The 208,869-nt window shown below is 47.4% G+C and overlaps 5 protein-coding genes and 1 non-coding gene across 33 annotated transcripts; 4 read left to right on the top strand and 2 right to left on the bottom strand.

The window, feature by feature from the left end:
• Positions 1 to 9,720: 9,720 nt before the first annotated feature.
• PRRC2B (proline rich coiled-coil 2B) lies at positions 9,721 to 60,827 on the top strand. 16 transcript variants are annotated; one of them, XR_012676770.1, is made up of 33 exons: positions 9,758 to 9,990; positions 23,476 to 23,643; positions 24,605 to 24,782; positions 25,002 to 25,104; positions 26,114 to 26,186; positions 28,964 to 29,107; positions 29,756 to 29,997; positions 30,409 to 30,530; positions 30,999 to 31,141; positions 31,760 to 31,850; positions 32,274 to 32,466; positions 32,853 to 33,168; positions 33,836 to 34,026; positions 36,559 to 36,766; positions 37,494 to 37,713; positions 38,365 to 40,428; positions 41,979 to 42,178; positions 43,017 to 43,162; positions 44,359 to 44,500; positions 45,102 to 45,184; positions 45,890 to 46,081; positions 46,221 to 46,415; positions 46,848 to 46,934; positions 47,901 to 48,005; positions 48,631 to 48,823; positions 50,101 to 50,198; positions 50,866 to 50,993; positions 52,088 to 52,328; positions 53,799 to 53,975; positions 54,261 to 54,352; positions 54,652 to 54,743; positions 55,365 to 55,446; positions 55,909 to 60,827. XR_012676770.1 is itself a non-coding variant. In XM_075170545.1 (32 exons), exons 2-32 carry the CDS (start codon positions 23,529 to 23,531, stop codon positions 56,047 to 56,049), a joined length of 6,744 nt encoding a protein of 2,247 aa, XP_075026646.1. In that variant the 5' UTR covers positions 9,721 to 9,942; positions 23,476 to 23,528; the 3' UTR covers positions 56,050 to 60,827. The 16 variants fall into 16 exon arrangements, 12 of the variants coding, with proteins under 12 accessions (XP_075026646.1, XP_075026652.1, XP_075026654.1 ...); XM_075170545.1 differs by lacking the exon at positions 54,261 to 54,352 and having other exon boundaries at positions 9,721 to 9,942; positions 55,326 to 55,446; XM_075170551.1 differs by lacking the exon at positions 54,261 to 54,352 and having other exon boundaries at positions 9,721 to 9,942; positions 45,893 to 46,081.
• Positions 49,077 to 49,164, top strand: LOC142091586 (small nucleolar RNA SNORD62). The gene has a single exon (XR_012676854.1). It is a non-coding gene; the product is annotated as a small nucleolar RNA SNORD62 (small nucleolar RNA).
• Positions 60,828 to 61,143: 316 nt separating the features above from the next.
• On the top strand, positions 61,144 to 75,196 carry POMT1 (protein O-mannosyltransferase 1). 13 transcript variants are annotated; one of them, XM_075170567.1, is made up of 21 exons: positions 61,145 to 61,337; positions 62,001 to 62,124; positions 62,799 to 62,932; positions 63,228 to 63,334; positions 63,935 to 63,985; positions 64,332 to 64,478; positions 65,502 to 65,613; positions 66,324 to 66,389; positions 66,964 to 67,057; positions 67,521 to 67,676; positions 68,287 to 68,417; positions 68,654 to 68,749; positions 70,093 to 70,185; positions 71,186 to 71,282; positions 71,374 to 71,466; positions 71,969 to 72,089; positions 72,371 to 72,468; positions 72,986 to 73,099; positions 73,615 to 73,741; positions 74,437 to 74,614; positions 74,856 to 75,196. In XM_075170567.1, exons 2-21 carry the CDS (start codon positions 62,035 to 62,037, stop codon positions 75,028 to 75,030), a joined length of 2,280 nt encoding a protein of 759 aa, XP_075026668.1. In that variant the 5' UTR covers positions 61,145 to 61,337; positions 62,001 to 62,034; the 3' UTR covers positions 75,031 to 75,196. The 13 variants fall into 13 exon arrangements, with proteins under 13 accessions (XP_075026670.1, XP_075026668.1, XP_075026669.1 ...); XM_075170568.1 differs by having other exon boundaries at positions 61,145 to 61,298; XM_075170571.1 differs by having other exon boundaries at positions 61,146 to 61,337; positions 62,789 to 62,932.
• Positions 75,066 to 81,876, bottom strand: UCK1 (uridine-cytidine kinase 1). The gene is made up of 7 exons (XM_075170582.1): positions 81,754 to 81,876; positions 81,325 to 81,484; positions 80,389 to 80,485; positions 80,117 to 80,259; positions 79,924 to 80,018; positions 78,764 to 78,812; positions 75,066 to 78,346 (listed from the first exon to the last, which is right to left on the bottom strand). The coding sequence occupies exons 1-7, from the start codon at positions 81,838 to 81,840 to the stop codon at positions 78,156 to 78,158; spliced, it is 822 nt and encodes a 273-aa protein (XP_075026683.1). The 5' UTR covers positions 81,841 to 81,876; the 3' UTR covers positions 75,066 to 78,155.
• Positions 81,877 to 83,084: 1,208 nt separating this feature from the next.
• PRRT1B (proline rich transmembrane protein 1B) lies at positions 83,085 to 84,658 on the top strand. The gene is made up of 3 exons (XM_075170608.1): positions 83,085 to 83,441; positions 83,546 to 83,686; positions 83,800 to 84,658. Exons 1-3 carry the CDS (start codon positions 83,088 to 83,090, stop codon positions 83,944 to 83,946), a joined length of 642 nt encoding a protein of 213 aa, XP_075026709.1. The 5' UTR covers positions 83,085 to 83,087; the 3' UTR covers positions 83,947 to 84,658.
• A 795-nt stretch (positions 84,659 to 85,453) lies between these two features.
• RAPGEF1 (Rap guanine nucleotide exchange factor 1) lies at positions 85,454 to 175,488 on the bottom strand. Its single transcript, XM_075170587.1, has 26 exons — positions 175,370 to 175,488; positions 173,529 to 173,768; positions 166,343 to 166,409; positions 141,097 to 141,236; positions 136,357 to 136,535; positions 133,010 to 133,166; positions 127,887 to 127,975; positions 127,340 to 127,492; positions 125,774 to 125,897; positions 124,312 to 124,495; positions 123,201 to 123,716; positions 116,483 to 116,685; positions 102,787 to 102,879; positions 101,056 to 101,144; positions 99,607 to 99,718; positions 97,896 to 97,971; positions 94,618 to 94,702; positions 93,164 to 93,256; positions 92,608 to 92,793; positions 92,369 to 92,453; positions 92,040 to 92,134; positions 91,486 to 91,564; positions 91,241 to 91,342; positions 90,712 to 90,809; positions 89,496 to 89,624; positions 85,454 to 88,894 (listed from the first exon to the last, which is right to left on the bottom strand). The coding sequence occupies exons 3-26, from the start codon at positions 166,368 to 166,370 to the stop codon at positions 88,744 to 88,746; spliced, it is 3,246 nt and encodes a 1,081-aa protein (XP_075026688.1). The 5' UTR covers positions 166,371 to 166,409; positions 173,529 to 173,768; positions 175,370 to 175,488; the 3' UTR covers positions 85,454 to 88,743.
• Between the last annotated feature and the right edge of the window lie 33,381 nt (positions 175,489 to 208,869).

Here is a 208,869-nt window from a genome sequence, read left to right on the forward strand (position 1 = left end):
ATCTGTTCCACATCACCGACTACTTTTCCATAGCAATGCATAAAGAATTGCCATCCCAGAGCAGACCTCAGCTCATCTGTGTGACAGCGCCGAGTGCTTCAACGGAAACGCAGGTGACCCTGTGGCAGCCAGGATGGGACAACGCGCTTTCTGGGAGGTCTGATCCAGTCCCGCACTAGCTAGAGCTGACCCATCCCCTGAGGCTTTTCATCCCTTGCAAAATTAGACACTGTGACGTGCGTGTCTGCAAGATCCTCCAAATTCTCTTTGCATCTTACGAGGTCCTTGGCTCCATCCCTTTGGGTAGCAGCAGGACACCAGCCCCACTCGCAGCCTTTTTGAGGGCTGCAGAGAGGACCCTGCAGGGAAGCAGGACTGACAGCAAAGCCCATGGTACTCATTTTTCTCCCCACGATGTGATTTGATTATGCTGATGGGGAACGGGGCTACAGCCGCTACGTCCTAGCATAGCTGACCAACGCTGTGTGTCTCTGCCCCAGCCCTCCTTGCAGCGTGGCTTAATTCCTTTAGGACAGCTCTCATATTTTGGGCACATCACAGCTCCAGTCCTCGCCCTCTGTCCCTGCTGGGTGCAGTGACCATCAGGATGGGGCCAGGCTTTCCTGCGAGGCCCGAAGGCGCCCAGCTCCGGCTGCAGCCCCCATCCAGCTTAGCAGTTGTCCCTGTCAATGTAAAAATTAGGAATGGGGGGGATCCATCTGAGCCGCTCGGCGTCTGTGTCTTGTGATCCTGAAACCCAAGAGCCCCCCCTGACTCAGCAGGTTATTAATAACCCCCTGGCTGTGCTCCCGCCGCAGCGCCTGCCAGCCCTGGCATCGCCTCTCTCTCCTCCGCGGCGAGGCGAGACGCACACCCCGGGCAAGGTCAGGGGCTCCTTCCCGCTGGCCCCCGCACCCCATCTCCACCCATGGGGCCGGGCAGAAGTGGTGTGAGGCTTTTGGAGGGGCCTGGAGAGACCCCGAGGCCCCTGCACCTCCCGCCAGCACAGAAGAGGCTCCTGGTGCTGCTGAAATTAGCCTCATCGCACCCTTGTCCCAGGTTCTCTTTTCTTGTACCTAAAATCAGCCCTGGTCCAAGCTGTGCAGGGCAGGTGAGTTGGGCTTCCTGGACCACAGCATCAGTACTGCTGCCTGCCCTTCCCCGGGCTGGGACACACCGGGTGTCCCCAGGCTGCTGCAGACCCTGGCGGTGCTTGGCCCCCACGTCCGTTTGGACAGGGTGGGGTCTGCCATCTGTCACTGCTGAACCTCTTCTGTGGTCACAGCTTTTGCCTTTGCCCATGCTCCTCTTCCCAGGATCGCGAGGGCAAAGCAGAGGAGCCACAGGTCCCTTGGAGACCCTCCAGGTACGTGTGGGACCTTGGTGGGGGAAGAATGGCACATTCAGCAAAACTGTGGCGATGATGCAATCTGGGTTTGGACTATGCCAGGGGGAACACACAAAGCTGCAGGCAGCCTTCTGGGGGTCCCTGTGCACAGAGGGGTCCCTGTGCACCAAGGGATCACTGCCGGCCCTGGGGCACACAGACCAGAGCTGCCCAGGTCTCCTCCTGCCCAGGGTGGGCTGTAGCACACCCACATCCCCACCACATTATACAAACAACCCCGGCCCCGGGGGGCTCACCAAAGCTGCAAGGTGATTTGGTGTGAGGATGAGCCAGGCTGTGTTTACCAGGGCTGGTGCTCATTAGCCAGGTTCATTAGCACTCCCTGGGCAGGTTTTAAATAGCAAAGCAGGAGTTGTCCTCTAGACCTGGGGCCCTCCAGACTCTGGCTACAGCTGGAGCACTGATTCCCTCTCTCTCTCTTCCTTTCTTCCTGCTCCGGTTCTTCCTTCTCTGCTCACAGACCCCCACATGCTGCAGCCATCCCTGCTGGGAACCCACGGGGAGGTCGAGGCTTCGCTCTCACCATTGTAAATCTCCCAGCACTAGGAGTAGTGCCCCAAACTCCTCTGACCTCCCCATCTCCCCCCAAGAAGGCTGTGTCCCCTCCAGCCCTGCTGCTCACGGGCAGAGCTGGGGCTCTTTGCTGAGCCCTGGGGAAGCTCCCAGAGCCCTGCTGGCTCCATCCATGGTTCATTCCCCTCCCAGCTTCCTCCCTCTCCCCCATCTTTGGCTCTTTTCTCTTGCTTACCTGTTGAGCCCAGTGTACAGACTTGTCCCTGCCCTTGGTGGGGACCAGAGCTGGGGATGGGGACTGGAGCCAGGGAAGGGGACAGCACTGACTCCCCCACCTGTACCTGGGCTGTCCCAGTACCTCGCCTCTGCTTCATGTCCCGAGACAGGGTGCTTGGGCTCCCCATCATTGATGTGGCTCTTTCCATCCCGCCACACCCTGCTGTGGATAGAAAAGGGAACTTCTCTGCAACATAGATTTATTGCATCGCTGTGGCCCCTTCCCTTCTCTCCCTGTTGCTCTTTCATCCCCGTCTCCTTCCTCATTTCCCTCCCAGAGCTCTCCCCCTCTTTTCCCATCCCCTCCAGCTTTCTCGCCCCCATTTCCCATCACCTTCTCCCCCCCATGTCCCCCCACGTCTTGGCCCAGCAGCGGGTGAATGGTTTCAGTCCACCGTGCCAGGCAAAAACCCGCTCTCGCACGGCGGAGCATCTACTCGACGCCTTGGCCTCCTCTCTGAGTACCAGCGGTATGCGTGGGACCCCCCCACAGCAGGTAAGCTGAGCTGTTCCCCCCCCCCACCCCAACACAGGCCTTTTGCTCCCGGGGAGAGATGCAGGGGACGGGGCTGGCTGCTGCCAGACCCCTGCCCGCGGGATGCAGCCCTCGGAGCTCCCCGGGCACCGCCACGCCGCCCTGGCAGCCCGGGGCGGGGGAGACCCGGGCCGGAGCCCGCCCGCCGCCGGCTCCCAGGCTGGGTTTGTCGCTCCCTCTAGTGGGGACGCGGGAGGCTGTCGCCGCCGCCCGGGATCCCGGGCCCGGAGCAACCCCCGGGAGCCGCGGGGCTGCTGCCCCTCGGACAGCGATGCCCCCGGCCATGCTACACCCTATGCCCGTGTTATTCCCGTGGGGAGCTGTGCGCTGTGCCCCACGCCAAGTGAAAGCCCCGTGGGAAGTTACACCCCGTGCCTTGCGGCTGTTCCCAAAGGACTCGCCAGCAGGGCACGGGGAAGGAAGGGCCTTCGGTGGCTGGATCTTTTTGGGTTGAGGCTGCGTTTTCCTGAGCAGAGATAGCTAGCGCCCACTGAAATATTTAGGAATTGTGTTAATAATTAAAGAAGAGACTGAACTCAAGAGGAACTTCATGTGATCTCATGAGGCAGAAGGGACAAACCTAGTCATGAGAAAAACCGCTCGCTAAAGCGTAGCATTATTTCAAAATTCCCCAAGAAAAAAGGAATGCTGCAACTCTGGAGATGTTCCAAACAACGGCCATTGCTTGGGGGCTCTGGAGGTGAATCTTGCAGCCCCTGTTAATCGCATGTTACCATTTCTGTCTCTGCACGTGTGCAGGATTCACACGCTGGCTGGGCTGTGATCATCCCATCACAGATCAAAGCCATGCTTGTCAGGGACAGCGAGAGTCTGCTTGCTTACAACAGGGTTTGCAGTCCTACCAAAATCATTTATTCTCATCAGTTTCATCGCATTCAGAAGCAGCTGATAGTTCCCTTTGGCGGGGTGAAGCGAGATATTTTTGAACTGTGAAACAACAGCTGTCTTGCAACACATGGAGTAGAGGAATCAGATGGTTGTGATTGAAGGTTGGAACCGTGAATCCAAACGCATCCGTGAACTTACATTCCCGCCACATCTGTGGTCATTAAGAGTGTTTCAAGATAGGAAACAAAATTACATGTTAGTTTAAATCTGGACTGAATATTAGGCATTGCAAAATCAATTACTTTAAAGTACCTTAAAACTCCTTCAGTAAATTTGGGGGAAGTATGGATTCACATATCCTTGTTTTCCATTTTGGGGAGGTTTCCCCCTCTTTGTCAGTGCAGGTCTTGTAGCTAACTCCAGCCTCAAATATTTGGCTGAGTTTGTCCCCAAAGTAGGCTGCGGTTTCATGACTGGACGTACTAGAGTGAATGAAATGGCATTTTCAAGAGAGAGTGGGGTTTGTTGCTAAAATATCCAGATCAGCTCTGCAGAGGTTTGGCTGTAATGTTGTTTGGGACAATTGCTGATCCTCAGATTTAGAGTGAAATAAGACTGATACATATTTGTGTAATGCAGTGATCTGCCTATGAATTGCCGTAAAAGTCAGACAGGTTAATCTAACACAGGCATGCGTTGCCTTTCTCAGAAATACTCCTTGTGTTCTGAGATACGTCTTCGAGGACCCTACGTCAAATAACTGGATTCCCTTATTTGTCTTGAATTTTTTTTTTCCTAATCTCCGAAAAAGGGGTGTTTGACAGAGCAAACAAAGGTGCTAACTAGAAAAGCAGATGCTCCTAGCAGTGTTTTTTTGTGTGTTCTGGAAGTGAGTGTTGCATTGAAAAAACAAGTGTTCGCCTGGCAAAACTTTAGTACTTGCACCTCCATCTCCCTGTTTTCTCCTCCTTTCCGAGTGTGCTGAAAACTCAGCATGTCACCAACAATCTCTGGAGTCTTTTGAAGAACACAAACTGTCACGTCATGAGAAAGATGCATGGTGCTTCTTGAATTATTCTTGAACCTTTTGCTGTTTAGGCAACCAAGGCTGTGCAAGGGCTTCCGAGTGGATGTAGTAAGAAAGAGTTTGGGCTTTAAAAGCTGCCTTAAGAACAGCCTTGTTAGCTTCTTTACAGCACAGCCAAAGGAAAAATCACCAAGCCAGGATGAGCAGAAGCAGTAGTCTTGTTCTGCAGTTACACACAGGGAAAAACTGAAGTCATGGCTGATGAAGTGCCTCCAAAATACTTGCAGTATCAGGCAACTGGTATTTGATTCTTATTGTAGGCAAAGCTCAGCGCTAAAGCCAGCTGAAAGCAATTCACTTCTCATTGGGAGAATAGTTTCTTCCTTTTAATCAGCTCCGTTTTAAATTATTTCTTTTTTTAGTGCCTTAAATAGTCATTTTGGTTTGTCCTTCAGGCAGCCAGCATTCGCTCACGAAGAATGGCGTGGGTCTGCAGACTTTAAAAGGACAAACAATAGTCTGGCAAACAGAAATGCTTCAATGGCATCTCATTTTTATACAGAGCCTGCAACTCCCACAGGCCACAAAAGATTAAAGAAAAAGAACAGCCTGTACCTGATCCAGCAGCTACAAGGAGGTGGGGGCACCCAGTCTCCCCTGCAGTAGGAAGGAACTGGAGTCGGTGGCTCTGTCCTGCCTTGATGGTGAGATTTGGTGGAGAGTGAGAGTGGGATCGTCTTAACTAAAGCACGTTTTTTCACACTCACCTGTAAAGTAAATCTTTGTGGATATAATGGTTCAGTGATCTCAATCCCAGAGTCGGATTCGATACCTTGTGAACTGGTCAGCTATTCAACAAATGCTGGGGAAAAAAAACCTAAGAAACTCTACAAACTGACTCTGAAAGCAGAGCTATCATAATTGCATCGCATGACACCAGATACTTAAAGCAGATGCGCAGAGGGGACCATGCCATGAGTTAGTGTGAGTTAGAGCGAGCGTAGTGTTGCAGTCTTTGCTTTCCCTGATCACATTTAACCCAGTTCGGAGTAAAGGCCAAGATTCCTGGGTTTTCATACGCTTTTCCCACTCCCAGTATTTCATACTCTATTTCAGCTTAGACGGGTGAGAAGCTCTGGCTTCCTCTCTCATCAGAACACCTCTTTATTCTTCTTAAAACAGTTTTATGAAAACATCTCTATTGATATTAGGTCTTAAATAAGAGGGGGGAAAAATAAACCTTTTATATTTGAGACCCGACATCCATTAGTTCTGTTCGAGGTCTACTTTCAAAGCATTTCCTTCTAATTGGATAACACAGCATCATACACGGGACTACAGAGAACTGCCAGAGCTACTCATGTGTTCTCTCCCACCTCCCATACATAACAGCTTAACTCTGTTGATGTTCTTGCTGACTGGGTTTTTGGTCCTAAGGCCCTGTTCACTTAGTTGCAGGCTTGAATTTCCCTGTAGCTGTCTCAGATGAGCTAATGAAGTCAGTGCAGGCATAAGGCATTCTTGATTTAGACACAACTGAATTTGAAATGGATTTTCATACTTCAGGGCATAAACCAGCTCCTACCTCATGGGATTAGAAAGCATATTCTCCCATGGACAGGTTACTTCACAACTGTCCACTGCGTGTTTTTTCTGTAGCAGCTGATGTTGGCTGCTGTCTGAGATAGATGGAAAACCAGAAGGACCGTGATCTGACCCGGTAAGGTAAATGCGTACTTTTGTATGCTGAAAGGCCTCTGGATGGGGAACAGAGCAGGGTTGCTTTGCTTTTTCCAAAGGGATTGTGGAGTTTTGTGAATGACCGCGAGGGCAGTAAAGCCGTGTCTTGTGCTGCAGCCTGCCATTTACAGCTGAGCAAAGTGATACCAAAACGGCATAAGAGCATTTAGCCTTCAGTTTGCTCTGCTGTAAATCACTCTGCATGATGCAAGCCATGGTCAGGGATTTATAGATTCAGAGCAAATTTTTATGGAAGCTGTAGAATATAATAGTAATTATATTATTTCTAGGAAGCCTTAGACCACAAGACATTTCTGTAGATGCAAATTCTATACTAGAGCTGTAAGCCCTCTGCAATGGTTATTTTCTATTTTCTATAATCTATTTGATTCTTCATTAGTGGAAGGATGAAGCACACAGCAGGGTTTCTGCTCTCACTTGTAATTAATCCTGGGAAGAGGAAGCAGAACTCTTCCTGCTGCAAGGGAGTTTGACTCTCTTGGCCAGGGGATAATTTGCTCATCTCTCTGGAACAAGGCAAAAATCAGAGTGGGTGAGCAGTCCTTCCAGAATGGATCCTGCGTAGAGTTGTGCATTGAACTTCATCCAAGTGAAACCCATTCATCAGTCTCTGCCCAAATCTCTTCTCGCTGTTGATGCTCCTCCCTCACAGTCTGTTGCGGGTCTAATCCCACCAGCTCTCATCTTACACCAGTTGTTTTGGTTTATACATGAGCAGCTGAAAGATGGTGCAGGTCTTCTGAAGAGCAGCACAGGAATTCATCACCTTATGCCAAGATATAATGGTGTCCCCATGGACCAGTATGTAGTGGAGCCATGCTCTTCCCTTTGGTGGTAGGGACAGACTATGTCCTTTCAGTATTCAGATCGTGCCCAGCTCTGAACAAAGAAGAGAAGCCCAGCCCCAGTGCAGTCCTGAACCATGAGACTTGCAAAGCTCCACAGAGTTGGCCATAGAGTTGGCCTCAGCACACTGCTGGGCACAGGTGGAAAAGCCATGCGTTTGTGGGGGCTGCAGTGTACACACCTGGTAATGAATGTTGAATTGTCTTTCTTTTGTTTACTTTGGCCTTTTGATCTCCACAACAGGTTGCATTAGTTTTTTCTTTAATTGGCACATCTATTCCCTTGGCCTTGGATTGTTGCCTTGGAGATGCACAAGAGACCTTCAGAGAACTGCTTATTACAGCAGCGGGTGTGCATAACGCTGACCTGGACAAGCCTGCGTGAGTCACCTGCTGATGGTTTGGGGTGTAGGTGGCTGCATGAGTCACTGAAAGTGAGGGGATCCCACACTGCCCGATCTCCGGAAGGGCAACATTAATGCCTTTTGGTGCTTGCTGTTACTGTGCATCAAGAGCATATAGTACAAGATGGTTCACTCTCCTCTTCCTCCTCAGCTGACATGGGCTGTGAAACAGCATGGTGCTGCAGAGTAGGGTGGCTGAATGTGAAAAGCAGCAGCCCAAATCAGAGGCCCTCTTTGGAAACGTGGCTGACCTGTAGCTTCTCTCATGGAGGACAGTGAGGTTTGTATGGGCAGGAAGCAAGTTAGAAGAGCTATTTGTATTTGTGTGCATGTGTGTACTTGTCTGACCGATGGAGAAAGAAAAACTAAACACACCAGACTAATGCCCAGCTGCCCAGTGAGTCGGTGTGAGTGGGAGTTTGCTAGCGTCAGGAAGGAGGGTGGCCTCCTCCATGCGAGCGGCTATAAGGAGAGAAGTAGAGGGCATTGGCCTGCTGTCTCTAGACAGAAAAAACATGCTGCAGGAAAGATGAGACGAGACACCAAAGGGGCAGGAGTAGAGTGTAATACTTTGATATCCAGAAAAGGGGGGGATCTGACAACCAGATGATGGTTTTCAGCAGCGCTGGTGCGTCTCTTGGTATTTCAGTGCCTGGCAACTTCGGTAGCAGTGCAGATCAACTGTAGGAACATCACATATGGTCCAGAAAGCTGTTCATGCATTTCCTCCCTCCGCATTACTCTTGATGACTGTTTGAGATCAGACACATCTCTCACGAGCAGTGATCCAGGTGCGAGGCCTTGCACCGTTCCTGTAACCTGGGGAGAGGAGAGAAGAGGACCATTCTTCCTCAGGCATTGCCTGCACCAGGGAAATGTGCTGCAAAATCCTTCTAAAGCCACCTTCCCTTCATGGGCAAGGACATACAGGATGACAGCACGACTGGTGACCCATGAATAAGCTAGTGTGCTTGCAAGAGGCCAGCAAATGCCCAGGTGCTTGTCCCACATATATATTATACACACACGCACATATATATATGTGTAGGTGCCATTTTTTGCAATCTGCTGGACAGTCCCTAAGAAATAAATGCATGCATACCTGCAGTTTGGACTTTCATCGCAAAGTGCAAAATGTCACACTGAGAGACTCCCATGTGAGTGTGTTACAGGACAGGGAAGGAGAATGATCTGTCCTTGCGTGTGAGGAGACCACATCTCCCAAGCTATAGAAGATCCCCTGGGCAGAGGAACTGCACTTCACAGAAACTTCTACAGCAATCTCTTTAGTGCTAATTTCTTGCCGGGAACGCTGCTCACATCGTGTTGACCTGAAGCTCTTTTCGGCCCGAGCAGGGACCGCGTTTGCCTCGTGAGGCTACTGCTATTGTATGGCTTGGTAGAGTTTTTGGGACAGGAGTGGCTGCCTTGCTCTACTGCATTCATTTCCATCATCATTAATGAGAGAACAAATTAAAAGGTATTTCTGGACTGAAGTCCTTCCAAGGGGCAGTTCCTCCAGGTTGCCTTTGAACCTGCTGCCCGTGAAACCAGGGAGGAGCACCAGGCAGCCTTCACTGATGTTTTCCAGTCCCGCTCCTGCCAGACAGAAATCCCCATGGCCCTGTCGTTGCCCTAACCGGAGTCACCACAGCAAGGAGGCAAAAACCTGAGGGAAAAGCCTCCTGTTCCCCCTTGAAAGTGGCCTCCCCAGCGCGGGTGGTTCGAGCTGGGGTAGCTGCAGGGGGATGAACCCTAGAGGGGTCTTCTTCAGCACCGTGGGGCCTCATGGGGTGACAGGAGTCGGGGTGCGTTTGATGGCTTCGCTCCTCCTGCTGCCTCCATGAGGGGCCGGGCACCCCGCCAGGCCCAGCTCCCTCCGCCTCAGCCCGCCCTGGTGGCTCTGAGGGAAGAATCTCCCTCGGGGCGCCTGCTCCGGGCGTGTGGGGTGGAGAGAGGGGTCGGGGCCGGAGGGAGCCGCCATGGCCGCGGCTCTACCCCTTTCGCCTGCCCTCGCCCCTCAGCACCACCCCCCCCACCTCCCCTCCATCTTGGGCCGCCCCTGCGGCGCCGGCGGGGCCCTGCAGGCGGCGCTGTGCGGAGGGCGGCGGCGCGGCGCCCTCCCGCGCGGGATTGACAGGCCGGGCCGGGGGAGGAGGGGGAGGAGGAGGAGGAGGAGGGAGCGGCAGCGGCAGCGAGAACCCGTATCGCCCCGCATCCCGCCGCCGCCGCCGCGCAATCCGCCGCCATCCGCCGCGCCCCGCGCCCATCGCTCCTCCGCACCCGGCTCCCCAGGCACTCCCGGCTCCCCGCCACCACCACAGGTGGGTATCGGGGGCCGGCGGCGGCGGCGGCCGCGGATATTTGGGGCGGTGAGTGGGGCCAGGGGGGAGGAGGAAGGGGAGGGAGAGGGAAGGTGGGACGAGGCAGCCCTAAAATGGAGCCGGAGCCAGCGGCTGCCTGCGGCTGCGGCACCCCGCGGCCGCCTGGCCTGGCCCGGCGGGGGGGAGGAGGCGGCGGCGCAGCCCCGGCGGGTCCCCCGGGCCGGGGCCTGGCGGTGGGGGGCCGGGACGGCTGTGGGAGCGACCCCCCATCTCGGGCTGTTGTAGCCGCCTGTGTGTATTGTGCGACACCCCCCCCCGCGGGGATGGAGGCGGCAGGGGCAGCCGCGGGGCCTGGCTGGGCCGTCCCCGGCCCCATCCTCGGTGAGGGCCACGGTGAGGCCCGGGGGGGACTGGCGGGGGCCGCCTGCGCTTGGGGCCCGTCGTCCGGGCTCCTGCCCCCGGGCCGGGGGAGGCCTGCTGGGTGGCTGTCCGTGTGTGCGGCGGGGCTGGAGCCTCCCCCCCCCCGCCGCCCCGCTCCCCGGAGGGGTGCAGCAGGGGCTGGGGGCGAGGGGAAGCGGGGTGGGGTGGGGGGGCTTCCCGCCGCAAGGGCAGGTTGTTTTTCTTCATCGTCTGGAGTGTGACACAAAGATATTTTTGTCGCGCCGTGTGTGTGTGTGTGTGTGTGTGTGTCTCAGCAAAACAAGGGGGGTGGCATCCAGAAGGCTCGGTCGGTTTGTTATTGTGCGGGAGCCGACAAAAGGGTTGCTGAGGCCGAAAGCCGAAATGCGGCTTGGGGCGGGGGGTGTGCGGGGCAGCTGCTGACCGTGGGGCGGGTAAGGATGGAGTTTGTGCGCTTTGGTGCTGGCAGAGCTTGTTAGGTGGGTTTGAAAAGATGGTTTTCTTTGGTTTAGGAAGGAGTTTTTCATCTCTGTGTGGGAGCAGATGTGCTGCAAGCTGGAGAAACCCTGATGCGGGTCGTGGGACACATGTGCTGTGCATCTTCACCAGGGGGGTGGTTTGTTTAGTAGTGTTAGTTGTGAACTAGGAGGGTTTTTTCGTTAACAACCCCCTGGTCTCCGAAGTCGAAGCTGGCCGACGGGGTTTGAATGAGCTGGGAGCTGCAGGTTTTGTTCGGAAAGTTGTTTTGGTTTTCTCTCCTGAACGTGCAAAGGGTGAGATATACTCTTTCGAGTATCAACTCATCAGATATTTGTATATTGATGTTACTAGTGTTTGGGTTGATAACATATGATAAATATAAATGTTTAGGACTTTAGCAATTTTGTTTCTTTCTAGGAACAGGTATTAAGTGTAAGCATATTGCAGTGTGTACATCATCTGCTGTAGTCTGCTTAGGGGGAAGGCATCCTGCCCCTTCCAGGACTGAATCAAGGTTTATAGTGGAAGTTTTGTTTGTGTTAAGCCTTGTCTCGCAGATGCACATGGGGCCGCCACTGGAACGGGCCTTTTCATGATGCATGAATAGCTGGTTCCTGCCTTGGAGAGCCCAAGTTTGGAGAATCGGCTCCTCGTGGGGTAGATTTCTCAGATATAAACCGGAAAGGATGTAACTTTTGCATGTGCCTTTTCCACATTCAGTTGGCACTGGGGTAGTTAAATCCCAGCACCCTAAAAGCTAGTGCTCTGGGCCAGGGACTGGGGAATAAAGTCACCTGGAGGAGGAGGGAGGCTGAGACCATATTATTCTGAAAGTGGAATTTAAAGACTGGGTGGAAAGTGATGGTTTCGGGATGATTTCTGTCTGAAAAGTTGAAATATCTACCTGCATTTTTCACTTCATTTGAAGTATTGTAAATGGGCCTGGGTGTTTTATCAGGACCGCATCTGGGGTTCTTGAGGTCTTTGTGGGTTCATCATGGGCGATGCTGCTTCTTTCAGGACAGTGGCCTAAGAGTTCTTCCTAGTTAGCAGAGTCTATTTTTGGGGTATGATAAACAAGACCTCTCCTATATGACCTATTTGAAATGGGCTAACTTTTCTTTTTACAGTTAAAAAGTTCAGATTAAAAATCATACTCAGACAAATCACAAATACTGTTTGAGATTGCTGGGGGGGGTTGGGGGTGTTTTTATTTTGTTTTGGGTTGTTTTTTTTTTTTTTTTTTTTTAAATTGCACGTTTCCTTAGGCCAATGCAAGTACATCTGCTGTTAGCCATGTTTTGATTTTGTGCTTAATTTGATATGTACATTGAATATAAGTTGATTACTTTTTTTTTTTTTTTTTAATTGGTCTGGTCTGCTTTTCTGCATGGCATGAGTAGACTAGATGTCACACATTTTAGGACACTTTCATCAGTCTTCACTGATAAGAAAATATATTTCTACATGACTTGAGCAGATACCTTTCCTTTTAAAAAAAAAAAGTAGTAAAAACACGAGCTTTATATAGGTTTCCAAAGTTGTCATTATATAGTGCCTTGGTGCCTTGTTTTTTCTAAATCCAGGGAATTTTTTATTTGGTCTTACAGTGCATTTTTTGATGAACTGTGGGCTTTTTTCCTTTTTCTGTGTGTGCATGAGAACTTAAAAGTGAAACTCAGCCAACTGGCTGAAGCTGGAAAAGTGAGTAAATAGTCCATACAAATGCTGGAAAGGAGATGCAGGGTTTAAAAGTATTTTAGTTTTAATAAATATGAGTAATGTTCCTAAAGAATTTTTATAATAATAATAATAATAATAAATATATTATTTATCCAAATGCTGGAAAGGAGATGCAGGGTTTAAAAGTATTTTAGTTTTAATAAATATGAGTAATGTTCCTAAAGAATTTTTATTAAAATGATTTAACTCTATAGTTACATTTTAATAAAGCCTTTTATTAAAGCTTTGTGTAAAACCTAACTTCAAAGGCTAATGTACTTCAACTACCTCCTTCTAAAAGTAGGGGTGGCACTGGAGTCCGTATTTGTCTTGTGCCTGACGCAGCGTGCCGTGGTATCTGAGTGAGTGGTGGTATAAAGACAAACAATCCTCAGTCCTCCTGTGTGTGGCACTGATGCTTTTGCTTAGCACCTGATTCCCGTACCGCATCCTCCTCATCCTGCAGGGTATCGCATCTGAGGTGTAAGTGGGGAAAAATCAGGACCGTGGTTTTGGCATGTCTGGTAGTGCCTCCAGTTTGCCTGAGCTGTACAGTGCAGAGCCTGTTAGATTATCCATTGCAGAATTACCTGCCTATTTAAGATTCAAAAGGGTTAGTTGCTCAAGGCCTTCATTGTACTTACCTGAGTGATTGAAAGTATTTAAGGGCGAGCCAGGCTAACTTTCTTAAGTGCTGCTGCATTGAAGATAATAGTAAGCCATTTTATTTTTTCTTTTATGATGATAGTCTGTACGAAGAGATTTTGGCATAGTGGCATTTCCACTTGTAATTGTGTATTTTCTTGTTGTAGGAAAAGAAGCAATATGAACAGGAGAAACTTACTGAATACAGGATGGTAACTTTAGGGAAGGGAGGGAGAGGGTTTATTCCAAGGGCTGGACCTTTGGTCATCCCTGCTCCTTTTTACTAGATTCCTCATTTATTCTGCAACTTGGCAATGAGTGCCTTGCTCTTCAGCTAATCATGCCTTGTAAGTGGGTTTTGTTTTTCATGTGGCACTGACTCCTTATCCTAATAGGTTGATAATTTCACAGCTCCTTATCACTAGTTTCCCATTTGGAACAGAAAAAATACAACTGTGAGTCTGTCAGGTATCAGACAATGAGGTGAAAGCGCAGTGAATAGGTAAAGGCTGGGGAGGTGCAGCTCTCTCCTTTGCAGAACATCTTTTTCTAACTGCTGAAATTAAGTGACTTTCTTAAGAAAGTCACGACAGCATGCTCCTGGAAAGCACCTTCTGAAGGCGGTTTTGCAGGTATGTGCAAAACCCATCTGGTTTGGTTAAGAATTGTTCTTTCCCACAGGAGGGAAAAATGGGGCTAAAGCAGGAGATTGTATTATAATATTAAGCCTGACTGAAATGTAGCTTGGGCTCGTTTTTAGTTAGTAACTTGTACTAGTATTCAGAATGTTCTCTGTATGCGTGTGTGCTTCCTGTGCAGAAGTAACTGAGAAGTTTGAGCTTATGAGCTGTTTATTTCAGAGCAAAGCTGTTCAGATGTGTATAGCTATAAATCCTGATTCCTTTTTTTTTCTCCGGGAGCATTGGGACCGTAATTGAAATGGACTGGAGGCTGGTTTAGTAGCCCTAGGTTGTTCTATATTTACCTGTGGCGTTGGTTTGTTGTGAAGCTGCTTGACTTGCAGTGCTGTGGGGTCTGTGAGGACAGAAAGTGTTTTTGAGGTGTTAAAAGGTGTATGTGCAGTTCTGCAGGGGGTCATTGTACTTACAGCCAAAATACAGTGTCAGAATGCTTACATTTTCAGGAAAGTGCTGGTAAACTGGAAGGGGCAAGAGAGTTATATCTTTAAGAGACTACAGGTATTAATTTGTGGAAGACTGGTGAAAATCGTACCTTGAGTTGAAAGGAAGAGGTAATGGCCAGATTTGAAACATGCAAAAGTGAAAGAGGGGGTGAAGGTGAACCAGGCTTAACTGCGAAGAAATACAGGAAAAATACCAGGAAGAAAGTGAGGACTTGCTAACAGCAGCCTAGGATCTGGCCAAGAGGACTGTAGTACTTCAAATGTCCACAGGGCTTCAATTAGCTGTTGGGAGCATCCTCAATAGCCTTTGAATTTCAGGGGAGTAGCACTTAAGAGGAGTAAACTATATAGTATTTGCACCCTGTTGGAAGAGTCTTGGTGGAGGAATCCTTCCTGGGTAGCCGTTGAGACATTTTGGACAGGATTTGTAGTGATAGTGCTGCAGGGAGTGAATAGAGACAGGTTTGAAAAGCTTGCACTGGGACGTTGCCTCCCACAGGCACTTCTTGTGTGGGAATATAGTGATTTTTTTCACAAGAGTTCTGCTGTGGGGTAGATTCTTCAGCTCTTCCTACCTGTATGTGGGTTGGGAGCCCGTACAAAAGCCTCAAGTGCTCTTGTTCAGAGTTTGGAGTGGGCTGTGAAGCAGGCAGGGGAGTAGGGACATGCTGAAGAAATGCTTCTTCATGGCTGGAATAGTATGAAGTATGGTTTTATCTTTTTCTGAAATAACCAAAGAATCAAGCTCCCACCTAGCAATTGAAACTTCATGAACCATCATTTAGGAGCAGATTCACAAGATCTGGGTGTTCTTACGGTGTCAGTGTTCTGCGTCCGAGCAAAATGTTGCCTTTGGTGATGCCTGTGATCCTGTTGCAGTGAAAGCGGTGTATGGGGTGGTTCATTTAGGAGGTGTTCGCAGCGTTCCCCATCATGACATGCAGACCTGCTCATCTAGAACTCCTCTGGAGCAGGGCTTCGTGCTGCTCCTGGTCCCACAGCATTAGGAAGGCACTGTGGTTCAGAGGGTGGTTTCCAGCCCCAGAAAGTGGGAGATGAAGGATCTGTTTCTTGCTTTGCCACTCAGCATAGCAGCAGAGTTCTGCAGTATCATTTTCCTATCTGGAAAATAGAAGTGATGATGCTTACACACCTTGTCAGTTATGCACTGCAAATATTTATGTAAATTAAAGCATCTGTGAAGTGTTTTCACTTCCTGTCCAGCCCAGCGTAGTCCAGATGTCTTGTGCATAGTCTGAGTTGCTTAGCTCTCCAGAAAAGCTAAAGCTACCTAAAGATCTTTCTTCAGAATACTGAAGCACACCGCATGTAATGTTGGGTTTCTTACCACTTTGTACCTGTGTCCTTTTCCCATCAGATTCCTGTTAGCATCCTTGGCGTTCATTTATAGTGCAAATGGCTCCTACGAGTAGGCTTCCTCTAAGAAAGGTTGCTGTGCAATGCTGCATTGCTCTAGTGTTGTTAAAATTGGCGCACCTGGAGGAATACTTCCTTGGAAGCTTCAGCATCTGCAGTGTTTATGAACTGCAGGCTTGTTTGAACTGCTTGTAATATTATTAATGATTTGAACGGGCTGCATCAGTCTTGATGGCTGTGGGAAATTGGAGAAATCCGATAGAGAAAGAGCTATTCAGCTCTTGCCAGGGCAGCTTTGTACCCTGCAGTGTGTGTGTTGGTGCTGGCCTGTCTGGCTGTGAAGGTGCCTGCCGGAGGAGCTCCCGTCAGCGCCTTGGGGAGGAACAGGACTTGAGGGATCTGCTCAGCAAGGGTGTACAGGAACCTCTCCCTTGTGTGTGCAGTGAGGGATTGGCGTTTACTGCCTGCTGATTAATATCATTGGGTTTTATCTCTAGTCTCTCTCTTCATAAAGATAATGTTTTGTACATAACCTGCATGGGAGCTGAGGCCCTGAACTCAGCAGATAGCCTGAGAGTGTGGAGAGGTGTTACCAAAGCAGATCTGGTAGTGAGGCTCACTGGCACAAGATAAACACCCACCTCCCCATTCCAGTGTGATCCTTCCTGAGACTGCAGAGAAAACAGAGCTACTTACTCAACAGCTGATGGCATTTGTGTGGAAAGAGCTGTATCTGTTCCTGAAAAAAGAACTGTTAACCCTAAAGACTGCTAGCTTTGCTCTGATTTCATCTCTTGGAGCTGTGACATCTCTGGTTTCCTCTCTGCTTGTTTGCTATAAAACCTATGTTCACTGCTGAGAGATGGAGTAAGTTGCTGAGCTTGGGACCAGGTAAAGGATTTGTGAAATGTGTGTGACTTAACTGGAAGAATTTCTGTGGTCACGCCTCAGAATGCATCTATTCTCTGGCAGCAGTCGATTGCGGTCCTTCCCCTTTGCCGTGGCTGTGTAGGGCTCTCCAAGATGAGCTATGTCTAATGACTTGGAGGCTTACATTTGGGTTCTGGAGCTGGCAGCACAGGTGTTTCACCTACGCCACTCCTGCTGCGTCTCACCTCGGTTATACGGGTATCATCACTGTGATGATTTTTAAAAGTCTGTGTGGCAGAAGTGTCAGGACTAAGGGAATTTCACACCTTAAAATACAGTGGTGTTCAATTTAGTTGTTAGTGATGGAGGCATCTTTGCCTTGAGCTGTCAGTCGTAAGACCTGGTGCAATGAAAATAGTTCACGCTGTGTGGGTGCCTCCTGCCCTCGTGGACTCCTCTGAAGCAGTGGGCAGGATTGGGTCCACTTTCTGTGCCAGTGGACAGTCTCTTCCACTGAAAGAGGTTGTTCTAGACATGGCAGGTGCTGCTGCAATGCATTCCTTCCTCGTTTGACTCCTCTTTACAACTTGCTCCTTTGTGATCAAGAGCTGCATTTTCTTTGAGGGTCTTGGCAGTGCAGGTTTGGGTGGCTGGGGCAGAAACCTGAGCTCTGGGACCTCTAACACTGCCTACAGCGTTACTTGAGCAAACTGTTTCTTTGCCTTGGTTACCCAGCCTGTAAAATAGGACTGATAGTACCAGCCCTGTTACCCATCAGGAGATCCCTACCAGCTATTCGCAGTCTGTTGTTGTTGCTCAGATACCCAAATGCCCAGTTTACCTTACAGTTCAGCTGAATGTTGCCAGGAGCTTTCTGAACAGGTTTTGCCAACAGAGCATTATGCCAGGGATTTCTTTTGTGTTTGGATTTAAATTGCTTGCTCGTGATCAGCCTCTGTGCTTTGGGGTTGGGGGAACAGGATGTTGTATCTGTGTATTCTCCCCGGACATTCAGCTCTCAGAAGAACCTGAGCAGGGCAAAGTGGAAGGCAGAATCACTTTGGAGGCTGTAGGTAGCGTGCTTCAGCTCTGGGCCTTGGTTGTGGAGGAGCCAGAGCTAAATATGACTCTTAAGGGTAAAGATTTGCATTTGAATATGAGCCCTCCTTTGTGCCGGCAGCTCGTGGAGATCACTAGGTCACTTCCCTTTCCTCTTGTACTAGAGCGATTGGGGTCTGGATTTGTTGATGCCACAGGTGGTTTTTGCTGAACTGAGCTGCTCTGTCCTCTGTGGGTTTTGCCTCTGAAATGTGAAACAGCAAAGCAATACGCTCCTTTATTGTGTCTTGTTGCAGAAGCGCCTACAGGAAGTCACGATTTCTGAGCCTGGCGAGGTTTATAGATGGGGCATCAGAGTCAGTTTGGGCTGGGGCTTGTCTCATTTAATACCTTTATGGCCTGGCTGAGAGGGCAACGAGTGTGATGTTGGTAGTCGGTGCTTCGTAAGATACCTTGCTGCCTCCCTGCAGTAATCAGTTCCTGATTCTGAGGGGTATGAAAGCCCTGCAGTGCTTCCTCTTGGGTTAGAGATACAGTTATTCCTGACAAGCTGGCACCAAGGGGTCAGTTCCTTCTTTACAGCACTGATGGGGCAAATGGGCAGAAAATGGGCTCTGTTTCGTTGGAGGGCTGCTGTAGACAGACACTCCTTTCAAGAAAAGAATTTACTGCACACCTTGGGTTTTCTGCTGCTTGAAAAGGAGGGGGAGTTTCATGAGCACAGGATCTCGTAAGTACTTTCTGTAGGCTGTGGACCAGCTTTCTGGCTGGATTTTTTTTTTCTCCATGCCAGAGTCTTGCATCCTCAGGATGAAGTATTTCTTATCTTTGTCTGTGTCCTTAATTACTGCAGGTCAGAGCTCCTTTTCAGGGTGTAGCATTGTCTGTCCAGCCCTTACAGAAAGGACCACAGAACTCATTAATGTATTTGTGTAAATACAATTGAGCTCTTCTCCAGACTTCAGTCTGCTTTATCTGTTTTACAGTAAGTTACAAATCCACCCTTTCTGGCTGCCTTTCTCTGCTGCCTGCCTTCCCAGCACTGGGAAAGCTGTTTAGCAGAGAGGTGAGGCTTCTGTATTTCACAGGCCAAACCTGAGATAATGGAGATCTGTTTTCTCTATAACTGTGCAGTGGTTCAGTAACAGTAGTTGTGATTCCCATTCTGTTGGTACATTTATAAGAGGGGGCAGCAGGTGAGCTTGGTGAAGACAAAGCTGAGAAAATGAGGTCAGGTCCTCTTACAGGACATGCCCTTTCTGCCCCCGCTGTTGTCATGTTTTATCTCTGCTTTTACAGCTCCATGCCACAGAGTTAATGATAGATACGCTGTCCGGAAGACTCTGCCCCTCCTCTTCGTGGTCCTGCTGCATGTCTCGAATCCAGGGTGGCTTGGCTTAGAGAGGCCTGACGGTGGGGCTGGCCAGCGGGCAAGTCTTTTGGCAGACAGCCTCCAACAGTATTACTCAGCTAGCAGCATACCTCTGCAATAAATCACGGGCGATGTGATCCTGATCTGCCATTCCCTGTTTTTCCAAGGAGACAAAATTCATGGGGAGATGCAGAGAGAAGCTGGAATTGTGCAGAATTAAAAGAACCGGTACTGCCAAATATACTTGTTCAGCTAAGCAAGGAGGGTCCCCCCTTGTGAATCAGGAGCTGTCTTTGCTATGGGGTGTCTATCTTTTCTCTGCACTGCAGACTGCTGACTTCTCCCTGTCTGGCAGGACTTGGTGCTACATTCAGGATCTCGGCAGGCCCTTTTTCAGGTGTACCAACAAATCTTAGCCAGCTCCCTTTGGAAACAATGCCACAGAATGACAGCAAGTGGCTTTTTGTGGCCTAGACTCTTGCTACAGCCTCTGCCTGCAGCTCTTCTGTATTGATCCTATTGACTTTGTACTGATATTCTCCTGTTGGTCCCCTCCTTACTAAGCAGTATCTCCTAGGAACTGAATGCTCGCCTGGTCCCTTCCCCGTGAGGCTGATGATCCCTGCCTGGCCCAACAGGACTTCTAGAGGATATAAGCGCATCTGGCACCAAGCCCCTAGGGCAGCTGGTCACACCGTTTGACCAAAGCTCTTCCAAGGGCAGCCAGTGGTGTCCTTCATCACTGAGGCAGGTGGCTACCGTTTCACAAATAGGTGATTCTTGGTGGGACATGTTCCAGGAGAAGTAGTGGTATCTCCCTGTTGAGAGATAAATGTTCAGCTATAAGAACTACCAGCAAAATTGACCGTGTGTATTTAAAGAAGAGTGAACATCACTAATCTTCTGTAAAACTATTTTTTTAAAAGGTTTCACATTACCAGTAACATTAGAAACCACAATAGATTTCAGTTTAACATCAACTCCAAACAGTTCTCTTTTCTGAAAGTAGAGTTCAGCTTTTGCATCCTGTGAGTTTCTGAGCAATTTGTATAAAATTTCAGGTCAAAAATCTTCCTGCTTCTGGAGAAAAGCCTTTTCACTGTTAATCTCCATCCTGTTGCTTTGTTTTGTGTTTGTGGCTGCTGCTGTGAAGTGAGCAAGGAGTGAAGGTCTGCAGTGGTCTCGGGTCCTTTGCCCGAGTGATTGTGCTCAGTGTAGAGCTCAGTGGTGTGCGAGTAGCTGAAGTGATTCCTTCTAGTGTGTGTGTTACCTTTCATAAATCTGTTTGCCCTGCTCAATTAAGGCTGGCTAGCTTCCAGGTATTCAAGTTCCATTGAAGTCTTGTGAATAAAACACCAGCAGCCCAGCCTCCTTCATACACAGATTTACAAAGAGCTTTGCAGACAATCCCGTTTGTCAGGAGTCTCTCCTTTTGGCTGTGTTTTCAGCTCAGGGGTTTCCAGTTGTTACCAGTGCCAGTAACTCAAGGTTTTCACGTGGTTCTTTTTGCAGGACAGGCTCTGGTGCTCGGTAGATCCCTGCTGTAGCTCCAAGACTTGCATGCTCTGGCACTTAAAATGTCACTGTTGGTCTCCGGATTAGAACGTACCCCTTTAAAATGCAGTTAGATGGGGTCAGTACCCACACATGAAATCCAGGGCAACACGATGTGGACATGAAGACTCCTGGGTAGCGAAGCTCTCTGCCCAGGAAGTGATTCTGGTGCAGTGATTTGTACCCTGGGGCCTCTAATGTAACTGGTCATATTGCAGTATTTTCTGATTCCTCTGAGACACAGGAGATCTTGCTAGTCCTAAGAACGGGAAGAGCTGAGCTTCATGCTAAAACTGCTGGTGAACCTTCCCCCAAAGACCTCTATAAACCCAGAGAGAAACCTTACAGAAATGCTGGTGATTGATTTTTTTTTTTTTAATTTATTTGTTTATTTTTTTATTTCTGTGTAACAGGGGATAATGGTTTCTTCAGGGTCAGCTATCGGACACGGGGACCCTGAGCACAGGTCAGAGGCTTTGCCGAGGCTGTCACTTCTCAGTTGTCAGCATCGGCATGTGCCTTCTGGTTCTAGCTTTCCTAATAATAAGCATGCAGGCTGGCAGTTCAATTCTTAATGAACTTGATTTTTTTATCAGAAATGGCTTTGCTCTGCAAGGCTGGAAGGCCTTGATGATCCCTGCCTGGATTCTGTGTTTGACTGTGTGGTGGGAAAGTAGTCCAGTGTCGTGACAGCCTTGGGAGGCTCTGTGGCCTTTCTGAAGTGCTGTGGGTGACCTGGGTGCCGAGTGATCCCCGTGGCCAACACACCCATGGACTAGCTCAGATCTGCAGCTGGCCGCCGTCAGGCGGGACGGACAGCAAGGTCCTGCCTGCGGGATGGCTCTGAGGGGCTCAGCGCCTCTGCAGCCTCTTTGTATGGAAAGGGCCTCACCTCTCCACGGACTTGTTTTCCCCTTTGGAGCACACACATAATGCACAAACAAAGCTGTGTTTCACCTTTTCAGCTTCAAAGCATTGAAGGAGTTCAAAGTAAATTTCACACAGCAGCGGTGGCTGTCCCAGAAAGCTTGACAAGGGGCTTTATCCCGACACATCCCCAGCTCCTCTGCTCTCAAGTGGTTGTTTATTCCTCTCGCACCCTTTTAATGATATAAGATGTAATCAAGAGGCAGCTGAGACCCAGTTGCATAACTGGTTGTCAGGGTTTCTCTTTGGCAGCGTTACCCTGCGTGCTGTTTGCATGCTGACTTTCAGGAACTCAGGGATTCTCTGTTAACCGACTAACTCCTGAACCTGATGTGGTAGTTCTTTTTTTTTTTCTAATGCCTACTAATTTTGCCTAGTTTGAGTTTTCTAAACCTCAAAGTGGATTTTGTACTGGATTCTGTACAGGATCCTGGGTACAGGATTGACGTGCTCTGGGTAGACCCTGAGCCAGGCTCCCTCTGCAAGGCTCAATATACCTGCAAAAGCAGGTGGCTGTGCTCTTGCCAGCACAGCTGAGGGCTGGCATGCAGCACCCTCTGCTATTTGCTCTGGTCCAGGGCTCCCCACAACTCTGCCAGTTCAGACAGGTCATTGTTCTCAGTCCAGCTTCTACTTTCCTGCCAAGTCTGTGCTAATCAGTGGTTTTTGTCCCTTTCTCTTTCATGTCTGTGATATGATAAGGCATTGCTGGTGGAAGTTGTAGCCTCTGGTCAGATACGGTTTCTTTCAGAAAGAGTTATTTCTGACTGTGTTTGAAACATGTTTTCAGCTGGATGAGTTTCAGAAAGGGTGAAGGGTGGGAAAGTCCGATATATATAGCGTTTTGTTATTCCAACGCGGAGTTGCAACCCTAAGATGGGACCTGGCAGATGGTGTAATAAAACTGCCAGCAGTTTTAGGCTTGAAGTGGAGGCTTTACAACCAGAAATCTGGAAATCTAAATTACGTATGAAAAGGTTAGAGTATGCTCCTAGATTTGAGAAAATTTAGAACAGAGAATTATCCTTGAAAAAAATGAAAGAAAGGTCCTTTGAAAGTAAGCAAAGTTTCTTTTCTGACATATAAGTTGACCTACAGTGTGTGCGTTCCCCATGTTTTAGCTTTGTCCTAGGCTCCAAGAGCCAAAAAGTGAAACCAAGAGACTGCCTCATGAAGGGTGTTAATCACAGCAAAGATCAGCGTGAAAAACTGACAAACCACATCCATTGTGAAAAGTGTATTTATAGCTAAAAATGGTGTTGAAGGTGCCAGCAACAGAGAAAATATAATCTTTTTTAATAAAGTGTTTTCAGGATTTATAGTGGAACTGTTGAACCCACCACAGGTTCAAGAGTCTGAACATGTTTCATTTGAGCAGTTTTTTTGGACTCCTTAAACTCTGTTTCATGGCCAGCAGATGGGAACAAGGGAATTTGAAGAAATAACTCTGTTACCTTCAGGTGATGCTTTCAAAGCATTAATTGCTGGTACAAGTCATTAACTGTGGCCGGTGTGGAACCATAATCTTATAAACATTACAAACCCAGCTACCAGTGCTTCAGTGGGAAACCCAATGATAAATTCCAGCGTGGTATAAGATACAGTGCTTTTCTGTCATTTATGTTTAGGAATCCTTGTGCGTAGCTGCTTATTGTTAGACTTATTCTTTTAAAGCAAGGACTATGTTGACAACCCTCTCTCGTATTCTCATGCCTGAAGAAGCTCACCTCTTTCAGCACTGGAGTGGCAGAAAAAAAAAAATGATGCTGAGAGAAGTGTGTTCCTGCAGTTCTTTTCATTCAGGTTATGAATCTTAAATTCCACAAGCTTCTTGCGACTAAAGAGGAGAGGGTTAAAACCTTCTAACTTAGTGTCTGCTCACTGAATATCTGCAGTTCTAGCAGTTGTGCATGCTTTACTTTTTACTTGTCTGTGGCTGAATAATCTGTTTGATGGCGTTTCCCTGGTTCTCTTTCATTAAAAGGCAGATCGGGAGCGGCGCAGAGAAATTTCCTTACTAGATGACATTTCATCGCAATGTCCGATCGTTTGGGGCAAATAACCAAGGGAAAGGATGGGAAAAGCAAGTACTCGACTCTCAGCCTGTTTGATAAGTATAAAGGAAAGTCAATAGAAGCTATCAGAACTACAGGTAAGAAATGCGTTCAGAAAGCTCCTTTTGGTGTCTTCCAGGAGCGTTGCAGAGCTAATTGAGGTTGTTGGCCCTGTGGGAAGCAGCTGGGTTGCAGAGCTGTTTGGGCTGGTGTCTAAGCCTGTGTTTCATTAGGACTTCAAGGAAAATGTCTGTGGTTCTTGGTGCTGCTGTTATTGTACGGAGGAATTACGGCAAAACAGCTGGGGGACTATTGGCCCTTTCGTTTAGCCTATGTCCTTGCTGCAAAGTGGTCAGGTTGCAAACTTGAGTGAAAGCCTTACTGGGGCCTTAGGCTATAACAAGACAGGGCAGTTAAGCTGAATGAAGGGCCTTAAGTTGATCAGACCTTGTGGGAGGCGAGAGTCAAGGACTGAGAGCCTCTGGGGAAGAACCTTAGTTTTGCAGTAGAGGTGTGACCAAAAGTAGGTGGTGGGGTCAAAAAAAATGGGAACATTGCCTGGACTGGCTTTGGATTTGGTGTGGGAGTAGAAAACCAAAGAAAATAAAATACTAATTTAATAAATGTGATCTGGTGGGTAGAGGTGGAAAATCTCGACCTCAGGACTCCTGGGTTAGATTACCAGTCTGTCTGCTAAGAGGTGGACTTGGATGGCCATTTCCCCAAGCTGTAAAAGGGCAATGCTGCTTCTCCTTGGTGAAATGAAAAAGGACTATCTGCACAGATAGCTAAAAAACTCTGTGGGTGTTTTCTGTTAGGAAGAATTATTTCTCTCTCCTTCCCGACCGTTGTAGGAGACTGCCTGTTAGCCAGCTGCTGCAACAGACGGCTGCTTTGCCGTGGTCCTGTGGGAAATGACCTGTATGTTGACATAGCAGCAGTGGTGCTGCTTGTTGTACAGTTCTGTTGGGACTGCACCCAGCCACAGTATGCTAATTAAGGTTACTTATCTAGCAGGATATAGCCCTCTATGACCTGCTGCTGTTCCTTTCTCACTAGTTATTCCTAGACATGGCTTACAGAGTCTTGGGAAAGTTGCTGCTGCCCGGCGCATGCCACCTCCTGCAAACTTGCCTAGCTTGAAGTCTGAGAACAAAGGAAACGACCCCAACATCATTATAGTACCCAAGGACGGTACAGGATGGGCAAACAAGCAGGATCAACCAGACCAAAAGAGGTAGGTAGAACTACTCTTTGCTAAGTTTTGTCAGGCAAGCAGCAGCAGTTGTGCACTGCTGTGCTGTGTGTTGGACCTTGCAGTGATCAGTTCTGTTGTCCATGCCAGTGTAGAGCCAATGCTAGCTTGATCTTTTAGTAACTGCTATATTGCCAGAGCTGTTTGTCTGTCTTCTTGCCTTCCTTCCCCTTTGATCTCACCTCTGCTGTCTCTTTTCAGTTCCAGTGCGACGGCTGCACAGCTGCAGGAGTCGCTGCCGCAGCAGGGTTTGCAGAAATCTGTCTCCAATTTACAGAAGCCGACACAGTCAATCAGTCAGGAGGTAGGTGCAAGCGGTCTCTGTGACTGCCACCCTGCTTCCCCTGTCTCCAGACAGCTTGAGGGTTTTCTTTAATTGTGTTGCCTTGCACAAGTAAGAATCAGCAGACTGCAATTTACAGAACAGCTCCTGTATAATCGATTCTTGTAGAATTGATTGTCTTGACTCCAAGTTACAGTGCCCCAGGAATGCTATGCTGCAGTTAGAGTATAATTCTGTGCACGTCACCTCTGTACCTTTCAAGTGTGTGCAGAAAGTCTAGCTTCAATCTAGAAAGAATGGCTGGAATGTGGGATGGCTGGTTAGCACTTCTAAACTATTTTACTTTGGGTCTAATTCAAGTGTCGCTTGGTGACAACAGAGCCAGCTCTTGCTTCCAGCCTGATGAGACTTGATAAGAAGAGATCTGGTCATGTGGGAGAAGTAGCCAGTGTCAGGACCTGAAAAAGCTACTGGCAAGTAAGAAAGCTTCCCCAGAGAGCGCAGGGACCTGGCCCCTCTGTGCTGCAGATTTCATACTTTTAGTTTAAAAAAATTTCCCAGCCCTTGAGGTTCAGGGACATCAGGACAGGAGTTATGTTTTGAAGAGGAGAAGAGTGGTTAATGCATGAGAAAATAGGGTAGCCTTCAAGTCGAGGTGTAGCATGGAACAAATCTAGAAGATTAAGAGGGACCGTTTGGGAAAATGCAACGGAACAAAGGGAAAGCTTGATTAGGGGGAGGAAAGCAAGAGGAATAGTTTGAGGAAATAGTTGGGGAAGATGAGCGGAGGAGAGATGAGAGGCAGGGCAGGGAAGAGAATTTTTGCTATAGCATCATAGTACACTGGAGTGGGGGGCAGCTAACTTTAGCCCCAACAAGAAGCTGGGGAGACCTGTGGTATCCAGTGACATCTGGGTGATCTAGAGGTCTGAACCATAGCAGGTGCCAGCCAGGAAATGAGAAACAGTCATGAGACTCCACTGATCTGTGGATGTTGGGGTTTTTTTTTGTTTTTTCGTTTTGTTTTCAGAGTACAAATTCAGTGCCAGGTGGACCAAAGTCATGGGCACAGCTGAATGGAAAGCCAGCAGGACAAGAAGGTGGTGAGTATGATAAACAGAAATGGAGCTGGGTATGTGCCTGTTTTTCCCAGACTGGCGTGAGGTGGGGTGGACTCCATTTCTTCCTGTCCTCCCTGTCTAGACTGGTGCGGAATGGGACACAGCTGTCTTGGTTACAGTGCAGTGAGGCCATATGAGTCTTGTTTTCAATCTGTGTAGTGTGTTGGCTAGAATGATGCAACTGCAGCTGTTCAGGTCTGCCAGTGCAAGACATAGCTTGAACAGAATGTGTCTCATCGCCACCTTGAACCAGAATGATTCATGCACTTGGGAAGCAGCAAGAAGTTCTGGGAGGTGAAGGTTTTGAAGGAAAAGGGAAACATTTGCCCCCTTGTAAGCATCTTCCATCAGCCCAGAGCAGCGTGTAATAAAGATGCAGAAAAGAGTGGAAGAGGGGAGAGATTGATTTAGAAGAAGAGAAGAAAGGAGAAGAGAGGACATCGGAGACTGGAAATGTAGGCACCTCCATGGCTGGTAGCATGGGGAGCTTCACCTAATTAGGTGGTCAAAAGTGAGGCTGTAATGATGATACTCAGGGAGGCTGTACGCGGCATCCTTGGTCCAAGGGTATTACAGTGCCAGTGGGTGGAAGGGCATTGAAGCTGTTGCAGGATGCAATTGCTTACACCTTGGCTGAGGCCTTTCTGTTAAGTCTCCCTGAGTAACTGTGCTGCTAATGGCTTCTGCTTGACTGAGGATCCTGAAGCAGTGTTAACATAAATTGGGAGCTTAGTTGTCTTCGGATGCATCCATTTCCACACAGGACGTGGTTTCCAGCTGCACTGAGTACTATCATTAAAACTGGAGTGAGAATACAACTCAGTTCCACTGTTTTAATGTGAACAGACCTGGAACCATTCAGTTGTTGAATGAAATTGCAGAGAGATTTGAAAGAATTGAGACAGCTGTAGATTGCAGAAATGGAGGGGACAAGCTTACCCTTGTCCTTAATGAGTTCCTTAATGAGAGGGTGTTTCTCAAAGGCTAAATGTTAAAGCAGAAACTTGCGCTTGCCTGAGGTTGGTGACCGGTGCAAAGACTGTGTGTCTTGTTTGGATAATTGGGACTTTTTTGAGACTGTTGCTGTGTAGGCCTCCTGTACAGTCATTTTGAAATTTGATCATCTAACAATGTTCTTAAAGATTTTTTTGAAAACTCATTCTAGGTCATGCTTATCCATATAGAGTTCTCAACCCAAGAAAAGAGTTGCATATGTAGCTAGGAGCATCAGAAATCTGGCTGAAAGGACTTCTTAGGCTATCCCATCCTCGCACCTCTTCTCCAGTGGCATTGAACAGTTGCTTTTTCTTCTAAGCTAATACAGCAGTTTCTAATATTATTGACAAAGAGGAAAGTCTTTTGCTTTTTGCTCTCTTTTAGGTTACTGCTGTAAAAACTTTTTTGGAGGGCGTATCCTGAAGAAATGTGGTCTAGTAAATTAATTATGAACTGCTCCATGCCTGTGTCTTCTGTATAAGGGGCATTCGGAGAAAAAAAAAGGTGCACCAAACGTTTCAGTGTGATGCTGCCTAGGGTTGGAGTACAAATTGTTAATGCCTGCACATTAACAGTCATTACATTGTGCAGCCTTACCTGGGGGGTGGAAGTCTCTGCTGAACAAGACTTACATGCTGTTAATATTCTCGTTGCCATTCTAGTTTAGTAGAACTCTCTGCACGTCTCAGATATTTTGTGGTGTATTTGAGAAATGTCCTTCTTGTGTATTCTCATCTGTCCAAAATATTTGAAGATGTTACATGCAGCAGTTGCAGTGTCTTCCCTGGAAATCTTTAGGTGGGAGGTCTTGTGCAGTGTGCAAGTTCCAGAAAGTGAAAATGACTTAAAGAAGTCAATCCTTCTTGACTCATAGGGCAAGGAAGGATAAAGATAGATGAGACTCTTTTGTCAGGTCTTCAGTACTCATTGCTGATACTTCTAACGTGGCAATTCTGAAATGTCCTTTTTAAAAAGAGCATTAGCCAAGTAACACCAAGAAACAGTTCTCAAGAAAGCAATTTTTTTTAATGTTTAGTAGTGCGACAATGCTGACAATTTCATTTTCTTCAGTGTTATCTTGCCAACAGGTCTAGGAGAATTGCTGTGTTTTGTTTTTCAGTCACTGGCAGATCTTTAGAATGGACAGAAAGCTGTCATTCTAGGGTGGCTGATGACTCGGCAAGACAATTTGCCAATGACTAGAAATGAACCTGGCCTGATCTGGCCAGTGATCTGCATCTTAAAAATGCTGCAGCAAGGAGGAGAGTGGGGTATAGCATATAGCACTCAGTCCTTATCTGTGGTCTTTCACTGAATATATTGCCAGAAATCTTAACAATAGTCTTCCCAGGTAGAGTGAGATACGAGCAGAAAGAGTCTGAATAGAAATGTCAAATACTTGATAACAAGGTATCATCTATAAGCGATCTTGCAGAATTTATATCTCTGCCTCGGTCTGAATTTTGTGCTTTAAAAATAATTGGAAGCTGAGAAAGTTCACTCTGACTTTGTTGAACATGCGAATTCAAATGAAGATCCCAAGTTAAGAGTGTGGGAGTACTGGGTGAGGACATGTGTTGTCGTGTTGGTGACAGCGTCTGAGAGTGTTTTGGGTGTGAGCTGAGGTGCTGGTACAATAGTAATTTGGGCTTAAATATGCTGGAGGCCCAAATTCTCAGGAAATGTGTTTCCAGGCTGATCTGGTAAGGGAATTGAAAGAGTGGAAAGATCTTCTCTGAGTCCCACACTTATTTGTCTGACAGGTTCAAGGGCCTCAAGCCGACTGTTATCCTTCTCTCCCGAGGAATTTCCGACGCTGAAAGCAGCTGGCGAGCAGGACAAGGTTGGCAAAGAAAAGGGCGCCTTAGATCCGTCGTATGGGCCAGGACCAAGCCTCCGCCCCCAGAGTAAGTGAACGATTGTGTCTTTCTGCCTTATCCCAGCTCATAACCCCATAGACTGTGTTTTGGGTAGGGGAATGCCAGTTCACAGTAGTATCAGATATTCCATCCCTACATTTCCTTTTATCTTTTTATGAGCTCACATGTGTCAAGCTGCTTAGATTGACCACAGATTCACATGATGTTCATTGCCTGAGTTCTGTGGTCCAGACAGCCAAGTACGGACTGTCATCTACTACATTGTTTCATAAAAATTGCTGTGTGATGTTGCAAAGCAGGCCCCTTTCCCCTGGCCTAAGGGAGAGTCACAAGTGAAATGAGTGGGTGGTGTATTGTGGCTTCTCTTTGAGTGTTTGTGCATGATCTAATCGGCCTTAATTCTGCAGGATAAGAACTGTGGAGATGGGGAGCAGAGCTGATGGGAATTTAGGCTTATTGACAAGCACACCACAGGTGCAGCAGTTACTTAGTAATGGCTGATGCTGCTAGTCTCTTAGGAAAATAAACACACTTGGAAATTTTCCTTGGTCCCTGATGTTTTTCTACATGCTCAGTGTAATTAGGGCTTGACCAGAGTATTTGAGTTTCAAGATTTTTTGGCAGAGTGACTGTCTGCATTTACAAATTTTGACATAACTATTACCTCCTTTCCAGATGTCACCAGTTGGAGGGAGGGCGGTGGGAGGAACATAACCTCTGCCACATCTCTGACCGCCTCCCCTGCTGAGCTGGGCAGCAAGACCTCTAGCACTGGAGACGGAGCCCCCTCCTCAGTGAGTGCCAGCGATCCGAAGGAGCCGTCTCTCCGCCCAGCTCAGCCTGTCCGCAAAGGGGCTTCGCAGTTCATGGGAAATGTCTACCAACCACCTACATACCATGATATGCTACCTGCTTTTGTAAGTTGCCCTTTCCCCACAGATGCATAATGTCCTTGCTTCTTATAATGTGTGTGTGTGGGTTGAAGAAGTCAGCTGAGATACCTGTTTTCTGGACTCTCAGTTGGTTCCTGGGGCTTGCTCAGGGATCCTTCTCCTGATCTATTTTTAGTTTCCCCTGTTTTGCATTTGCCCTTTCATGCAAATAGAATAGTGTAGCACAGCCTTGCTCAGCCCAAAGAAGAGTTGCTACTTTCCCTCTAGAGCTGGAGAGGGTCACCATTAGCACGGGTCCTGTTAGGCAGCCAGAGGTGAAATGTTTGTTTTCCCTCTGTGCGGATGCAGCTACTGTGCTTATGTTGTAATCTAATCTGGGTAAGTCTTCCGGTGGCAAGGAGAAAAAACAGACTATTCTTCTTTGCCTTGTTCCAGATGTGTCCACAACAGCCATCTGAGACCCCTGCATCGCTGGACCGAGGGTCTTTCCCCCTTCCTCAGCTTCGGCTTGAGCCCCGGGTACCTTTCAGACAATACCAGATGAATGACCAGGATGGGTAAGGCTGCCATGACTGTCCCACTTGAGAGGCAGGTTCAGGGAGTGGCATGAACCTTAAACTGTGCAAAAATCTGGGCCAAGGATCCAGTTGTGTGGGTGAAGCTGCAGGCAGCCACAGAGGAAACCTGATTTTTACCCAAAGAAGCAGTGCTTTGCTCTGGCTACAGCAGCATCTGAAATGTTGCAGGGCTGTAAGCGCTCTGTGTCTGAAGAGCAGGTGGACGTGAGAAGTAGTTGTCCTGGACTAGAGGGGTTGTAGGTCTGATCTGTAAGCCCTAGGAAGTGGGTACCGGGTAGATAAGGGAAAGAAACTTTGCTGGACTCCCCTGGATAAGGGGAGAGAAACTTGGAGCCCTTGTATATAAGTGCATGGTAGAAAAGGACTGATTCACTGTTACAAACTCAGCTCTCTGTTCTTTTCTTTACTGTTTGCTGTTTCTAACCATTTCTTTGCATTTCCCTGTAGAAAAGAGAACAGGCTCAGCCTGTCTCGCCCAACACGTCCAGTTCGCCAGCAAGTAGAGAGAGCACCTCGGCCCACCATTATCAATGCAGAGAACCTGAAGGGGCTGGATGAACTAGACACTGATGCAGATGACGGATGGGCAGGTAAAGTGCTTCCATTCTTTAGCTTCAGGCAGCAACTTAGGAGGTGAAGCAAAGTAGTTACTCCTCCATGAAGCACGAAATAGCCAGGATATTCTGGTGGCTCTCTTTCACTGCCACAGAAGGGAGGAGGGGAAGCAAAGAGTGGTCTGTGTAGTTGCGAAATTACTGTTGGTGTAAATGATGACACAATGGATCCTTCTGATCCTTCCGTCACACTATACTCAAGGAACCGGATCTGAAGACTCCTAAAAGCTGAAAACACCAAACAGCAGGAAGATAGCAGTATGGCTACTGGGAAGAAGACTGAGTTCTGCCTTTTCAGTCATGGCGTTCAGTATCCAGTTACACACGGGCTAGTTTGGTGGCTGTCTCCTTATCTGCAGCCTCCATTCCTAGACTGTTTGCTGCTCCTCTTTGGGCAGCCTAGCTGTTCAGCAATGTGGGTTCGACACTACTCATGTCATTTCCAGTACCTGTGGTGGACATTTGGTTTTCCAAGTAGTTTGTGCCAAGCCTGTGCATTCTCTGGTTTAGTGCCAAAGAAGGCATAAGCTTCGTCAGGACAAGGGACCTGTTTCTTTCCTCTCATATATCCCTTCTCCAATCCTGCCCTCGCAGGCATTCATGATGAAGTGGATTACTCTGAGAAACTGAAGTTTAGTGAAGATGAGGAAGAGGAAGAAACTCTTAAAGATGGACGACAGAAGTGGTAAGAAGTGGCTCTATTGGCACCTACAGTTGATTCAGTAAAAGTAAACAGTACCAGGATCTTTTTAAAACTTGTTCTAAATGTTGAGGCTTGATCCTCTGATTGATACTGTGACTTTGTTGATTCCACTGGCCATCATTTGAGCGGGCTCAAGGATGTGTGTGGGTCTTGAAGCTGAGTGCCAGGATGCCAGGCTTTTTTCCTCCTCTTCTTTCTGTGTCTCACCTTTATCCTGCTGCACAATAGTGGTGTTAATCCTTATGCACCTTAGGAGGAAAAGTGCATTGCTTGATCTGGTGCTTTTTTTTGGTTTTTTTTGATCTTTCCTTTCTGTTACAGTCAGTTGCCTTTGTCCCTTGATTAGACTGCAAGTGCTTTTTGAGGCAGGTAGCAAATGTAATAGCAAAGCTGTTTATACGACAGGAACAGCTGGGATCCCAGAAGGCAGCGACAGTTGTCCCTGAGCTCTGCAGACAGTGCAGATGTCAAACACACCTTGGAGGAAGGAAAGAATTGGGGCGACTCGGTTGGCTTGTCCCGGTCAGTCCGGAAAGTGCAGGATTCACAGCAGCCTCCGAGGAAGCTGAATGGCTGGAGCTCTGCATCTGAATACCAGGTAGGTTGAACTCGTGTGAGTGGGCTTGCGCTGCTGGATGCGAGGCATTGCTGTCCTTAAGAGGCTAGTTTGACATTTTATTGAAAGCAGGATGCTGATGAATTTCTCAGTTCTTTGTTTATATCCAGCTGGAGAAAAATCCATCTGCATAGCACTCCCACTAGAGAAGAGAAATTGAAGCTGGTCCAGAGCAGTGGGGTTTTCAGGCAATGAGAAAATGGAGATATTGAACCAGATAGCAATAACTCCCCACCAAAAGGGGGATTTGTGTGCATGAGGATAGAGGGGAGGGAGTCAGGAGGGGATTTTCTCAGCGTGGGATGCAAAGCTCAAGATACAGGAGATGTTTGGGCAGTGCTTATTGAGGAATGTTTTTTCTTTGGCAGAAGCCCACACTGGGAAGTATTCTCAGACAGCAGTCCCTCGAGGATAAAGAAGAAAAGGTGCCACTGAGACAGAAGTTTGTGCACTCTGAGATCTCGGAGGCTGTCGAGAGAGCCAGGAGGCGACGGGAGGAGGAGGAGCGGCGAGCCAGGGAGGAGCGTCTGGCAGCCTGCGCTGCAAAGCTGAAGCAACTTGATCAGAAATGCAAACTGGCTCAGAAGAGTGGGGAGACCCAGAAACACACGGAGAATGAAGACCTGCGACCCCCAAGCACAGAGAAAAATGCTGTGCAAGAGAATGGTCATGCTTTCCGTAGAGGTAAAGAAACATTGCTTGCCTTACCTTGTAAAAACTGCTTTTTTGCTATTATGCCAATCTCTTACCTGAAGCGTGGGGGGAGTTCCTGGGAGGGAGCATTCGGAGGGTACTTCAGTTGTATTTGAGAGATTAGCTGCTTCATGTATTCTGCAGAGTATTTTGAATTGGTGATGAAGGTTCATTTTAAAAAAAAAATCATATTAAAACAAGTGCAGACTTCTTTGGTTGCCTTTATCTATGCTCAGTCAGCTGTGCTAGCAGAGACCTTGTCGGAACAGGCTTCTTGATCTTCTCGTGATTGGATGGTGATACCGAGAAAGTGCTCATGGGCCACAGATCAGAAAATCGGTTATCAGTAAGTGCTGGCAGGTTTAAGGAGTAAGAGGGGAAATGGACTTTTTCCCCAAGTGCTTAAGCAGAAGGCTGATGGCAGAGGAGGATCTCTGAATTTGTCACTAAAACAAGAGGGACAAAGCCCTCTTGACAGCCCAAAGCTGTCAAGGCAAATCAGGGAGATTGTGTGTGACGTGCTATATGTGATTATAATAAAGTTCAACCAGCTAACACAGTCAGGACATGCCCGCACCCGTGTATGTTGTGGTGTGGTGGTGCACTCACAAGCCCTGTCATGAGCAGGGCTCTTCAAGGCTTATTTTCTTCTTTGCAGCAACCCCTGAGTTTCACACACAGGATGTCTCTGTTGGCTATCTGGAAGAGGAGACTCCTGCCCCAGCAGCAGCAGCCCAAAGCAGCAGTGAGGAGGAGCTCAGAGAAGCTCCCTCCCCAGCACAGGAATTCAACAAATACCAGAAGTCTCTTCCCCCACGATTTCAGAGGCAGCAGCAGCAACAGCAGCAGGTAATAGGTGTGACACTCCCACCCCTCTTCCTTTGGACCCCCACCAAACTGTTGTGTTTGCTTGGTTCTCAACACAATCAGCACCAACTAACCAACCATCTTTGGGCTGGGAGGTGATAAATGGGAGTCTCACCCTGGCCTTTTTCAGTACTTTTGATCACAGAGGTATCCTGTCTAATAGGGTTAAAAGGGCTCTACATAGGTTACATGAATTTTGTGTGCACCCTGTGGTGCTGGAGCTGTTGTGGTTAGGGCTTTCGGTGGCTGGGGAGAGGCGTGGGCAGGCCAGGTTTGTCACTTGCCTGGGAGAAAAGTAGACGCTGCTGTCAGAAATGTTGACTTGTCTTGCACGGTTGTCTGGGTGTCTCCTGACAATGTGAAATCTTAGGACTATGTGGCTTGTAGCAGAGCTCTGGTTTGCAAATGTGTCTATGCAGGAGAAGCTGGGGATGTTCCCCTTCCTATGTCCAAAGTCAAGAGAGCAGCAGTGGCTACCTTGGTACTTGCTGTAGGCCTGATCCAGTGAAGTCTCTAATGCCTTTGGCTGGCGGTGAAAGTGGTGAACGTCTGTTCTTGTTCCCTGGCACAAGATGAGAGCCGCTGTTCTTCAGCACTGCTGCAGTGACAGGGAGCTGAATGTACAGGCTAAGGGAAAGGAAAACCTTTGCCTATCAGCTGCTTCCATTTCACTTTGCACTTGCTGTGCCCTTACCCTGTTAGGTATGGGCAGCCATTTGCTTGCCGGGGCAAACTGTGCTTAGATTGGCAGGTGGTTGGACCGTTTCTGGGCTGAACGTGAGGGTTCACTTCTCGTTCCACCTCCTGCCTTTGCAGAGAAGTGGTCCTCTACATCTGCTCTCATCTTCTACCTACCCAACTTTTTTTCTGTGAGGCTCTTTCAAATGAGTATTTTCTTTGCACCATAAATATGTTTGGTCTTAATTGTTTCATTTTTGTTTCATTGAAAACTCTCTTCTGGGGCTCTGAGGGACCAGCCTGAACCAACCTGACCAGCCTGATGTCTTGCATCTTGGCTGGCCTTACAGTGCTGTATGTGCCATACATACTGTTCAGCTCTTCTTCCAGACGCAGTGAGCCTCCTTAGGGCAGCAGAGTCAAAGTGAGGGGCAGAATATCCAGGCTTGAGAGAATGCAAAGTTAATTGCCATTCTTTGTAGAATAACCACTTGAAATGTGATATAATCAATGCTGCTGCAAAGCTTGGTGAAGAGCTCACATTTGGCTTTTGCTTGGAAGCTGAGTAATTGCTCTTTATGGATGTTACCCTGTGCTTGTTCCTGGGCAGTTGACATTTTCATGATTCAAATGTATAGCAGCAAACATTGCTAATGTTACTCTTTAAAAGAGATGCTCTTAAACTAAAAATAATTGGATGTCTTTGCTATCATGCTAATAATACCACAGGTCATTGCTACTGGAAGAACATGAAATTTTCATTTTATTTTCTCTTATCCTCTGTGTCGTTAGTATATATAAGGCAGTTTATTTTGGCTGACTTGTATTGCTGCTTTGGTAGCAATGGTTCCATGAAAAGAACAAAATAAAAAGTAGTGTTGGTATCGTTAATGAAATATTTTCTCCAAGGTACTGGAGCACTAGATAACTTGGATACAATCTCTGCATTTGTCTGAGTTTCTCTCTTGCCGTAATGATGTGTCAGGTTCAGATTTAAGGGTGTCTCTCTTGCTCTGCAATAGGGGATTGGCTTTTTTATAAACAGTTACAGTATCTGACACTGTTGTAAGCTTATTAAGAAAAGAGGGTGGAAAGTTTGACAGGTACATAGACGTATTTCACGTTAATTGGAACTGTTTACTTTTCCAAAGTTTTCTTCGGTACACAGAGCTCCCTTCAAATACAGGTTCTTCTTGGACCTTTAGCAAAAGTTAAAGGTCAAATCAGGTTAGCATCATGACAGTCCTCAACTAAAGGAAAGTGGACTGGCCATGTGGGAGATGGGACACAACCCGAAGGTGTCGACCCATCTCTGGAGGATGCACAGGAAATACTATAAAATATTAATAGCTCTCTTAATTGAGTTTAGGTTGTTCTTATCTAATCTAATGTACGGCTAACATGAGTAGAACTAATATATATGCACACTAAATGACTTATAATTGCATTTCCGCCGAAGAGCAACATCTTCTAAAGCATTTGGTTCCAATTAGGAAATTATGTTTGACGGGAAACTGTCCTGGATCTCATAGAAGCGTTGAGAAAATGCAAACTCCAGTCTTGCAGCAGATCCCTTGCATTTGGCCATGTAGCGTGGCCCACAGTGGTGTGAGATTCTCGTTGCAACATATTCTGGCTGTTCTGGGTATTTGGAGAATAACAACTGCCATGTTCCCAGTTGTTAGTGAATTGCCCTTATCTGCTCTACCCTCCCATCTGATCTGTTTTTGAGCCTCTAACACATGGAATGTGTTTTCCTTCGGCTGGCCAGTTTGCAAGTGTGATTTCTGGCACCATGACCATTCAAGTCAAACGGCCCGTCCTTCTTCCCTGCAGGAGCAACTGTACAAGATGCAGCACTGGCAGCAGCAGCAAGTCTATCCTCCCCCATCCCATTCGCATCCCCAACGGACGTTCTACCCGCCGCACCCCCAGATGCTTGGCTTTGATCCTCGCTGGATGATGATGCCCTCTTATATGGACCCTCGCATGGCCCAGAGTCGCACCCCTGTGGATTTCTACCCTTCAGCCCTTCACCCTTCAGGTAAGGTGTTTTCAGTGTTTCCCTTTATCATGGCTGTTGAGTTGGTCCATATCTGGAAAGTTGCTGTGCTTCACCCATCTTACCTCTGTCCAGACTTTGCATCCTGGCTGGCTGTGGTTGACCTTCTCTAGGAATGAGTGAGTCAATCACAGTGAGAACTGGGGAGGGAGGACACTTGCCTGTCCATCCCCTGCACTGCAGTGGGAGATCTTCCCTAACAGCTTTGGAGCCTTAGCGAGTGTAAAAGCAGGTCTTGCCCCTTGGAGGAGAAGGATCAGTTTGGGAGTTACTGTAATCATGTGAAATCTTAATAGACCCCTTCAAGAAATGTGATGGAGAAATCCTGTATTTCCTGAGCTGTGTGCTTCTAGCACCTTCCTACCTTGTTACTGATCTTCAGAGGTGTGAATATAAACATCAAGATGTATAAATCATTCCCTTGAGTTTGTGGTTTGTTTTCACATACCTGCTTGCTTCCAAGCCAGTGATGGTGTGTCATGTTCCGTGCAGGCTGGGCTCTGAAAGCTGTGTCACCTTCAGTATCGCTTCAGGTGTATTTCCCAGCTGTCTATTTCCCAAGCGCAGGCTCCCCTCTACCAAAAAGGTTTCTGTGGCTGCAGTCACCTGCTGCCCTGGAAGGAAGCGCGGCGTCAAGCTAGCTGTGAATTGTTAATTTTTCTTGGCTATGAGATCCTAGTGTTAATGGTATGAACTCTGTCGTGACCAGGAATTATGAAGCCCATGATTCAGCAGGACTCCATTGGTGGGAGCAGCTGTCGGTCTGAAGATCAGAACTGTCAGGCAGGGCAGGCGGAAAGGAAAACTGCTCCCTTGGACCCTGTGCCAGTGTGGGGCCAGGAGAGCTACACTTCTCTGCAGAGCAAAGGGTACTCCCTGTCACATCAAAAACAGGCTGACAACATGACCATGGACGGGCTGCATGCCAGGTGAGTGCAGAACCCCCCTGTCCTCACACATGCTGTGACGGGAGATGCTGCCATAAGTCATCTCCTACTGAAAAGCAGGTGTAGAGTTGACCCAAAAGATCTCTCTGAACAGGCCAGGGTACTGATCTGGTAGCACCCTTACACTGTTGAGTGTTCATGTCGTGGAGGTGTTTACAGACTGAGCTATTCGGAGTTTTTCTATTTGATGCTAGTCGAGGCTGACCAGCTTGGAGCCTGTTCAGTGGGAGGGAGGCACTTGTCACCTACATGAGTAGGTACAGAAAACAATGAGTCAAAAATTCTGATAGTTTCTAGTTTGTCTCCTAATTCTTTGGGGCTTTCTGAAACCAATTCCTTGTTTTCAGATCTCCACATATGTTGGAGGCTAAATGTCCCTTTATTTCTTAAGTTTGCTGCCCATCGTAGAAACTGTTTTCTTTATCATCCATTGATTTGACAAACCAGGCAGTACAGCCTGGGCCCACAGCAGATCTGCCCAGCATTCAGGTATTTATAGGCTCATTGCCTCGTGATTCAGAACAAACCCCAATTTATTTATTTGTTTCCACCTCTTGTGCCCAGCCTGCGCCCTTGCAGACATGCTGTGCTCTGCATTAGCCGACTTTTTTTTGTTGTTTGTTTCCTTCTCAGGAATGACAGTTACTCTGCTTCTCCTGGAAGGCCAGAGAGTCTGGGCACCCAGCGAGATCTCTTTGAGGAGAGAGGGGAGGAGTACTTGAATGCTTTTGACAAGAAGGCCCAAGCAGACTTTGACAGCTGCCTGTCTTCTCAGAGGATAGGCCAAGATCTCTTGTTTCAGCATCAGGAAACCGTGCAGGAAACCTGTCCCGCTGGCAACCGCCATGCAAACTTGAGGTGCTCGCCCCTAGAGCCTGATTTTATCCAAGCAGAGAAGAAGCCTGAATATAATGGCTGGGATATCAGCCACCACCAGAAACCTGCAGAGACTGCAGCGGAAGTTGCCGAAGAAGTGCCCAGGGATGAGCAGTCATTCAGTGCTGACCCGTGGAAGAAAGAAGGAGCTAATACCAAACAGCCCACTGAAGAGACAACAGAGTGGCCTCCTGAGAACCGGAACACCAGTGGTCAGCACCAGGAGCAAATGGGGAGGACGCGGCGATCAGGCCCAATTAAAAAACCAGTCTTGAAAGCCCTCAAGGTGGAAGAGAAGGAGAAGGAGATGGAGAAAGTTAAACTGGAGGGAGAGGACACCTCGCGCCCACTGAAGGAGAAGGCGGCTGTTCAGAAAGTAGAAAATGAGTCAGATGATTCTGCAGCCTTACTGAACTCCACGCGTTACCTGCTGGATGACAAAGGTTCTTCCCAAGCCAGCCTTGTCCGAGAGGCTGAGAAATCCCAAGAGGAAGAAGAGGAGGAAGAGGAGGAAGAGAAGCCAGAAAGAACCTGGGAGAACAAACTATCCAGAGAGTCCGGTGATCTCCCTCCCACAAAAAGAAACAACTGGATCTTCATTGATGAGGAACAAGCCTTTGGTGGGAGAGGTCAAGGGCGTGGGCGAGGGAGAGGCTTCAGAGAGTTCACTTTCAGAGGCCGAGGCACTGTTGTGGGCAGCCGGGGAGTCTATAACAACCAGCGGAGCAGCCGAGGGCGAGGACTTCGGGAGTTCAACCAGCCGGAGGACTTCCCCAGAGGCAAGCCAAGGCGCCGGATTGCAAGCGAGACGCACAGTGAAGGGTCAGAATACGAGGAGCTCCCCAAGCGTCGCCGGCAGAGGGGCTCGGAAAACAGCAATGAAGGCTCTGTGCTGGACAGGGAGGACAGTGATTTGAAAAAGGGAGACTTCAAAGAGTCTTGGAGGTCCAACAGAATCTATTCAGATGATCACAATAGTCTGGATCCTAAGATGAGGGCTCCGAGAGCTTTTGGGAGATCACTGCCGCCAAGACTGAGCAACTCTGGCTATGGGCGAAGGGGTTTCATGGGTAAGGAGACCACCCAGTGGCAAGGCAGGAGTGGGGGAGCAGGGTGGCAGGAGTACAGCCACACCTCGGCATCGGATACTTTTGGGAGCAGGCAGCAGTCTGACAGGGACTACATTCAGGATTCTTATAAACATGTGGATTCCTTCTCCAGCCGGGTTTTTGACGAGAGTCATCTGGATGACAAAAGGCACTTTTTCCAGGAGGATTACTCAGCGGATCAGGAGAACATAGAGAACAGGCCATTCAGGAGGCGGCGTCCCCCCCGCCAAGACAAGCCCCCGCGATTCAGGCGCCTCAGGCAAGAGAGGGAATCAGTTGGCCAGTGGAACCCTGAGGAGGGAGGCCCAAACCTGCTGCCCAGCCAGTGGCCTGGAAGACCCAAGCTGACCACTGCAGAGAAGAGCAGCATCCCAGGCAGACGGTCTCCTGAGCTGTCCTACCAGAACTCATCGGACCATGCCAACGAGGAGTGGGAGACAGCATCTGAAAGCAGCGACTTCAGCGAGCGGCGGGAGAGGCGAGATGGAGTTTCAGAGAGCGAAGGCCAGCTAGAGGGTGGCCTCGGGAGTGGGAGCTTGGGAGAGAAGAGGGAGCTAGCGAAGAGGAGCTTCTCAAGCCAAAGGCCGCTTGTCGACAGGCAGAGCCGCAAGGCTGAGCCAGCAGGGTTTGCGGAGCAGTCAGTCAGGACTGGTGTAGGAGCAGCTTCCAGATATGAGAGCCAGCAGAACGGGACACTGATAAAAAGCAAAAGGTAAAGTTGCATTCTGATGTGTAGATATCTGTCATCTGATGTGCAGATATTGGAGGAGTGGAGAAGGGCTGGACTATGGGTGAGGAGCTGTTGGCTGTGTTTCTCTTCATCTAGTGCAGGTGACTTGCAGCACCATTCATCCAACCTTATGACATCCAAGGGTTTCATCATTGTCTGTTTTACAACCGATTGATGCCTTTGCTTCCGTGCTGGGAATCCAGGTTTATGGAAGTTGCTGAGACACTGGGAGCATGATGTGCTGCTGCTCTTTACCTTAGTTTTGGGCCAAGACAGCTCTCCACTCTCTGGACTGCCTCTCACTAGAGGCATGAAAGATAATGAAGGAAATCCTGGTCCTTAACTCCAAACCTGTTGTGTCCTTCCTCCCCTATCATGGGTCCCCAATGGAGTGTAGCAGAGCACAGAAGTGAGGGGTGGGTTTTCCTGGGATAAGTTGCTGTGGGCTGTGCAGGTTGAGCACCTGAATTCCCAGTAGTGTGGTTGTGGCATAAGCGCAATGTGTGATATTGCCAGTCCTAGCTTTGCTTGAGCAAATATTTTCTTAGACCTTAGTGGAGACCAGTGATGAATGACAAGGAGTGCTGCGTATTCCTAGTCTGGTGGGAGGAGTTCCTCCTGAGAGTATTTTAAGACAACTCCTACGCTAGGGATTAAGTATTTCCTTGCAAGTGTCTTGTGAAAAATCTGATGATTGACAGGACGCTGGGTTAGGTGGGCCTTGGTCCTGGGACAATTTGACAGCTCCCTTGTTATCCTTTTCTTTTAACAGGAACAGGAGAAAAAGAAGTGTCTCGTGCAGCTGCATTGTATGGGGTTTAAAGCACTGATAAATAGGCAACTTGCTCTGTTTTCTGTCCTCTTGTGACCCATCTGCCCCAACTTCTGGATGTAGTAACTAATAGTAGTTTATATGGAGATAAGGGAGAGGAGAGCTGATGTCTGAAAAGATGCATGCAGGTAGAAAGGGAAAGTAAGGGAAGGGGGAAGCTTTTTTTTCCCCTTCTCCTTTAACCATGCCTTTTCTGTGAGTTGAATGCTTGGGAATGATTGTGGATGGTGGTCAAATGGGCAAATAAATTCTGGGAGAAGCAAAATGGGAAACTTTTTTTTCTTTCCTCAATATCATCAGCCTCTCCCCATCTCCCTTCCCCTCACCTGATGCTTGCCAAGAAATGTGTGTTCATTGCAAAGAGGAGCAGAGGAACTGTTAGAGCAGTGTCATAGGAGGGTAGGAGACACTGTACAGAAGCAGAGAGCCCTCCTCGTAGGGACACAAGCTAGGGTATTAGCTTTATTGCAGGGGCAGCATGTTGGTTGACTCAGGAGTGCATGTATTGTTCTGTTTCCATCCCACTTCCCCAGTAACATCCTTGTAATGGGCTGTGTGCTCAGAATTTAATGTCTGCTTCAGTTGAGCAAAGGCTTGATTAGAGAACTCGTAAAGAAAATGTAGCTCATGTGTTTTCTTCGTGCTGCTTTCACTCATCTTCTAGTGACAAATCTAATTCCTTTCCCTTTTTTCCTTGTAGGTCTCCAGAAGAAGGAGGGGCCCCTGGCAACACCAGTGGTGGGAGCAGCCACTCCATTTACAGCTTGGATAGGGCCTCCCATGCGAACTCAGAGAGTGCTGAGGGGCCAGGTAAAAAGCCAGAGAAGGAGCCCAAATCCACTGTGCAAAGAGCAAGTGAGAAGGGAGAGGCCTTGTCACAGTTTGAACTGAGTTATGGAAGTGAGTGTCTTAATTCATTTATTTCTTTAAAGGGATAACACATTGTGGCTGACTTCAAGCCAGACTGATTCAATCCAGTGTAATTTTAAGTATCAGGTTGGATTTTTTCCATTTATTTACACAAACAAGAAAATTCTAGTGTATCTAAATAGGGGAAACGTGGATGACAAAGATGGTTTTAAATTTTAAACCCAAACTTTCAGCCAGATCTGACTGTCTCTCTAATGTTTCTTCTATAGAAAGTTTGGGTTTAGGGAGAGTATTTCCATATTTCTATCTAAGATGTTAAATGTCAAGCCCAAAATACCTTATGTAGTGCGAAGGAAGTTGAAAGAGCGTCCAGAGTGGGGAATTTGAGTCTGAGCTCATGGCAGGAAGGCAAGAAATGAGTATCTCTGAAACCATTGGCATTAGGCCATGCCTCAGCTTTTTGCCATTCGTAGAATGGAGGTTTTGCATCTGGAGATGATGGGTGTGTTTTCAAAAGTACCTGTGCCTGCTTTGTCCTTGCTAATATTTGGAAAAGCATGAGGTTTGTTTCAACTGATATTGCACCTAAAGTTAGCCAAGTTACCACACGGCTCATGTTCCCAAGCTCTCTCAGCTGGAGCACGCTCATCTTGAGGCAGAGAGCAAAGCCCTGCAGGATAAAGTGACTGATAGATATCAGCAGACTACCATGGATTAGTTTTCAAAGCTTAGCTGCAGTGCTGATGGCTGAACTTGTTTGCCTGTAGCATGGATCCTATTTGGAATGCACTCTTTAAATTATTGCAATTACAAAAGCTTTATGCATACACACAGGCACTATTTTTTCCCCTGTATTTGCTTTGTTCAGGTACCATCATTGATAATCGGGTGTCGAACACAGCAGAAGAGAATGAAGTAGGTTCTATGGCAGGTGAAGGCTTCATTGAGGTTCTTACTAAAAAGCAGCGTCGTTTGCTGGAAGAGGAGCGAAGGAAGAAGGAACAAGCTGCGCAGGTGAGGAATGGGAGGCAGAAAAAGCTTAACCTGATATATTGTTTGGACTGCAGTCAGAGGAACAGGGCCCCAAAAAGTGTTTGGATGAGCAGAAGAACATGCAGTTAGCCAAAGTAGTGCAGATCCTCTATTGGGCCCCGGAAACATAGTTTGGCTCTGATGGGCAGGAGCCATTGGTCTGAAAAGGATGGTTAGATTTCCGACTGTTCTCGTTTTCTAGCAGAATTGTTAATTGTGAGTGAAGGAGGGTTTTTTTTAAAGTGATCCTTGTCCAGAGCAACTCGGCTCACTAAGCCAGTTGCTGGCTGTAGTTGGTGGGATATTGGGCAGCAGTGAGCGGTGGAGGACCTCTGCACTCTTGCTGTGTCACCAGTGTGTTCTTGCTAGAACAGGATGCAGTAGCTTCCTTGCCCGAGGTGCCATATTTGTGTCTGGGCACCTGACCAGAAAGAAACTAACAAACTGGAAGAAGCTCTGACAATTTTGTGTTCATAATAGGATAAAGGAGTTGATTTACACGAAAAGATTTAAGACTGCCCTATGGATAGCTTGGTTAAGTAACGTTTAGGAGCGGGCATTTGTCTACATATACTGGAAGACTGCAGATTCTGGGGGGGTAAGAGAATATTTTGACATGAAAGGAGTCTTAGTGAAATCTGGATGACTAAATGCAAATGGAAGGCATCGTCGGGAAATGCTTCCTGACAAGCAGAGCTTGTGGTAGGTTCAGAGAGTCTTGCAAGCAAAGTTATAAAAGCCTGGTTGCTTGGCATCTTTAAAATTAAGCTGAAGACAATGTGTGAATGTGCACTGGGAAAGGTCTTGCAGTTGCAGAGATGTGCTTCTCTTTCTGTGCAGATCTTGGCTCTGTGACAGCCATCTCTGTATTTTGAAATTATTAATTGATCTTGCTTTAGCTGGACTAAAAGAGAGGAATTAAGCAGAGCAAGTCTGTTGTAGTGTTAATTTTGCTTTGCTTTGTATCCTATCACCCCACCTCCCCCCCCCCCCCCCCAAAAAAAAATCTCACGCTGCTGAAGGCAGCTTTTTTCACTGCCTTTGTGTGGTTCTGTTACATGAGTTGGGGGCTTTTCATATTGCAGCATTTAGAAATCCAGGGTTTGAACTTGCCAGGAGCAGACCGTGTTAGCCCACTGCAGTGACAGGTCTTATGGCCTGTGCTTTTTCTCTCTCAGGCACCAGCTAAGGCCCGCGTCCTTCAGTCTCGCATTCCTCCTCGATTTGCTAAGAAGCAGAACAGCCTGTGCTTGGAGCAAAGTGATGTAACAGTTTCTGGAAACAGCCTGGGCACAGAGATCTGGGAGAGCAACAGCCCAGGTAAGTTTAGGTCTGTCTGTTCTGGAGTGTTTCACGCAGCTGGGAGATCCTCTGTTGTGTGCAGGAAGGACAGGTTGTCCATGCTTAAGAGGAGACAACCTTCTCTTCTCTGGTGCTGGAGGTGGGAGGGGAGCCAGCAGACATCTGGAGTAGCATCTGTTCAAAGCTGTACTGTTCAACCATCCTCCTCCTGTTGTTGACCATGTCAGTCGTCTTGTAATGTCAAGATCCTACGTAGCATTTTCGAGCCTGTTGGGCTGGATCTACTTCAGCCATTTTCTTACTTTGCCTTCCTCTGTTTTCTCATCCTCTAGCCCCAAATAGCTGGTGCTTCCCTTGTTTCTGTCTCTGCTCTTTCTCCTGTTGTTTTCATGTTCCCTAAGAAATCTCTTCCCTATTCTCTGCCCTCGCTCTCCATACCCTGTTTTCTCAGTGCTGTGTCATGTCTCAGCTGAATGGGCGGCACTACCTTTCTGAGGTGGAGAATATATCCTATCTCATGTCTAGAAATGGAAAGTTAATAGTATAACATGCACAGTGTAGAAAGTGTGCTCACAGTTGTGTTTCAAGCAGCTGAACCCTGCCCTCTGTTCTCTTCCAGCTCTTTCCGTTCAGTCTCCTGGCAGTGATTCCTGGAGCAAGCCTGTAAATACCTTTAATGGTACTGAATCTAGCACCACTGAGGTAAGTGGCACCTCATGTGCTATTCAGGTATTGTGTGTATAAAATATTAACGTAGGTGGCTTATGCTTCTCATTGCTCCATCTGTGCTTAGCGACTCTCAGCTCTGCTTGTGCAATTTTAAACTGTCTCTTTGCAGTTTTAATTTGAGCTTGATGCTGCTCAAATCTTGACCTAGAGGGCCAAGCACTGCTTGGTGTTACATGTGGGTATAAATCTGGAGTAACTGTCTGGTAGAGCTATGCCAGGGTTATGCTCCTAACTGGACGCAGAGTGTGGTCGAGGATGGTGGAATCCCATCGGTCATGTTTGTGTGCCTCATGCCTGTGAGCGGTGTGTAGCTGTAGCCTTAATTGCAGGGAGGGCGGAGGAGGTTCCTGAATGCTTCACCTCTGGAGACCAGAGTTCAAATCTGGTTTGGGTCACAAGTGAAATGAGTTTGGCAATCTCAGCCTAGTTGCTATATGGGACACTTTTTCCTTATTCTAAAGCCATGGTCCGGTTGGTGCATTAGTTAACCTCTCTCAGGGTTGTGTAGAGCTGAAGCAGCAGCCAAGGGGTGCTGCAGGTTAGGCCCAACTCCTTTGCAGTTAACCAAGAATGTGATTTGAAAAGGGGACATGGTCTTGCTGTTTTCTGGGATTTTTTTCTTCCTTTGTGGAGCTGGGTCGGAGTCCGGGGCTTTAACACATTTCGTGCTTTGCATAGCAGGGTTTTAAAGGCAGCCAGGGGGATAGTGGCATTGACTTGAGCGCGGAGTCTCGGGAATCCTCCGCTACCTCCTCTCAGCGCAGTTCTCCATATGGCACCCTCAAACCAGAGGAGATGAATGGGGCTGGCCTGGTGGACCCAAAGCCTGACTGCCAGAAGGAGCAAGTGCAGAAGCAATCTGATAAAAAGGTAATCTGGATTTGCAGCCAAGCCAGAGCACATAGTGAGAGACCTTGTGAAGTGGTTGTGTTGTTCTTGATAGCAATTTTAAGGCTTGAGATTGGGTTATTCAGTCTTTGTGTCTCAGCCTCTCTGCTTTCCTGTTAAGGATTCAGATCAAGGCTCAGGACAGAACAAGGAACACAAGCCTGGACCAATCGGCAACGAACGCTCCCTGAAAAACAGAAAGGGTTCGGAGGGAACGGAACGGCTGGAAGGGAATATTCCCCCTGTTAACGGGGTGGAAATTCACGTGGATTCTGTACTTCCTGTGCCACCCATTGAATTTGGAGTAAATCCTAAAGTGAGGATTGAATTTAATTTTATCTTCTTGGTGATTTGAGCTTGTTGAGATATGAAAGGTGATTTGAGGCAGGATTATTTAGAGGAAGCTTCCAGCTGTAGATTTGCCTTAGATTTCATTACTGACACAAACCAGGTACTCAAGATGTCTTGGCAAACACGTAATATCCTCTTGGAAATATTGACCCAAGGACCAGCTGGGGTGGTAACAGAGGTGAGGGACAAAATTATGGCCATCTAAGCCTTTGTGTGCCTCTGGGGGTTGCCTGCTGCTGAGTGCTGAGAAGTGTCTTTTTGTTCTCTTCCAGCAAGGCTTACTGGAAGACAATCTTTAGTTTCTAGTGTCATGGTTCAGGCTAAAGTCATTAACCATGAGAAGCAGATGGGTGGCCCTTGGGCCTGGATTTGAATTTTGTGTGTTTTGATTTTTCAGGACTCTGACTTCAGCTTGCCACCTGGTTCTGCCTCTGGCACTGCAGCTAACCCTGTCACCAAATTGCAGGATGCCTTGGCCAGTAATGTAAGTATTTCTTTTTTCTTCTGGCATTGATTCATCAGAGATGCTCCTTGGTTAAACCTCAGATCGTCCAAAGAGAGCAAGCGTATTTCTTTGCAGTTGACTTCACACTTAATGCTTAGGCAGCACACGTGACTAAAAGCCATAACAGAAATCTGTGCCCTCAAGGTACTTTGATAAAATGAGCATCACTAGCTCAGAAGTGACATAGGGAGCAACTCCATTATCATTCAGTGACCTGTGTAAAGCAAGAGGTACTGCAGATCTCTGAGATCACTAATCTCCTCCTGTGAGACACAAGAGAGTGCTGGTAATGGACATGATGTGGATAGTGGCATTTTTAGGCCCAGACTGCCAGCTTCCTCAGAAGGTCTCATCTGCCACAGCAAGGCAGAGAACTGTATTTCGTTAGTCAGGTCCTTTTGGAGGTTTCCTAGCTTATTCCAGCTGTCTGGGTGTTTCATTATTATATGTGTGAAAGAGTGAGCACACTGAAAGCCCAGCTTGTAGCTCAGCTGTAGACAGCAATGTGAGAAACTCACAAAGCTGCTTTTGAAATGTCTTCAAGTTTGTAAGCTGTTTGATTTTGGAGGTTTGTCTTAAAGGGTGTTTCTTTTCAGAAGTGCTGTTTCAGAAATGTTTTTTTTTCTGAAATTTAGGTAGGTTCCAAATACAGGACAGGAGGGGGAACTCTTCTGCAAATTGAAGCTACTGGGTCAAATTGATGCTTAAGTGGAAGCTAGTGTAACTCAAGATAGAGGGTGTCATTGCACACCACTGAAGCTTCATTTATTCCAACAGCAGAATGGATCACGGTTGAATGTGGTACTTAACTCCTGCAGTACCACTGAGGATTGAATCCTTTGAGATGTAGTTACTAGAGCTGCCAGCTGAGGCTTTGTCAGCCTTGGTAGCTCATGAGATTCTCGTAAAAGTTTAAGTATTCACCATTTACGAATCTCCCCTCAGGCAGGGTTAACGCAGTCCATTCCCATTCTGCGAAGAGATCATCACCTCCAGCGGTGCATTGGCCTGAACCCAATGTCCTTCCCCACTGCAGACCTTACTCTTAAGGTAAGCAAGCTGGCATGTGTGTTTGTCCTAGGGGTGGGTGCCATGTCTCCATGGCCAGACTAGTGAGGATGGAGAGATCTTTCCCGGAGCGTTTTGTTAGGTACTGCTAAATCTTTAATTAGCTTCTGTAAAAGTTGTGCATATATGCTGTTCAGCATGGGTGGAAGGGCGTGTGTTTCAACAGTCCTTGATGCTGAAGTCCTCACCGATTTTAGAAAAAGTGCAACAGAGCTTTCCTACTATTTCAGTAGCCGGGTAAGATGGCTGGTCAGGGATCCTAGGTGCCTGATGGTTTAAAGAAGGAAAAAAAAAAAACAACAAACAAAAAAACCCACCAAAAACCAAACATAAAAAACAACAACAAAACCCAAAATAAACCAAAATAAAAACCACTGCCACCCCAAACCCAAAAAGCTCAGCAAATACCAAGGGGGATTGAGTGTTTGTGAAGAATGCGTGCCTGTTGGGAATTGGTGTGAAACCCCTTGACCTGAGAGCTGCCAATTGTCCACTATGACTAGGCTAGATTGAATTTGAACTAATAGGTCATAGATGAGCAACTCTAGGCTTCAGTATTGTCCTCCCCATTTGAACTGTCTGTAGTTATTGTCCTTCATTTCCATAGATGGAGTCTGCTCGCAAAGCTTGGGAAAACTCTCCTAGTTTACCAGAACAGAACTCCCCAGGAGGCGCAGGTTCAGGCATCCAGCCTCCTTCCAGTGTTGGAGCTTCCAACGGTGTCAGCTACAGCTCTTTTGGTGGAGTTTCTATGCCTCCTATGCCTGTGGCGTCCGTAGCACCTTCTGCATCTATTCCAGGTACCTGCAAACTGCAGCAGCAGTATTTGCATTGTCTGGTTGGTATTTAGGAATCATTATCTGATTCTGGTAGAGGAGAGCATGGTGGGAAGAGCTTCCATGTAAAGTAACTGGCTGGCTGCCATTTAACAGATTCTTAACAACAATTCAGTCAAGACAGAAAGAGGGACCATCTCCCCACTTTGAAGAACGTTACTTGAGTGTGACTGGTATAAACTTAGCATAAGGATGACTTTCCCTGTGTAGCGGCAAGTCTCTGTGATGTCTCAATAGATCCTGCTTACCCTTCACTGTGTGCTCAATAGAATAGAAGGCAAGTGAAGAAACCTATGGCTGAGAGACTTCAGCAGTCCCAATATCAATATCAACCATTCCTCTGCTCATTTTGTTATTTAAGGCACAGGTTCTGGGCACCTTCTGCTCTTTGAATGTAATAACAACGACTTGCTTGCAGTTTGCAGAACTCTGGGAGGTGGGCAGGTGTTGCTGTCCTTGAGTTAGAGGAAAAGCTTAAGCTCAGTCATGTTAATAGTGTGTATAATTAGGGAGAGTATCTGGAAAAAGGAAATGTACTTGGATTCTCTTGACTCCTGGGTCCCAAAGGACCTCTCATGCATGCACTATCCTTCTCATTCCTGAAATGAAGAACGGAGTGGAAGTGATAGCGAGTGGACCACTGTAGTGACTCTAACTACCGTTACTAGCTTCCACTTGGAAAACAGTTTGTTCCAAGTTAGGTGATTTCCTTCCCCACCCACCCTAATTTTGCTTGTAAATCCTTGGTTCAGATCTGCACAGAACCACAGGAGTGGCACAGCACTTTCTAACTGTGCCACCCTTGGGGTGAATATGGCTTTTAGATCTCTTGTGTGAAGGTCTCAAACGCCATGTTTGCTCTTTCTGTCCCTCCTAGCTGCAAAGATGAGATGACTGCAGAGCAGGTTTCTGGCATTTAGGAACAGTGCAGCTCACCAATTCCTGAACTGTTAGTGTCTCTGACTTTTTTGTGGAGGTGGGAAACCTGGGTTTACATTTAGCCTCTTACAGAAAGGTATGGATAATTCTCAGCAAGCCTGCTACTGTAAGTGGGCTGCTGGCTTTGGTATATGGACCTAGGAGCTTTACAGGCTCTTCTGAATGGGTACTGTGTTTGTGTTGACTTGCTGAGCTGGTTGCTGAGAAGTAGGAAATAGCCTTGACCTGCAGGTCTCTGCAGTGTATTGTGCCTGTATCTCCCCTCTACCTTGAATTTACTGCCGGCCTTCTCTGATGTTTAGGTAACCATATTCCACCCCTGTATCTGGATGGCCATGTGTTTGCAAGTCAGCCCCGCCTGGTCCCTCAGACGATACCTCAGCAGCAAAGCTACCAACAGGTAAGGGAGAAATACAACTAGCTAGTGGTTTGTCAAGGAGTCTTCAGGGTGGCATTTAAGAAACAAGGAGTCATTTCTCTCTCTGATAGCCCAAAGGAGTTTAGATGTGGCTCCCTTTAGGTTCCTTGAAAGCTGCTTCCCAGTGGGTGTCACAGGTTAGTGAAACTGAAGGGAGGGAACTGAGGGGTTTTTCCCCTTTTCTAGCAGTGCCTTTGGACTGGGTTTAACTGAAGCAGATGCCGAGGTGTCTGTGTGAGGTAGTGACTTTCAGTAAATCCCACAGCCAGTCAATAGTGATGAGCAATTTCACTCGCCTTAGTAAATAGGGTGTGGATAGGGTTGGGGAGAGCCCCTTCAAGGTAAGAGTGCAGGCAAGTGAGAGCTGGGGTTGTCAGTGTTCTGTGTGTGGAGCGCATTGGTCCCCTCATGTGTCCATCAAATGGCTCTTGCAGGCATCAGTCTTCCCCCTTGGGTGCCTGTGCAGTACCTTCCCTTGCCAGTGTGCTGCTGTGCCGTGGAATGATGAAGGGGCTGGGTAAAGGCACAGTGTAGGTAATTGTCGTGGCAGATGGAGGAAAACTCATGGAGGAGACTGATGGATTATTAACAGCCTGGGAGAGTTTCTGGCTCCTCTTGTACCTCTCAGTCATCTTAATTTCTTCTGCAGGCTGCTGCTGCTCAGCAGATTCCCATTTCCCTCCACACATCCTTACAGGCCCAAGCTCAGCTTGGGCTGAGGGGTGGTCTGCCTGTTTCCCAGTCCCAGGAGATGTACAGCTCCATACAGCCCTTCAGGTAACTGCTTCCAGTTTTTCATTTCCTTGTGGTCTGAACTCTTATGTTCCTGATGGCCATGTACGTTGATGAGATGCTCCACACTCGTCTTCTCCTCCCCTTTTGTAGACATCCTTCTTCCTTCCCCTAGTAATGTTGCCGGGATGGAGAGCAAGGATATCAGGGCACATAAGGCTCTCTGTAGCGTGTCTCTTTGTAGGACAGTGGCAAAGACCATCCTTGTATTCAGTTGCTCTGCCTACCCTCTCAAATGGTGAGGCAAATCTTAATGTAGAAAGAGGAGGTTTGTGGCCTGGCAAGCAGACTTATTAGTGAGAAATGCAGAGCTTACAGCTTACTCTATTTGGCTTACTACTGGGGAGAAGACGAAGAGACAGCTTGATCAGAGCTGAGTACCTGCATAGCGAAATTAAACTCTTTTTATTAGTTACAAACTACAAGACAAGAGCAGAATAAATGCCTACACTCTGTTGCAGAAAAAATTGTAAGATTCAAATTAGGAACTCAAACGCAAGTGTAACAGCAACAGTACTTGGCTACAGGAACTGCTTACTAGGATTGAAGGAATGAGATACCCACTTCAGAGTTGGGCTGGGTGTGGGAATCATACTCTGTACCCCCTTTCCTGCATGAGATGAGAGTAAATAATCAGAATAGTCCTTCAAGGCCTCAAAAACCTAGATACTGATGTTTAAAAAACCCTTATTTTGCTAGAGCTGTTTGAATCTGTAACTTCTGATTCTTTTCTGCTTTGCAAAACTGCTGCAGACTCCTGGTAACCTGAGTCCTCCCTTACTACTAATCTAGAGCTTTTTGTGCAGGATATTGATACATAAACTTCGGATAGGACACAATGTCATTCTGTTGAATATTCCTGCAACACAAGGACATGGTTGTAAGGGCTTAGAAGTAGAAGTAAAAACCCCTGTAAATAAAATGGAAAGTGGCATCACAGCTTGTTTCTAAGCTGTCAATTTAGTAGAGTCTGAGAACTGCTTGCTGATTGCAGGCCAGATACGGTTTGGCAGGGGGTGTGTGCGTATAGTCTCCAAAGGTTTTCTACGTAATGACTTGAGCGTATTTTTCTTCTCCAGGTCTCAGGTGTATATGCACCCCAGTCTGTCTCAACCCAGCACCATGGTCCTGACAGGAGGCACTGCTCTGAAGCCTCCGTATTCTGCCTTCCCAGGCATGCAGCCCTTGGAGGTGGTGAAAACCCAGTCTGGGTCCCCCTACCAGCCCATGAATGGAAGCCAGACGCTGGTTTATGAAGGCCAGATAAACCAGGCGGCTGGTATGGGAGCTTCCCAGATGATGGACTCTCAGCTTACACAGGTTAGGAGCAGGGCTTGCAAGCCACTCCCTTGGACAGGCTTTTTCACAGCCACTTGTTTCTGAGACTGGGTTGAAACTAGTATTTGTGCTGAGTCATGTGTTTGTGTGAACTTTTTGTGCCTCTTTGGAAAGAGGCAAAAGATTTCCCTGAGAGACTGTTCTGTGAACCATTGTTTCAAACATGCAGCACCTTATTTAATGAGATTCTTGCTAATTACTTGTCTGTCCCTGCTGAGATGTCATTTTGTAACTTGGAAGTCCTCGCTCTCAATATAGACATTTCATGCAGATCAAACCTCGCAGGGCTTCATGCATAGGGGGCCATGATGCAATAGTTGTCCTAAAAGTACCTCTTCTGAGAGCCAAATCCTAATCGCCTCCAGATTTAACTCAGCTGCCAGGGTAACTAGGACCTTTTATTAAAAGCTCATTCATCTTCTCAATTCATTTGTTATCCAGGTCTTATTTACAACTTCTGCTGACCTTAACGAGAATTTCATTGTGTGAAAAAGTTTTTGTAAAGCATGGTTCAGATAAAGACATTGAATCCTACTGTGAGCATAGCTGTATTTGTGGACATGTTGTGTTCTGATTCTCTGGAGAAGTTTGATACTTTTATTAAACTCATCTTACGTTTATTTTGTGCAACACGTTATGGTTTATTCTGTGTTTAAAGAGGGATTTTTATGTTGTGACTGACATAGAATTAATCCTGAAAGTAAATTAGCTGAGGAAAATACAGAGAGTACTTGGCAAACTAAATATATTTTAAGAAATGCTTTATCCATCATAAGCAGTAACTTGGTCTCTTTTGCCAACCTTAGGGGGTTTTTTTATTTAGTTATTACAAAGTGGTGTCATAGAACCTCCCAAATCCAGCAATTGTGAGAACTGCCAGATGAATTGGAGGGAACAGGAGGCTCTTGAGTCCTGAGCTGCATTTTTTTAAATTACTCTTAATTATTACCGTCATCAGTTTGAAGCTCACTGCAGAACATAGAGCTGAGGTCACCATCACTTTCTCTAGAGGTCCAGTCCCCAACATGCTTTGGCATGAAAGTGTAGCAGACTTTCTAGTTTGGGCATCAAAGCTGCAAACGAAACGCCTCACACTGAGCTGTCAGACATTGCCATCATATCAAGAGAAAACACAGTGATGCAGTGACCATGAGGAAGACTGAAGAACTAGATGAAGGTTCTAGGCAAGGAGGAAAGCCCTGTGTCTGAGTGCAGTTACGTTAAATCGATGCCATGTTAAAAGCCCAGCTGATGGGCTGTTGGCAACACTACCAGAACATGCATTTCAGTGTGTAAGTCCCTCTGTTCCATTGATTTGCATTTATTCTGTGCCAGACTGCACTGTTTGTGAGCTTCCTTTTAGCAAGGCTGTGCTTTCAGGGTATTAGGAGGCAGCGTGTCAAACACAATACTGTTACTGCCATTAAGTAACTATATGTCCTTATCACACAGCTAACGATGCCTGTGCCTGGCTCCCAGCTTCCTCTGCCCCGCTACGGCTCTGGCCAGCAGCCCCTGATTCTACCACAGTCCATCCAGCTTCCTCAGGGGCAAAACCTGCCTGTAGGAGCTCCCCGAAGAATCCTCCCTCCTGGATCCCAGCCTTCTGTTCTTGCTACCAGCAGGGAGGTAAGGATTAATGCCTGCGTGCTCATCTTGGCATTCATTAACCCCTCCTGCATTGAAGTTTTGCCCCTTGATCTTGCTTGTTAAAGGGGAGACTGGCTTGTTTGGGATCCGTAAATAGCAAAGCCAAGAATTGGTGTTAAATTGAAGGAGCCCTTTTCCCCTCATCTCCACAGTGCAGGCCAGCAGTTTTTCAGGTTTTGCTGCTGGTCGTCATTCTGTTTCCAGGGAGCCACATCCTGCCTTGATCCAGTTTGGAGTCTCCAGTTTTATTACATGTTTACACAGGTTTCCCCAGAGTGCTTGAGGGGTGGTGAGCTCCAGACACAGTTGGAATACTGCCCAGATATTTCACACTGTTGTGAAGCTTGTCCATTTGAGTAGGTATATTAATGTCATGTCTGGTTTGATGGATTCGTATCATAAGTTTGTCTATCATAGGGGAGAGAGAGCACAGCAGTTAACTTCCAGGTTCTGTGTTTGCTTGTGCTGCTGGCTTGTTGGTTTAATACAAGCAGATTACACTTACAAGCCTCACTTTCTTCAGCTGAAAAATGTTTATTCTTCTAATGGGCACGATGGGTAGAAGGGCAAAGATTTGGCTTAAGTGTTTATATGAAGTAGTGAGTGGTTTGTGAATGCAAAGGTGATACTCTCTCTCACTCATTTTCCTCTGTAGTCCTCCCAAATGGAAATGAAAGGGTTTCATTTCTCCGATGGTAAACAGAATATGACCTCCGGAGGGTCTGTACCATCACCACATACGTACAGGTAAAATGTTTACAGAACTTAGCCTCTGTAGTCAGAATGGGGAAGAAGTAGTGTTCCTCATTTGCAGTAACATGGTGCATGCATCATCCCTGTACAAGATTCACTTGAGTTTTCACATGTAGAATGTGCTTACTGTAGTCCAAATACTTGTATCAAAATCTGTGATCATGGCTTTCATTTTTGGGTGTGGGCCAATGTGTATCTGACTTGGCCCTTTGTGCTTGTGGGAAGTCCATAAAGTTACTTGTTTACTGAGTCTGAAAGAGAAATTGAAATTGGTGCGTGCTTTTGTCTGTTTCTTGTTAAGGCGGAAAATTTGAGGATCATTGAATAAACATTTTAGTTTCCAGCATGGTCCTCTCAAGATGAGAGGTGCTAATGTCTAGACATACCAAACCTTCAGGTCATTGAGCCTTTTGGGACATGCAGTTACTTTATTTTTTTTCTCGTAACCAATCCATGTGTTGTCTTTCGGGCTGGGGAGCTCACTGATCTGCCCAGCACAGACTTGTGCCCTGTCAACTGCTGCTTTCTGCTGTCTTTTTTCTTTCACACATGAATAAGGTTCTCATTCCATTGTAGAATTTACTCCATGAATATTGTCGACTCTTCGATTTCCAGGCCTAGCTCTGCCAGCCCAAGCGGGAAGCCGTCTGGACCAGCAGTTAGTATGGGCTCTGTGCAAGGACACTATGTACAACAGGTAGTGTACATCAGTACTTGGTTTGACCCAACAGTATCTGCTCTTCTGTACTGTCGTGCTTGTGCCTTGGACTTAGGAGTGGCGAAAAGGCCTGTGTACTGAAGCTACATGCGGGAGCTGTTATTTTCCCTGCAGGGAAAGTGGGGGGGTGGCTGTTATGCTGAATCCAAGAGTAATGCTGTGTGATTTGGAAGTCAGGAGAGATTAGAGGATTACCTGTTTTACAGTGTCCATGTTGGGTTTTGTTGCGTTTTTGTGGGTTATTTGTATTGCCAGACATGTGAGATACTTTGAGATCCTACATGTGAGGTGTTCTAGGACAGCAAAGTGTGACAGAATAGAAGAAATACCTGATTTTTGGAGCAAATTTGATGTCTTGGATCAAAGATGGTCACAGTTTGGTTTTTATATCTGCCTAAAGGTCTCTGTACTAGCTAATGCTTTGTTTTTGTATGTCAAAAGGCAAAGCAGCGGGTGGATGAAAATAAAGCCAACCTGGGAGCAGTAAAGCTGCAAGAAACAGCCTCCACAAACCAGATGAAGCCAGTGCGCACAGGAGCGATCAAACCTCAGGCAGTCAAAGTGGAGGAAAGCAAGGCCTAGGAGCACCTCTGATGCCCAGCTGGTCCTGCTGCCTGAGAGGCACTGCAGCTTAGACTGGACCCCACTGGATCTCCTGAAAATCTCGCCAGATCTACTCCCTGCCCCACATTGACTGACTACAGCGACATCATCCAAGCCTGTCTCCCAACAAAGCAGTTTGAAACAGTGGATATGACATTGACCTGCTTGCTTTAAAAAAAAAACAACAAACAAACAAAAAAAAAAAACACCAACCATGTGACTTTTAAGTGGCTTGAGCCATTTTTTTATTTTATTTTTTTCCCCCCATGCCCCATCCACAGGTAGCTATGATTGCTCACTTGGCAAAGCCCATCCTTCTCCTTTCCTACTTCTGTCTCAGCAGAGTGGCAACTAGGGGAGAGGGGTTAGTTTGAGGTTTTTCATTTTAAAGGCAGCTGAGGTTTTTACAAAAAAAAGCTATATCTTTGTTTATAGCAGAACTTTTATATGTTCTCTCATTTCCCCCCCTTCTTTCTGCTTTCCTCATTCTTTCCAGAAAAGAATTCCCGTCAGCTAAAATTACGTTCTGACAAAACTCTGCTTAGTTTTATATATGGTTCTGTGCTATGTTGAGAATCACGACTCTTCTAAATTGAATTTGTTTGGGTATATTTTCCCCAGATGATTTAGCCTTTCAGATTACTTGATTAAACAAACCAGGACAGTTACGGCATTCATCAATTTTCCAGTATTTTTGTTTTAAGCTAGAAGCAGTGCTTGTGTTAGAAGTAAATGTGTACTAAAGGTATATAGTAGATCAGTGCATTAATCTTGAAACTTGCACCACTTTCACTGTAGCTTTGGGGTGCCTTGTGCACAACAAAATATGGCATTTTCGTTTTAAGGAAAAGAAAACCCACCAAATTTCTGTTGCAAGCTCATCTGGATCTAGGGATTTTTTTTTTTGTGGGTTTGGGAGTTTTTAGTGACTGCTAAACACACAACAAAATGCAAATCATAGATTTACGAAATGTAAAATCTGTTAAGAAAAATCTCCCCTCCGCACATGTGTCAGAAGAGTTGGCTAGAGCCAACAGGTCTGTATGGACTACTTTGCGTAGTTGTGATGCTCTCTTATGCTCCCTACTTTGGCCACTCTTAATTCTTCCTATCTCCTGAGACTTGTTCTGTATTGTGTTCATCCCTTGGGGCTGCTCTCCTAAGCTTTGCTTTTCTCCCTTTTCCCTAGGTCTTGCTTTCTGTTCCTCTAACTCATGGCCTTTTGTAAAATTTGCATAGAAATGCATCGGTAAGGGAGCCCCTCTGCAAGGCAGCCATTTTAGCACACTTGGAACCTCTTTTTTTGCATTGGAAGCACATGGTTACAGAGGCAGTTCAGAATCATCCTTTTACTCTCCTTCCCCAGATGAACAGCAAAGGGTTTTTTACTTTCAATGCAGTTGCATGTAGTGTGTATAGTGTCATCACCTTACACCTTCTTACTAATATTTGATGATCTATGAAAGGAAGGTCCCAGTGGGAGGGGGTTGGGTTTTTATTTCTTTGGTTGTTTGGTTTTGGCTTATGTGCGTGTGTGTGTGCGTGTGTGTAGATTTTAGGATGGACTTACAAGTTCCTGAAAGCGCTTGGAGTCCTTCAGCTGATGGTAGTCTTAAGTAAACTTAACTACTTTCAGCTAACTTGGTTTGTATTGTTTAGCTCTTTCAAAATATAAAGTAGGCTGGTCACTCTGAAGTGAGGGAAAGAAAACTTCAATTTTGCAGGAGATGATGGCTTGCTAACTGGCTGTGCTGTCTGCCTCTGCTAGGTGGCAGCAAGTCACTTGGTGGTGGTTCCAAAGAAGATATTTTGAACAAAGAATGTATTTGGGAAGGGATCTGAAAGGTTTTCTTGTTTCTTCGTTTGCTTCCCCCCCCGCCCCCTTCCTGGGAAAGATCCTTCATAACTTTCTAGGGATGCATTTGAAGTTTTAAGCTAGGTATAAATAAGAATTTTATACAGTAGCTTTAAAGAGCTTAGAAACCTAAACTAACTTAGACATAGTAATGTCCCCTCTCCACAAGTGTCCCCATTGACCATGGCAGAGAACCGGAAGGGAAAGGGATAGGATGGTCCTTTAAGAAAAATAAAAGTTCTTTTTTTTTTTTCCCCTCATGTTTTATGGATTTTTAACTTCAGAGCAGAGTGTGCCGGCATCTCTCTAGCATCCTCCTTAAAGTACAGGGTTTGAGATTTAGCGACAAATATTTCCCCAGCCTTCAGACATCTTCCAGACCTCCATCCTCATCTGCTAGTCCTGCTCCCAACATTTTCCAAAGATTGCTCCACCAGTAAGTCATCCCACCCCCCTTTCTATTTTCTTCCTTGGAATATCATGAACAACAGAATTGTCTGTTTTTTCTTTCTTTCCTTATCCTTCTGCCCAGCTGGCCCTAGCTAATATCAGCCCAGAATCTAACTGTAATGGCTAAAGAGACTTATCCGAGCCCCCCTCTTCTCATCTCTTTTCTACCCTAGACACACTACTTAAGCTTTACAAAGACACTAACCTCTTTCCTCCCACTTACGTGACTTGAAAATGGTCAAATGTGTTGGAGAAACTGGGTTATTGCTAGATACAAGTTATTGCAGTCCCTCTGGTGTAAATGCCATCAGAACTACAATACTTCCTGTTGAAAAAGGTCACCCGTCTTTCTCTTTTAACCCCTCCATTCCTTCCCCCAACAGAATAAAACACTAGAATTTATTTATACGTATTTGATGTTGTAGGTCTAGGTGAAAAAGTAATTGTTTCACTGCTCTATTTATATATTATGTCTGAATTATTCTGTGCAGGAAAGGCCAAGAAATGCATGTGAGCTTCATTCCATTCCTCACCTTTGCGTGACTGTCAGCTGCAGTTGGCAAGACTCTCTTTCACTTAATGGAGTTTAGTGTGATGGAAAGCAGTTCTAGAGCCCAAATTTCTAAGGTGCAATATCCTTCTTCTCTGGCATATATTTTTGTTTGTTTAAAGCTAGTGCAAGGTTAGTGCAGTTTGTGGTGCTCTTGAGTCAAAAGGAAGGTGTCTGATCCTCAAGGTGCAGAAATGCCAAGGGTGCTGGTACACTGATACAAATTCAGCTTGGGGAAGAGGAGAATGGAGATGTATATACAGAATGGAGATGTATATACAGAATGTGGATATGGTTTATAGGGGGATAATTCTGCTTGCTGTCTCCACTGCTGAAGGGTCGGACCTTAACGATTTATTCCTCTGCGAGTTGCTTTTGCTTTGACTGGAAATCAGCTACCAAATTGCAGGCTCCTTCTGCTAGAAAGGTGCAGTGTGCAGTGGGAGGGAGAGGTGGAATCCATATTTTCAGCAACAATGGGTGAAGCAGAAATATTCAGAGGCTGACTTTGCTGCTTTTTGTTCAGCTGAAGGTCTGAAACACGTGTGTAACCGCTTCTTTTATACACAGTGATTCATGGCCTAGCAGCTGCATTCAGTGCTGCTTTCCTCTCCAGTTCAGCGCTTTTAGCTCTTAATTTAAAAAAAAAAAAAAAATTTTGAGGTTAGGGAAGAAAAAAAGGAAGGGGAAAAAAAAAGCGCTCTTCAGTATATTTTTAAATGACAAGTGGAAGCAGCACAGTCACCAGTGAAACAGGTATCATTGTTGATCTTCCATGGTCCGCTCTTGGCTCTGCCACGTGGCAGCTGTAACAGTGGTCAGTAACTCTGAATGTGTTTGCAGCCCATTGAACTCCATACGTGTTTGTGTTCATGCAGAGGCACTCCATTTAACAGTTTCCTTGCAAGAATGCTGCAAAGCTACAAGCTGCCCTGTGGTTCCTGTGTATTTATAGGTAGATATTAAAAAATGAGCCTAGCATTTTTGCTATGTCTCACCTTTTGGCAGGCTACTATATTCACTTTCAAGCGAGCACCACTGCATGCTAAGATCTCGTTCTGTTGCGTTTTGTTAACCTTCTGTTTTGCTTCTGACTGGTTAAGCACAGGTTAATTCCTTGTTAGCGTGGGCTATTTTTGATGTACAGCAGCCCAGTTTCCTTGTAAAAAAGATGCATTTGTGAATAAGAATTAATTTACAACAGGCATCAGGATACTTAGTTGTGGCCCATCAACAGAAAAGGCGCATTTTGCCGAAGCAGTGGAACTGCTGGCTGTGAAGAGACAGCAGCAGTCCAACTACTTTTTCTTGTTCTTTGTTTTAATCCAAAGACCACCAGATGTTCCTAGTGGCCATAGGCCACTAAACCCTTGGGTTTAATGGCTGTCCCGGCTCCTCAAGATGTCTGCAGCCCCAACCTTGACCGCTCCCCTGGGAATCACAGCAGCAGCAGTGAGGCGCTCGCCCTTTAGCATGTCTCGAGGCGTTGTCCTTAGCTGGAATCCTTCCTCTGGTTCTGTATAAATCACATTTGTTGTTTCTCAAGGGGATATCGTACTCCTGAAAGCTTTTAACCTCATGACCTGTATAGTAAATTTTTTTTGGCCTTTCCTCTCTTCGTCTTTTCATGTAGACCAGATATTTGAAAGGGCAGACGATGGATAATTGTGTAACGTGCAACCTGTTTATATTTTTTGGAAACTTTTACTTGGACCGGAACTCGAATCACGGAATCACCAGGCCAGTTGCGGCACACTCTTTATTGCCCTTTTTCCTCGTTTCAGTACCTATTGTTTCTCCTTTCAAATATGTGATTGTATTAGCTCTTTCCATATGAAAGAATTCTCCTTATTTAAATAAAATAAAAATTAAAAAAATAAAGCAGATTATGCTTTTCTCAAATTCCCAAGTCCCTTGTCTGCTTTTTTTCGTTTAAACGCTTGCATATATATTTTTTTCTTTTTTTCCCTTGAATGGAGGTGGCCAAAGCACCGCTGTGGGTGACCGTGCGATGGCAGGGACACACGGGACACGCAGCTTTTGGGGTGTTTTGGCGGTGGCGGGGCCCTCACGGCCGCCATGGCGGGGCGGGCCGGGCACAGTCGCCACACGCGAGCGTTGCCGTAGCAACACGACGGCGCTCTTCCCTTTCCCCGCCCTCACGGCGCTGCGTGCGTCTGACGCCACATCCGGCGCCGCGAGGCAGGGGGTGGAGCGCGGTGCGCAGTATGGTCCCGCCCCTCACCGCCCCTCGCAGCGGGGTGAGCGCGGGGGGCGCCATCTCCTCAGGGCCGGGGCGTCCCGGTCCCCGTCCCGCTGCCTCCCCCGGGGCGCGGCGGGGCTGGTGGTCCTGCGCCCCCCCCCCCCACCTCCGTAAGGCTCAAGGGGGATGGGGTGAGGCCTGATGGCGGGGTTAGTGATGCCGCTGCCCCCCCGAGGCTCAAGGGGGGGATACGAGGCCTGGTGGGGGGTGGCTGGTGGCCCTACTGCTCCCATAAGCCTCGAGGGGAGGGTGGGAGGCCTGGTGGCGGGTTAGTGATCGTACGCCGCCCCAAAAAACGCTCAAGGGGGGGTAGAGGGCTGGATACATCGTGGCTGGTGGGTGCTGTTGACCCAGGCCTCAAGGGTGAGACCTGGGTGTGGGGTCAGTGGTCCTGCTGCTCCCTGTAGCGCTCAAAAGGGGGAACAAGGCCTGGTGGGGGGGTTGGTGGTCCTCCTACCCCCTCATAAGGCTCACGGAAAGGGATGCAAAGCCTGGTAGAGGGCTTAGTGGTTCCTTGAGGGGGGCTTATAAGGTCTGGGGGGCAGGTAGTGCTGCAGTCCTGCCCCAGGGTTCAAGGCCTGCCTGTGCTGCAGGGAGAAGCAGGGTCCTCTTTTCCATCAGGTGTTCTTTGGGGTCCCAGGGCCTGCGAGGCGATGGCAGAGTGCAGGTGATGGCCTGCCCTTGCCCCAAGGCAGGTGAGGCAGTGGTGTCCTGTCCCCAGTGCCAGTGGAGAGCACAGCTTTGCAAGGGGCTTCTTACAAAAGGCTGTTTCACGAGGCAACGCGCAGCTGAACAGCACTTGTGTTTTGTAGGTAGTGAGAAACAAGGACGGTGGCGCCGCGCTTGATGGTGGTGATGTGCTCGCATCTTGGTTTGTTCTCCGCTGATCAAAGCCATGCAGATGGATTTATTCCAGTAACTTTCAGTCGTATTGAGGTGAGGAGATACAATGCTGATTCCCTACTATTTTCTGACATAGCTTTTAGCAGTTCTGCCTGGAGGAGTAACGAGTTAAGTCCTGCTCCCTGCAGTGCTCCCCCCTAGGCTGCGCTAGAGCCCTGCAGCACCGACGCCCGTGCTCCTATAGCCAGCTTTTTAAGACAGAGGATGTTTGTGGGTTCTACCCCCTCCCCCCCCCCAAGAAATAAGCTCAGTTTGCAAGGAAGTAACTGTTATTTTTTTTTTCAAAGCTACCTGAGCAGCCTAAGCATGTGGTTTGCCTATCACTAGCATCAGAATTTGGGCTGGGAGGTTTGCTTAGCACAAAGATGACTATAGGCTTGAATTATGCTATTGTGTTTCTGCAGAACCAGCGTAAGAATAAGCAAAGTTTCTAGTTTACTATTGGTGACAGAGAACCATACATATGTAGAAGCAGGGCGGATGAAAAGTTAAGTGTGTTAGTTTAGTAACTTCATTTTTACAGTTACTCCTGTAGATACAGCAGAAGACACATAAAAGTGGAAAGCGAGAGAACTTTGGAAGATCAGTTACCATGAGAAGACTAGCAGAAAGTAGTGGTGTATGCTTTCTGTCAAATGATATTCAGCTAGCGTTGAGTGAAAGGGTGACTGCTGCTCTTCTCTGTTTGCTCTCGGAGGTTTCGACAGACCTTTGACAGGATGTTGGGATTTCTGAAGAACCCGGTTGTGATTACTGCGAAGATAAATATGAACCTCGTGGCATTGACTGTGATGGGATTAATAAGCCGTCTTTGGGGGCTTTCCTATCCACGGGCTGTAGTGTGAGTAGAATAGTTTATTTCCTACTTGAATGACACAGACTTCTGTTTTTTAAACATTTGAGAGTAAGAATGCAGGAACGGAAGAGCAGAGCTTGCCTGATGTCAGCCTCTGTAAATACGGTGATAGTGTTTCCCTAATAGAAACTCCTGAGAGGAAGGTAAGGGGGCAAAGCCACTGTGCTTCATTGTATTCTTAGCCTTTTGCCAACAAATCAGTGTTTCCTTCCCTAGTATCCCCGTAGCCTGCAGGTTACTTCCAGTTAGACTTGACGTGTTTCTGCCTCTTGTGTTTCAGTTTTGATGAAGTTTATTACGGCCAATTCGTTTCGCTCTACATGAAGAGGATCTTCTTTGTGGATGACAGCGGCCCACCTTTTGGCCATATGCTGCTAGCTTTGGGAGGTGGGGCGTCTCCTGAAATTGGGAAGTGTCTATTGCCTGGAAGAGAGAAGTGCTGGTTAGAAATGAGTTGTCAGATCCTGTTACTGGGGAAAAGCGCAAGGCAGCTGAGAGATTCTGATGTAGAGAGAATTAGGATTTCCTTCATTTAGTATTGTTAGGGGACTATTGCATGATTACTGGGGAGGTGATGGAGCCATGTGTCCATTACCTCATTGTTATGGAGTCTTTTGGATAAAGAGAAAGGTAAGATGAGAACTGCTAGTGACTAGAAATAGTAGGCAACAAGCAGACTTTCAGGCCTGAGTTCCTTTCTGTAGCTGAGGTATACACAACATAGAACTGTCTGTATGGGAAGGAGAGATTAAATATACATGTAACTTTGTCACTGAGAATCTGCTGTTCCCAATTCATATTCTTCGTGCCTCTGCACATTAGCAAGGACTGCTGCAGGCAAAACAGTACGAAAGAGGACCCTTTTGGGAAAGAGGGCTTTCATGCGTGAAAAGCTGTGTGTTTGGGAAATGGTTCCAGGACCAATTTAGCAGCAGTTTTTATACTTGTTTTGAGACTGGAAATTCTGAATTGTTGCTTATGTTGTAGGTTACTTAGGAGGATTTGATGGAAACTTCTTATGGAACAGGATTGGAGCTGGTAAGAGCTGATTTTAACTGTCTCATTCTTCTGAGAAAATAAGCAATATTTCAGTGGCTGAGAGATTCCTTTTGGCTGACTAGTGGAAATAATGCTTTATCTGAAACCTTCACTTCTCCTCTTAAATAAATCTCCTGCAGGTCTCTAACAGAAGTTTAAGGCATTATGCTTCCATAGCACAGATTTTTTTAAATCGGTTAAAACAGTTTAAGGAGTACGAGACGGACAACAAATTACTAAGAGTAGGAGTTAGATTCAACATAGTCATAAAGAGTTCTGTATTGATCTGACTTCTCTGCAATTAATAGTTTCCAAATTTGTGCATCACTGTTGCCTCCCATTTCAGAATATAGCATGAACGTTCCTGTTTGGTCCTTGCGACTCCTGCCAGCACTGGCTGGTGCTCTCTGTGTGCCTTTAGCATACCAGATTTTGGTAGAACTGCAGTTTTCCCATTGTGCTGCACTCGGAGCTGCTCTTCTGATTCTCTTAGGTAAGATTATTCCCCTGGGCCCCATTCTTCATGCAGGGGGAGAAGGGTCCCTTTTCCCCTTGTGAATTTTTAGGGGACATAAGGGGCTGGAGTAGCATCACCCCACAGAATGCTAACAACACAACGGAGCCCACTTTCAGCCCTGGCCTGTATCGGTCTCTGCTGAGCCTCTCTGTCCTTACAGCTCTGCAGCAGGCTGCCATTCTAGGCTGAGGCTTTATACAAGTTCATTTCATTATTAAGCAAAGTGGGCAGCCTTAACAGCCTCACAGAAAACCACATTTCTTGCATCCAGGGAGGCCTGTACTCTCTTCCTCGGAGGTTTACAGGATGAGTTACAACATACTGGTTTTTAACAGCAGGACGACCCTACTTACAGTTAGAGCTCATCAAATTTCTTCATCTCCGAACTGCAGCAAACCAGTCTGTGTCCTTAGCACCACGATTTGACGCCATTCTAGTGTATATAACTCAGTTGGTTTGTTTTCTCTGAGGATCTGCTGGCAGCTGCCTGAAAAGGAAAGAGCCTCTCAACAGCCCTTTAGCAGTCTGCTAAGAGAAACTTCTCCTAGCTGCCGGCTGCTCTGATTCTGGCTCAGGGAATCCTGCACAAAGGAGCTCATTGCAGCTCCCTTTCTTGAAGATTTGTCATCATGCTCATTGCCTGCTGGGGTCACTGCCTTGTCTCTCGTTGCCTTGAGAAGCACCTCTCTGGATTTCCCAGCATTGATTTTCTTTGCCTTTGTAGGCAAGCACAGCACCTTTATCTGCCTCTTGCCAGACTTTACTACTTGCCCACCTCTTTGTCCTTGGAGGCAGTTATGGCCGTGTACTTTGCTCCTGCTGGAAGGTTTTTGTCCCTTTAAACGCAACACCTCCCTATTACAGCCAGTAAGATTGCAAGTGAATTGGCTGTCCTTAAAGGGGCAGGTCCTTCTGTTGGATAATGATGTGATTGTCTGAGGTAGCACTTGCTTATAGATAAGTTTCTCTAATTTTGTGTCTGTCTCTCTTTTCCAACAGAGAACTCTTTGATCACTCAGTCAAGGTTCATGCTCCTGGAATCAATATTGATTTTTTTTATCCTACTTGCAGTTTTGTCCTACCTGAAGTTCTACAATTTGCAAAGGCACAGGTAAAGCTGGATTGTCTCTCATCTTTTTGGATATTCTTGTGGTGGCTCTTTTTTTGTCACAGACTCTGTGTTTTTTTTCTCTAAGTCACTTCACCATTCTGCAACTCACTTCATCTGTCTGCAAAATCCAATACTTTGACCTCTCATATGGCTGCCCCTGAAGTTTTCTCTTCTGAGCAGTGTTAAAGACTGTTTTAACGGGTAGCAAGGTTGTCTTTTTCATTTTACAATAAAAATAAAATCCCTTGGGAGCACTCCTTTGCTCACCCAGATTTTTTATTGGAAGGTTTCCTTCTGTGCACAGAAGCACTGATGATAACAGGTCAGTTAACGCTCCTTTGTTACTGTTTACAGATCTTTGTTTAGAGATCTTTGTTGCTTTTCTTGTGACTTCACATGTTCTCTGATCCTTGCAGAGGATAAAGTAAAACTATCTTTAAACCGAGCCCAGCAAGTATTTTAATACATTTCTTTTATCTGTAGTATCAGAAGGCAGGTAGCGTTCAGTTATGCTTTTCAGAATACAGAGAAGTATATTTAATAAGACCATGTAGGTCAGGGCTGAGAGTTGGTGGCATGGGAGGTTCAGAATGAGGTACCTCTGAGTAGAATAAGGAATAGAGGAGTCCTGCAAAATTACCTGAATTCAGGATCCTAAGACGGTGCCCAGATCTCACCGTAACATCTTTTTCTTTGTCCTTTTATTTAAGTTCCTTTTCTGGAAGCTGGTGGTTTTGGCTTCTGTTGACTGGAGTAGCTTGTTCTTGTGCAGTTGGGTAAGTGATGACGTCTTACTTTGTTTTAGAAAGCTGACTTTCCTGCGTGCCATCTGAAGTGTCATTGGGGCTTTGGAGTTTGAAGACTGATTCTTGGTGCTGTTCTGAGCAGACATCTCCATGACTTCTTAGTGAGTTAGATCGTTTCTATAGAGAGGGTGTCAATTCACAGCGGGCAATACCAGGCATTAGAGGGTACTGTTCTGGGAAGAACAAAATTAATTTCTCAGAGATGGCTTTATGTTATAAATTAGCATCTGCATTTCACCTCTCCCTCCTAATTGCCTCCGTCTTCAGTAAGTCTGAATTTAGGGACCCTGTGCTTTGTGTCTGCCACCTTGTTATCAAGAAGGTTCTCTGTCACTGTGGTTATTTAATGTAATTGGCAAACAAATGGTATCTTCTGGTGGCAAAGCCTTGAAGCTTATGTATGTTGTTGTACCAAACTTGTCATGGATCTAAGTCCTTGGACTTTAATGCATCCTGTTCAAGAGAAAGTTTGAATGTTTATGTCTTGTATTAGGTAATTGTGTAGTTTTCAACTGTGTTCATTTTTTATGCACTTTCTTCTCAGAGTGAAATATATGGGCCTGTTTACCTATATGCTGCTCTTGGCCATTGCAGGACTCCACTTCTGGCACATGATAGGAGACCAGAGCTTGTCAAATGTAGGTAGCACGACATGCAAAATATATTATGTGTAACTTTTCAGTACAGGAGCCAGCTTGGAGCCTTGCAAGCCCACAGATAACAATGCTGTCTGTAGCTGGTTTTTGTACTAAAATTCCTTGTCATAGTCTGCAAATCCTTGTGTCGTGGAACAGTTTCCCAGCTCAGTTGCTGGAGAAGATGGAGTTAAATTTAAGATAAGCACATGTGCGCCGCTGGCTTTTCTGCTCTTATCCATGTCTTGGTGATTTGTGGCTCAAAACCTATACTATTTCACATACCTCCTGCTGGCTCCAGTTCAAATCCTTGGAGGAAGTTATCCAGCTGTCCACGAAGTTATAGCTGAATGAACCTGGTTGGGGAAACTTAAAAAGGACAAACAAAACAAGCCGAGTGCACTGGTATTTTTAGTATTTTTAATATCTGGAGGATGAAACCATTGAATTCTCTGTGTTCTTCTAGGTTGCCTTGATGTGCCATTTTCTAGCTAGGGGACTGGCCCTCATCATCATCCCAGTGGCAATGTACCTGTCCTTCTTCTATGTTCACTTGACTTTGCTGTATCGCTCTGGGCCTCATGACCAGATTATGACAAGTGCTTTCCAAGCCAGCTTAGAGGTAAAGGAAATGTGCTCATGAAACTGATTTATTAGGGGAGAAGAGGAGGAAATCTGTCTTGTGTTCACTATTAGAAGAAAGGTGTGCAATCTTGTTCCTTTGATCCTGCATATTTGTTCCTTTTGTGTCATTTAACTACTTTGCTGCTGTAGTACTGCTTTAAGATGAAGCAATAATGACTGAAATCCTAATAACGGATGAAAAGCTTTTCCCAGTGAACCAAGAACAATATGTTCACTCTTCTGCTGAAGATTTGTTCCTTCCTATAGGAAACTCCACAGAAGTAGATACAGTACTGAACTCTTAAGTGATGACGTTGTATACCACAGGATGATAGTGTGATTTTCTCTAGAAGAGTGCTTAGTCTGTCTTTTAGAACAGCATGGCTTTAGGGATGTTCCCTAAGACTCTGTAGTCTTTCAGGCATTGGCGTATTTGCTATCTGCTGAGTATGGTGCTGCAAGACTTTATTTTTGTAGATGCAACCAAATGAGAAGGCATTGTGCTAAGATACTGCTATGTTAAAATGACTAGTGACTCTTAATAGAATTTAAACAGTCTCTGGGTTGTTTCTTCTTCTTTCCACTTATCCTATCATTGTGCTTCTCAGGGTGGGCTGGCTCGAATCACTCAGGGTCAGCCCTTAGAGGTGGCCTACGGCTCTCAGATTACTCTGCGGAATGTGTTGGGCAAGCCCATGCAGTGTTGGCTCCATTCTCACACAAATACTTATCCCATCAGGTGAGGGTCTGTATTGTTGGGGTGAAAGTATGCTCTGGTTCTTCACTTCAGAAGTATCCAGTTTGGGTCCTGGCATTCTCTTCATTAATCCTTCAGAGCACACTGCAGATTCGCAGATTCTGTCTGCTCTGTAAGAATGGAGCCAGTGATCTGGTGCTGGTTTGTATTGCTGTGACTTTGTTGAGCACAGAAATGTGCTGTTACACACCTGTGGATTTTTTTAACCTTCTGTGCAGGTATGAGAATGGCCGAGGTAGTTCCCATCAACAGCAGGTGACCTGCTATCCTTTCAAGGATGTGAACAACTGGTGGATTGTCAAAGATCCTGGAATGTGAGTATGCAAGAGATTTAAATGCCATGCTGCTGTAAGCATAGCTTCTATATGCTTCCAAAACCTAACTAGGGCATAGCTTGGATTGGACATTACTGTTCTCTGCTTACGGGCGTAGAGGCCATGATCAAGTAATTTCAGCTGCAGAGTTGGTAAGGGCAGCTCAATATGGTAAAAGCATTATTGAGGACTCCAAAATTCTGTCTGAACCGCTCCTGCCAGAACGTGGGCTGTGCTGTTCACAAGGGGAACTTTAAAGACTCCTGAGACTGGTGGGAACTCTTCAGGTGTTTTGCATGAAAGGGAAGTTCTGCTTTTTGAAGTGTATGAGCCTTGATGAGTTTTATCAGACTTGAATGGATCTCAGAGGAGAGTAGAAATCACTTCTGCAGAAGGAGTATTTCATTGTATTTAAAGTGTGGGATGAGCTGTAGAATCGGCCACATGGGGAGGGATTCCAAGTGGGTGCCTGTGCCTGAGACGCCTGGTTCAGGCTGAAGTGTTTTGCCATTGTAACTGTCAGTGAGGAGCAGGACTCTCTGTTCTTGTAGTTTTGCCAGTAAAAGCCCTTGTGTAGTATCATTTCATACTGATCAAAAAATTGCTTTTGTAGGTTTCTTGTGTTGCTCTGGGAACTGTATAAGCAGTCCTACCAGAAGGACTGTGTGCCATTATAAATTATACCCACATTGGGAAGGTTTGTCCATAGCGCAAACTTTTCAAGTAGGGACTCTACCAGAATCACAGAAACCCCTTATCTTCTTAAAATTCTTCAAACTCAAGACTTCTGCAAGCCCTGGAGGATATGAAGTCCTTCTATAGAACAGTCCTTCTGTAGGCAGCAGTTAGGTGAACTGCAGCATTCCCCCTTGCCAAAGCATGCCTTAGCCCTGTCCAGAAGCAAGATGAGAGCTTGGTCTTCATGGTGGAGATAGCCATTGATCTCTCTTACAATTTTGCCAAAAGTGACATCAGTTGTAGTAAGAACACCTGTCAGACCCCACTGAAGCACTTACGCATTTCACAGAAGCCGCCAAACAGCTGTGTGGTGGGAATAATCTCAACTCGCTCCTAACTGACCTGGATTCAGATCACTGACCTAATGGCTGGGGTGTCAGTATCCCATTATCAATCCTCTGAGTCATTCTGTCCTTAACTCACCTTTGCCTTGATGAGCTTTGTTTCCATTCTGGTACAATCTACAGATTGCTTGAATTTCTCATCTTGCTGCCCAAATGTCTGTCCCTGCCTGCAGCTTCTTGACTTAACAGTTTGGTCATGACAAGGTTGCATTATATAGAAAGCAGAATGTAACCACTTCCTCTCGGGTGTCACTCCACCAGGCAGCAGCTGGTGGTGAGTAACCCACCCCGTCCTGTCAGGCACGGACACATCGTGCAGCTGGTCCACGGCATCACGACTCGGTACCTCAACACGTAAGTCCTTTCCTCATCCTCTGCTCTGCCGAGCCTGCTGCCTCATTCTGCTTTGTCATCTCTCAGAATAACTGTTGGGGGGTTGAAGCACAGTCACCCTTGCATTCAGATGTGCTATAAACTGCCTGTTATTCATGGATTCTTAAAACGGTGGGGCTGGGAGGGACCTCATATGGTCAGTTACCTAAGCCATCCCTGTGGCCCAGCAAAAGGATGCTGTATGTTTATTTATTTTTTGCCAAGTTGACTTGGCAGTGGGATTTGATACTAATCACAAACTGTTCAGTGGCTGCTAGCTGTTTCTGGTCTTCTCTACTAGTGGCCTTGTTCATGATAGTTCTGCAGATTCCTAAATACATAGTCCCCTTGGTGAGTCTTCATCCTTGCCCCTTCACTGCTTCTGTTCCAGGCAGGTGCAGATATTTACTATTTTGTGTGATTGTTAACCCAAAGTCATCTGCCAGCTCCGCTGACTTTGATGGCATACTCCTGTGTGAAGGTTGTGCTCTGAAAGTTAGGAAGATGTGTTGGAGCGACCAGCGTGCTGTGGCTGATTGCTGTGGATTCTTGCCTGTGTTGCGAAGGCTGCAGTGTGAAACTGCCTCCTGACTGCTTCCCAAAGGGCGTCTGCATGTACTTGAATATCACTCAGATTAGGAAGGGTTTTTTTCTGAGCTTGGGTTTTTGCTATGTCCCTTCCAAACCTAATTTGTTCATTATTGGAAACCCCAGTGAACAGCGTCTCTGTTTGTCACAGTCGGTGCTTGTTCTTCAGCCTGGCATAGCTCGCATCTGCATTGGCTTCCTCTGAGCCTGTTCCTGGCAGCTCTTGGTAGTGGGGAGTGTTCTCTTTCAGAGTAAACAGTGCAATCTGTATAAAGGAAACTTGGTTTTGCTTTATTATTGAATGTGGTCTAAGCCAATTCACTACCTTTATGGGATTGCTTTTTATATGAATTTAGGAAAGGTGTCGGAGAATCTTACTTTACTTGTCTTGTAGGCATGATGTTGCTGCCCCTCTTAGCCCTCACTCCCAAGAAGTTTCCTGCTATATTGATTATAACATCTCCATGCCAGCACAGAACCTCTGGAGAGTGGTGAGTGGTCAAAGGGAAGGGAAGAGCTCATCATGTTCCAGCAGAAACAGCTGGGACAACATGACTATCAAAAGACATCTTTCTGTTGTAGGAAATTGTAAATCGGGAGTCTGACACAGATATTTGGAAGACAATTCTGTCAGAAGTGAGGTTTGTTCACGTGAACACCTCTGCAGTGCTAAAGGCAAGTGGATTTATGTTTATTTGCCTATAGCTTTTCCTCCATGCAGCTCTCGTAATCTCATAAACTACTAATCTCTCTGCTCCAAAATGCCTAAACCACTAAAAACAAATAACCAAATAAGTAAATAAAGGGAACCGATGAACTTGCTCAATGTGATAAAAGGGCAGCATGTGTTTCAGGTAGTCATACTCCATTCAGCATGCAGTCCTGCTTCTCAGGAGGTTGTGGCCACTGTACACAACTGGGCCTTAGAAACTGCCTCAGAAATTGATGCGGAGTCTGTGTGTAGTATGTGACAGCGGCTGGAATAATTAAGGATCTCTTCACAGAGTTTACCAGAATCACTGACTTTCTGGCTGTAGCATTTGTTGAGACAGTATTGCATGGTGACTCTTCACATACTTTCTAGCAGTCCCTTGCTGTGATCCACTGCTCAGGCAGGAACTTCCATCCTGAAGTTCAAATTGGCAGGACTGTAAGTTTACAGTCATCTCCCTTTCAGCTCAGTGGAGCATCTTTACCCGAGTGGGGATACCGGCAGCTGGAGGTGGTTGGAGAGAAGCTGTCCAAAGGCTACCACCAGAGTATGGTGTGGAATGTGGAAGAGCACAGATATGGGAAAAGTACGTCTCAGCCATGCTCTCGAAGCAGATTTCTGTGACTGGGGAAGGCTTCATGTTGCTGGGAAGGTGGTATCGTGTGTATGTGTGTTCAGCAGGCTCTGGCTCTACCATGATGTCAGAATCCGTAGAAATCCCCTTAGAGCGCTCTTGCAGTTGCACTAGTATTGGAGAAGGGCTCCCAGGAGTCTGAGAAGCCAGGGGTATATCGTATGTGCTCTCTCCCCTTTCTAGCTTTCTACCTGTTATGTGGTTATTTCTGAGCTATGCTGCTTTTCTTCCAGGCCAAGAGCAAAAAGAGAGAGAAGTGGAACTCCACTCTCCCACGCAGATGGACATAAGTAAAAACCTCAGCTTTATGGCAAAGTTCACGGAATTGCAGGTGAGTGTCTTCTTATTCCCTTCATCTTCCCTTCTGCTGCAGAGCAGGAACCTGAGTGTTTCTGCAAACTCTGAGCCTGAGGACTCATTGTTTATTCCTTGCTGATAGAGTAGTTTGGCTTCCTCACTGAAAAAAAAGTATTTCTGCACTTAGAAGGGCATTAGAGAACTGCGCAAGTATGCTATTCAGTAATGAATACCCAAGTGATTGTGTAAAAAAAGAAGGGGGGGAAGATCAGTTGGGCACCCAGAAGCTGTCTGAAACTGAACTGTAACGTGTTGTATATGCAACCAGTAGTGTTGATGCCCCTTACTAACACTGCAGAAATTCACTAAGGAAAGTGCATTATATAACAAAATAAAACCATTGTATTGGTCAGTATCCAGTATGAGATATGCAAAAATCTTTCTCCACTCCCAGGTTAAGAACTTACCAGCTTACATCTGGAGCTATTCACCCATGCCTGCTATCCCACTCGTGCCAATTCTGAAAGCCTTCTGTTTACTTTTTTTCCTAGTGGAAAATACTCACATTAAAAAATGAAGACACAGAACATAAATACAGCTCCTCTGCTCTTGACTGGATCACAATGGACACAAATATTGCCTACTGGCTCCACCCGACCTCTGGTGTAAGTACAAGAGGTAGAAGTAAACGTGAACCTGGTGAAGAGAGCAGACTTCAGGTCAGATGTGCGCTCCATGAGTGTGAGTGAGAGCAGGGCTGCAGTTCCAGCCAAGGAGCTGCTCCAGGATGGACTCCTCCTGTATTAAGAGTATATTTTCCCTGAGGGTTGAGGGTTTTTTTCTGGCATGTGATACAGCTTTGACAGTAGTTGCTTTTAATTAAATCATATCTTCTTGCACTTTTTTTTTTGTACAGGAAAACTGCAGTTTAATAGTTTCCATTATTGATTCCATTTACAAGATGAGCTCATCTCCAATAGCATCTTTAAATGCCTTACATTACAAAAGAGTCTTAAAGCAGCAAAGTTTATCAACTAGCTTTGTTCCAGGAAAGATCAGGTTACTAGCCAGGCACATTCTGACATCTAATTTAGCAAGTATGTGTAGATAATATTTAAACTTACCTAAAAGAACTGCGGCATGTTCCTGTTTCTGGCTTAGACCATCTTCTATCCTTCAGGCCCAGATCCACCTCCTTGGGAATGTTGTTACCTGGGCTTCAGCTAACGTCGCTGCTCTGGTATACGTGTGTCTGTCCCTGTGGTACTTGATACGACGAAGGAGAAAGATTAACGACATTCCTGAAGGTCTGATTCCATTTTTCATGTGTGTGTGTGTGTCGAGGTGGGGGGATTGTCTCTTGTTCTGCTACACTTTTATGGATCCAAAGCCACGTTTTTTTGCAACTGTGTGTTTGGCTATGCTAGCACTTTTTCCTGTCCCTAAGCCTGAAATTTTTATTTGGGACACACAAACATTTAGCATAGCCCATGACTGATTATGGTCATCACAATGTGACCATTACCTCATGAGACAATATAGTAGCCAGCATAATATTTATTTGGATCATTTCCTGGATGTAAGAAATCTCCAGGCATTAAATTTGGATTCTACTGAGCCCTTTTATGATGATTTAAAAGAGGTAGGTACCGGCTGTGTGGGGAGGGGGTTATTTTAGATGTGTTTCTTCCAACAGAAGGTTGGAAGAACAGAGGTACCATCTCCTCTGTGTGGCCGGGCAGTTTTACGCTGACCTTTCTGGCAGTACATCTTGTCATGCTGTGAAGCTGCTTCATGTTAGGTGTAATCTGTCTTGATGGGTACTTCATAAAAGTGTGACAAAATTTAACCATTTCCCTCAGCTGAGTGTGATCAAGTTAAAGGGGATATTAGCACAAACTGTCAAGAGTGGGGGAAAAAAACAAACCATGGAAGTAGGCAACCTCTTAGAGACTTCAGGTTTCCGGGGTCCATGCTTTGAGATTTCTCCTGTCTCCTGCAGATGCATGGCAGCTGTGGGTATCGGCCGGGGGGATCTGTGTTGGAGGCTGGGCTGTGAATTACCTGCCCTTCTTCCTGATGGAGAAAACACTTTTCCTGTACCACTACCTGCCTGCCCTCACATTCCAGATTCTCCTGATTCCCATCGTATTACAGCATCTCAGCGATCATCTCTGCAGGTATTTGGTTTTAAAAGGTAGATGGATAGATAGATAGATAGACAAGAGAAGTGACGCAGTTCTTTTCTCCAGGATTGTCACCTTGGCAAGCTGCTGCAGGGAAGGCAGTGATTTTTCCAGCAGTGGCCATACTTTGGCATTTGCCTTTAGAGAAGTTAGGCCGTATGTAGGTCTTCCTTTTGGATGAAGTGTTTGGCCAGCCTTGATATAACTTGACTGCTCTTTCCCTCTCTCATCCCAGATCTCTGCTTCTCAGGAGCATGTTCAGCGCATCGATCGTAGCCTGGTTCTCTTCGGTTTACCTTGTCTATTGCACATTCAGCCCTGTCACCTATGGGGAGCCCTCGCTGTCTGTTAGTGAACTCAAGGACTTGCGCTGGAAGGACAGCTGGAACATCCTCATCCGAAAACAGTAACAATTACAATCTTGTTACAGGCAAAAGGAAACGCCTTTTATGCAAAGCCAAGAATTTATTGTTAGTATAACTGAAATCTTAACAGTCTGATCAAATAATTGATAGTAGTCCAGATCTAATTATTACAGAAAAAGAAAATAAAAGAATACTGTTACAAAAAAAAAAAGGTCTCAACAGTAATATAGCTGTTACGAGCACAATTCCCAATCTCTACCCCTGTTACAGTCACCCTTCCACTGCCCCTCAGGGTCTGCAGGTTGCTGTCTTCAGTCAACAGCATCCCAGGTCCTTTGCTGGGACGAGCATGCTGCAAGGGTTTTTTCTTCCTCTTTCCTGGGAGTAGAATGTTGATGGTTTCTTCCCTCTTGCGCTATCTTGCACTTAGGGCTATATTTTATATGTTCCCTAGCACCTTGGTCTGCAATTCCATGTTACAAGAAGTTAATATAAATGGATACTCTCCAACATATTGGATCCTTTTCTGTTTTCTTTCTTACTCCTAAAAACTGGGTTTTCCCAGCTCCAAAGTTTACACATCTTTAACTGTCAGTAATTGGCCCTGCAGTCTTCAGCATCATCCCATGACTATATTCCTCAAAAATGCATTATTTGCCCCCACTTTCAATGCTCTGCTGTCATCCCTATTTCATAACATTACAGCATTAAGCTAAGTTTATAAATAGTTCATTCTGCATAGAATAATGACTTGTTGCTCTTTTCTATGTATAATCATTTGGCATAACCATAATTTTTATGAAGCTAAGCAAAAATAAATAAAACAAATAGACATTTAAAAATCGCTGTGTTACAGCTAAACAAGCTAAAACAAAGCTGCAGGCAGGCCAAGAAATCAGCCAAAGCCAGAAGAATCCTTTGGCCTGTTACTAGCAACGGCAGTATTTATTTACTGGGCTGCAGGTTACACCTCAAATCTCAGGAAGAGGAACTCTGAGCGAGGTGGAACTGATCATGCTGACAAGGAAACCTGCTCTAACTTGTACACAGGGTAAAAACCTTGTAGGTAACTCAGCCCGTGCCCTGGCCTGCACCAGCAGAGGCACTGACAGAGTAGGAGAAGGCGCAGGTGAAGCGCTGGGATCGCTCAGCGGGGAATTTGTAATAGCTCTGTACAGGTATTCCACAAGGGTTACAGTACCTATGCCATGTTTGATGTTTTCTTTTTTTCCATGTGGCTGCAGCTGGAGGATCTTGCAATACAGCTCAAAGCTGACCAAGCACAGCTGACCTAGAGAGACTGGGGTGCTTTTTACTCTAGAGCTCCTTGCTGCTGTAACAAATGCCATTCAAGGCTGCTTTGAGCTCCGCCCCCCCAGAGGAAGGTATGATCAAACACCACAGTCATTCAAAGTAGGTTTTAGTGACTATTTTACTCCTACTTAAATCAGCCCCAATAGCCAATGCTTCAGTGCAGTAGCTCATACTCTAAGTCTGTCACCCTGAGCTAAACAGCACCCAGCAGCAGTTGTTAGGAAATGACCTGCCTTCTCCTCGGCATTACAGAAGCGTACCGCTGGACTGTGGAGATCACTAACAGATGACAAACCATTTCCAGTGTTGAAAAGACTATAGGGATGAAAGTGCAGACTGCAATGTTTCAAGTTTTTTTTCCTCAAAAGCTTCAGCCATTACAGAACTAAAGCTAACAATTCTGCGTTAAGGGGAGAAAGAACTGTTGAATATAATGACACCTCCAGAAGCGTTCCTCTCTGTACCTTTGTGCTGGTGTAGAGCAAGTAGCACAAATACCTTTTATATAAAATGGTCATTTCTGCTCACTGTTTGTTCATTTATTTATTAGCGAAAGTAACACACCCACAACCAACACAGGCAGACCCTGGTTTTAGAAAACTAGCAAATACGAAAAAGTTCCTCTTAATATTCCCCCCCCCCTTCTTAAAATTACACCGTAAGTCCAGATTCAAGACGGATACCACAAGGACATTTTCAAAGGCCCAACTGGCACTTAATTTCAGAATTTTTTTCCAGAAACTTCATGTTGCTGCAGTATCACTTAGCTGGGGTAAGCTACAGAAACTGGGATGTCACTGTTTATACTTCCAGCCTCTTGTCTGCTCTTTTTAGAAAACCAGACATTTAACCAGACGTTTAAACTGCCTGAGTGCAAGGCAAGCGCTTTGACCCCGTTTGAGGGTCCAGAGAGCTGCTTGTGCCACCAGAAGGAGGGTCTTGCAATTCACAGCTTCCCCCCTTGCTGATCCCACCCAGCTCTGGAAGTGGATGGATTCCGGCCAGCAGAATCTGCAACCAGCGGTACAGAAATGCCCTAAAAGACACGAATACTGACAAGGTCAGGTTTCTGTTTCCATGAGCAACTCAATCCAGCTGGAGCTCACACATTCAGTAACTGGTGAAGGAGACTATTTGGGTACAAAAAATAATCATACAGTGTAGCAAGGTTCGGGAGCTTAGAAAGGAATAAATTAGGAACCAGAATCACACAACTTCTGGGGCCTGTCCCCCGATGACCTGCGAGTTCCCATTTGTCCCAGACAGTCTCTGTTTCGTCCCTATCTCGGGGGAGCGATTCCTCAGTCCTTCTGCCCCCACAGGCTACCAAGGGGCTGGCCAGCGGGGGAGCAATGCCAGAACGCAAGGTCCCAACAAGGTGGAGAAGAGTAAGGCTGGCACCTGCTTGCTTACATTAACAGGGTGTGAGCTGGTCTTGGATAAAGAGACTGGTTTTTCCTTTTGAAAAAACAGGCAGCTAATTTTCCTGTTAAGGAAGATCATCATCAGGGAAATGGGGTATCTTGCTAATCACCTGGTAGCGCTTAATTTTCAGGGGAGACTTCGGCATTAGATCTCATTTTGAAAACAAAAAAGGCAAGTAGCACTGCCTTGAACCAGTTCATCAAGTACCATAACTCCAGCCACCGTAGGGAGAAAAGGGAGGGGTTTTGGAGGGGAGAGGGGCGACAGGCCAACTCCTTCCTCTCCCCTCTGCAGGAAGTTTCACACCAGTATCCCCTCCGCTGCTAGGATGACTTAAAGGGCACTTCACCAACCATTCTGTTGAAGTCCTTTCCTGAAGTTGTCTTCAGCGTTGGTCTGGACCAGAGGCAAACCCTTCAGACGCCGAGAGGTTAGTGCGGACGGCTGCTGGACTCCAGGTGGGAGCGTTTGCCGGCCGCTAGCACGCTGCTGCTGCTCTCCGTTTGTTCGGGGAATGGGCGCTTGTAGGTCCGACCGTGTCCGTTCATTGCCCCTCGCTGCCACTTGCAGATGTCTCCGTTTAGGATGTCTTGAATGTGCTGCACTATGAGGTTTATGGCAACTGCGGAGAGGAACGGGAAATATAGGGACACGTAGGCTTTCTTGGCCGAGCTATCTAGAAAATGTCGAGCATCCAGCCCTGTTCAGCTCAAGTTTTAAGAACAAGTCCGTAAATGAAACTGTGCCTGCCCTCTGCAGCGAGGTCAGACCTCAACAGAAACCAGCAACTGCAGGACCAGCTTTAACACTGGTGTCCTGCTCTGCACCTCCAATCGCGTGTCGCTTTTCCAGCCCTCCCCAGGCGGAGCAGCTGGTCATCCCGCTCGGGCTCGGAGCGGCTCCCTCCCCTACAGCCCTCCAGCAAAACACCTTCCCTTAGAAGCACGCAGACAAGGCAGTGGTGTGCCACCTGCTCTCTTCCCAGCCCCAAAGGTGGTCTCCCCAGAGAAATCGGGCAGAGAACCAAACTCCCTTTTACCCATGTTGTCAACTCCTCGGGGGATGATCACATCTGCATACTTCTTTGTCTGCAAAACAGCAACGGTGGTGGAGACTGTTAATGGGAAAACTCAGCTTTATTCTAGGAAGAAGCTACCAAACGCCAGAAAGCTGGGGGCAAAGACGGAGGGGTTTCTGTGTTCTGAGGCTGCAAGTTAAAGCTCTCAGTCATGGTAACACCTACATGAATTGAGAAGTCATACTGGCTAACATGCACTGGATTTAAGGTCAGGGATTGTTTTTACTGTCTCTTTGCAGTGAATCACCAGGTAGCAGCAGTAGGTCAAGCGTGGCGTGCTTGCTTTTACACTTCTGAAGAGTACGTTGCCTTCAAATGGGTCGCCTGCTTGCAGGCTGAGGTCTGTTTGCTAAGAGCTGGTTCTAATCAGCATTTCACAAACCATTGCTAAATCTCTGCCGAGAGCCAAGGTACCCCATGTGCATGTGAAATCCCTTCCTGCCTCTGATGACATTTGATTGATCTTTACCACCGTAGAGCCCCTGCCTTTCCCCCCACTCCCACTTACAAAAAGGCTGGCAAATTCAGCATTTCTAATGAGGACTTTTACAATCCCAGAATTGCTTTGACCTAGAGCAAGAGGCGCCTGAGCTAGCCTTTTCCATCTTATTTAATCCACATACAGGATTTTGTTCTCAAAGGGGTTTTTTTTACAAATTAATTTGATTACATGAGCACCTAAATTGGCCCCGCATTATATAGCGTAGCAAGCAGATGCCATAGTGGTCTGCCCCAGGTTTTCACCAGCGTTCCCTGTTGAGAGAGAGCCTGTTGGAAACCAAGCTCTTCTTTTTTCCTGCAAGACTTCAGAATAAATGCAGAGTGGGAGTGTTTCAGTCAAAGGGACCCATGCTAAAATAGCCACGGCAGCGAGAAAATGTGCGCAGCCTCTAGGGATTTCCATGGTGCTTTGCAGGCAGAAGGGACCAACCATTTAAGTTCCTCCAACAAGCAGCTTGTAACGGTTAAATAGACGAGGCAGAGGGGAGTGTGGGATTTGTGAATACGAATACCAAAAGCCACCACTACTGCATCTACAGCGCAGCTCATCCCCAGGCGACCCCGCTCCTTCTCTCCCCCACAAAAAAAACCACAAATCAAATTAGTGAAATGTTTAGTACCGGTAAGCAGAACTCCTCAAAGGCAGGCTTGACGAACGTGGTGTACTGGGTGAGGATCTGCTCAAGGTCCCTCCCACGTTTCATATCTCGCAGAACTGGGACGGGAAGATAAAACGCATGAGTTTTACCACATGGCAGAGGACGGATAAGGAACACGAGCTGGCTGACGCCATCCATGACGGCAAAGCATTACCTCTGCGGGACAGCCGGACGTCGGAATCCGTGTCAACAAAGAGCCGGAGATGGAACATGTCCCGAATGTCTTGATTGTAGAAAACCAGGATCCCCTCAAAGAGAACAACGTCAGCGGGATAGACCACCGTCGTCTCTGCCAGCCTGCCAGGAAAAAACACCCGGAACACGTTGTTAAACGGGTCTCGCACCACAGTCAAGCAGCCCGTCCCCAGGCCCAGCTGGAGACATCCACATACACAACCCAAGACTTCTCATGAAGCTGAAACCTACCTAGAATGGGTCACGAAGTCATAGGTTGGAACCTCAACGGTTTTGCCCTCAACAATGTTTTTCAGGGTTGTATGCATCAAGTCGTTATCAAAAGCGTCTGCAAGAGGAAGGTTTAAAGAGGAAGAAGTTCAGATGCTGTTATGCCCAATGTTCTGCTCAGATTTTCTAGACCCGAAGGAAAAACTCTCTGTCCAGTATTACACCAGGAAAAGAGGAACTTAGGGCTTATTCTTTCCTACCAGCAGCAATCCAACACTGCCCGCCCAAACTAGAATTGCTATACTTGGTTACAGAGATAAGGAAGAGAGAATTTGCTGTTTATAAGCAACTACAACACGATGAAATTAAGAACCCAAATGTGCTGTTGGTAATTGTATAATTTTACCAAACTGCTTGGTAATTGTATAATTTTGTGCAACTCTTTTAGTCTGTTAGCTAAGAGTAATTTAGAAAACCTCAGACATCTTTAACGCTTTTCATTATCCACCCCGGTGAACCTACAGCAGGCTCTAGACTTCAGCCACGGGCCGATCGTTGTCCCGTCTGCAATCCATAGCACTCCCCCCAGGCCAGGGGAGCAGCTGTTTATGTGGACAAGAAATACCAGGAAAGGATTTGGAGAACGACGTAGTTTATCACAGATCCTCCCAACCGCCGAGGATGAGGAGACAGAGCCCCCGCAAGCCGGGATGCTCTCCAGCTCCCCAGCGTCGCTCCCTGCAAAGTCGCACTAAAGCGGCCGTTACCACCTGCAGCTTTCGTGACCGCAACGCGCAGCGACAGACAGACGGATGTTTTGGTGGGGGAAAGAGCGTTTCTGTTATCCCATACTTCTCATTTCCTACAAGCCCTTTTGGTAAACCCCAGCGGGTCTCCCACCACTAACTCAACCACGGGAAAAAGCCCGCGGGGCTTCAGCCCCCAGAGCCCCCTCACCCGGGTGGTCGAAGTTGTACTGTCCCTTCAGCGCCTTGGCCTTCTGCTCGGCGGTCAGCACCTTGTAGAAGCTGTCCTGGCTGAGGATGAGGACCTTCCGCTGCCGGCGGTCCACCTCGTTCTGCCCCAGCAGCTCCATGATCTTCTCGCAGACTGTGGACTGAGGGGGGGGTCAGGCAGGCCGGGAGGCCCACGGCCCCCCGCGGCACCCGGCCGAGCCTCCCCCCGCCGGGCAGCCGGGCCGCGACCCCCCCCCCAGCCCGGGGCCGGCGCGGAGGAAGGAAGCGGCGCTCGCCGCTGAGCCCGAGCCCGCCCCGCCGGCACCGGGACCGGCCCCGGCGGGCCCCGCGCAGCTCCCGCACCCCGCGGGCTGTTCCGGGCAGGGGGCTCGGCCCCGGCCCGGGCTCAGCCGGCGGCCCCGGGTCTCACCTTGCCGCTGGCGGTGCCGCCGCTGACGCCGATGAGGAAGGGCTTGGGGTGCGGCCGCTCCGGCTCGGCGCCGCCGGCGGAGGCCATGGCGGGGCTGCGGGGCGGTGGGGGCGCGCTGCCGCGGGGCCTGATGGGAAATGTAGTCCGCGGGGCGGGGCCGCGGGGCGGGGCGGGGCGGGGGGCGTGGCCGGCGGCGGCGGGGACACGTGCGCTGAGTGCGCCCGGTCTCAGCCGCGGGGGGAGCGGCCCCGCGGTGACGGGCACGCGCGTGTGCGGCCGCAGACCCCAGCGCAGGCTGCTATGGCCTGCTATAGGCAGCTATAGCTTCTATAGGCACGTGTGCATGCGCGCGCCTGTGTACGTGTACATGGGTGCATACGTAGGTGTGTGCAAATGCATGTATACGCAGAAATGTGCGTACGAAGAAACATATGGACGTACAACACATGAGGACATACAAACACAAATATGTGTAAGACATATAGATACAGTGCACACACACACTCTGTGTATGGGTATATATATACACATACGTGTACACACCCACATATTAAATATTAATAGATACAGCTAAAACACACACATTTTTGTATACATTTTGTATATGACTAGATGTGGCCGGAACACACAGGCAGCACTTTCTACACGTAGACATAGTATTTTAAAATACAGCCAAATCGTACATTTACACGTGAAAAACTTCGCCGAGGTGTATGTAACCGCACAGCCGAGCTGCGCGCCGTTTCCGCGGGCTGCGGCGCAGCGCCCACGCCCGTCCGTGTCCGCCAGACCCACGGCCCGGGGTGACACGCCGGCCGCCCCTCTCCGCCGCCGCGGGGACCCGGCGGGGTGACCCCCGTCCCCGTCCCCACCCCGGGGTGGCCGTGCCGGGCGCGGCCCTCGCCCGCGCGGGGCCCTGGGCAAACAGCCGGTCAATGATTAACCCGCCCGGGCCCGCGCCCGTCCCGCCGGCGCTGCGCTCCCGGCCGCCGGCGCGGGGCCATGCGGGGGCCGGGGGCGGCGGCGGGGCCGTAGCGGGGAGCCAGGCCCCGAGCGTGCGGCAGGCGGGGACCCCGCGGGCAGCGGCGTGAGTGGGGACGGGGATGGGGACACGGGGGTGGCGAAGGGGAGGGGGCGCTGGGGGCCGTGGGGCTCCGGGGGTGGCGAACGGGGGGACTCCTGCGGAGAGCCCGCCCCTGCCCCGGACTCGACCCTACTTACGAGGGGACGTCTGGGGGGTCGGGCTGTGCCCGGCCCGGCCCCGCACCGCCGCCGGGGTGGGGGCACAGCGGGGCAGCCCACGGCCTCCCTGTCCCCGCAGGTGTCTCCGTGGGATGGAGGGCGATGCGCCGGCCGGGCCCCGGGCCCGCGGCCCCGCAGCCGAGGGAGCGGAGCAGGAGGGGGACAGCGGGGCGGCCGGGGGGCTGCCCAGCCCCGGCACCCGCTGTGGCCCCCCTGCGGGCCGCGGGGACGGGCCCGCGGTGCTGGCGGCCGTCATCAACGTGGCCTTCGAGGGGGACCCGCCGCCCTACTCGCCCCCGGACCCCAAGAGCGTTCACCTCCTCTACCCGCCGTTCCCGGCCGGCTTCTCCCAGCAAGTGCCCGTCATCTACCAGCCAGGGCCGGGGCCGGGGCCGGGGTCCTTCCCACCCCAGGGGGTCCCGCCTGCACCTCTGCCCTACACCACCGTACGTATCCCCCCCCCGACGTGCAGCGGGGTCACCCCTTATCCCCCGTCCCGGGTTTGTGGGGTCCCAAGCAGCTCTAACCACCTCCCCGCCCCATGTCGCAGTACGATGGGCAGCCGAGCATGGGGCCATCGCCCGCCGGCCACGGGCAGCGCCTGCCCAAGGACTACATGGTGGAGTCGGTGCTGGTGACCATCTTCTGCTGCCTGCTGACTGGGGTCATTGCCCTCGTCTACTCCCATGAGGTAAGGATGGGATGGCGCGGTCCCGATTTACACCGAACCCGCCCGGCGCCTGGAATCCCCCCTCCCCGTGCTGTGGGTCTCTTCTAACCTCTCCCCTTCTCCTTCTGTGCCAGACCCGGGCCGCGCTCGGCCGCGGGGACATGGCCCAGGCAAATGTGGCATCCAAAAAGGCCCAGTCGCTGGTCCTCTTCAGCCTCCTCTTCGGGTTGTTTGCTTCCATCAGCTGGGTCATCTACGTCCTGGTGGCCCTGTACCTATGACAGGGGCCCCGAGCCGCAGGGACACGGCGCGTGCCAGGGGCTCCTCGTGGCTCACCACGGCCCAGGGGCATGGGCAGGTGGAGCGGCCGCAGCCCCTGCATGGCATCGCCGGGGCTGCTGCGGGAAATGGGCGACCACAACGCGTTACCGGGGCCAAGGGGGAGCGTCTGTCCTTCCTGGTGGGGCAAGGAGCCGCTCCGGAGCCGCATGTGCCTTCGCCTGCCTGCTCTCGGCCCCACAAACCGCGGTGCGGGCAGGAGGAACCCAGACCAAAGCGATGCCGGCGCTGTGTCCCACTGGAGCCGGCTCTGGGCCAGGAGCCGTGTTGGAGCAGCAGCACCACGTACGGGATCAGGCTCTGCTGCAGGACGTTCAATCCCGTTACTGCGGGCTGTCACTTGGAGATGCCAAATGGGACTCTGGTGCGGAGGGAGCGTCTTGTAGAACTGGGGCTGGAGATGGAGCAAACGGCCAAGGCGTAACGGAGAGGCCACGGTGTGCAGCCGCTCCGCTGGCAGCTGCTGCTCTGGGCATGCGAGAAGCCCTCACCAATAATTAATAATGTGAGAAGATATAAAAGCACATATTTAGCTTCTACAGTAATTCTGCACACACAAATACACACACATGCTCTATTGCCACCTTCTTTCTGCTTCCAGATTGAAATAAAATACAGGTGTAGCCAAAGTTTCTGTTTTCTGTGCACACCAAGGACCTTCCCCCCACCATGGCTTTTGTCCACCACAAAATTCAGGGTAAGTTTTCCTGTCATCGGTCAAATCAGGGTTTCCTCCAAAAGCAGGTGGGTGCTGGGGCTCCAGCCCAAGCAGGACCCTGGGGAGACCCCGGGGAAGGGGAGCCCGCACGGGGCCGTGCTGGGGATGCAGCGGTCCCAGGTCGGGGGGTGCCACTCGCAGAGCTGCCGCAGCCGCGGGGAAGCGGAGGACGAGGCGCTGGGACTTCCGAAGGCTGCTCCCGTGAGCCGAGCTCCAGCTCCGAAATGGCAGGACCAGAGCGGGGATGTAAACGTGCCCCATGCCAGGCCCCAGCTCTGCTCACAGCCACACTTGCGTCTGCCTCCCGGGGGGCTGTGACAGACCCCGCAGCCCCCTCGCGCTTTGCCGGGCCGGCGGGATGCGGCACCGCGGTCCAGCCCCAGCGAGCGAGCGGGCGGTATGTGCTTGGTCAGTGTCTGGGCATCCTCCTCCCGAGCTGGCCGATGCCGATTATTTCCAGAGGAATTTTGAACCCCGTCCAGGACTGAAATAGTGCGGGAGCGTGCTCGGCCGCTCAGGCCACCGCAGGGGTTATTTATAGCCCTCGGCCGCCCGGCATGCGGCCGCTGCACGGGCTGGGCTGCGGCCAGGCACGCGCCTGCCAACGCGTGTTTTGGGGAGCAGAAACGGGGGACATCAGTGCCCGGAGGAAGGCGGCAGGAGCAGATACCCCCTCCCAAGTGTAGGGCTTGTACTGGGGTGAGACCATTTCGCTGGGAGGTAAGGAAGAGATTTATAGGGGAAAAATAAAAGGGAAAAGGGCTGAGGGCAGAGGAAAACCCCGAGGGGCACATGAGAAAACACGAGGCCACACCAGCGCCAGAAGTGGATTTGATTGTCACTTTAATCCACAGACTGCTGCATGCACTGTAAACAGGATCATCAGGCGGGTTTGTTATTGGTGTTTATTTGTCTTTAATATAAAAGTTACAGGTCTGAAATGTTCGCAGGAAGATGCCACCATCAGGACTGGGTTAGTGGTAAATATATAATACAGCTGGGGGTGGAGGAGAGGCCTGGGAGCGGGGCAGGGGGCTGGTGACCGGGGACATCGCTTCTCCCCGCTCCCTGTCCCACGCGGAGAGGGGATTGAGACCCCTCCCTCCCCCCAAAAAGAGCGGTGACGGCCTCAGGGACGCTGCCTGCAAGACACGCGAACATGCTCATGGCCGGTCTTGCAAGCGGCTGCTGTTCTGGGGTTCTGCTCCCCAGGGGTGCTGCTCCTGGAGAGGGGGGAGTCTCTGGTCAGCAAACCTGAAGCTGCTCTGGGCACGGAGACCCTTCTTTAGGGTCCCTCCAGCCTTGCGAGCCTGTCCCGAGGTCGGGACATGAGCCAGGAGCCGTGGTCGGGACACCCCGCTCGGCTGGGGACGACGGCAGAGCAAAGGGGAGAAGGTGGGGAGGAAAGCCGGGGGGCTCGGCCCCACCACGCTGGATGAGATGCTGCGGCCACGCAGACCTCCCGTTCCCAAGCCGCGGGCTGAGCCTCCGGCTTTCGGGGGGCTGGCGGAGGGAGGGGAGCGAGACCCCCCTTTGGCGCTAATGGGGCTCGTGGTTTCAAGTGCAGGGAAGAACCTGGAAACGGCTCCCGCTCGCCAGTGAGAGGAGGTGAGCATCCCGGCAGGGCTGAAGACAAGGTGCACCCTCCTGTCCCTCCGTGGCCAGGAACACCGCACCCCCCGGCCCCCGCACGGGGAAAGCGGAGCGATGGGCTGCGGTTTTAGTGCTACCACTGCTCGACGCTCCTAGGAACAGCCTATGCCGCAGCACACCGAGGGAGTGCTCGGAGCCTGCCGGGGGGAAGCCTGTGCCAGACACGGGCTGTATTTGCCTTTTCACAGTCTCGCCATGTCTTTTTTTTTTTTTTAATCTTATTTACAAAGGAAAACACAAGCATTACTTCCTGCGTGGAAGGCTGGGAAGCCTTTGGGGATTGCAAAGCCTTGGCCGGACAGACACATGGCTCCAATGCCCTTAGTGCCATAAAAATAAGGTTTTGAAATGTTCTGGCTCGGCGCCGTGTTTCAGCGCAGAAAGATCCCCGCTCCTCCCGCTCTGGGGTTGCACAGCACGAACCGGTGCTGGACCCCACGCTCTCCTCCCCCAGAAGATGCCCTCGCGGGCAGGGGTGTCTCTGCGCTTCAGCATTTGGCCGCTGCATGAGCCCTGTGCCTAAATCTTCAGGAAAATAATGGAGGTGGGTACAATCCTACGAACAGGGCAACGCCGCTGTCGCTCCCTCCTGCCGCCCGTCAGGCAGAGCTGCTGTCTGCAGGGAGCTGGCGAAGACTTTGCAATCTGTTTGTAGAAGGAAGTGCTTGCAACTCTGATTCACCCAGAATAAACAGAGGCTTTAGCAAACACGGAGCTGCTATTGAGAAATAAGTTATGGATGCTCTGCGAAACACTCCGTCTGTATTCCTTGCCAGCCGCTGCCCTAAAACCGCAGGATTTTGTTAGACAGAACCCTGTAAAAACCTGCAACCACGCGATATGAGAAAGGCCTCGCAAGGCTGACAAAACCTACGGCGTACGCTCAAACCCACGATCCACACTGTAAACCATCGGATGAGGACAGAGAGGAGGGACGTGAAATGGCCCGTCTGGGGCTGCACTGGCGAGGACGCTGTGGGGGAGACACGGAGAGGGGACAGAGGGGCTGAATAAGGCACACCAAACAGATTGGGGTTAACGCTGCGTGTGTGGGAAATGAGACCCCCCCCTCGCTCTTCCATGCCGGGCTGCCCCTGCCCTGCTGGCTCCGGCACGGACAGGGTCCTGCTGGGGCTCCTGCCAAAGCGCGGATCACAAAGCACAGCACCAAGGGTCAGCCAGATGGAGACCCCCCGAAAAAACCATTTGGCAACAGTGAGAGGAAAGAAGAGAGGGGTGGAGGGGACGGGGCGGCTCGGCCGGGCACAGGGCTCCTTCCCAGTTCCCATTCCCAACCCCAGAAACGGACCCGCTGGCTCCTTCGGCCGGCTCCTGCACCTGCTCCGCAGCCAGCGCCCACGCGGCCGCCCCGAGCCTCCTTTCTTCCAGCACTTGGTACAACATTGTCACTGGTTGTGAATTTTATACATACTGTTTTGCACTTTTCTTGTTTTCCTATAAACCCATCGGTATTCAGACATGCATCAAAAAAATCCCCAATGGATTCTAAATACTAATATTTACAGTCTCGTATACTACAGCATTTACTGTGCAAAAGCTAGTACCATCACTAAAAGATACGGGTTCACAGGACAAGCGAACCGCCGTACCTCGGGTAGTCAATGTTTCCAGGGTTCGGAGGGATTACTGTTGCTTAAATAACGAGATCTGAGAGGAGGAGGGGGATACGACGACTGGAGATGGCGGGTCCCTGCCCCCATTTTCAGTGCCTCTTCCGTATCTACGACCAGTGCCTTCCTCCCATGAAGAAGGCGCGAGAGATCTGGGGTAAACCGAAGACCCCTGTAAACACAAGCAGCTCTCCGAAAGCAGAGCTCCTCTGGCAGGCAGCGGGAGACTCTTTCATCCTCATCTCCTAGGGATGAACACGTTTCGAGGTGGCATTGCAGGGGAGACTCAAACCCTTGGCTTCCATGGCTGCTGCCTGCTGAACACCACTCCGGAGACAAGTTTGTGGGTGCTCAGCTCTTGCTGACCCTCCTCTGTGGATGAAAAACGCCCGGGTATTCCCGGCTGCAATCAGCCAGCAAACCAGTAACACGCTTGCATGGGACCCTCCTTCCACAAAGCTCTCTCCCCGGGTTTAAAGCTGATTCATGGCACAGAGGGACAGGAGGAGGAGGAGGGCGAGTGCCGCGAGCACCGGCTGATCTCTGCCCTGCGCGGCTGACGCGCGCGGTCACTTCTCGCCCGCTGCGAGAGCCCGACATTCACACACCCAGGGATCGCTGCCAGCTGGGAGGGAGGGTGCGTCATCCAGTAACAGGTACAAACATTGAACTCCAGTCTCATAGCTGCCCTCGGTGCGTCTGCGGAGCTTTTCTCCTCGCTCACGCAACCCCTCCTCCTAGGTTTTCTCTTCTCGGTCTGTTTTCCGCCTCGTAATGTTCCGAGGTTTGATTTTGAGGGACAGTTCCCACAAGGCCTCCTCAGCCAGGTGGTCGCTGAAATCGTTGAAGAATGACACTATGTCGTCGTTTCTTTTGATGTCGTAATGTCTGAAAAACCACAGAGTAGGGCGGCAGTTAAACAAGGGGCTACCTGGGGACCTCTCCCAACTTCGAGCCACCCCTGCCCTGCTCTAAGGGACACCCAGTGCTGTGGGGTCTGCATGACCTGAGCCCAATACTTGTGACTGTGGTGTGACACTAAAAAGGGGAAAAACCATCATGCCCATCGCTGAATTGGGGAAAAAAAAAGACCCTATCACACTGAAATCAGCAGTGATTAGATCTGGTGCCTCTGCTGCAAGCATTGAAGAAAACCCTCCATGACCTAGAGAACATAGGAACCAGCAACAGCAAAACCTGGAGGAAAAACTGAAAGAGAGTAGTCGCAAAACTTTACTGCACTGGATCTCAAAATTAACGTTAAGGAAAAATGTCTTCACAACTTTTAGTCATAACTAACCTAGAGAGGGAAGGAGACTGTGATCAGAGCCCTGCCCTTCCCAGGTCTCCTCACATCTCCATCACGATGCTTTGACCTTGGGCTCCCTTCTCCTTCCACCGGGGCTCCCCTGCCCCAGCCACGACCCCCCACACCAATCCCCACCGTGGTGCCTCGAAGCCAGCTCTGACCCCCTGTTGCTGCACTTACACTTGTTGGAAGCACCTCATGCTGTCCAGGATGTTAAACTGCTGCCAGCGCTTGGAAAAGTTCACTTTGCTGTCAATGTAATCAGGGTTTCCCAAATGAACAAAGGTCAGGTCCTGCAGAATCAGGCCTCTGAAAGAGAGAAAGGGGCAGCAGGCCAGGGATTAGGCAAACAAGTACAGAGGTTAGTCACACAGGGGCAGGATGGCCAGCCAAAAGGCAGCCACAGGCAATCTAATGGCCTCCCGCTGCTGCCACCATCAGCATGGCAACTTTAAACTAGAGGGAAATGTCCCCCCGGCAGCAGATCCCAAGGTGCTGAGGTGTAACGTGCCCACCATGCACAGCTGAGGGACCTCTGAGGCGAGGCACTCATGGCCACACTAAGGCGTGAGGTTGCTCTTTCACCCTCCATGGAAAGGAGGACCAGGCTGGAAGATGGTCGCAATGGGAAGTGCCTGCCAGGGGTTAAACACTCCTTCCAGTTTTATGCAAGAGGGTTTCCGTCATGTGGAGGTTTTGCTAGCAAAGGGGTCTGCGCTCCCTTCCTCCCTCTGCCTTCCCCACTCAGCCAAGTCTCTGCAGTCCTGCTGTGGTCCCCGGCCAGATGAGATGCCATGTACCCATGCAACCTCTTCCTACAGAACTCTTTCCATGGAAGAAAGCAAGACCAGGAGAAGTTTTACTGATGTAAACCCAGAGCAAATCTGCTATCTAGATCAGAAGGCCCTTACGGAGAAGGGCAATGGCTTCAACCTTTCATCGAGAAACAGGATGAAGCAGCATGTTTGACAAGGCAGACTCCTCATTTACCAGCTCTTGCAGTCAGCAGAACCAGAGCTGTCGCAGAGGAGCAAGCAGCAGCTTGAAGCTGTGGGATCCATTGCACCTCAAGGGAAAATTTGTCTTTCTGCACACAGGCCCCCAAAGAAAATATAGTTAAAAAATGTCAACTAAAGATCCAGGCATTTGATCTTTCCTTTGCCATAGTCAATTCACAAAACCCTTCTTTACAAAAAGACAGCTGCCACCCTGCTTTCCTCTGCTACAGGACAAATTGCTCAGAGAGGGTGCGTGGGTTGATGTGGCACATTGCCGTCTTATTGTAGATGTAGGGCAAACGGCAAGTGCTAAGCTGAGCAGAAGCTGCTGAGGAATCCTTGAAGGAACCATTTGAACGCGCAGAAGTAACGGCAGAGGAAAGAAACTACCAACTCACAGGTAAGGTATGCAGGGAGGCTCCACATCAGCCAGAGCTGCTCGGTAGGCGCGGAAGGACGAGGAGCTGTCAATCAGTGTGCAGTACTCAGCCAGGCCCTGGCAGAACACAAAGCCCATGGTGACACCGCTGCTGCAAACCCCTCTTCTTTGTAACCTCTCCCCAAAGAGCCATGCAGGCCAGGGAGTTAATGCCAGCCTGCAAACACCTCCAACTGATCTACTCAGTCTGACCCCGAGTGCGTATACACAGAGCCTCACTGCCTTCAGCCTCACCAAGCCTTCAATTTGCAGGGAGGAGGAGGAGGAGGCGGCTGTTCTCACCCGTGACTGCGCTGGCACTCCTGCAGCTGTCTGAATGCCCAGCCACGCTGCCGGCTTCCAGCACTGTGGCATTACACCCACTGGAGAGCAGTTATCTGCCACCCCTCCACCCTGGGACGTTGCTGAGCTGTTAAAACCACCCAGCTGTTTCATACCGTAATAGTTGTCTTTTTCCCCTGAAGATGACAGCCCCCACTGCTCCTCACCTCTGAGGTTTGTTTCTGCCACTCCAGCCTTCGGATGGGTGCAGAATCCAGTGCAGAAAGAATGGCCAGATAGGAATTAAAATTATTCAGCTTTCGTAAGTGCTGTGAAGACCGAGAATATTGCAGTTACTCTAGAGATCTGAAAAGCCTTCTAGCATCAAACAGCTCTACCGACCAGAAGGTCCCACTCCCCTGCTCCTTTAAGGAGCAGTGTGTGTGATTCACAGTAAAAACCAAGCCGATACCTTCATGATCTTTATAAATTTAAGGAGCAGCCTCTCTCGGTCTTGGGCTTTCTCTTGTAGCATAATTATTGAACGGACCCTGGAAGAACAGACAGAAAAAAAAAGATAAACCCACTTAAGCAGATCTCAGATTTCTTCTTGTTTCATTTAAAAAACTGGTAACTGATAAGGACAGGCCAACGATACTAAAAAGTGCATGATACCTCCAACTTAAATGGAGCACTCTAATTCACAACAAAGACAGAATCATTTCAAGGATGACCACAATAACCCTTCACAGAGTGCATTTATTTGCAAGGGGAATGTTTGTTTGAAGGGCTCAATGGTACTGACAATAATTCCTGCAGGTTACAGTGCCCTCCACAACCCTCCTGATTTTCTTTCTTGTGTGCTCTGGGGTCTTTGATGAATGCCCTGCATCTAATTCCTGGCCGAAAATATATGTTATCCCACTTGTAACAAGGAAACGCAACTCCGCAAGGAATAGTTTGAGTATTTATAGGGCACTGGCGGTTAAGCACAGTTCAGTGCCACAGTTTTTCTGAGCTCCTTACCAGTAGGACATGTTATTAAAGTGCTCTGTGAACTGTGTCAGGTTGGGGCTCTTCTCTTCATTTTGCTCCTTTGCCCAAAGCAAAACTTCTGGGATCTGCCAAGGAAGAAGAGGAGAGGGGTGGGAAAATCCCACACATTAAAATGGGATTTCTGCCCCAAGACTCCCAGTCGCAGTCTGTGTTCGCAGCCACGTGCTGACACAAGTTCAGCTGTCTCCTACAAGGCAGCAGGTGTGCTGGGAGAGCTGGCATATCTGGGAATACCAGAGATTGCAGAGGGCAATGTTCGAATCCCTCCCACCGCCCTGACCCCATCCTCATCTCTGTACCTCAATTTTGTAGAAGAGTTCGGCATCTAGGAGGGTCAGCTGCTCAGCTATTTCGTGACTGTGGAAATCATGCAGGGTCCCTGGCCTGTAGGAAACAAGGATGAAGTATAAAGGCTCAAAAAATGTGACCTGTTTTCTTCTCTTTCTTTATTTTGGACTGAGAAAACTCTTGTGTCCACAAGAAAGGGATGCCCTGTCTCTGAAAGGACCAAGATATGGTTACGTGCATCCTTCCTCACCTGGCTGCCACCCCACGGGCTGCGAGAGGTTTGATGGAATTGGCATAGCTCAGCATTTTCTTCTGATCCACTTTATCAAGGATATTCTTGCGTAACACTCTGGCGAGGCTCAGCTCCCCGTTGCAGACCAGTCGGAAGACCAGGTCCATCAGCAGCTTGAGAATTTCCTCCGTCAACTCCACTAAGCTGAGAGAAAGATGGAAAACCCAGGGAAGGCATCAGAGCTACGACTCTGAGCTAGGGAGTTTGTATCTGTACCAAGTCTTGTTGCTCTTTCCCACAAGCAGAACCGAGCGACTGAAACACCTCCCCTTCCCAGCTCTTCCTTTCTTACAGATCCCTTTTACTAGTTATTTTAAAATCCCTGACAGAGATAGGACACACCCAGAATCTGCTGAACAAGGGGGTTCAGCACTATAGGTGTCTCACTGGTCAGGGTAGGGGATTTCAGCCGTCATCACAGATGAGGATTAAACAACACATCTTCATAACTGCCAGACTTCTGTATTGTTACTGACCCCGCATCTCCCATCCCGAAACGAAGATGGCAACTCACCACAGCTCATCCACCACTCTCACCAGCACGAAGAAAGTGTTCTTACTGACTCGCTTCTTAAACGTGTCTGGGAAGTGGCAAAACTTCTCATATGTGGTTGCAAATTAAAGAATCAACTTAGCGTGGTCAGACCAGCATCAGTGCAACTAACAGCTGCCTTGAGGAACATTAGGATAGCTACTATTCTGTCTTGACTGAAACTGGTGTTCAATTTCCAGGAGGTAAGGGACACAATATGGCTCTAATTAACATGGGATTAAGCTGCCACCAGCTGCAGGAAGCAGGGGTGTCAGGAGGTACTTGCACCTCGCAGAATTGATGCTAGAAGAGCAGGTGTACCCTGAAACTGTTCTCTCTAAGGTGGAATTTAATGAGCAGCACTCCCCTACTGTGATCTCCCCCGCTGGTCTGTGACATCTGGTCTCAACAGATCTCAGATGTCACCTCTACCTTCCTCACTGCCCAATTTGCTGCAAGGAGAATGGTGGCAGGGGAGACAGCACAGGTTGAAAAAGCTTCTGCCAGCTGGACAAAGGGAAAGAGAAAAAGGTTATCAGTAAGTCAAGTATTGACAGGGGCCTGCAGGAATGCCCCAGCCAGTATTTTCACTGACAACCGCTCTGCAGTGAGATTTGTTGTGACCTTGGCTGCGCTGATCCCAGCAGGAGCAAGGGGAGCGGCGGCTCTGCTGCAGATGGCAGTGATGAGCTGCGACGCAGGACAGGGTGACGTCAGGCTCCCTTTGATGTGCGTGTAGAGAACCAAAGCCATGAGGCCTTTGCACTGCCTGAACCGAGACACTGACCCGCTCAGCTGATGGCGAAGGAAGCCACGGGAACAGAGCCAAGGGGAAGGAACTGCAGGCAGCGTGCTCAATAAGAAGCCTTCTCCATACTCTGCCAGGAATGCTAATGCTCACCCTGCCACATAGGGGCCCTTGCCTCGTTAGCAGTTACAAGCTCAGTTCAGAACTGGGAGGCCAAGAGGACATTATCTTCTGTGCTGCATTTCTTGTAATAAGAGAGAGAGTAGGTCTTGATGCTTTAGTCATCTCTAGTATTAAACTACACCTGCCCAAACAGGCAAACCCCACGGCCCCTCCGGAAGGCAGAAGGTGGTGTGTTCCCCATTCTACAAACGAGATGTCCCAAACAAATGACCAATTCCCCAGTGATGTACAGAAAACCTGAATTGCTCTTCTCCCCTGCCAGGGCCCTCAGGAGACTACTCTTAGGTCCAGTACTCCACCCTGCCTGGACCTGCCCTGCAGCATTGCCCATTTGCAGTGTGCAGAGGTGAAGGAAGTCCTGCTTGGGACACCTCCAGGGCAAGCACGTTACTGACCATGTTGTCAGCAAGCTTTTGACCAAACAACTTGCCACCAACTCCCTCCACGATGACTGCTCGGCTCTGATTCCTGGTGGGGGTGAGCTGCCACTCATGCAAAAGGATATCTGTACTGCAGCTTCTTGATGAGCTCTTCAGGGGTAATAAATGTCCTGTATGTAGTCAGAAAGGCTTCACAGTACAGCACCAGATCTACAGAGAAAAACAAGAAAGCCTCAGTCAACTCTGCTTTCAGAAAAAGGAAGCTTCTTGTAAGGTTGAATCCAGTCTCACAGGAAGAGGACACGGACGCATTTTGACACGAATGGACTTTACAGAAATGCTGTGCTGTTGTTTCTTACCAGCAGATGGACCCTATGGCACAAGAGCAACAGCGAAACTGCCCTGTCCCCACCAGCCTGGCTCCCATTTGCAGCACTCGGGCTTGCTGCTTCGCTTACGGGACCACCAAAGGGGTCAGTGAAAAACACCTGTTTGTGGGACAGGAACTTTCAACAATGGGTCAAGGAAAAATGTGGTTTAGACCTTGGGGATACTTTAAAGAGAAGATCTGATGGTCTGTTCTCTGTCTTTACTGCTCAGGCAGCACAGAGCCTTGCAGAAAGACATGGTCACTCTTTCCCCCTGATCAGGAACACGTGTGTTTCAACGTGATGATATGGTGCTGCAGACCCTCTGCCCTTGCTACGTTCCAGGAAATCTGCCCCAGGACAGTGTAAATATAAGATTATTTTCAGCCAAAAGAAGAGTAAATTGCACTGCAAAAACTGACGCTACCATGACCATGACCCTGCCACAACACAGACTCTGACACGGTGCACGCAGACAGCTTTTGTTTATTAATCTGCAGCAGTGGGTGCTACAGGCCCCAGAACTGCAAAGACTTGGGCCATCGTCAAGGGCACAAAGGAGGGAATTTGAAAAAGCAGGAACTGCAAATGAGAAAGAAGATTTCAGGTCAAGACTGCAATACGCTCGCAGCCCCAGGCAAGGCTCGGTCACTGTGGACAGCAGCGATCAAAATGGAAACTTATTAGCCCCGGTATAAAACCCCGCAGCACTGCAGGCAGCACGTGCAGTGGGATGGCACATTGCCCTGCCCGGCCCACTGCAACCGCCGGCAGAGCCTTGTTGGCGCAGACGGGGAGAAAAAGCTTCTGCCCTGCCTGCCCAGGCGAGGCTGTACACGTAAAGCTTGTTTCAGCCAGGACAGGGATCACCCCACACCCATGTGCTGTAACATCCATCCATTGCACGTGGAGGGTGGGAAAGAGCAGGGCTCGGTGTGCTAGCTGTGCCCCTCTGCCCGCCGTGTTTCTCTTGGCAGGAGCCTGACAGAGACGCCGCTTCCTCCTGCTCTTAAACCAGAGCGCGCTGCTGCCTTTTGGTTAAAGACAATCAGACATAAGCTCTAAAGCCGGAGGCTGGGTGGTCACATCAGGGGTGAGTCCTAGGCCCCGTCCAGCTGTAATCCTGCACTCACAGCAAGCACGTGTGGCTGTGAGCACTTAACTGACCACGGATTTTATTCCTAAAGACCACAAGTCTCTCTTTATCCCTTATTCCGTTTAGCTCTTTTAGAAAACTCAAATGGACAAGAAGCATCATGCAACAGGGCGTGGAGTTACATTTATTCTGGGTTCCCATCTGCCCAAAAGGCAACGTGAGGTAATACAGCTGGTCTGCTCTGGCACTTGAAGCTGCCAAGAAATTCATCTTTAAAGGAAAGCCTCTTAACTATACCCCTCTGTGCCGTTTGGCTGATTGATTTACAAGCCCTGAATTCTTCCCATTGTAAGCTTAATTCATTAACCCTCTCAGTCACCCAAACACTGGGTTAGCATAGCACAAATTCCTCCGTGCTCCATTCAGCTCAATTCAGCTCAGCGGCTTGGCAAAGCCTGAGGCTAAGCTCTGTGACTATTCTGAGAAACGTGCCGCACACAGTTCCCTCCACCCAGCCGCCCTCCCCGTCCACACCGCAGTGCATTTAAAATCCTGCTCTAGTTTTTCTTAGTCTTGAGAGGTTCTCCACGGCTTTCACCTCACTGCTTGCAGCACCCTCAGAGCTCCCCATTCATGAACTGGAGGTCTAGCACACCTCCCTTTACCAAGTAGCCGTCTTTCAACAGGAACAGTAGGGGAAGTTCCTCCAATGTGATGCTTGTTCCGGAGAACAGCAGGAGTAAATCAGAGCTTCTCTATTCCAGTTTCAGCATTTTTCTAAGGGGTATTTCCACCATCTCATGTAGAGTATTTTTTAAAAAATATACATATCTAGCCTTGGCACAATCAATCGCCTCCTTCTCTCTAGTATGTTCCTAACTTTGGTCCTTTCTGCCTGGATTCGATGCCCGATATAAACAGGGAAACATAGCTGTCAGGGGAAGGATTTTCTTGCTAGCTGAATGGTGCTGGTAAGTAATTGCAGACACCTTATGCTACAGTAAAAACCCTGCCATTTAAAAATGCACATGAAAGATATTTCCCCTTTGACTATCAAACCTCTAAAACATGAGCGCTGAGTGGTTCAGCGGGTTAGTGCATTTTGCCTTGCATCCCAGGAGATAAGGAGATCAATTCTGGTTAAGGCCGTCAGCCCAAATGTGTTTGGCAGGTTCAAAATGACTCTCTGGAAACATTGCAAAGGCTGTCTTTGCCACAGGTCTTGGAAAGGAGCTGCTTCATGTGGGTGATGACTGGATTTGGAGAGATAAAGTGGGGTTTTAACAAATCTATAGTTAAGGGTTTCTAACCCCCCTTGCCTCCCCCACACCTCCCTTCTTGTACTGTGGGTTCCCTATCCGAACCTGTCTGGGTGGCTACCAGCGTGCAAGCGGAACAGAGTGGGACTAGGAAGTGACACGGTAAGTTGAAAGTAAGGGGTGTCAGCAGACCAGCACCTGAACAGCTTGCCCGAAGCCCGCGGGTACTGCATTAGACTCAAACCAATGTCCCTCCTCTCCTACTTTGATGCAACAGTCACTCCAGCAACTCCTACATTACCACTGCCCTGAAGTTCAAGGGGCAAGGAGCACCTCTGAAACAGGATCAGTCACACCTGCACTTACAGAAGGCAGGCATGAAGACACCAACACCACTGGTGCGCCTCGCCTTCCAGATCTGGGCAAGGGCTATGAGGAGTTAATACCACCCCTGCTGCTAAATGGAATGAACAGGCGCTTATCCAGCTTACCTCCGTTTCACCAAAGATAAGCACAATCCCCCCTGCAACTCGGAGGATCATGAATGCAGCCCTCTCCACCCTGGCCCAGCTGCCTCAAGTCACATTGCGACTGCGCATGCTACTGAGACACAGAAGAGAGGCAGCAAAAGGCCACGCCAGGCTGCGCTCCTCGGCTCTGTTTTGGCAGATCCACTGTACCTTTCCTGTCGGTTTCCGTTGCATGCACTAACAAAATGTCTCCGGATCCACCACGAACATCTGGCCCATCATCTCCCTGCAATGAGAACACAAAGACGTTAGGCATGGTCCAAGCTCCCTTCGGCCTGGTTTATCATCTCTGGGGTTCAGACTCAGCAACAACTGGCAGAGCACGCAATGTTCCTGGCACTGCTCACAGCGCAAGCTGGGACATGGTCTTCAATGCTGGGCTAATCCTGGAATTTGAATAAAGCATTTGGTGTCCCAGGTGAGGAACTGGGCTGATCCCCACTTGGGGTCTCTGACTTCTTAAGGCCAGGCTGTGAAGCTCAGTGAAAGCTGAACCTTCTGTCCACAGAAGAATGAACAGAAACGTTCCAGACTCCCAAACGCTCCCCGAAGACCATGAACGGAGCAGTAACACTGTGTGAACTGTCTCAAAGTGTGGGATCACGTACCACAGTGGCCATGGGGTGAGAGGTCATGCATTCAACTTGCATGTTCCGGAACATCAAAACCCAGCAAGTTAATTCCCTAATCTGGAACTATTTGACTGGAGGTCACCTGAAGCGATCCAATAACCGGTAGCAGAAAACAGCCCTGCTAACTGCTTGACCCCTGCCTTACCACTCTCTAAAAACATCTTTCTTCTAGCTACTGCAATTCACGACTAAAAATATGCAAAACTGATCTATCATTCAACCAGTAGTTCCCACACGGCAGGAAACGGCTCACAGTGGCAGTTCTATACCGTTTCAAACATGTAGACCGTAAAGAAAAGAAAGAAAAAAGAAGTTAAGGGTTGACACAGATCTGCTAGTCCCAAATGTTCAGAAATCGCTGATTTTTTAAATTATTTTTTAAAGGAAATATTCCTGCAGAGGAGACTGGAGTTGTGTCTGCCTTCCTTTAGCAATGTCTTTGTCATTTCAATATGCAGAACGCTGAAAAAAACATGGATTACAGCCATGGAGCAGCTATGTCTAAGATGTGAATTTTTCAGGTGACCCTCTGGCAAGACTCATGAAATACTACTTAAGGAATGAGTAATTCTCCCGCACATCTCGGCTGACCAAAGAACACTCCTAAAGTGCCAGTAAATGATACATTCTCTCTGTTTTTCAGACTAGCCCCCTGACAGTCTGAAAGCTTCAAAAGCCTGCATATTTCCTCAAGCTGCATGTCAAAGACAGCTTGGTTCAAGAGCATAGCAAGCAAAGCTTGGGAGTGCACCCAAGGCTAGAAACAAAGCCATTTCTCAAATACAGAAACAGTTACTCTGGCTGCTCTTCCACATCAGTAATATAATGTACTGCTCGGGAACTCTGCTAAACCTGCGTTCAGACTGAAAGGCCAACAGCATAAAGCTGCACCTGGATTTATTGTGCTCAGGCACTCGGGTGCTTCATTTCAGACTGTCGCAGGCTGAAGAGGTGGGAAGGAGCAGACTGGGAAAAGGGCACAAGATGCGTTGGTTTTTAGAGAGACGTCTCACATTTTGTTAAACCCTCATTCATTGCTGATGCTCCCTGCCTGTACCAGCATCTCATACTTTCACAACAGCCTGCACACATAAAGCTGCATACCACTTCCGCTGCAATCTAGTTTTTCCTATCAAATAAAAGCTGATGCCTTGCTTGTGCACACAGAGAATCAGATTTCAATACAGCATAAACCAAAGAGTATGAAAGCAAACCCTGAATGCACCTACCTCTTGCTTCAGCGTTAACCTAGCCATAATTTCACTGTGGTCGATAAGGGATAGCTCATCTACCTCTTCCTCCAACTGTGACGATTCCAAAGCATCTGGTGACTGCTGCTGCCTGTAAAAAAAAGAGGGAAATACCCATCAGTGTCATTGCCCATCCAGGGCAAGAGATGCTGGGTCCACCTGAGCTCTCAGTGTACAAAACCACGACAGTAAGTACACAGACAGTCTGGAGGTAAATCTTTTGTAAACAAGCCCAAATGTCTAGCTCTAATTCTGTGGCTTTGTGCATCTCTTGAAAAAGAGAAAGATGAACCTTTAGGACCTGAACACTTGTCTGCCTGCATTTCTGGCAGACAGGATTTTACTATGCCCTGCAGAAGTACACACTTCCACGTCTCCTTAATCCACCAGATTTTTAGTGCACACAAATCTAAGCCCTCAAATGTATAGAGACTAAGCATACTCTACACATATATATCTTAGTCAGCTCATGACCCATTGTGCTGCTACAAGGGGACATGACAGGCTCTCTTTTTGCAGGAAGATAGAGCAGAAAGCTCTGATCACTTTTTTGGTGTACATCCACAACTCTAGTATTGCTGCCCCCAAAGGCTGGTACTCTTGTGCCTGGACACGTGCTCTCTGTACCTGTATTTCTGGGGGGGGAAAAAAAAGTACGCATGTTCTTTATAGCTTTCCCCAGGCACAGACCAAAATCCTGTGCACCAGTCAGTACTTTCAGCAGATAGCGAGCTTTGCAGAGCACTCTTGCATTGTCTCCTTCACTGCAGGGATTAAAACCCTCAAACCAACTGCAGGAAAATGGGGGAGGGAAGTTGACTGTCACACACAAAACAATGCCGTTCTCTATTTTCGCTTTAGAAATGCAATTGAAGAGCAATCTCAAGCAGCAGGGAAGCGCTCACTCCACTCCTCCTGAAGCCCATCTGTTACAGCTTGCACCTCTTCATTTACATAGACAAATGATAGCTAAGAGCATTAGAAGGGATATAAAGCCTCCTGCTTTGGGGCCTCAGCCAGCCTCTAACTAGCAGGGTTAGGGAGAAATTCCCCTCTGGAAGACTATTTCCCAACAGCGATACAGACTTTTTTTGCACGTTTCCCTGGAAGCAGGATGCAGCAGCCAGTGTCAATGACAGGACTGCCAATTAGATGGACTTAGGATGGCTAACACAGGCTGCATTAACCCCTCCGGCTCCCTGAGTTAAATAACGACATCTTGCCGGGATCCTCCTTGTTCAGCAGGATCCCACCGCTCACCAGCTGTGCAAAAAAAGTGGGCTTAAAGTTTAGAGAACATCGAGAAGGTTGAGGGCAAAACAGGCAGCCCCAAGGACGGTTTGGTAGAGGGCAGGGCTAACGGGACGTTGGTGAGACTCTGCACCCTTCGAGGCTGGGAAGCTGGAGTACCAGGAGAGTCAGGCTCACCTTTCAGCACCATCTTTGCCTTCCTTCCCCATGGCACTGCTGTTCGAAGTGGAGTCTTTGGAGTGGCCGTCTTTGACAGAGGGAGATTCCTGCGAAGAGAAGGAAGTTTTTTGTTATTACATGGGGTCCTACACCACAGTTAGCCTTGCATTTACAGTCTGACTGCCTCTAAATGGCCCTTTACTGTAAATTCCTACAGAGCGGTTAAAGATTGATGCAAGTTAATGCCAAATGCCAGGAAAACAGAGAAGTTAATTAGACAGGAAATTTGGGACCATCTCTGGAGACTAGTGTAATTAGTACTGTTTGCTTTTAACATTGTGAAATGATGCTGAAAGTTACAACACAAGTCAGCTGTTGTCTTGGATTTTAACCCTCTCACGACTTTTTTTTCCTCCAGCCCTTACTGTTGAAATACACTTGCCTTCTGCTTTAATCAAAACAGACACAGCCAGCTCCAAGCTCTCCAGTTTCAGTTCCCCTCCTAGTCACGGACCCCAAAACCAGCCTGTCTTAGGGGGCAGATGCACACTGCTGTTCCTACCTCCCTTCTCTCCCATCAGAAGAGGTTACACAATGATGCAGTTTCCACTTCACAATTCACGGCTGTGGAAATGAGGCTAATGCAAAAAAGCAGAACCATCTGAACCTGCGGCACAGAACAGCAGGTAGAAAGCTCAAAGCAAAGAAACAGCATTTTAAATTAGCCATTTATTAAGGAGAAAAATACCCGTGAACAGCAAATGGGAATATTAATCTAACAGTGTCGGAGTTCAGAATTATTTAATAACATGCAGACCGAGACTTGGAAATTCAACCTACTGAACAGGCTGGACTGAAACCACTTACACGCTATCCACTTGGCCTGGAAAACGCACTGGTGAGTTTAGGTTTCTTGGTGTCTGCAGAATTTTTCCAAAAAGTATCTGTAAAGCCCTTTGCTTCAAAGTTGAGAGAACCAGCTCGCAGCTGCCCAAAAGAATGGGCCTGCCTAGATGTGACTCTTGGAGTGATGGGAGCACTATCTCTTGGCGTATTTAACACCAGCATGGACAAAGGTCTCAGAGACATCCTGTAGGAGATGTGCCTTCCAAGATGAGGGCAGGCAAAAAGATCGCCACAGACCTCTGCCGCGGTTTCCTATGACCCAACAGGAAGACAGTACCTCCCTGCAATGGAAAACGCCCTGTCTCCTCTAGGAAATACCTAAGATACGAGGCTTGAGTAAAGGAAGAAACAGCGTGCGATTACAATGCTAAATCAATCACTTACTTTGTATCCAAACGGTGAAGGAAAAAAAAAATTTAGAGCACAAGGCTTTCTGTATTAAAAAAGGGAAGCCAAAGCAGTTACAAGAACAGACACGGCCCCAAGACGGCGCTGGTCACGGTGCAGCTTTCTGGAAGGGAACCTCACGCAAGCAGCTCCAAACAGACAGCGAAGCACAAATGAAACAGCGCGGCAGGAAAAGCCGTCCCTACCTCCTGCCGGGGCTCACCGCGACCCCAAAAGCATCGCCTGCTCTCCAGCCGGACCGGGAGGCCACCCAAGCCTGCAAGCCAGGAGTGGGCAAGCAGAGGGACTGCCAGCAAGCGAGCCAGGGCAGCAGGACGGACACAGGAGCTCCACGGTGTGCAGGAGAGGCCGGTGCCAAGCGCGTCAGCCCTGGCGTGAACTCAGCATGCACCAGGCAGCCCCTTCCCGGTGTCCGGCCCTCTCCGGGTTACTTACTCCTTCAGAGCGAGGGAGTTCCCCGTTGCTCTGGCCAGAGGAATACAGATTGACGTATTCACCCTCACCAGCCTCCTCACTGGCGTTTTCACTCTAAGGGAGACAGGATGAAAGGAAATACGTGATGGTTCCCCCCGCCAGCACTTGATGTTAGTGAGTGAACGTGCCCATGGGCTGGGAGGAGAAGCGCTCTTGGCGGCTGCTGTCACTTAACTGGGAGCCCTTCCTCCGGCTCAGAGGCCAACACCGGCCACGGAGGCTGTACCTTCCCGGAGGTAATTATTTTCTGGTTCTTGAGGACTATCGCGAAGGCCTGAGCTGCAGCAGGCCAGCAGCAGGCACTGCTTTGCAAAAGCTGCCATGGACTCCACGTGAGACTGCGAAGGTGCAATATGCACGAGCGGATTTCAAGGTTACAGAAGCTGAGCATTCAGAGCTTGACACGCAAGCGCCTGTCCTACCCGCGCTGTAGTCCTGCCGCTGAACACAGATCAGCCCAGAGGGTATCAACTGTGTCTCCCAAACTATGCTACAAGCACAAACTAGAGCCATCACGCCCAACTAAACCAAATTCAAGGGCTTCTGGGCTGTAACAAGGACCTAACACAAGGAAGATGCAACAGCAAAGTCAGGTCCGAAGTGTGAAAACCTGATCATTTACTCTGCAATCTGTGTCCCTCTTCCAAACTTTGTGAAGAGGCAGCACTACCATGCACTGTGCTGACAGCTCTAATCCCATCAACTCTAGGCTTCGCAGGAAACAAAAGAGGAACTGCCCTGAAAACAAGGGGTTTAAAAAAGTAGCTGTAATGCACAAACCTGCCAAGTGATCTGCAAAACTGATCTGGGACCTTAAACTAGTACTGCCGTATCAGTGTGGGAACTGCGTTAGTCTAACTTCACCAACACGCGATGCTTTGCACCAACGTGCGCTGCCACCAAGCACACGGTTAGGGCTGCTGGCAAATGGGAAGAGCAGGAGCCTGGAGAGAGCAGCAGGTTTAAGAGCAGGAGAGACAGAGCTGGACTGCACCCACCGCTCCTGGGGCTCACCAGCGACTTAGGAGGGCGCAGGGCAGCAATCATCAAATCCTGCCACGGCAGCGACTGCAGGATGCGAACCACTGTGAGGAGCCCGCGTTTAGAAACAACCAACCTCACAAAACATTCCTTTACCTTCCTCAGCTTTGTATTACAATTGCAGGAAGCTACAGCAACTTCTCCTCTCCCCTTCACCAGCATTTGACATTTTGTTTCTTATATATGTGCTAGTGTTTTCTCAAACCCACTGAGGTTGTTAATTTTTTCTAGCCACCATTTTTATACGAAATTACCTCTCTGCAATTCACACACGTTTGGAAACCAGATCACATTAAGCATGTATTAATACAAGAGACATTTGCTTTAAAAAAAAACCCAAATAAACCCAGCCTTGTGTTAAGGTGCATTATCTCTTTGGATAGTCTCACCGAAGGCGTCTGGAGAGAATCAGTGAAAGAGGTTTCAGAAGGAAGGCAGACAGGAGCATTCCCGTTAAAGCTGCTCTCCTGAGAAGAGGAGTTTGGCACATCCACAGTGCTGGGTGACTGGCTGGCTGCGGCAGGCACCGCTAGGTCAGAGCTCTGAGATGGATGGACGGGCGGAAAAGGTGGGGTGGAGCAGGAGGAGGAGGTAGAAGAGAGGAAAGGAGGTATGGAGACTTGGTTGTGAGGCACAAAGTCCTGGGAGTAGGACCTAAACACAGATTTGTACTACAGGACACAGAGACGTACAACACAAAAACAAGGAAGATGGGGAAAGGAAAGAGACAGACAAAAGAAAAAGTAATTAGATCGGCAGTAGCGTAGCAGTGACAGCGCAAGGCATTTCTAACACAGGCACCTCTCCGTCGAGAGGCCAACCTGAACAGCGGCAGCACTATTTTATCATCCATACGCTAGAGCAGGAATTGCTACCTGGGACACGTCAGCCAGTTTTTTCACGGAGAGGCATGTTCTTGCACAAACAGCAGCCGGGCTGCTCATCTCACAGAGGGAAAGCGGGCATCAGGGTGTTTACCTGCAGGTATCCAGCCTTCGCCAGGGAGGGAGAAAGCCTGGATACCTCAGTATTGTTAATGACAAAGTGCAGCCTGAAAATCCCTTGAGTGGATGAAAGGATGCAAAGGCATACAGAAACCACAACTGTGAGCACGCTGGAAATATCTAGATAGAGAAAAGTACTCGGAGTGCTTATTGCTTTTCTGGGATTTTCCACAGGATCCAAATTTAAGATGCCGTTTGCTCCAGCCCTGTAATTTAACAGCTACTGTGTCAAGTCTGTTCCAGAACACACAGCTCCCAGGGAGGAGTGGCTGGATACTGTCTTCAAAGTTACACTGAAGCATAAAGGAGATTACACTGCTACTCCTTCCCATTTGAGAAACATAGGGAGCAAAAATGATAATTGCCCCCAGGAGTGATGAATTCCTTATCAAACCGATCCTTTAATGCAGTGCCTCGAAGAGCCAGCTGAAGAGATGAAAAGAGATCATCTGTGTAAAGCTTTATTTCACTATCTCTCCTAATCATCAGATTACTGTTCAGATAATATTAAACAGGGTGCAGTGGGAATATATTGTGCCAAGAAAAACAAGAGCAACCCTCTGTCTTTTAACATCTGGTGCTAGTAAGATTTGCCATCAGGGTAAGTCCAAAACAAAGCTGACACCCACAAAAAAAGAGACAATAATGCTAAGCCTGCTGGAGAGGAGTTTATTTTAAAACCTGTAGAGCTCAACTACTAGCGAGATTTGTGTCGTAGCCAAGTGGACCGAAGGAAGAACCACATCATCCAAAAAAACCCACGCTGAAATGAAGCTGTGGCGGTTGCTCGTTTGAGAGATCTGCTGCAGAAGGCTGGTGCATTACAGAGCTCTCAAGAAGCACAGACACAACTTGCTTAAACCAGGCTGAAAAGTAACATTGCTGTGATGTAAAAAGGAGAAGGGGAAACAATGGCATGAATCAGAGAATTCAGGCTACATTTTCTCAGGAGAGTTGAGTGGGTGATAAAAAGCAAAGCTTAGTCTGTCTCTCGAGCCGCAGCAGCAGCATCCAGTTCAGCAGTGGTATCTTTTTTCTACCTAGGAAAGATGTCAGCTTAAAAATCTAAACTGAGAACAGCCTCGGGCCAGAAGCCTGGGCAAAAAACGTTTTCTACTACAAAGGAAAGGAAATGTAAAGGTCAATGGCTAGACTTTACCTTCCACCACCTTAATCCTCGAGTGGTTGCCCTCCGCCTTGCGTGGAGTCCGGCAGTGCTCTGGGTGTGTGTTCTTGGGGCCCAAAACAAATTGCAGGCCATAATACAGAGGAGGGAGATGCTTTGGAAAGAGAGCTTAAGAGACTACTGAAAAATAATTAAAATGCAAATCCCTACCACTTGCCCGTGGCTAAAAGGAGACTGGCTCTAGGACAGGCTCCTCTCTCTTCCTGCCTGTTTCTTTCCGGATGAGCAGCCTGGCTCCAGGGACACTGTCAGCTTTTGGTGCTGCCTCAGTAACAATGACAAGTCTAATCTCTGTATTTACTTTCTGCCTGGATAAATGCTCTACATTTATTCATTTTCACTTGCATGGCACAAAACACTAAATCCCTCGTAAGACGCCAGGCTCATGACATCATCTTGGCTCAGCAGATTCATTATGCCTGCCCCGTCTCCCTGGTATTTCATGATCTCACCGGCGCTAATATGCCAGCTATTGCCCCAAGTCCCAGGCTGGACCCCAAAAAAAGAACAGGAGCAAAGCAGGTGGAGAACTTGTACTCCCACCAACTGCTGCCGCAATGGCTCAAGAAGGCACTCAGCAAACTGCTGTCCCGATAACGAGATCCTCTGCTCCAGTAAAGGAAATAATTTGCTCAAACAGAACCCATGTGCCAGCTCCCCTAGAGCTGGGCTTCCTGCACCCACATGAGACAGGCGGCATATGCTGTTCTTCGCTTTGGAGCTGCTGGACATCTCCCACCGAGGAGTCCCAAGGGTTTTTGTCTCTGACCTGCTGAAGCCAGAGAAAAAGCCAGGCTTTTGCAAAGCAGCAGTGAAGCTCACGCAGGGCACGAGTGAAAGGAAATTACTGTCCTCAATCAAGTCACTCTGGGACAGGCAGGACCCTGCGAAGCTCTCACGCTGCGTGATGGTGCTGGCAGGGTTAGTTCAGGCCAAACGCCGGCCGGGAGGCTCAACAGCTGAGACGCTGCCGGGTACCCTGCCTGCAGGCTGAGCTAGCAGCTCGGGGAGATGAATTACTGCTTTTGAGGCAGGAAAATTTGCGCAGCTTCTGCCTTGCATAGTTTCAGAGACATTAATCCCAATTCAAGGGCAATTTAGACCTAAATATAACATAACATTGCATAAATTTTAAAAGTTTGAATGCGGATACGTTACTGCTGACAATCACTATACATTCATCTCTCCTCAGCCTCATCAATACACCTTTCAAAACAATATCTTGGCATGAGATGTGTTGAAAATGCCAGTTTAAGGCCCAGGTACCCAAGAAAATGCATTAATCTTCATTATGTGATCCGCGAACAATCATTTAACGATGCAGACATGCTCTCAGCATGCTGTTAACAAAGGGAACAGTGCAGAGAAGCCTTTGGTGTGCTGGCATTAATTAGCCAGGCTGCTCTCGACTTCCAATCTTGTTGTAAAGTTGCATCTTGTAGAGGGCGAGCCAGGGAGCCCCCTCCTTTCTCCGGAGCCTGCAAGCAGCTCTGGAATTCCAGCTATGCAGCCATGCTGGGACAAGAGCCAAGAATGAAGCATACTTTTAAAGAGGAAAAAAACACCCTGCGGTGGAGATGATGTCCATATGGCACCCATTCCTGCTGCTCCCCAGTCCGACCCAGCCCAGCCCAGCCAGCAGCTGCCACAGGAATTGCAGCAACGGCTTCCATGGGGTTTGGGTGTTGCACATCTCTTGGAAGCCCTGTCATCCTTTAAAGGACATACTTTTTTTGGGAGGGGACAGTCTATTCAACAGAACTGTCACAGGCAAACTAGTCATCCTCTAGTCCTCCCCCCAAGAAATCACAGGCAATAGCTTATCCTGGAAACAAATCAGCGCTTGTTTTAATCTGCTTCTTAGAATTCTCTTGCAGGGCAGTAAGGCCTCGGTTACGGCTGTACTGACACAACCTCCTACTCCATGGCTTTCCTTTAGGTGAAGTACTTCAAAATAATCTCCGGGAAAGCTAGAAAGCAGGGTGCAACCGGATCCTTTGAGAAAGGATGCTTTCCTCTATCCAAACTCTGGCCACGCTGCCAGGCTCCTGCCACAGGACCAGAAGATGGTCTTCCAGCAAGAGTGATCCTAACCTACGACGGCAAATGGCCAACGCAGGGAGAAGAGAGAGATCCTCTCCTCTCACCAGTAAAGTGGATTTTGAAAAAACCTATCTGCCACTTGGGAAGTACCTGCACAAAGCGTGCTTTGAGCTTGGAGCAATCTCATCTCCTGGGAACAGCAGGAAGCTAATGTGCCCGGGCCTGAATGTTTACCACACACCGTGACACACAGAGGTCTTCCAGAGATGGCATCTTTCAACGTTTTCAATTTGCTGCCTTTGATTTTTTGCAACGGTCAATATTTTAGAACAGCTTTCCATCATTAGCAGCAGTGTTACAGGATGTCCCAAAGGTCAATGACATTACGACCGTTTATTTGGATTAGATGACAGGAGATAAGCGCTCTAATAGAAAACTTATTTCAAGAGCGACGCTCCTCTACGTTCACTAGGCATGGCTGACCACAAGTAACAGGGAGACAGGGTGTTTATATGCAGGGAGTCACTGGTTGCGAGTAACAGCAGTCTCCATCCTAAATTCAAAGTCGAATGCAATTATATGGCTGTCAGAGCATCTGCGGCATCAGCAGACACAGTCTTTATCTTTTAAACACAGCCTCTCAGTTTTACCCTATAGACTTCTTCTGCCAAATTAATCTGCGATCCTGCCAGACACTCCCAGATCAGATAGAGCATCAGATTTCCAAAACATGAAGCTATCAGAGGAAAGGATCAATCTTTTAGATCTCCTCTGCTAATGCTATTAAGAGAGTGATGTGGGCAACGTGCCAGAACTGGATGCCCAAATTCTAACAGTAGAGAACTGTGTTCACTAAATACTGGGTGTTGTACAAAACTGCTACACGCTAAGAATGTAATTGCATAGACAACTACTGGAAAAGACTTCCTATCTCATGACACAATGCTGGGCTTCCAGGTACTTTTGCTAATGAGGAAGGAAATGCTCCTACAATGAATGGCTGGAAGCACTGCCACAGGAAAGGCAGCAACTCCTCATGCTTGAATGTTTCTCAGCAAAGGCTCTGACCTGGCTGCACAGCTGACCTCCCTGTTTTTAAGCAATGGTTAGCATAGCAGATGGATGGATGGGGCTTGCTGTTCCCTTGGGAAAGGGTGTCCCTGCTTCTGCACAAGAAAACACAGAATCCAAACTTCTCCTTAAGTGAGAGGAATTCTTGTACACCTTTGCAACAAAACAAGTAAGGGCACAGGGGGGAAAGAAAACGTGTAAGATTTACTAACCATGCTATCATGCATCTCTCTTTTGAAACTATCAGGAGAATTCAATCTGATCCCACCTACAGCGTCAACTCTTGTTTAGCTTGTAGACAATACCACAATATCTAGCAAGCAGATCTTTAAAAGGCAGAGCCTGGAGACAAAGACAAGGCTCCTAAAAAGTCAGTCACACAAAAAACGTGACCTATGAAGTGAATAGGGGACCATTTAGAGAGACCTGCACAGAGACAGGTAGTGCTCCAACTGCAAGAAAAATGTATAAACCACTGGAGGAAGTGGTTCTCAGAAGCAGGATTCAGTGATGCCAGCATGCAATAGCATTATTAATACCACCGTCCAGGCCTGCCATGGGCAGTGGAAATGAACACAAACGCAGATGCTAAACAGGAAAGGCAAAACAATACCTAGACCTCAGCAGCTGGATAAATGACCTGCTTATGACAGAAACGAACTCACACACTATGATCTCCTAGTCCTGGTTTGATCGTGGCTCCCACCATCGGACCATCACATGAATCACAACAGCTCAGTCTCTGCTGAGGGCCAGAGCTGCGGCGTGTGTTGCAGACTGGAAGTCAGCTACACGAACAGGAGCGAGGCGGGGAAAACATGCGAAGCACATGTCTGCATTGCGCGCATCTTTAAACACTTATCTGACCCTCCTTTTCCTGAACATACATTAGCACACACACAAGAAAGAAAAACAGTTGCTGTGAATTTTCTGTGTGCTTGCTCAATTTGCTCAAGAACGGTGGGAACAAGTGAGAACAGAAACGCTGAACTGGAGCTTTCATAAGGAAATCACTTGCGCCTTCTGCTGGAATCCAACAGCCAATTTGGTTTCTGGAAAATTACTGGAAATGTTTCTTAATTAAAAAGAAAACATAAGAAAAAACAGCATTTTGAGAAAGGCAAGTTATTTCTCCATACTGGAGGATGCAGCCAATTTCCACTAATGGTAGGTACATGCCTTGGAGAAACAACTGTGTTCCTTGTTTCAGTGAGGAAAATCTTCCTAGCTGTAACCGAATGCAAGACTTTCTGCAGTCTTTGGTGGAAAATATGTGGACGGATAGCAGCAGAGCTTGTCACCGGGCTGATTTCCTCTATCAGTGCAAAGTTCCCCAGCTGCCAGGAAGTAACGAGATTTCAAGATTTGATTCCTGCTGTTCAGATACCTGCCCACCCATTTCCAGTCAAACAGCACAAGGAGTTAATAAACCAAAGGACAGTATCTCTGTCTTCACAAGAAGAAGGGAGGGAGGCGATCAGCTAGAAAAAAACCACTGCCAATAACTACCAAGGAGGACGATTTCTTATTGCATCCCTCCTTTCCCACTGTTTAGCAACAGAAAGTACTTTCAAGAGATGGGAATCCCTAAAATGACTCTTGACAGTACAATCCAGTTGTCCCCCCGATGTGGGATTTAACGGCATAGGTGTGCACGGCATGGGGAATACGATGCTGCAGTTCCTTAAAAATATCAGCCCACACTACAAACACGGCCATTGCTGGCACAGAGGCTAGACGCGAATCAGACTTGGTTAAAAAACAGGCTCAACTTGCCAAACCTATGAGGTTTGATCCAGTTGCTCAAGATCTGCCTCTATCCAGTAAAAGCTATTACCTCTGACACAATTTCCTGCAAAGAAGGGAAAAGCGCGATTAGTGGGTTGACAGAGCAGTGGTGGCTTCTGGACTGCAGCAGCGCCTGCAGAGCCGATTGGAAAGAAAAAAGTCAGGGTTCTAGAAAAGAAATTCATACATTAGAAATCAAAAGAGTACAGATGCTCTGAACAACTTCTCCTCTTTTTTGCTTCAAAACACTGTCTGAAAACAGTCTTTTTAAGCCCCATAAATCAGTAGCAGGGCACTAGTCCTTCACCTGGAGCCCAGAGCTAATGGGCTAACACGCCAAACATGGTGTAGGCTCCGCTTTCCTGCTGCCTGCATGTGAACAGATGGGTGCAGGGCCAGGTCTTCCCCCTGGGATTGACTCCTGCTGTCCACCCCAGGCCACTCTCTGGGGAAGAAAACAGCACAGGGCACTTTCTGAAAATTGGCCACACTTGGCAAACCAATGCATTGCTCACATTGGGTCAATGGACAGCCATTTAATTTATCAGCTCTGACTTCCTGGTATTGATCTAAGGAGGTTTTTGCTTCCTGTACAGAATGGATAACGATTAATGTAGGAGACACATCATTTTAAGAGATTTGATAATCACCACTGATATTTGGTTACACAGGAGGCCAGCTCCTCAGCTGGCTGCTATGCGAAAGGTGCGCTCTCCGTAGCATTAACTCCCTTGCTGGGGCTGGTGGAAAGCTACTGCTTGTTTTTTGACAGGTTTATTGTTCACCACAGTGCGCACTTGAGTGGCCTTTCTCTGGTGAGAGAGTTAAAAACGAAGACATGAGAATAAGAGGAGCAGAGCGATGTGCTTAAAGTGTTTCACGTGCCATCCCCCACATGAAACAGCACGGTCTTCCAGCCAACGCTGGGGAGCAGACTGCAAGAGGGGCTCTGGTCCTTCTTAGTGCTGAAATGCAGGGTGTCACCCTGGGAATGATCCAAACCTTGACAGCTGTTTCACATCTCTGTCTTATTAGGGATAGGGAAAATGGGATAAACCATGGTTATGGTATTACATGGGTCGGCTATGATGCATGTAAGGACATTGGTATTTTGCAGCTCGGAGACAAAGAGACACTGTCATAGTGAAAAAATCTCATTTTTGCCGGTGAAAAAATAGACCAGCTAGAGTCATGAGATTATCATAATTTAAAGGCATTAATGGAAAAAAATCTCCATTTTTAATTCAGCTTATTTCCTTTGTGCATTTGACAGTGCACTGTCTAATTGTTCTCATTGCTCCTCATGCTCCAGCCATTTATTTTCCCCTCACCAAATCCTTGCAAAAAGGAGTAAGGATTTTTTAATGAAGTTTTAACATTTCATAAAATAATATATTCACAATAATGTAGTCCAAAGCAAGTTGAGAACAGGTCAGAACAATTAAGTAGGCAGTAACCATTTAATCCAACCAGGACGCTTTTTTAAATGAAAGTGCCCACATATTTTTAGAACATTACAGTATCATATTTATAGCATCTCAATTAAAACAAAAATAGTCAAGCTTTTACCTAGTCTTACAGTTCTGTGTTTTGCTTGCAAGGATCACTATCAAACAAGAGAGCCGTACAATTCAAAACATTTGCACTACTTCAAATTTTAAAACTGTTTACCACAGATTTATGCAAGGACTAACTTTTCCGCACCTCAGCCTTTTCATCTGTGCAGCAAAACTATGATACTGCTCTCTGTCACGCAAGTGGAAGCCAAAAGCTTTAATTCATTGCTTGTGAAGTAGCACTACTTGTGAAGTACTTGAATACTTTCTTCCTCGGACCAACGATTATCGCTAATTTTTAGAGAATGAGTAAGTGTTGAAATGGGAAGATAGCAGTGGCACAGTGGGAGGATACCATTTTCAAACATTTAATATTAAACTAATTGAATGCTTCTGAATTTTCTCAAGTCTTGTCTATAATTTCTTCTCCAGAAGAAGTCTAATTTACTAAGCATCCAGGTCACTGTTAAAAAAGTCTATTCTCAGTTGTCATCACATGGCAATCAGAGCATAACCACATAGTTTTACATGCAAACAAGCCCCATACTGATGAGCTGGTGGAATCCCATGGTTAGATTTAATTTCATTACATTAACACTTTGTTATTACTACCATTTAATTTAAGCAGCTGATCACAGATTTAAGCAGTGCTCTAAGATTATTCTTATTTTGATTTAAATCATTCTCAGCTCCTCCTGCCGTTCTCTCTTCAGACTGCTCACAAGTGCTGCAGGAGAGAAAACCCTGCTCGTTCATCAGCAAACCATACAAGCTTACTGAGCTTGTTTGGGACCACGGAGACGTGAAGGGAAGCAGACAAGCAAATATGAGATGAAAGATCTGGTAGAGGCCATTTTCTAGAAAAAAAAATTAAGGAGCTGCAGCCACTGTTCCATACGTTTGATTAAATTCATATATTTCGGGGACGGCATCTTGTTATTTCTCCAAAGGCCAGGCTCGCACAGCAGCCTTTAATCAACTCATCCACATCGCTGACATTATGCAATGGAACAAAAAGACTTGGCAGCTCCAACGTGCGGCCTGGGGAACATGTATGTCAAAGGAGTGTGCCTGGGCACACGGGCCAGCTCTCCTTCGTCAGTCCCTCGCCACAAATGTCAATACCGACATAAAGTAATGAAAGCCACACCTCCCCTCTGCTTCATTTAGTAGGATTTACACACAGTTTTTCTCACCTGGCTGATTTACCACATGAGTTCAAAAGCCCCCAAAAGAACCTTCACCTTTATCTGCAACTGAGAGCGTAAGCACAGAATTTGCACACAAGCGTTTCACCGACACAAATACGCACACAAATATGTGTTAAAGTGCGGAGAGCAACTCACCGAATGCACAGGAAAGGAGCTGTGCCGGTTGAGAAAGGAGTTAGAGACTGACATAGTGAGGCCCTGAGTGGCACCGGTGTCCTCGGGGGTGAAGGGCACTTTAGTTTGCTGGACACAGTAGGAGACAGAAGAGAAAGAAGAGGCAGCATAGGAGGCCTGCTGAAGAGGGGGAAGAAAGCAAGAGACAGAAGACACAGAGAGCACAGAAAAGGCTATGAATAAAGGATAAGAAATGCTAACTGTAAAACAATGCATATAATGGCTTGCTAAACAAACAGCTATTCATACAGTTCATCAGAGCCAGACACACCAATATGCCTTTCTTGAGCTCAAGAGGCATGACAAAAATCACAGTTCAAATCTTCTTTGTTTCACAAATCCCTTAAAAATAAACTCCCGCCTCCCCCTTCCAGTTCACCCATGGACAGCTGCTGCGGCGAGAGGCAAGCTGTTCCTCGCTGCCCTTTTTTCGCCATGGCGTGGGGGGCAGATGCCCAAAGGAGGAACTGGCTCTTGCTTCTCGCTGTTAAGCAGCCAACTCTTGCAGATTACTATTTTTTTGTGGCAACCTGCAGACTGGGAACTTGGTCTTTCCAGTGTGATCTATGGGCTCTCACTGGTACTGCTGAGATACTGGGTGACAGTGATGTCCAACCATTTTTCAGTCCAATCCCAAATGACATATCATTTGCACAAGAGGGAGAGATTACACTGTAAATAACAAATACTATTACGGAATTTCTCCTGAATTCCACTATAGTAAGGAGTGTGAGGGAGGCTAAGGTATATCTAGGTTTTCTCAGCTCTGACTTGTTGAATATAATGTACAACTGTTTCACAAATAAGATCCAAAGCTCACAAGAAAGGACTTCCTAATTATTATTTTATAGAGGAGCCCATCCAGCAAAACGTGCCTGCCGCTAGAGCAGCTGATGCCCATGTGATTTGCTGTTTCAGAAACTCTCACGGCAGCAGGAGCAGAGAAACAAGAGTCTGGTGGCTTTTACAATGACTGTTGAATTGTCTCCTTGCACCACTTTCCCAGCAGAGATGAAGGTAAGGGTGGGAGGCTGCACTTAAAGAAACCTTTGCTTCAGGGGAACTGCAAGCAACACCTTGATGATATCAGCTTGCAAGACTACAAGAATGCCTAGCAGGCAAACCAGTGACAACTTGGCTGCCCAGATAACGATTAAAGATTTCCCTTCTGCACAATGGCTACAGTAAATCTGTGCTTTACACACCCTCTCTCATGACTGTGTAGACCAAGTCACCGCTGGAAACTATCACTAGAGTTTAGCCACCTCTAGGAGGAGGTAGGGCAAGGGACTTCAAGGTACAAGCGACAGTGCAAGGATCACACTGATGAGGGGACCACAGACTCTGGAGAACTGCCTGATCCTTCAGAGCGGAGTCCTGCAGACTCTACAGTGTCCCTGCAAAGCAGATGGGACACGGGCATTTAAGGTCTCATCCCCACAAAACAATAATGCATAATACTCAGTTTAGCTTAGCCGGAAATGTTACTTTATCCTTTTAGGACTCCTATCTGCATCACAGGAATGTAGTTATGCAAATCCCAAAATTAGAGTTCTCAGTTGCTTTTCCCATTTGATTAAAAAGTAACACCCTGGGACAGTCAAACTTTAGCACAGATCACATGAAGAAATATTGCAACAGTCGCCCTCATGATGGTAAGACCATGGCTCTGTTCCCACATTTCCTCCTGTTTTGTTAAAGCCATGGCCAATTTAAGTTAGCTACATCAGCACAAAAATGCTTTCTTTTTTTTAAATAGAACAAATCAGATAATTAATAAACAAAACCCCTAAGGTTGGAGTAAAAAAAAGAGAAAAGAAAGGACGACCCTTAAAAAGAAATAGGACAAAATCCCAGCTCCACTGAGGTTGGAAACAAAACTGCTGCTGCCATCTCCGAGGCCAGGATTTCATCCCCCAGGTTGAAAATGGCACTCTCTGTACTGTTAAACCCACCACCCAACCCATATACGCATGTGGATGTGCCTTTTTGTGCTGGGAGTCTGGGGGGCCAGCAGAACATTGAAAAACAGGTAAAATCCTGTATCACAGAAGGGGACTAATGTGGAGAAAACATGCACGAGTTAAATAATGGCTATATCAAAGTTCTGTGGCTCTGGCAAAGACTAAGCCATAAAAGTAGTTATTATGTTTAAACGGTTATTATTAGTGGCATCCTTGACAAGAGTTTCAAAACAGCATGGGGAACAAGAGTGCAGCAATCTCTTGAAAATCCTGTTGCCCAGCGTGTCAAAATCTTCAAAGCAGTTGTCATTACACAAGCCTGTAGTCTGGCATAGACTCAGCCATGCCATGTGGAAGACTAACATTTCATTTTTAGGGCATTTTAGAACTTTCAGAGCTTATAAGGAACAGTCTGAACGTGGGGCTAGAAAGGAACTCAAAGTAGATAATGCAAAATGCCTAAAAACACGTTAACAAGATGAGAAGGAGCATGATGTGGTAACACCAACAAGACATCCTCCCACCACCGCAGCCTGTCAGAAACAGGAGTAGCAAGAATAAAGCTGCTCCTGGGAGGCTGGTGTGCCCTGCCAGGGAGGGCACCGCGGATGTCACTCACCAGCTGCCGCTGTTTCGGTGGGAGAGCAGGAGGAGGTGCCAGATCTTGAGAGGGGTCTAAGCTGATAAAGGAGTCATTGAACCCATAGACTTCCATGAGGTGCTTATTCTTCTGCTGGTAGATGTGCTCGTTCTGAGGGGTCTGGTAGAACATGGACGGCTGTGGCTCTGAGTAGTCTTCCACAAACTGCATATACGCCATCACTGCAAAAAAAGGTCACATCACTGCTCCTGGTCCGCATGCTGCAGCTGCAACAAGCAAGGATTCTCAAAATAAAGTAAGAGTAATGCCATGCCACTCTCAGTCAGGCTTTGCTGCAGGCTGGGAGCAGCAAGGCATCTGTGCCCTGTCCACAGGTAGCTCACAGTCAGTTGCCATCCCGTCCTGGCAGCTGAACCTCCTGTCCTGCAAGCCAGCGCACAGCGGACAGCCACAGGCCACAAACACATCTGACAACAGTTCAAGGAACCCGTGAGGTCTCCAGACAGCTACTTGGGAAGTCTGATTCACTGACTCTTAGCCCAAATCCCTTCCTCATGTAACCTACGGCAATTCCGAGAATGTTCTCAACAGCTAATGTCCAAAGTCACCAAAAAAACAGAGTGACTTCAGTCTTCTTTCTAGGAGGCACAAATCATCTTGTACAAAGATGCAACCTTGACAATAAATCTATAATAATTCTTGTGCCTATAATAAGTCTCGTATCTGTAATCAGCAAGATTTCTAGAATGAGGAGGCTTACAGCCTTTCTCCATTCTAGCAAGCTGATAAAACTGTTATCTGAAAACACATACCTGAGCGACTGGGTGTACCTCTCCCTCAGCTATTTATATGCCACTGCCAATGCTGGCACAAGAGACTTGCCTTTTAAAAGTGTCACTGACCATGCCTTCCTACCTCCTTAGCTCAAATCCAACACCCTTGGCTCCCATCCTCTTTTAAAGCATCTTATAATCTCCAGTTCTTGAATCCAACTGATTGAAAAGCTTCTCTGAGATGTGGTTCAATGGAAATATTAAATGGGATCAAATCTCATTTAGAGGACCTCTCCATCTGTACAATATCCTTCCAAAATCTATGAAAAAAACCACACAGGTCTGTCTATGCAGCTCTGACAGAGAATTAGTTACTGCTGCAATATTTTAGTGTTGGAGGGGGAGAATGACACCCAGTGTCATAGAAAGACTGCAAAACCCCAGAACTATTAAGGGTCAGAAGTGTACTTAATAAATGTGAAATAAATAAAGAACTCTCTTCTATATACCTGAGAACAGGAGCAATAGATGTATTTAAGCGTCATAAAAAGGACTAACCAAGGCCTTTTTGTAAATATCCTGTCATGCACAAGATACTCTGTGATCATTCCTCCCTTCCTCCTGATAAACAGCAGTTGTCAGTTTTTGTAAATCTGGTCATTAGGTGGCAATTATTCAGCTTCTGCTGGCATTTCAGTTGTACAGCTGAAATGAATGGATGACTTCAGTGAAAGATATAAATACAAGACCACAATGCAGTATTTGCACATGGTGAAGCCGGTTCCCACACGAGCTGCAAGGCAAAGCCCTCTGTTCACCTGCCAATGCAGACCTACGGGCCAGCCTATTTCAAACAGGATGCAGCCGTGCAAATGTGTCGGCAGGAAGGAGTCGCTTTGCACCTGTCTTTTGCACCTTTTTTCAGATTTCCTCTAACATTTTAAACTCCATTTAGAAATAGAGCTAACACAGCTGCCCCGTCCCACAGAATGATATCCCTCCTCCAAAAAATAGAATAAAGAGAAGAAAAAAAAACAAAGGTCATGGCAATCGGAGCACAGGAAACCTCAGCTGATGGATTTCAATCCCGACCGGTAACACCTGCTGTCCCCATCCTGTGACCCCACACAGTGCTGCCAGTGGACAACCTGTTCGTGTCCCGCAGTACTGCCAGCTCCTGCACAGCTCTGCCAAGGCTGCTGAAATTCTGACCTCCTGCTACCCGAGCCTTGCTCCTCTTCCTCCCCCAGCCGCTCTCCTGCCTTCCCAGCACCACTTCACAGATGTAAGCCACCACCCTTGCTGGTTCAGACCTCTCCCTTTTTGAAGGGAGTGCGACAGAGGTCTCAAACTGCGCGCAGATGCGTGTTGGTGTGTGTTTGTCTGCTCGTGTCACCGCTCATGTTAAAGCCAAGATCAAATCTGCTCACGTGTGGGAATTTCAGCCCAAGTCCTAACAGTGAAAAGAAGCACATTCTGGCAATATTCTCTTATTTGAAATCATGGTGAAGGAGTCTTGGTGTAGAAAATACAGAATTGCTAAAATACTGTTTTAAAGTATCAGTGATCCACTTGACTAAGGTACTCCTATTAATACCTGTGCCCTGAAAAATGCTTTGGTATCGTACAAAAACTTTTGAGGATAAGACCTAAAGAAGGCTTATGAAAGACATTTCTCTAGGAGCAAAAGTGAACTGAGGATCAAGACTCCTTGGAGAAGTGTAGAGGACAAGAGCTTGAGGGAAAAGACCACATTTTGAGAGCTCATCAAGTGAGTAGGACAAAAGCCAAGAAGTCAGGCTTGGCAGTCCTGGTATACCGCAGCTGACATTGCTAAATTCAGACCAACCCTTCATGTCGAGTTACCTACAAAAACAGTGCTTCGCTGAACGTCCGGATCTGAAGACAACACTCAGGATCGATAGCTGTGAGTTCCTGGGTTCAGATGTCTGTATGACACTACAACTCGGGAAGTGTTGGCGAAAAGGGTATCACATTAGACACTTGCGTAAAATTAAATTACTGTAACTCAAGGTAGTCAGCCTGAATGCTGTTGAGAGCCTTAACTCAATCTGCAAGGGAATAATGAAGAGCTCTTTTATCTCAGCTCTTTATGAGGCTAATGCATCCCATCGCCATGGCAGCTCCCCTGCCTTGCTTGTTACAACTAGTCCAGGGCGGGTGAGCATGTCTCTGCTTCTACTTTGTCTTCTCTGTTTTTAGGTGAAGCGAAAAACAGTTGGGATGGTGAAATACAAACCTGGCTCAGGAGGAGAGACTGCAGAGCGCAAATTAAAATGGGCATCATTAAAATGCTGCCAATCTTGAACAGGAGAGTAAGGGAGCAGGACCGATCCTGAGACTGCTGTTTGCAAAGGGTCTTCTCTCCCCTCTCTTCCTCCATCCCTTCCCCTCTCTGCTGTGGTATTTAACAAGGCAGAAATTTAAAAAGCAGATTGGAAATTACATCACCAGCTCAGATCAGGCTGCACGCCCTGCAGCGACTCTGTGCAGAGGGAGGGATGGGGGCTGCAACCTCCATGGTGAGCAGCCGGGGTGGGGTGACACCGTCTCAAGGCAGCACCCCAGGAGAGAAGGGAGGCGTGAGAGAGAAACCTCTCCCATCACAGTACCATGCCCAGCTTATGTCAGTTCTGAACCGAGACAGAAAATATTTGAAATAAAAAAGAAGAAAAAATATCTCAGACTAAGGCTAGGAGCACCTTCCCAGCAATCTGTTTGCAGTGCCTTGGCTGTCACTTCTGAAGGAGCTACAGCTGCTCAGGGATTTCTATCACACACCAGTTCTGCCCACACGGTAGAAGTCACAGGTATTGCCCAGAGTGCACCAGCAGCACCCGAGCCAGCTCGCTGTGCAGCTGCTGGTCCTGGAAGCTGCAAGGAATTGCTAGAAGATTACCAGCAGCAAGGCACATCTGCAATATAGGTAAGGCACAGCAGTACCCGATGAGGAGGACTCACTGAAGGTCTAGCCTGACTCCTGGCGCTATGTCAGCAGCCTGTGTTACAACTGGCCCCGAACAAGCGCAACAGATTCGTGTGCGTGGGCAAGAGCCAAAATAATGGAAATTCTGAAGCTATACCGCTTCATCAACTCACTGGAGAAGTCAAAGTCAAATAAGCCGGTCTTTGCCGTCACCTCTGGGAGGACAGCTGTTTTTCAAAGAACTCGCATTATCCGCTGGCTAAGCCCCGGCTGCCCTCAGCATGGTTCCTGCAGTTAAATACCAGCTGCTTACAGGGCATCAGGCTGCATTTTGTTCCCACTGACAGGGAGGGAAACATGAATAAGTGCCTTGCTTCTAGTCTGCAAGCTGTTTGGGGGGAGGATCTTGTTATTTCTGACTCTGAGCTCTTCATGGCAGAAGCTGCTCCATGTCTGTGTCTTGTGGAGCAGGAACACGATGCTGGTGCTCAAGCAGAAGTCTGGAGTAATTTGCCCTTAGCACAGTAACATGTACTCTCACAGCACAGTAAAATAACAATAATTCATGCCAGACTAAAAGGCTTATCACTCCTCTGTTTAAATTATACAGAAGTCAACTCTTGGAGGTCCCTCTGAGCACAGCTCACAGCAATACACACGGTTAACCCTAGCAGGATTTGCTGTATATTATCAATAAAAAGACCATCAAAGTCTCTGCTGCAACATTTCCTGCCAACTGCCAAAAGATGACCCACAACAAAGGGACTACAACCAAGTCCCATCTGCGAGAGCTCTAGATCTTTTTAATAAATTCATGCATCTCCTCCGGATCCCAGGAGTTTGTTGGGGTTGTGGAAGCAGCACTGCCTCACCTATGTGATTACACAAGAGTATCTACGTGCATCAGCCTCCAGGCAAAAAAATCCTGGGTGCTACCATACAGCCTGAGTAATGTTTTACTGCCCTTTTAATGTTGAAAATAAAAGTAAAACTAACAACCACAGATCTGTGGTGTGATATACTGTGGAGTAAAGACAATCTAAAACAAGTTCTCAGTGTCACATGAATGCAATTAAAAAATCCGCAGCAGTCAGGTAACAGCCCAAATACTACTTTGCAGCAACCTTTGCAGCAAGGATGCTTTATCAAACCATCAGAGCTGACAACACATTAGATAGCAGCTTCTACCCTTCCTAACAATGCAATCTGATCAATACTCCATGAGCTTCTGATAGTGCCAGATGACAGATGACGATTAACTCTATTCTAACATCAAAGAAAATTCACAAACAAGGCCTTGGTATTGAGGTTAAAAGTGTGCACGGGCAATAATGGAGAAGATAGCTTTTAAAATTGTTTTTAAGTAACTCCTTGACATCTCATATGATAACAGAAAACAAACGTGTCTCTTTCAACTGTCAAATTGCCTCTTGCCCAAGATTCATGCAGGTGTCTCCCCCTATTAAAGCTGCCTACGTGTACAGAGGTGCATTTCTCTGCATCCATCCCAGTCTGCAGGGTGTAAAACCACCTGGACCCAGCCTCTGTTATTAATATGCAGAGCCCACAAGGACCTGATCCTACAGTAAGTAGTCTCTGTATCACATCCCCTTGCAGCTGGTACTGCAGGCGAGTATTTTGAACATAGTATTTTGAACACGAGCCATAACAAACAATCCTGGCTATGCCCTGTGCCAGCATTTATTTCCTTTCTGGTTTCCACAAACAAACATCTCAGCTCCTTTTTAGCTGCTTTCAGTATCTTTTAACTGCTTGCTTACCAGAGAGATATAAAAGTGATTTCCTACTTATGGGGACACTGAACTATAAGACCCTCACTTTCAGGTGGGTCAAGCCTCGTGGTCTGATTAAAATCCCAAAGGGTTACAAATGTGGACTGGTCGCTTAGGGGTAACAGAAATGCTTTTAGCCAACGCACTTTTTAAAAAAAGTGACTGGCATAGTGAACTATCACAGCAATGGGCAGAACACTGACCCTGCCACACAACACATCAATCTCACTTCCACCTTATCCTCAGTGAAAAGACTATAAACTGCAGAAATGAGTCAGAAGGCAAACTCGGCACTTTCAAATCAGCTCTTCACTTGGGCTGCCAGCCATACAACGTAACGCTGTTGATCCAGACCTTGTATACGCTACCTCCTCATGCAACATACAACTGCAAAGCAAGCCAGTGACTAGTAAACTAACATCTGCTGGATCTCACTATGTAGTCCACAGCCTTCCTTGGCAGATCAGTATGGCTGCTTTTTTGGCAAGAGGTTTCAGATGTTTTCAGCTATGAACATTAAGGAAATCAGAATAAGGTCGTGAGTTTGAGTCGCAGTCAGTTCTGGTGCGCCAGGAATCTGGCTGGGGATGGCGAGCCTTTGCATTTAGAGGCTGCTTATTTTAATGATGTGGGAAATTCTTCGGCATCCAAAGGAAATGAGATCCCGTAGCAGAACAGCAGTACTGGACACTAGGTTAATAGTGTTGTCTTGCACAGCTATGTGGGTGACTATGTTCCTGTTGCCAAATAACTGCTCTGGCAATGCTCGGTTTTGGACAGAAAAGCAGCCCTTTCTCCAAGCTCTTGGAGAGTACCCAATTCTTTTCTGCAGTGGGAAAACATTCATAAAATGGGGGCAGGGGGGAAGTGATGGACATAAAAAGGGAGGATAAACCACAAAGATCTGCAATGCAGAGTGCCTCAAAGATTCGCACTCAGGTAAAAAGAGAAATAAAATGGTCTCACTACAGTAATGAAGATGCTGCATGATGCCAGCTCCCCTGGGCCTGGATCATTCCTGGCTCCAAGAGTCACTCCCTGACCACCAAAGGACTGACACTTCCCTTCCATGCCTTTGACACAACTAACTGATTTTGATGCTCAGCCTCAAGTAAGCAAGGCCATTACTTTGGGGTCACCATTACATAGTGGTCATCAGAAGCACAGCAACTGTAAGGAAAGGGAAAGGTAAAAGTAAAACCCAAACACAAGAATTTGCTTACTGTGTTTGTTTTTCTTCTCTGGCAGAGGTGGTGGCTTCTCTGGGTCACTGTTAGAATCCGGAGCAGCAAAGTCAGCAATGAATTCAACTGGTGCTGAAGAGTTTCCTTGCTGGAAAGGCAAAACAGCAGCAAACGGTGTGAAGGGTACTGACGGGACAGACGCTGCATTCTGCATGTCATCCTCCGAGATGTTATCGTATTGGGAAGGGTGCCTCTCATAGGACACCCTGCAGCCTGAGTTATCTGAAGTCTGAGAGGCTGCGCTCCTTCTCTTCTTTTCTGGCAAAGCTGGAGGAGTCTCTGTTGGCTGCGCTGCTCCCGAGAGGCTGCAGAATTCCAGTGGAGGAGAGCTGCCCTGCGGGAGCTGGAAAGCATGTCCATGGAAAGGGGAGCCAGACTCACCCAAGGACTCTGGCAAGGGGCTGAGGATACCTGGCACCTGCTGAGGTATCTGATCAGCGTTGGAGAGGTCCTGCTGCAGGAATTCATAGTCCGGATCATAGTGATCCGATTGATCTGGTTAAACAGAGGGGACAGGAGAATGATGTATTAGTTTCTTTCTTTTACTGTTTAGCCCTTCTCAATTCTGCCCCTCCTGTTCCATCAGTTAATTAATCAGAGTGGTACCTCCCTGCAGCAGGGACCATCTTGCTACACTTTCTGTAACATCCAACCTTAATAAAACTCTTATCATTATTTCTTTACACTAGCAAACAAATAACAAAAATTCAATAGGTAGATCACTGCAGAGATTATTTATATTTCATATTTATATTTCTATTTTTATTTTCTTTCCTAGTAGGTAGAAACAACATCACTTTAGTGTAAGAGGACTGTCATTTCCTACTGATGTCTGCAGACAAGGCTGAAATCAACAAAACATTCCACTTGAGAGCTGAACTGAGTTTGAACACAATCATCTATAGCTAGGGAAACACATTCCCCTGGGCTTTTTCCTATCCGACAGAATACAATTCTGCATAGAACCGCCTGCAGCAACTACAAGATGACAGTTGCAAGCACAATCCATTTGCTTTTGCATCACAGCTACGACAGCTCCCGCATGAGAGCGATGGGGCTCTGCCAGCGGCCCTGGACAACGCCTGCTTACCTAACGTTTCACAGCTTGTGTTGCGGGAGCACTGACCACTGTCGCGGTCCAGAGAAGAGAGCTGTTCGTCAGACTTGCTGAGTTTGCCGATGCTACTGCACGGCGAGAGGCGAGGAGATTCCCCCCCATAGGAGTGGCTTCCACCCGACAACCTTCTCTGGGCATAGCAGTCAACATCAAAATCCTTAAGCAAAAAAAACAAATCACTGTCATTCTTGGCAGCTCGCTAGGAAGTAAGATGCAGCTTGAGGAGCAAACACCTCACAGCTGTGTTAAGAAAACCAGGAGGGGAGAGGATCAGTGCTGCTAGCCCTCTCTAGTTAGACAAGCTTATCAGGACTACAGAAAACCTCTGATTTGGTAAAGGGCCCACACCAGGGAGCTCTGTGTGCCCTTCCTTCCAGGCAGGGCGTGCTGTGACCCACAGCGGACTTCACAAGGTGCTGAGCAGATAACCGAGCTCCTCACCGCTACACATGCCTCATGACTGCTTGTCAAGACGTTGGTAGGTAACCAGACTGCAAGATTTCTCATTAAGTAACTGGGACTTTAGCAAATACTTGGTTAGCTTAGGTGCATGCAAAGGGAACATAAGCTACAGTGAGACACAACTTTCTGTGCCTATGACTACATTTCTATTTCGGAAATTATCAACCTGCGAGTGAACCTGTCAAGTATTCCCACTCCTGCAAAACAACCTAAGTGTGACTGTACTAGTAACTGAAGAACTGCCACAGCTTCATCTGGGTCAGCCAACCAACAGCAGAGGCTCCCTAAGCCAGAGCTGAGGCTTTGGGAATGAAGACAAGATTTGATTTTGGTGCAATTTAATATGATTCAGGTCCTCACTGCTGAGTTAGTAAGTTCCTGAATGTGTAAAGCAAATCTAGCCATTTACAACCTCATAAACCCCAGACTAGCCCAAGCGATGGAATATGATTAACACACACAGTCCCAAGTTTTCCATTTTTCTACCAGAAAATTTACAAATTTCCCCAAAGCACCAGCAGTTGCTCAAACTACTGCTTGGGTTAAAAGATGTTTTAAATTGTGACTGGATGAAGACAGACTTCTGATCTCAATATGCCACATACTCCCCTGGCTTGTAAGTAAACCTCGGTGAGATCTTGGTAAGCTCAACCAGCCGCTCTGTACTCTGATCTATTCAATATGGCAACACTCATCCGCTCACATCTTCACACTCTGCTACAGCTCAAGGCAACAAAGTTTGTAGCAATTTGTTAATTAAATCCAACAGCACTGTAAAAAAAATTAAGCTGTTCACATTATTTATTATACTGATGTTCCTGCCACTAAAAATCCTGCTCCAGAGCTCTCCCGTACAGGGACGAGCAGAGGCGTGCAGGGAACTGCGCGGCTGCAGGTCACAGCATCTCTCTGAGCTTTTGCTACAGTTCGCAGCATGTTTCCCTTGGCTTTCACAAAGATGTTATGCCATTACCTGTCTGTTGATTCCAACAGGTAAACTGGACCCACTGGTGGCTCGACTCATGGGGGCCACAACTGCCACTCTGGTTGGGGAGGGTGCTGACTGCCGTTTTTTAGGGGGCAATGCTGGTGGAGGGCTGCAAGACACAAAAGGCATTGATGCTTCCATTACTCTTCCAGCAAAAAGACTTTTAGAGGCTTCACGAGCTTGTTTTCCAGAAAGCCTTTGACTTGCCAGGGTCAAAGCTCACAGGTTCTTGTCCAAAGCTGGCTAGGAGCTATTCAGCAAAGTGTATCCACTAACAAATATCAATTTAAGAATACTCTCACAGGTAAGGTCCTGTTCAGTGATCTATCTTTTAAGGTTGAAAAAGAGTTGGTATTTCTCAAACAAAAATAATTGCTGTTTTAAAAATTATTTTTAATGGAGCTAATTAGCACGGTAATTATTTCTTAATAAAAGTGGTGAAAATCCAAATTAAATGTTTTGGTCAACCCAAATATTGTTTCCAATTACAGAAGTCCCTCCTCCTCAAACCTTCCACGTTTGAAAAATGTTCAAAGTTTCAAAAATTTACAGGACAGAAAAATTCATTTTCTGCCCTTTCACTCTCCTAGTGAACTTCAGGGAACAAGATGGTCAGTGTCGCTCTCACCGTTTATACTGTGAGGGCCCATGTTGTGGCATGAATCTGTTTCAGATACACACATTAGCAGTAACTAGTGAGATTTCAACCATTGTACTTCTAGTTTTTGCTTCTAATGACACATAATTCTGGTAATCGTCAAGCCTGTGAGGTTCCCAAGAGCACACATATTCTGTTCCTGGAACATACCAGGAAATTTTTATATAACCCATGAGAACTCAGAAAATACATAGAAATGCGATTCTTTTTGCCAGCCACAGCCCTTGATGCCGCATTTTCAAATTAGCACGACGTGTATTTTTCACACCATCCATTAGCACCAGTAGTAGAGAAGAAAAACATCATACACACAAACCAAAAACCTGCAAATTGGGGGTTTTCTCTTCCTTCTCAGAATAGAACATAGAAACTTTCATGTGGTTACTCATAGAACAGGGTAAGAACAACCAAGTAAAAGATTTTTTTTCACGCACTATTGGCTCCTTTCACTCTTAAGCTGATAAGCAATGCAGAACAACCTGGATGTGCAGGACAGATTGATAACTGCCAGCTAACAGAACATTTCCCATTGGATACAACAGCACAAGACACTGTTGCACAGTGTGGCATTCACATAGTTTTAAATAAGGTTCTTACGCATTTATGTGATGCCTCTCATGCGTGGATCTTGGGGCATGGCACTATCCTCACATAAAAAGATGGAAAGGAAAACACAGATAATGAAGGGTATTGCTCAAAACAAGACAGAGAGAACACAAAGTCATAAACAGAGTCCAGGAGCAGGGAAGAATTACTCTGCAGGACTGAAAATTCAGAGGCATCACTAACCCTTCTCATGACCTCTCTTGTGCACATTTTGCAAGACTGTTTAAAAACCAAGAAGCTGGTAAGAGCCACTGGTATTCTTCAGTCAGCAAGTTGGCCAGTATTACCTGTTTTCTGCCACACGAATGCTAGGCAGAGGGGGTTTAGGAGGTGCAACTTCTTCATCCATGGAGTCAGTTAGTAGCTCATTGGATTGAGTCATATTAGTTGTTTTGTTGAGGATCTCCATTTCTCGGTCTGTAAGGGGAAGTTCTGATGGGCTACAAAAAGCAAAATACAGATTGTAGATCATAAAACACAGTTGGAATGCAGCATGCTGACAGATTAATACATATTTTAAATCATATGCAATATGAGAGTCACCTACAGCAGAAGGCACAATTTGCATCTGCAGGTGGAATTCCATGTATATGCAGAATACAACGTGCACATGTCATGGCCAAGCAATGTTTCATTGCCAGATTTTGGTATCTTCCCTGTCATAGCATATTGTTCTCTTTAAGTGGTCCCGCTGTAATGGATGAGGCTACATAAAGAACACTACGCTACCCTCTGTGAAGAATAACTGAATGCTTTAATTCAACTATCAGTAGCCAGAAATCATCCCTTCTATATTAGTCCTGCACACAGAAGAAATCCTTGTCAGTGACCCACCTGTCAGATTTACATGCTGGTAAACTGGGTTTAACCGGGCTTGTGGGAGAGGGATGCTCCTGCTTTTCAATTGTGAGTCTGACCAGCTCCTGATGGATGGAGAAGAGGGAAGAAAAAGAGAACAATCATTATTTGCTGAATGCTGCATTCAAACATCCTAAGAGAGAAAAGGATGCTGCTGAGTTGGTTACCCAGATTATGGATTAACGATGGCATGGACACAGAAAGAGCTAAGCTGGGTGTAAGTCTGGTACAGAGCCGTACAAATGATGCAACACTGCTTCTAAGGAGCAGCCTGCACCCAGCAGTAGTTTAACCGTATTTGAGTTAAGTTCATAAACCCTGGCCCTATGGGGATTCTGTACAAACCCACATATGTGTCTTTTTGCTGTGCTTCCTCTTTCCTCTATCATCACAACTGTGTTCCAGTCCCGACAACACCCTAGATAACGGCAAATTGACTTTACATACATAAATATAAGTAGAGAAAAGTCTTACACAGTGGAGTACTACATCTACCCAGTAAAAGAATTAAATAATTGCTTTGTATTTTATAAACAAGTATGTATTTGTTTCAAGAAGCAAGTTTTCTGTAAGACGCCCAACAACAAATTAAATAGTGAACACCTTTATTAAAAGGCCTGCTTCCCCTGAAGCCATCTTTTAACATGTTAGCAATGGAAGTCTTAATCATTCAAGGAACTACTGTAGTGTATCTGTTATAGGCAGATAAGGCTCTCGATAAAGAGATAAGGGCATGATAATCCTGAACTACAAGTCTGCCAGCAGTCAAAACAACAATCATTCATGCCAGAAAGATGGATAGAACATTTTATGGATGTCTGAGGCCGACAAATAGGTCTACTGCTCACAAACACATGCCCTCTCACAGGCAGGCTGGAAAACTGGCATTGCTTCCTGACAGTATTGGCTTCCCAGCATATTATGCAAAGGAAACTATATGGGATCAATTTTTAATTTTTTTTTTAAAGCAGCCTGAAGTACAGTGTCATCATGCCAGTATTATTTTCATGTCCATGTCTGTTGAGCTTGGAAACAACTGTCACTGCTCTCTCAGTGCAATAACTACAACTGGAATGTCGAGGTCATCATCCTTCCGAGGAAGAGAAATATTCTAGTTCTCCTATTTTTATATAAGGCTCTATTTAAAGCTGAACTTCTACAGGTCAACACATGCATAATGAGAGGAATAAAGTACTGCACTGGATGTGCAAATGACGGCAAACGCAGTCCAAGTGTCCACCACAGCTGATACTGGTTTCAATGTTCTATTGACATTCTTGGTGTGAGCTTGTGCTCAAAAATAATTTACACCGTGTCAACCAAAAACACGACAGAACAGTCAGCTTTCCAGTTGTCCTGGAAAATCCCACAGATGGGGAAGGAAAAGAGAGCACAAACAGAGCACATGCAGATGTCCACGCGGGCTAATGCTACGAAGATGCTCCTGTCTGGGATAGACGGACAAGAGCCCTGGCGAGGAACAGCGTGTTCTGAGAAGTGCCCTGATGAGGAAAAGCACAGCACCAAGTTGACCACGGCCGACCAGCCTGGCCAGCTCCCACCTCCACGGAGGGCCCTGTCCTCCAGCGGGGAAATACTCTGCAACAAGGAGCAACAGACCGACAGGGCTTTTGACAATCTATCAGCTCCACTGTGGTAATGTACGTTACACAGTATATAGAAAAGTAAAATAATTAAGGCCCTTCAATCACAGAAGAACTACAGTGGTAACACGGACACTGAAATGACCTCCGACTTCTCTGCTGAGTGTCCCCAGTTACTCAACAGAGACTATTTTTTAAAAATGTACTTTCCCCTGTTTCATCCTCTCTTTCAGGATGAACAATCTTTAATTAAAAACTCGCTACTCCTTTTAGACTTTAGAAATTCCCCTATGAGGTTTACAGAACATCACTAGGAAAAACAACTGTAGGACCTGGGAGCCTACAAACCCCAAACAAGGCTTTTCTGTAAATCAGATGATTTGGAAATCACACAGTGACACCATTTGACTCTTCCAGCTGCAGCTGGCACCATGCTCCGAGTCACCGTCAGGAGTGAGTGATGACACAACGGACTGCCACCTTCCTGCCCTCTGGACAAACTTCCACCACTGAAGAGGTTTCTGGAGACTCTCATGCACTTCAACAGACTCAGCATCAGACCCCATGGGGCTATCGGGTACTCACCAGCAAGAACAGTGACTCCACACAACGCGTAAGAGCACAATAAGGGAAATAAAATGTATGGGCGTTCAAACCAAAAGCCAAAATACTCCTTAAACATCCCCCTGAAAGGGCTATGGAAGGGAAAATGTAACGTCTCCTTTTCCTCACCTTTCTTCACCACGTTTAACACCTTAAAGCAAACCAAGGCCAGGGTTGCAGACTGTGGTGGTGGCAGCGGTGTCGCAGCAGCGCTGATGAGCCCCTGACACTCGGGGCTGAAGCGCTCAGTTTTCCTATTTTGCCAGTCGTAATGGACACGCGCTTGGCTCACCATATGGGAGTGTAGGTTACAACAGGGGAGAAAAACAATCCAACTTGGCTCAAAAGTATCTTTAGAATGATTCAAACGATTGCTGCTGTAAAAAAAAAAAAACAACACACCTCCCACCAGAGACACCGAGACAACATATGATTGTCCTCTAAAATTTGACAAATACCACCAAATTCCCTGGACCCTGACTTTTTCTCTTCTCTGCTAACTTCAAAATGAGAACTAGTGTTTGAAAATCAAGCCAACATCTTCAGTGTACGCACAGAGGTAATCAACACGCAACCGAGCCAGATGCACATTATGCTATTCCTTATCAGCAAGAGATTCCTGCAGCAGTAATTACAGATAATTAAAGCCTCTCTACAAACTTATGCTACTTCAGCAAGCTGGAAATTCCAAAATGAGATGGATTTTTAAGAAGTTACGTAATCAAAACAAGGATTTTTTCTTTTTCTTTTTATATATGCCTAGCAAGGCACTAAAACCTGAGATCAAAACAGCAAGTAACACAAGTGAACAAGCGACTCCTTTATGCTCAATTTTGAAAATAAAGGGGGAAGTAAGCACTGAAATGTGGAAGTGGATCTTGTGTGATCTGCCAGAAAAACAAAAAAGGCTCTCCACAGCAGAGAAGTGTCCAACTTCTCAGTTCTGCTTCCAGATCTGAAAGCTGGCTTGGCCCTTCTAAAATAAACCTTGTTCCTCGCTATGCGGTAAGAGATGAGTGCACGCCGCTTCCAAATGCTGACCTGTTGGTGGGCAGACACATTCACATCTACCCAGACAGTCACACATCTGCTCTAACCATGCTCCAAGCTGACCAGACATAAGCCAGCTCCAACTGGAAGGCCAAAATAACTTTTAGTCTAACAACAAAATAGAGACTGATATAGCCATGCTGCTCAGTGGGGCTTAATAGCTCAGGCTTAGCACTGTATGGACATGCCTGCATCGCTTCCAGCCTAGGCTGGCTTGCCGCGCGGGCAGAGCAGGCATCCGAGACCTTCCACCCATCCGCACGGCACGCTACTTTGGCTGGAAGGCAACAGGGACCAAGGGTTTAAACATGGGTCGAAGTGAAAAGACAGTGGGTGCCCAAGTCTCATGCGATGAGACTACACAGCTCTATCCTGGATCTGGTGATAACACGGCTCTCCATGGGACTGCGCAGATTCATTAAGTGATAACAGAATGAACTGTCTCACTATTTGCTGGGGTATTACAGTTCAGATACCACAGCGCAGATTTTCATGTACTGCAAATCGCTGCTGAATTCCAACACTAACAACAGCTGAGACTTTACGCTAAACTCTTTTTCTCCATCCTGCTGTGCAAATTTAAGATCGGCTTTACTTTTCAAATATGGAGCTTAAAGTTAAAGGGCATATTGTACAAAATAATCCTGGAAAATCTGTCTTCTTTAGGTGATGGGAATGTTTTGTTTCAAAGGTATTTGTTTAAAAGGCTCGATAAGTAACAGTAGCTTTTATTACGTGTGTTTGAGCAACATTAAAGAGATATTCAGAGCATGCAAACACCACACCAAGACTCCTGAAAATGTGATAGTCAAACCTTGGGAGATCCACTTCATTTTTGCATTCAGCTCCAGTTAATAAAAACTAAGCTGAGTTTGAGTACAGTGAAAGATGCCTGTTCCTGATACACTAATCCAGGTGAAACCTGCTGCAGTTCTTAAAACTCCACCCCAACTTTCCTTCTGTGCTCGAGCTAAATAGTCCCCTTTGGATTCAGCCCTGCTGTTGACGGAGGCTTAACTTTCTCCACAGTTTGCAAAATAAGGTTCCCAAGAGGTACGATGGTCTCCCCGCTGGTGCCTTGAGCCCAGGTCAGGCAAACTTTTAACTGCAGTGCTAGGACGGCTGAATGAACATCGGCCATCAGCCCAGGGACAGGCCTGGGAAACAGAAATAATGGGTACCAAAAGCTTACCAGGAAGTAGAAGGAAAGCCAACAGCTCTCCCTGGGTAGGGCAGGGAGGGAATGCTATAAGCAGGTCTCACAAAGTATACAAAGGTTTCTGTTAAACGTTTCCATTAGTTATATAAAATTAATCTCCAGAAAACTGAGCTTAGCTCATCACCTGTTCCACACCCTAATCCGACTGCTGAAAGCAGTGATGTATGACTGACGAATCCCTTGAAATTTATGTTAAAAGATGGAGCTGGAGTCTTTGATTCTCTGCGGGCATTGACAGGAAGCATTTCCATTATATTTTGCCTAGACAGAAAATATGCAAACTCTGTCTTGTAATCTGCATGGGAGACTGGGAATGACTTGCTGAAAATTTAATACAATGCTCAATAAAGAGTTATTGTTTCTTCCAATTCATCCAAATGCCAGGGTGAGCATTTCAGGCCAAACTGTTTGTGCCAGTCTTTAACCAGTGCGCCGAGCAGGATCCTTTTACTTATGGAGCAGTTGATTTAAGAGGTAGTTTACCGAAGGCAAGAATAGGATCTTTATATTTTACCTGCACATAGGATCTTTGTATTTACCTGGAAGAGGTTACTTTCAACCAGATCTCTTCTAAAATACATTATTATATACTTTATATAATTTACAATATTTGTCTCATGTACCTTGACTCCATCCAGAACAGCTTTTATGACACCCTTCACTGTTGTCACCATCTCCTTGTCTTCTGAATTCACACCTTCCAGCATCACTTGATCAGACCAGCGAATTAGATTGGCCAGACTCTGGTACACACGGCTATAGCAGGACGAGATGGCAGAACTGGATGGCAGGGGAGGAAATAATTGAGGAAAATGAACAAAATGAAATTATGGAGATACTATCAAATGTTAAGAGAGTGCTTGATTTAAAGTGCATTTCACACTTAAAAATGTGATTGTTCTCCTTTTCTCTCTGACACTCAGAATTTGTGTTTAGCAGGTGACAAAGCCCGGGTTTCTCCTCTGCTGCAGTTGCTCTCCCGTTCTCCAGCACCAAATGGGACGACAGGATGAAGGTACAAACAATCAACAGTTCATTCTCAGTTAACAGAATGAATTATCCGGGCTGCAGGTTAACACAGCAATGCTAAGAAGAACGTGCTTTCCATTTTAATTTACAGCTCCATCCTATGCCTTAATTTCAAAGGTAAATATTTAAGTCCTGTATTTAAGTCTAAGTTATATTATTTCAGTTTTATCTATGCTTTCCTTCTTTCTTATGAACTCTCCCCAAAAATGTCTTGGATAGCTGAGAGCTGACTGTATTCATTCCTTTACAAATCATTTCCTCACTGTTTATAATGCCTGAGAACATGTAATTAAAACCTGCTTCTTTATAGAAATTGAACTGAATGAATTTCAGGTTTGGAAGAGGAAGGGTGTTGCTTTGTTTTGTTTTTAATGAGAAACAGAATTGAAGCTATTGTTCTGAAGGGGAAAAAAAAGAATTTTGGAAGGATGACAACTCTAAATAAAAGTTAACTGTAACAACAGTGCTCACAGGCATTTTCCTGGCCATTCTGAAAACACTTACTTCATTACTAAACAAGGTGTGTTAACAGTACTGCTGATGGAAACGCTTCAACAGTTCTTTGTAAAGTTAAATCAATTTCAACTGCATCAAAACCATAAACAGATAAGAGAAGGTGTAATCTTGCAATCATTACTGATACGAGTGTTCCAGATCTCCCTATTTCTCTCTGGTATCCATTTTACACTGGCTTAACTCCAGTAATTTCATTATCTGTGAGAAGAGAATCAAGCCCACAAGCTTCAATGAGATTATTTAGGTGAATTAAGTTTGCAGGACTGGGGAAAGAACTATTGTCAAGTTACAACCAGGGGGATACAAACAATGCCAAGTACTTTTTTGTTTGGCTTTTTTTTTTTTTTTTAAAGCATGTTGCTTGCCATTTGTTCTAATTTCAAATGAAATTAGCTTGGTAGGAGATATTTCCTAAATAGGGCCCTCCCCCATCTCTTTCTAAGGCTTTGATTTCTTTGCCATTAATCTTCAGTCTGCTTCCTTCTAAGGAGGCGGTAATTGAAAGCCCATTTTGTGCTAGATTTAATTACTTTTTTCCTTGATGCAAATGCTTCCCCTAAAGCAAAAAGAAGTCCAACAATAATTGTAGGGCTTTCTTCCACACTGACTCAAGTCTTGCTCACTTTTCTTGAGGGAGATTTGCTATCAAAATCACCCCTTTGTGTCCTGCCACTACTCAAAAGAAATAAAGTGCATAGGTAGGCACAAAAGGACACGACTTTTTGAGAATGCCAGATCCCCTTTTCTTCTGTGAGGTTAAACAAGGCAGAACACAAATATGGGATCTGTGCTGTAATACATACCGTTTCCAGAAAGAGAGACTTGTCACTATGTCGAGGACTCCACTGACTACTGACTATGAAAATTCTGCTTATATGGGTAAATATGGATATCCAACTATCAAGGTTGCATTAGTTCACTACTAAGAGAGAGGGCATAAGGAATTTGAAGAATAGAACTGTCTGAAATACTGCTGCTGCTGAAGACCACTTAGTTGATATTTATTTCCAAATATATTCTTGGAAGGAAAGATCACCCAGCGAACATCCAGTGGATACACAAATCAAAGCAAGCCACTATAAAGATGACGTGTTCTATCCTAAAAATATTTGCTGACATTTTATATGTTCTCCTGGTGTAAGGGGAAAGTTCATTCTTTCTTTTATTAAGTGAAAGCAGGTGCTTGTCAGGAATTTAATGGCTGTGGGAAACCTGATAGCAACTGAAGAAACTTTTGTGTCTGTACCCAGAAGCCTGATGAATGTTCCCATTCTAACAGCTATTGCTCTTTGTAATTCTACAGATTAACATAAATTGGATCTCTCCAGTCCCAGCCACAGCTCTGATACTCACCCATTGCCTCCTTCCTTTTGTACTGTCAGATACAACCGTGGCCTATCATTAGGGCCAAACACAGCTAAGCATCTCTGTTTGTAAAATATTTGGCACCCTACTGCTATCTCGACCACACTATAAACCTTTCTTGCACCAGAATTGAAATAAGCATCTTGAAACAAAAGTTTTGGAGATACTTACTGGGAAAACAAATAGGAACAGCTCAAAAACTGGATTTCAGGAACCAAACACCTGCATTTCTCTGCCTAGTTTTGTGCTTTTCTCTATGCTAATCTTCTCTGTGCTAATTTTGCTCTTTCTGTATTATTCAAAGATGTTTGCTTGTTTTGTGTAAATCAATTGCTCCAGCATCTATGGGATGCACAGCAGCTGTATCTATGTGGCTTGGAAACTCCACAAATTCTTATAATCCACGCTGAGCTTTGCTGTGGCAAATTTCTACTTCTTTTCTGGCTTCAAACCCACTGTCTAACTGGTTAAAACATAATACACATAATCTGTTAAAACATAAAACAAATAATCTGTTGAGAGCGCACAGGAATGAACTTGGACTGGTTGATCTACTGAAGTACATCTGTTTACTTCTGTTCTGTATCTGATCCAGTAAAATCAAAACAAGCAGCTGGGGCGCAGGCTCAGACTTCTTTATATCAGGGTGGATAAACTAACACGAAGAAGGATTACTCTGAAGATAAACTCTTTCTCAGGTAAAAGCTATCGGATTCGTTAGCTTTTAGGATACCATCACAGGCTGCAGTATAGCATCCAAGGAGAATCTCCTGCTAGTAAATGATGAATTTCCAAGTTTATGCTAAGAATCAGACCTTCCTCCTCTCTGAAACCATTCTGATTTGCTTTACTGTTCCACAGCACGGGCTTCTTCGCAGCTTCTTCTTGCTTTTAAATTATGTTTGAAAACTACCACATAATTAATAAAAATAGCAGTCACTTCATTAGCCACTGCAGCATTTCCTGTCTCCTGCATGATGTGACTCTTCAGGCACAAGAAAGGAAGAAGCTGGGAGCCTGCTGGTCTGTCATAGTCCCAAAACCCAAGAAGGAAACTTACCTTTGCTGGATGCGTGGATCGGTTTGCACCAAGGGCAGGATGGCTTCCAGCACTTTACTTGCTGAGCCTGGCAGCATCTCTAATACTTTCTTATCAATTGCCATTTTGTCCACAATAGTCTTAAAGTAGCGCAATGCACTGACAACCTCCTTCTCCTTCTCCTCTAGCCATGATACATTCTAAAGGGGAGGGAAAAAAGGAGAGAGATGTTAAAACCTCAGGATTTTTAAGGGCAAGGTTACTTTAACTTACCTGAAGTATGCGACACTGAATGAGGTACATTCCATGAGGACTGGAGAAAACCCCTTCTACCACAAACACTTTTAAATTGAATTACTACTCTTTCAAAAGAATAGTCAGCGCAAAATTGCACCCACACTGTAACTTTCTGAATTACGTGCATCCCAAACTGAAGGCTAATCTTGAACAGTTTTAGGTCAAGATTATCACTACTGATGACGTGAAGGGCACTGCTTTGAAACCCAGACACCAAACTGGAAGGGTGAAAGAAAAAAAATATACCAAGTGCAGATAGTAATGATAATGCAAGAAAGGAAGCAACAACTACTGGTTTTAAACAGTTGCCCCTCTGATGCGATCAAAATCCTTTTACCTTAAGCACATCTCACTATCAAAAGGTCTTTTCAATCAGTAAATGCAGTGGATCAGCCCAAGGGAAAGAGAAAAACAAACCACAATCAGAAAAACTTCCAAACTCCAAAACAATCCAAACAAGATGCCTCCATTTTTGTACCCATCCCTGATAGTTTCAATGACATATGCGGTGTTCACCCTTATTATTCTGAGTAATTCTGCTGACTCCAATACGCCTACTTGTATGAAAGTGGGCTATAGTCTTGTCTCTCCATTCCCAAATAAAAAACTCCATTCTGATCAGCCTCCAACGTAAGTAATTTTGTGATGCTGTGGCAACAAGGGAACTCACACGCTTTCCATGGGGACAGACTGTGAAAGCTAAGTTTTGGCATCAGTGAATGAATGTTGCAGAAGGGAACAATTCATTGGAATAAAGCTGAGTTGTGGTCACCAACTTCCGTGCCACCACCAACACTAGAAGAGGAAATTCAGAAGTGATACATGATATCTTAATGGCATTCTGGACAGGGATATTTTTTAAAAGTTTACCAGAGTATGCCTGGAGGACTTTTAATGCCACAAGTAGTTCCTAAGTGAGATTTAAATTAACTACTGAACACTACTAGAAAAGGAGCAGAGAGCTTAGCAGAGTCAGGTTTCATCCATTATCTCCTCAGTAAATTCAGCTTCAAGAATTAATGACCTATGGGCATTGTGCGCTCCCCATACTCTTGTCAGCTGTTAAACTGCTGCTTTTCTGCAAAATCAGGCCAGCAGCCCAAAAGGTTTTAGGAAGAACAATTTATAGGCAGCACTGGTTAGTAATTTGGGGCCAGTTGCATAAAAGGATTAGAGTCCCAAACCCCATCTAGCTCCAACTTTAGAAGTCCCAATCCAAGATTTGCAAACCACCCTGTTATTTTCCATCTCATCTGGGAAGTGCCCAAACTCTGCTGCTGCTTCCACTTTTTGACAATATTGCTTGCCAGGCACCTCAAGTTCTGCTCTGCAGCCCACAGCGCCCCGAACTCCGAGGCTGAGGAGCATCCTGGCAACTCACTGATGTCAAAAATGACATTTCCCATTATTCAGGCATGTGCCCTCACCACTGCACAGTTTATTCCAGGATATGGAGAGGCTCAGTCCCTTCCATGAAGGTTTTGCACTTCATATGAAATGATCACACATTTCAGGGATGAGAGAGCCCATATATTCCCTGAGCGAGTATGACTATGGCCCAGTGGTCAGAGCTCTCAAACAGAAGTGAAAAAATGTGGATTGCAGTTCCTGCTCTGATGGCTGTTTATGTCTTTCATTCAACAACTGTTTCCTGCAGAAAGGCTTGCGACTTAATAGCTTCAACACTCTCCTGGCGCAGAGGAGGGATGGGCTTGACTCAGAGAATGACCAGTGGAAGCACAAATCCTTCCGCTGAGCACATCAAGGCATGCAAATCCAGCCACCGGACACTATTTGGGACACAGCCCTTTTTTTGCAACTTGCCTGTTAGCTATTTGAGTAACGATCCCATAAGAGCACTTTTTATGAATCCAAAGGTAACATATACGTGTGTGTATGCACATGCACACAAACACACCCAAAGAAAGCCTATCCATCCTACACAGGATTGCAGGTTCTGCTACAGAGCTCAGATATATAAATGTCAGTTGTTGCTACGAGGCTGAAGTTTCTGCTGTTCAGTGCTTTACTCACTGAGGCCTGAGAACAACAGCAAGAAATCTAGAGAAAGGAATAATAACCTGGTGGGATGGATAGATATTAATATATTCCAGTGTCTGCATCTCACAAGACTAATGATACTAAGCTCTTCCACTAAACCTAAAGCCAAAGTAAACCTGCAGTATCCCTCTGGGTTGGCAGAGAGGACCTGAACTAATCTTTCATTTCGTTTCTCAATAGAGGTGAACTTGCCCCAGCAGTTATCTTATCCCAGTGAGAGAGCAGATCGGTAACTGTGGGAGCTGCTAGAGTGGCAGGACGACTTGATTCACCCATTTCCCTTTTGGGCATTAAATGAGATAAACTTAAAATTCAGCCAAAACAGCATCTGCTCTCCACTCCCCTGCCTGCCTGACACATATATTTTTGCATGATTTTTGAAGTTTTCCCTTAAATAATCATTACAAATGCATCATGTATGAGATACAGCTGACCCAGAAAGGGTTACAGCGAGCTGTACAGAATACACCTGATTACAAAAGCTGGAACAGTCCCTTTTTTCCCTGCATTTTGGCAGTAAAAAACGTATTATAAACTTTGCATATAGGATTGAAGGACACTACTGTTCCTACAATATGCCCTACGATAAGAATCAAAGACAGGGTCCAGAGGACAAAAGGAGGCTCTGAAAAAAACTCCCCCTACGCTGCCCACACCTAGGTATAAAGGGGGAGAGGAGGAGAAGATGTCTCCATGGGTTGAGCATAACCTTCAGATTACACATAGTGATTTTACATTAATTTTTGGTATTGCTATTTCTGCTCTACAGTGATTGTCTACTTCAAGAGTATAAAAATAGCATCTTAAGTACTTAAGAGGGAGGAAAGGATGATATTTGGTTTATCAAGTGTGTCTTCTGACAGAAAATATCCTATTTGTCAACTGATGTCTGTATTCCAGTGAGAGAACCTGGTGACAATCCAGGCATATGCTCTTCTCCACTCCCTCCCCACAAAGCTAACTACTACATCCAAATAATTGACTAGTTGGAAGGCAGCTATTAAAATAAATAAGAAATGAGCCAGAAATCAACAATATTTCACAGTATAAAAATGTATACAGCTTAAATACTCATGAACGATAATAAAAATTATTGCAAGTGTTTTGTTTCCCAATAAAAAAATCCCAATCTGTACATAAAAAAAGGTTTTACATATTCAGCATGCCCTATCAGTAAATCCTCTTGCATTGTTTTTTAGAGAAAAGAAAGAAAAGCAAAAACGTCACCTATTATTAACATGCTAATATATATTTGCTATAGAATAGCATTTTGGAAAGGGCTCTTAACCTTCTAATTTATTTAACGTGTGGTCACATATCAGTTTAAAGGAAGGCCTCTAAATTATCTCAATATACCATCCTGAAACATCGTTGAAATTAAAAGCCTTCAAAGAGTACTCCCAGATTTTTTTAAATTTTTATTTTTTAGTAGCAGTCAGCAATACAAGGTGCTCGCCTCCCTAGAAAGCATATCCATAGCCTCCTGGGGAAAAAAACCTACAGCCTGGGAAATAAAAGCCTCATCCTCTTCCACCTGATGGTGCAGAATAGGGCTAGGAAGCCCTGCAGCGACTTCTCTGGGTGCTAAGCACATCACATAGTGTAAGATAACTGTATCTTGCTGACTGCTCTCAATAACACTACAACAAGCCTCAGCAGAGATAATCTAAAAAAGTTTGCATGTCTGGCGCTGCACATTGGATGAGACTTTCAACAACTGGGAAAGATTTTGAATTATCATAAATAACCTCGACTGTTCTTAACTTTTGGCTTAGATTTATACATGAAAACTGACTGCAACAGTACTGTTACAGAGCTAGTCTCCAGTCTACATAAGCAGGTCACAACAGCAGAGGAGATAACTGGGAAAGAGTGGTGACCTCAGCTCTTAGAGGACTTGAAGTATGTTGGGTCTGAGGTGTGCTGGAATCAGCAGCTGCTTGAATGCATCTGTTTGCCTCTCCCTCCTGATGTCGTCAGAGATTGAGCACATCTTTGGACCAGCTTCAAGGATTTGCTCGCCTGGGTTTTGGGGTTTTTAAAAGGATCACACCCCAAAACCAGGCAGTTATTTGGAAGCTGTAAGCATAACCATAGGGTGTGCATGTGGGGAGGACATGTCAGGCCATAAACTACATTCCATAATGAGATATTTAAACGCTTATGGAAGGAGGACTCATCACGCTCTCCAAAGGGAAGTACATGCCTTGGTTGCTCTTATTTTATACTACACAGCGCGGTTATAACTAACCATAAAGTAACCCTGAGAACCCCTGAAAAATCTGCAGAATTCTGCAGAGGACAAAGTCACGCACTGAAAGCAGGGCTGCGGATTTTGATAAACTGAGTACCAGCAAGCAAGAAACCAGCAAGACTAACAGAACATGTCCTTCGTCTGCTTACTTTGTTCGCTGACTTCTCTGGTGTTTTCACAGTCAGGTCAACTTGCTTTCCTTTCTTTGAAGGGGTTCTCTTTATTTTTGGTGAATGAAACTTGCCCTTCAACTTCATAGTGAACGAGGAGAGATGGGAACGCTCAGAATCTAGAAAGACACAGAAATGCATTACTGGATTAGGGTAAATTTGTTGAAACCAGGGAAGTTGTGTTACAGCATTATCTGGAAGACCAGCCTATGAAAAACATCGCAACCATGTAAATTTATTGAGTGGAACAGGATAAAAAAAAAATTGTGGCTCTCTATTATGTTTCCAACCGCAAGATCACCATCATTTCCTGCTTCCCCTCGGAGGCAGCAACGCTGCAGTGCAAAGGCAGGAACAGTGGGATTGCTACTGCTCTGCGCCTTGGAGAGGAAAGGAAAAATACCTCTCTTAAAAGCACTTGTCTCCAGCAGATCCCAAAGTACTTTACAAGGGAGGTAATCATCGTCCCTCTTTTGCAGATGAGCAACTAAGTCAAGGGTTCACAGACCTCTGGTAGAGCAGAGCTCCTGCCCACGTCTTGGGTGGGGGTCAGTGGCCACTGTGGGTGTGCAGGCAGGGTTCTGCCCGGTACCCAGGACTGGTGGCTGCTTCAGGAAAGGAAAACGCAGTCCGATACAATGCCCGTACCAGGCTGCTGATGCCTATCTCTATCCACTCGGTGGCATCACCTTTGAATGTGGATCTGTGGATAATCTGAACAAAAATGCCAGTCCTTGTCATTCGCAGTGGGTTTCACTTCAAATGTACCAGACAAACCAGAGAACAGAGGAACTGCTTCAATGCTGGGGCATCATTGAAGAAATTTAATTACAGAACCGCTCAACCCTTTTAAAAATCGTATTTTCATGGGTTTTTGAGCATCTAAAAGCAGAAGTCTCAAAGGTTTGCAATCATGCCATATGCAGACTTACTGTTGAAATATATTTTTACCTGTTTGGCCACGAAGCTAAATAAAACTAAGCTGCCTTGTAGGGAGCAATTTAGAAGGTATTTTGAGCAAAGAGCACTTTAACAAATGAAGGTCTAAATTGCTCTCTAGTGACCCAGATAATTCAGCAGAAGATACCAAACTTGTCTTTAACTACATTATCAAGAAAAGCAAGCAGTTTTGCTGTAGGTTTCATTTTTCTTTTAGATTATTTGGGAATTGACTGCACTGGCTGTAATGAGTCAAAACGACACAGTCCCATGCATGCAGCACTGCACCACCTTGTTAGCATGCAGACTGCAAACAGAAAAGGCTGCTGAGTCAAATCTAGCACCCAGAAGCTAAATACCACACTGCAGCGCAAACACCGCTCCTCATACTCAGAAATTACCTAACCACAACTCAAGGGAAGGAACCTATGCTTGCCTCCCCATAAGGGTTCGTCTCCCTTTAAACTTGGTTTCCTGGTAGCGTGTTAAGACCCTGTTATTAACACCTTCACCAGAGCCAAAACTCTGCGTAGTTCTGTCCTCTAGATCAAAATTTTGCAGGCATCCTATTAATGGAAGCTGCACCAGCACCGATTCTAATCTAGTCTGGCTGCGGACCTGCTCTCCATTTACAAGAGTAAATGTTTTTCAAAGTTTTCTTTGTATCATAAAGTCATGTTTAATGCACTGAGGAGAGAGGCACTAAAAACCTTGGTCACTGCACATAAATCCAGACATATCAGTTGGCCTCTGAAGAATCACGTACAGCAGCTGGCACCCTAACTTAGCAACAATTTACGTCATTGCTTTACATTCACAAGGGGATCTCCAAACCTTTAAAAGCTCTCAGGCTCCACAGGGTGCTGAAGGTCACCACTGCAAACAGTTCCTGGCTGTTGTGATAATGCTTTTGCACTCCTCCCCAAAAAATAATTTGTATTTATTTCGTACACCATATGAGAATTTCTATACATGCAGGCGTATGCATGCTTGCCAAGAGAAGTCATGGCTCTGAATTTATTTTTCAAGAACTGGCAAACAATTACAATAATTAATCTACAGGGAAATAATGGTAGCAGCAACAAATTGCATCTGGCTCCTCCATGGGCTGCAGTGAGATCCAAACTGCTAGTCTGAGTAAGAAAATGTTCAACTCCTGCAAAACCCTTGGTTGCTTATGGTGGTAATTTTGCCTTGTAGGGACAAGAAATTTGGAAGGGAGAAAGATTTCAGATGACTACAATTTCCTTTTCTCCTTCCCACCAGACATCTCTACCCACCTTTATGGGGCAAGCACACGAACAGCTGAACCAATGCATGTGCATGGTCAGGAACCTCCAAAAGGAGATGTCTTGTCAGTGGAGAAAGTTTCTCTTCTGCTGACAGCAGATTCCCTTCACCATCACCACCAGCCTAACCATTGCCCTTCGCTCTCTTTACCCTTCTGTCACATAAAACACTGAATCATTTGCACACCACGCTCCGAGGGGACACAGACCTACAGAGCAAGGACAGGAGCAAGTGGCTGGAGCAGAATAGGAACTTCTTAAAATAGTACTAATGAAGTAAACCAGCTGACATTTGCGAAAATAATCAACGTTATTGTATGAACAGCCCTGCTAAGTCCTGCTTTGAAGATCACAAATTAATGCAGCTTTTTACTACCATGTCTTTCCATCTACAACAAGCATTTTCCAGATCTCATCTGCTCATAAGTTTCTGATGCATTTGCAGTTAAACAAATGAGTCACAAACCAATATTCTCTTACACTCAATTACACTTAGCACTTAAAATAGCGCTTTTCTTGTTCCAAGCACATTACAGACATATCTTTCTCATCCTTAAACAGTTAGGTCTTAACCTTACTCTGCAGATGGGAAGCAGGCACAAAGGTGAAGCAACTTGTCTAAACAGAGCAGAGGGTGAGTCAGTGACCCGAGTACAGCATTGCCATCAAACTGCAGGCCCTCGTCCCTCTCCCCGTATTCACGAATCAAGTGCTGGAGCTACTGTGATTATATTCAGTGAATGCCAACAAACATTATCCGGCACGATGGGCTTTATGGTTTTCAAGCAGATACATCATTCAAGCGTTATAAACAGAATTTGCATTTTAATCAATCTGGTATAAAAGAGAAGTTACACTTAAATAGGAAGGTATTCTAGCTCAAAGGTGTAAGTTACCTAAGCTTTTACAAAGAGCCTGAAACTCTCCTGCAAAAAACACAGCTGAGCAAGACTTTCCTAGACTGGTTACCATAGCACAGGTCTGCTTTAAGAAAGTCACTTTCTTTACACTATATCCTAATTTAAATATCTAACATGTGCTATCTAACATGTCCAGTTAAAAAGTTCAAACAGCACAGCATGCCTTTACAGATCAAATAATTTGATAACGTACACAGAGAAGCAGAAAACAGAGCCATGGCAGTGCTCAAACCACTTCTCCTGTCTACAGTAACCAAACCCCTTAATGCAGCATTGAGGTTGTTCCTGAGCTTGGTAGTCTGCCCGCTGGAAATTGTTCTATCGTATTACCCTTGCCTCTTATTGATGAATAACCGGCAGTGTTTAACTGGAGTCTCAGCACCGGCTTTCTCAACTTCTCTTTCTCCTTTCTGGTGCGCAGGACGGCACCCCGTACTTACTTCTATGCAGTGTCCAAATATTTATAAGATGAATGGGAAAAGACAGGGTAATAAACTCAATGGAGTGATTTCAACTGGAAGGGGAAAAAAAACCACTGTTGTATCAAAGTGTTTCTGTCTCAAAGGAACCGCTGACTTTCCGTCCCCTCGTATTTCATCTGTCTGGATGCTCTGCTGCTGCACACAACTGGAAAAAAAAAATCCCTTCAAAATTACTTCACTATGGATTTGAGTTTCTTGATTTCTGACTGGAAGTTTTAATATGTCACGCGTTTCATTGCTAATTCCATTCCCCTGTTAATGAGGCTCCCGCTCCGTTGTGCTTGAACGCGCTCCAGCTGTTGAGTCACGGCCCTGCTCAGCTCTCAGGCTCGTCTCCCCCCAGCCGGCACGCGTCTGGGGTCCGACCACACACACCACACGAGAAAGCTCACGTTACGCGCCTGCTCCAAGCAGCCCCGCTGCCAGGTGTGGCCGGAGGGTTTTTTCGGCACCCCTCGAGCCCCCCGGGCCGGGGAGGCCATGGCCGGCCGGCAGCCGCCTCGTCCCCCGGCAGCTCCGCCAGCTCCAGCGAAGCGGTGCTGCCTGCCAGTTCGCTGACAGAAAGCTAAATCTGGTGAGGAAAGAACTGCAGGTTTTAAACGACAGCGGATTAAGAGGCACAAGGGAAGGCAGATAAATCAGCTTATGTGCTTGTGGGCGAAGAAACTAGGCTGCTTAGGAGAAAGCCGGCAAGTCAAAGCCCAATGTCCACCGCTGCCATAGTCAAACGGTCACCTTCCACTTGGGTTCAAACACACACCAGAAATTAAGTCGAAACACGCGCATGCTGGTGAATTCCACCAACCTAACCCAGCAGCAAATTATTTACTTTAAAGCCAAAGTGAAAGTTCAGCCTTTTACAGAGCTCAGTCACAGCAGACTTTCCAGCTGCCGGGTCCTCCTCGCCGGCCGCGCGTAACCGGCACAGGGGAGGCTTCGGAGATGGGAAATAACCCCCGCCTGCTTCTGGACCTCCTGCTCCTGTTTTTGTCACCACGGCACAGCCCAATGGCAGGCAGGCTCCAGCAGCAAGGATGGGCAATTTAACTGTTCAATTTGTCTAGTGCTTGGATCATAACAAATTGAAAATAGACTTTTTTTTAATTAAAAAACCCCCCAACTTTAGAATACAGTACCTTTTCCTTCCTTCACCTGAAAACCTAAACCCTCCATCTTCTTTCACTCTGTATGTGTTCACCCACTGAAACCCTGCAACTTTAGAGGAGTCAAAGCCTTAAAAAAGGGTTATAGTTCATTTTCCAACTTGAACTGACTCTTACGGCTCGTTAGAAAGAACGAAGCGGAGTCTAAAAATCTTATCCCACAAATGGTTCCCTTTTCAAAAGGCCATTTGGGTCTCTGCTGGATGCACATATTTAAAAGCTATCAGATTAAAAATAACAGCGGACATCTCTCCCCATGTCATAATGAAGCTATTGTGCACATTTTTAATCAACCGCTCCTGCCATTTATGCCACGAGTCCTTTGAAGGCAGAGGTGACTTATGTAATGAGTTACACAACGATGCCCATTAAAACAGCATTTGTTCCCTTGGGCTCAGCTCCATGATTTGTGGAAAACAAAAGGCAAGTTGCAAGGCTTCGGCTAAACCCTAGCTGACAGGGACTTCAAGAGTTCTGAAGCAAAAGGAAAAAATGACAAGCTATAGTTCAAAACGACCTTTCTGCTGAGGGTGTCCGTTTGGTGCTGCGATGTGCTACCCAGCGAGAGGCTACGGGGCTGGGGCTATGGCTCTGGCTTCTCTAGACCCAATTCTGCAGTCAGAAGCACAGGAGAACAGGCGATTCAGGATGGGCACAAGAGCTTCCCACGATAATCACACTGCAAAGCACACATCTTTCAAGATTTTATGTGTATATTACTAGAATTCCCAAGCATCTTCCTCCCACCCTCTCCCTTTGCCTTAAGACAAGGGCTGGTATCTACTACATGCTTGTAAGTACACAGATCTGTGGGGCCTTTGCCCTGGCTAAAGCTTTTGGGCTCTCCTGTAATGCAAACATTAAAATAATAGTGATTGATTGACAGAAAATGGAAGCCTTTGAGCTTTGCAGAAATGTTGCTCTAACCTGAAACTCAAACAGTGTCTCCCAAAAGCTGATTTCCTCCGCAGAAGGGCTGGCAGAGCCGATGCAGGAGGAACGATGTGAAGCTTGCCAGTGGGCAACAGAAAGCTACCGCAGAGGTAATTTTAAAAATAATTTTTAATAATTTTGTGGTGGAGGGCATCTCTCTCTTGCGACAAAACGTTAAAGCCTGCCAGTGTGTAGCTATGAGGATGAGGAGGAAGCACTAGGCTTTCGAGGAGGGTTAAAGAAACAGATGAGGAGAACCCCAGATATGTTCTCAGCCCTTTCACACCTGCAATGTGTAACTCAGCTCTTGCGTTACACAGCAAACAGCCTTCTGCTGCATTTCATGCCCTCTTTCTCCAGAAGTCCCAGGGATGTTTAGAAGTCTAAAAATGCTGATATGCAGCTCTTGTGCGATGCTGTATGTTCCCAAAAGGATGAACTGGGATCCTGAATACAGAAAAGACAGAACATGACAGAACAGAATTAAAATATCCCTTTTAAACATCTGAGTGTATCACTGCTGATCGTGGGTGCTACAGAAGCCTCCAACCTACCACTTCCATCTCCTTGAGTTTACTTTTCTCAAATTTGCCATTACCCCCAGAGACTGAAGCAAAGAGAAGTTATTCAGAGACAAAAAAAGACCCGGTAGGGGATTCAGAAAGGAAAAAAAAAAAAAAAAGGGAGGGTCCGGTGTCAATCAGGAAGTTTGCCCACCCTAACCTTTGTACCTTAGGTGGAGCTGTTTGTAAGCTGTTCCAAGTCCCTCTCCAGGGAATCCGATTGCTAGGAGAGCCGCCAGGTTTTAGAGGAAAATGGTGGAGGAAGGGCAGCTCAAGAATCAAACAATCATTCTTGAGCGCTAAAGAAACTTTTCCTTTAACATCACGTCACCTTCAAAGCAGCCAGCATTTGGGAGCGGAAAGACCAACTGCCCTTTTTCTTTTTTGGCAACATTACAGTGAATGAGCATAAACCAGCCAGCATTAATGATGTGCAATGACAGCACACAAACTTCTATGGAAAAGGGAGGCTCAGTTCCCTCTCAGCTGGCCATGCAGTGCTCACTGACTCACAGGCTTCATTATTTTTTACGCCGCCCTCTGGGGCCTCCAGAGGAAGCAAAACATTTTTATTTGTCAGAGAGCACATTTTTATTTTGATTTTTTTTTTTTCTTTCTAAGCAACCATGAATGAGGCATATCCAGCTGCAGCAACCTCATGTGGAAAGAGCTCACAGTGTTTGCGAGGGAATTGGGAGGCACAGAAGACAACTTATCAATTCAGCCACGTCTCCCGACTGCAGCAAAAAGGATTGGGTCAGTCAACAACATTAATTTTATGGTGCATTAGTACTACAGCTCTTCCTCCTTACAGCTTCATATTCGGAAGCAAATCTTCAGGCTGTGAAGAAGAGAAGATGCACCAGACCAAGCAGCAAGTTCAGAGCAGCTGACCAGGTTCCCTCCCAGTCCTCTTTTAGCCTGAAGTATTTCAGAAGAGAGAAATCTCCTTGCATGCAGACACATAAACCAGGAATCCTTTAGCTGCTGAAAACTGTAGCAATGCCACCCAACTGATTTACAGGGAAAAAAAAAAAGTTACAATTAATTGAACAAGGAGGGATTTAAGGGAGTAGAACTTTGCTACACAAGTTCAGTTTCCTCCAGCACACCAAAGCTGGCTTTGAGACTTCTTTTTGAAAAAGATACTGTAATTTATTGATAAGCAGCAGACAGGACTTTTGCTCTGGTTTATCTGAAAGAAAGCCGCTCCAGCAGATTGGTCCCGTATCAACTCGCAAGCAGAAATGTTGCCGTTTTACCAAATCACTAGCAAACCTTTGTGCAGCATCTGATGAGTCTCTGGTAATTTCCCATTTAAGTACTGATTTTGCACAGCCCTGCAAGCCCAAGAGAACTAATGGGATTACAACACTGGTAACATGACTCGTAACTCCCCCTGTGCCAGGAACACTAAAACAACAAGAGAGTCAAGTAGCCTCCAACATCAACATGACCGCTGTGGTCCATGCTCACCCTCCTCTATACATAAAAACCACCAAGGTTGTTAACTAAACATTTAATTTTAAATGGAAAAAAATAATCCAGCTACAAGGCATAGCCTCTGCATTAGTTCAGCAAACAGCTCTGAACACAGAAATTGCAATGGTTGTGAGGGAATCTATTAAATTTCTCTGTTCACCAAACATGACTTAATATGGGGTCCGTGGGCATCCCCACTCGTCTAGCGGCTTTATGAGGATATAGTCATGACAGTGATTCAGACATCTAAAAATAAAGCCCTGCAGGCACAAGTATGCGTGCGCACTACCTGAGTCACTCCAGGCTGTAGGGAGCATGTGAGCCAAAGCTAATTCGTTTCATTCACACTACTGCCATGGCCAAGCAAAAAGCCTTGTCACTGAGCTCCGCTTAAACTCTTTCTCCCCTCCTCTCATTTTACTTGAGCACATTTAGACTCTTTCCACGTTGAAAAACCTTTGCTAGGCTTGGGTTTCAGTCGTACGGCTGTCAGCTTTGAAACTCAGACCTGAAAGATTATAACCCCATGTTGCTGAAGCTGTTTATCCATCTCCAAGGTGACAGAATGTCGTCACTGGCACTCTGCAGGACGGCAAGCAGAAAAGCATTATTTTAGATGCTTTAGGGAAAAGCCTAATTGCTCATAACCTGCCTACAGGTTCAATAGCTGAAAAACAAGGTTGTAAATGAGAGTCTTGACTTTGCATCTGCCCCACAGCACCAGTTTTGAATGGGAAAAACTCAGCCCTCTTTCATCCTCGGAGAGTAACCTCAGCCCTCATTCATTAGGCGATGGAAAAAAAGAGAAGCTGGCTCGGATCTGCCTGACACAATTTCCAGTTGCTTTGGACATTACTAATTATAGTCATCTTTATTTTTGACCTCTGATTACAGACTCTTTGCACATTCAGTCTGAATTGCAAAGCTAACCCCTCTTTTCTAGTAGGCTTGGGAGGAACCTTATATCCTGCCCAAAAGCCACCGCCTACACTCATCTGAGCTGAGCACAAGAACTAAGATCAAAACATGAAAAACATTTGCTTAAACATGCTCAATTTTATTTCCTTCTTTAGCAAGTGCCATAGATTAAGGGCAACAGTCCAGGTGAGAGTGTGATGTAAGCTTTTTTCCATGCATGTTAAGAGATGAGCTAACTGCTCTACAAGGAAGCCTCATTTCTCACTGTTCTGACTAGCACCGTATCCTCGGGGCTCAGATGCTGAAAAGCAGATATTCGGTTTGGTGAGATTAAACATGTCTGCACAACTCCAGTGTACCATGCTGGGGGCTCACATCTCTGCAAGAGAAAGAAAAATGAATTTCAGGAACCAGGCCAGCACTACCTCCTAGAGAGGCATTGCAATACCAATGTAAACTTCCCTAATATTGCTTACTCAATAAAACAAGGCATCACAGGAGGGCTATGCAAATACTAAACTTTGAAGTACTACTATACTTTGCCCCAAAGGGCCAGCTCTCTATCTCCACATACACAGACAAGCATGTGTGCAAAGTGATAGAGTGGCACCGCAGGTGTGAAATTTCTGATGTAATCAGGTCAGAAGCTGCTTTTCCATTATTGTTGCGCTGCTTGCATAAAGGGTTAAGAAGCTGCAGGCCATATCCTCAATTCCATACCCTATTCTATACCTGATAGGATCTGCAACCAAACCACCAGTTTTATTGCCTGCCTACAGGCAGCAGGAAATTTTAGTCTTCTATAAGCACAATTTGAAACATCAGTGCCTCCAGCAAGGGGAAAATGAGATGTTAATTGAACTGAACAGCCCAGGAGGGAGAGGAAATACAAGCCCTCATCTTTGTTAGCTGTAGGATTAGCACATCCCTAGACCATCATGGCAGGAAACATGAGGTAGCTTACAGAGTCTAAGTGGGATGTCTATCTTTCACTGTACTGCACACAAACATTAAAAGTTACTTTAGGAGTAAAAATTTTTTGTCACAACTCTCTACTTTATCCTATCTCCTCATGCCCGAATTAAAATCGCCTGCTTACATCACACCTACAGACAACAAGTTTCAAGGAGAAGGCATACTGCTACAAACACCTGCAGTTTTCCCCAATCTTCTCAGCAAATCCCAACTTTAAAACAAACAAAAAAATCTTAAAAAAGATATAGAATAATAAACAAGCATCACCAGAAACATGAAGGGAATCTGAAGGAATCCATACTAACACAACCAAGCCTACAAGACTTGAGGCTTCAGCAGCACGGAAACAGTCACTAGAATTTTACTTAATTTAATGCTGAAGAAAGAGCAACTATTCCCCAGCTATTTCAGAATATTATGTAGCCTAATGCAGTGACAAGTTTGGAAACCCACTTAAGGGGATAGCTGAGCCTGATTTCTTTGGAGCTTATTTCTTTCCTGGCGTGCAACATTATCTCTTGTATCACCCTGGCTATCTGTATTTAAATAGTTACTGTTATCTTTTATGGAAATTACCAAAAGAGGGCCCTACTAAGAATCAGTTTCTATTTTTTAATGAGCTTCCAGTTTACTGGTACAGAAAGCTGGCCTGCATTTCAAGAAGAAACACCTTCAACACTAACACGCAACAACAGGGTGATAGCTGAAAGGAACTAAGCTGAGACTATATTTTACCAAAAACAAAGTTGAACCTTATCTCAGCATCTCTTTACAATCCTGCTGAAACAATTCTTTTATCACTGAATACATCTTGGTGAATTAACAGCTGAATTGAGTGAGGTTTTTACTAACAGCCCATCCCCTTATCGTACCGCATCCCATGAGAGCATGGCATCAGGTTTCAAAAGCGAGATCTTGCCCAAGAGCCGTACCTGCCAGGGAGGCACAGGGTGCCACATGAATGCATTCAAAGACCACAATCCACTCCATGCGAAAAAGCGTGTTTTAAAAACCCGTGCCCAGATTCTGTGGCAGAGAGACCTTCGGTTTCTATAAATAACAAATAATTTTGTACAGTATTTATATTTAATCTGGTTTTGACAGAGCAGCAAAACCACAACTGCCAAAGCTATTTAAGGCTCTGCAACACAACATGCGACTGTGTGGCGATCCTGCCGTCCAGCCCCGAAAGGTGAATCAATACTTATTTCAGCTCGTGGTACATTGAGCAATACTTTGGGAGCTTAGGAGGTCCGTTTGGAAAACAGCAACCAGCCTGTAACGAGAAACTTCAGCTCCACGAGGCCTCAAGACGCGCGGCGCTGGGTCTGGCAGCCCCGGGAGGGCTGCGGGTCGGGTCAGGCTACGCTCCATCACGTCCAGAGAGCACTGCCTCTTCCGTCAGGCTAAGCCTGCTGCTTTGTCAAGGCTTCCGTGTGATTAACTTTATGCTCTTTCACTGTGAAAAACATTCAATAACCTACTGATTTCTGCAGCGGATTTAGTATGTCATAGCAGTTGGGTTCAGAAAGACATAAAGACGTGTTTACAAAAATACCTTTGTTGCCATTATTTGAAGGGTAAATACCTCCCTGACCTTCTGTGCTTAATATTATCAACTGGTAATGCACAACTACCCTGCACAAGCTTCATCCCTGTTGGATTTTGAGAGTCTTCAACTGAGTCCAGCTAATGAGTCAAAAAAATTGCACTGCAGTAAAGCAACAAGAAATGCTGTAAACCATCTTTCAACTAATAGACAACCACCTATAATGTTGCAAACACAGAATTGACTTTGTACATACGACCCATGTTTATTAACATTATTTTGCAGTATAAGAAGCATCTAGTACTAAGCTTTGTGGCAGCCTAGTTCAAAACCATAGCTTTGTAATTGCTATCTAATATCACATGAGCTAAAAAATACTTATGCCTAGGAAAGTATGTGTCTGAGACTCTGCAATAACAAAAAAAAAGGGGCAGACTGGTGGCCCCACAGACCTTTCTATTTTCTTTACTCTTATCTGAGAACTCATGGGAGGAAAAAAAAGGAAGAAGAGGAGATGGGGCGCTGCTTGGCAGAAATAGCTGTGGGAGGGAGTTAAGAGGAGTTGAACACTGCAGCCATTGACTCAGCAAACATCTGCTTCCCAGAAGGAGCACTCTCCCACGACGCCCTGCACGACTTCCCAAGGAGGTTTCCAATCTGAGCTTGGACTTCATTTATTTCAGCATGGGTTTTGGGGAAACTTCCCTTTCCTTTCTAACCTATTTACAAATTTACACAACAAAATCAATTTGCCTCCCTCCCCAAACAAACAAATTTTACCTTTTTTCTCCTCTGTGTACTCATGAACTCTACTCTGAAGCTCAGCAAATAAACTCTCAGCTACATCTACTTCTAAACTGCTGATTTCTGTAGAAGAATGACAGATGGAAGATATCTCACCTGCTTCATTTTTGGCAACTCTGCAGTCAGGAAAGTCTGAATACACTAAATGTGCCATCATTCTTCGTTAACCTGAAAACCAGCTATGTATCTATTGCAAAGAGTGCAAAACATGAAGATGTCTCAAACAAATCTTGGAAAAGGCATATGACTTGGGAAAACCTGCTTCATTAAAATGAGTTAAGAGTCCCGAGTTCCTCCACAGAAGGCTCCTACAGTCTATATGACTTTAAACAATACCATTTCCATGTCTATCCTGATATTACACACAAGCCATAGGTACAAAACACCCGTAACGGCTTGATTGCTGCTATTTGATAAAAAACCAACACTATATTAGCAGTCACAATGCTAAATTACAAAACTGAACCCACTCATATGGAAAGATGCCCCTCACAGAAGACATATTCAACAGGGATTCAAATAACTTATAAAAGAGAATTAAAAAAATATATATAGAAAATACTTCAATGCTTCAAGCACAGTCAAGTCAATTTGCCATTCGCTGGCAAAGAACAGAGCAGGTGAAGAGCTGAGCTGGTTTTCTGGCAGCTGTACGAATCTATACTTTTAGTGAGATCCCTTGAAACTACAATACACCAGTAATTTATCATGATAAATGTACCAACATTCAAAGCCACGAGAACCTTATGGACTTTATAAATGAACTTCAGACTTTATAAATGAGAGGGCTTTTCCGCCCAGGAAAGTTAATTCAAATCAAGGTGAAGGTTGGAAACTCACACACAATATTCCCAATTAACTCCCTACACGGTTTTACTTTGGATTAAGACTGTCTACTTGCAAAGTGGATTTAGCTAATTAGAAGCCAAATTGGCAATAAAGGGAAATATTTAGGGATAATTCTCATATATATGGGAAGCTGTTTCTCAGATAAAGTCCAGCTTTGTCAAACAGAAAAAGATGACAAACCTCCAAGGAGGAGATTTTTCTTGTAGTCACTCTCCCTACAATCCAGCGGCCTGTTCTCAAAATTGTTTGCATATTTTTTTTTCCCCAGTTGGTAGGAGTGGTTTTATTTTGTCATTTTTATTTCTTTAAAGGACACTCCTGTGGTACTATAAGGAATCAGGAAAGAAGGGGAACTCAACCAACTAAACCTGTTCCTCCAACAACATAAACCCAACATTTTCCATTGTAAAGCAGAAATTCCTGTTCTGTGCTCTCCTGTTAAGAATCGGGTCTGCATTTGCAAAACAACCCAACAAAGAAGTGCCAGCTCCACTGAAATACTTTGTCATTCACAAATTCAGTGGAAGGGAAGTCAACTGTAGACCTAGTAGCAAAGCTCTAGGCTTACATTTAGACAATAGTCTAAACAAAGCCTAACCTAGCACCAAACAGGCATCTAGTTTTTACATAGGAATTTGCAGAATGTTTCTTTTGCCCCTTTAATGTCAAAACTGCCACCTCTGTGTCTCCGAAATGACTGTGCGATGGTTTTTCGTTTTACACAGCCAGAGATTCATGGCACAAATGGGTAGGAGGTGGGTATTCAGAGCAACTGACACTTGACATCAGTCACATGAAAAGCTAAGGCAGAACAGATGCAAGAACATTGGTGGAGGACCTACCTGGATGATGGCAGCTCAATTCTTGGTGTCACCATGAGTGGCATTAGAGGACAAACGGACTAACCGTGATCCTGAAGCCACACAATATTCTTATAATCGGCTTGAAATGCACCGCCAGTCAACAGGCAGCAGGTAGTCAACAGTTTGGCAAAGCTGTCCAAGCAATAATCAGGTTACTACGAAAGAAATGACCAATATTCATAGCAAATGACCCAGCATAACAAATCTCACCATCCCTAACAAGCTCTCCAGATGTAACAGTACAAATGCTTACAGTCGCTTTCAACATTTCAAATCAAGAAACCACTGCCTCATATTCTTAATTGCTTCCCACAGCAAGATAGACAGGGATTTGGAGTCTCCATAAATTCCTAGTAGTAGAGAAATCACCCCACTAATTTTCTAACATTAAGTCTACCAGGCTTATTTTATAAAATTACTAGCCAAACCAGAGTCCAATAATGAGATTATCTATTTGGAAATAATATTTTGCTTAGAGAAAAAAAAGAAACACCATTTTCACCTATAATACCCATAAATCACTTTATTTACAGAGTACAACTTGGGGACTCAGGGCCAATCTAGTGATAGGATTTCTCTTCTATTTGCACCATGTCAGCATCTGCTGTCTTCATGTGAGAACAGAAAGCTGCCCGAGGACGTTATAGAACTTTCACACCCTGAACCACCCATATCCCAAAGAGTCTGCCCAGTTCAGTTAGTTATAAGCACACTACATTTTGCATTTTCTACCATTTCAGCATTGAAAGTGTTTAGCTGAATATATAACACTGACTGGTAGAGTAGCTCTTGTTCAACAGAAAGCGATCATGGGCATACAAGTTGAACATCAGTAAATACTGTCAAAAGTACATCCTCCTCTCCTTAGACGTGTTCCTACTGTTCCAATATACTGTGGTAGACACGGTTTGTTAGAGGATTTTCACAGGCCTAAGGAGCCAAGTCTGGCAGTGATTTTTTTTTTTTAAATAAACATTTTACTCCTATATACACATAGTGCGTTTAAAGAGAAGCTCTGATTGTGCTGAATTACTGTATCAAGAAACAATCATCTCCAAGGTAAAAGGTAACAGCCACGTGTAAGAAAAATCACAACAGGAAGAACAGAAATTACATTCCAGATATGAGAGCAAACGACACTGCTTTCAAAGCATGCTAGGGGCAATGCAGAGCCCACTTATTGCAGATAAGAATTCAGATTGAATTTTGGAGGTCTAATCTGAAATACAGAGAGTCATAATATTCCTGGGGGTAAACAGCTCCACAGAGCATCAGAGTTACAGGAGGAGGCTTCTTTTACCAAATTACCGTCGCTCTTACTTGAATTCACATCTTCCGGTTGTGTATAAACACAACAATCTTGTATTATCTTAACCTCAGTCTATCATTTTACCTCCACAGAGGTAAAAGGCCAGAAAGGGAATTCCAGAGTTCAAGCTCATTCTCTTGTTGGATCATAAAAATCACAGCGTAACCATATCATACAAAAGGTCACCCACTGGGACCTGATGCAAAACAAGGAAAAACAAAACAAGGAAACCAAACAAGGAAACAAAACAAACAAGGAAAATCCTTAAACAAAGAAAGAAAATCTTTGAAATCATCAGTCCATCCAATTAAGTGCTGTTAATTCATGATGATCTTGATTCTTATAGCTAGTTCTAAATTTTCAACAAACTATGTGTCATTTTATTTAAAAAATATGACCTACATTTGAATTTCTACATAAGAGCACAGATGTACACAATGCTTTGCATGTTAAATATGTGGCTTTATAGTGGCTTAAATTTCACACGTGCCCACTATTTCAATGGTAAATCTGTTCTGACATTGCTTATTGTTACGGGATCTAAAAAATACGGAGACACAGAGAGCGCCTAACATGCGAGTTTTGATAGCAAACAGGCTATCTACAGAGAGGCTCAACAGACAGAGAAGGAAAAAAGAGGCCGATCAGCTGTCAGTCAGACTCTTTTTAATCAGGTTGAAACGCTTTGCTGCGGAGAGGGGGGTTCAGTCTCTCCAATCCACATTCCCATCTCTCATGCTGCTTTCTTAATTAGCAGCAAGTGGCCAACAGCTGTCAGTAGCCTGGAGGCCAGAAAGTTATCAGCAAAAAGGAGCATGTGTTAAGGAGAGAGACATGGGGACAGCCACAGAACGGGTCTGTTAAATGCATGAGTGGTCAATACACGCCAGAGATCCGTCCGCAGCCGAAATGGCATACTAACACACGGCCTCATACACTGACACTGAGGGGATGCTCTTCCTGCTGGCTTTAGTCTGGTTGTTTTAACATATGACTAATTGCAATTCAATTTTTTTTTTTTTTTTGTATTCCCATAACAGGAAAATTTAAACTGAGAATAGAAGGAAATGGGAAGGCCATCCTAATGTCTGAATGGAAATACATGGGGGTCAATTCAAAGGCACAGCATAATAAAGTCTTCAAGACTGTTCCTGAGGTTTTAAGCATAAAAGTCGAAGCACAGGAGAGAGGGGTAGAAAAGATGTTTTACTTAAACAGCAGAGAGAAACTTTAGCAGAAGATACAAACTTAATCAGAGACAACTAGAAGCCATAACCTCAAATAGCACGAAAGAAAAAAACTCTACTCAGTCATTATTATTTATGTATTAAATCCTACAAGCCCATCATTGGTTATGACCTTATCGTGCCACATATTAGACTAATGTGGATCAAAAAGAAATTTCTGTCCTAAAGAGGTGATACCTTCTGGTCAAGCCACGTGCTTATCTGACAACACAACTCCCTGACTCTCTGGATGATCATGAGTCTCTGGAAGATCAAGAAATAAAATAATAAGCTTCCCTGTTGCACATACTAATTACTGTCATTTGTGGCAATGGGGGAACTCAATGCAATCGCAAGCAATGAAATGTGGTATTAAACTTTCCCACTGTCCATTTGTTAATGAAAAATTGCCATCACCCTAACTTTAACTTCTTTAAAAAAGCCAGGCTTCTTTCAAATTTGGCTTTAACCTACCCAGAAAGCATAGATTCGGAGCAATTTTCTGAGGCCTGTCTGACAGGCTGCAGTTCTGCCGGTTCAAAATATATACCAGCTTTCTGAGCTTGAACCTACACAAGGGAAGCTGGGCTGAAGATGGAAGCGTTTCCCCAAGCTACCAATGGACTAGCAACACATTTAAAAACCCTCATCAAATTAAGTGCTTAATTACAACTCAGACTTTGAGACTCTGGAAATTAGGATAATCTTCTGGGAAATTTATTAGTCTCCCGCAAAAGAAATTGCAACATACAAGCCAAAAAAAGCACAGAGCTTGGAGAGTGTTAGCCCATCAAATCACACCTTGTACTGGATTCCTCACCCTAATTCCTGGAGAATATGCGGTGGGATCCGCAATTTAATTTCAGATTCTTGAGCCTCCGTGAAAGATTAGGATCAACATAACCAGGAGGCTAAATCATGAACAGTAGTCTCATGTAAAAAGTTGAGAAACGTTTGTTGAGAAGACTTGATGGAAAGCTAGCTGTGCGTGGACCTTCTCACACTTGACTTGGTGAATGTACTAGAGGCAGGGCCACAAAGGGCACTGCTTGGAGAAGGTCTCAACGTAGCCATTCACACAGCCACCTAAATTTTGCCAGCAAATCATGGCTACAGCCTTGCCGGCCCGGGCCATTCCTCTAGGTGGCATGCTCTGTGCACACAATATTACCTGCATCTTCCCACAGATGGAGAGATGCCACCACTACACAGCACTATGCCTTCCACTCTCAATACCCAATGAGATCTCAACTGCCTTAAAAACATGAACTAACAACCCACTCACAGGGTATGCAGCTCTAGCAATAAACTGAAAAGCCCACAGGAGCTCATGGACAAGTAGTCATCATCCGACCAAAGTAACAAGTTAAATCATAGCAGTATATGAAACAAGGGCAGAAGTTGTACTCACTATTCTCACTTCACTACTGACAGCACTTTCCATCACCACCCATCATAAAGTCAAAAATACCGCATGAATGCTTGCGCAACGCTCTAAAAATGTAAAGCTCTAGCTAAACACTAAGCATTACACATTTTCCTTTCTGATTCATGAAATTATTGCATCAAGGGAAATTGAATTTTGTTCTCAAAATAAGCCAGAACATCCCACATTTCCCCTTGCTACCACTCTCATGAGCCATGGCCTGACAACCACATTTGGCAGCAGGAGAAGCTGTACTGCTTGGGCAAGATGTGTATGTATGTTCCTTTGCTGTGACATACGTACCACTATTTGCTGGCACACCCCTATACATCTCCAGCACAACCCCGCTGAATCAAAACCTTGTGACACAGGCTCTTAGATAGGATGCACTACAAGCAACATGAGCGTATGCATCAAAAAAAATTGTAAACTAAGAGAAACAAAGGGCAGTGAGAGGTGACAAAGAAGAAATCGTATCCTGGTATCAAAGACAATAAGGAACAATACAAAATGAAAAGCAATTCAAACGCAGAGCTCAGATGTAGAATGAAGGAAGTAACTGAACTTGGGTTTTAAGTATCTCGGAAGCTGAGCTAGGAAACTATTACATTGGGTTCACTTGTACAATGCATCAGCTATACGTGAAGGGGTTTTCCCCTTCAGTGGCTTATCTCTGCATACTCAGCTTCCAGGCAGGTTCATGTTTGGAGCACAGTACTTCTTGCTTACTCTTTTTTTTTGTGAGCCAAAGGTCAGCAGTTCTGCTACAGCCACCCGTACCCAGGAAGAGCCCACCGGAGCCCAGCACCTCCTCTGCTGCTCACAGCTGGCAGGGCTCAGAGGTTTTTGGACCAAAATAATAATTTCTTTTTCCAGAAAATGTCAACTGCAGAAATTCACAGAAACATCCATTAATTCAAAACAAACTTTTTGGTGGAAAGCTATGGAAATCTATGTATCAGTCGCGACAAAAGTCAGCTCTGTGATTAAAAACAGAGACCAACTATAACAAAAAAGGCCCAACTTACTGATTAGGAAACCCAGGACAGGGAGAGGACTGCATTTCAAGTGTGTGCCCTGTCTAATACAGGCCTCGGTAGAAACCCAAGTTTCACTGGTGCCACAATGTTAGGAAATGCTAAAAGCCATAGAGCCAGTTGAGATGCCTACTTACAGAGACAGAAACTGCTACATCAACTCAACATGGGATAAATCAAATAAATTTGTACCCTGGAGCAAGAGTCTGGGGAGTGTCCAGACAAGCCTTTACAAATATTAACTAGCCTGAAGTTAAATACCTCTCTGTAAACTACCCTACAGACTTTGATTCCATAAGAACCAGAAACTTTTTCCAATACAAAATTCCGAGCAAGTGAAAATATGAAAGCAGTTCTTGATACAGCTTAACCACACTTCGGTGCTGATCATTTAAGCTCGCGCTGCTTCCTACTGATATTAAGGTTTTCACAAGATTCTTCATAGGGCTTACTCATAATGAACAGCTGCTCTGGCAACTGCTGGAGTCAGCATGTACTTCCTGCCTTGAAAAAAGTCATCAATATATCTCTTTACAGAAAATCATACTCTCTTTAAAACAATTCATGATAGAGTTTAGATATCAACTGGCTACATGCCACTGACACTCCCTTAAACAATGGTTACACCCTCTATACAGCTAAAAATGAAATAGCTGAAAGGGAAGACGTTTTATACAAGTTCCCAGGGTAAAACACATCTGAGAAGCGTTGGTCTGGGACTGACATTGTTCTACTAAAAGAATAAATATCTGAGTCCAAATCATATTTCCTTCACCACCTTCCCAGACTCGCACAAGAAGAAAATCCATCTGAGCTTTCCTTTTACACTTCTGGCGCTCTGTAAAAAAAAAATACCAGCATTTTATAAAACTGTTAAATAACTTAGAAGTGCTGCACATTATGATTTAACCTTTTGTTAACATCGCTTGTAGCACCAGTGAGACCGTCTGCCAGCTAAGGAGAGGTCTGAAACTCTTTCAATGCTAACTTTACGCTGAATACAAATGTTGAGTGATCTGCCTGTACAGCGAGTCCTCAACCAGAGATCTCCTCGCGTAGCAATGCTGCTTACAATGCTGCCACAGTGAGACAGGGTGTCAAGACAAACATCATTGTGTTAATTGCATCTGTTGATTAACCAGCCCAAGAACAGCCTTGTTTCAATCATAGGCTTTATAAGACAGTACTGAAATGTTACTGTAAGTGTTGAGATGGATGAGTCAACAGATAAAATACAAAAGCATTTGTAAGGAGACTCTCGCTGGAGTAATTTGATAAGCTGCTCAGCTACACAAAACGATGGTCTTTATTGACATAGCTTGCTCATGTAGTCCTTAACCTGGTTTTATGTTTCAGTCCTGTTTTTCATGAGCTTTTCAGTCAAAGCTGGGCAAAGACACATGTACTGTTACCTTTGCAAAGGTGAAAGATGAGTAAAGACGTGTAACCTACCTGAAAATTGTTTAAAAAGTTGTATTGGATACTAATCCTTCTCACTTGGGGAGTTTAAAATGGCTCTCCTCTGCATTTTGGAAGCTTTCCTTGACCTTGTGGAGTGAAAGACTTTCAAACCAACAGGAGAATGTAACACGGGGGCCTCGGGGTTCAGACCAACGCAGGAAGCACTGGCCGCACGCCACAGGCGAGCCTCTCCTTCATTCTCACTCGGCTGAAATGATTTCTGCGATGCCACGTGAGGTCAGTAGATTCAGGTTACTGAAAGAATGACATTTTAAACCTGATCTCTCTCTCATCCAAAACCATCTGCAATTCATCTTTTAAGGCTGAGATTATTCATTCCAGGGGAATTATCCACTAATCAGTTTTTATCTCCAAACTAGGTCCTCATGCTTGCAGGTAATCAAGAGCTCAGGCTGGCAGAGGTTTTGGTTCCTTCCGCTCTCACCGCAGGACATGGTAACACAGAACAGTCTCAAAAATACATTTGATTGCAACTCTATGACAAAAGGCAGGTCTGCGCTAAGGAAACTGGCACCAATTTGCCTGCCAACACCTCACGTAGCCAAGGTACAGAGGCACAAAGCCAGGCTCCAAGTTATGAATCCCCTTTACTGGGCCGGGCCTTAGTTTTTTACACCTTCCTGCACAGGGAACCGCTGTGTGTGGTTTTTCCCCACCATGATTTTATAAAGTAGGATAAAAACCAAGCAAAACCAGAAGGCACAACAGGAAAAGGGCACAAGGACTCCAGTATTTCCCCCAAAATACACATAAGCAGAAAGTGGTCAGCACTGACTTTTGGCTCTTAAGCACACTTGCTCACTAGCCTGGCTGCTGTGCTGTTCCACACTTGTCACAGTCAAGCGTGAAACTCAAGAGGAGCGTGTGGTCAAGTGAGTCGACACCCTGGGTTCTGCAAATCCTTCTCCCCTACTTATTACAGCTCATCCTTTTGCTATAGCCCTGCTCTGTTCCATTTCGTATCAACTGCTCATTTGCTACGGAAGCAGTGGGTTCCATTCACTTGCCCATACTATGTACCAGCACGAAATTCATTTCCATCTCCATCCCTCAGAGCAGATATCCCTGTTCTGCAGGGGCTTCAAAATAAGATGTGTCCTTCATTTGCAATTATCATGCAAAAAACCTAAAAATCTGGGCAGATAAGTTGCCTCCTGCATTTCACCCAGAAGCCAAGGCAATTACTGCAAAACCTGAGTTTGCATCAGTAAAGTTAGCAACGTAATAATTTTGGTTTATCTAATTTTCAATTCTGAGGACTATGTAAAAACAAAATCAAAACCAAACTAAACTCAACTGGATTTCTCCTGACAAACAAGTTGTTGAACTGGCCAAAATTCATACTTTAGTCACTGCAAAAAAGAAATTCTGGAGATTCTTCAGCTGATATGATTCCCGATAAAGGGCATTTTACAGCTGTACAAGTGAGAATATTTTGGGAAAGAGAGATGTTTTTAATTCCCTCTGGTTCATTTAATAAAATCTAAACATCATAGCTTAAAATAATCCTGACAGACAAAGCAGGACAGACCTTCCTATCCAATACAGTATAACGATGTACTGTATCAAAACTGTTCTATATCCTCTCCTTGGGTAAAATAGCAGGGATGGAGAAAAAGAAACCATTTAGATGGAAGAGCAGGAACCTCTCCACCCAGACCCATTTGTTTTACTCTGCAAGTATTGACAGATGAGTAATGAAAATTCTGCTGCAGACACGGGCTGTTCTTCAAGGCAGCATCAGTTAATAAACCACAACCACACCTGCAAAAATATTAAGGAATTTAACTAAATGACTCCTTCAAGGGCACAGGATTGCAGGAGGAGCCAGTTTTTGTGCTTTGTTATCATCCCAAAGGTTAAGATCATAGTGTGCAGCATCAACACAAACCAGTGTTACTTTTCTGGATATGAAAGCTTTGAATAACAATTTCATTAAATGTATACCACTAATATTTTTAGCATGATTTTTTTCCCATTATGATAATATTTGAAACTTAGCATACTAGGTTGCCAAAGCTTTTAGATGTGAGGTACCTCATCTGAGAAGTATTAAATGATAAAACCAAATGAAAATAATAGTAATAATAAAACCCACAGCCTGTTAGCTCTCCCCACAGGACAAGCCACAGCACTGGTAATGTTGCCGAGAATGGTGTTTTGCATGAGTTATCAACTTTGGATGCCAGACTCAGATCAGGACCTCAATCAAAATTCATGTTCACAGCACATGCACACTGGGAATGATTTCAGAATCAGTTATGCTTTCACTTGATGGGGGAATTTTTTTTGCATCTTGCCAGTGGAGCTCCAACAGCCTGGATGACCAATGGCTGTAACCTTACATGGTATTTTCTATACCATCCCTAAGTACTTACAGAACTTGAGAAGTATCAAAACAATGACATAAGCGATCAACAACCTTCCAACATAGTTTTTGTTGTTACTAACACTATTACACACCTTGTTGCCAGAGACTCTCAGGATTTATAGATAAACTGATCTGCCCAGCTGTCAGAAATAATCCCTCAGATGTTTCCTTAGTTTTATCTTTATCATGTTAACTTCAGCCAGAACAAAAAGTGTAAAATACACATTCGGGCAGTAACCCTGAACTGTGGGGATTAACTGTGGTCAACTGCCAGGTAAGTATTTTTTCCTTGCACTGCTGCACACAATAAAAAGCCACAACAATCCTGACAACCCCAGGCAATGACACGAGCTACACCAATGTCTGGTCCGAATGATGGTTTTCATCCCTCGGCCCTTGGCGCTCCCCAGGCTGCCAGCCAAATGGAAGCTCGGAGAAGTTCTCCTGTGTATCACTTGCGGTATACCTGATGTCCCCAGGGAGCCCTAGAAGTATTACAGTGAAATGTACACCTCAGATTTGAGGTCTAATGAACAAGGCTGTAATTCAGCATAAAACCTAAGAGTAAGAGCTGCCAATGCATATTTAAAGAATTTATACAAGTGCTTTCACCCGAGACAGACAGGAGCAAAACCATCTTTGTTTAAAGTCTACCTGGAAATATACAGAGACAGTAATGAGAACCAAATTCTCTCTTTACAGAGTTTTTAAGGATTCATTTACCCTGGCATTTTTACTATGATACTTTGGCTTTTAACAGCAACCCACCCTTCACTGCCCTCGATTGGCTCCTCTGAGCTGTCCCCGGAAGACACACGTATTTGCTTTTTTCCAAAGGATTTTGCTTTTCCTTTGCATTCCCCGTTCCAGGCCAACCAGCTCACAATTCAAATAATCTTAGTTCTAGCAGCAAAGGAAAACATTTTTTTAATCCGTGTTTTTGCGTTTCAGCCTGATGCCAAATCATCAGCTGATGGAACGTGATACCTCGCGGCTCCCTGGGCTGAGCAGCACAAGGGAAAGCAAAGAACTTCAACTCTAAAAGGTCTAGTGTCTGCTTCATTTTTGGGAACTAACAGCAAATTAGATAAAAATGTTACCACCTCACAGACACGCCACCAGCAGCAGGGTTAATATTAGCTCTTGCAGGCATCCCCTTTGTGGTACGTAGGTTCTTTCATTAGTTCTCTCCGCAGTGACTTGCATGTGAGATGGGATTTTTTCTCCTAACTCTGGTTTTCTCCCCAGAGAGTCATGCAGTCTGAGGGGTGAACACCACGGCCAAACAGCACGTTTGCTTTAGCGCTGCGAGAAACAGGCGTGCCAAAGCCAGGGGGACAGTGAAGAAATGCCTTTCCCCAGCTCTGCCTCAATCAAAGATGCGGCGAGCAGTTGGCTAAATCAATGCATTCAGCTTCACATAACTATAGTATCAAGCAATATCTAAAATCTCTTTGAACAGCTTCCCCACAGGACAGAAATCTGCCCGGGGCTGGGATTCATGTCCCCCAAACTCAGCTGGGTGAATGCTAGGCATTATAGTCTACGCTAGTCCCGGTCACCACAGGCTTCTCCTGTAGTCTCTGGTGAAAGATGGGCATTTCCAAACCAATATAACCACTATTAAATCCTTTTGAGAATTGCTGGAATCCACGAGGGACTAGATTTTATTAGAACAGAAGTTATACATAAATAAAAAATATTTTAGACTTCGTATAGACAAAATTGTATCTATTTCAGTATGGGTGCAATTTTGAGCCAGCTTCACAAATTTGACTAATTCTGAGCAAGGATATTCTCAAATCACCATAAATCTTGCTTATTTATTTTACCTTCATAAATTTAGAGGCAAAAGCTTAAATGACACAATCAGTTTTTAACTAATACAAGTGTGCTGGTGCAAGAAGTTTAGTGGACAAATGAGGAGAAGTTTCTAGGCAATAAAGAATTTATATTTTTCATTCTTAGACCTTGCCTATACATGAAGGTTGCATCAATTAATCCAGCTGAGGTTAAACTAGAGTAGCTCACTGCACAATTTTCTCATATTTTTTCAAAATACAGTCAGATTTATCTCATGCCTGTGAATTTTACAGTGCAAGATAAACTAATATGAGACAAGTTTAGACTGACAAAATGCTTATGCAATTGAATGAGCATAACCATAGTTAAATCACCAAACAGCAAACTACATCATCCAGGTCTCAATTTGAGAGAAAAGGTCTTTTTCTATGAGCAGCAAAACTAGTGAAACTCCATCTATTCTTCTTCCAATGCAAGAAATCTAGCTTCCTCGCATCTCCCCTGGCATCCCTCTGAACAAGAAGCACCATGTGCGTTAGTGATTCTGAAATGACGTGTGTACCAGTTGACTCCGGATGGCCAAACGGAGTATGGGACAGCTACATTTTCCCTTTTGCCACAATGAAGGCACTATTTGTGGTCTCTTCATTCTACTTAGCCTTCTACAGAAAATGTGTAGAAATTTAAATAAATTTTTAATATCGATTCCTCCGCAAAGTTTGACTGAAATTGGCCAAGATGTCCAAGAGTTCTAACAGAGGATGGATAAGCCATCACTATTTACTTATGAAAAGATGCTACAGATTAAGTAAGAGAGGTACAGACAAAAGAAGCAAGCTTACCTCTGAGCAGACACGCCAAGTTACACATCAAGACTCAGTGGTTCTTCTTTAAAGGGATACTGTACACCTGAATATCACAAAATTGGCCATATTTGAGAGAGCCAGCTCATTGTAAACAATATAATTTAAATACCATTTCTTATATTCATTAGAACGTTTTAACAGGGTGGTTCTACAACTTTCCGAAGTGTCTCTCCTGTAAACTACAACAGACCAGACTGAGAGCAGGAGACAGAAGTGCCACTGTTTCCAGTGACAAAGAGCAAACAGCTATTCACAGAGCAAACAGAAAAACTAAGCTGAAAACAGAGAAATTCCCCACCTCAGTTTCTGTCAGTTATGTTCTCCTAGGTATTGCTCATAAAGATACAAGATTTTTTTTTTTTTTTAAGTCATGTGACTTTCAGATTCATAACGTTTTTTGGGTACTGCAAATTTGTCCCATATAGTAGCCCCGGAGAAGCAATTCCAAGCAGTAAAAGAGTAAACTCAACCCCTGCACCACTCTTACCACGCTCCATCAAAAATCTGGCATCAGTCTTAACATATGATTTCATGTGACCTTTGCAAGGATATTTGTACAGACAAGCCACCTCCTGCACAACCCAGTGCTCTACATTTTCTGTAAGTCCCTGTAAATTCATAGATGAGCTCTAACTAAACCTGTTGGTAGACCTCCCCAGTTCCTCAAACCTATAATTCTTGTATATAATTCAGTTTAAAGCTTTGTCTAATTAGAAAAGCAGAAAACATACACTTAAAAAACCTAAGATTGAAAAAATATATCCAGATAGGGATATTTAATTTCTTTGCATATGAAAGCTGCAGCACAGATCGCTCCCAACAATGAAATGCAAAGTTGCATTGTTAAGCAAAAAGCGGATGGGAACTATCCACACTTTATCTCCCCATACTCCAGTTGACAAACTTAAGTTAATATAGTTAGAGCACAAAATGAAAGGATAATGTATCACCCAAGGAAAACTGTGTTTTAAACAGTATTGTCCTGCTAACTGAAGCCCACCGTCGGATGGATTCACTGAGCATTGCTATCTAGAATTGGTTGGAATGTACTATACAACCAGAACTAAAATATTGATTTCCCTGGGTGCCCTTTATTACATGATGTTTCGTTCGTAAAGGAAACTTTCTAAAAATGGAATTAATTCCTGAGGCTATTTTACCACCTCTTGGGCAGTATGGACAGGACAGATTGGTAGACTGAAAAGCACAATAAAAACATCAAAAGGTAGGGGACAAAACAACGCATGCTGTACACTGTGAACACACTCCTTTTGCTCCCATTTTAATTATTAAAGACTACCTGCAAACTAAAGTTTAACAGATATACAACTACATATTCAGTCTCTTGGTAAAATTCTATCAAGGTTTAATCAACCAACCAAGTTGCAGCATCTCCTTACTCCAACTTTAACAGCTATGGGTAATTATTCTTTGATTTTAACCTTTACTGATTCTTTCCTTTCTTTCCAGAAGCCTAAAAAGAAAATTCTCATCTATTTTCTTTCAAAACCCAAGATTTTTGTACATGTGAGGGATGAAATTAAAGATCTTGTTTAGAATATAAATGGGACTGGTTCAGTGAATATGTTAAGTACGCAACGAAGGGCATCCCCACATGAAGCCTTCAGAGAGAAAGAATGAGAGCATGAGAGTGCAAGCAAGCTTTAACCTTTCTCCTTCAGCAGAAGATGAATTAGTATTTCCTTAGAGGCACTGATGGCCATACCAAGATGTTAACTTGAATCACAAAATGCACAGTATTTTCATGACACCAGAAAAGCTCTACGCAAAGCAGCAGAGACCATCACCCAGGTAAAGTAAGATAATGCAGAACATGCATTTGCTTAATTCAAAGAGCCTCAGTCCCATAATTAAGAAATCTCTTCTTTGGGTGCCACCCATGCTCAATCGACCCTCTCAGTGGTATGAAAGGGGAACAAAAAAAACGAAAGAAACATGAAACCAAAATGCTAGCCAAGGCTTCGAATCTCCATACAGTTCTTGTCAATTCTCAAATCTTTTAGATTACTTTCCTAAATATGATAAAATAGAAAGCAAGTGTAGAACCAATTCTCCCGAATACTGTTGATATCGTATCTCCCACCACACTAAGTGAGTGAATGCTCTGACACAGACCATCTTTTTCTTATACTTGTTTCTATTCACTTTTTCCTTGCTCTCAACATGAAAACACTATCTTACAAACTCCAGAGAAGGTGAGCTATGGTAGCAGCTAAAACAGCAAACAGATTTAACATCAAGAGACTGTTTTAAAGCTGAAGAGCTTTAACTGAAATATGCAACACAAATAAAAGTTGATCAATAATCTGATCCATCAACTTTCTCAGGTTGCTTCACAGAATATGTGGGGACATCATTTCTCTCTCACACAGATGAAATTGTTTCCTCTATCAGCATCAACGTCACACACCACAAGAAGAGATCGGACATGTATTTTTGAGAGTGGATGCTATGGGTCAGGTAATGTAGCTGTAAATTTGTCAGGCTGCAGTAACATGAATAGCAGAACTGCAGAACATTCCTTTGGCAGCACGTCCCAACCTGCAGGATTCCTGCAGCTTTTCCGGATTGCTGAAATTCATCTTCTGTCTCTTTGCCTTGGAACAGACTCCAGTGAAAGCCGCCGGGAGCCTCCTCCTTGTCCGCTTTCCCTTTTTGTCATCCGTCTGCCTTCTCCTATCTGCTCTACTTGCACGCAACTTCGCCCACCATTCCTTCCTCTTCTAATATCCAGGGCTTGCGCATCCTCTCACTCCTTTTCTGGTCTGTTCAACCATTCCATCAACATCTCCACTTGTGATTTCCCTTTTTCCTTCTCTGGAGTTCTGGGGCTGCAAATTCAAACTTGCAAAGGTGAATAAATCTAGTTTTCCTCCAACCAGCTCTCCCTTTTCCTCTAATCTCTACTAAAGCACTGAGAACAACACACTGTTCTCTATTACCATCCCCTCATTGCATTATGTTCTCCAATATTTCTCAACTGTATGCCATGAAAGCCAAGCTTTGGTTATTTAGACAAAACTGACAAATAACAAAGCTGATATTATTGCAATAGCTACGTGATTTTAATACTCCTTCCATACCGCTTCCATGACAATGGCTGAATCCTATAGTTTGCCAACGCTAATAAAGGAAAAAAGACAGATGTAACACCAAAGCAGAATTTCCCAAATATTCAGGCTCTTACAGAACAATAAATTTTCAACTGTTTTCAGAGAGAAAAACCTATTCTGTCACAAATTTGAGAAGCTGAAGGATTCCTCTCAATGCACAGGTTTTTCTCCAAATAATGTAAAGCCTCCACAGGAGGAATACAGATTGGAAGGATTCATTTCACTGCCAAGCAACAGTACACAGAGGTCAATAGCTTTGCAAACCGGCAAAACACTCCAAAACTCCAGATCTCCAGTTTCAGCAGAAAAATGTTGGGATGATTTGCCTTGGAAAATGGAACAAATTATATCCTCTACATGTGTCCAAACTACGCAAAATGATGGGTGCAGTGAGGAGCAGGAGAGATGAAGGCAGCTATTAAATCACCTTACCTGCAGCTCTGACGTGTATAATTTGTTGTTTTTAATATACTACACAGTTTCTCAAGTTTTATCTGGCACAAAGACAGGAGATGCTCTCTATCATCTTACCTTTGCTGGGGTACAAGGATCTTCCAAACTAGGTGCTATGATAACTAACAATTCCAGCCTCACCTCTCAGTAGCCCAACTGAGAACCATCTAGACATCTCCTGCAATACACATAATGATTGAGTGCTCGAATTAAACCTGATTAGCCATCAAATGCCTCTGCCAGGGAAAGGTATAACAGCTCTCTAGTTTCTTTAAAATAAAGTCTAGAAAGTTAACACTTCATGTTCCTTCACTTGTCCACTTGCAGTTAAGATGCTGTAAGCTTCAGAATCGAACGCTCTCCTTTCAAAGGATTTGTAAGTCAACAGCAAAGCTCATTTTGCCAATTCTACCCACAGGCTTTCAACTTTGGAATAAATAAGGAGTTAATGTATATTTTTTAAAAAAGACCCACACCTTTGCATCAGAGTGTGCACTTACAGATAGAGTTATTAGAATATCAGATGAGGTATCAACTGCAATTCAAAACTTCCAAAAAAATGAACAAAACCCCAAGGAAACCTTAAAAAGCAGTTAGAGATACACTCCCTTCCCTAGGAACAGATACCAGGTTTCTTTCACTCATGCAATACATTGCAACAAATAAAGCCATGCTGATAGATTACAGATCCCTCACAAATAGGAAATGTTCTCTGCAAGTGAAGCAATGGACCTGGATGAGGGACATCTGTGTTACGATCTTGACTGACAGCGAACTTCCACTCATCTCTCTGCTTGCCAGGAGGTTAGCAAGAGCCAGTAAGAGTTACCACCACATAAAAATCACACCAATAGATATATTTAGTCATTGCGGTTCAAGGAAAACGATTGCTTGCACTGAAAATAAATTTAGCAATTGTTTCCAGTTTCTGCTTTTTCACTGACTAAGGCACAACCCAGCTGCTTCACATTCCAGTAGACTTCAGCTGTCTTTTCTCTCCACTCCTTGTCCACTTCCTTCTTACAACTGCTACGACCATCTCAATCTTGCAGCAGTTATCCCACAGGCTACATTTGTGAACACTCCAATCTTGAAGCTATGCAACAGAACACCTGTCAAGCCCACACTGACTTCTAAAAAATGCAAAATTCTGCTCTTTGTGCCATTTTGTAGGAAACACTAAAGAGTGATCATCTTGTACCTGTATTTTTGCCTCCACACAAAACTAGACTGAATTGTTTATGCTTTTTAAACAAGCTATAGTAAAACACTCGTGCAATGTCACTATCCGAGGGGCATATAGTGGGAAATGCAGTAGGTGCTAAAAGCCCAAGTAAGGAAGAATTGGAACTGAATTGCCTTTAGGGTTGTGAAGTGAGTCTTTAGAAGACTTTAATTTTCAGATTCCAGGACGAGACATTTCATAGAGAATTTTTACTTCGTTTGAAAACCACCAGTAGAGCAGCACTTACACTGGTCAACTGCAAAACTTCTAACTTGAAAGCCTTCACTTATACTGAAGAACATGGTACAGTGGTGAATGCAGATCGGACCTGAGAAAGAGTTCTGCCTAGTAACTCACCTGAGCATACCTTAGACAAAGAGAAACTGCAGAAAACTGTATAGGTATAAAAAATATGCAGGATAATTTCCATACAATGATCCAAGAGATGATTACAAAAAATATCCTCCCCAAAACTAAGATCCCCAGGAAACTTCACATTAATACAAAAACATTCACAGACGCACAATTCAGAATCATGTAAATTGGCATGGCGGACTCTGAACAAACATTAAGTTCCTATAAAGATGGGAATAATCTGGCCTCCTGAATTGTTTCTTCTATTTTGTCATTTTTCTTAAGAACAGAGTTCTCCTGGGACTACCCCTAAATGTTTATACCACCAATACTAAAGGAGGAGACTTCAAAGATGAATTTGCTTATCAGGCAAATGCTTATGAGTAAAAGGTGAAGACAACAGCATTTTCAGCCTGCTGGGAATAAATACATCCAGTTGAGTCCTGAGCAGAATAGAGATAACTGACTGCACTCCAGGTAGCTGACGCTTGAAACAGTTATCTCAAACAACCTTTAGCAGACGGCTATTGAAAAAGCAAGCTTACATGGGACAGGAAAACCCTGCAAGAAATTACAAGATTAAGACTGAAAACGTCAAGTAGAATAAACCTTCAAAGTATGGCACCCATATGTTCTTTGGTTTTAATAAAGGGCATTCTTGAATGGACCTGCATCATGGAAGAGCTTTTGGTTTTAGACCTGATGGTGTCTAACTGCTCCCTTATTCTCCCTGAATGATGCAGAATGGTTCAACTCCCCGGAACACGTAATCCATCAGGTAAATAAATACAGGAATTAATGTATTGCCATGGTAACAGGAAACCCAAGCAGAATCTGTGACCTTCTCCACTCTTCCCTGGCATCCCTATTTTGGATTTTAGATCACAACTGTAAGACTAACTAGGTTGAGAGCAAATATCTCCTGAAAGTGAAGACAAAAAGTCACAGTTCTACAGTAACAAAAAACACTGGATGCTGTTTCTTCTCTTCAAGTCAATGGGGATTCTGCTTCCAAAAAGTATTTGGAAGTCTCCTGGCTGGAGCCTAACAAAACAGGCGGTCTAATACTAGTGAAAACAAAATATACTGTCTTATTCTACATTACCAGATGGCTCCCCTTCACTCCAAAGCGGTGCTCTGAATCGCTCTACAGTGACTCTTCTGTTGATTAAACAATAGTACAGAGAGGCTCCAGAGGGAGCCTTGTCCGCTATTCTTGGTGGACAGGATGGTAGCTGTTATCTCTAATCATTTATTATTGTCTTTTATTAACTGCCGACAAGGTGTTTCATTTAAGGACCCAGGGAGCAGATGTATATAAGATCTCTAGGGATCTAACCCTATAAGGTAACACTTCTCTTCCCAGCAGCCTGACTACATGAACATGAGAGTCAAATCAAAGCTCAAGCCAATTCCGAAGTTTGTCAAGACAACTTGTTATCAGGCAACAGCCTATTTTATTTACAACATAATGGGTTTTGCATGTATTTCCGTTCCCATAAGAAAAAAACAAATTCAAATGTACACAAATACGCAGGCCTTAGACCTCATAGCGTTTGTTTCATGACTCTGTATCCTTTGTTCTGCTACTGTATACATTTTGACAAATATTATCCCAGAATTACTGCGGTATTACAGACTGTGTTTATTCGGTGATGCTATTAACCAAACTGTTTGTGTCAATCAGAAGTTCAAACACTCGGAAGCAGTGATCAAGACTGCACTGCACTGCAGTGAAACAGCTGGCTTCCAGCCCTCCCTCCCCTTCCCCGTCTCTTCTCCTCCAGTTTGTATTTGGACTGGATTTAATTTTTTGTTTTTAAATACCCTTCTTAAAGGAATGAAAGTACAAGCAGTTGAAAGAGGACACTTTCCCAGATTTACAGTTCCTCTTGTTCAGCAAATCATCACGACGATACACACCCACTAGAAAGAACGCCTCCACATCAAGGCTTCACCCATTGCATCTTCAAAACTGTACATTTACAGCACTGACCTGGGGATGGATCCTGCATGATGTCTTGCGTTCTTCAATGGGAGTTCAGTGTGTTGCAAGGCCGGGTCTCTAGGTTGCGCAGCGTATGATTTTTGTATGGTATTTTTGGCCTTTCTGTTCTATTGTTTATGGAACCGCACTGCGTTTGTGTGTGTCTACAGAGTCATCTTCCCGCGTTTGAACTCTTCACACTGCTTCGCTGCTGTGGAGTTATATTTACTATTCTCACAGGGTTATTTACTGCACGCGAATAAACAAAACGTGATCACTTATTTATACATCTGTAACTACTGTCTATAGCGCTATCAGCAGTTACTAAAATCCCAAGCCAAATTCACCTCTAGCATAAACAAGTGGCAATTATTTTAGAGCTGGCCCCGGGTCTATATATGCTGCAAACACCTTCCTTACTCAGTTACCCGCTTCCCAGACAAACAGTTGCAGCGATATACCAGTAAGGATTGAAAAGACATAGCCAGAATCCCAAAGCAAAGCGTTATGTTGCGATTCTATGTAAGGGATCGTGCATCAGATTAACCTATGATATTTCTGGAATAACATTTGTCCCATGATGTGATGCACACTTGTTAGACAGTAACTTAGCGCGAAGGGCTGGAAACATGCCTACGTACTGCACTTAAGAGCCGGCTGCCAGGCAGCCAGTCTGCTTATCCCTGGAGGCCGCTCCAGAACCCGTATCACCGGAGAACGTATTCATATACAGTGCAGCGCAGAAGCCAGAACAAACCAGGATCGAATGATCAAAACCAGAAAGCGCTGCTACCTACTTTACTCCTTCGAAACAGGAATCTTTCCTAAATCAGCGGCTGCTGTCCTGGAAAGCCTGAAAGCTGTACTGCGCACATCCTGACTCAGACTGCTACCCTGTGTTCCCCCGTAGGAAACTGCTTAGCTATTCCTTACAATAAAAAATACAAAACAGCATTGATTTTTCTCTGCTAATTAAATGCAACATAATTAAACTAAATAACTTCACTGCTTGATTTGCAAAACGCTAATTGAATCTTTAAACATACTACTCCCGCTACACAGAAAAAAAGGGGTATTCGACCATCTAAAGTGACAACTGAGAACCAGACACGACTCCAGAAGCACAGAGAGACAATATGATCCGTGCCTGAGCGTTTACTTGTGAGAGCAGAAGAGATCTCAGCAGCCTCCCCCGGCTCCAGCTCTAGGCGAGCACCCCAGGGTGAGGGGAGAGCTTTGCAAGAGATAGGAAAAAATGAGCAAGTTCCCTCTGACATTTGCCCACGGACTCATCTTTTCTGATCTTGCACAAACACCAGAAGAGGAAAGTTGGAGAAGTTGCAATTAATCATTGCGTGTAGGCCCCAAAGCGTTGCAGCGCCCCGGATTTGCTGATGCTTTGCTACATGGAAAGGACGGGAGGGGTGCGGGAGAATAAAAACAAAAAAAAAGGAAAAAGGAGGGAAAAAAGGAAAAAGCGGAGAAGACAAAAAGCCTGACCCAAACGGCGCCCGGGCAGCCCCAGGACCAGCTCCTGGCAGCGCGGCGGCGGGACCGCCGGGCAGAGCATCCCCCCGCCGCTCCCCGCGCCGCCCCGGGCCCAGCCCCGGCCCGGGCCCCCCGCCGCCTTGACAGGAGCCTCCCGCCGGCCCGGGGCGCCGAAACCCGCCGGGCGCGGGGGGCCCTGCCCGCCTCCCCCAGCCCCGCCGGGCCGCGCCAGGCCCGCGGCCGGCAGCTCCGGCAGCTCCGGCGGGCCGCGGCGGCGGCGGGGGGGCGCTGAGGGGAGGGCGGCGAGCGAGGCCGCCCCGGCGGGCTCCCCCCGGGCCTCCCGCGGCGCCCGGCCCGCTCACCTGCTTTCTCGATCTTGCCGGACATGTCGGAGCCGGGCTCGGCGCTCAGGCCCGGCCGCGCAGGTAGCCGGCTGAGCGGCCGCGGCGCGGGGCTGCCAGCCGCCGCCGCCTCCCGCCTGCTGCCGGCCGGCCGGCCGCGATCCGGGAGAGGCGCTGCGGCGGCGGCCTGTGGAGCTCGGCGGCGGCGGCGGCGGCGCAGGCAGCGCCCGCCCCCCGCCCGCTCCGCCGGGGCGCGAGGGGAAGAGGCGGCCCGGGGGCTCCCGCCGCACACGCACACGCGCCGCCCCGGGCCGCAGCGCCGCCTGCCGGCCGCGCCGGGGAACCGCCGCCACGGCCCGCCGGGCGGGGCCGGCAGCGGGGCGGGCAGCGGGGCGGGCAGCGCCCCACGTATCTCCGGGCGCGCCGGGGGCTCTGGCGTCGGGGAGTGGCGGCGCCTCGGGGGTTCCTGACAGGGACCGGCGGCGCTTCAGGGGCGGTGGGGCTGGGGACGGGCGGTGCCCTCGGCAGGGCCCCCCGGGAGCGCTGACAGGGGACGGACAGGGCCGCGGCGGGTGCTGGGAGGGGTGGGCAGCGGCCTGAGGGAAACCCTCGCCCGTGTCCCCGGAGCTGTCAGCGTGGCGGGGCAAGGAGCGGGACTCGGGAGGCCGTGGAGCCCCGGGCAGCGGGAGGGGGACGCTCAGCACCAGAGGGCTGCTGGGGGCCCAGCTCCTCTCCCCGGGCCTCCACCGAGGGGATGGGGGACACCCGAAAGAAGGTTTCCCCCCAAAATGCAATCCTCTCTACGCGGGTTTGGGACGAGCAGGGCCCTGCCGTCCTGCGCTGCCCGGGGCACGTCCCGCTGATGCTCCCAGCCCTTCAGAAACTCATCAGGCCTCACAGGCGCACTGCTTTTTTCCTAATTTGCTGCTACAGACGAATCTTTCTCTTAGAGGAGTCAGCAGCAAAATTACAATTAACCAAAGGGGAACATGGGCGGGATTTGTGCAAACCCTGATACGTTTTTTAATTCAAAACAGGACACCGTTGCTGCTGCCATAGAACATCCTTACAGCATCCTGTAAATCACAGAATCATAGAATAGTTCGGGTTGGAAGGGACCTTTAAAGGCCATCTAGTCCAACCCCCTGCCATGGGCAGGGACATCTTCAACTAGACCAGGTTGCTCAGAGCCCCATCCAACCTGACCTTGCATGTTTCCAGGGGCATCTACCACCTCTCTGGGCATAAACACCTCTGCTCCAGCACGCAGGGCAGTCTTGGCTGACGCAGACCCAGGGTTGCCCACCGCTGCTGCTGGAAGCCCTGCAGGAGCTGCGGACAAGCGCTGTGCTCCAGCTGCCGGCTGCCTTACACCCATAGCTCTGCGTTTGCCACCCTGACCTAGGCTCTTCTTTTAATTTGAGCCCAGGAAGCGGTGGCAGCTCCCTGGGGACAAGTGGCTTCCCTCTAGCGGGAAGCGACTGCAGAGCCGGTGGGGATGGCGCTAGGCAACAATAACGGGATTATGGTCCCATTTGAAAATTAACTCATTTCTATGACTTAATTAGGGCCGAATGTCACAGCAGTACCTTGCCTTGCAGGTAGTGCCCTCTGCTACGGGCCAATAAATCTCTGAAGCCTGGGGAGCTGTCAGAGGCTGTTTACTTCCCCCTCTATCAAATAAATCGTTCACGAGGCTGCTATTTTTGTAAGCTTTAGCACACATCTTTTAAAGGGACTTCATCAGCTTGTTTAAACATCTCACACACCTGGGGCTGGGCACAAGCTATAGGAGGAAATCTATAAGAGTGAGAGTATTCATTTTTCTCTCATTAATTTTTTTTTTGAGGGGCTTGTGGAGAATTCCTGAGTGCATTTGCTTAATGAATCTAAACAAAAAAGATTTGAGGACAGATTCTTCTCTCACTTACACAGGTGTAGAAGGTGGTTGTTTTGTAGCCACGCTGAGCTGTGCTGACTCACTCCTATTAGCAATAGTAACCAGGAGCCGCAGCGGGTGATGCTAACGTGAGCAGACCCGACTGTGAGTACACACAGGAAGCAGACAGATGAAGTAAGAAGCTGCTATTCTTACACCCTCCGTTTTCAGACTTGGGCAAGGAAGAAGGAGTGTGTGTGCAATAACGTGCGATATGAACAGAACAGCTACTAAATTGGAAGAAGGAGTGTGTGTGCAATAACGTGCGATATGAACAGAACAGCTACCAAATTGGAAGGTCTTTTCATAGTCTTTGATATAAAAAGCTCCATTCTGCCCGCGATGTATTGCCTTTGGGGGATGCTGGAGTTTCTCTTGTGCTTTCTGCATTAAGATGTAACTCACAACGCTGGGAAAACCTAATGCTTCTAAATATCCCATTGAGTCGGCTGGGGGAAAAAAAACGCCCCGGAGCTGATTGCACCAGTGTGAATGTGCTGTTATGGACAGAGCTGGGGGCAGGAGGAGAGCTGTGAAGAGAGACGTGACTTTTCTGTACGCCGGTACAGAGCGGCGTGAGATCCTCTAGGGATATTTCTTGCTGCGGGCTGGGGACAGAGAGGAAAGGGGATGACGGTAGCTGGTTACCTTCTAGAGGGAGCAATACTGAAGCATCCTGCAAAAAGCCAATTTTTCACGTACCGATGCTACATCAGGAAGAAGAAGAGGAAAAGAATATGTTGAGTCTTGGTGCTGATGTGGATACCTGCTTTGCTATCAGATGAGAGTGCAGTGCTAAAGTTCACCTTGCAGCAAGAGGCGTGCAAGGGGGGCTAACAACTGGAGCCTCCTTCCCCAAATGTTTCTTCACTGGGAGAAACCACCTGGCAGCAAACCTGCCAGCAACGCTCGGCAGGCGGTCGGTCTCTGCGTGCAAACCTCTCTGAGTCTGCTTCAGCCTTGTCCACCTGTGCTGACAGCAGCGAGGGAAGGCTAAGACATAAACTGCAGCCCCACAGGGTCATTTCCTGCGATGAGTCACTGAACTTTACAACTGACCCACTGAACAGGGGAAATTGTGCAAGAAATGCCAATAAGACTATTGAGACATGCAATTGGAAAAGAGCTCTCCTGCCCTCTAGTGCCCTTCCCCTCGCCTGGGCGGCTTCCTCCTACCCCAGCCTTTCCTCTCCTGCTCTCCTGCTCTCTTCCACCGGGGCTGGGGTGATGCAGCGTCTGTCCCTGCAGAAATGCCAGGAGATAGCGGCCGTTCACCCCCAAACACAGCTGTCCAAGTGGGTTTCAGTAGCAGGGAATAACTGGGATTATGTACTGAAATGCAATTTAGCCAACTACCTTCTTGCACAATGGCTTCTGGACTAACATTGGCCTTGATGACTTTGCTGGTCCGTGCAGTTGCAATTTGGTTCAGACACAACCAGCTCCCTGTAAAGACCTTACTCAATATGCACGAGGATCCCCAAGTGACAGGTACACCACAGTGACTTGATCTGCCCCTGCCACTACACACGCTCAGCCCTCAGGGTGGAAAGCTTTGCACAACTGGGAAGAGGTGAAAAACATTTAGTGCAAGCAAACTAAACAAAAGGACAAGATTCTCACCTCCTGTTAATGGATGCAGCTCTTCTGAGGTCTTCAATGGTGGAGAAAACAGCAGAGATGCCAGTATATGGAGGAGGAGAGGAATTGTTCAGGGAAGGAACATGATCATGAGCAACAGGATCTGGGTGAGAGACTCAGAGGCGCGATGCAGAAAGGGCCAGAGCTGTGACCTGAAGTAGGCAAGGACAGAGCTTCTGTATCAGTCCCCTGGAAAAATATATACGTGATGCGGGCTGCATCAAACTTCATATGAACAAAAAAGCACAAATGAGAGACCTTGAGTTTGGGTAGATCCCCACTCTCGCCTCCCTGGGGCAGCCTCAGTGTTTTGCAGATTCGAGATTCGAGGCCGCACCTCGAATACTGTGTTCAGTTTTGGGCCCCTCACTACAAGAAGGACATGGAGGTGCTGGAGCGCGTCCAGAGGAGGGCAATGAAGCTGGTGAAGGGCCTGGAGCACAAGTCTTATGAGGAGCGGCTAAGGGAACTGGGGTTGTTTAGCCTGGAGAAGAGGAGGCTGAGGGGAGACCTCATCGCGCTCTACAACTACCTGAAGGGAGGTTGTAGCGAGGTGGGTGTTGGTCTCTTCTCCCAAGTAACAGCGATAGGACGAGAGGAAATGGCCTCAAGTTGCGCCAAGGGAGGTTTAGATTGAACATTAGGAAAAATTTCTTTACTGAAAGAGTGGTCAGGCCTTGGAACAGGCTGCCCAGGGAAGTGGTGGAGTCACCATCCCTGGAGGTATTTAAAAGACGTGTAGATGAGGCCCTTAGGGATATGATGTAGTGGGCATGGTGGTGTTGGGTTGACGGTTGGACACGATGATCTTAGAGGTCTTTTCCAACCTGTATGATTCTATGATTCTATGATTCTATGATTCGGTGCAACAGCTAACAGTACCTGGCTGGTGGTCCCAGCTGCGGGACAGACCCTGCTGTGCTACGAGCTGGAGTGGGAGACAAGCTATTATTTGGAGAGCTGGTGGCCTGGGCAGAAGGGGCAGGCGGAGGTGTGGTTTCCCCCGTGGATCCCCAGCTCTCGCTGCAGTCTGTGGCCGTGCGGGCTGGTCCCCCCGAGCGGGTCTCACCCTGCACCCGCACACTGCCGAGCCCCGGGGGGTGGGAATTTTCTCTGGTTCAGCCACTCTGACACATGACTGACAGGACTTGCTCTCTACCAGCTTTTTTCCTTTAAAAAAAGGGAAGTTTGGGCGCTGACTCTAGAGGGCAGCATATGCCGGCACATGGGGCTGGGGGGGGGGGGGCTGCCGTGCTGATACCCCCTGCACCCACCGCAAACCCGAGCCAAGCAAACGCTCCTGTGCAAGGAGCAGGAAAAAATCCCGGCACTCGTTATCCCGAGGAATGCTCACCGTGAGGGTGCTCACCAAAGGCGCATGCTGACCTCCGAGTCCTTTCTGCATCTGAGCACGGTAAAGGGGGACCAGGAGGCAGGGAGTCACCCGAGTGGGCAGTGTCTGCAGGTGGGACATCCCAGCCTTGAAACACCTTGGTCCCTTCCCTGCTTGGTCACAGGCTTTCGGTTTGTTTTTTTTTTTGTTCCCCAGACAAGTCTCTGAAAGGGATGAAGTGCCAAAACCAAACATGGAAGATCTCAGCCCAAATCCCCACCTGCTGCCTAGCCCCACGAGCTCGTGCCCCTGCCAAGGCAGGGCTCTGCCGCCACAGACCCCCAGCCTCGGATTCATCACTAGCTTCAGGTGTCCAAGACCAACAAATCCTTTGGCTGCTTGAGCTGTGTTGCTCACGGTTTCAGGGCTCCCCACCTGTAAAATACAGCCAGCCATGCAGGCAGGAGGACAGAGACCCAAGGATGCTTAGGTCACTGGGGCTAGGTGGTTTAACCAAAAAATAAATAGACTGCACTTACAGATGCCTTAAAGTAGCAGTTTCAAGTGAAGCTTTTTGATGTCCTTCTATTAGTCTTTTGTGAAAGTAAATAGGAAGAAATTTTTGGCCTCGTGCTGCTGAAGGAGGACGAGGTGGATTTGAGGAGGAAGGCTGAGAAGAACTTCAGGCCCTGGGATTATTAAAAAGAAAAACAGAGAGAGAGAGAAAAGATTTAACATCTTTTAACAACCCCCTTGTACATTTAAAGTAATTAGGAAGGTGAGGGTGAAAGGAGAAAAGGCTATAAAGGTTCTTTCTCTGGCTTAATCTTATCCCTCTGTTGGGGACTATATTTCACAGTGCAAAAATAAGCACGTGAATCACCACAAAATATATATTGGCTAACACCGAAGGGAGAGGCTAACAAGCGTCTGGTACCCCAAGGTGTTTCTGTCAGCACTTCCTTAGTGGTCAGATGTCTGGCTGTCCTTTCACCTCACCACACACAGAGGTTCACATCGATAGCTCATCCTCTTGGGGTTTATTGAGATAGTGGCAGGTAATTCAATAATCTTTGCTGTGCATGGTTGGATCTCAGCTGCTGACTTCGCTGACCATGTGTCCATCCTCGCTGTCCCTGAAGAGCAAAAGCAGCTCCGAGCAGGGACTCTGGAGCCTGTCCCGACTCATGTGCTGTGGGTTACCCTCTGGCTCTGGAGTCTGTGTTGCTGAGGACAGGAAAGGTGAGAAGACCCCTCTTTGCTTTCAGAGCCCAGGGGACAGTATACCCTGGGCAGTCCTTTCCACTTGCAAACTCTGAGTGCATCTTCTCAGAGACACAGATGGTCCCAAGTCCGTCCCCGTAGGATGGCTTGCACATCAGCAAGTGCCACTCTGCAACACAGAGCCCGTAGACAGGCACTGGAGCTGGAGCTACAGAATTAAATGAAGAAACAAAAAAGGAAAAGAAAATGTGGGGATTTTTCTCAGATCACCAGCTGCTGCTGTTGCAAAGGGGATGGGCTAGGCGGCATTTCCCTGTGTCGCAGCGGTCCACTGGCAGCAAAACCGAAAGAGAAGTAACTCAACCCACTGAAAACACCACCTGTGTGTTTGCCCACAGCCAGCAGCCACCAGCTCTTACCGACCTTGACCAAGGTGCACTGAGCTGTGCACTGAGCAAGCAGAGGAGAGGCAAGTTTGTCGTGTCATGGCACAGGCTGCCGGGCGCATCGGCTCTGCGGGAAATTTGCCTTAGACTCTGCCTGGTACAACTGAGTTTTTCCTTCATCTGAAGCATTGTTATGGGTCCCTGCTGAAGACTCTGCGACACAAGGAGATGGACAGTCTTCTGTGGCAAACCCTCCCTGGTCCTGCTGGTTGTGGTGCCCACAAAGATCGGAGGAGCTGCACATCCAGACCTGCTTCATCGCAGTGCAGTTCATGGCCACCTCCATGAATGACCTCCTGGAGAGGGAGACAAGTCACCACGTAGGCTGGGGATATTCAGGAGGGACATGATGGAGGGGCCCAATGCAGAGCACCACATGCAAACCCAGCCCTCCTCCACGTGACTGCTCCGTACGCAACCACTCTTTAAAACCTTGCTTTTCTTCCAGGTCATTTTCCATGGACAAGTGACCCTTCCTGCCTCACACTACAGAGCAAGCAGAAGTTGAAGGTGACCCAAATCACTCCCTGCAGGAAAGAGTGAAACCAAAATGAATCAAAAAAGGAAATCAAAATCAATATTCCAAAGTCAAATAATAAAAATTGTGTTATGGGAACAGAGGTCACCCAGAGAAAAATGTAATCAGACGTGACAGCCCAGCTCTGACTTCCTCTCGCTGCCAATCCCGGGTGGAGAGACCTTGTGCCCAGCCAAAGCGTCACCTCCCACGTTACTGAAGCACCATACGGTTCGTACAGCTGACAGCAGACACGCAGACCTAGAAGGATCAGGGAGAGAGACCTGAGGAAGCTGGGTGAGATGCAGAGGGTCGTAGTTTGAAATAGCAGAGGTCTTGCAGGGCAGGAATGAGCTGTGTTGGCAAACCCGCCTGGGAAACCCAGCACTGAATAAAAGAGGCTGTGGCAGGTCAGGATTGAGATGTGCTGAATTCTGAAGACTGCATGAGAGCAAAGGATCCAGGCTCGGGAAATGCAGTGCTCCCTCTGAGCAGCGAGTGGCACCGGCACAGAGGATGTGCAAGGGAGAGAGGAGCCACGTTTGCTTGTGGAAGGGCATCACTTTCAGTGCAGAAAGCTAACGTGGGGCAGGCAGGTCTCTCTGTGCCTCAGTTTCCCCTTTTGTAAAAGAGCCTTTTCACCTTTACAATTAGACAGGAAAGGCACAGACTCCTCTGGACCTCGTTTGTGAGCACAGCAGCCGGCCAAAGATGAACCAGCGAGTCTCTCCCAGCCCCTCCGAGGTCCCTCTCCGAAGTGTGCAGGGTGATGAGCTGCAATGTCTCATGCAAGTCTCTATTTTGGCTGTTCTGTCCCTGAAGGAGGGACTGGCCCACCCCCATGCCGCTTCCATTATGCTGCACAAGTCCCAGCTTGCATACATTTCAGAGAGCATTGTAAATGTGGGACACGTAACCCTGATAATGATGCAAACTTCAAACCATTATTTCTCAGCCCACAGCGCTTCTCTTCGTCGTCAAGCCAGCATTGATGGGTTGTTCAGTGTAGTTTTTTCCTCCTTCCTTTTCGTTTTTTTTTTTTTTTTTTTTTAAACTTGACCTCCTGATTCTGCCTGGGAATTTATGTTGGATTCTTTTTATTATTGTTTCTTTTTTTTTTGCACAAAGTTAACAGCAGGGAGATAAACTTCCCATGAAGTCTATTTGCCAACAAAGCTTTCTTTAACAGAATAGACAATGGAAAAGCAAAACTAATGCTCCGGCTGGACACGACATTTACAGCACCATGGTGACCGCGGCGGCTGCTCTCTTTCCCCCCACAGCCGGCCCAGGGGTGACCTTCAGCTCCATGAAAGGCTGATTTCCTTGTCAGCTGTGTCAGCCTACCTGGGCTGAGGGGTCCCACCACAGGAGCTGGAGCTTCTCAACTCTTTGGCAGCCCCGTCTCGGCAATTGCCTCTCCAATTGCTGTTACCAGCTTTGTTATCTTCTTTTGCTTCTTTAGGTCTTAAGTGCTTCCCTGCAGGCTGGGATATTTGGGGGATGTCTCTTGTGTCTGTAGGGGTGGCTGGATTTAACTGAGGACTAAGGAAAAAGTAAAAAGTGTGGTGAGATGGAGGGGTGAAATCTCGACCAGAGTCCTGTCTCCATTAACCAAGGAAGCTCCAGGGCGCTGGGGAGAAGGCACAAAGCTCATAAACCTGAATTCTCCCCCTTTCTATCTCTGCACACCCAGCTGGAGCCCCTCAAAGCAGCCAGCTGTGATCAGCCCCAGCCTCCCAGCTCTCCGGGCTGGCCCGTGTCCCCCGGGCTGGGTGACAGCGTGGTCCGGCGGGGAGGTGACGGGTGGGCGCAGCCAGCCGGGGTGCTCCTGCCATCTCCTACCTGGAAGAAGAGGCACAGATGAGGTCCTCAGCAAGAGCAGCCCCTGCACTCCTGAAGGTCATTCAACCTTCACTTCTATTACCACGAGGCCAAATCCTGTTTTCTACCCAGCTTAAAGGTGGCTGGGGTTTAGGCTCCATTTCTGATAAAAGTGACACAGCCGCGGTCTGGACAGCAGAAAACCTGGTGTGCAGCACATTTCAGATGGACATTAAGACCCATTTCCTTGCGGCTGTGACAGGAAGAAAATAAACCTCCCATTAGTGCCCCCAGCAAGTTGGAAAAGAAGTAAAAGCTGAACCCCTACCTGAAGGAGACCCAAGGCATAAAATCAGGGAGTCATAAACCAGTCCCTTTCCAATAACAAGAAAATGAACTGATTTAACTAATGAAGTATCAAGGTGAGCATGATGAGTGGGGACAACCCCTTGACAAAGGGGATTGCCCCCCCCGAGACACCCCAACAGCAGGACACAGAGCGCAGGTGGTGGGGAGCACTGCCTGCCCCCCCCCCCCGGCTTACCAGGTCTCTCAAGGGCCCAAATAATTTTGTATAAACTGGGCCACCTCCCCATTTAAACGGGAGCCTGTGCGCTGCCTGCATCCCCCCCGGTGGGTTTGGATCTGCAAACACAAGAAGCTGCTGAGGCTGCGGATGTGCTGGAGGGGGCTGGGGCCGGGTGGGAGCGAGCCGGGGCGGGGGACGCCATCGCTCCCTGTTACGCAGGGATGCTGCTAAGGCACTGCGCCGAGCAGCGGCATGGCTTCTGTGTCCAGAGGGTCCAGAGGTGCTCGGGACCTTGGCAAGACCTGTGAGGACTCAAAATAGCTACCTGAGACCCAGCGACAGCTGAGCGATGCTAGGGAGAACTCAAAAAAAGAGCAGGGGCTGGGCAGGACGACTGTGGATCTCACCAACTGTGACAACTCCAACGCAAACAGACAGGGAGAATAACACAGCTCCTTCTGCTGGTGGATGGGGTCTTACTGAGCGATAAGCTCTTGGGGAAGCAGCCTGGGGATTGCCGCGGGCAGGTCCAGGAACACGCAACGCAATGGACAGAAGCAGCCCCTTCCCCAAAGCCAGCGGGTTTGGGCGACGCGGGGAGAGGCGGCAAACCTGCAAAGGTTGCCGTGACTTTATAAACTTCACCTTCAGTGGGAGTCTACTCTCATCACCCCACCATCTCAGCAAAGATAGGGCAGAAATGGAAAAGATCCAAAGAAGTGCAACAAATAGTATCAATAATCCATGAGAAAAGATTAAAAAGATTTAGGACTATTTAGTTTAAGCAGAAAAGGGGATGGGATAGAGGTGAAGATAAGGAGGGCATGGCAGAGGCATAGAAAGCAATAGCTGGTGTAGAGAAGGTGCCTGGGAGCACAGATTTGCCCCTGCAGCACCAAAATAGGAGACATGCAGTGCAATTAGAGGACGATAACTTTAAAATCAAGAGCAGGGAATACCAACAGGCAGAACCGCAGGACTCCCTGCCACCAGGTTTCACAGGAATGTGGAATTTAGCAGGATCCACACCACCGGTGGGCATAAACCAGGACTACACTGGTGTTTTCCAGGGTTAAATTGAGTAAGATGCAAACTGTCCTGTCCAGGATTTTGTACCTTCGAGGTCTCCGGCATGGTCTCTGCTGAAGACAGGACACAGGGGTGGGGAAACAAACCTCCGGGGTAATTTCCACACCTCCAACAGCCTCATGTTAAATAGCCCGAGGACAGGCCCAGAGCTACTGGTGGGGAAACAGGAGCTGGATTTCAGCATCTGCCTGGAATAGATCCCGTAAGCGTCCTTGAGGGACTTGGCTGTGAAATGAGAGAAATGCATTTGAGGACCTATTAAAAAAGCAACAGTGAATAATAATACTTGGCACCTACGGCGTGCCCTTCATCCCTGGATCTCAAAGTGAGTGCCTGTGACTCTCCCATGTCTGCCTCGAGAAACTGAGGCACGATGAAACATGGGCACACATTTCAGCTCAGCTCCTGCACGCGTGTGCAACGCACCGACAGCTTTCCCTCCCTAGAGCTGCACGTCTAGTTGGCAGCAGGGTATGTAAATATGAGCGCTGCAGAAAAAGGAAAGCAGATTATAAATTCAGGGCCAGGTGGCTACTTGGGGAGGGCTCAGGGATGGAGGGAAGGGTGCTGGCATGCTGGGGGGCTCCTGCGGCATCAGCTGCATCGGCTTGTCCCACTGCCCTGCAGCAAACAGCGTCCCCAGGGCGATGTGGGGACAGTGGGGTCTGCAGCCAAAGCAGCTCAGATGCCTCCTGCACGGTGAGGGGGACGGTGGCACCGGCGGGAGGAGGGACAGGTCACGTCTGGCTCGGGGCGACGGGATAACGGGAGCAGCGCGGACCACCTGCTCCACCTGGTTTGTTTGGAGGGTTTTGCTGGTTTGCTGTGAGAGGCCAAAGAGGAGGATTATACAGGAACCTGTCAGGAGGCCAGTGACATTTATAAAGTATTAATCCCTGCGGTGTGTCACTCGCCAGCGTGTTTGATAGTGGCTTTGTGCTGGCTCCCGTGGTCTCTCGCCTCTCCGCCGCTCAGGAGTGGTGATGATACGCTTCAGGGACTTGCTGGATATTTTTTTCCCCTAGTCACTTTTTCTACCAGGAATTCCTCCTCCTCCTGTCCCGCAGCCGGTCTCTCCTCCTGGATTTACTGCGTGGCTTGCTTTGATCGTCTGCTCCCTCCCTTCTACCCCAGGCCCCCAACTTCTCTCCTCCCCAGACACAATCCCCAGTGCTGTCTCTGCCAGCTCAGCCCTATTTAATCTTTAAGTGAGGCTTAAAAGACTCTTTAGAGGGGTACCAGGGGGAGAAACAAATATCCTTCTTCCATACGTACGCTGGCACCCCCCGTGCCGATTCCCCACCAGCCCCAGCCCAGCCCGGAGGCACCCGGCCGTGCTGGGGCTCAGGGAGCATCTCACCACGGTCACACTGCGGTGACAACTTCTGGTGCTCGGCTGCCCTCAGGGGAGAGAAAATGAGCAACTGTAGCTTTAAAACAAAGATTAGATGCAATTTTTTTTCCCCCTCTCTCCCTCCCTTTCTCTCTCCTTTTTTAAAGGGAACTTGTCAAGGTTTCCATCAATAATAGATAATGGTGCATCACTCTGGCAGGTTACACCCTCCGGCTGTTTTGATATTTTCCAGAGAATTTGTCAGCAATCTTACAGCAAAGGAGGGCTGGGGGAGGGGTGCGGGGGCGGGGAGAGGCCTCATTAATTTTTTGTCATTTGCATTCCCACTGTTAAATAATGTATTGATTGCTCTTTCTCTCTCCCTCTTTTAATTCTCTCTCTTCTGCGGTGTCTCACAGCCGATGGCCCTCGCTCTGTGACAGATGAGTTTGTCAGAGGCACCAGACAGCTCACGCTGCCCGGACAGGGCTGGGAGAGCTCAGTGTGACCCCCGTGCCAAGTCCGGCATCGCCGCACGAGTCACAGCTCCGGTGGCACCCGCTCCTCGCAGGGGGACACCGAGGTCTCCCTCAAACCAGTTGCTAAGACATCCCAGCCCAGGACTTAGTGACTCACCTCCATACCCAGCTCCTTGCGGTTCGGAGGTCAAGGACAACAGTGCATGGGTCCTGGCACGCTTGGATGTCATAAAAGTAGGAATTGCCAAAAAGTTGGAGGAATGGTAGTGACACACAGCCGGGGAAACCATCGCCCCTACCCTCGCCTGCTGCCCCGCTGCCGGCCGAGCTCCCCGGGTAGCTGGAAGAAGGAGCTGCGGGAAGAGCCAACGTGGGCAGCTCTGCCCTCGGGAGGGCAGGAAAGTGGAAACATTGAAGTGGTTTTGCTCCTTCTAACTTCAGCAGAAATCTGCTTCCCCATCCTTTCAACAGACCTGAGCCCAAGGTCCTGGGAAGCCAGATACGAGGTCCCTTGAACTGGCAACTGAGCTAAACAAGAATTTGCACATGATTAGGGCTTTGCTTGGCTTAATGCGGCTTGGCTTCCTTTTTAATTAATAAATACTTAATTACATATTAATATTTTAATATTTCCTTTTAAAAACGTCTGATTTAATGGAGTTACTGCCAGCTATTTGTTTTGTATGACTTTTATGTTTATCTTCCTCTTTCATTTCTCGTTTCCCCCTCCACCCACCGCTCTAATCCCCGAAGCTCCTGGTTGATCTTTGCTACTGGAAATCAGCAGCCGGGCTTGCAGCTGAAATGGAATCTGGCCGGTGGCGCTGACATCCATCAGCCAAAGGTGCTAATGTGAGTTATTAGCACTCGGGTACTTCACCACAACTATACCAGCCCCGGGGGAGGAGAGGGGAGGTGAGATACTGCTGGAGCTGCCCCGGGGAGGGGAGGTGGGAGAGGAGCCGGGGTGATGAGCGGGTACGGAGCTGGGGCTACCCCCAAGGTCATCCCCAAAGGTGAGGGGAGCCCTGAGCCTGTGGTTGCCTTCCAGCCACACCTTACCCGCATGCACAGCTTGTCTCGGGAGCAGCACGGGGGTGTCTAGCAGCACACGTGTACCCAGGCAAGGATGGAGAAGGGCCCCAGCAGTGAGGATGAAGGGGAGATGGATGTGACCCCCTGCAGTGGTGATGGCTGCGCACCTCTGCTCCTAAACCCTTGGCTCCTCGCTCCAGCTCCTCTTGCTTCAGGGTGGTGCCCCCGCCATGCCCTGCACGCGAGCGGGTGGATGCATTGAGAAAGACACTGAATTAAAGCAACTTCAGCTTCCCGCGCCCCCTCCCTCCCTCCCTCCCCAGGCAGCCCCCTGCCTCGCAACCAGCGCACCCGACCGGCAAAGCCCAGCTTCAAAGCAGCCTTCCCATGGCACGGGTGGGCTGAGCCCTGGGCCTGTGCCTCACCGGGGGTGGGATGTCTCCTCCAGCCTCTCCGGGAGAGCACGCGGCGGGGAAAGTGGGTGTTTTCGCAGTAATCTCCATGAGCAGATTGTTGGGATAATAAAACAAATAAACAGAAGAGTTATAGCCAAGGCACTCGGGGCACCATAAAACAGGCTAAAAGCAAATACAGCGTCATTAATCTATCATAAAATAACAGCCTCTTACGATCCTGAATGCATCAAAGCGAATGGGAGACCGGCGGGGTTGCAATGCAACCAGGGAGGTGTTGAATGCGAAGTAGGGCTGCGGGGTGGAAACAAACCCCAAGCCGCTGGCTGCCGGGTAAGTCAGGACTCCGGGAACTCAGACCCACCAGCCCAGGTGGGTTTAAAACCAGTAACACCAGTTCAGGCCAGAAAGAGAGTTGTGCTGCACACACCTTTGTGGGGTGGTCTCCCTGCCTCCCGTTGCCCGAGAACTGGGATATTCCCGGCAGGGCCGGCAATAGCAGAGGCCGGCCAGCTCGGTGCATGTTCGCTGATGAGCAAGGCGAGGAGCCAGGGACATCGGTGGGTCCCCATGGCTGGGCAAGGGGAGCAGGGGGTGACCCAAGTCCCCGGCAGGACACGAGCACCACGGTGCTGGGGGGATGCTGGGTCCCAAATCTCCGAGGTTGTGGCAGGGCCTCGCTCGCTCTGCCGGTGAAACCGGAGGTGACGGGGCAGCATGTCAGGAAAGGAGGAGATGAAACAAGTTGGGACGGAAACTTTACAGGACTCTTAAGTGCTCCGTCTTCCCCACTAATGAGGTTTCTGCGTGCGCGAGGGCGAGAGAAGAAAACCCACCATGTGCTAATAAAGCCCCATGACTTTGCTGACTGGAGGCACTGGCGCTAATGAAGTCACCAGAGATTTGGGATTCCTTTGGCAGGTCTGACATTGTTCTGTATAACTGTTATTTTAATTCAGTCTGAGGAAACAACAATAAAAATAAAAAAGCCACGCACGGGTGTGAGATGCCCGGGAGGCAGCCGATCTCTCCAGTTTGCCCGGTGGCTGCAGAGCCCGGGCGGACGATGGGTTTGGGAACGGGGATGAAGCGACCTCCTCGAGGGGTGGGATGCTCAGGTCACCCACAGAGAAGCTCAGGTCGCCCCAAAACTGGGCTGCGAGCACCTCCCGGCTGCTCACCAGGGAAACCCAAGCCCCATCCCAGAGCAAGGAGATGCCCGGAGGCTGTACCCGGCTGTGCCAGGAGCCCTGGGGGCACGCGGGCAGCGGGAGGTGGAGGGCAGGGACGGACAGACGGGCAGACACTTACCACGCGTGATTTCAAAGCATTCCATTCAGGGCAGCTGCCGGAGAGCCATCCCTGGAGATGACGCCCAGCAAGGGCCGGTCGATAACCCTGCAGGTTGAAGGTTGTTTTCTGAAAGCAATGGCTTTATATATACAGACATATATTTAAATATATACCCTGAACATATTAATATATAAGTACGTTTATATTTAACATATTAATATATTAAATAATGTCCCTAAATATACCCCCCCATATATATACATATATATAAGCTCAGGGCCTTAGTCTGGCACCGACAGCAGTGACTTTGGCAGAGACTATTTTTGGAAGCCTCACAAATGCCCACTGGGCCCCCCCATTTCTCACTGCAGCGTCTTTTATTTGAGCAGATGAGGAGGAGCCACTTCACCGTCCGTGAGCCGCCAGTGCCCGGCTGTCCTCGCTGTCACCTCGGCGGGCAGGGAGGAGCAGACAGATGCCCCTCGGGGTCCTTCGGTGCCTCTTCTTAATTAGAAACCTTGTCTTGAAGTCTTACGTGCCCTTCCGCAGGGTTAGGCGCTCTCACCTGCTTAATCCTGGGAGATTATTTTCTGGTCTCTTTTTAAAAAAAACCCAACCACCCCAAACCCTTTGGTCTTCTTTCAATTCTTTTCATTTCACCTCATTTAATTCCTTGCCAGCTTAATGACTTGGTAGTAATGAGTAAGATGAAAATTAGGGCTTAATAAGTGTTAAGAAAAGACAGTTTTCTTGCTGATGAAGGGAGCGCGCTGGTGGGAAAGCGGAGCCTGGGGAGAGCACGGAGATAACCCCAAAGCTCTTCCTGACCTTGAGACGGGCGATACCAACTCTGGGCTGTAACCGGTGACAGTGACCGGCAGCAGCAGGGACCAGGGACGTGCCAGTCCTGGGAGAAGGATGCTGGAGGGAAGCGGGAAGGGGTGGACATGAGGAGGGGTTGGCACAGAAGGATGCTGGAGGGGAGGTGTCGGTGCCCAGCTCAGCACCCCAAACACCCCATTGCTTTCTGGCCAGGGCAGGGGCTGAGCCGGGGGTGCAGCTCTGTGCCGGTGAGCCCGGCGGGCTGGGAAAGCTCGAAGGCTGCAGCGACCCCCATGTTTGGGGAGCCCCGTGCTCCACCTGGGGAAATGGCTTTGGTCCGTGAAGCCCTACAGCTTCTGGTGGGGTGGCACCCGCTGGGTCTGCGTCCGGGGACCTCGGAGCCCAGCAAGGCAGCGGTAAATCCAGCCCCAGTGCTGGGGACCAAAACCGCTGTAATGTCACCATGCAAGTCACTGACCTGCCATCGCGTCTGCCTGCGGGGCCAACTTCTTCTCTGGTCACTTCTATGCTGGCGTTACGCTGGGATCAGCTTCTGGCCGCAGGTGGCATCAAACTGGTAGAAATGTAATATTGCACCCGCCGCTTCGTTTGCCCGGGAGGTGTCTGGGGGAAAACCTCCCACAGCGCCCATCTTCCCCGGGGCACAGCGCGGCACCGGTGGGCGGGTGGGATGGTGCTTTTTGCTGACTCAGCCGGAGCGAGGAACCTGCTGACTCAGCAGAACAGGTGCTGTCAGGAGCCGCTGTGTAACGCCGGCAGGACCCGGGGAGCCGATGGTAACCGGTAGCCGAGCACTGCGGGTGTGAGCGTGACCCTCGGCGCGGGCTGTGCCGGTGAGGACGCCGGGATGCGTAATCAGATCAGCCCTGGCTCTACCACGAGCGCAGCTAACGACAGGCCAGCCGGCCGCTCCGCTGCATTAGCTGACTCTGGACGTACGCTCTAATTAACGATAATATTGGGACTGACAGGTAGATCAGGGGAAAAAAGGTGCAGAACTAATTGACCTGTCAGAAAACATGTCCAACAAGATTCACCACCTCCCCCCGCACATCCAGCCTCTCCGTAACGCAAACACCCCCCTGCCGCCCCCGCCCAAACACGGGGCAAACGCTGCCGGCGAGCCCGAGCACCGGGCACTGGCACGGCCGCACCGCGGGCAATACCGATGACTTCCTAATGGGCCCTGAGAGCCGTCTCCATCTCTGCCACCGGCCGCGTTATTCGAGCGAGCGGCTCCTCGATCACCTCGTTTGCGGGACCCCGGCCATCCCCTGCGCCCAAACTCTTTTCGGTGCCACCAGCACTTTTTCCTCCCAGAGACTGGTTTGCTCCTTCTGCTCCCAGGCGCTGTCACTTCAGAGGTGCTGGTTGTTTTTAAGTGCATTTCTTGCTCTTTGGTCCTTATTTTACTTCCCGTGGAGTAACTGGGCATGACCAAGTGAGAATACTGGATCCGAGCCCCGGTTAACTCATCTATGGGATCCGCAGAGGGCCCTGAGCGCAGCTCTGGTTAATTCGGGGCAGGGCTGTTTTAGAGGGGGGGTTTTGCCCAAAGCAAAAGCATGAATCCCAGTACCTCTGATTGACCCAACGAGCCTGCTGGGTGGCAATGCCTGGCTGGGGCCGAGGAACGGGTCCAGCGCTGCCACCGTCCTTGCTTTGCTTGGCTGAGCGGGGCCGTGCCAAGAGCTGTGCATCACCGCGGGGCCGTGGCAGAGCAGTTTGGGTTTGGTGTAGGAGTGCTTCCCATTAAAGCTGTGCACCGGAGAACTGGGGTGATGCATATCCATACACCTATGGGACCGTGGGACATTACACACGTGCAACTTTAATTCCAGCTTTTCCAGATGCAACGGGACACTGAAACCCAACGACTGCGAAGCGTGTGCAGGGTTTGCAGGCAGCGGAGCCGCCTTCCCGTCACCTCCTCCTTTCCAGGTGCAGAGGGGAGGATTCGGACAATGCAGGGGGATTGTAATTCCCCTTTGCAAGGAAGAGAGGCTTTCCTGGTGCAAGGACTAGAGACCGTTAAATGGGTTTTCCCATGTACGGGTCAGCCGAGCTGCTGAAATCCTTACCCAAGGATGATGCAGGTGTTAAAAAACCTCACGCAGGCTGAAGAGGAGAGTGGATGAGGAGCTCAAAGAGATGAGGGCAAACCACACAAGGCTCAGGAAATTCCCTGAGCTAAAACCAGTTGACACTAAAAAACTATTAGAGGGCTCAAACACAAAATATTATGGGGGATCAAACACCCTGACCTGCTCCTGCTCGCTCTTGTGCATCTGCTTATGGCTACTATATATGGCTTATGGGAGACAGGAGACCTAAAAACCACTAAAAAGCCACTATTTTGTGGCAGGCACCTCCAGCAAACCCCAGTGGGGAGGAGCAAGTGGGAAACCCCAGCCGGGCGAGCCGGTGCGGTGGAGCAGCTGGAGGCGGCGGCGGGAGCTGCACCGGGCTGTGCCGTGCTGGTGGGCGCCCGCCGCCGCGCGCCCGGGCTGGGCGATGAGGGGGTGGGTGCCTCTATTTTGAGGGGAGTGCGTCATGCTGGGAAAATAACTGATTTAGATGGGGAAATTTATTCCTGCTGGCACTGTGTACTATAGATCCATAAATAATCAGCCCTTAAAAGCAATTGCCTCAACTAAATCAGAGAGGCACGTAAACATCCCAGAGCTGCATGACTAATAAGGGGAAATTATACTGTAGAAGAAGCTTTGCTACTCGCCTTCATGTCCGCACGGCAAAGCCCGTCCTGGAGAGCCTCTCCCCGTCACTTCAGATGCGGCGGGGCAGAGGGCAGTGGTGTGAAAGCTCCCGAAAGCTTCGTGCTGGCGAAGGTGCCCCCACGGCAGGGAGGGCTGGGACCAAATGGTCCCGTTTCACCGGCCATGGAGGAAACAGGAGGGAAGGGGAAAGCAAACGCTGCTCTTCTTGCAGGAAAAAGGCAATGATTGAGGCGGAGATGTGGGGTCTGTCCCACCAACGTTATCCTTGTGCATCCCCTGGGTGCTGCAGCGGGTGCAGGAGGGGCTGTGTCCGTCCCTCCGAGCACCTCCATGCACGAGGTTCTGCCAGACCGGCAGCAGCAGAGAAACCCCCAGAAACCTCTTACCTTCCTAGCGTCCCCTTGGAGAAGGCTCTGCTCAGGCAGCGCTGGCGTTGTTTTCCCAACACCCTGAGAGATGACGTGCCCCACGGCGGAGGAATGGACCTGCGCGTGGGACATCTCCTGTGAGGAAGGTGCTGGGGCTGCTGCCGAGAGAGATACGGGAATTGCCGGGGCGGACGTGAGGGTGCACGGGGGCATGCACAAAATGCACATCTGCGAGACCTTGTCGATGGCACGAAGGCGAGCAGGGAGGGGCCTTCCTGACCCCCAGGGTCTGGGTGCTGCAGCATCCCCATCCCCTCCTCCTGGACCAGAGCCCCGTGTGCCCCGACCCCCTGCTGCCAACAAGCTTTTATTCATTACCAGACCAGAGAGCACCACTTGGATTCAAAAGGATGCTCCAATTCCCAAACCTTCTTTTTAATTTTTATTTAATTTATTTTTTTTTTTTTTATTATAAGCCCTATAAGTGTCCTCCAAGTCCGGTCCCGCTGTGACAAGCGGCTTCAAAGAGCCCCTCCACACTAAACTGGGATGCTGCTCTCGCACAGCCCGAGATCAGGAACACCTGGAGTGGGGATCGATTGCCTGATTAAGGGGAATTGATTGCCCCAGCCTCATTAGCATATCGTTAGTGCTGACCCCGTGGCTGGCCCCGCTCGAGCGGGCCATGACCTGGATGGATTAAAAAGCGCAGAGTGCCCAGGAGGGATGGGAAATCAGTAAACAGGAGAGGGGGAGGCGAAAACCCTGGTCGATAACATCCACCTCATTACCCCGCCGAGCCTTCGAGCGCTCAACACCCATCGGCCCCGGGGGACGCAGCTCCTGGTCCCCCGCCCGTGGCGGAGCATCCCCCTGGGGACCACGGAGGGTTTCTTTGGGAGCTCCAGCCCTTTTGAGCGTTGACTAACAGGTTTTTTTTTAGTGCCGTGAGTCAGTAGCCCCATATAGGATTTCCATCTGCGCTGTGCAAGGCCTTGCCAGACTGTGTTTTAGGACTCCATCCAAACGAAGCTGAAGAACTAGTTGGGTTTGATTTGTTGGGGTTTTTTGGGGTTGGTTTTTTTTTCCTTCCTAAGTTTTGCACACAAAAGAAGGGAAGAGGAGCCCAGGCTGTTCCCGAGGCCCCGTCCAGCCTGAACCTCCACAGGACCCCCCTTGCGAATGACTTACCCAAGGTCAGAAGGCAACGTGCAGCAACGAGCCTGGTCCAGCCTGGTCCCAAACGGGCGGTAGGTCACACCGAGGGGATGGAGAGCCCCCAGCCCCTGGCTTTGCAGGAAAATCTGGGTTTGTCCTGAAGACCTGGGCTGCGGCACATCACAGCTCTGCTATCAGCATCCGAGGGGACATGGAAAGTATTTCAGCTTGACCAAAGGATCATGGATTCTGGGAGGGGGTGGAAAGAGCAGTTTCATCCAGAGACCTGGGATAACTGCTGCTCAACGCCCCAGGGTGACGTTCATCCTGAGCCAAGCTCCAGCCCCATCCCTGGAAGCACCTCGGTCCCTTCTGGGACTTTCAGGCCCTTCTCTGGACCATTTTGCACAGGAGCCCCTGTGCATCCTCTGCTTTCAGGTGGAGAAGCGATTCCCAGCCCCGGGGAGGGCAGGAGCATTAGAAATGCAATCAAACATGCAGCACCAGCCCTAATATTTGACTGCAAGCTAATGAGATCCTGGCGTTGAGCAGGAGCAGACCGGGCATTTTTCCAAGGCCCCGTTAAGCACCCGGGGCCGTTCAGGAGTCATCAGTGCCAGCAGCCGGCTGGGGGGGCCCGGCCGGGACGGGAGCTCCAGAGAGGTCACAGCCACGTACGCAAGAGTGGGATTGTTGGGAAAGTCTCTTCTCAGACATCCTGTGAGCATCCAGGATTAGTTCTCTTCTATTTTTTTGTTTTAAAAATCTGAGGCGCAGTGAGAGTTACGAGGAGCCGGGATGCTCGAGGACCCACGTGTGCAGCACGGGTGGCCTTGCGCTGGGCAGTTGTCCCCAGGGAGGTGACATTCAGGCATGGAGACCCAGTGCCCACCTCGGGTGACCACACCAGGAACCTGCATGGGCTGGACAACGCCGGGAGCATGTGGGGTCCCCCGCGGCCCCCTGCCCTTGGGGGGATCCCGCCTTCACCACCTTCCCCGTCTGCAGGGTGGAGGTGCCCGTGTCGGACTGACAGCAGCACCGTGGGTGTCGTTCAGGTTTATGATGCGTTTTCAAAGTAAAAGGTGCTACCAGCAAATAAATCCTGGTTTCCCAAATAATCAGCGCAAATTTGGCAAAAAAGGGGTTTCCTTGCTTCCTCGCTACCATTTGGGACGTTGCTGCAGTGAAGCTGCCGGCTCCAGCATTGGATGCAGCGATATTCCCACATGGGATGAAGTCCTCCACGTCGATGCTGTCCATCAGCTCTCATTACGGTTTGTTTTCTGCGTTGGGTGAATTATTGCGGGAGACTCCTTGCCGGCAGTCCGTGTTCAGCCCTTTGCCAGATACTCTGACACAGCAAATTAATTAGCAGCGATGTGATAACTACCCGCGAATCTCATAACTGTAATTGCACCGCAGTGCTCCAGCGAGGAGCATTCGATCTCCTATCAATTAATGAAACAGGTTTCCCCCTTTCACAAGATGTCTCCTTTCCCACCGGCTTTCATGCCACCATTTTTGAAGAGGAATAACTTGACTGAGGAAGAGCCGGAGCACGGGAATCGCAGCCGCCCGCGGGACGGATGCGGCAGCCGGTGGTCGTCACCCCGGCGCCTGCAGCAGTAACGGGGGGCGAGGGGTGCGCCCAGGGACGATGTGCACCCCGCGGCATCTCTCAGCTCCTCCAGGTACCCCAGGAAACGCGGGGCAGAGCCCTGCTCCCTCCCGCTTGTTGGCTACCGAGCCCCGAGGAGGCACCGGGGAGGCATCCTGCTCACGCAGCGGTGGCCCGGCGCGATGCCGCACAGACCCCCTGGGCTGCGAGAGAAGGTGCTCGCTTTGCCCCTCTGCGGTGGGAGAGAGCGGGAGGTTGCTCTGCTCTTCACCTGATCAACAGGGACCAGGTTTCAAGCAGCTTTTTCCAAGGAAAAAAAAAAAAACAACCTTTCTGAGCTTTCTCTGTGTTTTTCCAACTGCAAGAAAGGCGAGCGTCCCCGCTCCCCTCCGGCGCCGGAGGAGCCTCGTCCCACCCGGCGCTGGGCTGCACCGCCCCTGAAATGGAACCGAGTAAGCAGGATTCATCTGAATTACAGTGACCCTGCCAACCCCAACGCTTTACAGGAATGATTAGACATTATTTTATGAATAAGTAATGTCTCGCCGCAGATTTCCACCTGTTCTGAGCGTCCCCCTGTGATCTCTGTGGCTTTCAGAAAGGGAATTGGAAACAGAAATCTATTTTGCAGGCAGCAGAGACGTTTGAAGCCTCCTTCATCCCGCGTTTCAAGTGTTTATCTCCTTCTCGCGGCGCAGGTGTGCCTCCGTCGTGGCAGGCGGGTGTGACTGAGCAGATCAAGCTCTTGACGTAAAAAGTTTTCGCTGCTGTGGGTCCATCTCCTGGTCCAAAGGAAAAGTTGTCGTGAACATCGTTAAGCCACCAAAGAGAGAAACGAAACCCAACTAAATTGAGTTGGCAGCTGGATCCCAGAGACCGATTAATTAATTGACTGATGAACCATCCACGTGTCCAACGTGGGCAGCTTCTGCGTCGCTGTGCTGGCCAGCGAGGGGGACCCGGGGTCTGCAGGAAGGTCGGGATGGCAGACGCACTCACCGCGCTGCAGGGGGGAAGGCAGAAAAGCCCTCGTGCGCTTGGCACGGTGGAGGTAAATTATTCTTGTTTAAATATCTTCCTTCTCCTCTATGTAACAGGCCGAGAATTAAATAGCAGGAATGGCTTCATTGTCCCCTACTACCTCCACGTACCCAGCAAAAGGCAGAGTTATAAAAACTGCTGTGGCCTTCGGGAAAGAAAAGAAAGAAAAAAAAATCCCCCCCAAGCTTCCTCTTTCTTTCCCTTGTCAAAATAAGCAAATGAAAAAAATACTGAAAATGTTTCGCCACCAACCCTAATGTCTCACGCTGTTTCGGGGTTCCCCCTCTTTATGAAATCAGTGTTAGCCAAATTTAGTTATTTTAACACCATTTCAAAACAAAGAGTCCAGATACTCCATTTTTTAAGCATTATGAAGAAACATTTTGACACAAAACCCAACCCCCCATTCATCAACTCCTCGTCTAATTCAGCACAAGTTCATAAATAATTTCCATCAGCCTGAAACCGCTTATCACTGATAAGACTCAGCCCAAAGTGCCCGTATCGATGTGGGCATCCTCTCCCCTCTCGGGAGACGCAGCAGCGAGATGCCCATCAGCTCCTGGCAGCCGAGGACCTGCAGGACTTGCTGGGAAAGGTGACCCCAAAGTCCCTGCGAGTCTTCTCCTGGGTCCAACGTGGAGCAGACTTCATCCCATCTTCTTGCTCTACGGCAAAGGAATAAAAACCTGGATGAATTGGGTGAAGTGGTGCAAACCCTCCCAACTCACCTTCCTCCCCGCAACGAGGGAATATCCCAATGAATGTTTTGCACCAGTTTTGCTGTTCTGGCAAACAAGAGCTGTTTGGAGCCACAAAGAAAATCCCACCCTGGAGCAAAAGCCACCTGTGGAGCCACCGAGGGTCCGGCCTCAACCCCAGCCCCTTCCCAGGACAGAGCGAGGGTCTGTCCCTGCACCCCCGGAGAAGACCTCGCTGCGCTGGGCACGAGGGGCTGCGATGGACACGTCTCTGGTCCTGGCTCTTCTCTCTCCACGGGGCTGCAGAAGCCCCCAGTTCTGCCTCGCTCAGCTGCAAACCCCGCTCACCAGGAAGGAGCTTTTTGGGCTCGGACAGTGGAGCTTTGGGGGGCAGAAAGGCAAAGAGCTCCCATCTCGCCTCCCTCCTCCTCCTCCCCGCGGCAGGCTGAAGGCAGCAGAGGTGCGTGCAGCCCTCAAGGGCTTTCAGATGGCTTCACACATACCTCAGCAGTGCAGGGGCTGCCTCTTGTTCTCATTTTCCTAAATAAACTTTGCTACAGCAAAGATTTTTTTGCACTGGTTTGTATCAGCATTAGGGGGTCCTCCCCCAGGTTCGGATGCAGCTGCAGGATGCCCCCAACGCCGCCGCGAGCCCAGCTGTAAACCAACGCAGGAATCTGAGTCTACAACTTCTGGCTGACTTGCAACAGAATATTTTTATCATTAAGTTTTCCTTATGAAATCTTTTGAACCACGTTTTCCCTTCCTGGGATCTCCTGGAGTCAGCCCGTGGGTGTCCGGTGCGGTTTTACAGCATCCAGCTTCGCAGCGAGCGTTGATCAGCGGGGTTAAGCTGGAAGCTCTTCTCCTTACGACATTGGCAGCTTTACACAGTTGATTTTAAACGGTTGTTAAAGATCCAGCTAACAAATGCTACCAGATAACCTGGAAAACATTAAGCACTGGTTAAAGCACCCCTGTGTTGTCGCGGGGGCAGTTTTGGCACCCCGGGCTGCCCCTTCGGGCAGATGCTCCCGGGGGTTTGCAGCCCAGCTTTTCGAGCAACAGAGCCCTGCCCCGTGCCCAAACACCCCCAAGGAAAGGTCCTCAGCCCCCGCTGAGCTTCCCCAGGCATTTTTTGCCAACAGCCCCAACCATCCCCTCAGCACAGAGCTGCTCCGACCCTTGTTTTCCAAGGGGATCCCACCGGGAGCAGACGGCAGTGGAGGAGCTGTGCTGCAGTTCCCAGGAGGGTGAGGCAGAAACCGAGGTGTTATTCAAACTCCCTGAACTTCAGGGCTTGGAGCAGCACGGGCTTTGCAGATGCCAGTGGTCAGAGGTGGATCTGAGGTGCTCCCTGGGCACACGTGGGCAGCGGATGCCCTTGGGAAGCATCTCCCTTCAGGCAGAGGTTATAGTTTCACCCAGCGCTGAGACATCAGACCAGCTTGGCTGCTGGAGCCATCCACTCGCGGTGGGATGCTGCCTCTGCCACAGCCACCTGCCGAGAGCCGGAGGAACAAAACAGGCCTGTGTGGGGAAAAAAAAATGGGAAAAAAAAAAAAAAAGAAAAAAAAAAGAAAAAGGAGATTAGAAATTATAAACAGCAAGAGACAACAACAACAAAAATATACAGCTTTCTCCTCAAACTGTTCTTTTAGTCCCAACAGCGTCTGCTGTGCGGAGCTCACGTCTCCAAATTCACAGCTGCTTAAAAAAAAAAAAAAAAGCTCATGAATTATTTATCCCCGCTCAGATCAATCCTTCAGCGTGCTGTCAGTGAGGAATCAAAGCCCCAACAAGGCAGGCAGGGGAGGAAGCGGCTTCCAACCCCCCCGAGCGGCCGGTGGGTCCGTCGGCTCGCGTGCCGCACCTCGCTCCCTTCCCTCCCCGTCCCCAGCCCCGTCCCCAGCCCCGTGCGGCCGCGGTGCCTGTGCCCGCAGGAGCCCCGCACACGCCCCTCCGAGCTCCTTCCAAGACCCCGCGTATAAATAATTGATGGCAAAAGCTTATTTTAAGGCACGTAAGTCACCCTGTTCCCAGGGAGGCTTCTCCCCCTCACCCCCAAATCCAGCCTATTTCCACCAGCACGGCAGTAATCGAGGGCGCTTCGTTCCCGGCTCTGCCTGGCCCACGGTGACTCCATCTCCTGCCCGCAGCCTCTGCAACTCTTAAAATCCTCTCCCTGCCGCTGCAGCCAGCGCCTGCCTCCCTGCCGGCTATTTCCCCTGCAAAGTGATGGGGAAGTTAAAAAAAAGCAATTGCAGCAGCCGCGGGAAGGAACGGGCCCTGGCCCCGGCCCCGTCCCTGCTGTCCCCCATCTCTTGGGGCTCTGCAGGTCTTTGTGGAGGAGAGCAGAGGGTCGGGGCACACGGGGGCTGGAAAAATACTGCTCATCCCCCCTGTCTGGTACGGAACAGAGTCGAGGGTGGGATGGAGAGAGGAAACGTTTCAGCTTATTTTTCCTCTTTGTTTTCAGAGGAAAAATCTAGCCTTGCAAGGAGAGATGGGCAACCGCCCTGCACGCGGGGATGCTCCAGGCTTCGAATCGTGACCGGGAGCACTTCCAGCACGCGGAGGCCAGGCTCTTCTCTCTCGCCGAGGCCCCGGCGAGGCTGGCTGCCGCAGGAGGGTTGCAGGGGGAGCGGCGCAAGGCGACGCTGGTGCCGGGGTGGGGGGGCAGGACGGCAGAGCCGCTCGCGAACCAGCAGCCCAACTCACCACAGCAAAGCACCCCAATGTGCTAACTCAGTGCCTTGCCCGGTTGCTTTGAGGAGAGGCGAGAGCTTCACTGGAGGAAAGCATCTCTCCCTGCCATCATTTCTGAATTTCGGGACGTTTTACATCTCTACTGACAGCAGCCAAGAGCCCAGTGCAGTATCTGCTCCCAGAACTGCTCCCTTTCCCATGACCTCCACCAACCAGCCCTAATTCTCCTGTGGGCCCCCAAAACCCTGCCCCATTCCCAGGGGGAAGACCTCTCCTCCTGAAAGCGCTAGTTTTGGTCTCTCTGTCTTCCCCACCCCAAGCCTTGTGCTGTCAGAGCACCGGTCTCAACCTCCTTCCTACAGCATCCCTCCTCCTGGAGCATCTTCATTTCCCTGGGTGGATGCAACGCTGCTTAATTAGTCCCTGCAAAGCGCTGGGTCCGTCGTTAACCACTCTCCTGCTCTCAGTCCCGAGCGTGTTTTGCGATGCCGCTGCAGCTCCGCTTCTGCAAAGCCCAACCGCAGCTCGGCAGCTGGAGAGAAAGGCAAGAGCAGGCGCGGGAGCCGGCTGCACCCAGACCCCGTCCCCTGCCATGCCCGGGGTCCTGCGCGGGTTTGCCTTTGCACAAGCCTGCTGGCAGGCAACTCTGCCAAAAAAACCAGACAAACTGCATTTCCCGCTGCCTTAACCTGCCTGCACCCCTCCGAGCAGCGGGGTGGTGGGTGCCCGGGGTTCAGCTCTCCTGCTGACGCTGCCCCGGCTCCCCGCTCGGCGCTGTCCCCAGCCCACCCCCCCCAGTGCTCCGGGAGAGCATCCAGTGCCGCCCTGAATTCCCGCAGCACCTTCCCTGGTGCAAAGCCATTTATCACCGCACACAAACAGCTTGCTCGCTAAAGGCCACGCCATGACAAAACGCCGATAGGTGTATTTACATTCAATATGTCCCGCTAATCTGGCCTTCAGAAAGCGTCTGCTGAATCTGTCCTTTCATTCCTGGGCATCACCTCTTTAATCAGTCTCTCGTTACTGATCACAGATTGATTTCAGTTCCAGTAGCCGATAGGTTTTCCTTTTAATTTTCACCATCACATTTAATTAAAGCAAGGTGGGTCCGACCCCATCAAATCATATCAAAGTCTCTCTAAGCCCCAGGTGAGTGAAAACACCAGCATAAATTATTGATTAATCTTTGTTCAGATTAATCTATCACTGCCTTTCCCTGGGCAGCACGAGGACGGAGCTCGCGGGGTGTTTGTCTCGTGGCAGCTGTTTTGCGGCTGCTCAGGACACCACGATGCCTCCAGCCAGGGAGGCTCGGCGAAAACCTGCTCCCCGAGAGCATCGCGTCCCTCACCCCCTTCTCCCAACAAATCCCAGCCCAGGGACACAGTGGGGGCCCGCTTCACCCTGGGAGACGTTGCTAAACTTCCAGAGCTTGTTATCCTCTGGGAGAAGGATGCAAACCGCAGTGAGAAGCGGGATTGAAAAAATAATCCCTGTTTCTGCACAAAACCCAGACTAAGACCCCTGGGCTGGAAGAACAAGTGGTTTCCCCCAGTCTGGGAGGCCCTGGAGCTGAAGGGTCGGCGGGAGCGATGCTCAGGGCAGGGAAACCCTTCTCCCCTGCCCGGCCACCGCCGCCGCAACAGATTTCCAAATGATCAATGGAAACCACCTCAAAGCTCGTACCTGGAGGCGGTTTTACGTCAGCGTGCAGAGGAGATGAGGACCGACAAGAGGTGGCCGTGACGGGGAGAGAAAACCAAGCAGACATGAAGGCAGGTGCCCGCTGCCAGCCGGCACCGGCGCGGTTTGCCCGGGGTGAGCACTGCCGGCGCCAGCCTCGAGCCGGGAGGGTTTTCTTTCCCTCCTGGGCTGGGCGAGAACCTGAGCACAGAAATGATCCAGAAATGCTAAAAACCAGCAGAGCCTTGGAGTGCCCGAGAGGTCCTCTGCGGCTCGGCCGGAGCTGGCTCCTCCGGCACTGCAGCAACCCAAACCCGGAGAGCAAACACGCCTTTCGGATTATGAATAAAGATCGAGCCGAGGCGTCCCGCCCGCTCCCGCCAGCAGCCGGCTCTCCTGCCTGAATACTAATCGCTAGTCTAAGCTGAGACCACTTAAACGCAGCTTTGGGGCCAGAAGAGGCAATGGTGTATTTGTACAGTTTGGGGAAAAACAGGTGGCTTTGCTGAAAACTTCTGGTTTTGGAATAAACTTTGGATGCTGCCAAAACCTGAGCGAGGTTGAAGGGCTGGATAGAAATAGCTGGAGACTGGGGAGGGATTGCCAACAGCATCAGACCAGCTTGTGAGTCAGCAGCATTAGCTCTCACCTCAACAAGCAATCTGCAAATCGTGCAAATCTGCTTTTCACAGTTCACCTCACCTGCTAAACGGCCTCAGATTTACAGCTTGGGTGTTCACACTCAAAAATGACTGAGTTAATGAAGAAGTGGAAGGCGGGGGGGAATTAAAACAAACACCCAAGAGTTTGGATTTCATTTGAGGAGATGGCAGCAGCCATCCCCCGCGAGGGTTTGTGCCACACGGTGCTCGGCTGAGCTCATTTTGCAATTACATCCCCAGAAACACCTGAGACCGGTTCCCAAGCCGGGCATCCCTTTTCCTTCCCTATTTTTCCACCTGCTTGCTGCAGCCCCCGTCTGAAGCCCCTGCCGTGCAGGGGGACTCTTTGATCAGGTAAAGATTTCCAATCCTTCTGGATTAAAATCCTCCCGTCATCAAATGCAAACCAGACAAGGGGATCAGTCCAGGCAAGGAGAAGATGAAAGGGGCCGTGTTTCCCCTCCCTTTGTAATGTGGCGAGATCAATACCAAGTTTCCACTGGGATAAAAGAGCCGGCTCGGCTGCGGGGGGAAATTGCCTGGGAAGGAGGAGGCAGGAGGAGAATGAATCGCTGGAAAAAGCCACCCCAGGGTTTACCTTTAAAGTATATTTAGCACCCAGCTCGAGAGAAAAAGCTGCGACCGAATAGTTCAGAGCAGGACAAGTAGGGGACATCCGCGTGTCGTGGAGTTACCTTTGTGCAAAGGTGCTCAAAGCAGAGCTGGGAAACGAAGAGGGAGCCGAGGAGAGGAGAGGAGGTTGCGGCGAGTTCGGCTGCTTCTTGCGCTGAGCTTCTTGAAAGGGTGAGAAAGGAGGATGGTGGCTTTAGAGTGTCTCTCGGGGCCTCACCCCTTGGCTTTTAGATCTTTAAAAGAAAATCTGTCAGCTCTTCACGCGGGGCTGTGTGTGGGAAGGCACCTGTTGGTCCCACACGCCCGATATCTCGGTGTTCAGGAACCCTTGGGTGAAGCCCTTGATAATCTTCAGCATTTTGTGGAGCTGTGCCGCCGTCCCGGCCCCGAGGTCGAACCACCAGCTCTGAGCAAAGCCCAAGCGCCCAGGCTTTGCTGCAGGCCGGGTTAATGCCAATCTATGCCTCTTTTCCACAGGCACAAGCAGCCAGTCACCTTTTCCCACAGAAACTGGGAATGTCAATCCCATTACAATCCTTAATTCAAATGGTGTTTGCTCTCTTTCCAGATAATGTCATCTTAATGTTCTCCAACTGGCTACTATTAATCTTGCACCGCAGACGGACAGATCATTATGAAGGGGGGGGGGCGGGGGGATCTGCAGCACAGATTGATCAAGCAAAAGTGATGTGATTTATGTCTATATTACACCACATATTAAGATATTTCTATAAGCCGGTCCCTGAGTAAATACAAGTATGTGCCCCACACACATCGGCGCTCTTTCTTTCACTAGCTATGTAAACACAATGTGGAGACACTTAACGGGATATAATTAAATCCTGGTGGGAGAAACCCCTTCCCGCAAACAGTGGTTGGAAAAGAGGACAGCCCAGTGCACCTCCAGCCTGTACTGGGGACCCGACACCTCCCCTGCCCCAGTGCTGCACATGGGGCAAGGCGAGGGCTCTGGGGTCTCCCCATGGAGCGACCCCCATCCCTCTTCCTGAGGTCTGGACCCCCCTTCCCTCTCTCTCTCCCCCAGCAATACCAGGCTGCTTTTCCTCTTCCCACGCAATGCAGCTGTGAGATGAGCATCAAACAGCTCAGCCCTTCTCATCCAGCATTCCCAATCCCACGGACACCCCGCGGAGCCACCTCGCCGGTGTCCCTGCGCTATCCCAGCGGTCCCAGGCACCCCCGCCTTCTGCCGAGCCTCAGTCCTCCGGCACGTTCTGCGCGCAGAGACCGCAGATGACACCCTTGGAGGTGTTATTAAGTCAACAGTGGGATCCAGGCTCTTTGTCCAGACCCATCTCTGACCTCTTACTGCTTCAGGGGTTCACAGATGCCTACCCACGAGCTACCTCTATTTTATTCAGCCTGATAAAGCATCTCCGCTTGTCCTAGAGCATCACCTCATGAGGTTTAACAGCTGCTGCATTCCCTCCCAGAGATCATTGCATTGCTGCACCCTGGGACCGGTCCAAGATCTATCGAAGCCAGTGGAAAACTCCCATCGACATCAATCAATCCAAGATTAAAAAGAGTTTGTGAAGCCTGTGATACCTCAGGGATGAAAGATAAAAATATAACTATTTTCAAAATTTACATTTTAAAGAAATCCAGTTTTCCATGGCCAATAAAAAACCAGCATTGCCTGTTGTAGTGAAAATCAGGAGATCGTTCTGGTCCTACAGACAGAGCACGGGGGGAAAGCTGCTGAAATCTAAGCACAGACTTAGAGGACGGAGTGGAGCCCGTGTGCCAAAACCCACTTCTGAACTCACGTTGAAGAATGCTGCAAGCCAGGAAATTCTTCTCAGCACTGATGAGAAGCAATAAGAAAGAGCGCAATAAGAAAGAATAGCAAATAAACCTTATTTTTTGCAGCTTCCTCAAAATAACGGAGGAAGGGGACAAAATGCCAGGTATCCAAATGTGTAAGTTATTTCTTTGGAATAGGAGCCTAGAAAGGAACAGCTTTATCTAAAGCTGGTAAAACAACGGAATTAAAATGCCATTAAAATAGACCAAGAGCAGGTTGCTCTGTGCTAACAGTCTTTCAAGAGTAAGTTTTGGTTGGCAGCACCGATTTAAAATGCACCTTACAAATCACTGACTTAGAGGTGGGGGCTCTTTTGTTTCTGTTTTGGGTTTTTTTTTTTTATTTAATTACTTTGCCTCCTGAATGCCCTTCAAAAGCTTGACTTTTTCCAAGCAGTTTTCACACAGTGCTTGCGCAGGGCTCTTACAACACTATACTTGGGAAAAATCAAGTAAATCCACTTTTAATCTCAACGGCTGAAGGCGTTCCTTTTTGTTTATATCACCACTATTTAATGGTAAATATTTTCAGCGCTTCTGATAACCTGGGTGAGGGCGTATCGATTTCTCTACCTTGTGCTACAAGGTGGCTCGTATTAAAAAAGAGATAACTCAGCTCTTTTCTAGTTCGGAGCCTGCTAGGAAAAGGCCGGTGTTTGACTGCTTTTTAAGTAGAGGTGAACCACCCTCCTTCCCCTGTACCCAAGAAAACCCTTTAAAAATGTTCTTAGATGAAAAATAAATACTAACCTTTCTGCTGAATTGTGTAAATTAACAACCATTAGCAGTAAAACAACCAAAAAGAGGATAATTAACAGCAGCAAACAAATTGGTTTGGAAACTGAGATGTCAAACACGGGGCTATACCCGAGGATTTGAGCTATATTTACAAAGAAAAGGTAAAGTTTTACAGCCTCTTGAGCAAGTATAGGAGTTTCTTTCTTGCAGAGGACAGTATCCCCTGCACGCTTGCAAACTCTACTGGTATCAGCTGCAAAGACATCTGAGAGCTCGCCTCTAATTTCCCAACACAATTAACCCAATTGTCAGCAGAGTTTGAACAGGACTTTTCTGCCGCACTGATCACCCTCTGCTCCTTTAAGGATGGGAGAAAAAAAGTCCTATCGCAGTAATACGAAATGTTTCATAGCACAGCTTCTCCGCTCTCTTACATCAGCAATTTGCTGTTTTAATTTCATGGATGTCTGTAATTATGCGAGTATAGCGAGGTGCACAGTAAAAACAAAAAGAAAAATCTTAAGAGCTTAGCAGCCTTGCTTCCTGGCATGTTTTGTTAAATACTCTCGGTTTAATTTCCTCATGTTTTTCAGTAGAAGAAAAATATTTAATACAAAGAATCTAATTTGACTGTAATCTTCCACGGCTGTTGCCTCAAAACCATGTGCAGTGGTGGAAATGGAATTGAGTGGGAGGGGAAGCTCACGAGCACATCGTACATCAGCGTCAGTCACTGCTCTCTGGAGCTACCGAGGGGGAATTGTCATCCCAAACCCAGCGTGAATTCACACGGCGCCTGAGCGGGACAGGCCTTTAGGCGAAGGACCGGGACGGCTTCTCTCCCTTCCCTTAGCTGGGGGCACACCTGAGTCAGAAAACCAGGTTTAGGGGAATTTAGGAAGAAGGGGTTTGGAAGCGCGTGAGCGTTCCATCAGAACAGAGTCTGGCTCAGGAAGAATTTATCACGCGAGCAGGATTTATACAAGAGCTGGGTAGAAACTCAGAGAAAGAAAACGAAATATAATTAGGCCTCCCGTTAAGGTCCTGATTTAGCGATTCTTGCTCAAATCCAGCATTTTGAGACCTCACCTGCCTCGGGCTCGCCCTGGCCCTGGGGCTGGAGGGGCTCCTTCATCCCCGCCCAGGAGCAGCTTTATTCTCTCCAGCGGGATGCGGACACAGCCAGCCCCTCGGCAGAGGTTCCCCGAGTTGCCATTCTCATCTGACATTTCGCTTTCCTTCCTCCCCCGGCGGGCTCCAGCCTCTTCAGCTATAGGAGCCGACGGCTGGCTGACTTTTTCATCTAGTGGAAAATGAACGGCGTCCGCAGGTCACCTCTCCCTGTAGCTGCTCTATAGATTGTTCTGAACCAAGGGGAAGCCACAGCCCCATTGTCATCCCCGAGCCCTGGCTGATGGGACTTCAGCGCCTTTAAAAAAAAAAAGGCTCCTCCTTTCTTCACAGCATTTTCAAGAGGGATCGTCAACAGTAACAAGGCTATAAGGAAAGAAAAAGGGCTAAAAATACCTTAATAAAAGCAAAATGCATGCAGGAAGTGCAGATGGTGGGAGACAAGGGCATGGCAGCGCTGCACAAGCACAGGCTGCTTCTCCCCGCTATCAGTTTTATTTTTATACCAAGGCCACACTGAAATTTCCTGCTAATAATTCTTCACCTGCGGATGCCGAATGAGCAGCTTGT

This window comes from Calonectris borealis, chromosome 21 (genome assembly GCF_964195595.1).
Source record: "Calonectris borealis chromosome 21, bCalBor7.hap1.2, whole genome shotgun sequence".
Lineage (NCBI taxonomy): Eukaryota > Metazoa > Chordata > Aves > Procellariiformes > Procellariidae > Calonectris > Calonectris borealis.

Bases quoted from the DNA above. Each gene is read 5' to 3' on its own strand.
- UCK1 (XM_075170582.1), bottom strand. From the start codon at position 81,840: ATGGCCTCCGCCGGCGGCGCCGAGCCGGAGCGGCCGCACCCCAAGCCC. The intron at 80,486-81,324 runs GTGAGGGGGCTC...TTCCTCTTGCAG, and splicing joins GTACAACTTCGACCACCCGG to ACGCTTTTGATAACGACTTG. The intron at 78,347-78,763 runs GTAAAAGGGAGT...TCCTCTCCGCAG, and splicing joins CCGAGGAGTTGACAACATGG to TTGCCATAAACCTCATAGTG.
- PRRC2B (XM_075170545.1), top strand. From the start codon at position 23,529: ATGTCCGATCGTTTGGGGCAAATAACCAAGGGAAAGGATGGGAAAAGC. The intron at 31,851-32,273 runs GTAAGAAGTGGC...TTTATACGACAG, and splicing joins AAAGATGGACGACAGAAGTG to GAACAGCTGGGATCCCAGAA. The intron at 34,027-36,558 runs GTAATAGGTGTG...TCTTCCCTGCAG, and splicing joins AGCAGCAGCAACAGCAGCAG to GAGCAACTGTACAAGATGCA.
- POMT1 (XM_075170567.1), top strand. From the start codon at position 62,035: ATGGTGGTGATGTGCTCGCATCTTGGTTTGTTCTCCGCTGATCAAAGC. The intron at 70,186-71,185 runs GTAAGTCCTTTC...CTTGTCTTGTAG, and splicing joins ACGACTCGGTACCTCAACAC to GCATGATGTTGCTGCCCCTC. The intron at 73,742-74,436 runs GTCTGATTCCAT...TGTCTCCTGCAG, and splicing joins GATTAACGACATTCCTGAAG to ATGCATGGCAGCTGTGGGTA.
- RAPGEF1 (XM_075170587.1), bottom strand. From the start codon at position 166,370: ATGTGTAACTTGGCGTGTCTGCTCAGAG. The intron at 127,976-133,009 runs GTACATGAGACA...TCCATCCATCAG, and splicing joins CTGTTCTGGATGGAGTCAAG to GAGCTGGTCAGACTCACAAT. The intron at 89,625-90,711 runs GTGAGTTGGTAG...TCTCTCTTTCAG, and splicing joins CCTCCCTGCATACCTTACCT to AGGCCTGATTCTGCAGGACC.
- PRRT1B (XM_075170608.1), top strand. From the start codon at position 83,088: ATGGAGGGCGATGCGCCGGCCGGGCCCCGGGCCCGCGGCCCCGCAGCC. The intron at 83,442-83,545 runs GTACGTATCCCC...CCCATGTCGCAG, and splicing joins CACCTCTGCCCTACACCACC to TACGATGGGCAGCCGAGCAT. The intron at 83,687-83,799 runs GTAAGGATGGGA...CTTCTGTGCCAG, and splicing joins CCCTCGTCTACTCCCATGAG to ACCCGGGCCGCGCTCGGCCG.